Genomic DNA, 288,358 nt, shown 5'->3' with positions numbered 1-288,358 from the left:
CATGCTCCCCGGCGATCTTGAAGGAGTTTTTACTTTCGGTTATCTAGCTTTATGAAGACCAATACACTCATACAGCTAGATAACCAAAGATAACAACTCGCTTCCCTCAAATTCCTCTGTCTTCCTCTGGCCTGAATCCAGATCACGATCTTTCTGGCAGTACCGAAGAGTAGTCCTCCAGGACACTTGCAGGCGCTTAAGATTCCTCCTTGTATGTAAATACGACCTGGTTTCTGTTTGTGTGTGCCGCTAAAACATCCAAATGAGATCTGTTGCTTTGAAAGTTTATTCCGAACTTTTTTCCCCCTTTCAGCAAGTAATCTCCGGCAGCGTTAGCCAACAATTCATCTATTAATATCAGAAAATAAAACCAGCTATTAAGGTGCAGCAAGCAGTTATGAGTGAGCAGCAGTATCCGTCCCTTCAGAAGCCTCTATTTGCATTGTAAATTGCTTCATTCTCACGCAAGACTCCTTAGCCTCCCTCTATGGAGATGTATGAAGCCAACGGCAATTTCCAGTGCAGGTTAAGGAGGAAGGAAAAAAAAATCCCATTCTATAGAAGTGACAGCTGATTCAAGGATCTGCTCCTGATCCTTTTTGGTTAGGCACCATGAGCTTTTTACCAAGCAGTGGCAGCTTGATTGCAATATCTTGTGTGTGTGTGTTTTAGGGGGAAGATCCTCGATTTCACAGGGCTTCTAGGCTGGGAAAGAGAAGATGCCTTCTTGCTGGCGTGCTGCTGCCCCCGGTCTGAAAGAAGGAGAAAAGGGCCATCATTGGAAGGGCTTTCACTGCCAAAATGTGGACTAGCCCGGCAAGGTCAAAGGTTCGAGACCGCGGGAGACCAAGGTAATGATGATGTCATGAGAAATCTCAAGTACATGGTTATTGATATGCATCAGTGATCAGCCAACTGCCCCAGGCCTGCTGCCTGAGCAGCGGCAGAGGCAGCAGCAGCAGCGGCAGCACTGCAATAAGCCTTATTTTCTCAATCAACATCTCTTCCGCTACCGCTACCGACTGCTCCTGGAAAAGCAACCCGCGGCCTTTTACCTCCTTGGTGCTAGTGTAGATCGCTCTAATATCCAAAGACTGGAAGAAATCTCTCTCTAAGGACAGATAAAAGCATTTCAGATCTGGGGAACGTCTTTGCCTGAATTTCTCTTCTGGCAGATTGCATGGGCAGACAGATGGAAGGCACTTTGCTATTGCTTAAAGCAGGGCCTTGCTTTCTGGGGCTGGGAATCAGCTCTGTATTGCGCAGTGAGTCGATGTGTGATTACATTGCTCTGATGGTGTGTTTTTAATGGCTTCACAGCTCAGGCATGTTTGGTATCTATGTACCATGGTGATAGGGTAGCGTATTTTGTTCTGTAAGTTCAAAATGAATGCTGTAAGCAAGCCGACTTCATCCTGGTTTTTTAAAAAATAACTCTCTCTGTAGGGTGTGTGGCTTAGAATTAAGCACAGGTAAACATGGCAGCAATAGTTTCTAATGTTGTACACAACTCCACTGTAATAAATATTGAGCCTTTGTCTATAGTTTCAAACATCAATTTTCATACAGAAGGTCAAAATGCACTAAGCTTCCTTACAAAATTATGAAAAAAGTATTGTTACCTCATAAAAAAAGACATAAACACTTGAATGGTAAGAGCAGAACTTGACCCTTATCTTCCCCTTCCCCACCCTCACCCTTCTTCTGTCTAGAGGGGAATATTGTTTTATGGATTAATTAGCAACATTCCTTTTCTTAGCACTTTTCAAAGTGTAAATATGATCACTTAAAAGAGCTCTCTTCTTCATAATGAGTTATCTCTGTTTAATATGTCTATAATATGTACAGTTCTAACAGTCAGATGCCCCTCAACAGAATATCCAAGGCACAGTCCATGGGCAAACTTTATGGACTATTTGTCAAAATTATGAATTACATTTGGTGTTATTACTATTCTTTAAAATATATGCTACAAGCCAATGTCATAAATCTTCATATTCATTTCACACATCACTAGTTTATCATAATACTCTCATTTTATAGGATAACTATTTTCTCCAATGACTAAAACACTTTCAGAATTAAAATAAACTCTTTCATTGAGTCAATAATTTATTCATTTAAGACACAAATGTGAATGTGCTTACCAAATTATGTACAGAGTACACATATACAAATCCTATAGAAAAGACTGATAAGAAAAGGAAATCAGAATTGCTATGAAAAGCCCCAAATAAGAGTACAAATAGCAATATTATACCAATTAAAGATATGGTTCAGTAACATGAATACCAACTTTTCCCTAAATCTTTTATTAATTTACTTTTTGGTGGGAATTCTTATCCTGATTATTGGGAGGGGGAAGCCTACATTATGGAAATTGCTCATCTATTTTTCTTATCAAATTTTGACCCAGGAAGTACAATCAGAAATAGCTGCATTGGGATATATGTGTATATATGGCAAACTACAAACTAACTCATAGAAACAGACTCCTATAGAATTATTGTTTTTTCTTGCACTAAGAGGTGATAACATAAGGTACTGGGTAAGAACTGAACACATCACTGAGGCACATGCCATTTTTGACATTATGTAAAACCCAATGAGCTTTGCTGCCCTGAAAGACTGAGATTATTTCAGTCTTGCTTTCCAAGCCCTAGAAGCAGAATCATTAGTGAATTGGCATCTACTCCATAGAGCAAGCATATGATCAGATCAATTCAATTCCTTAAGTCAAAACCCCAGGACATGCCAGATATTTTTAGAATATCTTTTGCTCTATATATGTCTGGGTGGGGGCTGGTGAAAATAAAGAGATGTGATGCATGAAGGCATGTGTTTCTGCATGTGTATCACCTCCATATTTGTGTGAATTTGCAAATTAATGCTGCTATGTTTCCACATTTAATAATTAAATGCATTTTTAGAATCAAAGTAACTATCATGAAAGTCAAGACACTGAACATTTGAAATGTTTCTACAATTAGAAGATACATAAGATACTGTCTTAAAATAGCATCTTCTAAGGCAATACCACATAGTCATATCAACTGACTCCAGGATTGGACTCCATGACTGTTACATGTACTGTAGGTTCATTATGAGAGCCTTGAAAAGTGAAAATAGCCAATATAATGGTTATGGGCAGTCAATTAAATATTTTACCTCTCCATCATCTTTCAAAATATGGAGAAGGAAAAGATATAAACAGGATTTAACACTGAGCACCTTATTATTTAATATTGCCAATGTTCATATCATGGTTTATCATACACATTTCAAGGACAAGCTGAAATATATATGTGAGACAAATTGAAACAATTGTGCTCTAAAGATTCCTAGCAATGTCTATGATACATTGTTAGGAGAAACTATTAATACCTATGGGTTCTTATTCCAGATATTTTCTGCTTTTCAAAAAGCTACTTAGCTGAGCTACAGAATACCATTTTTTGAAATCTGCATATTAAAGAATATACTAAATTCAAATGGCTTGCCTGCTTATTCTCTAATAAATTCCCATTAATGGCCAGTAGACTAGGACGTGATTGTCATGCTTGTTTTTTAATCTTTTTACAGGTCTCTAGATGGCTGAAACATGAATTGAAACGCCCTGGTTTTCTTGGGAATAAACAGTGTCTGCTTAAGTTAAAAGTGAAAAGTTATGATTTTCCACATATTTCTATCAGAATTATGCTATTCCATAAATGCAAATACATCAGGTTTGCCACTAATATTTAGAACACCTCTACAAATCCTATTCAGAGTACCGCAGAGTATATAAAGAATTGGCCTATCACCAAAATTCTTTTTAATATTGAGTTTGTATGATTCTCACTCATGTAAACCACAGTCCACTAATACAGTCAAGACTACCATTTTCTAAGTGAAACCTATTTAATTTACAGTGAATTGTATAGTTCAGGCAAGGTACTTGACTGGCTTGCTTTCTAATAACAAGTGTCCTATTATTTATCCTGTGTCCCCAATTTCTTTTTTATAGTTAGTTATAGGTTATGTTTACATTATCTTTGATATATAATATACAAAAGCTACCTATGAGAAAAAACTGCATATATGAAAACTTAGATTTTTCTGGAATTGTATCTATTGCATGAACTGCAAGATAGGAAATACACTGCAGACCTGCCATCCAGTAAATAATATTCTATTTTGATTCTGTACATCACTTTAATTTTGTAAAATGTAGATTTTAAAATTACCTTTGGTTGGTGGGGTTGTCTATTCATTTTTTGCTTCTCTGTAGTCATCTGAAAAACAGTCAAGAAAACATGATCATAGTTTTAATATAAATATGTATATTTATGCATGTCTACACTTGGTTTCATTTAAAGTATTGCAATTGCAATGATTCCTTAAAATTCTAAGATATTCCAGAAAACCCCAGTGCAATGTATCCTGGGCTTTGGTACCTACAGAGTTAAATATGCTAATTTGCATTTAAATGGAGACACGCATGATAATAGGAATGCAAAATATGCAGAATCTTGGAGGGATTTGGAAATTAATTTTTTTTCTTCTTTTATTTTTAGCTTGGAAGGAAGAAGGACTCAAGAAATATTAGGGATTTGAACATTGTAACCTGTCATACAAAAGAAGAGGGAGAGTTCTTCCCTGAAAGAATTTTAAGACTAGAACAAAGTCATATTTTCTAAATGTTTAAAGGACTGAATTTCCAGGCCTTTCAAACAATGGGAATCCCTGGGTAAATATCTAATCCATTAGAAAGATGCAAATAGTTTACTGTAAGGCCACAGCACAGTGAGATGTGCATTCATATCTATGGCTCCTGATTGGCTATTTCCTCCAGTAAATCAATGAATAATGTAAAACCTGATTGCTCTAAAGTGGTGGATTTTTTTATTCCCTTCCCCCACCCCTCATGATTCAATATATTCAAGAAGTCTACACTCCTGGAAATAGGTTGCTTTTCTTTTATGATTTTTTAAAATGCTTATTGTTATTTTGAAGTGGCAGGGTGGGGCTATTGGTTTCGCAAAATGAAAGTACTGCACTGGTTCAATTATGCTGGTTATGGGAGCTTGTATCCTGAGACAGCGCCCTAATTACTGGTACCGAGGTGGAGAAAGAGGGTGGTGGGCAGAGGTGGGCACCAAGACAGGGAGGAAACCGGATCCAACCCCACTGTTCTGGGCCCAAGGCAGTCCCTGCTCCAAGAGAGCTCCCCCCCGGCCGTGGCCGTGACTTGACAGGGCCTCCGGTCTAACTTCTGATCAATTCCATTGCTGCCCTGACCCCTAAAGACAGTCCTCCATTCAAGCACCGCAGGTACCTTGCAAGAGAAAAACGCCACAGACTCTAATGTAAATGCATTGCCTGGGTTCCCACTGCCCCGGGTTTCCTCAGACAATTCCAGGCCGCGGAAGGACGGTCTTGCGTCCCTCAGCAGAGTCTGGGCTTCAAGCAAACCGCAGATACTGGCCTCCGCTAGGCTGCCAGAAGCTCGAAGTCCCAATAACTGACCGGAATGCTTGCATCTTGATAAATGTGAACTTGGGATAACCCTGCAAAGCGTCCTCTTGCCTCGCAGAAACCAAAACGCAAAAAGAAGAAGGAAGTGGAAATCCACCAGGTCTAGTTAGCTACTGTATATAAGTTTCCACCAAAATCCTATCATACCCTCTCTTCATTGCCAGGTAATTGCAACTTTGAGGGGGTTAAAAAGATTATTCAAAATACGAATCCTGAATCCAGGAACTCAAAATACAACCATATTTGGCTCTAGGTTTAAGTGGGAAAATTTCCACCACCACCAAGACAAAATTACATACAAAATTTCCCTTCCCAGCATGAAATTTTCCTGGCTTCTCTTTGCAATAGAAAGTCAGGCCGCTGGATAATTAACAGTCCTAGCTTATACAATTCATGAGATCAACAGGTTTAGAATCCAAGACATACAATCATTAGCTGAAGCAAACCCGGCACTGGCCCTTGGAGCGACCTGCAGCGAGTCGCTGCGGGCAAGTGCTCGCAGCGAGGTGAGGAGCGCGGGAGCCGGGCTGCAGCGGGCAGGGAGGGCCCGCGCCGCCGGCCGCGTTGCCGCCTGCGGCCCGCCACTGTACTCACTTGTGCTCTGCTCCTGAGCGAGGCAGTGTTGCCCCCAAATCCAAAAGCGCGGGCCAGAAGACAAGATCCAGTCACAGGGCGGCCGCAGTGACACAACCAGGCTCCTTTCGGCGTCTCAAAAAAAAACAAAAAAAACAAAAATAAAAATAAAAATAAAGAAAAAAAATCAGGCCATCCCTCTCCTTAGCACATTTAAAACTGCCGCTCAATTCCAAACGGTGATTCTTGCTTGATTGGGTCTAAAATAGTTTGAAGGGTCCTTCCCTTCTGGGGAAGGAGAGAAGGGCGCAAAAAGACGAAGGAAGAAAAAAAGCCAACTTTTCCCCCCCACGCCAGGCACTTGCTCCTTGAGCCTCGGAGTGGAGAGTGAAGTGGTGTGTGCGAGGCTCGGCAAGTTTTTGGGGGGGCTGTCCAAGGTCTAGTCCAGCCCCCTCTGCCGAGGAGGACGTGCTCTGAAACTCAACCAATTTCCCCACTGCTTTTGTTACTGATGAACTGAAGCCCTATTGTTCATCCATTGCCACGGTCTTTTTCAGTCCCCACACTACGTTCTGCGTTGCCAGAGATAATGAATTTGCACCCAAACCTCTCATAGTCCCCTCCTGACAGACGGAACAAATTAGAAATGTCTCGTCTGAAGGAGGGCAATGGCTACATTTTCCTATTGTAGGATGCACAGCACACATTTCTTTGGAAACTTCTTTTGCCTTTTCTACCTTTTATTTTCTTCTCCCTCTTTTTCTTTTTTCCTCCAGTTTCTATCCCCTTGATTTCTCTCTCTCAAGAATAGCCATGTCTTATATTTCCAATGCACCATTTTATGTAACTTGTGGATCTTTTCTACCTTCCTTCTTTCCTCTCTTTTTAAGACTCCTTTTGCTATTTTATTTACAAACTTGGGGAATGACCTTTTGACTTGCAGACTTTTTTTTTTTCCTTAAAGAAAGGTCTTTTAGTTCAAGTCCCCCTTCCTCACTCCTCCCCTTCTTTCTGTTGTGCTCGTTAAATGTGCTTGGCTAATTACAATAAATACATTATAAGGATTTTTATTCTTTAGATTCCAGAGCTATTCAGAAGGTACCAGGGACTCGCCATAGGGATTATCTATTTGAGTGGGAAGAAAAAGCGCGCGCGCGCGCGTGTGTGTGTGTGTGTGTGTGCGTTTCAGGGAAAGAGGCAAAGAGATGTGGAGGTTTTGAGTGGGAGTGGGCAGTGAGAGAAGGGTGGGGGCTTGGTGGGGAAGGTGGGCTTCCTGAAACACGATTGGGAGGGCTGTCAGGGATGTAGGCACAAGAGGGAGGGTGTAAGACTCCCTTTTGCTGAGGGCTGCTTGTACCCCTGGGCCTGTTTGCGCGACCTGGCCAGCCGCAGCCTGGGCACCGGGGTCTGTGCGCGCGGGCGCTTGTCTCGAGCCTGCGCGCGTGCGACCGGAGGCGGGAGGGGGGGTTGTAAAAATTCTGACGAGTGGCCCGTATGTAAATGATGCCTGCGGGGAGCTGGGAGGCGGTAATAAGAGCCGGGAGCTTGCAGCCCCGCTGGCGGCCCCCAGCTTTCCCGCCAAGTGCAGCCGGAGGACAGACAGCCAGGCGTGTCCTTGGCAGGAGGGCCCCCGCCCGCCGCGCGCGCCCGCCCCCGTGCACCCGCACACATTCCCCTCGCAGGCGTGGGGCCCAGTGGCCACGAGCATGTCAGGAAAACAAAGCTAGGGCTGCGAGGTGGAACGAAGAAACCGCAGCCTTGGCGGCCAAGGGCAGCATTGAGAAGCTAAGACCGCGGCTTCCGGAGCCCCTTCCTTGCCATCCGTTGGCTCTGCCCTCCGCCACCAGCTCTGCACGGCCCCGGCCCAGAAGAGGCCGAGGATCATTTCTTAGCTGCCTGGCAGAGGGTGGTCAGCAGAGGCGGAAGCAGATCCGCACAGGGAGTTGCCAGCAGCCCCTCGCCCAGTGCGTGGACACGTACAAGCTGGCCCGCGAGGCTCGGTGTGAGGCGCGGGAGGTGGGGGGACGTCTGAAGGCCTCCCTGCGGGGTAAGGAAGAAACGCTACCTCCTCACCGAGGTTGCAGAGCTCCAAGTGGAAGACACACCAGGCTAAATCCAGCCAGGCAGCGCCGGAGGCGGCGGCGGCGGCAGCGCAAGGGTTCGCACCTCAGAACCCCTCCCTAGACGCTGTAATCGGTAGGGCCTGGCTGTTTAAGAGAGAACCTCCTTCGACCACCGCACCACCACCACCGCCACCAGCACCTCTTTCAAGTGGGTGAAACTCGAACTCCTGCCCAGGAGCTCTGTCTGGCCTACATGTCCCTGCAGATAAGTCCCAGGGGTGGTCGTGGAGAGACACAGATCTCTCATCTGGCTCACAGCGCCTGCCTCGGTGCTCACCAGCCCAAGCACCTCCCAACGCACACACACACACACATACAGACACGAGACACTCCCATCACATTAAAAAGCATGCTAATGGCATGGCTGTTAATGAAACCAACGTGTTAATGAAGCCAACGTGCATAATGATTGCACAGGTAAACAGGTACCCAAACGAGAAGCCCCCACCAATCGACTGGGCGATTTACCTCTCCCTACTGGAAACACGTGTAGCTTATCGTGTTTTAGAAGTGATTTTCTGTTGTCTGAGGTCTCCCCCTCCTCTTCTTGTGGAGAGAAGTAAAAAAAAAAAAAATCATGTTCCATTGTCAGTCTTCTTTCTGATAAGCTACCCGAGCATTGGTCTAAAACATTTGGGAACTCGCTTTGGTTTATCTGTTGTCTTTGGTTTGTTGTTTTTTGGGTGTGTTGGTTTTCTGAGGGAAGCAAAACAACGTGTATTTGATGGGGCTGGAGGTTCAGGACAAGAGCCTGCGAGTGCGCCGGAAGGCTGGCGAGGCTGGGACCCGGGCAGTGGAGAAAGGAGGTAGAGGCTTGTCCTCCCCTGGGGTTGGCAGGGACCCCCTCAGCCCCTTCAGGTCTGGGCTCGGCCACCGCCGCTGCCCCTGCCCGCACTAGCGGGCTCCATCGGCTGCCGCTCCGTGTTTTCCCCCATCCCGGCTTCACGTTCAAGGTTTAGCTGCGAGGTCACGTCCATTGACGTCAGCTCCCCGTCTCCCACTACGTCCGGCTACATTTACATACATCAAGGAAATTAGGGCATTAAAAAAATATGCAAATCCTGCGCGAAGAGGAGCCGGTGAATTCCTGGCGCGATCGCCTTTTATTGAAGCTTTTAATTAAAGGGGCCAGTTGGCGAGCCCATGAAACAACCGCCAAAACCCCCAAAAGAGAAAAATAAACGCTGTAGTCTTCGGGAACGGTTGTTTCGGTTCCTGTTCTGTGGGCGGCTGAGGACCGCCGGCTGCCCGGCTCCGAGAAGAACAGGTTAGAGGAGGCAGCTCCAGCCCATGCATAATCAGGGCTCCGCGGCGCCTCCATTCTTTCTCCTCCTCCTCCACCTCTCCTCCTCCACCTCTCCTCCTCCACCTCCTCCTCCTGCTCCCGCTCCTGTTGGTTCCAGCGTGTATTATTTTTAATACTGATGCATATGTAAAGGTATATTTGCATTTTTTAATTCGCGAAAAGTTCAGATTGTATCGTTTTATTGATTATACCCCTCCCTTTTTTTGCTATCTTATTATGCCTATCTGTTTCTCTTGTCCCTTTCTGTCTGTATTTTTTAGCGAGTGTCTGCTACTGTCTCTTGCTAGATAATATGCACAGTTGTCTCCCTGCTTCTGTTCATTTAAGGCTCCAAATATGCACATCTGTCATGTATGCAATGCCAGCTGTAGAACCTCCTGGTTTGGTCATAAAAGAAAAGTCACATTTTTTCCCCTTTCCTGACATACACCCTAGATGAGCTGTAATGCCCATTGCTGAAGGCTCAAAGTTTGATTGTCTAATTAACTTCGTATTAACAAAAAGACAGCTTGGGCCGTGCATCTGAAATAATGTATGTATAAAGGAAAGTGACTCCAAAGATTTCTACTGAATTTTTGTGCTGGTTAACTGAAAGGTGCGGCATTCACTGTCCTATTGCTTTCTAGCATTTTTTATTGCCAAAAAAAATCTATTTTAAAATGTGTAGACACAGCAATGGACAGCCTTCTGCAAGGAAGACATTTTCAACCATGTTGTATGTTGTACCTTAACTGCTGCATTCAAAATTCACTGAGTTTCATTTTTATCTTAGTATGGCTGGGGTCGGGGGGAGGCACATTACCTTGATTGAAAAGTGTCCTTAATCCCTGACTTTGAAGTGAAAATAAATAAACAAAACAGTTGGCTATATTAAGCTATTTGATTTGCCCTAAAATATACAGGCCTTGAGTTAGATGTCGAGCAATGGTAATCTTATTTATATAGTAAGATTTCCTTTCTGGCAATATATCTATATTCAGCACAATGGCTTTTGAACAATATATATGTATGAAGTCCACTTTACAAATTCCCTCCAAGTCATTATTTTTAAAAAGATGAATCTATAATTGCATAGCCACAAAGAACAACAAATAGGCACACATGCAGCTTATCCAATTAAACAAGCCCAAGTACATGCACAGGTAATTAGTTTTCTTATGAACGACTTACCTGCACAGATACCCAGGACAAGACTTAGCCCTCCCCAATAGCTTTCTTATATAAATATTCGCATATATTTCCCCCATTTAAAATCTACAGCTATATACCACCTTTCATACTGGACTATCCAGCATCCATTTTTAGCACCTTTAATTCTTATGGCATTTTCAGCCTTGCCTCTGACTGTAGTTTTCCCAAGCCTACACCAAAGTGCTCATATGATATGTCACCCAATAAAAAGCGGTCAGATGGCTGCACGTAAAACGTTAAAAAATGGAAACACTCATCCTTTAGGTTTGCCCTTACCTTGCCATATATAGCAAGATTACCTTTTCTAAAGTACATTTTCATACATTTTATGAATAGTTGTAGAATTCCACAACTGCCTGAAGAATTGCCAGTGTCTGTGGGGGGGCACCTGCCTGAGTGAAACAATTCGGCAGGTTAAATGTCTTTTTGAGTTTGGCTGCAATTCAATCGTGCCTGTCCGTTTGTTCCTGCCTGGATTCTGGCACACACCTGCCTGCCTTTATGCAGGGATCAGGGCAAACACACCGGCCACGTCGCAGGGCTTAGAGTGGTGGTGCATATATTTAGATGGTACTAGCAAGAATGTGTGCATGTACGGATGTCTGTGCGTACATGTGTGTACAGACGCATGTGTGCGTGTGTGTGCGCGCTCTGTGACAAGGGACATAGAGAGGTACACCTAATATCTGATCTCCCTGTAATCTCTTTTTCTGTTTCTAATCTCCCTTATTGGTGCAAGGTAGTAACCTGAAGCATCTGAACCGTCACCGTCACTGCCGTGTGCGCGTGTGGCTTACCCCGGGGGCCGGTGGCTCTGTGGAGCGCTGGTTCAGGGGATGTTGTGCTGGAGGGTGGATAGAGCCGCTGCCGCCGCCGCCGCGGGTCCCGGTGCTCTGTCCCAGCCCGGCAGCTGAGCGCGCGGTGCTGGAGCCCCCTCCCACCCCGCCCTCACCCCCATCCTCCCCTCCCCGCCCCTTGGCACCTCCCCCCCCCACTCCGCATTACCACATGGAGGCTGAATCCCTGCGAATCACAGCAGCAGCGGGCGGCATTTGAATAAGCCCCGCACAGACCCCAACTCCTCCGCAAGCAACGTGCCCTGCACCAAAGGCCACCACTCAGGCTGGTAACCTGGCAGCGGCAGACACCTCACCCAAGTGCCCTGGGCGCTCGTGAGAGTGGGTCCTGGGCCTCCCACTTGCTACTTTTATATTAACTTGGCTGATAGGATCAGACAATAAATGAGGAGGGGAGAGAGATACAAACACAGAAACACAGAGAGGGGAGCGGCAGAGTGCGGGGCAGGGGTGTGTGTGTGGGGGGGAGAGAGAGAGAGAGAGAGAGAGAGAGAGAGAGAGAGAGAGAGAGAGAGAGAGAGAGAGAGAGAGAGAGGAAGAGAGAGGAAGAGGAGACTGGAGAGGAAAGAGGGGAGGTGAGGGTAGGAGGGGGGAGGAAAGAAAGACAGGCTGAGGAACCGGGAAGAAAGCGGGAGAAAGGAGACCAAAGGGTTGAGTGAAAGAGAGTAAAATGGGGAGGAAGTGGAGAAACGATAGGAGGAGGAGAGATACCCAAACATATGAATTTAGACCTTCCAAGCTAAAAATATCACCTCACTGAACTTCACAACCTCCAATTAGACACGTGTTTCTCCCCCCACCCACGTCACCGAATGATTAATTTGCCGTCTCAATCAGAAATAATTACTTAGAATTGTATTGCAGATATAGGATTTAACGGAAAGGAGCCAATTTCGTGAAACATAGCAAAAGGCATGACATTTAAAGATGATGTTGGCCACCTCACGTTACAAATTTAAGGCTTGCTTTGAGGACCTTGGCATTTGCCCAGCATTGCCCTGCGAGATAGCAAGACCCAGGCCCAGAGTCCAAGGAAAGTGTTCCGAAGTATTTTGGACTTTAAGTAAGAATTTTTCTTTCTTCCTCTTTGATAACTGATTGTTACATTCTTTACATTTTTCTTCACGATTTGATTATGTTAGACCAAAATACAGATGAAGTGTGGGTCTTATTAAGACTTACAGCCAAATGTCCCCACATTTTAACTGAAGATATGGTTTCAAACGTTAGTTTAAATATATTGTCCATTGCATTTTGCATACTAACTCTTTCAATAACACAAGGTTCTGAATTTAACGTTTTGAACTCGATCTCCCTATTTTCAAATCGCAGTAGTGATTTCCTTCTACAAAACATTCAAAATCAAAATAAAATCTCCAGTCACCTATGGGATGTACCCATTGTAAATGTCCTTGGTATTCAAAAGCCAAACCTCCTCCTTTTGAGACACAAACAAAAAGAACGCTTCTGATTAATAATCTCTTAGGCAGCACTCTGAGGCCGAAGACAGGGAGCCGCAGGATGCCCGAGAAGGGCGTGGAGTTCTCAGCACCTAGAATTCAATCCAGATTCCCAAGACATGCTAACTGCTAGGTTTCCGAAGAGGAATAATACTTGGCAAGCAATGCTCTGGGGGAGACAACCACATCCACATACTGACTCCTTCCTGGGCTGGGGGCGGGGGGCGGGCACCGCTGCCCGACACTTCTGCGTGCAGAGCACGGTACAGGATGGTGGTAGCTCCTGCTCAAGGCCAGGCCCAGGATTTTTTCTTTTCTTTTTTTTTCCCCTCTCCCTCTCTTCCTCCCTCCTGTGCTCCCTCCGCCCCTCGCCCCTCTTTGGGTAAGAAATTGAAATCAATCCACGCTCTCTGTGGCTAGCTCCCACGAAGCTGGGGTTTCAACCTCCCATTTATATTTAAAAACATTGTGCAGTCCGGGTGAAGTATCCTGACCCTGGGTTTTCCTAGGACGCGCCCAGTGCCGGGTCGCTGGCCACAGCACGTGAAGAGAAGAGAAAGAACAGATTTGATGGTTTCGAGCTGCTTCCGTCGGGGCCCCGTGTTTTGCCCCAATAGACGCCTCTCTTCATTCTCTCCTCGAGGGCGGCCCTTTAGGCGGCCAGTATCGCTTCGGCCCTGGCCAGATCTGCCAGGGGACGACCTCGGGAGGCACTGGCCCTCTCTCGAGAGCTCTAGCGGGCCTGGGAACCAGTCCGGCGCCGGAGCCTTTGGGGGCCAGCGAGGGGCTCCCGGCTCCCGCCAGCAGGGGAACAGCGACACCTACTGGCTGTGCGGTCACGGCGTCGGGGCCGTCGGGGCGGCCCTGGGCTGGGGAGTGCGCCGGTGCTTGGACTTGGGAGGCCGCAGGGATCTGCGCCCAGGGATGGCCCGCCCCTCTGGGCCTTGTCTGTCCCGGGAAAGGCAAAGCTTCTGCTTCTAGAGATCCCCTACGGGGACTGGAGGGTGAGACTGCACACCAGCGTGGGCACACGCTCCCTCCAGCCCAAGGTTCTTCCTTCTGGGGAACCAAAGGGACCTACCCGGAGACGCAGTTGGCCGCCTCCTCCCGGTTCGATGAGAAACCCAGTAGGAAACTGAAGCCCTGGCCTCTTTGGGTTCATGACCCAGGCCTTTTCTCCACCACTCCCATTTCAGTGCTGACTAAAGATGGTATCTTTACAAATTAGGTGATGAGGAGAGTTTATTAAGGAGGGGAAATGTGCGACTCAAGGGCTCAGGCACAAGGACCCGCCGAGCCCTCCAGCTCGCCAGCATCAGGCACCTTGAGCGTGCCCTCAACGCCACCAGGTACTAAGATTTGATAGCTTTTCTTTCAGAATTATGATCTCAATTACACCGGAAGTAGAGGCAAATATGGGGGGTGGTGGTGACATTTTCGAAATCTAAGGGCAGATAGATAGATAGATAGATAGATAGATAGATCCCGCTAAATGCAATAGTAAATGCGTAGGTTGGGAAAGGTGGGAGAAGGTGCTAAAGGATGGTGAGGCCCGAGGAAAACCCAGCAAGGATGAGGGTGGAAAGAACCAATCCTTGTATTACAATTTTACTTTCTCTATCAATCTTTTCTGTTCACGCAAATAACCATTTCATATGAAAAGGAGATGTAGGTGGTCACAGCATTGGGGGAGGAAGAAGGGAAGTCAGCCTCCCCTGGTCTTTAGGATGCCTCCGTTTCCAGTGTTAGCTTCTGAGGCTCACCTGGGCCCAAGAAACATGATTGAATGTGATTCGGGTGTTAACTTGCTTGAATATTAAAATTTATTTTTTTCTCCTAAAAAATGGGAGTATTTGAACTTATTTGAATTCTTGAGATTTTTCCACTTAAAACATTACTCTTTGAAAAATCTCAGGATTAAAAAGCACAAACTTGTCACTGAAAGTTCCAGTTCACCTTAGAAATTGTTTTCTGTAGCTTTATACATAATGGTGGGAACAAGAGTTTAAAGTGGGAAAAAGAGGGGGGTCTGGTAAGGGCTCAATTTTTGTCAGCATTCTCTACAATTGCAAAAGTTTTGCTAATTTTGTTTTGTTTAAGTAAAAGCAGAATCTCTTAGTGCCCCTAATGTCAAGAGTTTTAAATCAAGTGTCTCTGTGTTTCTTTTTAATTAAACAAATTTCTAAAATGCTCAAGAAGCCTGTTCCTCAACTCATTTTTTCAAGTATTTTTTTTTCCTATGTGTGTGTGCAAGTGTGTTCTGGTAATATATGAATTCACATCCCAGAGCAGGCTGTTAGCAGTCTGTATGATGTACACATAAACCTGTATTACTAATAGTTAATAAAATAGAGCTACATCCTAATGGCATATCTCTCAATTTATTCTATACCCTACTGTATATCAAAGTCAACTTTCTCCTTGTAAGATGGAAGTCTTAACAGGAAAATAATTACAGAAAAATTGAATTACACTGAGCACACAGCAAACACCCATCAACCAAACCTAGTTCAGAGGTGTCTGGGTATTGAAAGCACATCAAAAAAATGCAGGACTGAATTTTTCTCCTTTCTTTGGAAGCACTGAGTTTCTAGAATGTAGTTTTACTTGTGGCTTAAAAATCTTAGCTAGAATGGGTTCTCATTGTTGCTCGATATTCTTTGATTTTATTGATTCTAGAATTATTAATTAGCATTGAAGAAAACAGAAAAAGTAGAATATAAGTTTCAAAATGATGGGATTTCTCTGTATTCCTAACCACCTCCAAAGCATAAGCATATTAAACCCTAATTGCAGAAATGTTTCTTGATTTAGAACAGAAAAATAAGCCACTGAAATTGATTCTTATTCCACGAGAAATATCATGGTTATTGTGATGAAGTAAGGGTGGAGACAAGGCTTCTTGTTCTATTTAGGTCCTCCTTAATATATTTCTCTTTTAATGCCTGTTGTTTAGCAAGAAAATTAAGGAATGAAGGCAGGCTAAATAAACTGTCATTAGATTGTCTGTGTTCCTTTGTCACACCTGCCCTCCCAGTGGGCATGCCTGTGTGTGTGTGTGTGTGTGTGTGTGTGTGTGTGTGTACTTCCTTTTCTCCTGGCTGAGGAGCGTAAAGGAAGGGTTGCAAGGATGGGAATATTAATCAGAAGGCACATCTTTGCATGTGAAAATGAGCTGGATACATTTGAAACCTTGCTAAATCCCACCTAGATGTTTATCTGGGCAGGGTGTACTTGTGTGTGGTAGCTGGCAGGCTGATTGCATACATTGCTTGGGGAGAGGGGAGAGGCTGCGGCGTCTGGAGTCTGGAGTAGCCTCGCTTTCAGCTTTGGTGAAGTCTGCAGGGGCTCAGTGAGGTTTGGCTTCCAGTAGAGCTCCAAGGGCACCTGTGTGCATTAGGTTGGAGATGTACATGTATGTGTGTGTGTGAGTAGGCACTTCATCAAAAATTCATTTAAAAAAACAGTAGTCCTAACATTTTGCTCTGTCATCAATTGGGGTCAGCCACCAAGGTCACTAACATGTCCTAGGTACTCATGGACCGCCGCAATATTATTGCTTTTGATGGTAAGAATATGGCTTCTTGCATGTCTTTGGTTCTTTATGGTGCTACCTAATAGTGGGGCCAGGCTCTAGCCTCGCCCTCCTCCCTTCTTGGTCCCCGCAAAGAAAATCATTCTACCACTTGAGCCATCTGCAGCAGGTGTAATGGATGGCAGGGGGCCGACCTAACCACACTTCAGTCTCTTCTAGGTCGTCACCACTCTGCACCAAACAAATGAGTCCTGTTTCACCACTAGGGTGCTGAGGTGGATGGTGGATGCTGGCCCCCGCCCCTGGCATCGCTCAGCGCTTAGAAACCTGAGCCATCTGACAACACACAAAACACACAGGCACAGAAAAAAACGCTGAGCCAACTGCGCTCTCCCTCTGCCCACTTCCTCTGTTCTCGGTACACATGGAGGACACACACAAAACCTTTACACATTTAAAAGCCCTCGCAACTCTGAATTCTTGGTTACTTATGACGACCTTCCCCACTGTTCACAGTCCCTGGTGTGTGTGTGTGTGTGTGTGTGTGTGTGCGCGCCCGCGCGCGCGAATGTGCGTGTGTGTTTAAAACGCTTATTGGTAGGTCATCAGCAGCTGATCAGATATAGTAATCCAATAATCTTTTTGAATACATATACATTTTCGTTAGAGGTAATTTTTTTAAAGGAAAACTGTCAATTACCTGCGCAAGTCTCGGATTCCCAGTGTAGGTTCTAGGGAACTGCAGAGCTGTGCAGCCCCCGCCTTGCCTAACTTTCCTTTTCCAAGGTTTGAGCCGTGCGCAAATTGTCACTTCATGATAGAGCAGGAGCTCATTTGCACGCGTGTGTGTTATAGAGGGGAGCTGTGGGAACAAGCAGCATAGGGAGGGAAATTGGGTAGCTGGAAGCCTCCCCTCCCCGTAGTCGCTTGGAATCCTTGCAGGACGCACAGGGTGCCCCACGGCGAGAGCACAGAGCTCAACCTCCTGGACGCAAAGCATCCTCTTGGTCCGGGATCTCCGTCTGGAGCCTGCCTACCGCGCTCCACCCCCTTGTTCATCATTATTTTAGTAGCCCCAGGTAATGGTTCGCATCTCTCGGGCATTGGGTCGGGGTGGAGGCTGGACTCTGCCAGGAACCGATCTCCACTGCCCCCAGAGTACTTACCTCGAACGAGGACCTTTCAAATGGTGGCCCAGAAGCGTCAAGTTTTCTCTCCCAGCCGTTGTGCCCGATTTCAGCCCTTGTGCCAGATTTCCCTCCCGTCTGCCGCTTCTCTCAGCAGGCTCTCTCCTCTCCCTCCCTCCCTCTCTCTCTCTCTCTCTCTCTCTCTCTCTCTCCCCCCCCCCCGCCTCTCTCTCTCTGTGTCACACATGAGGATTACTTGTGACTTTTAGAGGCAAAAGCTTGCTTATTCAGAGGAGAGAGGGAGGGGAGAGGAAGAGGGATGGGAGGCGGGAGGGAGGAGAGAAAGGGGGAGGGAGAAGTAGAAGGGGGGATGGAGGATGAAGAGGAGGTGGAGAATCTGAGGTGGTGAAGGCGTAGGTAAAGGAGGAGGAGGAGGAGGGTTGGGTGGAGTAGGGTGAAGTAACCAAAGATGGGCTGGGTTGGGTCGAGGAGGGATAAATTGCTCCGCACCCAGCTGCTGTGCGACGCCCCCAGAGTCCCGGGGGAGCCTGTGCGTCAGATCGTGGCTGGCCAAGGCGGGGCAGTACAAAAGCGCCGCGGGACCCTCATCAAGAGCTTCTACCTCGGCAGACCGAGAGCCCGAGGCCGCTGCGCGCTGGAGCTCGGCTCTCCTCCGGCACAGAGGTGGCTGTCTAGGGGTTCCAAGCTCTACGGGACTTTGATTTCCTTCCTGAGCGCCTGGCCATCCTCGCCTGTGTCTCAGACAAGAGCTGGAAGCCCGCACATTCCCCGCGCGTCCTCATCCTGGCCGCTGGCGCCCACCTTAGCCACAGCCCTGGTGCGGCGCCGCTTACTGGGGTGTCCTCGTACCACCCAGGGTCAGCCAGAGCCCCGCGCCTCTGTTCACTTTTGGGGCACTCCTTCAACTTGGGTTGGTTTGTCTGTTTGTTTTATACAGAGGGGTGTGTGTGTGTGTGTGTGTGTGTGTGTGTGTGTGTGTGTGTGTGTGTGTGTGGCGAGCACCCTCCAGGCTAGAAAAAAGGTGAAATACGGAAAAAGTAGCTTCAGTATCCTGCAGCTCGGAGCCCAGGACAAAGTCCAAGCATATCCAATATTTGAGATACAGTTCGTAGAAGGACCAAGGTGAGAGTTCACCGAATCACTTCAACTGAGTTTCTAAACAGTGAGGATTGTTTGTTATTATTAAATACGAAAATAAGCTAAAAAACGAAAAGTAGTTGCAGAAGAAGGAATGGGGCATTATAGCAATGGCCAGGAACCAAAAGTGGTTGAAATAGTTTTCTGGGACAAGAACATCCACTATGGATAAAGGTGGAATTCTCAGACTGGTACAAAACGGATTCATTACAGTGACAGGATTTAAAAAATAGGAGCAGGCTTTTTGACACAGACAACCCATTAGTTCTCTGTTAAATGTATTAAACCAGGCACATGGAATGATTACATGGGAGCCCTTAATATGCAAAAACGGGGATACTACAGAGGGTAGGCACAAGTGTTTATAGAATCCTCTGTGTACAGGCACACACTTATAAAGAAAAAAAGTTTGAATACCAACACTCTAAGCTCATATATATTTTGAAGCAACTATCCTTAAATATGGCACTTTTTCTTTGCCTTTTTTTTTTTTTTTGCTGACCTGTAGATGAGACACTGTACTTGTACAATAGGCTACCTAAGGAGCAACAATTCTGCTTACACAGAAGGTGAGAGGGCACATCATAAAATGCCAGAAGGGGTGGAGAAACCTTGTGGGGCCAGGAGAAGAAGGCTTTTATTAACAACTATATCTCCCCAGTTTAATTTAAATAATAGCAATGATGTCATGATAACTGTCCCCCTCCTCCCACACTAGATGATTTGGTCAAGAATGTACTTGTATATCTAGTTAAGGGATTATTGTTGCTATAGAATTTTAGACCTATTCTGTGGCATATAAAAAGTCTCCGGACATTAAATTAGAACATTTGGTATGTTTTAGAACCTGCCAAATCTTGTTTCAGAATAAGAATGATAAAATATTGCTCCTTTGTACCCACCACAATTTCAAAGATAAGTGGAACAAACGAGGTTGTTCTTTAAAACTTATGTTAGTTTAGGGCAAATAAAATATTTAATTTCAGCAAAACGAGCCCCTGGGCAATCTATCAAATGAGAATCCCATTTTACTAATCTTAAGTGGAGTTTTAAAAATGCTTTTGGAGACCGATGAGAGAAGACAAATTACAAAGCATGCAGAACCCCAGCCCAGCCCTCACTGTGAGTCGCTGTGCCAGGAGCGCAGGCTCTGCACCCAGCAGCATCCCAGTGCTCCAGCATCTGCGCGGTTTGGGGCTGGGTTTTTGAGGATGAGAGGATCCCATGGATCAGCCACACATTTCGAAATGGGTATTTTAATAAGGGCAATGTTCAGGCTATAGTACAATGGCATGATGGAGATAGAACTTATTTTTTCATTATTTAAAAATTGCTCAATAATTAATTTCTTTGCTTATTTAATATCATTTTAGAGACTTTGTCTCTTTCTTTGAAATTATTAGCCAGTGTTTGCTCCAAGGAGGCGTTAGGACTGGGTTCTCTGGAGGACGGGGAGGTGGCTCAGTAAGGTACAGCTCTGAGGCACAGTGTAATTAATGTAGAAGAAAGGTAGAGGAGGACTAAAGAAACTTTGGGTTACATTTAAATAAAGCTTGGTAGTTTGCAAAACTTATCTTCTTTACATTTTAAACAGCCAAGTTTATAAGTTAAATTCCTTGTTTTTAAATTATCTAAAATCTCAGAAATATTGTCTTCCTTGCTAGCAAAATGCCTCCAAAGGCTTTAATTAGACACAAGTTGCCAGTTATGCCCCAAAGATGCATGGCCTGCCCCTTTCTCAGGGACCCTTTATGGGAACCCAAGAACCCCACCCCTCCAAGCCTAAACTGGCTCAGTGGTGACCACACTGTAGAGTTTGCTTTAGGTTTATTAGTCTTTTAAGTACCATGTGATTAGACAGGACTGGAAAACAACTTGATTCAGGGCAAAATCATTTTGTCCTTTTGGCATAAAAATGTCGGTATATTTCCAAGTTCCAGCCAGGAACATACGGCTGCATGTCAGGGTTGGTACATACCCAGATCACTACAGGATCTTCAGTGGTAGATAAGACCCAACAAATGGGCTTCATGAAGAAACTCATAGGGTAGGGCTAAGGGGTAGTGCCTCCTTACTCTTCCTGTTGAGAGCTCCAGTGATAACAATTATTGGCTTCTGCAGCACCAAGGAAAGCAAGAATTCACTACTCAACAGTTCTGACCATGATATGCTTAATGGAGCTAGTTCAATTTTTGCTTTAAAAATTCCCTTGCAGATATCACTCTTCTCCCTGCTCATCATTTACAAGATTTTAAAAAATCTAATTTATAGGCCATTATTATTCGGGTTGTGCTACAGTTCACACAGAGGGGCAGGAGCACTTTGGGGTCATGTAATTATCAGAGTACAGGGTCTTTCACCTTTACCTGGCATCCTTACCTCTGTAAATAAAAGCGACTCCAGAGAGACACATGTTTTTATCTTTGTAGTTGCAACTCAGGTCTTTGTAAGTGTTAGCTTTCAGTTGAATTCATCAGTCTGAAATAAGGAGTTGGGACACCTGCCCAAATCTGCTGTAAAGAACCACTTGGACAGCCCCTGGTCACTGTCTTCACAGTTATTGTCATAACTCTTCAAGACTTTGCTTTTAACCTTCATATAATCTTTAATGAAATAAATTAGTCCTATTGGAACTAAGCACAGAGGTTCAGATTTAATCTTTGAATTGTTCATGTAAACATTATTCCTTATTTTATCATTTTAAACTAAGCCCACTCTTCAAAATTAAGCATTTGGCTCATTAAGGCTCAAACCCTTCCTCTGGTTTCTAAATGTACAAACCAGCCATTGACATCCAATTCCATGAAGGTGCCCACAAGTAAACTGAAGGTTTGGATAGGGAAATGCCAACATTCCTAAATTTTCTTTCGTTTCTACCTAAGAAAGTGGAAGCTGATGGTATATGCAATCCCCTTCTACAGCTTACCAAAATTGGTAACATGATTTTAATTCTAATTGGGCCAGACTTCCTTGCTTCCACGTCTTAGAAATGGTCCCGAAAGGGCTCCCTTTGGTTGATTTTTAGAGGCCTGCGCTGCTGATGCGGCTCTCAGGTAAAGCTATGGGGATGAAGGTGGGGCTCCCAGTCACCTATGGAGGTAGTTTACCTAGAATCTACTGATTTTGCGTCCTAACTCACACTCGTCTACACTCACAGGGGAATTGGTAGGCTAATAAAAAGCAAATAGTCATGGGGTTGAACCTAACAGTTTCTACCAGAGGGACTTCAGTTAGAAAATAGAAGGGGGCAGGCAACCCCTCACTTTTTTTGCGCCTGGACTTCAGGCCACACGTGCTGCTTCTGGGAACCTTAGGTAGGCGCTCCAAGGCGGGAAAGCTGGAGCCTCACCCTAGGACCCAGTCCTGCCTAAGGCCCCTTTCTAGGACCCCTTTGACCTGGGCTGCCATGCCGCTTGGTCTTTATGGGAAAAAGAAAAAAACACCTGCTGCTGCGGATCAAGTACACCTGACACCAGATGTAGTCAAGGAAAAAAAGAGAGGGGGGAGGGGAGAAAAGGAAAAAAAAAAAAACTCACCCTCCTTAATTCCGTTTGGTAAGAGCCCCGGCTGCCAAGTCCATTACATAATGCCAGCTCAAGCTGACACCTGTGCGGTGCTGGAGCTGGATCGGGTTCTGGCGGCGGCTCAGGCCTGGAACATTGGCTCGGCAGCACCCTGACCAAATGCCAAGGGGAAGAGAAACGAGTTTCGGGCTGGAGGGCGGCGCCTCGGTCTAGGGGGAATGGGGGAATGGTGGGGACTGGATCTTGGAGAGGAGGCACCAGGGTGGCTCCCCAGTACTTTGGGAATGCGAAAAATCAAAGCCGCGATTTCGAGGTTCCAAAGTCCTCTCAGGGAACATCCGACAGAGCTGGCTGCTCCAGGCTGGGGTGGGCTCCCTGGGGCGCCCCCTCAGCCTCATTACGGTCTGGCTAGGCACCAGCAGCCCTGCATTGGGGCCTCCCGGAGCCCTCACTCCCCTCCAGCGCCTGCCACCTGGGTGCTATTGACGGCGACTTTGGAGGTACCCATGGCGTGGCCTGATAGGATGCCCCTTTCCCTGAAGACAGTACCTTCATTAATCGGCCATCATTAAACCAACCCAAGAGAAGCCCCACAGTGTGGACACATCAAATATCTTTTGCCTTAACTGAGCAGTTTAGACTAACGGTGGTTCACGCGTAGAATCCCGCTCTCCCAAACACACAAATGTCCAGATAGTTGGAAGTCTGTACCAGTGACTCTGTGAAAAAGGTCAACACACAAACTGCTCGGCTACGCACAGCCCCACCCCCTCCTGCTTCCCAGATAAGTAGAAAGATCTCAAACCCTGCAAACTCCTCTGTCAGAACCAGCCTTAATGTTTCCAAGATTTTTCTCCCAAAGAATTAGGAGCTCCTCAGGTGACTGACTGGTCCACCTACCGGGATACCATGTCAGAGGAACTTGTCATGGCGGTTTACAAATACCATGAACTTGGAGAGTGCTACTGGTTAAACCCTGGCTTCTTTTCATACAGTTCTTAGGGATTTAGTTAACGCCCTGAGACATGACTCAGTCTCCCCAGTCTATTGTGGAAAATGGATTTGAGCTTTGGCTTTTTTTTAAAAAAGCTACATCTCAAGTTTCATATGGATCTTTTAAAAACAAAACAAAACGAATACCACGCGCACTCGGCAAGAGGCAGGGACCTTCCCTTAACATTTGCAGGTACTTCCTTACTCACGGGTTAAAATCACCAGAATAGATTTCCTGGCGTCCTTCTCAACCATCCCCTCCCCCTTCCCCAGACCGTATCAAAAGGTATGAGAAACGCTGCTGTAGTTTCCATTTTTTTTCCTCTACCAATTTCAATGACATCCCATCTGGGATCTCTCTCTCTCTCTCTCTTTCTCTCTCTCTCTCTTCCCCTCTACCTCTACCTCTCTCTCTGTACTCCGTAGTCTAAATAAATATTCTTTTACTTTCGTGTGCGCCTAGGACGGTGTGGACCTGGCCCCTCTCCCGGTGGCTAGCAAGTTGGAGAAATCCTCCCTAGGACCAGTTTGCTGGAGGGGCCAGAATGAGCCCTGCCCAGCCTCGGAAAGATGGAGCGCAGCGCCGGGCGCCACCAATCTGCACTCTCAGAACGTTATCTTCACAGCAATTTAGCAAGCCCCACAAACAAAAGTTAAAGCGTGATGCCACTATACCTTGCCCCGGTTACTCAGGCGTCTCCCATTTTGGACATGCTGGAAGTGTTGGGTTTGGGGAGATTTGCTTTGCCTGGGTTTGAGTTGCCTATATAAGCCCTGCTGGAGTACTGTACTGAGGAACGCGCTTTGATGGACTCGGGTGTTAATTAACGCGCGGCTAATTTGAGCTCAAGGAGCTGTAGGCGGCCGGTAGGGCCGCCAGCCGCGAGGGGCCAGTGACCTCTAGTGGACACGAGGGGATATGCCGCTTGGGCTAGTTTGCACGCAGGGGCTCCAGAGCCGAGGAAACTGCGCCAATGTCTGTCACAGCTCCCCTGAATCCAGCGACGCGGAGTGACACGAGTCCCCAATTTAAGAGGGAAAGGCCCTCAACAAGTGATGTCGAACAAGGGCCTTAGTTCTTCTGATAGATCTGAAATCTAAACCCAAGGCGGTTAAAAACACGAACATACTCGTCGTTAAGGGAGGGAGAGCCTATAGAAAGGGTTTGAGGCGTGGGATCCAGGAACTTCGGTTTCTGAACTTAGAGGAAAACAGGGACTTCAGAACTCGGGGTCGGGGGGCTGCGTTCGGCCAGTCAGGGGAAGGAGTTGCAACGTGCTTCGGTGAACAAAGTCCATCGTTACTCCTATGACTTATTTTTGTTTTAAAGAATAAAAATAAGTAAAGAAGATGCTTGGTTGGGTCAACAAGAGGAAAGCAACAGAAGACGTGATGTGTGGAACAGCCCAGATGCCTGAGTTCACACCCCTCAGGCAAAGAAGCAGACAGCACCACAAACGTACTAATAACAATAACACAAAGGAGCCTTTATAAATAATAAAAAATAACAAAAAGGTCCAGGAGTCCAAAATAACCTGGTTTCGCCCTCCCCCTCCACTTATTTCCTTGGTTAGCTAAACTCGTGTAGAGGTTGTTTGGGAAATGATCTTCCCAGCACAGCGTAAGTTAAAAGCAAAAGCGAAGCAAGGGCAATTCAGACAGAGTCCCACTTTTTTTGAACAAATAGAATTCTGCATTTTACCCCTCCCCCTTTCCCGCATAGAAACAACGCAGAAGCTGGCCAGGCCCAATAAAAACCAATGACCCGCTGCCTGTGAGTCCAGGATTCCGCCGTCTGGCAGTGGCCAAGCTAACCCGTTGAGCCTCCCCGGTGCCAGGCTGTGCCCTTCCTCCCGGGTCCTGTCCTTCGGGCGTTTGAGGATTTCTTAGTCTCCTTTCCTCACGGGCACTCTTTCCCCGAGGGCCGAGTCCGAATTACGAATTACGAGCCGCTCGGAGCCCGAATGTGGACGTGATCCTGTCCCCGAGGGTAGCTTCAAGCCGGCCGCGGGCCATACTCCCTCTGTGCCAGGCCGTTCGTCGGGTATCCCAATCTGTCTGTAAGGGCTGGGAGGAGGATACGAGGAACCTGAGGCATTCTCTCTCCCCAACTTGTGAGGAGAACCCGCTCGGAGGTGGTTTCCCACCGCAGTCGGGGTGCGCAGGCAGACGCCGCAGGAAGGGCGTCCGGGGTTCCCTGTGAGCGGACTGCAGCGTCTGGGAGGCACCGTGGGGTCAGAGGGACAGCGGGGAATAAAGTTTGGACCGCGAAGGCAGAAAGAGCAGAACTGGGTACTGGGCGGGAGAGTAGAACATGGTTATTTCTCCAAAATTTCCCCTCGGCCCTTTGAGCCTTGGGAAGTGTCCTGAAAGTAAATCGCAGAGGCTGAGAAGCTGCGGAAGGAGCGAGGCCTAGCCCCTCCGGGCGCTGGCCGGGTTTCCTAGTGCAGCATGGGAATGGGGAATTGAGCTGCGGCGACAGAGAAGCTCTGATCCCCTCCTTCCTCGGCCAGACATTGAGGGTGCTCCATGATTGCGGTCCCTGTAAATGGGAATGTCCAGAGTCCGAAGTCAACCGTTAGGGTACAGCAGTGGCTACCCTGGAAGTAAGGCTGTTAGAGTGCAGTACGGGGTGGGGGTGGGGGTTGGGGGGTGGGGGTGGAGGTTCCTGTACTCCAGCAGGACCAGGAGCACTCGATGAAGATGAATCCATGGGGACTGAAGATTTTAAAGGACTGTGTTTCAGTGCAGACCAAAGAACAAGAATTGAGAGCTGCTTAAGAGAAAAGGGAACATTTTAAATCCCAAATATAAAATAAATGTTGCAACAAAAGTACAATAATAAAATATAAATTCTAATAGTTAAATGCGAATCGTAATAGCTTAAGAAATGATCTCTTCAGTAAAATAAACCGGACACCAAACAATTTGCAACTTTTAAACTCGCAGACGCGACCCACGCAGCAACAGTGGAGGGTGGGTAGGCGTTTGTCTCCGCCTCGCCCCCGAGTGCCGCAGGAGATTCCTGTAACCCCGAGGTAGAAAATTCCATCAAATTCTGAATCAAATAAAGAAAAAACAAGACAAAACAAAACTTGTACGCCCTAAGCCAGCATTGACTCGCGTTCCTGCAACCTTGCTTAACCCCCTTGCCCCCAGGAAGTGGCTCGAATCACTCTTTGCACCACTTGGGGCGCACGGAGCGGGGCTGCCGCCTGGCGGGGCGACGGCACACCTGGGGCCAGAGGTGGGGAGCTATGCCTGGTTTCGAGCAGTCTTCAAACCGGAGTCCTGCCTGGCTTGGGCCCTTGTGAACTCCGGCCCTTGCCTGTAGCCAGGTAGTAGCCCATTTTGCCCTGCCATCAGAGGCAAAGTGAGCGCTCTTCTCCCTGTAAGTTGCGACTTACCAAGGGCATACTTGAGCCCACCAGGCCCCCAGGGACCCCGTTTCAGGCCAGAGCACGCCAGTTTGACCTTTGTTAATGCGCTCACAGCAAGCAGCCTTCCTCAGCAACCTCTAAGTGGGCGCCAATGAACAAGTCCCCTGATTGTTATGGAGAGTCAAAACGGCGAGCTTCGGGCGCTCGCCGAGATCTGGCACCCCAGGCTACTAACCCAGGCTCTGAATGTCTTTACCACGGAACAAACGCCAGGGCTTATTCCCTGGTTAACAATATCCGTAACCCCGGCATCACTATTAAAGGGGTCGCCACTTCTCAAATGGTTCAAGTTCAGGATCTTTTCACAATAAGATTTAGAAAAGACGGGACTTGAATAGTTAGTGCCTAGAATCTCTGAGAACTTGGCCAGAGTGTAGCCACCATCTCCCTCCTTACCCCGCCTCACCACAGGCTCTGGTGGGGATGAGAACCCTCAAGGCAAGGCCATCCCTCCTCCCCAGCTCCCGGAGGTCCTCCCGCTACCGCTGAGAATCTCAGAGACAAACTCACTCAGTTTATTTGGAAAATTTGAAAAACAAAACAAAGCAAAAAAGCTGGAGTGCGGGGGCTGGAGAAGTTGTCACAGGCTCAGAGTGTCCAAGGCCTGGCCGAGCTCCGGGGCTGAGAGGCAGGAGTGGGTGTGGAGGAACCGACCCTGGGACCCCAACCCACAGGCTCGCGGGAGCTGTGCGCAAGACGCTCGTCTTTCCCCCGGATCCAGGCGATTACACTTCCTTCTTGGCTCCAGTTGCAGAGAGATTTAGAAAATACCTTTGAACAATTTAAGCTATTCTACTTATATCTTTAAAAGACCCCGAAAAATATCGAACTACTTTTCCTCGTATTTTTCTTAATTTTCTTTTTCTCAAATTGCAAACTTTTAGTGCCTGGGTGGAAGGTGAGGAGGACTGGCGGAGAGACTGGGGCGTGGGACCCGAGGTGTGAAAGTGAATTTGAACTTCTTACTACCTTTTTTACTTTCAATGGCTCATACTATCTTAAATGACAACAACGACGATGCTAATGTGAGAGGCAATAGTTAATTTTGCAGGTCCGTGGTGCATTTTGGGGAAATCTTGGGAGTCAAACCGCATGAACTTAGATTCTCGTCCTGAAACTTTTGAATGAGGGAGGATACGAAGTGCTTCGCTCAGACTTCGAGACTGGCATCTCCGGAATCCCTGCGAGCCTCCTCTGAAACTTCGGGAGAACATTTCATTCCATTATTGCGCTGCCACCCGCATTGACCCTCCACTTTGTCCTGTTCCATGTCCTCTTCGGGCTTTTCTCTGCCCACCTCTGCAGCTGCTCTAGCAGAAGTACATCCGGAGTGAAACTCCACTGTGTCGTTCAAAGGCACTTTTCAGGATGCCCGGGGCCGACTGAACTTTGAGCTGAAACTTCGCAGCTTGGGCGGGGCGCTGAGGAGTGAATCTTTCAGAGGACTGGGACCTCTGGGTCCAGAGAAGGGTGAGGCGGATCTCCAGCAAAGGCGAGGCCCAGAAGAGCTGCCACCACTGTGAGGATGGACGGATGATAATGTCTTCCTGGCCTCAGTTTCCCCATCTGCTTTAGATGAACTTGAAGGAATCTTACTCTTTTCACAGTGATCTCCCCACCCCATATCTCTTGCGTTTTCCCCCTGGAAAACATCGTAAAACTTTTTTCCCCCAGGGTTAATTTAAAAGAACCACAAATGAGGCATAAGACAGAATTTTCCTGCCCATACATTTCTGTTGCTGGAAAAACTATTTTTACTTAATTTTTATTTCTGCTGATTAAAAACAAAATCTGGAAAGTATTTGGCTTTTAGTCGAGGTCAGCAGGTTCAGTACTCTCCAGTACCCTCCAACCTGTGACTCTCAGTTGCCCATTAAAATGAAATGCTGTGGAGAAGAAGCAGGAGTAGAATCTGTGGGTAGTGAAGATGAAGTTCACTTCCAGTGCAGAAAGCTTGAAAAAGGCTTGCATTCCACCCTAGTCCAGGCTCTTCCCAGGGGCAGAGTCAAACCTTGTGTGATGTTAATCCAGGCATCATCCTCTATTTCTTCTTGCTCATTCCCTCAGATCTCTGTAAGAAACTCAAAGAAACATTTTGCCACTCTCCTTGGTGGTTTATTTTAAAATTTTGAGGTTAGAATTATGGAAGATATAATGAAATGATATAAAAGGGAAATCAAGTACCAAGAATAAAGATTATAAAGGAATTAGTCTCTCAAAGATTATTGGTAATAATGCCAACACACAGGAAAAATCAAGCAATAATTTAATAAAATTTCATGCTTTAAAATTTATTTTTAATTTTATTATTTCTGATATAATCTTTGTATTCACACATTTTTGTATTAATGCTTTGTATTTTATGTATCCCATTTAAGACAAATGAGTTAAAATTATAAAGAGATTCATCCTCTATACATTATGATATATGATAATAAAGTAAATTTTAAAAATTTAAAATAAATGTGTTAAAATATGCATGCAAAATATTCATCTGGGGAGAGTATGTACTTATTTGAATAAATCACTTTCTACAAATATTTGGATTCTTTTTCTTCTCCTCTTCTTTTTTTCCTCCTTTATTTTTTCTCATTCTTTCCCTCTCTTCCTTCCATGTTTTTTGTATTTGGAACTAATTTCTGAGACAGACAAGAAAATGGGCCTCAACAGTTTATTTTTTTACAATGGTATTTTTGAAAAACATAGAAATACCTTTTGATAAGCTGATTTGAATGTCATTTCAGAGTGTGGCAGGTATTTAGGGCAATATGAGCAATCCCAAGAAAGCTCTTCTATGGTAGCTATTTTTTAAGATGTTGCTTCAGAGTTACAATAGATTTACTATTGGGTTAACATCAAATTAAAATAGGTACCATAAAATTAAAAATTGACATTTTTAAAAAAGATTTTATTTATTTGTTAGAGAGAGGGGAAAGGAGGGAGAAACAGAGAGAGAAACATCAATGTGTGGTTGCCACTCATGCACCCCCTATTGGGGACCTGGCCTGCAACCCAGGTGTGTGCCCTGATTGGGAATTTAACCAATGACCTTTGGTTTGCAGGCTGGTGCTCAGTGTTCTGAACCACACCGGCCAGGGCAAAAATTGGCATCTTAAAGGTACCATTGTGATGTGCACTGCAACTTCTTTATTTAAGGAAAACACAATCTTGTGAGGCACAATCAGCAATGGATAAAATCAGGATAAAAACACACACAAGGAAAATGCAGTCTATCATGGCCTTAGGAACAAAAATGTTAGTTTGCTTTGTAGTCTCATACATTCTATTGCAACAAGAAAAGGCATCCTTTCCTGTAAAACTATTATAGAACCACTATGTAGGATGGCTGATATTTGGAGCATATGACTTATGACTTATCAGGTGTTGATCCTTTCCGGCTTTGCTCCCTCATCAACTAAACTTAACTCTCCTTTCTTCTAGTTTTCCTGCTCTTTGCCCTCCAAGCCAATGATTAGATCATGTGATAAGTAAATCCAGATAATGTAGTCATGATTAGAAATGTGTTAATGCTTAAATCCGAGGCCACAGTCCCTTCCAGCTTCCCAGTTCAGGTGTCCATTCTAACGAATGTGTTTGTAGAGAATATGCTTGCTTTTGCTGTTGAACTTCAAGTGATAGACACATAGTCATACCACACAGGCTTCACTTTTATAAGACTGTCCTGTCTTCCTGCTTCAACTCATCAGTGCAATATGGAGAAAGCCCATTAGGGAAAGACCTGGAGCATACCTATCAGGAACACAAGTCTGGTGAGTGAAAAAAGTGGCAAAGACAGAATTAGTATCTAGACAGTTTGGAAGACCAGTTTCTAACTCTTAGACATTAATTTTAAAACTATTGGGTTTATTATTAGAAAGACTGTTCTCCTGCTATGTTAAATCTACATTCACTTTTCTGTCCTCAGACCTGTTACAATTACTGTTCCCTATGCCTGGAATATTTCCCACAGAAGTTAATATGACTGTACCCCTTCCCTTTGCATTCTCAAGAAGCATTCCCAGGCCAAACCTATGACCTCATCAGTCTTTTCCTGCCACATTCATATGTTTTTTTAATTTTTATTTATTTATTTTTAGAGAGAGGGGAAGGGAGGGAGAAAGAGAGGGAGAGAAACATCAATGTGTTGTTGCCTCTCATACTCCCCCAACTGGGGACCTGGCCCTCAACCCAGGCATATACCCTAATTGGGAATTGAACCAGAGACCTTTTGTTTAACAGACTGGCAACCAATCCACTGAGCCACACTAGCCAGGGCAATATATTTTAGAAATAGAATCTATAGCCCTGACAGGTGTGGTTCAGTTGGTTGGGCATTGTCCTACAAAGAGAAAGGTTGCCATTTCTTTTACCGGTCATTAATTCAGCAAATATCCATAGAATAGCTCCTCAATGGGTAGTACAGTGCATAAAAAAACAATTGATGTGGTTCCTTTCCTGACAGGTTGGAGCAGTGCAGTGATGGACACAAACATTCAGTCTATAGCTGACCTATTCTTTTTTTCTTTAGATAATAAGTTTTTGCCTCTGAGGGTGGTATCATGACACCTCCCATTTGGGAAGATTGGTGATTGCAACTTTTTTGTTTCATTGATGCCATTTTTTGTTTCATTGTTAACCTTAAAATAGTATCTATAACAGCACTACTGATGCATTTTATTTTTCAGAATATGAGTTTGCAGAGAAACAGAATGAAACATCTTCTGAGTACCATGGTCAATATTCAGTTTCTCCCTCTGATTTGCCAAGTAGATTATTCCTTTGCATGCTTTCTTTCAGAGTGTTACACAATTTACACTAAGCCTTTTAAGTTTTTGGAAACTTGGGATTATACGCCATTTGTTTTATTCAAACTTTGAAGGCAAGCAAGATAAACAAACTAGCGTGTATGAGGGTTGTGGAGAGAGAGAAAAAAAGCTAGAGAGGTTGGGGCCCCAGTCAGTACGACTAGTCAGTGGCAGTGAAGGACTTGCTTGTGGGGAATAGGTCATTCTGGGAGGTATTATTCAGTTCCAGCCCTCTGCCCTTGGCCTGGCCAGGAAACTAGCTAGTAACAACAGAATGCGTCCTCAGTCCTCAGCTTAGAGACTTGAATTATTCATTAGTCTAACATAAATTACCATTCAGAGGCAGGTGACACACATGTTTTCTTGAACAATTATTTTCACTAATCATGATTTTCTACAGTAATTTGTAAGCTTTTATTATTAGTCCTTGATTTCTATGTAAATCCTTTTTATAAAACTGCCACAAGATGGGAGGGTTTTTTTTTTTTATTGGCTCTCTTTACCTCTTGCTATGTTTCTTGGCATTTTTGCTCTCCTCATCTGGCACTTGATGGTTGGGTTTTCAGATTAGGATGACTGTTGACATGCCCAGATAAAACATTCTTTCATTGAGCATATTGCATTTGTAGGGGAGGCCACCTTCTTTCACCTTCTGCCATATTGTACCCATATTTTTTTAAGATCAATTGTCCAAACATTGACTCTCACATTTCCCCCTTTTTGATTTTCATTGTGCACCATATTTGACACTTTAACTACTTTTACTATTTGTCCAAGCCTTGTCACAAAGACTGAAGCTGACACAGGCTTGCCTAAACAGTCGCCTTGAGTAAGTACATTTGCCATATGGATTTCCCGTTTCAGATCCTGCAGAACATCTTACATATTTTTCTTTTCTCTTTTATTATAGTTATATGGGTTCTGGTACTTAACTCTTTGAAAAGAGCTAACATTCTTTGTAACATTGTATATCTCCTAGATTCAATTTTTACATAAACTTCAGAAAAACTTCTTGAAGCTAGCTAGTCCCTGGCAGCATGAGTTCCCATCTTGCTCAGGAGGGAATGTCAGACCTTTTTGTATAATTCCACTGGCTTGTAAAGCTTTGCCCTATCAAATATAGTACCTACATTTCTTACCTTTAGCATGAACCTCATTACACCAGTGAGGGGAGAGGCGGGCACCCTAGAAAGGGCCAGCATGGCAACTCAGCATTTATGGTTTGTAGGCTCAGACCATCTCAACCAAGTTCTGGCATCCTGGTTTGCCAATGGGGTAACTTTGTGGCAAGTTACTTAACTGCTCTGTGCCTCAATTTTTCACACCCTCAAAAAATGTTTAATATTGTGCCTATCTCATAAGGTTGTTGTGAGGGTTCAATGAGTTAATACATAGAAAGCACTTAGTGCCTGGCATAGAGGAAGTGTGTGGATAGTGTCAGCTGTTATGGTTATAGTAATTATTATTATTAATGTGGTATGAATTTGTTTCTTGGAACAACAGAGGGTAGAGATTGGGTAGAGATGGACACAGAGGTATACAGAGGTTCCTATCCCCGGAAGTCAAGTAGGAATGGCCTGAAACACAGGCATGCCCTGTGGAGAGCAGGCCTAGGTACGAATCTCCAAGAGAAAGTGCTGGGCATCCCCAGCATCATGACATCATGGCTGCCAAGTGCTTTGTGCTTGGCCCTTCACAAGTGTTTAGGACAAGTGTTCTAGCTAAGCTTTCCCACAAAGCTTTCATTGCCCATTAAAAGCTTGAAGGAGAGGGAGGTTTAGTGAAGGGTTTAGTGATTTTTACCTAAAGGTATGTTGTGGCCTTAGTAGAACTATGCTTTTAATTATTCCTTTTGAGAACTAATGCTATGATCACACATTATGTATGGACATCACCAATTGGTTTCTAACACTTAAAAAAAATACTGTCTCAGTTTTGAGTTTTACATCGAAGCTGCTTACACCAGGCTCTTTCCTGCAACATTTTTAATACATTAGTCCTGTGTTCCAGCTCATTGTTGAGTCTCGTCTTCTGGTCAGAAGGTGTAACTGCAGTGTTAGTCCATGGTCCTGGTGGTGTTTTCACATAAAATACCGTTTTCTTAAACAAGCAAGAGAAGCAGCTGCAAGAATAGTGATACATGCATGAGCACACACACAGACTTCAGAAATACAGGTGGAAGAAAACACCGGTTATCATTCCACATTGTCATGGAGCTTCCAGAAACACAGTCTGGGGACTTGATGTCATGTCAACATAGAAGAGTGTCATCGTACCCTGCCTGATCCTCCTCCTTTTGTCATTTCTGGAGAAGAAATGGAGCTCCTGTGGTTCCCTGGATCTCAGTGGGAGGAACGACATTGGATGTGACAGAGGGATTTGCATTGTAAACTGGGTTAAAATAACTTCTATGTAAAATAAACACAATGGAAAATCATGTCACTCTAGACATGTAGCAGAAATGCAGTGTTTCACAGCTCCCTAAATCATTTTCATTACAGCTTTAAATTCAATTATACAATGCTGAACTGAAAAAAAAACTGGATACAAAATCTGAACATAAGAAATAACAATGCGGTCCTTAATACACAGCAGGTAATGCTTTTGCTTAATTTGATGCCTCTGTTTCTGGGAAAAATGTTACTCATTTAATCAAAGTAAAAGAAAACTTGTAATCATTGTGCACACTAAAAAACCTTGTTTTTTTATAGTCATCATGTTTCCTTTCTTGCTTAACTTGGTAGCATGTATTTTATCTTTACCTAGAGATATGCTTTGATGATATTGCTTATGATATAACCCATGTGTTACCACTACTCCCATCCGACAAACCACTTGGTTCGGCTGGCAGACGATGGGAATGCATCAGCCAAGACGTTTGGTTGGATTCCAGTCCAGCAGGGCCTGGTGGGCTTGGCTCCTTGCCATAGCAACAGATATTTCTAACTCTTCATGACATCTTAGTTTCAAAATGCCTTGAGGATAGGGGCTATACTTTAGGAAAATCATTTTAAAACACCTAAAGTACTGATGTTCTCCACTCAGGATTTAATAACTATTTGTTTAGTGAGGGGAAAAACTAAGAGAGCATCACAGGTGTTCTCTGTCATGTCGTCCTTCAGTCACTAATGACTAGAAGACCACCCACCCCACTCTTGCTCAGTCATATTCTTCAGTAAAGAAAAAAATACATGGCCGAAGACTGAATAAAGTTACATACTCAGTTATTTGAGAAGTTTCTAAAAAATGCATCAAACTTTCCACTATGTTGGTGCTATTTCCTGAGTATATGTATTTTATAATGGGAGAACAAGAAGTTCATCTTCCTACTTTTCAAAATCCTTGAAGTTCAGCATTAGAGCATACTGATCTGCAGGAAAACAATGCAAATAAATACATGACCACATGTAATTGCTTCTTATTTAACCTTCACATTTATGTATAGTAACAGTGTACAAAATTATGTTATCTAGATGGTGCCTGGCCTTTCAGTGTAAGATTATTGAAAATTCTAGCTCACTTTTGCTAAAAATTCTTTTAGCTAACTTAAAGAACTCTGGATTTTTTTTTCCTGCTTGTAGATACGAGGTCTTGCTGCTATAGCAGAGTTCCATTGTTAAATTAGTTAGAATTCTCTCAGACAATTCTCCAGGGGTCTGCATAAGGTAAGCAGCAGCAATACTGGAGACTGGATTTGCCAGTGGCATACAACCCCTGACATCTAAATGGTTCAGATTATAAGTCAAGGATTGGTAAGGAGGGACATGTTCCTATGTAATTAATCATTATTATGACTGAAGGGACTACCCTTCACAAAACTGCGCAACCCTAAATACCTGTGTATAATTACAGTAAATTTTATGTGGAAATCCTGCAAAGTTAAGTAGAAATGGAACATTATTAGCTTCTCAAATAATGGAGATGAGAATAATACAAACATAAGATTACAGGACTACAAATAAAATGGAAAAATTAGTATTTCTCATTAAACATTCAACTTTATTTCTATGCATATAAAATTCAACAGTATGGTATTAGAAATCATTTATTTTGAGTATAAGTGAAACATTATGTTAGTTTATTTTTCTTTTTAAAAGATTTTATTTATTTATTTTTATAGAGAGGGGAAGGGAGGAAGAAGAGAGAGAGAAACATCACTGTGCCTCTTGCATTCCCCCTGTTGGGGACCTGGCCCACAAGCCAGGCAGATGCCCTGACTGGGAACTGAACCAGTGACCTTTTGGTTCAAAGGTCAGCACTCAATCCTCTGAGCCACACCATCCACAGTGGTTTACTTTTCTTTGTTTGAGCTTAGTTCTCATGTTTCAAGGAGACTGTTAAAACCAGAAATATTAACCCTGGCTGGCGTAGCTCAGTGGATTGAGCGCGGGCTGGGAACCAAAGTGTCCCAGGTTCGATTCCCAGCCAGGGTACATTCCTGGGTTGCAGGCCATAACCCCCAGCAACCACACATTGATGTTTCTCTCTCTCTCTCTCTCTCTCTCTCCCCCCATCTCCCTCTCTCCCTCCCTTCCCTCTCTAAAAATAAATAAATAAAATCTTAAAAAAAAACCCAAAAAAAACCCCCCAGAAATATTATCACTTTTAAAATGATGAATACAATAATATTTAAAATAAAATATTTTAAATATAAAGTATTTAAAATGATAATATGATAATACATTTTTAAATGAAAATAAAAGGATATTTTAATATAAATATTTATATTTACAATATATTTATATTATATTTTATTTAAATTCATTTAAAATATTTAAATATATTTAAACTGAACTTAAAATACAATTATATATTTTAAGTTTAATATAATATAATAATATATTATATTTTATTATAATATGTTACATTTTATTTTTTAGTATAAAATACTCAAGTACACAGAAAAGTGCAAACAAAATAGAAGAAGTCCTTATGACCACCATCCACATTTAAAAGATTTAATTTTTTTGCTTAACCTCTCCTTTTTAAGAAAAAAAATTAGCTGTCCCTCCATTTTCTAACCCATTTTTCTCTCCTTTCTTCCCAAAATTAACTGCTACTTAGGCTAGTGTGTATTTCTCATGTGCATTTTGAAAATCTTTTTCTACACATGAAGATAATCAGAAATATGCTTTTTCTCTAAAAGTTATTTTTAAGATTTTTCCATGTTGATACATGCAAACTAATTGTCCATTGGTAGAGGAAATGAAACATTTTTGTTTAATGTTACAAGTGATAGTAATAGGAGTTAAAATGAATAAACTAGACCTGAGTGTATCAACATATTAAGCTATTTTTAACCAAATTAAAGAACTCAGAAGTTGTGGAATATTTCATATTACTCATATCACTCACTATTACTCATATATTACTCATATTACTCATCTCTAAATCAATAAATTTTTTAAAATTTTTTATTTATTTATTTTTGGAGAGAGGGAAAGGAAGGGAGAAAGAGAGGAAGAGAAACATTGATGTGGAAGAGAAATATTTGATTAATTGCCTCTCATACACCCCTGACTGGGGTCCTGGCCCACACCCCAGGTGTGTGCCCTGACGGAATTGAACCAGTGACCCTTTGGTTCATAAGCTGGCATTCAATCCACTGAGCTACATCAGCCAGTGCTAAACCAATAAATATTTGTTGAGAGTTTATTCTCAGTACCAGTCTAACACAGTGTGCCTTTGTGAACAAAACAGATGAAGCCCCTTTTGGGCTGGGCTTGCACCTGGGATATGTACTAGTTAGAGCTGCTTGTGGTTTCTGTTAGGGAAAAAAAGAGTCATGCCCAGTAATGGTCAGGGTGAAATTCTAAATTTCAAAATTAGGTATATTTAACCTTTTACCTTTTTCTGATCATCACCCAAGAGTCATTCATAAGGAGATGAAAGCTTCTGGTGGGCAGCTACACTCAGTGACCAGACTGCCTTACTAACATGTACGGAGGGGAAAAGGTGGTGGAGTCAGAAATCTTTCCGAGTTAATTTTTGAAAAGTGTTCACAAGATCAGTGCCTATGAATGCTTCATTTCATGGAATATCCATTAAATACCTTAACCTGTGGTCCATTGTTGAGTGACCATGGAGAAAAAAGGCATATATTTCAGACTGTAGATTAAGTCTAGAAAGCTGAAAGCATATAACATAGTTGGATTTCAAGAGCTGCAATAGTGTTACCAAAATCAGATAGTTAGCCTGGAACAGTAATATCATAACCTCAAAATGTTTCAATAGAAGTAAAGCATCAAATGTAGTCAAGAGTAGGTCAGAGTTATGATGTAGTCACTTTCCCAGGAACGGGCAAGGGCAGTGCCTGGTGAAGTGTAGAGATTTCCTTCTGTGAAAAACAAACAGGCCAACTTTTGGCCGTGGTCGGAAGTCTGGCATGCAGTGGCGGCATCTGCACCAGAAACATAGCATTCCTTAATTTGTCTTAGTCCATGCTGCTCTGAGAGATGCGGTGATGGAGCCATGGCTAATGGCGGCTTAAGCAGCAGCTTAATTCCAGTTATTTTCATTAGAAAATAGATCCTTACAAAGACATCTATCGACCCGAGTGACCCAGATTATCAGATTGACAGCTGCAATTTGTTTTTAGTTCACTGCCCCAAAGAGGGCTGTCTCCACTCTGTCGGTGTATAGTCTCCCAAGTTCTAGACCAAATGTCTAGGACATTGTCTACAGACCAAGTGTCAGTAAAAATACAATATGCCTGTCCTTAGAAGTATTGTCTAAGGCCAGAACAATGGTTTTCAGCTCAGCTCGTTGCAGTGATAGGCCCTTACTTGTGTTAAATAACAAACAAACAAACACACACTCATGGCCAAAAGTTTTTCTGTAATACAGGGTTCATTGGGCCATTGCTAGCAAGAAAGAAAGTCCAGTCTGGGGCATGAAGTCCAAACCACCAGCAGCCTAGCTAGGTGGAAAAGGCAACATGTTGCCGTCCTGGAAATACTGAGAGTTTTTATATATCAAGTATAGAGGAGAAGGATAGAACCTGTTCTGAAAGAATTTACATTTGCTGTAGACAAAGGCGGTGGGAGAAGCTGAAGTGGGGCCAGCTCTGGGATGGGCACTGAGTCAACAAGGAAGATATTCTGCTCCTGTGGCTTGGCTGTGGGCAGCAGATTGGTCAGTGCATGTGTAAACAGGATGTGGAAGCTCCTGGGGACGGCTGGCTGGCACCTGGCCATTCTATCTTTTGGATAATCACGGACGTATCTACCTGGAAGTTAATCCAAAGTTCCAACAGACATACAGGAGTGTAGAGAGAGTCTTTTTCAGCTGGGCCGCAGCCATGAAAAAGCTGTTCTGTTTTTCACTGACTGACCTCTGTAATTTAATTTAGGACATCTCAGAATTTTGTCCTTGTCACCTATGTACCTTCAGCATCTGAAAAGGGCCTGCGTTCAGGGGTCACTTTCTTTCTGCTCCTATGTATGCCACTGTATTTCATCCTGCAACCTTCAGCCATTTAGCATTCAGTGCTTCGACTCTGATGCTGGCCACATCTGGCTATGGCACAGGCCAAGTTCATAAGCATGGCCCACTCCGCATAGTCTGGTAAAGCTTTGTGTTCATTTTACTTTTGAGGGATTGCCTGCTCTTGGGTCAACCAAAGAAACTTTTGATGTTTTTAGTTAACCCAAAGGTCTATATCTATTAGCAAAGTCCCTTTTTACAAATTTATTTATTTATTTATTTTTCAAAATGTTTAATTAATTTATTTCTAGAGAAGGAAAAGGAGGGAGAAAGAGAGAAACATCAGTGTGTGGTTGCCTCTCATGTGTCCCCTACTGGGGACCTGGCCTGCAACCCAGGCATGTGCCTTGAATGGGAATTGAACCGGCGACCCTTTGCTCTACAGGCCCATGCTCAATCCACTGACTGACACCATCCAGGTCCAAAATCCCTTTTTTTCAACATAATTTATTTCAGCTTTGGATACTACTTGACTCTGTAACCAGAACCATGCTGTCTTTCATCGGGGGTCCTGCCGCTTCCCCAAGACCCATTGTCATGGTCACATTTTTTTCCTACCTGCCTGGAGGAGAGGGACGTAGCATTTGCAGCTAGTTTCTTATTATTTATTATTTATTTTTATTTATTGATTTTAAAGAGCAAAGGAAGGGAGAGAGAGAAAAACAGTGATTTGTTCTACTTATTTATGCATTCATTGGTTGCTTCTTGTATGTGCCCTGACCAGGAATCAAACCCCCACATTGGCATATCCAGATGATACTCTAACCAACTTAGCTATCCAGCCAGGGCCTCATTTGTAGGTAGTTTTAATCCTGCTTCTCATTGCTTAGCCTTATGAGCCTCATTAATAAGTACTACAGTGGGTAACCGTTATTCTTTCTCCTAGCTACCACTTGGGCAACAACATTAGTTACTGAATTCCAGGGAGACTCTTCATATCATTGAAGACAAATTGTGGGGTCTTTGTCCTTCCTGTTTTAAAAAGTCATGTTCCTTGCCAAAAAGTACAGGCTAATAAGGCTAGTAAGTCAGCCTGTGACTGTCTCATGCATACTGGAAGAAGATATGGTCAGAGACAAAGGGCTGCACTACTTGTGCACAGCAGGTGCTCGAGCATGGACACACTGGCCTGGGTGACCTTTGTCCACACTCCTGTGGGAGTGCTGTGCTGGGAGTGAGGATGCAGCACCCAGATGGAGCTTGTGGGTCTGGGCAGGAGCTGAGGAACACGAGCTTGAGGAGTTGAAAGCAGTAAAGAAGCAAACTTTTTGTCTCAAAGGAAGATATTACCCCATTGCTCAGAGATACTTGCTGCAAATGCAGCCCTGAGAAATGGCTGGGTAGAGAGTAGTTGGGTCTTACATTCCTGGCAATCCCAACAAGATGTATATTAATGTGAGAGGTTCATGGAGGACTCTCTCCTGACAGTAATTCTTCACAATAATTTTATTTTCCAGTATTTCTGCAAACATTCTAATTTTAAAAATGCATCATTAGCTCACATTTAGGAATGATTTAATATTTAGTTCATTACTCCTAGGGGTTGGTTCCAGGTAAGGAAAGCATTCATTTACCATACACAGTTACTTCCTGGAAACTCTTTGGTCATTGTTGGCGGTATGTTTATTCTTCACTAAGATGATGTGAATATATGTTATATAGTGCACTAAACTAGTTAAGTAAGTATTGAATGCCTGATTGATATACACATATAGGTACACAGACATACTATATATACACATACAACTATCTAAAAACTATATATGTATCTATACATACATAGACTCATACTTTTATGTCATGGTACACATAAATTAATTATTACAATTCTGTAGGACACAAAAATATGTTATATATTTTGCAAATCTGACAAAAATAGGTATAATTTTGATTGATTTACAAAAAATAATAATAGCAATTACCTATCCTTTTTGCAGCAAAGTGACTTTTTAAAAAATAGGGTGCCTATATTTGTATCTAAGTATTTCTGGTAGCAAGAATTTACCAACCCATGCAAACTTTTTATCCAATATGACTGACAAGATGCAACTGTATTATATGACCTATATATTTATGGTTCAAGACAGGGCTTTCACGCCTGGCTCTATTATTGTGTTGGCTTTTGCCATTCTTTTAATTTAACAGTTTAAGGGAAAATAGGTTAGTGGCCCTAACTAAATAGTTATTGCATGTTTTAAAAATGCTCACAGCATACCAGTGCACCTTGGCACACTGGTTGAAAATTGCTGACTTAAGATATTACTTATTGAATAATTAAAGTAGCACAGGACCAAGGCTAGAGAGTATTTTAATCTATATGATAGTTTATAATAAAATGAATATTGGTGGTTTGCATTTCTGTGGGACCCTTGTTTGCTCACCTTTTATTTGCAAATGTGCACCCTTGCATTCTGCTTTTCAGTGTGAAGAAACACTGGGAGGTAATACAAGAATCACTCTTTGATGTTATCCAGGAAAAACAGAGCAGAAGCCACGATCTTGTAATTAAGGTGAAAATGTTTTCTCTCATAGAGCGTATATTCTGGACAAAATCCAGTCCTTTTTTCTACCTTCATTGTATCAATCTGATTCATGTTCATCACATACACATATGTGTATGTATGTATATATAATATATATTTTTATATGTGTATGTATAAATGCTGAATGTTAGTTATATAAATGTATTTGGTTAAGTGCATAAAAGTAAATAGTACCTAATACTTTATGCAAAATATGTTTTAAAGTTTCGGGATTTTTTTTTTCTTAATAATCAAGAGGAGAATGCAATGTTTTCTCACTGGTAGCTTCAGAGTACTTAAGCAGATAGGTCTGCACTTAATTTCACTAAGTGCACCTCCAAATTCACTGGGGTTTTATTTTCATTTGTGTTGTCCTATATTTAACCTTCAGGGGGTGGGTAGATGGATGATCACTTTTATAGCAAAGTGGTATAATTATATGGGTTGTATATTAGTATCACTTTTAGTTCTATACATATTGCAATTTCAGATAGTTTCCCCAGGGGAAAAACAAATGAAGTCTCTTTGGGAAAGTATAGAAACAGAAGATCAACAGCCTAGCTTTCTTATCCTCTTTGCTTTCTGAGTTTAACACCATATTGAGCAAGACTAGTAAGAATATGGTATAAGACCCTTGACAGCAAAATAGTCAAGTCATTTAATATTCTGGAATACACAGTGCCTTCATCCTTGAAGTAGTCAATTTAGTTGATGCACATTATTACATTGCATCATCAGTTTCAATGTAATGATGCTAATTTACCTATACCACTTGAGCATTTGTGATTATTTGGTCAGGATTGAATGGAAGTTTACCCCCCCTCCTTTGTTTATGAATATTGTATTTGTCAATGAATATTGTGGGGGAATGTGTTCCAGAAATTTGAAAGAATGAATAATTTTGAGCCATTTATCTCAATTTGAGTCAAGGTTCAATGGCAGTATGAGGGTGATCTGCACTGGAGCAGGTCCTGCTAGAGCTCAACAGGATGTGCACTGGAGCGATAATTCCTGCTGTTCTTATGTAATGTTGCTATATAAGATGTATATTCATGTCTCATATATGGTATTTATTACACATTCTATAATTTCTTACACAGTGTTATGAATTTAAGATTTCTTTTCACATAATTATTTTCTAATTGAAGCATATTTTACAGAGTGAAGTGCGCAGATGTTAAAGGTACAATGAGATGAATTTTGACAAAGAATCCCATTTAAGACATAGAGTGATTTCTATCACTCCAGAAAGTCCCTTTGTGCCGCTTCCAGTCAATCCCCACTCCATGGTCAACTAGTGTCTTGATTTCTGTTACCATAGATGAGTTCTGTCCATTCTTGGGTTGCAAGATCTGCATGGAGCTATACAGTGTGGAATTTCACACTGCATAAATGAAGTTATATGGTATGCTCACTTCAGTGCTCAGGTTCTTCCCCTCATTATAGTCCTTGCATATATTTCAATGAGTGACATTTAAATAATTATTATCACAATTAAAATCAGCATTGATTACATTCTGGTTTATCTAATAACAAGTCATATGTAATTTCCTAAATGCAGAAGTTCGATGCATATTGAACTCACATTTCTTGATTCTGTATTTCAGAGTACCTTCTTATTCTCAAATTTTACAAAATGCATTGTTAAAGGCAGAAAGAAAGCTGGAATTCTTAAAGTGAGCTCTCAAGAGCTGTAGTATATATTCTCATCTCCTTGTTGGCATCTTTAAAGAGGATTCTGGAGAAGGTGAACTATTTAGAAGAAGTAAGCAATGAACCACACCAGCCAGGGCCTCAGCTCTTCCTTAATAGAACTCAAAAGAAAAAATACTAAGTGAGAACTAAGCAGGAGAGGTAGTGAAAAGTAGTATTCTTTGTCTACTTTAAGTTCTACTTAGAGTAGAACTCTAAAGTAGGTAATAAGTTTTTTTATTTGCACAACATATTTTAATGGTAGAATGTTGTACATGCAAAGAACACAAATCAGGATAGTAAATGGAGAGGACAGGAAGGTAGAAAATCATTTTAAAAAGTTACATTATTTTGAACCTTCTACATCTTACCTGGAAATTTAGCTAATGAATTAGAAACTACCAAAATATGGCATACTGTACATGCTATTTCAGCAGACTCTTATGGGCACGGAAGTTGGTAAGGCGGTGTGTTTTCTGTGTTTTCATATTATAGCTGGGTTGGTCACATGTGGGAGAAGCTTGCAATGACAATGAGGGGTAGCTGTAAATTCAACAAAAATCCATCCAAAAGACGCTAGATTTTATTATCTTAAATTAGACAGTTCAGTAAAACAAATAGATTCCTGATTAGGTAGAGTAAATGAAGTGTTAAGTAAATTCTCAATTCACGTTAAAAAAGGCAGGTAAGTGGCTGGATAAAATAGCAAGGAAAACTATGCATTCTTAGAAAAGAACACTTGTGACTGAACTGTGAGAAACTGCTTACTTTGGTCAGGGTCTCCCCACCCCCCACCTGGGTAGTGGAGTCAATAGAGAAGCAAACCCCTAACGTGAAGGTTTCATTTGTTACCGTCATTTAGCTGAAGGTGACTGCTGAAGGCTTCTGCATCCAGAGAATCCTGAACCAACATCCACTCTGAAGTTTGCTCTACACACTGGCATTTTCCAAAGGCCTTGTTAGTCAGAAGACAGCTTTCCATAAATCCACTTTGTGTGGCACTTACTTTTGTTTGAAAGGCTTTTTTTTCTAAACTAAAACCTTTCTCTTCTTGAATAAAGCAGCATATTCATATAGTTCAAAAATCAAAACAACATTAAGAAGTATATGCTGTCAAGGCTTGCCTCTGTTCTAATCACCTCTTACCTCAAACTCTGCATCACTTTGGTGATGACTTTGTCGGTCTCTTTGCCTATCCTTCCAGTGTTTCTTTATGCAAACATAAGGGCATTTGTTGTTTTTACATCCTGCCCTTTTATTTGAAAGATAGCATACTGTATACACTGTTTCACTGCTGCTTTTTAAAATCTAACAATATGTCCAGAAAAATTTCCATAGAACTACATAGAGGGATTTTTGTTTTGCTTTGGTTCTTAAACTGCTGTGTAGTATTCCACTGTGTTGGTGTCCCATAACTTATTTAAACATCCCTTTTTCAATTAGCACCGTCTGATATTTTAATCATAAACACTACACATACAAACAAGTTTGCCTCCCCCAGCAGGGCTCTTATTTGTAAAGAGAAACAAGCGTATCATATGGAAAATTTATAAAATAAATACTTGAAGAGGTGATTTTATTCCTACAATTACTGCTTCTAGAAAAGTCTGTATTGATACACAGGGTCTGGCACAAATAATGCCTCTTTTTTATTACCAAATCACAAGCATGTAATTCTGTAACATAACAATACCACACTCAAGCACACCATATGACATTTTAGGTGGCATGTTCATATTGCTGTCCATCTCGGGTGAGACATTCATGTACTCTGCCAACCACACTCAGGCAGGCGTCACTTCTGCCGGACCCTGTGTTTGGCATCACCAGTGGGATGCTGTGGGATGGACATGGCAAAGCAATGCTTTCTCCATAAGCAGAATATGTGATTTGGGCATTAGCAAAGCAGGGGCATACCAAATTGTCCTTTGAGAAAGAATGTGATATTGCTAAGAAATTATAAAAAACAACCACCAGAACTTTGCTGATTTTACAGAGTAGGGTCAAGTTTATATTTAGTAACTTGTAGAGGAGTAAAGTTCTGATCTTTCCAGTGATCAGCAAGTATAAGGGTCTTAACTGGGCCTCAGAGCAACTCTGTGAGTTAGTGCTAAGTGAGAAAATAGATGCTTGGAATAAATAACTTGACAAATGCTACTTAGCTTATGAGAGACAAAGCCGTTCTGTGTCAACCAAGAGACTAGATGAGCTCTGGAAGAACTGCATCTGGTGTTACTGAGCAGGTTAAATGAGGTATTGTAGGTGAAGGCCACTGCAGAGGGATACTCCTTGAGTTAGCGTCTTACCCTCACTCACACACCAGCTTCAGCTCCTGTTTCCTTAGGTTGCCCGTGCCATTGGAAGCTTCCAGGCATTGGGGCTCTTCATGGAGGGCAAGGGAACCTGCATTTCTGGCATTTCTGGCACTGGAGTGTTTGGGTGAACCTTTCTTAACCACTTCCTATTCAGTGTGGCACTGTACCTCAAGGAGTTCATGTTTCTACTTTTCAGCCTGACCCTGGTACTAGTTACCAGATTCAAAGGTAATTATCGTCCTATTTTACCTAGAGCAAAGGCTGGCTGCTAAGAATGGGTACTTTAGGGCTGGAGGTTCTTCCTCAAGCCCCAGCTGATCAAGGCTGGCTGTGGGATGGAGCTGATGATCAGCAAGGCTGCCCCTAAAACCAGGGACCATTTTAGAGCCAGAAACTATAAACATTTCTTCTCAGGTTTCTGTAACTTTAACTCTCAGGCAAAAGTGCCCCAGGAAAGAGGCTGTGCCTGGGAGAGGAGAGGTTAAAGGAATAGCTTCATTTTTGGTGATGGACACATTTGTTCTCAGAAAGTAAGAGGAGTGGGAATTCAAGGGAGACATGCAGTGGGGAAGTGAACTTAGCTTTCCTCTTTCATCACTGGGTCTTGCTTAGAAGTCTGTCTATAAGGATAACACATAGGAAAGCTGTAAAGGGCTTCTCAGTTTAAAAATGAAAACTCAGATGTTCTGTTCTGGGTGGTTTTCCTTTATCAAATTCAGTAACTCTTTTAAATCCAGACTCTCAGACATCATTGAAATAAAAGAACCACATCCAAGTAGCGCCTGGGGGCACAAAGTGCAATTCTTTAGCCTTGGATAATGTTCACGTCTGCCTTCTGCCCCCTAGTCTCCGCCAGCCCATAAGCACGCTCAGGTTCCATCTGGTCTTTTCAGAACCTCTCCCTTCATCCTTGATCATGCTGACTCCTCACACCAGCTCTCCCCTTTTAATCACAAACATCATAAAACATTAGTTCACACTTATTGCCTGAACTTTCACAACACCTGCTGGACAACCTCTTGCCCACCCATTTCATTGAAATGATTCTCACATACCACCTAAGGCCAAAGCACTTGACACTACTTTGACACTATTGATGGCTTTGCTTTCCTTTGAAACCTCTTTTGCCTTAACAGCACTCTGGCTTTCTGTCTACCTGCTCCTTCTTGATCCCTCCACAGGTCCTGTCTCTGTTGTGAGTCACCCCTGTTCAACACCCCTTTCGAGACCTGTGTGTGAGCCCTCCCGTCACCTGTCACCTTACCCTCGACGGGTTCCTCACAGACAGAGCTTTTCCTACTACTTCCCAGTTAGTAACATCCAAAACTTTATCCTCAAGGTTGGAATCCCAGTTCAAGTCTATATCTACAACACCTCATAGTCTACTTAACTATGCCACACTGACATGCGGCAAACGGAATGATCTTTTTCACGGAGCAGTCACCTCTCCATTTCCAATTTGAACATTACTAGGATCCTACACATTTAAGCTTAAAATTGTAAATGTTAACAATTCCTTATCTGTCATCACTCCTTCCATTAGCCTAATAACTTGCTGAATTTTGACAATTCCACCTCTTTTAAATCTTTCATCGAATTGCTTAAGCACTAGACTTCTTAACTTGAAATTATATAATCAGACCCAAAATGACTCTTCTAGTCTTGCAAATTTGTCTCTTGCTTTCCCATCTCTGTGCCTCTGCACCTATTATTTCCTTTTGAAAGAATCCCCTCAGTACCAGAGTCATCATTTGTGGGGCTTCATGCTTAAGGAAACTGTTCTTTTTCAAAAAGCACGAAAAAGGTTAAAGGTACTAAAATGAAAGCTTTTCGCCTACTGTGATCTCCTCTGCTCACACACATGTTCTACTGTCCTACCAGATTGTATTTACAAAAACGAGATCACAGACAAAATTAAGAATACCAAGAGATGGCAGCAGAGCACAAAACTAAGAATGGGGCTGTTCTTAGTGACTACACAGGTCGCATGCCCACAAATCAGCCCTGTGCTCATCCGCCTGGGATTTCCTCCGGCCTACCCACCTCCGAAGACGAGCCACAGGCTGCCTGTGCCTGGCGGGCGATGGAGCGTCCCTGCTCCAGGCCTCCGCCCTGCTTGGCCCCAGAGACGGCTGCAGTGGTTTCCTCCTCGCACTTGGCGGAAGTTCTGAGAACATTTTCTTTTTTTTTATAGATAAATTATTTTACTTAACCCATGATATCTGTAGACTCTCCTGTAAAAAAATCCAGCCTAAATTAAATATTATCTCAAGTTGGCATGCAGCTCAGTTCTTCATTTGATAAAACTAGGCCCAAAAAGATGGTAAGTTTATATCTTCCAAATTTTAAGCTATGGATTTCTTCTGCAGTAACAGCATTTGCATGTATCAAGTCTACCAGACCCTAGTGTGAAAGTAGGCAGAATTTTTCTTAATAAAATCTTATCACTTGAAGAATATTATGATATTTTTTTAATGAAAAAGAAACCAAGCCTTCTGAAGACCTGGTTTTAAGCAAAAGATGAGTTGTCTTTTTTCTAGAATATATCTAAGGTTTTATGGGGAAAAATGGTGGAAAAGCAAAAGATAATCTCAACTGGATATCATTTTTAGAGATATTAATATTTCCATTTTTGAATTCAATCTGTTTTATCTGAGTAGCAACAGAGCATGAGCTTTCCCATAAAATTAAGAATCCCACAATTAGCTGTTCGTTAAATGCTGCAGGCTGCGGACCTGACACAGCTGCCGCTCCACAATCACATGAGGATGTTTCCTGTTTGCTGTTAGTGTATTAGTTTGTGTTTCTGAAAAGCAAGGGCTATCTCTTCATTCATCCTAGAATCTGTGACTACACGTAAAAATTGCTTAATAAATGTTTGTTGAACATAAATAAAGAGACCAAAGAAGAGAAAAACACTGCAATTTCAAAGCCACATGCAACATTTTCCCCAGCTGCTAATGCAAAGTTCTTCCTTTGGCTGGCCAGGGCCTTCTTATTGTCCTTTTCATTTGCTACATTAGTTTTTACATTGATCTTTCCAAGGACATTCCAATTATAAATAAATTTTGGTAATGGATATATCTTATAGTTTCTGAAAAGGTAGGCATTTATTAATGTTCTCAACTATTTAGATATAAGCCTATTTTCAACCTTTCTTTGGTTAAAGAAACTATTTTGATAAAGAATGCAGAAATAAGTCTGGAAGTGCTTTTTACCCATTTTGATTTCAAAAATAATTTAACTTACTGAATGGTAGTGCCTTTCACAATGACTTCTGGAAAATTCTGTGCATTTAAGCAAGTTATCAAAGACTTTCATGGAAACGCTTTGGTGAAGAAGTTGAACTTGATAGATAAGAACTTTGAACTTCTCACATTGGCTAAATACATAGATTACCCCAAGAACTATGATCCAATTCATATCCACCCTCACCCACAAACATGAACATCCCTCTTTTTGAGCATTTTGAGTTGCAAATTGAGAAAGCTCACTTGCACTTGTGGGAGAAGCTACCTTTAAAAAACAGGATAAAACAGGACAAACTTAAGCAGGAAAACATTAATTAAAAAAAATGCACCACAGACACTGCATCACTAAGAAAGCCAGTAACTTTACTGAATTGTCTGCAAAATACAAATTATACCTTATTTCCATCGGAGAAACTTTGGAAAATTCCCCACTTTTATTCACTACAGACAGCTGAATTAAGTCCCTTGAGATACAGAGATGTGGTTTAACTTAGTTATAACATCTTGTCATCTAGTGGCGACAAAGTCCAGCTTATGCCGCTGTGAGCCTCTATTTGAATATTTGTTGCAAATGCTTGTATGCCCTCATTTACAAGCTATTTTAATTACTGTCATTTAATGGAAACAAGTCCCCAGAAAAAGAAGGAAAATGATACAGCAAACCATCTGAAGCAATCCAAGTCCTATGCCTACAGTGACCCAGGTCTACTTTGCTCTGAGAGAACACTGGTACTGCATTCAAACCACAACAAAATCTGTCACTTAGCTGACCTCTCTGAATTAAAATGAGGTATGAATCAATTTGAGGTATGAATAGGGAAGGCAAATGCAATACCCGATTATGAAAATAACCAAAATGGACAAATTTAATGTAGAAGATATGTGGCTTGGATTGCTCCACATCTTTGGTTAAAACATATTTAAGAAAAGCCTTTAATTACATCTGTAGTCTGAAGCATTCTAACAGACACCAGTATTCCATCAATCTTCAAAAGATCTGTAGTGGCAAGAAATTCACGCCATAAAAGCGATGACATCACAGCAGATGGCACAGACGGGAACAGATGAAGTATGCCATGCTTAAGCAGCAGCCTTTATTGAGGGTTCGAGTGGCTGCTTCTTCTTAAAAGAATTTTTTTTAAAGAAAGAAATACAAGCATTACTCTCTGGAAAAACAAACAAAAGAATAAAGGGAGCAAAAAATGCTATCTCTAAGTTAAAAGACAAGTGTGTAAGAAAAACAAATACATAAAATTGTGAGAGGGCAGATATTCTTTTAAAAAGTGTATTTGAATTTTTTAAAAATTCTCACTTTAGGTAATCTTAAAGTGATCTGAGGATGATAGGCATTTTCATATTCATCACTACAAAATGCTAAATTCCACCTTTGGGAAAAAATAAGCCATTTTACTAAAAAACACAATTTTAAAAAAGGTTGAAATGAACAGCCTTCCACGCACCAATGCATACAATATACAGTTGTGCAGCTTGCGTGTATTGCATCAGTGTTACCAGTATTTAAGCTTAATATTACCAAAAAACCTTTTAAAATAGGATTAGGTATAACAACACTTGTAGCTGTGTAAAATGCCACTTACGGTTCTTTGACTTGCAATGAAGAATGTTGCCTAAAATGTTACTCTAGGATGGGCTATGTAAAATACTACTCCCTCAGGGCTCTGCCCTAAACTCCTAATACAAAGGATTTACTGTGATAAAAACCCAAACCACACTAGCTTTGCAAATACAATAAATGGTAAATTACAGATAAGGTATAAGGGTAAAGATAGACAGTAATTGTTTACAGAAAGTGACTCATCACAATCAAAATTGTGCTTCTTCTCATTAAATCATTTTTAAAAATTCTCAGATTATCCCTTCGCTATCTTGCCACCACTTTATGTGAATTCAGTAGTGGGAACAAGAGATGACTGGCATCCATTTTCAAGTGACTCTGTTCTTTCCATGTTCTTATAAAACTATTGTCAGAATTGCTATAAATAGCCAAGGCTTCTGCTGGTACTTCAGCATTAGAAATTCACTTTTTTCTTTGTTGCTGAGGCAAATTGCAGGTAAAAAATTAATATGGCTATTTTTTCATATTTTCACATAATGACCCTTTCCCACCCACTGATAATTTCCTACTGATATTGATAAAGTGTTTTGCAATGACAAAGAACATTTGTGATAAGTTTGCATATTTTATACACATCAAGTTATAAGGATGCATTATAAGGATGGGATCAAGTTGATGGTGAGAAAAATGATTTTCTTAGTTTTCTTCCCCTATGTGTGAATGTGTGTGTGCATATTTTCAGGGATGATTTTCTATTTTTCCTTTGCATAAATGTTTTTCTTTCATGTTTCATGGATACCTTGAGTAGTGGGTTATATGAAATGATTAATAGATTTTTTGTTTGTTTTTAGTATATAAAACGTTAGTACAAGGCAGGTTAGTATCCTATCTGGATACCACCAAAGGTGCATTGTGGTCTAATTGTAGATTTCAGATTAAGTTAAGAAAAATATAGCCTAGTTTAGTAAGGTCTCTTGGCTTTTGCCACCCAGCGGCAGCCTTTTTCAATGAGAAACACATAGCAACTGTGCAAGTAAAAGAAAAAAATAAAAGGGTAAGAAACGTCCTGCGCGTGATCTAGCAGTGTCGATCTTACTGCCTGCATCTTCTTTGCTGTGTACGTCAATGCATATGATTGGAGATGAATCGACAGATCTTCACATTCCAAGAGAAGGAAAATCATTCCTGGACGGAAATCTCTTTTAAACAACAAATATGAACTTTTTTATGGCACTCACTTTTTAAAGGGTCTGAAAATTAATCCCTTATGGACGAATATTAGACAAGTGTCATCATTATTTCTTGAAAAATTTTAAAAAGGGACATAGAGAGGTTCTTTAATGGGATTTCTTGAAATGGCTATTAAATCTCTTTATTGAAGAAAAAATAGATGACATACATGCTTTATGCAGAAGTGACATTTGGGGGTCCTGACACACTGGGGTTGTTCAACAGTCCTACATCGCTGACAAGGTCGAGGGTCAGTTAAAATAATTAAAAATGGATGATGAAGCAACTATCCCTTTACCTGCTTCCTTCTTGTCTAGCACCCAATCTTTCACATTTTTCTTCTGTGGGAATTTACAACTTATACACCAAGAAAACTTCATATCACTTGTTTCTAGGGCCATATTTGCAGGACATGGGTCCCAATACAGCTTCTCTATCATGGGCATATTTCTAAAAAAGCATATGAAATTGTGGGTTGAAAATCAATCTGATAATTTAGGATACAGACAAGTTATAGTATACACTTACTGAATTCCAAGTTGCATGGTGAATGGTGAGATCAGATAGGGGCCCGGCGTTTGGTAAAAATTCAAAAATAAAAAGGACAAAATAAACTAATTAGTGTATACAATGGATGTCAGTTGACCCAATAAATTGCTAGTATATTAAAAACAATTTAGGGTGTTGCAATGTGATATGTTCTAATCCCACAGGTTATCCTTTTGACAGCTGACCTTGAACTTATAAAATGTATGCAGAGTAAAAGAAAACAGAAAGAAAATAGTTACTCAAATGTGCAACTGCACAAATATCCCCCCTCCCACTATTAAGATAACAAAACTTCTGCTATTACCATAATATTATATATATTAGAAAGCTATACACAAGCATGTTAATTTCACAGATTTTTTAAAAGATTCTTAATATTTTATATAATTAGAAATACACATTTCAAAAACAAAACTTCTACAAAGAGAAAACAGTTATCTTGGTTAGCAAAGCATGGAGTTCTTCATGGCTTAGGGTAGTGCTTTCTATACAAAAAGTCCTTTTTGGTTTTTACAGGACTGTTTAAAATATTAGCGAAGCTATCAAGGGGAAAAAACACATTTTGGCTTAAGTAAACTACAAAAAGCCACAAATGCTTTGCAAACTCTGTCTTACCTTTTATATGAAAATAAGCAAAATGTAATGTACATATTTTTATACTTTTATTTAATAAGAGATGCAGACCCATATTTCTTTATTTATTTAATTAAATACGTTAGCCCTCAAACTCCACATATTTTTTTTTAAATAGGTATGGTCCTCTTTTAATGGTCATTGATCCTTTTTACTGAGTGCCATACGCCAATGATATGTGTGCAGGTTTGTGAGCGTTCTCAGGATGTTAGGTGACTTTAACCAATGGCCACCCTTTGCCGGGTCTGTCCAAAACATCTATACATTTTTCTATATGTTGCATAACAGCTGCTCTCTCTTTCAGTAAAGATCTGCCGCTTTTGGCAAATGTTTCCTTTTGTCTATTTACATGTAAATAACGTTGAACCTGCAACATGACACTATCTATTGTAACATACATTTTGCAAAGGAGCACAACAGTGAAAAGAAGTTAGCCTTAAAATCTATTTTGTACAAGTGTTCTGTTGTACAACTCAAGTCCTAAGCTTATCTCAGCATTTCTGTTTATCTTTATACTGTATCACTGAGGCAATTTAAAAGTACTTTTACAAAACAGAGTACCTGACTTTTTTTTCCACACACAGCACATATAATGCATATCGACCCCCCTTCCCCATTAAGGTATAGCACGCACACACACTGCAAGAAAAAAAAAACTATTAAGTAATAATCTGATCATGTTGCCCATCCTTCAGAGAGTCGCATGCGCTTGACGGAGGGACTTTCCCTTTCGTCCGGCGAAGGTCTGGTGAGTCCAATGGGGGAGTGGAATTCGTTCCGGTGATCCTCTCGGTCGCTCCCGTCATAGGAACTGCTACAGCTGCTCAAGCTGTCAACAGGAGATCTCCCCGCCTCGTGGCGCGTGTGTTGTGGGTATCTCGAAGGGGTGGTGGTACGGTCTCTAGGAGGAGAAACAGGTTCTGACTTGATGTTGAGGCTTTGAGTAGAAGGCAGGGAGAGATTTGAACTCTGAGATAAATGAGTGCTAGTGCAAGCTCTGTAGGAGGAAAGGAAACCCAGTTACAGATGGAGGAGGCCTGGAGCCCCCAGGAACTCACAATTACATAAAACATCAGCTTAAAGACTCGCATAGACACCAGAGTATGCCCAGAGGGAGGACAAGGTGCTTAGAAGCACAGAGAGGCATTGCCTTCTCAGAGCAATTTAGGATACCTCTGTTGATTTGCTGGGCAGCAATCGCACAGTATTTAACTGGCCCAGGCTCAGGAATCACACCTCTGGTCTGATAGGCTTCCTAAATGTACAGGTACCAGCTTGAAAAGGTTTAACCAGACATGCTGGAAAAAGCATTTTTTGTGTCTGTGGAATTTCTCCCTAGACTAGTTCCAAAACTGAATTTAAGATTTAAGATCCAGTGTTAAGCTTTTGAATCAGACTTTCTTGATTTACTAATGCCAGTGTTTGAGAATTATTATAAAGACCTTATTATGGGCATAAATGTTTCTCTCAATTTAATAAGCACTTACACACTAAGTTGCATCATCTTCTAAGAAAGTAAAAAAAAGAGTTCGAATTTCAAGTGAATAGAATCCATAAAGGCTACCTATAACCATACTTAGTGAAAGCTTGAAGAAGGGAAAGAAGGGGAAGGGGGAAGAAGTTGAAAATTATCTGCAGAAATTTTAAGTATTGGCTTCAAAACACTTAGACATCCTGCCTCACTGAAACGTCATCCTTTCTCAGCTACACAGGATGAAAATGCTGTTTATTTTCCATGGTTAACCTCAACTTTCCTAATGCTAGTCTCACTCTGCTAGGGTACTTAGGGCGCCACTCCACTTATGCATAATGGGCATTTATTGGTGATTTGCCCAAGAAAAGTTTGTTGTAAAGAAAGATCTAGTGTAATTTTATTGTCTTTATAACCCTTTGCCCTTATTCGTTCCAGGAGAGCATAACTTGCTCTTATTCCAAAATGTGGGAGAATTCAGATACTTGCAATTCTGGAGGCAAAAGCTTTAAACCCTGAGGATAGATTAGCAATCTCAATGACTTCCATCAGGATAAATGATAGTAGCATCGCTGATATAAATTTTAAGAGCATTGCACTGCTCTTATATTCTGATGGTGCTGACATCCACAGCTAGAGTCAGCATTACCTGCCCTTATTGTCCAGAGAATACAGAAATCTCTTTTAGTGAGGAAGAGTCACAGCAAAGAATAATCTGTAGACACGCCCATTTTAAACAAAGGAAAGCAAGCCTACCTACCCCTGTATGTGATTGTGTTACCTTCCAATGGAGAGGAATGGATGGCATTAAAATGTCATTATGAGCCATGAGAAAAATGGACATATATTTCAAAGCAAAAGTGGAGTTACTTGGGGCTGGCTTTTTGAAAGATGCAGTTCAAGCCCAAGTTGTATAAAGATACAAAATTAGTCAGAAATGAGTTTATCTTTGAGTGATGTTTTATACAAAAGCACCACCTACTGGCAAAGAATTACTTTCCTTCTCATTAGTAGATGAGATAATGTTGAAAATGACATAAAGGGTAATTATTTGTTTCCCTAGTGAACCTTTCTTTCTCTGGTTTTTATGATCTTATAATCAAAGCAGTTTTAGCATTTATATCAAGATACCTTAGTGAGTGTATGTAATTTTCAATCACCTGTTTATTTTATGGACTACATACTAATTTTCTAAGAGTTTTAACTAAGTAAAGTTTAAGTCAATGAGATATTAAAATGGGGAGGGGACCTGTATTTCAAAAGGTTCCATAGTGGTAGGCTATTTTATCTTGTGTCCACATTACTTAATAATTCATTTTGATGTCAGAGGAAATCAACTTTTGATTTCTGGAAGAAAGAATTTTCCTGGCTCTGGATAAGAAAGACCATTTCACTAACATTTAATGAAATGCCTCTACTATGAGTCACACACTGTTTGATAATGAATGTCAATTAGGAGTCTGAAAATAAAGTGGCATATCAATAAATAGTTTCATCTGCCCTTTGACATTTAGATTGTGTTCATAAGCTGGGGGATGGGAAACAGGAAGAAATATTTGGTGATTTGGACCAGTAAAAGCAGTTAATCTGGATAAAGCAAGCAAAAAGTAATATAATCATAAAGCTATTTCTTTTTTTAAGATTTTTTATTTATTTATTTTTACAGAGGGGAAAGGAAGGAGAAAGAGAGGGAGAAAACATCAATGTGTGGTTGCCTCTTGAACACTCCCTACTGGGGACCTGGCACACAACCTAGGCATGTACCTTGACTAGGAATCGAACCAGTGACCCTTTGGTTCACAGGCTGGCACTCAAACCACTGAGCCACACCAGCCAGGGCAAAAGCTATTTCTTTAATACAGTATTTGGAAGCTGCATTATCTCCCAATGTCAACTGGCTTGTACAGGTTTTGCTGTATTTCTTCCCCATAAAAGACAAAACACTTAATGTTACCCCTTCCTATGAAAAGATAGGCGAATTCCTAAGTTTATCTTTTGGTGGCATTTCATTTTACACTGAAAACATATATGAAGCATTTTGAGTAGTTCTGGGGACTCTAAATGCATAGTGATGACATATAAGTAGTATCTGAGATTCAGCTTCATTATACTGTGGGAGAGGATTCAAAATAGAATGAAATTTAATTGTCTAGCCTCTGTTATCAAGGAAGTAGTTTCTTAAAAAAAAAGAAGCAGTAACAATCACTTAGCTGTATACATGCTGGGTTCAAATATAAGCAGATTAGGTTACTTGTTTCTTGAAAACAAAATTTGTATAGACACGGATAATTGTGAAATGCTTCCTATGAGTAGGTGATAAAGAGGTGGGTGGGGAGGACAGAAGCCAGACATGCAAGGTGCCCCTATCAAGTCCTCTGTAAGTTTTCACCAACTACAGATGCCTTCCAACCAGGGGACACCTACCCTTCTCCATAATTGTTCAAAAATGAAATGTGACTGGAGAGTTTTATTCAAATTTCGTAATGCCTCCACCTGGAAATTAGGCTATCAGACTATATCTAACTTAACCTTTTAAAAGTCTTCTATACTCAAAGTTACCTCCTTTTAGTATGTACTGAACACCCACATCAACAAAGATAATGTATAGAAGTGCTTCCAGAAAACAGGCTGCCCTTGTTGTAGGTGATGGGAGAAAGACACCTACAAATTTGAGGGTCTCTTTCTCAAATCTAAGTATTCAAATGACTTTCACTAACCTTTGATGGCAAGGTCCTTCTGCCAGTTGTCTCTGCTTCCTACATCAAATCAGGTTTTTTTTTTTCTTTAAAGATTTTATTTACTTTTAGAGAGATGGGAAGGGAAGGAAAGAGGGAGAGAAACCTCAATGTGTGAGAGAAACATCACTGATTGGTTGCCTCTTGCACACCCCCAACTGGGGACCTGGCCCACAGCCCAGGCATGTGCCCTGACTGGAAATCGAACCAGAGGCCTTTCAGTTCACAGGCTGGTGCTCAACCCACTGAGCCACACCAGTGAAGGCTCAAATCAGTTTATGACATTTGACTAATTTGCTTACATAAGATCAGATACCAGATAGTGTTAAAAGTATAACTTTGAAGAGTTAAAATATTTCCATAAACAAAATACAAACAGATCTTTTGTACTTTATAATTTTGAGAAAAATTGTGGTGACCATCTTGGGCTGCTGGGAGTACCTACTTCCAAGAGACTGAAATGTGTTTCACTCTGTTGTGAACACTGCGTTCACTGTGGTGAGCCCACCACACACATGTATGAGACCACTTTAGCCAGGGAAAAAAATCAATTGTTACAATTAATTTATACTGTATGAAACTAAATCAGCTCAGAAAATCCATTTTTATATAAATATTACAATTTGGGATTACAGAAACATTTAACATTCAATTGTGTGAGCATGGGCTAGTCCATTTGAAGGACCCTCCTCTTGAAAAGCTACCCTGGGTGTGCGTGCGTGTGTGTGTGTGTGTGTGTGTGTGTGTGTGTGAGAGAGAGAGAGAGAGAGAGAGAGAGAGAGAGAGAGAGAGAGAGAGAGAGAGAGAAGCCTGGGGTTGGGGGTGAGGAGGAAGGACCGAAGAGAAGGAATAGTAAATAGGTAGGTGGGCCAAAATTAGAAGGACTGGACGTGTACCCCATCCTATCCGAGGGATAAGGGAAGTGATTAAGTGCAGTAAAAAACTTCTAGACCAAATTCAGACTCAAATTATGCACCATGAGAACTGGTGTTGAAACAAATCAGAACTAAACAAAATGCTTCATGATTGTCTGTTGCAATGCAGTTCCTCTCTAGTTGGAACCCTCCCCTTTCTCATTTACCGAAACCTCTATTAAGAGCAGCAGAGATTTAAATGTCCTAAAAACACTGTGATGCTGATCAATATTTAATATTTTTCTAAAGTTAACAGTTTTTCAAGAAAGCAGAGCAACAATGTCATGCGAATTTATTTTATTGTTTACACAAAAGCTGAGCTTTCTGACAATAGGCATCAGTGAGCAGGGTGCGCGTAAGCAAACGGTGGATGGGTGAGGACCCCATTGCCAGAACACTTCGCTCTGTGGCAGGAGTCTACTGAAAGCTGCTGGGCCTCGGAGGGGTGGGAAGGATGCAGCTGTGACAACAGCCAGTGATTTTTATTCTGCTCAGTTGTGTTACGCTCATTACCACCTTAGAAACAGAGACGGGGAGCTAGTTAACTACTCTAACCAGATGGCTCAGCGGAAGAGTAAAAGTGAGGTAGGCATACAGAATGTTTCCAAAATATAAAAACTTGTTTTCTTTAAATATTTTATATCCTCCTACTATTCTCTTTTGAAGGTTAATTGCAGTTTTAGAATTATTAATGAAACAAAGTATGGTCTTTGATTTGTGTTTTAAACTTTAAAATAAAAACTATTCATTTTATAAGGGGTGTGAATGTGACTTCAAAGCCTTTAAAAGGTTTGAACATTTCTATAGTTTAATGACAGGAGTCATTTCTGTGATAAAGGCATTATCTCAAAACTACCACGAGGGGGCAGAAATACACATCTTCTGACCAGAAAAACAAAAAAATTATTTTTATACCCAAATTTAGATAATTAGTATATGGATACACATATACATATATGTGTATGTTAATGAATACAATATCTATAAATATATACTTTGGGTTAATTAAAAATACATGAAATCTGTATATCAATGAAACAATTGATCCTATGAGTATTACTGTAATATTAGCATGAACTATGTGGTTTATGCTAAGTGAGGATTTTCCAGTATCTCAAAAAAAATTCAAGAACTTATAACAAAAAACGTTGTCTTATGTCCCACATGGGCTATACAAAAACTTAACTAAAGAAAAATATGTTATTGATAGAAGTGGAAATGAATATAGTCTAAAACAATAGGGAAATAATTTACGTCCTTAGCACAGAGCTCCCTCTCCTCTTAAAGAATATGTAATATTTAAGCTGCTTGAAAACTATCGATCTGATAATGACTTTCAGATTTTGATAAGGTAGAATTTTATATCCTGTAATGGGACATGAGAGCACAAGAGAGATTGCCATTTGTCATTTAAAAATGCGTTCTAAAAGCGTATGCTAACAGAAATGACATTGCTTACCCCAGCTGACTGAGGGCGGATGGCGGCATGTTATGTAGGTGCTGCTGTTGCCAGCCAGTGACTGAGCCCAGGTGCAGGGCGCTGGCGGTGTTGAACCCGGAAAGAGACGACAGGTCGGCGCTGCTCAGAGAGTACTCTGGATCACACACAAAATGGTAAGGGAAAACACTTAATCTGGAAATTGTCAAATGATGGACAGGATAAAGCTTTTCAATTTTAAAAACATTCTATTTATATTATTTAATAATTGTTACAATTTTTTTAACTTTTGGGGTGGGGGAAGAGACAGAAACACATCAGGGACAGTTTTAATTTAAAAGAGATATACTATGTACCAAAAAATAAGCATTTCATGAAAGCTTCAAAGGAACACAACATGCAATTCTAGTTCATTAGAACTCCAATGTGGTATTACAGTTTATACATATTTGATGATTTAGAAATGTTTTTTTAAACAATCCCAAGGAAATGAGCTATCTAGTACATCAAAGAAATAAGTGCTCATTTTCCTTGAAATTGTTCTTCTCTATTGAAGCCAGCTTGGGTTAGTAAAACTTTCAGTCCCTTGAAAATGTAATATTCACTCTGCCTGACAGGTAATCATATAGTGCTCTGAACACCACAGGTACTAAATAAAGCCTAACAGACTAAAAGGTAGTATCTTTTTCATCTTGCTTTTTAATAAAAAAGTATTTAATGTACTATTTGAATGTGGTAAAACTACTTACCGGTACCATATGTTGTTGAAATGGCTGATGGATATCCTCCCATCCCTTGTCCTGGTAAAGTAGGAGTTGCTACAGAAACCACTGGGGTAGCCAATGACTGAGCAGACTGGGAGTTATTTATTCTTTGATTCTTTTAAAGTAAATAAAAAGACATTATTGGTGAAATTTTTAAAAAGTTAAAAATATTAGATTTCAGTATTGATTTTGCACATAAAGATATAATTTGGTACAAATCTCATGAAGTTAATCATTTAACATGTGTCTCTATGAACTCTGCCAACCCTATCATTTACAATCTTTCAAGAGACCAGTTGTTACCATAGTAACCCATTACATCAGTATCTCCTAGGCAACTGAACTAGTAACAAGTACCATTGCTTTATTATGGGTAAAAACAGACTATGTTGAAAACTGATGAAATATGTATACTGTACTTCTATTGTTTCAGTTTTTATTCAAATGTAAATTTAAAAAAAATTAAAATCAACCACGGTGGTTTTATCCTCAGTTCTACATACAGCAGAGCAGACTGGTAGAGTTTCATGCCATATTCTGACCAGAAGGTGGTGCTCTGTCCACTTTTTTCAGATTCTTCTAAACTTCCCTCAAACTAGATGGCAAAGCAGTTAACAAGTATATTTAACTCCTTACAGCAAGGAAATTTAAGATTCACATAAATTTAAAGATCATGAGAAAAATTTTTTAGAAAAAGAAGTATCTTCGCGGTTTTAAATAACTAAGAAATTTTTTTTGGTGCTAGAATTTTGCTATAAATTAAGCCCTAAAATAAATTGAAAACATGCCCTTCATTTGCAGAGGCTGACACAGAAAAATAATCTGAACTTGAAATTAATGATATTCAAATATAATCAATGTTGACACACTATGATAATTTCCAAAATCCTCCCATTTTGCTAGAGCTTCCACTCCACCTGAGAGTCCGTTCCCGCGCCATTTAGGGAAGCACTCTCACCACTTACCAAAAGCAGGTCGACATCCTCAGACTGAAAGCATGGGGAAGGAGTTTATAAATTAGTGTCTGTAACTATTTATAATTGGGCAAAATCTTTTCAACCTGAGGAAAAGCATCTTCTGATAGACACAACAGTTTAAACGCTTTAAAACCCAGACTCTAAAGATAACCTCTTACAAAGACATTCTTTGTTTCCCTTAATGAGCTGTTTGTCTCGAATGTGAAGACAATCTATCCAGGTTTCAGCATAGGTCAGTGTCTCAACATTCATTATTTCACCGTCACATTTTGGGGAAAAAAAGATTGTCCTTTAAAACCCCACTTGCTCCAGGAGGGGAAACTGCACCTGGCTGCCAGTGAGAGCCCTGGCAGACCACTCACAGAGTCCCTGGGAAAGCAGCAGTTTTACAGGACTTGGAGTAAATGTGCGGATGGAGACAGCCTGCCATGCGTGGCCCACACTGCTTGGCTATGGCCCTGTGGGAGGTTTTATTTATTAGACCCAGTCTTTTCCTAAGGGAACATTGCATATTATGTGATTTTTTTTTGGTTTATATTCAAAATTAATCTGCACTGTGCCATAATAAACTAATCAGCTTGCAGGACTGTTTTACCCTGAAGCTTGCCGCAGAGCACAGAAAGAAAAAAAATGTTTGCAGAATGATCTAAATTTGTCTACTGAATCTTGATTTTTAAATATTCTCATTCGTAAGCAAAGCTCATTTGGAGAACATTGATGTCAGTCTCTTTGTTGCTGAATTTAATCCCACAATATTATCTTCACCTTAGACCTGCAGACACAGGAAAAAGAAAAATGGGAGGCTGGGGATATTCTTATATTTCTGTTTCTCATTTACTTATTTATTCTTACAAGTGCCACAACTTTCTTTTGATTTTATAAAATATAACCTTTGTTTTCAAAATGCCTAGGATTTTGAAACAATTTGCTTCTGAGAGGTAACTATCTGCATGAAGCACGCAGAGGGAAAGAGGGAAGATGGAGTGACGCCATGCACAGGTGTGTGATGTATTAGACACTACTGCTACAATATACCCAAGACTGTAGTGTATTAAATTTTATTCCTGCAATATACCTAAGGAAAGAATAGTTGGTTAACAGGAGAAAGTTCATTTATAAATTATAGAAAAGGTTTTTTCATTGCCAGCACTTTGAGGACACAAATAGTTCAATATTTAAAAAATATGTTATGAAATAAAATACCTCATCCTGTGAGTTCGATTCTACTATTGGTCAAACCACATGTCCCATAAGCAGAACAATAGGTCGTTTTTTTCTAATTATAAATTAGATTCCTTAAAAGGAAATTTTTTTCATCCCAGAACACAGTCCTATAGTGGAGTTCACTGGGATGTTGGTTCTTTTTTTTAATATGGAAAAAGGAATGAGAACCAGTTACCAGAAATAATAGCCAAATACAAATAGGACTCCAGCAATACCATTGATGTGTTAATTTAACAGAAGCACTTAAATAATTCATAGAGTTAGACAAATACAAAACATCAAAAACATATACAAAACATTATCAACATTTATTTAAAATGTAGTTATTCATTACCACTGATGGCATCGTATTCTTGCTGCCTGGTGGAATAAGAACTCGGAGATCTGGTTTACGGTTATTCATCCCTAAATTCATGGGGGGAGGAGATTTTGCTTGCATATTCTTGTTCAAGTTACCAGGTGAGACCAGCAGACCTGGTGAGTTTCGGGGATTGCCATATCCATTCCCTGTTAACACAAAACAATGAAAGCACTCAAGGACAAATCTAGACTCAAATATGTTTCTAGAGCACAGACTACATGAGATTAGGAATAAATTGTAACAGCCTAAGACATATAATAACATACAATGAAAATCCACAGGATGACTGACTTAACCTCCATCTGAAGAATAACCCAATCAGTTATTTAATATTTCTCTGAAGAAGATTAAAACCTTTTCATGAGAAGAGAGCTAATATCTATCAACTTATTCAGAAATCAACATACACCCTTTTTGTCTATGAAAAAAATTGTGGAAGAAAGTCAGACAGTCATTCAAGGTCTAAGAAAAGCCCACAATTGGGCCTGCACTTTAATTGACTGGCTCGGTGGAGGCCTGGCTGGCATGACTCACTCTTTCAGTTCAATAGTTTGGGTTTTATTTTGTGTGTCTGTGTGTCCTGAAATGAAGAAAGGGCACAGCAGCAAGGCTGTAATTTCTAGGACATGTAGGAGGAATATCCTCTTACACAGCTGGCTGTTCTGTTCCCTTTTTCTTTGAGCAATTTCTCCCTATGGCTTTCTTCTGTCTCTTTTGCCCTCCTAGCCAAGTTCAGTGTACAAACCTGAAGGCTGGCTCTCCTGCTCACACAGAACTTCAAAAAGCAGGACTCCTTCTCAGGAGCTAAAAGGAGGGGATGATGCCTCCACTAAAATGGTGACTCACCAAGGCAGGGGAGCAGCCATCGAACACAAACACCGAAAGGATTTTCTTAGGTCTCTGATGTTTAGCTCCCTACTAACAGAAAATGGGTATCTGAAGGACTCCACTTCTCATCATTCAAAATATCCTTCCCCGTGACAGGAAGAGCTGGAGTTGGTACAACTTCAGCATAGGCAGAAAGTCATCTGCTGGCTTCCTCCACTGCCTCTGGCCAGAGAATAAGATAATCCAACTACCTGATTCCACAATCCTTTCTGGAAACTAGATGTTTGTTTTCTGCAGCTCTCTGAAGGAGACAGTCACACCTCCTTGTTATTGTCACCATTATCATTATCGTAATACACAAATATCTATTACCCCAGGACGAATGATACTGTGTGCTACTCAGTGGAGAAGCAAAGACTAGGCCCAAGTCTTCAAAGGCCCTGCAATTGCTCTGTGTTAATCTGGTACTGACACGTTTAAAACATACAAACTCAGACAAGGTCACCTAAGGTGAGGTGCCCCCAGAGTAATCCCGATTAAGTGTTACTGAGTTTTCCAGGATGAGAGTAATCAATAAAGATTCACACAAGAGGCAGGAACTGATGTGGGTCTTGTAAAAAGAGAAGTGATAGTAAAATACGCTGGGCTTGTGATTAGGTGCTGGGGAAGGGCTGAGGTGGGAATTTCCAGAGCAGTCAGGGACACACCTGGTTAGAAGGGAACCATGAAAAGAGAGGAATATGCTGGGGACTCTGAAGGTACGTAAAGGCTGGGCCGTGGAGACCTTGAATTCCGAGCTAACAGGTCTTGGGTTTAAATAGTGGAAATGCAGATCCATGAAGGTTGCAGAGCAAAGGGAACACAAGCCTGCAGGTGGACAGAAAGATGTATGGGCATTGGGCATTACTTAATGCCCATAATTAGGAAGGCCTGGCAGTGCAGACCAGTCTGGGAACTACTGTGATGGTCTGAGCTACAGGTGACGAAGAACTGGGAAGGCAAAGCACAAGTACATTTCAGGAAGTATTTATGGGAACATCTTTTGAATTAGAATACACACAAGGCACACTGCATGGAGCGAAGTTGTTCTTCAAATCCATTCATTTACCTGTCTCATTTTATGCATGAATAAACAAGCTGAATATATAACAAATAACTACAAGATTAAATCTGTCAATTAGATTATCATAAAAGGCTCACATTACTGGAGAAAACACCCCAAAATACAACAAACATAATACACCCCCAAACATGCCTTGAGTTCACAGTAGTTATTTAAAAGCTGTTGGTTGAATTTGAATATAAATTACTCTTCTATAATAAACTTGAAGAAATTAACTAAATTTTCTAAAGCTAGCTAAGTATGTCAAAAGCCAAAATTTTCTTCTATAGTTAATCTGGACAGCTTTCTGTGGCAAAAGTTATATGAAACAAATACATGTACCTTTTATGAACAGGAGAAGTACAAAGAATGTGTTCACAGAGAAACCCTTGATAAAATGGAATGCTGAGAGGAGTTTTATATTTAATGTGACTTGCTGAATCACTGCCGGGAATCTGTTGGGACTTCAGTAGTTTTAACTAATAGATTCCATTGGATACAAAGACAAAGAGCAAGCCCCGGCACAATCTGCACTGTGCTTTTCTGTCAGCTGAAGTCCACACTGACACACAGAATGCATATGCCACTTATCTATTAAGTCTGCGTGAGATCTGGTTTAAATAAACAATCAAATGGAAAATTAGCTGGGTAATTTCAAAAGAAGGGGGGGAAGTCAGTTACGCAGTGCAGTGAAGCTTGAACAGATCAGAAGAAACTAAAACCCCAGCTTGGTAGACGCCGATACTGGTTTGCATGGAGGAGTTATTTTGCTAAAAGGAAGTAAAACCGCTCCGTGAAATGTGTTGTCTTATGATAGGACAAGCACTCGGCCAGTGTGCGAAAATGGAAATGCTTCACGGAGGCTCTGAGAAAAGGTTGTGCTTTTTTTAAAAAAGAAAAAACAAAAAACATTTTCTACAGTAAACTCTGAGAAATCCCAAAGCCTATATTTTAAACAATAATTTGGGGCAGCAGTAGGGACAAAAACCCCAACTAAATACACATTTTAGTTTTTAATCCAATAAATGCCTCGTAATTAAGAACATTGATTTGAAAAGGATTCTGTTTTCCTCCTGGGATATTTCTTGTTATTTGGAAATTATGTCATTTTAGAAGATTACTCTTATTTTAAGGTGTTTACATATTGAATGTAAAATATTTTGAACCATGATGGCAGTTCTTAAATTTATATTTTTAGAGCATAAAGTTATTTTTAAGAACAAATAAATTCTGCCTTTTACTGGCAAATTCCTGCTCTTTTTAGCATATTGTGCCAGCTAGCATTTTGGAGCCGTATAATAACCATTTCTGTTTCCAGCCACCAAGTTGTTATTCTTCTGGCATAATATAGATTCAGGAATGCAAGACTGTGGATCCTAAACCAGTGATATAGAAACCTATCATTTCAAAATCAATGATGAATACATGCGTGTGGTTTGCTGCTAAGAAGAGCCTGCATTTAAACCAGCTCGGAAACCGCAGCCTCCTCCTCACTCAGAACACTGCGGCCCAGGTTGACGCTGTTGCCTTACCATAGGGTGAGTTTACCAAAGAGAACAGGCTCGTTCCAAGCCAGGGGTCAGGGAGGTGGAAAACACCACCTCTCAATAACCTTCTCATATACAGATTCCACCTTTCTTCACACTATGTTTTAAAAGGACCCTCTGCCTGAACAATTATCAATTTAGATGTGACCGTATGCAGATGTCACATTCCCGAACCACTTAAAAGCACAAAAATTATAAAGCATGAGTGAATGGATTTCCTGATTATAGATTATAAGAAAATGAAGAACGGACCAACTTGAGAGTAGGATTGTTTTATAGTTCATTTGATTAAAAATATTGTTTCATATAACAAAACAATTTAAGCATTCGCAATATAATTTATATGAAGGATATGAGAATCTACCTTTGCTGGTTACAAGTTTCTAAACACTCACATTAAACCTAGTGTAAATACACAGAACTTGAAATGTAGTGTTGGGAGAAAAAATTTTTTTTCTCTCCAGTTCACTTGAAAACACTTGCTGCTTTTTTTTCCTTTTTTTTATTGACTCCTATTTTAAGAAGTTGTAAATTCAAAGAACATATTCCTGGCTTAAGTTGTAGCGAGGAGGACATTTTGCCTTGTCTCACAGAGCTCAATTGAGCGTGTAGCTCTCTTTGAGCCCAAAGCTCTAAAATTTTCTCTTATTTGGATATTTAGACATTATGAATCTTTTCACTAGCTTTTTTCCCTTTTCTAGGACTTTTAATTACGAATACAAGCATATAAAATTAATAAGCACAAAACAGAAACTAGTCCTTATGGATCAAGGCTAATTTTTTTCATGGGCAAAATCTTTTTTTTCAGTCTCTCAAATTGTCATTTTGACTATTTCCTCTCCTCTTCCAATTCCAATCAGATACCAAATCTTGTTAATTAAAAAAAATGACTCTCTCCATCTCCAGTGCCACCATCTTGGTTGAGGCTTTCTTCACCGTTTGACCAGGTCTTCCAGTAATCCCCATGCGGGCCCCGGTCTGTAGTTAGGATGGGATTCAGGAAGGTTGTGAGCTCCTTAAGCCATATGTAAGGTATGCGCATATGTGTGATGACATCAAATCTAATGTACAGTCTCGACCCATGCTGGGGAGTCTTTTTACAGTTCTGCTCCCATCATGTTCTTCTTCAGATCATACTTAACACTATTGGGTCAGTGTTCTGTGTGGCTGTCAGGGCTGTGCAGTGTTCACCCACTCTGTCTGTCTGTCTGTCTGTCTGTCTGTCTGTCTATCTATCTATCTATCTATCTATCTATCTATCTATCTATCTATCCATCCATCCAACCACCCACCCATCCGTCCTAATTTCCAATGGCCACAGCCAAACACACAGTCTTCTGAAAATGTCTCAGTCTTTGTTCTAGCAGTTTCACAACCTGTGTCTATCTTCCTGTTTGATGCAAACTCATTTTTTTAGGGATCAGCTAATGTCCCAACTGTTTCATGATGCCTTTCAGACAATTTCAGTCTACCTTGAACTCACTGTCCTCTAAAATCCTGCTGCAGAGGCAGTGATACCATCTACAGCATTAGTTCTTTAAGTGTTTCAAATTCTCACAAAATGGATATACAAAATATGCTGAACAATTAAAATTATTCAGGAATGGCACAAAAAGTTGTTACTGAAGGAATGTGAGATGACCACTGAAAATGTACAGAGTAACACACTAATTCCAAACATCAAAGGACTCTCCTTTTCATGCTACTTGAAAAAAATTTTTTCTTTAGGTGTTACATACTGATCACCAAGTAACCAATCAGGCAAGCTGCTTATCAACCATATAATATCAAAGTCAGGAAATCATGCAAGTACCCACCTACTAAATTTGTTTATAGAAAGTTAATTAAAGCTTCTTTTCTACCTGTTAAAACTGTTAATCATTTCACAGCACATTCCTTTAGCTAACTGAAGCAGTAGAATAAAAAAGGTAGAAATTCTCTCTAATGAAAAAACTCTGAGACAATGGATTATTTCTTCTACAATGACAAGTATTTATTGCCATAGGTTGTTTCTATGTCGAGATGAACCTCAACAATAATTTATTCATACAGAATATTCTCACAAAAGGTGGGCTGCATGGTACTCCAAGAAAAAGAATGGTGGAAGAGTGGCAAGTAAGAGTGAATAGGATTTTATTACACAGTTCAGGGAGAGACTTCTGGAGAGAGGAAATGCATGACAGGGATCTCAGAGTCAAGACTATATTTGAGAAGAACTAGCATTTCTATGAAGATGAAATATCCAGTGTTTTAGAGAATGGCGTTTTCAAAAGTTGGAAAAGTAGGCTTGGTTAACATGAACTTCTCAGATAATGTTAACTTTATACCGAAGACTGTATCCTACATTTTATACTATAGAAAATGAGCAGCCAAATTTAGCTGATGAGTGGTGACACTGTTGACCCTGTCTGTGAGGAAACTAACAATGCTGACAGTGGAAAGAACAGATTCAAGGGGGTTGGGGTGCTGCTGGGAAAGCTGGTTAGCACACACTTGTCTTGGAACATGTGAAGAATGAGATCTGATAGGGGCAGCAGAGACGGGAAGAATTACAAGGCAGAGGGGAGTCAAGAACAATTTAAAAGAAAAAATTAAAGTAGATAAATCCAAGTTCTAGTCATGAGGTCTCCATCAGAGTTCCTTCAGCCATACTAAGCCTTAGTTTTCTCAATGCTAAGTCATGCTTTCATTCAGGAGAGAGAAGTAATCCCATGTGTTCACCCAATACGACCATCGCCAACATGACCATGTGATATTAATTACAGAAACACTTTATATGGTGCTATTGTTAGCAATAATAGTAACAACATAAAGCACACACATTAAGTAGCAGGAACAGTACTGGGCACCTAAGTAACTGCTCTGTAAGTGTTTGCTACTATACGTAAATATAAAACACTTTAAATCCTCATAGCCACAATCTTAGGAGGTACTAATAGTATCCCTGGATTACATAATGAGAAAAATGAAGAACAGAGAGGTCCAAGAACTCAACCAATGTCAAACAGCGATGAACTGGTAGAGCCATGATTTGAACCCAGCAGTGTGTCCAGAGTCCATGCTTTGAAGCGCAATGCTGTCCTGCTCCTTGAGAAATGAGTCACACTCTGAGATTTTGAAACCCTTTGTATCAAATGTCATTCTAAGATGACAGGAATACAAAGAAACAGAGGAAACAGATGAAGTGTAAGACCAGGGACATGAGACTCAAAGGTCCCCCTGAGTCAGAGATGATGTGGAAGCTTGAGAAACACCTTACATGGTCAGCTTGGCCATCATAAATAGCTATTCTTGTTCAGAAGGTGCTGAACTTATATAGGGGTGGGCAAAAGTAGGTTTACAGTTGAGTGGTTCATATAGAAAAGGACATGAAGGTATGATTATTATGATAGCTTTATTATCTCAAAAGAATGTCACAATGCAACTATAAACCCAATTTTCCCACCCTGTATAAAGAGGTGCAGAATGGTGATGTTCTAAATCATGTTTCTGGTCTCCCTCTGGATAAATATTACAAATAGTAAATATTGGGTTTAGCTACACTTAACTTTTGATGTTATTCAAGTAGATAATTAAATATGCTCTTAAAAGTAAGATTTGTGATATTTTAGTCAATAATCATCTTTCCCATAATACAGGGTAAGGATGTTTACCTACCTACTGTCTATTTAAGAGACCAGCTTCCATCAGAACCACTTAACATGATACTGAAATACCTAGTATTTTATAGTATCTGCTATTGGTTGTTATCTGGAAAGCAATTTCTAATTATATATAGGTGTATAAAATTCACTTTGTTTAGTAATTTGTTAATGGCATCTTAATTTTGGGAATTCAAAGCAAATTGCCACAGAAAAACTGAACATATTAAGCTGAACATATAGCTGAACCTCCAATGTATTGGTCGTCTGCTTTTACTTAAGCAAAATGTTTTACTAACCTAGGTTTTCTTTTCCTTTCATTAGAAAAATTTTGAGGGCATTTACACAGTACACTCACTGTCTTGTTAAATTAGAGACATCACATACACAGTAATGCTCACTGCCACCAATTAATTTACATTTGACTTTTTAAAGGTTTTAAGGTAAATTAGTTTCTAATATCAGGACATTGTTTTGTGTCTCAAATAAACATACATATTTTCACAGAAAATTCTTTTAAATTGTATTCAGTAGAACTTATTTATACAACCCACTCCTCTACTGGACATGACACACAACAGTTTTAGTGGAAAAATATTATGAACTTCTAGACTTAAGTCTTACATGTATTTTGCCTGAAACCCTGTAAAAATTGCTAGGAACCGTAAGTTACTCAGCTGTGGTGAATCACAGTTTATTTATTTATTTATTTTTTGTTTTTGAGCTTTTAGAAAAAAAGAAGATCTTTTTCATGGGATAGCTCTAAGGAAAGAGGCAACCACAAAACATTTGGAGGTCAGAAATCTGGGAATGATAAAAATTTCAATATGCCTACTACAGAATGGGGGCAACTCAGATTTCTGATTCTCATCCTGGTTAAGACCCCTGATTATAGATTCTTAAACATAAAATCACTCCACTCTATCTGGGGGTTTCTTAGGGAAATAATATAATAACGCATAATGTCAGACTGTGAAGAAACTCCTGTGAAACCTCAATGCCTTTGTGGCGTATTCTTAGAAAAATACCCAAAGAATACACCAAAGCCAAGACTATTTTTGGCTGTACCAGTTAGAGGGCAACAGACATTCTAAAGGAAACTTGTCTCTTCTGCTTGACCAAGTCACCCTGATGCTGAACTGGATCTTCATGGATTTCACACCTACCCTACTTGTCCTTGATGTGTTTTGCTTAGTATCTTTTGTGAAATTAAGTCTATCTGCCAATTTGATACTGAAATTTAACCATTCAGCACATATAATAAGCTTTGGATTGTGAGGCAGAAGTAAAGAATTTTTACCCATTACTAAGTTGTTTCTCCAAAGATCATGAGTTCATGTCATAAAGTAGGTTTGTGTTGGCAAGCCACTTGCTCGTTTGTCCTAACAGTTGTGTGGGTTAGGCATGATCATCCCATCTTGTGACAGATGAAGAAACTGAGGTTCAGGAGCTTCTGTGACTTGTCAATAAGTGGGAGAACTGTCATCTGAATCCAAAACACAAACTGCTTGCACTACATTATTACAAAAGCCAGATGTTTCAATTTAGAGTGCATCCTTATATTCTTCCCTCTCTCTCTGAATAAAGGCTCCATTTACAAATAAGGAAGAACTAGACAATTTAATATTTTCTAGTGCAAGAAGGCACTCAAAATATCATTCTGCTTTGAGTACTGATTTACTGCAGGGATAGTTTTTAATTGCACCATAAAAATGATACTGAACCTTGCTATCTTCAAAAAATTCCACTTAACGATGAATGATAGATTGATGACTCACTTAATTGTTCACTTCTTGTGATTTTGGGGCTGTCTCTTTGCTAAAAATGAGGGGGTGTCTTCATTATTGACACAATCGCTCATTCTTTCAGTCATTTTTATAAACAAAAATATTGAGACAGTATAAATTAGAGAGAACGTGACAGAAGAGAATGAATAATTACTTGTGGTTTTAACATTTACACTGCTGCAAACTCATCAGGAGATCATAATGTTCAGGAGAAATGTGATGCATGCACTGCACTGTGCTCCTGCTCTGCCTCAGATTTATTAATATATCCTCTTTACTCCCCGCCTTGAGGGTAGGGGCCTTGGCAGACATCTCTGGGGAGACTACTAGTGCAGTGCACATTTAGTAAATATTACTGGAACTGCATTAAACTAAGCTTTATTTTTTACTTAGGAAATATAAATAAAAATAATTTTAATACTAACAATAGCTAACATTTATTAACAAGCACTTACTTGTGGGGCAGAAACTGCTAGGTGCCTTGCATTGGTTATCTCATTTAATTTTCACAACAATCCTGCAAAATGGAAATTCACAGACATTCCAAGGGCAATAATGTCATCCCTAAAATAACTTATGTATCATATATTTTCCTTGGTGATTTTATTATTTGGAATATTGGCTTCTGGAATATTTTCCCAAATAACTATTTGAGCAAAAATTTTCCTCCATGATTTCACAGTTTTGAGTTGCTTCATCATAAATTAAAGATTCCTTTTTCATGATTGTTAGGTAAGTTAATGTTATACTTGAATATGCAAATTGACCATAGACTTGGATTTACTATTATTACTATAATAACCTATATTAATAGAGCAAGGTTCTCTGCCCACGCACTATAAATACAACATAATCAGTTCTTTACCATAACTGTAGGTTGTAAGAGGAGTCTAAGGTCAAAAAATTGCGAAAAAAGTTTGAAGTGTTTAGTAAAATAGCAAGTTAATATTAAGTTCAGTTAAAACAATTGAAATGGAGCAATAATACACTCAGTGACACATCTGTAGTTTAAAAATTGAAATTGTTTATACAAGGTTTTGGTACAATAATTTTGAATATATTTGATTGATCTTTCAAATATGAGACTGTATCATGACTATAATGCTTTGAATTGAAATTCAAATGAAATATACTATGTAAGTCTAACTGTAAAATTTAAGTGACTGGCAAAGTTTTATTCAAAAACAGCAAATTATACTCTTGGCTGACAGCCTTGAAGTCCTGAAAAGTCCCTGGTAGGTAAAACATCGACTTCTAAAAAAGGGGTTTTTTAACCACATCTCTCCTTTCAACATCTGCTGTCTGTTGATGAACAATTTTGTATCACTGATGATTTTGAAAAGAACTTTTCTTTCCATATTACCTTCAAATAAAATCTTATGATGTCAAAAATCAGGAAGAGAGAAATGAACAGTGAACAAAACATAAGACTGCTTAAGAGACAAAGAAAATTTGAGTAAAACTAATAATTTAGGAGAAAATATTACCTGCCTGAGTTAATATTAAAAATGATCAAAGTTTTATTATTAGTCATATTTCTAGGTTAAATCAATGAGGTATGAGTGAAGAGACCAATTTCACATTGCTTAACTGAATGTAGCAGAAAAATAGGGGATAGAAAAAATACAATTTGTGAGGTCAGAGATCATGTTTTACAAAGGGCTCTAAAATCTGTTAAAACACTCTAGGAAGTTATCATTTGAAATTTTCTTTTTTCCCATCAGAAAAACTCTTTAAGAATTAAGTCAAACTTAAAGGGGTTGAAAGCAGATTTTACATTATCCTCACTTAGCCTATAACATGTTTCATTTGTCTTCTCTTTAAGCTGCCTCTCTCACTTCAACATTGGCCCCTGGAGAACAGTGCACTGCTCTATCTGTAATTTTTCAGGTCTTGTATATGGAAAGTGGACGATGATTTTCTTGGCAGTGGCTGTGAATCGCATGCTGTAGATCATCCATTCAGAGGACTGGGGATTTTTTTTTACTTTAATAAATCTAGATAACCTTGGTTTGGGTTAAAAATATCTTTGTTACTTAATTTCATAGCTACTAGTAAAGCAATGCAGTTGGATCTTTATTTGTGTTTTGGGTGAACTCCCAAAATAAAACTCCAAATGAACTCAGAATTTTCATTCAGAACAAATCAAACTAACAATATATTTAAAGCAAGACTCCAACAATTAATTTATATTTTGTCACATGTTACTTAGTGATATCTTAAAAGGTAATATAAAATTATATTTCTATAGTCACAAAAGCAGTTTACTTGAGAGCAACTAAATGGTATTCCTCTCCCTTTCTGCAGAATTGCAATATGAATTCATGTTTCGTTAGGCAACAAAAATGCAAACTTGTTAAAGCAAATCCTTTTACACTGAATTTTTAACCACTCCACTGATATTTTAAACCACTGAGTAAGAATTTCAGAGAAGTCTTTTTGACTGATAAGAAAATCAGCCGAAAAATTTCTGATAAGTATTCTCAAAAACAAAAACTTGCAAAACAATGGTACTGGTCAAGAATAATAAACATTGCATGACCTTTTCCTCTCCTCACTTAGTTCTATTTTATAACCTAATAAAATTCTCTTTTTCAATGCTAAATGAATTTCAAAAGAAGTCATGTAATTAAAGATTTATAATTATGTGATTGTAACACATTCTGCGCAAATAGACACTATGGATTTTCGTGTCTTACCCCCAATGGGAGTGCTCAGTTCAAACGTTCTAAGTCTAAGGTCGTGCTAGATCAAGTTTTTCAGTCTGGAAGCCAGGTCTCCTTCCTCATTCCCTGCTCAGTCATTTATCTACAGCAGCACTGTGACATCAAGTCTCCATGTATGTAGCTGATATAAATTAAGCAATCTAGAAGTGACAATGCTTGACAACCAAGTGCATAAAATAGTAAACAATCAACAATCAAAATAAGGAACAGCTGTTAGTTTCTTTTTATATAAAATTATATCTAATTTAAAATAAATGCCAATTAAAATTATTAGCCAATATACATAAATCTACTCTGCCTTATTGTCGAAAAGCTAGTGTAGACTGAAATTCTCTTAAAAATTTAAAGTGATTCTTAAAGGTTTTTTTTTCTCTCTCTCTCACAAATCAGTAAATCTTTGAGCATACTGGTCTGTCTGACGCAGTAAAAAACAACCATGTTATCAAAGTGAAAACAAAGGGTACTAATAGGACAGTGAATAATTCAACACAAGGCACTGCTGAACTAATGGTTATTTCTATTAAATCTAATGATGATGAAAACTCAATTGAACTTGATCTTACAATCATCAATAACCACTTAGATTAGCATGTTAAAAGCTTTAGTATGCAGAGATATGACAAAATGTACTTTTAAAAGCAGTGACTTTTCATTTTGGTTGTTGAGAGGAAAGGATTAAGTAGTGGATGAATAACTGTCAACTGAAACCTAGAAATGTCACTATTACTAATGTATTATAATGACTTTCTGTATATTTCTCTTATACCAAGAGCACAAACCCCATCCTGTTACTTCTTTATTACCACTTGCCTTCATCTTTGAAATTACTTCAAGTGGTAAGACGTTCGTTGTTTTAAGAGGTGATTTGTGATGGTCTGAGATATCAAACCACATTTCGTACACTGCTATATATCAGCTCTTTGGGTTTTCCATTAAGTAAGTTAGAGAAGTTAGTAAAACTTTATTGGCCAACAGTGCTCAGCCATTTAATCAAGTAATTAATTCATTATTCATTGTATACGGTATTAGAAGAATACATTACTTCTTGAATTATAGATAAAGGGCATATCTTTTTTACTTAAAATTACATAATTTCTTTGAAATACTCTTTCCATTTTTTACATAAACACTATTAAAAATTTATGACTATAAAATTAAATTTTCCTTTACTCAGCTAACAAACATTTACTGAGTATCTGCCATTTACTGAGTATCTTTCATGTTTCAAGCTGGGAATCCAAACTGAGTAAGATGCAATTTGCCCCTAGAGGGCTGAGGGGCAGGAGAGAGTTCTGTGCCCAGACACTGCAATTATAGTGCAATGAGATAAGTAGTGTAGGTACAAGCTGCCACTGGAGAAGAGAAGTGCATAATTCCTTCTGGGAAAGACAGGAAAGGGTTTCCTCAATGGCTGAAGTGAATTCTGAGGGAAGACAAAAAAGGGCTCAGTAGCATGGAGCAGGAGTGCTAGGAATGCACATGTAAAGCCAAGTAGCCTCAGCATTGTTTGGAAAGTAGAAGCACAATGTAGCAGTTAAGAGCCAGGACTCACAGGCAGGCAGCCTGGGCTGCAGCTTAGCCAAGTCCTTAACCTCTCTGCACCTCAGTCCCACCATTTATAGAGGAGCGTTATATGAATATGTATTTTTACATACTTTTAATTTTACTTTTTAAAATACTTTTAATTTTAAAATTAAAAGACTGCTATGAGAAAAATGAGTTACTTTTTTTAAAGCACCTAGTAAGAACTATTTAAATGTTTGCCATTATCAGAGTTGGAGCATAGGCTTCTTGATGGCAGTGGCAGAAGGTAAGAAGGTTTAAGACTAGAGAGCAGGTTGGGAAAGAGAAAAGAGGCTCATGGTTAATTGTGAAAGAGCTGGGAAGCCACTGCTGGATTTTAGGCCATTGAATGATGAGCTACAATTAATTGGCTTAAGGATTTGATTTGAGAAAGACTAATCAGTCATGGACAGAGTGGAGTGAGATGCAATGTGAAGCAGGGAGATGAATTAGGGGTCCTGGGGTGTTGATGTGAACCTGGCCTAGGGGAGTGGGATAAGAATGGAGTGAAAGGGGTAGATTTAGGAAATACCTTGGTGACAGAGTTGGTAAGACTTGGTGACTCTCCAGGTGATGGCATGAGGGAGAGGAATGGTTCAGGGGCTAGTTGGGAAAGATGCTATACTTTCTGATTGAGCTGAGCTGAAAAAGAGAATGTTTATTCCTTTGGTCTTTTGGTATTCACAGGGGCACAACAAATGTTAAATTTACTTTCTTCCCTCACAAGACTACCATTTTCAGAAGTTGAGATGATTTGATTTTGAAAAAAATTACAAAGACTGAGCATTATTTCACTTAATTGCAGGGTCTTGCCGCTTGGCCTCAGAGTTTCTCACTTTATCTGAGACCTTGTATTTCAATGACAACATTGAAAATTTGGAAGGAATCCTTTGGCTCTTTTGCTTCAGTTTTCTTTTCTGAAAATGCAGAGACATTCTGGTTGGCCTTGGTTTCCCCCCAGTGTTATGTGATTCTCTGACATCAGCACAGATATATTCAGCTCCGACACATGATACTGTCCAGCAGGAGAAAGAAGGGAAGACGGCTGAGCTCATGAACAGGACATGCCTGCGAAGCTCAAGACTAATTGGCATCTGCAACAGGTGTTCTGTGCAACCAGAGCTAGAAAGGGCTTCTTCCTCTATTTTTAAAACGTGGGGAAGTAATTCTTTCACAACGATACAGAAATTGTGAAAATTATATACTCATGACTAAAGATACGGTCAGTAAAATATAATATTTATTAGCATGAGGGTGGAGCAACTGTTTTCCTTTCGGTTTCCTTTAACTGTTTTTGAAGTAGAAGATTCTCATGTGTATGGCAGACGTCCTGAAGTAGAAGGATGAATTTGCTAAGCTCATATGATTTTTTAGTTCAATGACGCTATAACCTATATGTGGCTAACTTTTTTGCTTACACGAATGAGTATGTTCTCTGTTCCTAGAGGGCCATTAAACTTAGCAGGCTGTCAGGGAATTGACAATGACAGAATAATTGAGCAACCAAGCACTTCTCATTTTTAATATAGGATTCTAAAGCATTCTAGCTGTTACCCAGTACTAAGAGGCCACTTCCATCAAAGCTGAGAAACTCATTTCCCCACTCCACGTGGTTTTTTACTACTTCTAATAACTTTCATGACCATTACTGGCTTTCCCATAAGAGCAAGCAAACAGATGCAGCAAGGTACTGGATAAGGTATCATAACATCTATACCGTTTTTCTTATATTATCTTTTTCTTGGCACTTGTGAAAACCCAGTTCTTAGTCCCCACCATTCTTTCTAACCATGGTGTTTGCCAGAGACTTGAATCCAAAAAAGAGTGGTCCGGTTTGCATCTGGTTCTGTAATGTTGAGACAACAAGCCCCAAAGTGTTTTTTGAGGGGAAAAATGAATATTTCATCTCAATATTCAGCAAAATAGCATATTGTTTACTGATTAATTTGACTCTCACTAATTTAAAAAAAGAGACAAAATAGGAAGCAGTGACACCGATTCTGTTTATCAATTCAGTGTATATTCTAATACTCTTTCTTTATTACTCACTGAATTAGGGAAGAGTCAACACCAGAAGCGAGAAACATTATCCCTAAATGGATGGATTTGTAAAAATGTTTTTATATGCCAATTTTCTTTATCTTTTTTCTTATAATTAGTAGGCTATTATATTTGACTCTAGCAAAATATTTTAATTAGGCTATCCAGGGACAGTTCAATAAACTTGATTTTTTTTTGACATTTCAAACATAACCTTGTGTCATTCATGCCTGCCTCCTATTATTTTAAAAGTGTAGCATGTTCCAGCTTGCAGGAATTACCATGGTTACTTGTTATGCCAATAGTGAACTGCAGTTAGCATTAAGAAATATTGTGTGCTGCTCTGCTTCTGCATTGAGAGTGCCATCAATATCTCATATCAATAATATGAATTAATATGGAACTCTGGAGAAATGTGACAGTGAGACAGTCAGTCAAGGTGGAAGACATTCATAAAAGCTTAAATATATGTAAGTGTTTTTGGGCCCACACTATGTTTAGATTCTATAAGAGCTTATTTTAACTGAATATGGTTTTAGTTTATTAAAATTATTGTTGAACGGTTATAATCCCACCCCTCTTTTTCTTTTTGTATTCTCTTTTAGAAATGTACAGGAGTTTGGTGTTTTTTTGGGCAGAAGTAAGTCATATTTAATGTGGAATGATTAACCGAGACCCAACGGCAAGGCTGGCTAAAGGCACTCATGTGTCTTGGGGTAATTTTTCCATGCCTCTCACAGATCTCTCAACTTTACTTGGTTCAAAAGATGTATTTCTGGCAAATCTCCCAGTAAAGGACCCCTGAACCCTGATATACGCAGCAGTACAGTTGTCTCCACTCACCTGCACTGGTGCCTGCACCGGATGTGAGGTCTCCACCCATCAGACCACCTACAGGTTAAAGAGGAAAATCAAAAGGAGGAAGGCTAAAGGTCCACAGAACAACACATTTCACCCTTAGCAACCCGGCATTTTGTCTTCTCTCAAGAGTCCTACATTTTTAAACTATTACCTAAGTCAGATGGCTGACATTTGTTTTATTGTGACATGCTGTGCTCAATCACTGACATTTTGCAGAATCTTTATTCTAAGAAAAATTACTTTAAAGAAAACTCAGTCTTGAAATGGTCTCTGAATTTTATCTTATTTTCAAGTCTAGTTTTTCCTAAGGGGATGTTTAATTGAAAGTAAAAATAAAAAGAATAAGGTTTACTATATATTCAGATAACCATACATTTGATGTTTAATTCTTTATAAATATATTTTATACATTTACTTTTGTGCAGTGTTAATTGTCCAGAATTTTAGTCATTTCATAAATCTACCTACAGTGAACAACCTCATTTATTACCTGACTTTTACTTATTGGTACAATAAAATAGGTCTCACTGCCCACAAATTTAGAAACTTAAGCTTATTCATTGCTAACTTAAGAAACTAAGTTGAAAATTTTCAAGATTTATATGTGAGTATTGGAGTATTTCAATACAATATTAAATATAATAATTACTGTTACTTGTTAAGGAATAAGATTTAGCCAAAAAAAAGAGGCCAGAATAACAGCTGATTATTTCCTAATTGCTTCTGATACTTTGTAATTATTAGTAGGTTCAGATTTAGAATTAGAAGAAAATGTTTATTATTTGTGATTGAATAATATTTTGAAAATAAAACATAAAATTGTTTAAAATAAATGAGCCTAAGTTCATCTGATAGGAAATTCAACTGCATTTGAGTATGATCTGAAAGCAGTACATGATTATTAAAAATTCCTATGAAAAATTTTAATCATATTTCTAAGTAGAGAGAATGGCCTAATGAAGTCCTTTATTCACCTTTTTCAGACTCAAGATTTAACCACATTTTTTTATCTGTCTGATTTTGATTTTATTTTTAATATAAAGTTTTTGTACTAAATAGAAATATATGTTTAGTTTTAATCATAAGGCAGATATTTAAGTATTCTAAAAAATTCTTTTGTGAATAAATCAGTTTTAATACAGTTATGTGTGCCTAAGATATTAACATTTTCCTATGAAATGCTTTTAAGAAAACAAAATGTAAATATATAATGGTTTGCTGTAAATGATTTATAAATGCAATGATTTATATGGTCCTTTTCTTTTGTAAATATGAAGGACATATACACATACACTTAGTTTCTACTGTGAGTCTGGGAAATCAAGAGGAGATTCTTCCCTTCAAGTCTCTTTAAACCCAGTGAGGAAATAGATGCACACTCAATACAGTATCTAATGTGTTTTCCTTATCTGCGAACTAAGAATGGTTCAAGTTGCCCTGGACGATAATTTCTCCTCTATGGGATGCTGTGGACTGCACTATGGTAAGGAGCTCCTAGACGTGTAGAGACAAATCTGTGGCAGGTGTATATGTCCTTATGATGTGCTCTTAACTTATTTCTGTCTTAGTTTTGTTTTTATTTCACAATTCTTATAAATTATGCTATCCTTTCACATTTCCTTGTTGCCTTAAATCCTTTGTGGTATAAGTTACTGTATAAATAAATAAAAATTGGCCATGGGATATATTGTAAGAGAATACAGGGGAAGGTTTCATAGAAGAAGTTATCTCTGGGGGTGGGATTGAGGGTGGGAGGTGGGGGTGGGTAGGGCAGGGGAAAGTGGTGGGAAATGAGACAACTGCACTTGAACATCAATACAAAGATTAAAAAAAAGTAGAAGACATGTCTGGCGAGCAGGAAAAGTGGATTTTAGGCAGGACAATAGCAGAAGCAAAAACACAGAGACAGGGTAATTGACATTCTCTTTGAGAAAATTATGTGGTTAAAATAGAGCCATAAGAGGAGATTGGTGACAGATAGGCTGAACAGATAAATTACAGATTGTATGAAATTTTGAAAGATATGCTAATGGAGTTAGGGGTTATCATGTTGAAGATCCAGTAGTGAAGTAACAAATGAAAATCTGGAAAACTCAACATCTTGTAGATAAAATGGCCTTTTGACAAGAGGGGCTTCTTCCAATAATTTGTTCCCATTGCGTTCTTAGGGAGACGTACCTGTGTTACCTGCACTCGGAGGTCGATGTGTTACACCAGGAGACATACTATTCCTCTGCAGAGAAGGGTGGGCCAGTGGCAAAAGGTTGGGGTTTCCCAGTGAGCTGACGGGGTTGCTGTATACCAAACTGTTATGGCTGGACACCGGGATGGAGACTGGCATCTCAAAGTTGGGAGGTGGAACAGCCTATAGAGCAGAGAAAAATTATGGGTTAACAAAAAAGAGATTGGAAACAAGCTCTCAGGTACAGACAGCCTTTATTTTCAAGGAAAATTTCAAATTCCACACTTCTTGGTGTCTAGAAGACCATTAAGAAGAGCTCTCAAATGCTCACATCATAAATTGATTTCTTTAATGTGCTTAGAACACCTTCTATGCAACTATTAGAAAACGTTTCACTTTTGTCTAAAACAAAGCCCCATTTCATTAGACTCCATTGTCTTTGAATTCCATTCTATTAAGTAATAATTGTTCATCTGTGATATCTGAATCTGGTGCCAGAAATGACTGCAAAATCAAAGGTACATGACTGGGATGACTTCACAGAGAAAAAGGAGGATTAAAATGCAAACCAGAGCTTTCGGTTTAATTGCTTATTGAAGCATATTTATGCAAAAGTTTAATGATATAAAATCATCCCAGGATTGTGAATAGCACATATACTTTAATTATTGTTTTTTCAAAGTCTGTCTTTTGAAAGTAACTCTGAAGATAATAGACATTTTAAGATACCAGATCCAACAGAGCATATGTCATTTAATAATTCATATTTTAAAATGATAGTTCAGATATATGCTGCACTTCACATTTTTGATATAGTAACACTGACAAATGGTAAGGCCTGCATCTCAAATGAGAGAGTTGGCACTTATTTATTGAGCTGAAGCTGTGTGGCTATCTAATTAGAGTAATCAGGTCCCAATTATTGATTTTTTGATATTATTTTGGCAATATAAGCAAAGTCATGCTTATTTTTCTGCTTGTATTAACTAGATAATCATAGTTGAAACTCCCCCTTTTTTCCATTTTTAATATTATAAAGGAAAATACTGTGCGAATATATTGCCAGAGGGCTCATGGTGTCAGACCACACAGCATTCTTAATGTAAAATGGATGTGTGTATGTGTGGATCTAATACGTACATTGGGGATGAGTGTAAATAGAACATTCTCCCTCAGGTGTTCTCAAAAAAGCCATGGGCAAATTTAAGTGCATACATGCATGTGATTCACAGATTTTTGTTCTTTTTATTAAACTATTTTTCCCTATAATCCTAACATCAGTTTTCTTTTACTGGTTGATTGGCTGGCCTGCGATGCTTATCACGCTCTGCAGTAGTTCCGAGTCCACCCCAGTGATGATTACAATACTCTTCTCTATGTGTGCTATCCTGCTTCTACTTCTTATTCTTTATTTTTCCTACTTCTTTTCCTTCTCATGGTCTAGATGTGTTCACATTGACAAGAGTAAATGTTTCAGAACTCTTTTCTTTTACATCTTGGATTCTTCATTGTTTTAGAGGAAAATAAAATAAATGTCCAAGTGCTATATTAACACAGTCATTCTTTATTAGGCTTTATCTAAACAGGGTACAAAAATAATTTTATACAGACACCATGATATAATGAAATACAAATGATAAAATAGCAAAGAATGAATATATCCGCAAATTTCCAGAGACCTTTTAAACATCAAAAAATATTAGTATATGTTGTAAAATAAATGTCTGTAGAGTAAATAAAATATTGTATGCCTTCATTAAAATATTGTATGCCTACATAAGAATCACTGTAGTATACCTGAGAAAAACACAGTCAAGTAACTGTGCTACAGCTTCTCCATTTGCCCCTCTGGAGTCACTGTGCACCTCCCCTTTGCCTGCTCTAGGCCCAGAAGCTAGCCCTCCAGACTGCATACATCCAGATCACCTTGCCCTCTGGTTTCAGCTTGGCCAGTGGAGGTACCAGCAGAAGTACAGAGTGTGGGAGGAGAGAGGTCAGGTGTTTCCCTACGATCGCATCCCTTTGCGGGGCCACAGGTTGGTAGAGGTTGCCATCTCCTGATTACTTTTCTTTGCTCCTTTCCCTTCTATTATAAAATTAACTATGATGTTGGCCAAATAATGTCTCATTTCATCAAGGTGCTAAAGTTTTTTTGCTCTAAGGTAATGTAGAACCTAGTCTACTTCTTATTTTGTGAATTGAATATTTTTCTTCAAAGGAGAATTTTTAGGGAGACACTGCACTAATACAAAAGTATAAGCTTAAAATTTACTGTATATTATTTATTGAGCAGGCACTGTACTGTATAATTTATATACATGATAAGATACAATCCATTCAACATTCTTTCACTGTAGATATAATTCTTCTCTTTTAAAATTGGTGAGATTAAGTAAGTGGCCCAGTGTCATCCGACTAGTAAGTGACTGAGCTTGTTGCTTTTCCTACTAAATCACCTTGCAACACAGTATGAGTTTTTGGGTAGAAAGAGAATTTGCCATCAGAAATTATACTGTGAAGTGAGTAAGAGTAGGATGCTAGTAGCTTATTATTTGTGACACACAAAAATAATGAACTGAATGGTGCTATGGATGTGGGTGTTGGAATGCAGTCTGTGCTCACTAATGGCCCCTCCGTGACTGAGGTCTTGGGGAAAAATAAATCTTCAAGACTCTCCACTTCTATAGTTACTCAGATTTAACACTGTAAAGCTATCATTTGTTTACAATTTTTAAAATTTGCATTTATTCACTATTACTACTCATAAGTGTTTAACTATTACTGGATACCTAAAGATCAGCTATAAAACGACTTGATATTCTACAGCATGTTGATTGTATCTCAGTTGAGCACAAAGCTTATTATTTCCTTCCTTCTCCTGGGTGATTACATGTACATCCAAAATAAAGAGGATTATTAATAATTATTTAATAAATTCTGAACCATCCTAATAACCAAGTTATTGAATGTCTCTCTCTCTTTTTGCCTGACTCAACCACAATTCCCAAGAATTATTCAGCTTCTGGCATTCTGGACCATAAACACTTTGACACTGATGATTATAAAAACTCTCTGTGACAGACTGCACAGCAGTCAGGTATAATTCTGATATCAGAGTATTCTTAAAATTCACAAGTCATAAAATGCGCTAACAGCCTTTGCATTTTCTCTCTACCTTTTGCTTTGTTTCCTTATCTTCATCAGGAATTGCCTAGACAATTTTGAAATCAAATTATAAGCATAAAAATGACCATATTGAGAAGATATCTCAGAGAATCCGAAAGAACATCAGTCTTAATATCAGAAATCTCAGATGAGTCTGGCCTGTGTAATAAATTGCCGTTTAACCAGGTAAATCATTTAACCTCCCTGGACCTGATCTCAGACATGAAGTGGTGGCATCCATAAAGAGACCAACCAGATCTAAATGTTTTAGGTAAAACAAAGGCTGTAATAATGTATAAATATTTATAAGATGTTGGTGTTATTCTTTTCCTTCTTGACTTTTCAAAACTAGAGAACTTAAAAGCATCAAAAATAAAAAAAAATGTTTAAAAAGTGAAACCCAAAAAGTAGTTAAAGACTCCAAACTTAAAAAGATGTCCGAGTGAGACTCCAAATTTCAGAACATTCACAGCAGGAAGGAAGAGGGAACTTGGGGTGATTAAGTGAAAGGCTATAGGTAGGACTGGCTATATCATTTGCACATCCCAGGGAAAAAGGAAAATGTGGGGACCCTTGTTAAAAAAATTAAGGATCTCAAGATGGTGGAGGCACAGCATTTAACTGAGCGTGGCCCTGTAAGAGCAGTGGCCTGTGTGACTGCACAGGGCAGACGCCAATGACGTTGGCCCGGCTGTAAGAGATATGGGCACAGAGGCTAAAAGCCTTTCAGTTTCTGTCCTGAATAAACTGATCATGGTTACTGAAGCGAGTCACTGTGGTCAGAAAGGTATCTGAACTCTTATCCAAAAGCCACTATTTTCCCAAACTTACCACAAGGAAAGGCCCAATAAAAAGTCAAGTAAAATATTTTTAATAAAATATTTTTAGCTAATAAGCTCTCTTTTATTCAATGTGAATGATTGAACTGAATCCTTTTTGGGGGGCCACTAATGACACCCTTACTTTTTGATCAACCATTACCGGTCTGCAGAAAAGTAGCAGAGAAAAAAGAAATCACACAGTTCTAATGACTAGTGACTACCAATTGCTGGCATCCGAATTTCCTCAAGGCTGCCTGACAACTCTAGTACATACTTCTCATTCCCTCTTTATCCCCAGTACCTCAGTCTTCTTTCAAACATCTGCTCCCTAGCCTCAATATCTATAGAAACTACATTCAATATAAAAAATATAGGTGGTCACCCACTTAGCTTCACTCTATTCACCAACCACCCCTTAAGTGTACTTGGGTCCATCTGCAACTCCATCTTGTTCCAATCCCATCCTGCTCCCTTCCATGAGTTTTGCCATTTTATCTCCATTGTATCTGTGTGTTCAATATTTTCCTTCCTTCAATCATTCTTCCTCTGCATATAAATAATCTCAAGTGCTTTTGCCTTTAACCCCTTCTTGGTCCTAGTTAAGAGTACGATTTCTGTCTTCATAGTCCCTTATTTGAAGAAAATAGAAACTATTTCCACTTCCTCCCCATTTGCTCTCAACCAATCTTGCATCCACCCCTCCTTCCTTCAGCCCATTTCCTAATTCCTGGTTCCTCAAATGAAGCTGTTTCCTCTTGCTGTGCAGCCCAGCATGAAATTTGGCAAACGCTGCATGAGGAAACACTGGTCAACAGGATTCCAAGTCATCCATGAATTATTTCATGTCATTGAGGAATATGGGCATAAATTACGTTGTACCAACAGGTGACTGCAATATTAAATTTTCTGTTTTAAAAGAAAAACTCTTCAAACTGGGTCTTTGAAATAGAAAAACAGTCTTGTAATGTTTTTAAAGAGGCGGAGACACTCTCTACACACAAAGGGCAGAGTGTCCTTGCCCTGCTGTAAATGTTTTAGCAGCTGTGGAAACTTTCAACAAAATTTACTTCCAGCAACTGAAAGTGATGTGCGAAAACTGGGCTTTTCATCCTGGAGACTGAAGCACTTACGAAAGAAATGAAGGCTTGGAGGCGCAGCTAGGAGCTGTGTGGCTCCTTCTCGCAGCCCTGCCTAGTAAACTCTGATGTGGTTTTTCATCCCCCACCGCACACCACTGCACCTCTTAAGAAATCATGTATCCTGATTTTGAACTCTTTACATGACAGGATGAAATACTGTGAGGGAATCTGGGCATGTGTCATGCCTCTTTCCCCCTAAAGCATGGGAAAAATGATCCGATGTACAAATATGGGCTTTCTCCCAGAACCCCTGGAGTTAAAGCTACACATGTATTTAGCATCACTTCCTTGGAGGTGATCAGCAGTATTATATATATGGCCCCCTTCCCAAGTGTGCCAGGGATTTCTCCTGTCTGAGACATCTCATATGCTTTACCTCAAAAATCTTCCATTCACAAACCTTTGAGCCCAGCAGTTCCAAACCAGTATTGAATGGCAAGAGAAACTCAGGCCATAAGAATAAAAAACTGGCCCAAAGGAGCTGTTTCTTTCTTTCTTCTGGGCAAGATAAAATCCCAATGGATATTTTATCATTTAAGAATTCTGGGTATAACAAGCATGCATTGCAGCATCTGATAGGAAATATTTCATTTGATAAAGTGCCCTCTGTGGTTGTTCTGTGTGTAGTACTTGGTTTGTGAAACCTTTAAGAATTCACAGTGCTTAGCCTTCCTTCAAGATACAGGGCAATAATGACTCTGACTCAACGAAAGCTCCACTGCTGATATTTTATGTAATGGAAAAACACCTATATTTATGAAGATAGACAGTTTAAGAGCCACACATTTTCTGAATGTTTTAATGTATTTAATTCAACACAGGTGATTGTGCACCTACTACATGTAAGGCACTGATTTATCTTGTGGGTGCACTTACAGATTTGGCCTAGGGCTTTTGTACCCAAATACGCTGAGCCCACAATCACAGAGGTGCATTTTCACTGCAGTCTTTCTCAGTGCTCAGGTGGAGGATGTTGGGTTAAGTTATTACAAAAAATGTACTTTTATGAGAAAGGAATTCATTACCAACTGAGGAGCCTGTGTACAAGGAGGGTGCAGACACTAGCACCAGGTATTCAGAAAGCATGTGAGCCTTGAGCTGCATCAACGTATGTCACACAATTAACATCGCTTGACTGACAGCAGAATGTAATTAAAGGTATGTCCTTTCCCCCTCTTTATATGGGCAAACAAAATAATACATGCAGAGTTATTTCTCTCAAATATCTGGCAAGGCATGTGGTTGACTGTTAGAAATTCTTTGACTTGGTTAAGACAAAATTTAGCCAATTGTTAAAGCATGGAAATTGTTGGTGTAGGCAAAGCGAGTATCTTGATCAAGCTTTAAAATCACCCCAGCACACAAACATGTTGAAATCTTACCATTAGGTTTTCATGCAGTCTGTTTCCCTGCAGCGAGCATTAGCTTTAACCCTTCAGTGCTGCTGCTGAATTTCATGTATAGGGAGAGGGCTGAAGCTTTATTCAGAAAGAAGCTTTTATTTGGGTGATGATCATCGGTTTACATGAGAGGACTACAGTTCCACTTGTGTATCTGGTCTCAGTGATATACATGAATGTATATATATATATATATGTGTGTGTGTGTGTGTGTGTGTGTGTGTATTTTATAATAAGTCCTCAAACTTGTTGAGAAGGAGATTCTAGTGTTTTCCTAGTGCACAGTGATTTGTGTGCACTGTGTGTTTAAGAGATTGTGTAACGTCAGGGTGTGCCACATAAATCTTTCTTTCTCTTCCTCCTGTGAATTTTCTACCTCCGAATGAACTCAATGGCAACTTGTTTGGATTACATAATTCAAGCATCCCTAAGGGTTTGCTTTCTAAATGAACTGCTGTGGGATGAGATGGCTATTTTATTGGTTTGACTTTCCAGTGCTTCTTAGGCCAAGCCATCACTGAAAGGGTTAAGGTGTGTTACTGCAGCAGTTATCAGCAGACCAGCCATCTACCTTCGGTACTTACAGGAATTTTATGACTCTTGATCATATTATCAAATTCTTCATTAATTTTTTTGTATTTTTCTTCAGTGCGTGGGGTGAGTGCATAAGAGGAGTCAGGATCAGGGCTTTCACAGCCTTTGTTTTCTTTCTTGTTCAAGGCCTGCCAGGTTCAGAGAAATATCAAGAGTAAAAAAAAATGAAGGGCGTTTTGAGTACTTACACACAATCTTTGCCTGCTGATCATTAGATCAATATCTTCGTTAATTTTCCTGTACTTGTCCTCAGACTCAGGGCTGTGACCTACTGAATCGTCTGCATCAGGATCTGGGCTGTCACAGCCATTAAGGCCCTTCTTTCTCAACGTCTGAAATACATAATTTGGAAAGTTCAATCCCACACAAAGGCTGTAAGAGACATTCAGGGCTGTTAACAGAAGTTTAAGTGGTCCAGTGTTCCAGGTTGTTATCACATATCCTGTATCACATTAGGGTAAAGAAACCACAGAAAGAAACTGAGTCACTTCAGTAACACACTCACTATTGGTTAAAGAAATGAAGGGAATACCCCTTTTGCAATTATATTCCATAAGTGGACAAAGACAGCATGAAGGCTGAAGTTTCATGATATGGAATTCATACATACTCCAAACATCTAGTACAGGGGTGTCAAACTCATTTTCACCAGGGGCCACGTCAGCCTGGCAGTTGCCTTCAAAGGGCAGAATGTAATTTTAGGACTGTGTAAATGTAACTACTCTTTAACTGTTAAGGAGTTGAAATTACATTCCACCCTTTGAAGGCAACTGTCAGGCTGACATGGCCCCTGGTGAAAATGAGTTTGACACCCCTGATCTAGTGAGAGACAATCACAGAAGAACACAAGGAAGGTGGGAAATTACAACACTCTCTTTTCCCACAGAAGAATTAGAAGTCAGGACATTACACAATGATTTCAGAATCTGTGATCATGACAAAAGCAGAAATGCTGGAGACAGATCCTTAGTTTAACGTAATGGTTGGCACTGACAGTGTCCTGCTATCCCTTCGGGTGTGTACTTGACAGGAAAGGCAGCAAGATAACCAAGCTAATATTCTCATAAAGCACCTGTTAGGAATGTTCAGACACCATAATCATAAGGGAAATCACCTTTGTTTTGTCTGGTTAGAGTTCTATATGTGTGAAAATGTGTACTGAAATTGATAATGCCGAGAAGTTTTCTGCCTAAACATAGACTGAAAGAAAAGTCAAAACAGCTGAATTTAGGGCTTCATTAACAAGAGCTGAAAATCGGCAACCAAGTCAGTAACTACCAAACTAGCAAAAGTTTCTCCGGGTTCCAGCTGAGCCGGATCATCCTGAGACTGTCTCCTGACACATGAAAGTGGAAAGTCAGTGCCTTATCTTAAACCTCCTGTCTCCTGAATGGGGGTGTGGTCTAGTCTCAGCTGTCACAGAAGGATAAATACGAATGTAACACTGTAACAAAAAATATGAGTCAGGAGTCCTGAGATTTCTTTTTTTTTTTAACTGATGGTTGTCAACTTAATTGTACATGATCTGATTTACAGAGATAATGTTATGTTTTTAGAGATCATAAAACTTCTGATTAATCACACAGATTGCCATGTTAATTATTAATAGACAAGCAACATTTCTGAATTTTCCTGGTGCTACCTAAATTATTACAAAGAGCCATGTACCTAAGTGTCTCTCATTAATGGAAAGTTCAGCAAAGCTCATCTTTATTAAAGACAGAATTCACATACAAATAAAGCAAAACTGTGACATCAAGCTAAGGAATTCAAAGCTGAGATAACACTCCATCTTTAATTCATGCAATTGGGGAAAATAAATAAAACAACATGAGTTTAAAAGGGGTGTCAGTCTTAAAAATTTAAACTCCCTGGCTCTTATCAATGTGTAACAAATGTAACATTATTTAAAATTAGATTCTGAGACACCAAAGATTTTCACTTAATATCAGACTAAGGGAACTACCATTTCTAATGCATTTCTGATACACTGTGGCTCTGTAAATATTTATTAATGTTATAGTGGTAAAATATAACAAATAAACATATGGTTACAGCTTATTATGTGGTAAAATGTTGGAATATTAAAATGAATATTTTGACACAAGATGATAAAATATACATTTACAATCTTGGGGAATTTATAATTGGTGGGGCCACCTGTCCCCATGTCGTGAATCCACAGTCGTCATTTTCCCCCAGAATAAGTACTCTGAGAGGGCTCCACAATACTTAGAATAATAATTTTCTTTGCTAACGTAATTCCTTTCAGTTTAAACCCTTTGCTAGCACTATTGCAACCACAAACAGCATAGTTCTGGGTGAAAACTACTTGCTGTATTATCATGTGTCTTTGCTTTGATCTCCAGATATCCCTGAGCTTTCAACAGTAATTCCTGAGGGTCTTGCATTGTACTCCACATATTTTTCATAGAAATTCACTTATGCAGAGAAAAACATAAAAAAATATCTGCGATTTTTCAAACTGTACCTATATTCCTATGAGGCATGTTAACAATATTCTTATATAAACCTTTCATTTAAAGTCTTATCCAGACAGATTTTTCAGTGTGCACCCGGATCTCTTACCCAGTAAATCTGATCATAAAAATCACGGTTGTTTTGCTGCGCAGATTTCTGACAGCAGAATGCAGGGGTTAGGAGCAGCCTAGCGACTGCCGTGGCGGTCCATCTGGCACGTGCATGTGTGCTGCACGCTCCTCGAAGCTCTGGGGGTAGATACCGTGCTTGGCTTATGAAAATTCAAGCACCAATTACATGTCATTGAAAGATCTCCACAAACATTAACTCTTATGTCTCACAAGTCTTCCTTCCGTAAGGATTTCGGGGAAACCTTGTGCCAGGTCTCAGCCTGGCGCGGCCACTCATGATGGCCCAGGCCTCCTGCCCCTTGCCCTGGTCAGGCTTTCCCACACCTGTGAAGTGAGGGCTACAGAACAGAGCTCCTTCATTCATACGCATCCACAGCGGGAGACTAAACACTGAAATAAACAGGTAGAAATTTCTACAAATTAGGCTGTGGAAAAATTTAAGAATGAAACTAAGGCTAAAATATCGATACTTCTCAGATGTCAAAGTTTAGACTGAGTGGGAATGCTTATAGGTCAATGAAACACATCAGTTTGCCAGTTAAAAAAACAATTTGATCAACAGCTCACTTGGTACCTGAAGAATTACGTAAACTATTAGGCAAACAAAGCAGGTGGTTCCAAGTCACGAAGAAAAAGGTAGTGATGAGATGAGGGGGAAAAGTGGCTCATTTTCTTGCAATAAATTCTTCTTGTATCAGAACACATTATCTTATAATGAGTATCATCAGTACTTAAGTAATGAAATACCTCTACCACTTAAATTATAGCCTTATTTCAAGTTAAATCATGTTATTTTAAAAAGGAGCATTTTAAAACTATACAAACACAAACTCCAAAAGCATATTAACACAGAGTTCCAAAATTCCCATAATCACATAACTAGAACACTAAAAAACTGGTTCAAAAATACCATCCTCAGCTGAGAGCTTGTAGAACACATTTCTGCCAAGAACAAATGATTACGGTGGAATCATAAAGCTCTGAAAATGAAAGTGATGGCACGAAACCGAACACCACAGTGTGCAGGTAGAACTGCAAGGGCCAGCTTATTTTTATTATACTGAAAATCCACAGCTATTTCATGATGACAAAAGAATTCCTGTTAGATTCACCCAAGTCTGTCTTTATCACAGTAATAAACAGTTGGTATAAACTCACGGATTACTAAATGAATAAATAAGCATTATTCCTTCATGCCCCTTTCTAGTAAAATCAAAATCTCTGCCGCTGGCCCCTGAAGGCTTCTTTGATCTTTTACAAATGCTATTGGTCAGATAATGTAGGCACTTATGTCATTATTCTTTTACAGGGGTAGAAGTCCTGGATTTATATGTGTCTCTCAGCTGCCTATGTTTTGAAAAGATTTATTCTGTATGTCAAGATAAGGCAAGAGATCTACCCAAACCACCAGCTTCTCTTGCTATGTATCCAAAGAAACTCTTTTCTCAGGGAACTCTGTGAATCCTGAGTGAGTCTGCACACCGACCGAAGTCAGCTTTCTGCGAGGGACTGACACTGTTGGGGTAGATCAATTGACTGCAACGCTTCTGGGATGTTTTCACAAGGCAGCGATTGTCATGCAGAGAGCTAACAGCCATTTCTTCAAGAAGTAATTAGATTGACAGAAGGTGACACACTCCTAACAATAAAAGGGAAAAGGATTCCAGGCAGGTAATCCAAAAACCACGTGGATCCCCCTCTCCCACACATGCGGACATATGGACCCCGAGTCATTACACTTGTTCATTGGAAAAACTCGAAATCCATATAAACTGATGATAGGTGACAGGTGCTTCAAAAATTCTAATGAAATAGATGAAGGGAACAGATTCTGTATCTTTACTGAAAGGAATATAAATGAAAAAGAATGCCACATGGTGGGCTCATTTCTCATCTTAGGCATTATGCTTCCAACTAGAAAACGCCTTCTGTATACAATGGTTAAAACTGGGTGCCCCTTATTAATTATTTCCTGTTAGTAAAAAAAGATGTAACTAGATTATTGGTCTTTTTCAATTAAATGAAGCTATATAATTTGCACTATTGCTATTTAGGTAAAATTCATCTTCTTCCAAAGAGCTACCATAAGATTTAAAGCTTCCAACCATTCGATTTCTTTCCATGTCTGCAGTTTTAGTCCTCAAGAATGTATATTTCATCACCTGCATTTTTCTGTACTTACCCACTATACAACAGAAATTTTAAATCCTTCTGTGAAAATCCCCCAAATACTCATTAATTAAAAAAAAAGATTTTATTTATTTCTTTTTAGACAGAGGGGAAGGGAGGGAGAAAGGAATGGAGAGAAACAACAATGTGTGGTTGCCTCTCATATGCCCCCTACTGGGGATCCAGCCTGGGACCCAGGCATGTGCCTTGACTACGAATCAAACCAATGACCCTCTGGATTGTAGGCCCATGCTCAGTCCACTGAGCCACACCAGCCAGGGCTCATTAATTTTTCTTAAAATCCAAATAATCACCCTTTCTTGTACAGCTAGCATTATCCTCACTTCAGAGGACTGATGTGTCAAGAACACGTACAGGAATTATTTCCATTAGTTGCATGGATGTCTTGTTCACACAAAAGCTGAGAAAAAAAAGACATCAACTTATAAAAGGTAGCTTCCTTTTCTCTGACACTAAATCATTTTTGTGCTTGTCTTTCACAACATCATGAAGATAAGCAATCTGCTCTTATATTGAAGAATCTTTACAGTAGTAAATCCACACAAGGCTAGGAGAAGCAGTTGAAATGGACACTGCCTACATGCGAAGTTTCTGAGAGTATCTCATAAACATCCTCCCTTAGCTGCTAAAACTCATGACGTGGCTGCTTCCGGCCCCGTCAGTATCTGGGGAATGGCTGCCCTAAGCACGCATTTCATTTAAAACATATTCAGCAAACAATTATTGAAAACCCACTGTACTCCAGATGCTGTTTTGTGCATTTGTTTTTTAAAGAAGCAGGCAATATGAATTCAAACTAAAAAGTTCTGAACTGATGTATCATATTGCATGTATTTTGGGGATTTCTAGCACAGATCACTTAGGCTGGGGGAAAGTCAGGTGCCAAGGAATTTCTGCATAGGTTTTATTCATTGATTGTTTGTTTGTTTGTTCGTGTTTAGCCAGAGAGAGAGAGAGAGAGAGAGAGAGAGAGAGAGAGAGAGAGAGAGAGAGAGAGAGAGAGAGGGGAAGGAGGGAGGAGGGAGTGCCTGTGGTAGGGGGAGAGACAGGGATAGAGAGATGTCTGTTTTTCCACTTATTTATGTATTCATTAGTTGATTCTTATATGTGCTCTGACTGGGAATCAAACCCACAATCTTGGTGTAGGGGGACAATACTCTAACCAACTGAGCTACCTGGCCAGGCCTCTCCATAGATTTTAATAGTCAAAACTGTTTGCATTGTCTGCACCATATCTCCTTATTCCTTAGTTGTTCTTTGTTCTTAATATAGAAGTGAAAAGATGTGAAAATACTGTAAATTTAGCACAGTTAGTAGGTAGACTTTAGTTAGACAAGCAAATTATATCTAGTACAGAGTATAAAAATTAAATTTAACAAATATTATTCATTCATGGTGAAAGTTTTATAAAAAATTATAAACCTTAACAACATCATATTTATATAAGCTATAAATGCTCATTCTAATTAGATATTAACTTCCACTGAGGTGAGGCTGGGAAGAGCTAGACATTTTCATTTTTGTTTTTATTCTTTTCTTCAAAATATAATCTTAATATTGGACTTGAAATTTTAGAATGGAAATAAAAGACACTAATTAAAGATTTGAAGACTTTTCATGTGCAGAACATAACAAAACATCTACCCACTTCCTCCTAATAGCCACAAATTCTTTCATATAAACTTCAGAAGGCGACAGAGAGTTCCTAAAGTTATTGGAACTTTAACTCTGGACAAGACCACCAAAGATCATCTGGCCAGTCGGTCCTCATGCCCAGAAGTGGGGAAATAATGGTGTATAAACAACTGGACTCTTGCAGCACACTTCATGTCTTTGCTCAAGCTAGCGCGTGGAATGAGCCCACCAGTATTGGTTCCCTGGATGCGGACAGTCCTCCAAGGCAGAACTAACACATTGCCTCTTTTCTAGAGACTTGCCTTATCACCAGGGCCAAATTAATTTCTCCCTCATTCATGCACAGATTTATTGTATACATTTTTCCATTAGAACCTTAACACATATTATTACTTACGCATTTGTCTACTCTGCTATTGCAGTATTAATGACAGACTGAATGGATGGAGGAGCAAAACAGGACAGAACGCTCTGATGCTGGACGGGGGAAAGGGCAGTATCAGTGCAGTATTTTTGCAACTGTAATTTCTTTTTTCACTATTCTATGTTATTATTTCACATTAAGTTAAAATTTAGTTATTTTCCTCTTTATAACTAACTGTTATAAATGATTTTTGAAATGTACAGTTTTGAAGTTACAAAGCAATGTAGGATAGGTATAATTTATACAGTGTATGAAACTGATTATAATGCGGGATATTTATGTCACTGAATACTTAAAAATTTGGGTATTGGTCTTAATATGGAAGGTCATAAAAACTAAGCATTCATTAAATCATTATGGGACAAAAGCTATAAGCATGTAATCTCTGTGATTAAATGTGTACCAGGAGAGAGAGCACAGAATTTAGCATAGAAGGAGAAAAAAGGGGAGAGGTATTCTATGCAGAATATATAAGGAAAAACAGAAACCATGTAGGCAAGAGCATGGGGAAATGTTTGTGAATGTGAGTCAGATAATATAAATTTGAACTGAACATGTTTTGAAATTTTTGGGAAAAGTTCATCATTTTCCTCATCCTTGGACACTGGTCTCTTACTCTACTATTCTCCTGGACTTTGACATTGGTCTTATTCTGGGTCAGCCTTAGTCTGGAGAATTCATGAAAAATCAGGGTGATTCTAGGACCAATCAGGTGACTCAGGCTTCCTCAGGGTAGGTCAGTGGTTTGGTGTTTTTATTATAGAGTTTTCCACCACATCTCTCCTGGACCTGGAGAAGGCATGCGTCATGAAGCTGGCCTAGAACAAAACTGGGGTGAAGAAGTTTTGCACCCTTAGCCATGAAATACTCCTTGACATTCTGAATCCAGGAGACATCTGAAGTTAAATACTAAGCAACAGAAGTTTTAATATATAGTGACTGAACTGCATGCTAACATGTGCAATTAGTCCCAATAATCTCTATAAAGTAAGTCCAGAAAATAAAGGCTGGAATGCAAAATAAAAAGCTGGAATACAAAGAATCAAATTGTAGGTGGGTGTGAAGAATGAACAATGTTAGTAATTTCTTAAATAAGGAAAGTAAAGACTGTTTATCCTCTGACCCCATGTTCCAATCATCTTTCCTGCATTGGGCCAGGTCTTACTAAAATGCAAATCTAGTTGTATCACTATTCTTCTTATGAAGCCTGGTGCGCCCAACAGCCACACCCACTAGTTTTCACAGCCCTCCACCTGCCTCTCCAGCCTTACCACCTCTCTTCTCCCCAAGCACTCTTGGGTTTTGCCAGGAGGGAACGTCTCACCATTTCCCAAGCCAGGCAGGTCCTTTAAGAACACCATTTTGATATGTGACATTCATTTCTGTCTGGAATCTCTATGTTTTCCCCCTTCTCTGCTACAGAAACTTAAGTCATCTTAGGATATCTATTACCTAATACTATCACTTGCTCCATGAAGCTTATTTAAAAAATAAAGCAAAACTCTCAACACTTAGACACTCCCTTATCTGTATATTTACAATCCTTGACTTTTGGTGTTTTAAAAAATAACATGTTGTACTGCATATTGTAATTTATCTTTTAACATGCCTGCTGTACCACTAGATAGTGAATTCTGTGAGGGAATGGGTATCTCTGCTCCCTAACAGAGGATCTGGTTAATATACATGGGCTCAGTGTAAGTTCTCAGTAACTGCTCACTGAATAAATGAATAAGCAAACAAACTTTATAGTGAAATTTTTTGACAGTGACAGGCTAACTGAAATGAATGGGTGGTCTTCTAAGGTGACAGAACTATTTATTTGTTTTAATAAGATTATTAAGTCAAAACGCAAGGAGCACAAGTTCTGGTAGGTTAAAGCAATTTCTGTTTTTAATCACCTCACAATTGTGGCACAGAATATACTTATAAAAGCGGAGGGAACAGGGGAGGTGACAGACTATGGTAAATGGGGTGCAAATGGTTAGTTTCTCTGTGTTTGGAATTGTTCAGAGTCCTGGGCAGGATGGAGCAGTCCTTTCCAGCTCCTTTTGTGGTTACTGGTGCTCTGAGTTACCATCAGGAGGACATAAACATATTGAAAACCAAAAGTAATCTAAGATGGGTTTCCCAACCTCTGGGCTGTGTACTGGTACTGGTCTGGGCCTGTTAGGAACTATGTCGCACAGCAGGAGGTGAGCTTGAATGCAATACAGTTGAATCATCCCCAAACCACTCCCTGCCGACACCCCACCGGGTCTGCGGAAAAGTTGTCTTCCACAAAACCAGTCCCTGGTGCCAAAAAGGTTGGGGACTGCTGTTCTAAGACATGCTTTTGTGCATTCTATTCTCTTTCCAGGTCTCCACTCAGAAACAAGGGTATTACCTTTAATGTAATTTGAAGAATCTCTATTAGTAGGGATCTTAGTTTGTTACTAGCTTATCTGACAAGCAGAGTGTACACCGAACATTTGATAAGGCATCACATAATAAAGAAGATTTGAGGTTGGCAACTGACTGACTAATGTCATAACAATTTTGATCATACCTGATAATGGTACCCAAATCTTCATTTGTAAGACAGTCAGGGACTGGAGAAAAGTAAAGAGGTCCAGTGGACTCAGCTCCAGCGCACTCTCTCCTGTGCTGGCCCCTGGCCTGATGGAAAAACCCCTTTCTGTGCCATCCATTCCCGTTCATTCTCAATGTTGTAGGTATCACGTCTTGCGTCACAGGACCAACATGCACCAGTAACAGTTTTCTGCCTGGGGTAGCACAGAATATACTTCACCAACTTCCATTTTATTCCTTAATTTAGGAGTTGGCAGAGATATTTTCAAGGACAAATTATGGACTGTGAAATACAGATTTTACTTATGGCATCCTCAACCATCTTTCCCCATAACCCCTGACATTCAAATCTTTTTTCTATTAGATTTATCTCTCTTCCCAATCAACCAGCCTGCTCTCCAAAGAGTGATTTGACAGGAAAGGTGCATAAGGGACTCTGACACTTCACCTCACCTTAGTGTACCCTGTGAGTGCACCTTGCAAACTAGCCTAGATGCTACTTCGGAAGGTTTTGCATGAGCCTGATATGCCATCTGAGACACTGGTATTGACAACTGCATTAGCACATGCTGGTCCAGAGCCATAGTGCTCTGGCAGGTTAAAAGGAGGTATCAGGATGGTAGAGCACTGCTGGGACTTGCTGGGACTGTGTGAAAGCAATATGTGAGTTACAGCTACTGTGGGTACTGGGGGAGACGAGGGTTTCATTATGGTAGAAGAAATCTCCACTAGAGCAGAAACTGTCTTTTCACCTCTGTATCCAATGCAACTTGGATGTGCCAATACATAGATGACACTCAATAAATATCATTGTTGTTAATAAAATAATGGAATCTGCTACATGGACAGAGGTTCTTATTTAAGATGGAATCACAATGGGAGCTGAGGACACACAAGGAGCAGTTGTTAGATTTGTACTCAGAGTTTATGCCGCTTTCACCCCCACCAACTGCTCTCCCTAACCCCACCACCCGGATCCTCACACAGGAATTTAAATTAGAAAAGGAAAGAATCCTGCGGACTAGAGAGTTAATGGGATTAATGTGTCTCTTTTGTGCCTCCCCAGAACTTTGCAATTAACATTTATTTCATAATGTTGCTTTCTGTAATCTTGTTTTTATCATATTTCTAGATGATGAGATTCCTATAGAGAGTAAATATCTCTTGAGAGCTTTCTATCCTTAGCAACTAGCGTAGGATCTGACAGTAGAATGTTGCAACACATTGATTCAGTCTTCTGGATGGGTGTCCTGCAGGAGAATACCTCTAAGGAGAGCCCGATAACATGTAATAAGGATATTCGGGATGATGAGGCAAAAGTTAGTGGGGATCCAAGCTTCCCCTTCCTTTAATGCTGAACCTTTTCTCTCTCCTTTCAGCATTGGTAATGTTTACTAGGTCTGTCACAGGCTGGCAGCCTTGGTGCCTGACCTTACTCTAATTCTCTCTCTCTCTCCCCTTATCTCTTTTGATGTAAAATCCTGAGACTTTGGTCAGTGAACAAATCTCTACCCACACTCACATCAGGCATTAAGAAAGTCCCTTAAGTCATGTCTCCAAAATGCATAGCAGTACACTTACAGTGTCCCATCTTTCTTTTCTGCAAGTAACTTTACATCGTTTTATACCTTTAATCTCTCCCACCACATGGAAACTGCTTGCGCGGAAGAACAGGGTCTAATCTATTTATCCCCTACGGCTGTTATGTCATTACCACAAACCTAGTATGTGGATTGGTAAATACGTGGTGGATTTCACATTCAATTGCCTTAGGTAGGTGTCCGATGGAAGAAAGTCTTGTTAGAATTGCACTTAAAAGTGAAGGAGCTTCAGGTAAATAAAAGGTGCTTGAAAATAAAAGTGCTTCAAAATCCTCAGGCAAGTGTCTCAATCTCAGCCCTCCATTTATGTTTTTGCTGTATTTATAAAGCACGCTGACATCATTCTTCACCGTCTTTATTTAAACTACCTGCCCTACACTCCTGTCACAGCTGTGCAGTCTGCAGGGCCACCGTGTGCCGCCTCAGCCTCCACTCAGGACTGAACCCCCAGGGGGGCAAGGGCTGTGTGTTTTCGCTGGGTATCCCTAGGACCAAGAAGAGCTCTTGGCCCTTAGAATCTCATAAATTAATGTGAATTCAGTGTTCATTAATCAAAGGGCCTCTATTTGCTTTCCTAACAATATAATTATTTCCAGCTGGTACCAGAAAAATAACCAAACAGAGTATCTATAGGGCAGACATCAAAAGTGCCAGTGGAATTTCGGAGTTAGGACCCTGCACTCAACTTTCCACAGGGACCTGCCCTCTCATTTCCTGGCTCATTTGTTATTGGGGGTTGCTGTCCCCTGGACTCACACTGTAGTTCCTGCTATTTTATAGTATTGATGTGACAGGTCCTTTCTCATTAGTGCAGGCGATTACAAATTGTGTAATGATTAGAAACAAATAGGCCCAAGCCATCCAGAAAGCAGATTCTAAAAATAACCTAAAATATATTCCTCTATGGCAACTGGAATCTTTCCTTCTAGATTAAGTATTTATAAATAAAATATAGTTCATATGAAATGTTTTGGAAAGTCTAGTATTATCAATATTCATTGCTATATTGTCTATCATCTTATTTTATGTCCAAGTATAACTTTTTTTAAAATTTATGCTTCCAAATTAAATGAATTAATGATTAAAATCAAACTCATTTCAATTTATTTTCCTTGTGCTATGAATGTTATCTATGCATGAATTTGTGGTCCCAGAATCTTGGGCCAACTTGTAGTTCACAAAAATCACACTTCCCATGACTTCCTGTATTGTACAAACAAGTAACATTCTCAGGTTTTGCATCCAGTCACCCTGGATTTCATACAAATGCTACAAAAGTTAGAGAGAGCATTAAGACATGAAAATTAAGAAAGTATGGAGAATAAATGTTTAAGAAAAGGAACGACAAGAATGAAAGTGAGAGGATAATAGGTAGACAGACAGATGACAGAGAGAGACAGTGCGAGGGAAGCTGGGGGAGGGAGGAAATGAGAATGAGTGGGAGAGAGAAGCTGATGGTGTTGTGAAAGAGAGAGGGAAAAATAATTATGTGAACACTACATGCTGTCCCTTGGTATGTCAGCTGACTTCTCATCGTGTCATGGCTCACCACTTTATGATCTAACATAAAGCTTTATCACAGACAGCCTGCAACTTCGCTCATCCTGATCCTCACCCCAGGCAGTGACTCAGCACCTGTTGACTGAGTGAGGCCGGGCCGAGTGGTGGCTGCCAGCCCTGCAGACTGCTCTGTCCTCTGGCCCCAGACGGCCTTCTCCGGGAGTTCCTGTGGCCCTGGGCTCTGGCTGCTGTGGCATTATCTGCCTGCTTTTGTGGTCCTGATAGTTTTAATAATTTCTGGCATTATTACTGGAAATGTACTGCAACTTAACTTTTCAGTTTGGTATTTCAATTTCCATGATCTGTGAATTCTCAGTGATTATGTTGGTGTAGTGGCGAATTTAGATTTTTTCATTTGCACAATAATTTCTTCCATATTATTCATTAGGTAATTATAAAAACAACATTTCCTCTTCTGTGGTATGAAGAGGAAATTAAACCAGTCTCTCCACACTATCAAAATATTAATTTTCCCCTTAATTGAATCTGTGCCTCAGCAAGAACAGCTACCATTTATTGAGCATTTACTAAGTGCTAGGGACTGAGCCTGCAGCTTTGCATGGATCTTTTTTGGTAAGTCCTCACAATCACTCTTCCACTATGATTGCCATTCTACAGATAAAGAAAAAGAGTTGCAAGGTGGTGCAGGCACCTGCTGAAATCCACCACGTGTGTTAGTGGTAGAACCAAGTTAATGGACTCATATAGGAGCTCCAGATTCTCCTCTGAGCTATCTGACTACTCTGCCTGTGCAAGTTCGTCCAGGTATACAGATTGCCTAGATTATATCTATGCTTTCTCCTTGAATACTTACAGCTAAAATTGGTGAAATGTTTGAAAAATCTTTTTCCCCCACAGAGGGATATATTTGTAATAGAATTCATGTTCTTATGAACACTCTTAACGACAACGCTTTTCCTGTTGTTTTATTGTAATATCAAATGAGCAGAAGGGAAGACCCCCTTCAACAATATTTAAGTTGTGGCTACTTAGTTCAAATGAAGCACAGGTTGTCAAAAACCTAAGGCAAAGCAAGCTCATTTTTTTTGACTCCTACATCTTTAAGACTAGGAAAGACATCCTTCACAATAGCATTTGGGCTGTATCTATTTGGGCAAAATGAAGTGTAGGTTTGTTGAAATTATTAAAATAGTACTAGCATAGGACAAGTCTCTGTCCTAAGAAAAAAAGTTTGCTTTATATATTTCAGCACCTAACTGCTCAGCTCTTCACTTCAACTTGCATGAGTAGGATAAGGATGCCAAGACTGGCAACTACACGATGACATTTTGTTGGTGATGAGGGGGTAGGTTGGGGAACAGAGAAGAATGTATGCTCTTATGGAGACATTACTATTTCTGGGCAAATCTATGGGATCATGGAGAAATCTTATCTATTCTTTAAAAATTCTTTCTTTAAAACACTGGTGCACAAGCTCTTCCCTTTCTTTCATTTTTAGAATAATACCGATAACACCTTGTTACTTTATAGCCTGGGTAGCAGTAAAAGTGCCCTATTTTAAAAAAAAGTTATGAGGAAGATATAGCAAAATGTGATCTTCTTAAGTGAAAATTTCCCAAAGTTCCAAGGAAAAGTGGAAAACTGCAGGAGAGCTTTGAGAACCACACACTTTGGGTTTTCGCATCAAAATCCCCACTGTTAGTAAAAGGCTGAGGAAGGCCTGGCACAGATCTGACTCAGCAGAGAAATGCCACCCACAGTCACCGGCTCGGCTTCCGCAGCGGCGGAGTGGCCCTGTTTTCTCTGGAGGTTTCCCCAGCTGGGCCAGTACACCAGTCTCTCAGATGGGAAATGGGATTATTGGAAAATTGGAATTAAACAAAGTTGTATAACATTTAAGAGAAGTTTACAATTATGATCCTTGGCTTTTTACACAGGTCTAAAGTCAATTTTCTGTTGAATAAATAACATTGACCACATATTAACCACCTAATAGTTTTCACATGTCTCAAACAGCCATCACCATCATTCTGAGTAGAATCCCACTCTTTTTAAAGAACACGGTTAAGCCATGAGGGGAATCAGGACCATCAAGAGAGGAAGCAAAACATGGTTCCAAGTCTGTTTCCATGAGGTAGTGAGCACTACTGACTGATGCTCAGAGGAATCCAGTCTATATGGAGATAAAAGGTGGAGTTAAAGCAGGTGGCTGGGAGAAGTTAGAAACCTCCCTGGTCCCCCACTTTACTGAATTACTTTATTGCTGAATCCAAACGGGTGTGTACAAATCAATGAAAGTTTTGTTGATCTGACACAGGAACTTGTGCACAGTGAGGTGAAAGTTAAATATTTGAATTGATCTGCTGGAAACCGCCCATACCACATTAACTGTGTGTGTATGCGTGCCGTGCATATGTGTGTGTGTATGCATGTGCACACAGGCACCACATGAAGTTAAGAATTTTGAAAGGATCTTTGTAATTGTTTCTGGGTAGATGCAGAACTATTGTTTTAGTCTTTTTTCCTCCAGAAGGAAATATTTTAATTTCATAATTTAGATGCCCAGAAAAGTTAGGTTGTTCCGTTGTAGTATGTCTGCAAACTGAATAATGGTTTCTAATGGGAAACAGATTTCTTCCCCAATCATAACAAAACATTTGCTATCATATAATTTATTACAACTTTCTCTAATATAAATAAAATCTTATTTTAGGAACTCAATTGTTGAAAGCACTAAAGTGTATCCCCATTTATTCTAATGTTGATCAGCAAGTGCTTTGATCTCAGTAGCCAGATATCAGGTGCAGAGTTCAGAACCATAAATTTGTTGCACCTCCTGTCTGTAAAAGCAGGGTTCTGGTGGCTGTCCTTTCTCAAATCACAGTTCATCTTTACGAACTCTTCAGAGAGCAAAGGAGGTGTGGTTCCGCTCAGAGTGTCAAACAAATATCAGTGGTTCAGAAAAGATATACCCTTTCCCCAGTAGCAATATACATTGCAGGTACGTGACTGGAATATTTAAAACACCTGTTTGCTTGGAACTAAGCCAAATGTGTAATACTTTAGAGTGTGCTAGAGTGTGCTTGGCTCACTTCCAAGAGCATATGTCCTTAAAACCATCAAAATATGGAGAAAACCATGGAGAATCAATGGAAGATAGATGTATTTTATTGTTAACAATATCATCACACTAAACACTGTTGGCTGGCTAGTATTTTCATGAAATCAATAATAATAATAATAATAATAATAATAATAATAATAATAATAATAATAATTACTTGTGTCAGAAAAGACATTGGCAGTGTAGGGACACTCTTTTTTTAAAGATCTTTATTTTTAGAGAGGGGAAAGGAGGGAGAAAAAGGGAGAGAGGCAGCAATGTGTGGTTGCCTCTCATGCAACCTCCACTAGGGACCTGGCCTGCAACCCAGGCATGTGACCTGACTGGGAATCAAACCATGGGAATCAAACCAGCGACCTGGTGGTTCACAGGCTGGCGCTCAATCCACTGAGCCACACCAGCCAGGACAGGACATTCTTGTCTTATTAGCTTTACTAATTACTTTCATTGCCTCTAAATCTCAACCAATCCCCTTCTACCCCCTTTTCCCTCAGCCCCCTTCAAATTGTCTGTGTCCTTCCCTGCACACACAGTACCTCTAAGGGAACACCACGGAATAAATTATATTCTAACTTAACGTACCAGAGTTTACTAACAGAACTTGGGCAAACCCTGACTATTTACCAGGCTTCCACTTAATAGTTAATTTGTGACTCCTTTCTTTATGTTTTTCTTAGTTTTAACATATGTATAGTGAAGATCTTATCTCTGAAGAGTTTCATAACTTTATTATACAAGAAATAGTTATATATGTATTGTATATTACAATTTACAAAATGCGACAGTGTTTGGATGTCATCACAAAATACACTGAAGATTTCAATGTCTAAAGTGTGTGTGTGTGTGTGTGTGTGTATGAAAGAGTAAAAAGTTAAAGTTTTGGCCAAAATTTACACATGCAGGAAAGAGTAGCAGGAAAGAATATAACATGTTTATGAGTACCATGTGCCCAAAATGGTTAATGGCTATATGCATACCTAAATTAATCCTTACAAAAAGACCCAAAGTGAGATTTATTATCTCTAGCAGACTGCTGAGAAAGCTGAAATTTGGTAGTTTAGAGGCTTGCCAAAGAACACAGAATTTAGGAAAGTAGTAGAAACCATGTTTGTCTAAAACTTGTGAAGCTCCTACTACATCTAAACTCTAAAACTCCCACATTACATTGTCTTACAATAAAAAGGCTGGACTTTCAGATTGTGGATGTGGAAGTGTACTGGTAGAGTTTTTATATCAGGCAGTGCTGTGTCCAAAATTCTGACTTGTGTATGTGGTCGCTGAAAGTGCACATGCTTCATTAGAAACTTTTAAATTTACAGATTTTAATTTCTTCTTCAACCTGATCTAGAAAAGCTTCTATAGGTTAAATACTCCTTTACTGTGCTCCTTTAACATGTCATGTATGACAAGTAGTCCTCGGTTAGAGAAATGCATGTGTCTATTATCAGTGCAAACTGAAATTATATGCATATTTCAAAAGCAATTTGTTTTACATTATAATCATACATGTTTATAAGGTGACATAAATGGCTTAAGTATGTAAGTATAATGAAATGTTTCAGGCTTTTTTTAGCACACACACATACATATCACTTATAAAAATTAAAATCTTTTGGTACTTCCCTTTTTACAAATAAATTGCTATGTCTAGAGAGAGTTGAATCTTCTTCAAGAATTGGTGGTCACTGTGCTTTCTACTGCTTGAGACCATACAGTATCTTTCTCATGGGTCCTGTATCGCATCTAATCCCACACCAAACATTGAGAGCACTTGATTTACCTGTATCCTCTTCCCCATTCACATTGCCATCTTTCTTACAGCTCCATCTGTATTTGAACATGCCATTCAAATCAAGCTACTACTTTTCATATCCTTACTCATTTCTTCTTGTGGATCTTTGCATAATTGGCCTTTTGAAAGGTTTGCCCATATCCTCTTCAATCTTTATCCATTTTTTAAACCTGACTTATTTGAGCTGAAAAGGGACTGACTACCTATCATGGCTACCTTTCCTGATTTTTAAATATTCTAATTCCAGCAGTTATTACTTGATTACAAGGTGTCATCATCATCACCATAAATGACTGTGTGACAGACTCTGTTCCAAGCATTTTACAAATGTTTGGTGGTTTAATTCTCATAACACCCATGTACTAGGTACTATTGGTAACCCCCACTTATAAATGAAAATGGCTCAGAGAACCTAAGTAACTTGCTTGGGGACATACAACTTGGTGAGGAGTGGAAATGGGCTAAGAATTCAGGCAGTCTAGCTGCAGACCGGATGTTCCCAAACACTAGACTATGCTGCCTCCTCCAAATATCTCAGAGTGCCTGTTAGGTTGTTTTGTCCAGTTGATTCACTTGTGTGTTTGCTTCCTTAACTAGACTGCAAGTTTTGTGAGGTCACAGTCCATGTCTAATGCGCTGATAACACTCCCTGAATCACGATAAAGTTCTGTAAATCCCAGGATTCTAATTGCTTGAATAAAAATGTCTACAGATGACAGTGGAAGTAAATTTCTAAAGTATACATAGTGAAAGGGCACTTTAAAATTTGACGGTAAAAATGTAATTAAAATCTAGCACACTTTTATTAATTTATAAAATAAATCTAATGTCACTGGTTATCTTTAATGAAATGACCATATTAACTTCTTTGCTATCACACAGGGTGAGGCCAAAGTAGGTTTACAGTTGTGAGTATATGACACACTTTATTCTTATATTATTATTTATTAATTATTATATTCTTTTCCATACAAACTACTAATAAGCCTACTTTTGCCCCATCCTGTATTTAATACTTCTTAACTGTCATTATAAGCTTTTGATGCATAAAATAAACATCCCTTCTCTGGTTTAAAGCAAACTGCTTGTGTTATTTTGGCTTCAATTACAGATAAATAATACTGTAGACATTTAAAATCCCTAATGATTATGAGGCAGTCAAATCAATACCAGCTACATAATACATAAAGGATGGATACAAATTTTATAGCAAAGAAATTATTAATTTATACCTGTTTACTGTAACAAAAATTTGTTGTCAGCTTTTTCTGAAGTTTAACAAGGCTTGAGCCAAAATCAATATTTTATATATGCAAATATCATTGTTTAAGGTCAAAATGCTACTAAAACAATGATATTTGATGTTTATAAATTGCATTCTCTATGTGGTAGTCTACCACAGTGATTGGAGCTCTCTCATCACTATATATCTAGCAAAATTAAAATATTTTTAGCAATTAAAAATAGAAAGTATTTATTTCCCATATTGTAAAAGTTTTGCTGAAGAGTTAGAAATGAATATATCCAAGGTAATTATTTTTCAAATGAAATTTATCCTGCCTAGCACCAATGGCTCCACAATGAAAATTCTGTTCAAAAAGTGTGAGTGTAAAAGGCTTTGTCCCTGGAATGTCGCCCTGAGCGGCTCACTATCTAGGCTGAAAACGGCCATGCAGGGTTGTATGTCCTGTTTTTCCATGCCTGCAGTAAAGATACAATATGGGAATTCAGCTTGGTAATTACTAATACACCACACAGGCACAATTACACCCTGTATGCTGTATGAAGGAATCACTTGTGGTCTGCATCCATTACAAAGAGCAGTAGGGGGCCACCATGCAAGACGACAAAATGCTTTACAAGGCGGAAGGAGACCAGAAGAGTCGAAGTACACAGATACAAGGACCTTGATTCTTCTAGCAATGATTTAAGTCTCTTTCCATCAATTATCATCCTTTGTCTCAGAGCCTTATCACCAGCAGCATTACAGGAACTGAACATAACAATGCTCCGACCGTGTAACCCCATGAACTGTGCTGACACTTCCACGCCCTGTTGCTGTGTTTGACCTGGTTATTCAGATTACTTAAGCAAAACAAAATGGAAGAACAAAGCATTACCATCGTACAAGTGGCCAATGTGTTTTTTAACGGCTTACTCAGAATTCAATTTCTTTAAACTCAAAGCCATCCTACCCTCAATATATTATTTTTTAAAAAATTAGAAGTGAAAATCTGTTTGTATGAAAGTTATAATTGTAAGGAAGAGACTAAATATTGGAATATCAAGGGAATTTATACTTAACAAGATAATTTTATATCTAAGGAAGCTAAATAAACTAAGGTAAGTCAGCTGCTCTCTTAGCTGCAATGAGTCACAAAAAAATTTTTTTCTGCGAAACTCTTTAAAGTTTTGAGTTTAATTGCAAGCAGTAAGCAATTTTTATTATAAGTTTCCTCTTAATTATTACATGATGCACATTGTTTTATAAAACTTTCATTTAAGATGCTTTTTAAAAATATATCGTACAATTATGAATTTTTAAGACCTTAGGAAAATTAGTTAGTTATGGCAGTTTGTCAGCTTCTGTGAAACAAAACCTTGTCTTTCAGAAAATGTTTACAACCTATGAGAAAAAAAATGTATCCTGGGGCAAAAATGTTTATTGGCACCTAGAAGTCTGAAGAGAGAGTCAGGCCTGTGGTTTTTTGAGGGCACTTTATCATCGCTGCATTCTCAAAGGTTTCTCTGAATGAATAGAACTGGATTACTCAGCCTTCTATTCCACGCCTATTCCTCTCCATTTTCCTTGGCACGACTGAGAGTCAGGCTATTTTTAGTTAGGCAGTTTTCTATTTTTAGACAACTACCAGTTAGAAGACATTTGTTAGGAAAAAATTTAAACACACACACACACACACACACACACACACACACACACAAAGGGAGGAGAGAAAGAAGCTCCCCTTCGAATATTGTAAAGCAGCCTTCAACCTGTAACTCCAGGCATTTCAGCTGCTTTCAATCTTGGAAAAATAAAGAAAAATTCAGAGTTCAGGGTTTTAAAAATAAACCTACCCTCTGGCAAACAGACCAAAATGCAACAAGCTGTTACTATGTGAAACAGTGACTACAAAAACAAAGAACATTCTCCAATGATTAAACTGCGAGAAAAGTTGTAGAACGATTAGCTTATAAGAATGTTACACAGGCATGTAACAATTTTCCAGCCTCTCAGCCAGAAGTATCATGTTTTAGAATTTAGAGGAAGGGGGTAAAAACCTCATCTGTAAAGTTAAACCAAGAATGTGAGATGTAACTTTAAGGTTTCTGTTCTTAGCAAGAGAGGACCTTTTATCAAACTTAAAGGAAATTATACTCACTGCATTTTCTAACATTCGTATTCTATACATTTCTCCAAAAATTATAATCACATGTTTACAGAAAGAACCATATAATAAAAAATTCAATGCCAATGGGAAATTAAAATAAAGGCTGCTGCATATATATTACACATAAATGTGTAGATACATACACAAATATATGTGCATTTATATGTCTATATATCATTACCTTTATTAGTCTCACTTTTACTTTAAATGGAACAAGTGTCTTGCAGATTGGCTTATCAACTAATTCTACTTATCATTCAAAGTTATGCTTTCATCTATAATCCACCATGAGATGTTTCCGGGTGCTCACAGCTCTCATTACTTTCTTTCGCCTCAGTTACTCCTCCGTCTGTGTTACTGTGGTTCAGATCGTTAGGTCGATGGTCACAGACGCATCACCAGTAACTAGCACAATGTTGGGCACATCAACTTCTGCTGAGTGAAGGGACACATCCTGTGTCTGTTTTCTCTGCACTGGCCCACGGGCCCTGGAGGGAGGGCAGTGGACGAGTTACTGTTTCTGGCATTCCCAGAGCACTCAGCACAACATGCCCGGCACACAGAGGACATGCCCACAGATGCTTATGGAAAAGAAAATCCATTGGCCTTTAAATCATTTTAATTTATATGAAAAAGAAGTTACATTTTCTTAATTTATATAAAATGCAAGTTGTTTATATAAGAATGCCTTATTTATTTATTAAATAAGGCATTTATTAATACACAATGTTACATCATTATTGCCAAATGAAGGAATTGCTGCTTCTCTCTTTTTTGGTGAAACAACTTTGATCGCCTGAACTACTTCTTTTTTTTTTTTTACTATGACCTTAAGAGCTTCTTTTATTTTTTGAAACAATTTAGAATAGGTACAGGTATCAACGAGAATTAACAAACACATGCTTTCCTTTTTCAGTCCTGTTTCATAAGCTATCTGTAGGCAAGGTGGACTCCAATCAGGAGACTAACTAGGTTCAGATGTTTATATATGACCAAGGGGAGACTGTTTAACTTTATCTTCTTCCCTTAATGTTGAAAGTAAGAGCACCTTGTACAACTTAACAGTTTAGATGGCTTCTGACACCTTTTCTAGCCTGGAGTCATTATGACAGCCCCGTGAGAAAGACAGGGTCAGGGGCTATCTAACTCGGAGGAGGAACCTGAAGCCCACAAAGGTTAAATAACTTGCCCCAGGTTACAGAACTCTGTGTGATGTTGCTATAACTAGAACTTAATTTCTTTCCAAATTTGTGAGGCTTTTAAGGTTCTATTTTCTCCATGTAAAACGTACAAGGTGAACCCTCATCATTATCCTTCAGCAACATTCTTGAGGAAGATCATCCTGCGGCTTTCCTTCCCCCCCATGAAATTACTTCAGAACCCCACATTTCAGGAGAACCCAGTTTTGAAGCCTAGATAAAGGTAAAATTCCTCGCAGGCCTAATTAGGGTAAGTCACAAAACACTGTGCATGCATGCTCTTTTCCTTCCTGTTGGAAAAGTTTAGAATCGACCCAGTTGTTTCTGCTTTTGTGTGACTCTTTCCTGTCCCTGCCTCCATTTTCTCTTCTTCCTCAGGGCAATTCCACCTTCAGTGCTCTCTCCACCCTGTCATCTCGCTCCATAAATCACATTTATTTTAGCAAATATTCTGTTCCTGGGAACACACACTGACTGAGTGACTCGGCTCTCCCGATAGTGCTGTTATGGCTGGCACAGGCCCTGCCACACGGTGGGCATGCACTGCACAGCTGCTGCAGGAACGAAAGACGACACGGTATGCTTCCTCTCTGGCCTCTGTGCCCTTTGAGGGTGCACCTATCCTCCCTCACACTAGTTACCTCAGTGAACAAGAGCACTGGATTCGCCATTTGCACCCCTATGCAAAATGATTCCCAATAAGGTTTCTGGGGTCAAGTACATTTCTATACATATCCTGACCAGCAAGCCCTTGAAATGTGGCTAGTGAGGCCAAGGACCTGAACTTTTCATTTTATTTAATTTCAATTAAAATCGCCACATGTAGCTAGCTGGTGGCATACCTTATTGATTAGCACAGATCTGTATTATTTCATCTGAAATTTGGTTATATTATCGAGAATGCACATGACAGAGAAGATTGGGTTTGTAATTTTCAGGCCATAGTCATTAAACATAGCATTTGTTTACAATGTGCACAGTAACCTTGAAAGGAGTTTGGTTTCTGGAACTAAAAAGGAACAGAGACTGGAGTTGGCTTTAGATTAATAGCTCATTCTGACCTTGATTTTTCCCTTAGAAATGGTTTTCTCTAGGTCATAGCAATGGTATTTGTTTATGATTAAGGAATAATGTGCATGTCATTTTGAAAAATCAAGTATCTAATTCAGAAATTCTGAAATAAGATTACTATTAACTCATATATCAGTTTTTTGGTAATAATGTTTTCTTAGATGTCAGATAAAAGCCCAAATATCCATTGCACAGCTCACTGCTTACAATATTTTTTATTCTAAAACAGCAGCTCTAAATAGTTACTGAGTTTATTTACTAAAACATAAAGATAAGAGATTTAATTGATATGAAGAGGCTTTCAGATTCTAATTAACCTCCTGGCTAGTCATTAACTCTGTGACCTTTAGAAATAATTGACAAGGATTTTTTTTCCCTCTTATTCAGAACTTCTATCAGGTGGCTAAATTTCAGGGTAACAAATACACTAAATGCCATTGAGATATGACTGAACAGTATATCAAATAGCCATCAGTAAAACAAGATATGTTCCCAATGATATAATCTATGCACCCAATTTGTTGTATACATATGCAGCATTTGCCTAATTACAGTCCTTTTAGTGATGGAGTCCGAAGTTTTTTTCCCAGAATGTCCAGTGAAATATTCAGATCATAAGGATAAGGAGGAAAGCACAGTTACTCTCTGCACCCCTGGTACCCATTCCTAGCCAATCACATAATACCTGGCCTCTGAGTGTAGTCTCAGGGTCTTCTCAACAGGTGCTCTGACATACAGCCACTACCAACTGATGGGCATTCACCATACAGGACAAGGAGATGCGGTGCTCATGACAAAGTGACCCACCTTGCAGAGCAATGACAGGCTTTTCTATAAATAGTGTAGTTCCAAAACTTAACTCGTTTTCAAGACGTATTTCATCAAATATAATTTTTTTAAAAAACCTGCCTTATGGTACCATTCTAACCCTCAGCAAAGCAACAAAAAAGAAATGTTCAAACATGTACTTTTGAACTCCACACTAGAGAAAACACATGTTTGGAAAGGTAGTCTAGATTCTCGCTACTCAAGTCTGGTTCGCAGCTTTGGCATCACCTGGGAGCTTGTCAGATATACATAGCCTCGTGCTCTGCTCCAGATCCACTGAATCAGAAACAGCCTGGCAGCCAGAGCCCCCAGGGATTCAGACCGAGCCACAGGCGTCTCATTTGAGACCCACTGACCACTCCTGTCAGAAGCTGACCAAAGTGCCAACAAGTTGCTTCTCACTTCCCCAGGAATCAATCAATCAATGTGCATTGGTTCAAAAGTCTTTTATTTCTGCCAGTACTACAAGCAATATTTCTATGTAGTGTCTTGTGCATATCTTTTTTCTTTGTTTATCTCTGGTTCACTTGCAATATTCTTACTTTTATTAATATTAGAACATATCTGACTTCAACTAAGAAAACATGGTAAATCTTAGTAATAATCAGTGAATTGTTTTATATATATTTATATATACACATGCGTATACATATGTATACACATATACATATATATGTGTGTTATATAAAATATTTATTGAGTTCCTTGGTGGTGTGGTTCAGTGGACTGAGTGGACTGAGTGTTGGCCTGTAAACCAAAGGGTTGCTGGTTTGATTCCCAGTCAGGGCACATGCCTGGCTTTTGGGTCAGATCCCCAGTTGGGTACATGCAAGAGGCAACCACACATTAATGCTTTTCTCCCTCTCTTTCTCTCATCCTTCCTTTCTCTCTAAAAATAAATAAATAAAATCTTTAAAAATGTTTATATTAAAAAAATTTATTGAATGTCTACAATGTTCCATACATTGAGCTGGCAGTTGGAGTTAACAGAGATAAATAAATTTAAACATCATCATGTTTTCCAGGGAAGGAAAACGGATTTATAATAATAATGCTTAAATCATGCAGTGAGGTAACTGAAATAATTAATATCCTTTGGTTAAAAGACTTATCATCTTTCATTCTGAGTCTAGGCAGGACTTTGGAATATTCCTAAAATTTTACTTTGGAATATTTCACATAATATATTCAGTAACTGTTGAGGAAGTAATAGTGTTCTACTCTTTGACATCTTATTTAACAATTTTGGAAGCCAAGCAATGGCTAGGATGCACCTTTGGTTTCCTGCATGCGGTGCAACACCAAGTTCCACATGCTGTGGTACCTGGAAATATGGAAAAGTTGATGATTATGGTCCAGGCTAAACACTTTTCCCCTGCAGTTTCAGATATTGGGGGAAAAAAACATGAGGACTTTGGTTTGCTCCAGTTAAGAGAATTTGTGTAAAATAATATGATAATAAAATGGTGATGATTTATAATTATAAGGAAGTTACATTATTAACAAAAAAGGCTTTATATGAAAACACACTGTCTTTCTGCTCCTACTATTATTAAATAATTCTCTGTTGACTCTGTGTTGATACTAATGCCTATAAGCCATCAGAATTGTTCAATAACAGAGATGAGATAAAATTCAGTTTTACTGCCTTGTGTATATAACAAGTAATCTAACATGCACTTTATTTGTTCAGCAATGATTTTTTTAATAAATGAGATGTGAAGCAGCTTTTCATGCTTACAAAATACATGCAAATTAAGCAAGGGCATTATTTTTTAAAAGAAACTTAATATATAAAAATCTGATATATAAAGAATGCATTATGGTAGTTATGAGAAATATGAATATGAATAAAATTTCAGAGCCATTTCTCCTTTTAGACTTTGGGGAACAGATATAAATATGATTTATAGTTATTTGTAAAAACCCTTTAAAGATATATAAACAAAAATGAGCATTATCATTTAGAAGAAATATGCAAAACCTTTTTTTTACAAAATCACTATTTCCCCCCTTTTTGGGAAGCCTCAACATTGAAGGTTTAAATCTTTATGAAGTATACTAATACTTTTTTCATTTTTTAACAGTAGCTATTAAAAAACAATTATATACTTTCTTTAACAGAAGACAGGGCAGAGTTACTGAGCTGCTCAACATAAGAATTATTTTAATTATATTTTATATTAACCTAAGAAAGGTTTTAAATAGTTCTCAAGAATATTATTTTTGTAAGTTCCTTTATGAAGAAAAACTGTTTTTTTGAAAAAATTAATTTACTAACTATGAAGTTAAGTACTGGCCCACATAACTGCAAGTGAATTTAAAATAGTAACATGAAAGACCTACCATCTTTCCGTTACCAAGCTTCATTTAAAAAAAAAACAACAACACCCACACACTACCTAGGTCACAGGGTTAGTGCTCCCTGTTAGCCTGGATGACTTGTATGAGTTTTCTGACCAGGTAGTAAATTTACTGATTGACTCTGTGGTTATCGGTTTGGGGTAAAACATGCCTTTTGTTTTACGGTAAAGTATTTAGTTCTATATAGGTATCTCTAAAAGTGAATATTTATGCTCTGGATTCTACATAGTTCTTCACCTCCTAAATGCACTCTTCAAATTGTAAATTGAAGAATTAACCTTGGTGTTAATTTAAGAACACAATTACTTTACATGCCTCCCTTTTCACATGTCAGTCTAGACCAGTGCTGTCCCATAGAACGTTCTGTGATGACCAATGCATTCTACATGTCCCCTCTCCCATTCGGTAGTCACCAACCATGTGTGGCTATTGAGCACTTGAAATGTGGCTGGTGCAACTGAGAAACTGAATTAGATATTTTATCTAATTTTAATTCATTTAATTCTGCTATGAAATAGGTAGTGGATAACTGCTTCAACAGTGCTTTGATGGGGAAAACACAACGGAAAAGGATCTAACACGTTAGTGTGCAGTTCCAGGATGGCTATTTAAAAGTATACACGGTTTGAACGGAAGGAAAAGAAAAGCCAAGGAAGGCCTAGTAAGGAAAGTTGAAGACAAAACAAATGGGGTTTAGAGAAGCAGAGGGCAATAAGCTTGTTTAGGTGGCTTGGGTACAGGATGGGAGTGGTGGAAGGAGTGAACTGGGGAGAAACACAAGAGGTGAGGCTGGAGAGGAAGAGAAATACAGGACCAGCTTCTGCATGGCCTTGTGAGCAATCTTACGGACCAAGAGTCCTTGAGGGGCCATGTTTATGTTTATGTCTCCAGGCATTCCCAGGCACGTGCTAGGAATTCAGCCAATCTTTGTTCAGTAAATGAATGCATGAAAGAATGAAAATTCAACAAATGATCAAACAAATGTGAACGTGTTTTCTCTTTAAAAAGTATCTGTGTGTAACATCTATCCACAAAGCACTCATAACAATAATTTTACATATCTTTATTTTTATAAGTATAAAATTGAAACCTATTTAACTGGTTTAGATATAATGAATGCTCAAGTTAAATAGACAGGTTTTCATATTTTACATTTATTCCCAAAACTTTGTAATATAGAATTTGTAAAGAGGTCTAATTCTACTCTTTGCTGTATTTGCTTTTCAACAAAAATTGCACTAATCAACTTTTTTATATTTATCTTTAATTCTCAATTTTGCACTAATCAATTTCATCAAACTATGTAGTTAGTTTATTGATAACCTCCAGTGGACGTGTGAAACAATGAAGTTTATAAACTAACCTAAGGCCTTTCCAGTCCCAATTCATTCCTTAAATTTTCCTGTGCAAGAAAACACTGTGCTGGAACAGCTGTTCTCAGAAGTCTTTAAATTCAAATAGGATTCAGGTGACAGAAAATGAAATTTCATATAAATATCATACCTTACTCTCCCCTCCACAACCCACAGTCTTCTTGATTATCCTTGAATGAAAGAAAAAAAGCCAGTAATCCTCTACTGAGATAGTTGTGAATCAGATGTTTCTTCTACAAGAGTTACATCTGCCTTTTTGATTTCCTGGGAAGTTATAGAGGGCCTCTTAACTCACTCCCCTTCCATACTTAGTCACTTGACTACTGGCTGAGACTGGATGAGCAGATCAGTAGAATCACTGAGTCACAGAAGGGTGAGAGAGTGCAAAGTGCCACTCCGATATGGGTTTTGTGGTTAGAAAACATTTGTTGGATATGGAATAACCTGTCCTGGAATTCTGTGACTCCAAGGATCACCTGGACTGATCTGGTGATGACTGACCTGTTTGAATTAAAGTTTGGATACATTGTTTAGCTTATGCCTTCCTTTTAGTAGCTTGTACTACATAAATGAGGTTATTGCTACCTTGTCCTCTCCTTGTTCCTAAGTTGATTTTTATATGCTTTACATCCTTAACAAGGATGCCTGTCTTTTGCTGGCACTTGCTAAATCGTTGCTAGGTGGAGGAATGGCCTGGAAGCACGTCCTGCAGGACCTGCATTCTTCAGGTCATTCTGAAGTGCTCAGCAACACATCTTCTTCCAGCAACAGAGCCCAGCGTCCACTGTGAGGGTAGAAAGGCAGGTAAGAAAACCAGGAGTGGAACTAGACAGGAGACATGAGGGGGGCAGTTCCTTAATGCCACCAGAATCCCTTCTGAATTTAAACGTTCTCATAAACTAGTATTTTGGGTAGATATACAGTATATTTGTCACAGATTTAAATAAAATAGACTTTCTTCAAAGGAACTGCTTTTAATACAATAACTGTTGTGTGTTTTGTAAACCAATGGATTAAAATTTTAACACATTTATGAATCTGGCATATTTATATATTGTATCTAAACAGATATTCAAGCTGCATTACAATATGATGAAAAAAAAAACCTCTCTCAGCCTGTCTGTTAAGCCTCTATAAGTCTTTGTGCCATTGTAATGGCAGTGCTAATTATCAAGCTAAGACATGATAATTACGCACAGCTTTTTTTTGTTATAAGAAGGAATCTTTCTCAACACCCACTCACTGTACAATTTCCTATGACCCTGTTACACTACTCAATTTCCTATGACCCTGTTACACCCTTCTCTGGTATGGTCCAGAAATTTATATTTCAGTCTAAGTGCCTGGAATCATATTATTTCTGTTTCCCTGCCAATCCTTTTTTGTTGTGAGTAAACTGTTTTCAGAGGGTTAAAGGAGAGGGGTAATGGTCCAGATGGGGTATCGACAACAAATGACCCTTCCTGACACGTATTATGCTCCTCATGAAACTTACTCAGTTAAATGTATTCCATTAAATTAAAATAAATAGTATTCAAAATTATACTCAGGAGTAGCAAACTGCCTTAACTCTTAACTTCATGTTAGCTCCATTCTAAAACCATATTCAAGCCCCTGTTGTATCACAGGTTCTTTAGCATCCCACACAATTTATGTCTTAGTGTTGCCCGGGTTAGTGTGTAGAACTCATGGACACCAATGACAGTGTGGTAACTGGGGGGTTGTGTGGAGGTGGAAGATGGATGGGGGATAAATGGTGATGGAAAAAATTAAATTGAAAAATGAATGATTGAAAATGTGTCATAAGTGCAGATTCCCACTCAGATCCCCTCTTCACCAAGAATCTCAAGCACACTGGTTTCAATGAACTTCACGATGAGAAAGGATCTAAGTGGAGGTGATGTAAATTTTACTGAACTTAGCACATCCCACCTCACTCTTTCTCCATCATCTCTGTTATTGCTATGGTGTGGAAAAGGCAAGTGGGGAAGGATGTGTGATTCACATAGTTGAGCAGAACAGACTCACACGTTATTTTCAGCCAAAGAATCATGCCTTGGAATCTTTATATTTTAGCCTAGCAATCCCCTAATGACTTTTTGAGAGCTTCATAGCTTTCATATACTAACTGCAAGGTAACAGAGCTGTTTTTTAATCTCTTTTAAAAGTATTGCTTTTTAAAGAACTGTGTTGTGAAGGACTTTCAAATTTGATGACTTTGCTTTTTAGGTGAGAAGTAGCTAACTTGTTACACTGTGCAAAACAAAGGTTCAAATGCAGGCCATCTCATTTCCAAACCAGTGCTCCCCTTGTGGCCTGGGAGGATGTCTGGTCCAGATGCTCATCTGTCCAAGAATATGAAAGTCTTTGCAGTATGGAAAGTGTTAAGTTGCCTTTAAGTCACATAGGATATTGTTGAGCAAACCCCTCAGCAGATGAATTTTCTAGATTTTAAACTCCTTTAAAAAACAAATTTTAAGAGTCAACAAATTTTTGACTAGTTTAATATGGCTCTACTTCATTTCATGTCATGTTAAGGACTGGAACAGTTCAAGTCTAATGCCAAATTCCAAATCAAATTATTTTGTTACCCTGAAATGTCAGTTGTAATAATTTTGGTAATGAGATGAAGTTTCAAGTATAGAGTTGTTTTGTATTTGGAACTTATGCTAAACAAGTATGGGCTCACACAGACACACACACAAAGACACAAAAGTACTTATGAGATTTGACAACTTACTAGTGCTGTTCATATTCCTGTTTCTTTACACATTTTCACATTTATATGTGCACATGAATAAAATACTATCTGAAACACACAGTAGGTAAGTTTTATAAATAATCTAAAATTTCTAGATTGAGGAAAGTACACAAAATCATCAAAAGTCAACAAAAAACAAAAATGATATGCAATAACGCAAATCTGAAAGTATTTTAAACATGTATCACATTAGGTCTAGTTATCATTCACTTTTGTTTCTCCTAAATCATTTGCTTGGTCTTATTAGGCAAAACAAAACAAAACAAAACAAAACTTGTTTAAATTGGTTATTGGAATACTTTTACAAAATTTCCAAATAAAAGCAAAGCAATGAGAACTAGTCATAGGCAATTATAACAAACAAAGTGAAGATGGATGTGAGAGACAGGTTAGTTTGGTCGGGATTAGTACTGGATATTTTTCATAATATGGAGCCAGTCTGGGCAATGGCAAGAATGACTTGGACTCAGGCAAACTGACTCCGACCACGTACTTTAGAAACATCTACCAATTTTTTCTGAATTCTGGGAAAGCAGTCACAACCTAGGAAACCATGAGTAGACAGGTAAGAAAAATCGACAGGTAAGGACAGTCCTCACTACACCTCTTCTTTTCTGATTCAGGCTGCGTTGCATATGAAGGGTGCTATAAGGCAATAATGTTAAAATAGGACACACGTGAGAACACTTAAAATCGTCGTACGATATTACTCGTGTTAACAAATCTAAAACAGTTTTGAGTTTTAATGTGCTTATTTTATAGTTGGCATAATAAGACAGTGTTTCAAATCTGACCTTGGTAAAACACTGAGCTAACACAGAGAAATACATTTTAGTCAGATTTCGGATGGTATGTGTATCAACAGTTTTCGTTGTCATATTTGGAGGAAAAATATGTCTAGGAGAATAATTATCTTTATCTCTCCCAGCAAGAAGGCATTAGGAAGAATAAATTAGAAAGAAGAGCTAGAGAGTAAAAACTGAAGTGCAAGTTTGGGTGAGCTAATTTTTAAATATTTTTTTCATTGACTATGCTGGGACACGAGTCTATACTGGAAAGAAATGATGAAAAGTCATCCAAAATGTGGTAAAGCTGCCCCTTGGCCACAGTTCCCAATCTGGTGTACTGACATAGCAGTGGACAATGGGGACACATGAAGGATAAGGCCAATAATTTGATACCAGGGTTTGATTTTTAGCAAGGGCCAGATTTACATTGTCCTTATCATCAGGTCATTCTAACTTGAATTTTGAAAGGGAAAGAAAGGGTGGAGTATTAGTTGGGGGTGATAACTCTGGGTGCACCTGTGGGAATATGAACATCTTAGGAAGGAAGAAGGTTGTCCTTGGGCATGTGTGTGGGGGGAAGGGGGCCCAAACAACTTGTGGTTCTGCCAAAGTTTGTGGGCTCGCCAACCATACACACGCTCTCACCTCCACGATGTCGGAGTTTGTCCGGCTTTCGTGTGGCTCGTTGTACTCCGTGTACTTGAGGAGCACCTTGTCCATGTCGGTGCTGGCGTACTGGAACAGCTTGTTGGTGCTGTTGAAGATGATCAGTGCGATCTCGCAGTCGCACAGCACGCTCAGCTCATACGCCTTCTTCATCAACCCAAATTTCCTCTTCGTAAATGTCACCTGGAAAAAAAGAGCAGCAGGCAAGTTTTTTAAAGAAAAAATAAATCATGGTTTTTTTTATAACAGTACTTTTTATTATTTTATTTTATTTTTTTTTGTAAAACAAAGTGTGCCATTGTCAGGGCCCTTGGGCACTAACATGTTTGGAAAGGAAGCAAATAAATCTAAAACTAATTTCTGCTCAGGATTTGAAAATGTGTGATTTCTAGCTTGTTGCTGAATGTGAAACTGTAAATGCCAGAGTTAATGTAGGAAATTTTAATGAAGGTGACCAGAGTACTGTTCATGTTTCTTTGAACAATGTAAGATTTCTTAAAAATATGAATTTCAGCATGGCTAGCATCTTTCCTTTATAATTAAGTTTGGAACTATTTTTTAACCACTTGAAAACTGGATGTGGCATTATGAACATAGCATTTTATATTTGCATTCAAAAATTCTTAAAATTGTTTAGTCTCATACCATTTAGTTGAAAACACTTGAAGGGATATGACTGACTATGTTTTCAGAGAGTGTTGTATTCTGTTTTCTGAAATTCAACAGGGAATTGAGAAGTACTTTAGCCATAATACCGTTAGGGTTTTGGTTTCATTCTTCTGTGTATCTTTCTTCCTCTCCCAGGCCAGAAACTGCACTGTTATCTTTGCTTTTTCCTTCTCTTAATCTAATCTATTACCAAGTCCCATAATTCTTTCCCTCAAAATGTTTCTCAGGTTCACACTTTCTTGTCTATTTCCCAGGCGGCTCCATCATTCACATCCTTATCAGCTTCCTGTCCTAGATGATCTCTCTGTCTGGAATCATTCCGTCCTCAATTCATCCCAATCTTCAAAACCTTCTCCTTGCACTGTCTTTCTCCCGATGAGCTGGCTGCAACAGCTCCTTTTCTCTGGCTTCGGATACTTTCTACCTGCCAGTCCTACCAAATGCAAATATAGATTTCACAATTCCCAATTTTAGTCCTCTCTTGATTAAATTCCAGTCTGCCTACCAAAACCTATGAACATTCTTAATTATAAGCCCTTACGTGATCCATGTTTCCCAGCAGGTCTTCTGTAGAATATCATTTCCATAAAACACTCCTTAATAGAAAAAGTTCAATGGCCCAATACATTTGGGATATGAGGCATATTGGTATATGAAAGGCTGATAAAGTTTTTAAATGTTATTTAACCTGCTTCCCAAACCTAGATGTGACAGAACATTTATTTCTTTGCTTATTTATTAATTTGCAGACCCACTTACTACCATTCTTCAGAACTAAATTTTTGAGGTCTAGACTCTGGAAAATGCTGACTAACTTGATTTAGTTATTATTTTCAAATGGGGCTAGTATTTGCATTTTTTTCTCACCATCATATTTAACCCATGTGGCAGTGGTCCGCTTGGTTTTATCTACTATTTGTAATTCTCCTATCTAGATTCCCAGTCCTACTTTTCCTCCTCATCTCCAGACACCCAATGGATGTCCTTCAGTCCTAAGTATATCTGAACGTCCTAAGGATCTCAAACCCCACCAAGCTTAAGCTCTTTATGTTCATCCTTGAATCTGCTCTCCCTACTGCATTCCCCATCTCAACGTAAACTCACTCCCCCAAACTAGAGCCCTCAGCGTGAACTCTGAATCCTTCCTCGTCCCATACACCTAAATAAATGTGTTGACAGGGACCGTGGACTGGCAAGCAGACACCTGGTGTCCGGTCTCCTCATTCCTCCACACTTTTGTTCTACCCATCATTCTTTATTTTTCCTTAATAGCCCTTGTTGAATTTTATAACTTGTATATTTTTGCGTGATCATTTGTTTAATGTCTGTCTCTTCCACTACAGTGCGTGGCCCATGAGAGCATGCCTGTTTTTGTTTTCCTCACTGCTGTAACCCAGGAGAGCAGACAGGGATGGGAACACAGTCAAGGTTTCTGGTACAAAAATGCAAAGTAGGAAAAACTATTATGTGAGGTTTTTAGAGATTTCAAGTTGATGTAGGCGATAAAAAATTATTTCATAGCTTTTCCCATAATTTTTTAGCAACTCATAAATAGAACTTTAAAAAGGTAATCTATACTTAATAATGATTATATTGTTTTATCATATTTGTATTGAAGGCAACATTGGAGAAAAGAAAAACATGAGTCCCTGGGTTTGAAGGCTGAATCTGCTTCTTTACTAGTTATGAGAAATTCACTTAACTTTTTGAGTTTGATTTTTCATCTGTAAAATGAAAAGAACACTTACTCTTAGAGTTGCTGTGAGAATTACATAAAGTAACATATGTACAGTATCAAGCACTGTGCTTAAAGTGGAAGCTCAATAAATCTTAGTTCCCATTCTTTTCTGAGAAAACTTACAGGAAAAGAAGAACTTACAAAATCTATCTGTCTTGGTGTCTTGAAGAGTCTTCTGATTAAGGGCATTTGGGGAGCTTACTATTCCTGATGGAAGGGTAAAGCTGAACTAGGAAATCCTCTCTGAGCATTCTTTGGAAAACATAGCATTTAGGTATTTACCAGTCCATATAACTAGTCAATATCTACTTGAATATGTTACTTACATTTCAACTTCGACAATTTTCCTTTGTAGTAACTGTTAATGTTGCACCTTCTATCGATATTTTATGTTTTTTGATGGTTTTACTAAAATGCTTCTAATAAAATATAGCTAGTGTTTCAGTTTCATATTTGATTATCATATTATTTTAGAAAATGTTTTATTATGGCTCATTCAGATGAGCCATAATCAGTATTAAGGAGGAGCTAAATAAAGACTGTCATTTTGGAATGGGTAAAAAAGCACAATCATTAATCATTTAGATTTATACCAAATGTCTTTCAATATTTCTTTTAGCTGCAATTTAGCTATGCAAATATACCTGCACATTGGTATTTTGTTTAGTGAAATAGGCTACAGAGTAGGTTCAATAGAAAAGGCACTGACCCAAAATGCTTTCATATATCTAAAACCACTTTTAATCAGACTTTGGTGACCACAAACTGTAGGTGGAATGTCTCAATACAGTATGGTTTCTGTTGTACCAAAACCTCAGAATTTAGCACGTTACAACACTCACCATCAAAGTACATTTTAGCACAGAAATATCATTAAAGCCACTATTTGTGTTTACTTTTAGGTACTCCTCAACTTTTGTGTAACCAAATAGGCTGCTGGATAATGCACATTTATTTAATATTGCCCGTTAAAAAAGTTAGTGCATGTAGCTTCTTTTCATTAAAACTGCAAACTAAAATGACAACTATAATAAAGTATTTAATATCTTTGAAATCTACACATAATTGCTCTAAATTTAATTCTGTACTATGTTCCTATTCATCATGGAATACTCAAAATGTATTTTATAATGCTTTTTCTCATTGTTCATAGTTAGATAAAATTGTTTTTAAGCAAAATGCTTTATAGAGAGGCCTGAGATATTACTCTTCCTTTAAAACATGCCACTCAATGGCAGATTGCAATTCAGAGCTTTTATACTTAAATATAATAATGTATTATAATTGTTATATTTTTCATAACGTAACAATAGTTTGTAATGGGAACAGGTCCATTTCTATTTCAGTAACATATTTTGAACCTTAGGTGAGATGGAAAGCTGTTTTTACAGCAGTAGGCAAAGAGATGCTCTTCCCCAGTGTTTGCTTCAGTCAAGGTGCACGGAGAGGAGAATGAAGTATCAGTTAAGGTAGCATTAGAACTTGAAATTTAGCTTTCAGAATTAAAGAGACTTGATATGTAAAAATGCATGTAAAGCAAAGTGACTCTGTATAAATACTGACCATTTTATGTTTTTTCCTAACCTCTTGGAACAGACCCAAATGTACTGATGATGTGGTGTTAAGACGTCTCAGCATTAAGTTGGAAGGTGACCTCAAGCGCAGACCCCAGCATAAGGCCAGGCATCACACGGCCAATACCGACAATCACTCTAGAACTTCCTAGGTATGACTCAGGAATTGAAATTAGAATTTGAAATTGAGAAAATGCACATTCATTAAATACAACTCCATATAATTCAGTCATAAAAAAATTAGGAAAATCTATTTATATGAACAGAAAACAATTCAAGCAACTCTTACTGGGCACTTTCAACATGCCAAACCTCACACTAAGCAATGTTTACTGATCCTTCCTGTCTGTCAGACATTCGTGCTAGGTGCTATGGGGCTTCTACTTTGTATCTATATCCCTAATTCATGTTTCTTTCTCAGGGCTACAGAAAGAATGAGTTATTTAATTCTTTAATGTTTAAAGGGAATTTATTTAAAACAAAATTCGTTATTTGGTTAATAGTGTTATATTTTCAGTCATGTGTAAATGACCTGAAATTGTACTTTTACCTAGAGTTGGGTGATTTCAGCTTTTGTTTTCTGACCAACTTTGTCTCTAGAATGAGCAAGAAAGATAACCGTAGATGTTAACCCAATCAAGATGAATACGAAATGAAACCTGCCATACTGTTTTTTTCTCATCCTGTACTTGGTGAAGCCTAATGGTGGTGAGCGTTCCTCCCCCTTTTCATCTGGCTGCTGGCCAGCTCCAATCACACTGCAGGGCTTAGTTTAAACGCCAACTTCTCGTATGCAGCTTTCACTGGCACATCGATACAAAGCTCATTCCTACTCATTGTTGTCCACTAGAATTTTTACAAACCTTTATTTTGAGACTGACTTTAATATTACAGGGTTGGTTGTTTTTAAGTCTGTTTTTCCTGCTGGCTTTTGAGTTCCCAGAAAACCCCACCTCTGGCCTCACACAGATTGTGACCAATTGGACACTCGATGAACATAGCTGAAGGAGTGGATTATGAAATGGAAGTATGCTCTGTTTTAAAGTCTAAATGTCTCAATATAATTTTCTGCTGAAAGTAGATTTTCTTTATTTTCTTTACTTTTTATTATTTTATTTTATTGTTTAAGTACAGCTATCTGCATTTTCCCCCAACCACTTCCCCCACCCTGAAAGTAGATTTTTTTGAGATATATATATATATATATATATATATATATATATATATATATATATAAAGTTTAACATATTAGAAACAGGAATCTTGAGAGAAAGGAATGGGATACCACCTTAGAATCTATAACTGACAAACCAGACAATGTCTGGAGGAAAATATACATGTACATATGCTCTAGATTTCAAGAAAAAATATTTTAAAATGTTCAGAGGAAAGCCTTTATTCCTTGCTCAGTGACTCATCATGAAGGATGGAAAACTGTGAAGATAAAATTTTAATTTTACAATCACAGGATGCAGAGATAAAGGGGGAAGGATCTAAGAGTTCAGGATGACTTCATTTGTTAAGCAAAAATTTATTGAACTTTCTAATGAGTTCAGATTTTCAAAGAATACTTGGCAAAGTATTTGATTGAATTCTCCTCACAATATTATAGATTTGAAACTGGCTGGTAGTAATTTCGATAATTTAAATATGAATTCATTGGTCAGTGTTGAGTTTAAGGGAATGTTTCCAGAAAGGGCCATGGCGTTTAGTGACTTTCTTGCCTCAAGCAACCTTTTCAGTATTGGTTAAGAAGGTGTAGATGGCATGCTTATCAGATCCACATATAACATAAATCTGGGTGATAACTCAATAGATGGTAGAGGCTCTCTCCATAGCTCCTCTACAGACTAGAAACAAGACATAACAGATAATTTTAGTCTTCATTTGCATTTTTAAAAAGGCAATTACATAGGCTCAGTTGGAGGAAAATGAACGTGGTAGCTGCTTTTGGGAAAAGGATCTAAAGTTATAGTGTTCCAATATGGGAATTAATTATCCTAATGATTTTATTTTTGTTAGTCAGCACTAATTTTCAGTACTCTATTCAATTCTGAGAATTCAACTTTAAAAAGACACTGACAAAATTAGAGAGGTTATTGGATGGCAAAGGGGTTGATGTGGAATTGGAGAACAAATTTGCCCGAGAAATCATTAAGGTTATCTGGAATGTTTAACCCAGAAAATAAGAGTGAAAAGTGAAATGCCAAATCTGAAGACCTGTGGCCATGTGAAGAGGCAGATGAGTTATTCTGTTTTGTTCTGTGGAGCAGAGTTAGAAAGTATAGTTGAAAATCACAAAGAGGTCCAAATAGGAGAAAACCAAGTGATGAGAACTGTTCGTGAGTGGACCAAGTCTCAGGAAGTATGAAGCAGTTCATTCCTGAACGTGTTCAAGTAAAGCTGAATATCAAAGACAGTGCAGAAGGTATTCCTGAACTAGGCAGGAAGCTAGAGGATTTTTAAAACATTTGTCCAGATTTCATGTCTTTACATTCTTTGCCTAGGTAACATAGACTGTTGGGTCAAGGGGAAGATTAGAGTGATGGTGATACAGTTCAAAACAAGAATCTATTTCTGCAATTCACTCTATAAAATGTCTTATTTTTTGGTTACCCAACCTCATCAATATATTATCATAATCATCTCTAATTTCCATATTCCAAGAAATAAATGAGGTCACTTTCTTTTTGTAGTTAGAAGAGATAGAAAAGACTGTAAAAATTTGAGTAGAGAATGTTAAATTATGTTTAGTGCTGAAAATGCAGAGAAAAAATGGTCTAGATTGATAAAATAGGAAAATCACATTACTAAGCTATTTTTAAAGAAGCAGTATATATGCATCATTACTGGGGCAGTTGAGTATAGAGGCAAAAACATGGGAATTGAAAATGAAGTCTGAACACTGACATTTATGAGCTATGTGTCCTTGGGTAAATTGCTTAATTTACCTGAACCCCTGTTTCCTCACCTGTAAAATGGAGGTAAAAATAGGCTCAGTAGAGCCTATAACAATAGAGCCAACTCTAACAATAGAGTTGTTATGAGACTTAAATGAAGGGACATAATATAAGTGTCAGTGACTTGTTGACAGTGAAACACTGTAAGAGGTAGGTCGTACTTTTTTCTCTGATGCGTCAGGCTCAGTCAGTTCCTGTTACATACTGCTGCTCCTCTAGGACCTGCCAACTTGGGTTACCATTGTTATGTGGAGATCAGAGTTTCTCTCTCAAGTAGACCTTGAGCTTCCCTTGAAAGCCCAGAACATCTCCTGTCTGATCTCATAATCCAAAATCCCAGAAAAATACTTGGCTAAATATTTGCTGAATGAATGAATGGAAAGATGGATAAAGAATCGTGCATGTTTTGCAGTCCAAAAGGAATGGCAAAAATAAATTTCTATGCATGCTCAAGCTATGTTAATAGGAAATCTGTCTGTGAGAGGGGAAAATTTCATACATTTTTCTTTTTTTGTTATTTTCACTTAGAGTAAAAATGTACATTTGGTAAAACTGAATAGAAAAGTTGGACTGGGTCAAATTTTGTGTGTAGGTTTGTTGGTGAAATTAGAGCATATCATATTATAGTTATTTTTAGGTAAGAATGTTGATTGTATTTGGTGAATGTTTTCTAAGAAGTTCAAAGACTTTATAATAAATTATCTCACTACATTCGATAGTAACTCTTTGAAGTTATTACATGACAGTTTTTCATCCCCATTTCTCAGATGATGCGGTAAAGAAAGACATGAATTGCCTTATCCAACGTCACAAAACTAGTCCCGGGATGAAATGGAAACAGAACCTTCTTCGCACTTCCCTTAGCTGGTGTTCCTGACCTCATTTAGATGACTGCATCTCCAGGGCTTAAATCAGCACCACATGCACCCAGTCAGCCGTTCACTGAACAGTGTACAGGTCCATTAAGAACAGTCAGTTTTTCTGAACAGCAGAAGCAGAGTACTGCATTACACATTCACTAATGTAAGGGAACTTTTCTAGGTTAAAGTAAAAAAAGAATACTGATAATACTGAAATTTAGAAGAAATTGGTTTCTAGGTTTGACAGTAAAGCTCCTTTTGTGTGGATCCCACAGCCAGCTCTGCCCTCAGACCCCCAGCCAGTCCCACTGAAGCTCATGAGAACCGCATGCATGCACTAGTGGGCACATACTAGTTCTATGTTTGTGGATGTTTATTTAAATTTCACAAAATGAGAAACATTTAAGTTGGTAGCAAACACAGTTCTGTTTACAGCCACAATACAAAAGGTGGGTCTCCGATTTACACACAAGCAATGTAAATAACAAGTTCTAAAAGCAGAGGACTCCTGTATTATTTCCTGTGGGGTAGGGAAATTAGTTTGACTACTGTGGAATGGAAAGGACATATAATAATGAGTCTCCACACCATGCGCATGCCTCCTCCGTTTCCCCTCCTAATCCGGACTCGGTTCAAAACGTCATCTCAGGAGAACTTCTCTGCCATATTAACTGTGGAAGACCTTGCAACTTACAGGAAAGTGTTCTGAATAAATGACAGCAAAAGGCCTTTGGAAACATCAGCTATCCACATCTATGGGAACTGAGACCTAACTTTAAAGGACTTGAAGAGCATTAATTACTAAGGAGAGCAACAATAATTTTATTCTTCTTTCTATTCATCAGAATACTTTCAGCCTGATCTTTAAAAAAATAATTTATTTTTACTGTCACCTGAGGATACTTTTTCATTGGAGTGAGAAGAAGTGGGGAGGAGAAAGAGAGAGAAACATCAGTCGGTTCTCATATGCACCTTGACATGTGCCCGGACTGGGAATCAAACCCATGACCCTTTGATCTCTGGGATGACACTCCAACCAACTGAGCCACACCGGCCAGGGCCTTTTGGCCTGATCTTAACTCAGCTGCTCAATGAGTCTGCTCAGTGAGTGGAGAACTTTTTACTCATTTCTTTAACTCATAAAGTAGTATTAGTGTCTTCACTTTAGAATCTGTTTGAGATGGTGTCAGAAAGAGACTTGACTTTTGGTGGTGAGGGCACAAGCAGTATGCAAATGATGTGTTATAGAACTGTACATGTGACAACTGTATGGTTTCATTAACCAGTGTCACCCCAACAAATTCAATAAAAGTATTCTGTTACCACTCACTTGCTGGCACAGAAGATGGTACCCTGTGGATGAACGCAGGCATCGCTGGCCCTGAGCTGAAGGATGATTCATAACAACTGGGTCAAGGGTGAAGAAGTTTTATGAATGTCTTAAAACAATTGTTTACCTTAAAAATTCCAATTTATGTAAAAGAAAGCCATGATAAAAATCTGACTGTAGATAATCTAAAAGCTATTTTAATTAAAAGAAGTAAATTTGAAGGAACAAAGGGAAAAAAAGAATCTGTTTGGGACTATTAAAATACTCAGCCTATTCTATTTTCAACAGTTTGAGGTATTTTTTTTTTTGTCTAAATAGAGTAATGACTAATTTAACCTTCATCCTATGAAAGTATTTTAGATCCACACCTCCTCACTCCCAGTCTTGATAATCTGATAATCTGTTTCCTCCCAGTTGAGGAAACAGAGTGACTAATGAGTGACAAGATGGACAGGTCAGAGACACAATGCACTCTCTAATCCAGAGCCACTAGGTCTTCCTATGTGTTTAAAGGGTTAGGGATGGAGTCAGGAGTCTGCAAGGACAATCTCTAATTGAAAAAGGGAAATGCCCTCTTAAATGCTCTTTTTCTTCTTCTGGCTTGCTCCTGACAGTAAGTAATGGTACAACTGTTCTAAAGTATTCCTCTTCAATTTTATTTTGTTTAATTCAGTCTGTCATTAGAAAGGCTTTCGAGCTTCAGGCTTGATGATTACTCTCGGTGGGAGGAAGTAATGCCACTGCAGACTTGTGTTCTAGACAAGCGCTCCTTTATACAATGACGGGGCCTGCCTCCATAAAAGAAAGGCTCTTTAAAGAGCAGTGAGGGACTCTTTTAAGCAGACTGCTACCATGTGCTTGTAACCCTCCAGCATAACTTGCAAGGATGAGACAGCAGTGTATTGGGGCTGCAAAGGGGACTATTGTCCTCATTAGCCTCCAGCAAACTGAGCTGGGTTTCACTGCAATGCAGGGATTTCCAAAGGAATTTTGAGCAGTAGTTCCTAAAATTCTGAATGCGATAAAAGGATTAAAATAAAGGGCTGAGAGTATGGAATTTGGAATCCTACCAACTCCTCCTCCTAAGTCAACACCCCAAACCTCAAAAAAATAATTTAAATCCTAAGCTTTGCATAGTATTTTGAAAAAAATTATAAAAAATAGGTTAGATTATAATTAAATAATTGAACTTTTGTGTTTATTAACAAGCTCATAGAGCCTTGGTTTTAAAATGTATGGTAGCTGATTTCTGATATATTTGTCTACATGAGGCAAAGGAAAAAGGATAATCTACAATTATTAAATTTATCAGGATTTAAAAGATTTTATTGTGCTCCATTTTTAAGCCTAAAAATGTTTTGGGTTTTAAAAAAAGAAGACTATTGCACAATATATTTTTAATTTCTTATATGTGCTGTTTCTTATATGTGCAAATTTCTTATTTGCTTGATAAAGGGCTGATTTACATTCTAACTCCAATCTGGAGATGCAGTCATAAAATAAATGCTTCTATTTCTTTATACCTCATATACATAAAATATATCATTTGAATCTGAGAAGAATAAAATAAACCAGATTCATATTTGGGGGCAAAAACATGTTTACTAGTTTAACAAAGCCGAAATGTACCTAAGGTAAAGGTCAAAGACTACTTCATTCCCTGCTGAGTAAATGCTCAGGAAGCACATTTGTCTACATTTCCTGTCATAACAGGAAGAGTGTAACTTCTTCCTTTCCACAATGGCTTCAGGTTTACCTTCTAACTCCAATATTTTCTCCCTCAGGGCCTTCCAAATCAATCCTTGCAAGACAGAAGGCAGGAGGCCATCTCCCCTGTAGTTTCCAAACAGTTACATTTGTTGAAATGTTATTTAAATGTTAGTGATTTCTTAAGCTAAACTGTTCCAAATTAAAATTAAAAGTCAAATTTTCAAACATTTAGAATGGTTCTCATTCCTATGAGTGATCTAAAGTATTTCAAAGAAATGTAAATAAATATACATCCAAAAAATAATTATGTAAGTTTTTTAAACTAAAGTCATTATTTTGAGGTGAGGTGTTCTAAATTGTCTTCAATGAGAGTGTGTTGAGATGTAAATTTTCAAAATGCTTTCACCATATTAATTTTTGAAGGAGATCATTTTGAACAAATTACAATGTTAAAGTTAGTCTAGACTGCAAAGGACATGGCTTTTGAAATAATCAGCAACATGTTCTTTATTCTACAGTTTAGAAGAAACCTTTTGGTTTATGTGGTCTATTTATGATGTTAATATTTTTAGTGCTGGTTTCTCAGTAATATAATGTCACACAGCATTTGTGCATTTGCAAAGCACAAAGTGACTTGTAGCAAACAAGGTGTGTGCATGCATTCACAGAAGTGGAAAGTGTCGTTCATTGTCACCTTTGTACACAAAATGATTTTGACACAATAAACCCAAACATCAGAATTTTTATGAACTACAATTTAAAAATGGAAATTATATGAGATACACAAATTAGACTGAAACAGCAAAAAGTCTTGAAGCCCTCAAGTTTATGGGGAGCTTATTTCTTAAACCCAGTAATAGAATTCTAGAGAAACAGTTTCATTTCCCTTGTAAACATTTTGACCTCCCTTGGATGTTCTACAAAGGACAGCTGAGTGAATGTGACTGCGGTTGAGATAATGCCTTTCTGACAGTGCAGGGATAGATCCAGCTCACATAAATATAACATGTCCCACATTCATCGGCCATATAAGAAGTACGTGGTGCACTTGACTATGATTCAACCATATAGGGGGAAGATCACTTGTGAACTGTTTGCAGATTGCTGGGAATATGATACAAATGACTGGCCTGATGTCATAGCTGTTAGACATCTGAGCACCTGGCTACTGCTTTCCTTGATTTGAAAATTCTCAAAAGTACACACTTTCTCATTTTTTCTTTTAGGTTTTCTTTTTCAGTCTCTTCAATCACCAGTAATTCCAACACAAACTTTTCCCCTTGGTGATTTTTAAGATTAATGAAAGAATGGTTTAGCTTACACACATGGGGAATTTTTGAGTAGGTATCCACAGGATGCATCAATATACCCTGCTATTCACTTCTGAGATGTATTGTACTACTATGTCCTAATAAATTATATGATACATGCTAATTTCATTTATATAAAATGAGCTTAATAAAAATTTTAATAGAAGTGTAAGGGAGGCAGTCAGCTGTTAAGAAATGATACAGAGGGGGAAAAGGCATAAAAACTTCAATATAAGGTATTTGCAGGTTTATTTTGGATTCAGAGGTAAAAAATAAACACTTTTGCAGTGATTGAAATTTTCTTCACTTGACCTGAGCCAAAGTTCCAGATATTCATTGCTTAACATGGAGAACTCTTCTCTGTTACTTAAAGTATAATTTTCTCTCAAACAACACACACTTGCTTGATATGAATACCAGCAACTGACAAGTCTGGAAGTTCTGTTTGAGGAGATGACAAAGGAAAACAGTGTGATGATTACTCTGTTTTTTTTTTTTTAAACTCATCGTTCACAGTTCATTACAAAGTTATTTTCTTGAAGCGATTAATTTGCATTTCTAAATTATCCAGCTCCTCATATTTAGAGTGAATCCATCTCAATTTCAACAAATTTTATATTAGTTTAGTAGGTTGTAACTCTCAGGTTTAGAACTGTAATTATCCCTTTTATTTACTGATATTCTGGATTATCACCTTGAAGGAATGAATGTTACAGCAAAACATCCACTGAAATTAAGAACCCAATATAGTGGAAAAGAGGAGAAAGGAGTAAAATTTGTTTCTTTATAAAAGAAAGTCACTTAAGGAAATCAATACATCTCCAGAGAAAAAGTTACACAATTTAACAGCTATGAACTCTGAATTCTTTCCAGTCATAAGGGGATTCTGCTGTTCTATTAACAGGAGAATGTTGCTAATTGTCTTTAATTTGTGCTCCAGTTATTACACTGATAATTATATAAAATTTTGTTTGCTGGAAAAAACTATTAGTGTGCCAGATCTGATGGAAGAAAAGAACTTAAAACATTTAAAAATCTTTTCTCCTTAACATGACTACATTAGGCTCTGTGTTATTTGTCACATATTTTCTCTTTTGGTTATTCAAATATTTAATTGTCATTTAATAACAAGTCATACAAATAAACTTAGGCTTACCTCCTCTATCTTTTCAAAATGTGAAAACTGGAAATATACAATAAATACAAATATTTACATACAGATATACAAGTCAACATGCTATAGGTTAAGCATGCCTAACTTTGACATGTCTTCTTGATACAACAGATATAATAGATTTCTAGGTATATTGTTTGTAAAAAGTGATACAAGGACAAAACTCAATAAATATGGCTGTTTCAGAGTATAGTAAAAATAGTACTAGATGAAGAAGGGTAAGAAGATTATTGCCTAACTGATGAAGGTACCTACTGGGTAAAAATTAAAAAATGCATACTGAGAGCTTGAAATTGTAGGGTTAGAATAAGCTGGAAGTCGGAAGTGGTAAGAATGGCGATCTGTAGTTCAAAATAATTTGGTTAGTAACGTATTTGACAGTAAGTTCCATAGTACATAGAGCTTAGGACACTGCTTCTCCCCATCTCTGTCACCTGCCCTGCTCTGCAAATGTTCTGAGTGATTTTTCATACTGTCCACCAGCCATCCTCTTCCATCAGCAAGCTCTTGCTCTGAAATGACTTGCTCACCCCTTCAGCTTCCGAAGGCTCCTTTGTGCTCCTTCCTTACTCTGTTCCACTTTCCTCCTATCTCCCCAATACCCTTTTAAGGTGAAGCCCTTGTGAAATGAAGGTTCAGGTATCATTCTTTAATGTGCTACACAGAGCAGGAAATCTTTTGATGCAAATCACATTAACTCTAACATAATAGCTCATGGTTTAAAGAGCATGGGTCTTAACAGAAATAGCTTAATAAGGAAATTCATTGAGCACTTATTATATGTTAGGTTCTTTACTTTTCTCCTCTAATTATCTCAGTGACCTAATGAGGTATTATTTTTTTAATCCTCACTCTACTACTGAACAGGGAACTGATGAGGCTCAGAGAGGTTTTAAGTCTCTTGTGGGAGGGTCGGTCATACAGCTAGTAGGTGACAGTACTGGGACCAGAATTAGGTTTGTCTCTAAAACCATGCTCATTACTATCATATTATACTGGATGCAGTATGATGTAACTGGGCAAGGCTATGACCTAAACATTATATTATACTGGATGAAACGAGATTTAATTAAGAAAATCATGTTTGTTTTGTGTTTTAATCTAAAAGATCTGGGCTCAAATCTTTGACAACCAACAAAGCTTTGCATGGTCTGGGCCATGCCTAATCCAATCTTTTCTCTCATCTTTCCTAAGTTAGACGCACTAAGGTCAGGTTCCATGGACTTTCCTTCAGCTTCCTAGCAGGCCCTCTCATTTCTAAAGGAGCTTTGCAAATACTTTTACCTCTGGAATGTTGCCACCTGCCTGACTCTGACTGTCTTAATGTTCCCATCTTTAGCATTGCCTTCCAGATGCATTTTTCTGACCTCAATCTGAACAAAACACCTCCTATTATTCCTTCACAGCACTTTGATAATTTCATTGATAGCGCCTATGAACAAAACTTTCATTACATATTTGCCTGTTTCATGGCTGAATTCATCCACTAGGCCAGAGGTCCCCATACTATGGCCCACAAGCACATTCATCCCCCTGCATCTTGCCCATGGCTGCTTTCACAACTCATTGAGACAGTTACTACATGGTTTACAGTACCAAAAATATTTTCTTTTGGGCCCTTTACAGAAAAAGTTTGCTGATTTCTATAGCAGCTGATAAGATGGGTGAGATTCTTCTTGTTTACCATTGACTAATTAATGTTAGGCACACTGCAATCCAATAATGTTTGTTGATTTAATAAATAAATGAATTATTCAGTTGTAAAAGGGATTGATAATTAAATGGAATAATATGTATGTAGTTCTTGGAACCTGTAGCTTCTTTTACTAAGTTATCTGAAAGTTTTTGTGAGACAAAAAGAGAATCTAGGATTTTAATTATTTTTACATACTGGCCTAAGAAATCCATCTTGTTTAGGTTAGCATTTGAGAAATAAGTAGTTTTCATAAGCTTAGGAACTCTGGAAAATTTAAGAAGCTGTTATTATTTTTCCTCCCCTAAACTATTACAGGTATACAACTGGAGTTTCTGAATTTTAGCTGTTCCCTATTTCCACTATGAAAGATAAAATAAGGGCAAAATTCAATTTAAACAGTTAGCCACTCTGTTTTACAACAGTTTCATTTCTTAATGATATACAATTTATCACATCAGCTCTGCAATATTTCATTTCACACTTTATGACAGAATTTCTTATTCTGTAAAAACACACCCTGTTCTCTATGTTGCCGAATAAACACCTGCAGTGGCAGAGCAGACTTTTACTGCTTTTAAGAAAAGATGACTGTGAACCATTGTGTGAGGTTCCATTAAGGAGTCTACCATGGGGGAGGCTTTCACAAGGGCAAAACAGTTACCTTTTACTTTTCAACATGTGAACACACAGTTTAAAGGCAGCTCAGTTTAGGGGTGCTTCCACACTTCATAGGACACACTATGACAGATTTGCTGGTGTGAATTTTAGAAGTGACTTATCTCTTTTACGCTCTCTCCAAATGGTTCTTATGACCATTCTTTGCACATGACAAACATTTATAAGTAAGATGGCTGTTGAAAGTTGTCAATGGCCATCTAAAACAACCACTGAAATATATGTTAAAACATGGCAATTTTCACACTTACTAATTCTGTTTAAGTATTGAATTCAAAGACCTGCTGTACCTAATGACTAAAAGAAAGAAAAAAGAAAAAAAGGCTAAGAGCCTAAATTCTATAGAATAAAATCAAGAAAATTGTCTTTAGGATTAATAAAAAGATAAATGAAGCTGAATTTAAATAAATTTTGTTCTTCCAACATTGGTGAGAATCATAGCAATTGTAGACACAACTATATTTAAATTAAGAAAAGATGTTCAATTATTAGCACAAAAGTAGAATGTTAAAATTCTTGTATTCCTGTGTGAGTTTTATGCTCTTTTATAAAGTGTAATGAAAGTTCATGATTTCCACCTGTAAAAAATGTCTTCCTTTGCAAGCAAAACGAAGACATAATGAATTTTATGAACTTAAAAATTACTTGGTATTATTAATGAAATATAGGTGCTAATTCACATAATTTTTCATTGTACCCAAAACAGATTCTAGTCCAAATAACTGAGCCTAAATAGTCAATGGTATATGATGTTCAATATTTTAGTTTTAATTTCAATCTATAAACTGATTAAAAATGTTGTGGTTTTATATTGAAAAAGTTATTGCTTTTTGACTTGATTCATAGCAATAAATAATATGCAGGAAAGCACTAAAGGAATACATTATAAATCTTAGCATTATTCATCCTTTAGCTCACTTTTCAGCCAAAAATAGTTCAAGTCATATGTACCTTGAATGTAACAATTTAAGGAATTATAAACATAAAAATCAAAAAGTTTCTTTAACTTTTAATAGAATCTGGCTTTGACAGCATAAATAATAACTTCTATTCATTATAATTTACATATTTTACAACATAACACTTTAAACCAGGAATCAGTTCTAGTCTCACAAGTCCAAGAAGATAGAAAGGGACAAAGACATAGAGTGTCTTTATTTGGGGGAAATTACAGCCTTAGGGGGCATCTCCAAAGCTGTCCTCTTAGCTTCCCCTAGTGTAAAGGGAGGACAGGCAAAAGATGCTTTTCTTCCACAGTCAAGGAATGCCTGCTTTATGGTTTACACTATCCACCTGCAATGGCTGGGACCTGGCAGTACTGTAATTTCTCCCAGGACCCATTACTTGATATTCAACATCAGAATACAAGCAAACTACCCACCCCTCTCTTTACGTTGCCTGGCTACATCCACATTCCCCAGGTGTGAAGAATTCACAGATATTCATGATATTTAAGTATTTGTTGAATAGAACATTTGGCTGTATAATGTCTTTAGAATATAGGGTCTGATGTCTGCTTGAGTGTGGTTTGTAGGGTAATACTATGGGTGTAATAATTCACAGTTTTAATTTGATCATGTCACCTAAAATGTCATATGGTGTGCTTGAGTGTGATAGTGTTATGTTACAGAATTATAAGCTTATGACTTTGTAATACAATATTTTGTAATAAACAGGGGGCATTATTTGTGCCAGACCCTGAATTGTATCACACAGATATTATCACTGGAGTCCTAGGAAAAATTACAACATCATCTGCCTCTATGTTTGTAAAAGTCAAGGTTTAAAGAAAATAGTATGAATTAACCAATACTTCTTGCCTACATGTTTTAAGTTACTAGTATTTTATGTGGGTGTTTTCTCAGTTGTTGTCGGAATATGTTAAATATTTTGGGTGCATTTCAAAATTTGTGAATAGAATAAAAGCTATTTTTATTCAGAATATTTAGCCTATAATGTAAACCTTTAAAATGGATAACCACAAAAGGCCTTGTGCCCATGAATATTAGAATATCTTTAGTGATGCGTGCAATGTAGCAATGTTATGCTTATTAACTCTTAATTATTAAGCTATTTATATTACACAAGTATAACTCCTACTTAGAATTCAGGTTGAAGTAAAAACTAACTAACCATGAATGTGTAAACTGTATTTCTACATGAGAGGGTTATTTTTTTCCTTTTACATATAAGAGACTATTAGCATTTAAACTGGCCACGTTTAATTAAAAATATTTTCCAGGACCCTTACCCCATTTTGGGGAAAATGTTAACAAATAGAACATGTAAATAATGAAATAAAAAAGTTTATCCCACTCACCTGTCTGTTACGTTCATCCATAATCCTCGTAATCTGAATCTTTTTTCTCCCCATAGTCCCCGTTTTTCTTCTCTCTCTCGTCCCTGAAATTATGTATTTTTTCCTTCCTTTTCTTTCTCTTTCCTGTTTCCTCCAAACAAATCTCCTTCTTCAGCACTTGCACCACTCAGTTCCCAAATTCCTGCATTCGTTCCTGCTGAACAAAAAGGAGACATTCAATACCCCTTTAGCAGCAAGTCAGTATCATAAGAACTATCATATTCTAATTTTTAAAAAATAAAACTACATGGCAGTAAGCCAATCAAGTGAATGAAAATAAGTGCTTGTTAAAAGTACACAGTATATCACACACAGGAGCACATCAAGTAGGACTGGTTTGTTTTTATAATTAAAATAATTTCATAAGTACTTTAACAAGTAATTTAAATGATGAAAACTATGTTTTAAAACCTGGCAGTTAAAATGTATCTTTTGCAGAGTTTCTTAATATTTTTAAATAAAATTAGGTGACTATTTGCACCTTTCTGTTATGAAAAATTACCTAAATCAGAGAGTTAATGAACCTTTATGTACCTGTGTATGCTAAGTAGGGCAGCTAATTCATTTCTGAAGGGAAAACAATCTCCTGTTTTGACAGCAGAGGTGATAACGTTGTCCCTCGTTATGCAAATAGGATGGACTATTATCAAAGTGTTATTTGATATTTGTAAATGTCAACTAATTTAAATCTAAGTCTTTTAATCTTATTTTTAAAAAGTCACCGCTATGAGAATACTGTAAAAAGAACATGTGATATTTAATCTTACATAACAAGCAGCTATCAGCAGTGAGATCTCTTTTCCTTTTGAAAGCCCTTAAGCTATATTTTCAATACAAGAATCCAAAAATATAATCATTCATAAAAAGAAAAAAGAAAGGTGCAAAAATTAGAGTATTATTCCATTTATAACTACACTTTTTTATAATAAGCCATCAGTCCTCTAAATTTAAATATTTTGAAAAGATATATCTCTTTGGGGAGTAAGATACAAAATTATAAAAGCTTGTTATTGTATACTAGATATCTTTAGGCCATGAATTAATAGTAAAGAAATGATCACCAATAAAGTGAGATAAACCCAGAAAATCTACAGTATTAAAAGTACATATTTTACTTTGTTTTAAAGTACATCTGAGTGTAATGAAAGTGAAATGCCGTGCAGTGTGGAAGTTAACAAGAAAGCACTCCACAATGGCTTCTTCATTTGCAAGCAACAGCCTCAATTATTCTAACCCATCGCATGTCAAAGAATGCAACTACTTTACACATCGCTCAGAATGTCCCTGTTTATTTTAGCTGGTGTCTCACAACCAACCTGACAAATTCCCACTTTTGTTTTGTAATGCTAAGCCAATGCCCCAGCTACTTAATAGATCAGTTGGCTCCAATTCAAAGTTATTGGAACAGGAAAGCTGTTCTATACTTGGTCTGATCACCAGCTCTCTTTTGATTTGTTTAATTTAATTTCTAAATTCTCTACCTCTTTGAGTAATTTTTTTACAATTTTAAGTTTTCCATGATTATCTAATTGCACAAGCTATTATGACATAATTAGTTCTAGTGGATTAGGCACTGCTTAAATGCTAAGACCATCTATTCTCTTTTGCCCAAAACCTTTCTATTAAACTGCAGCTCACTCTTGCCTCTGAGAATATATGTACTGAGTAACATCATGACCACACAGTGATCATCAAAAACTATTTATTACCCCAGCAGTAAGTAATTCTAAATGTTGGAAGTAGTTCAGAAGTGTTAGAGTTCTATAAATAACACACATTTGACAAATACACATGAAAAAAATTAGCTATCCTACTGAATTAGCTAAACACACTGAATCACATTAAAATATGAAAAGTCCACAAAGCACAATTGCATCACATATTCACTGCTGGCACTGTATTTATCTATGTTTAGAAATGGTCTCAAACATCACTCAACTGGGCAACTTTCCTGTGTTTCCTATAGTCTTACCTTAGAAGCAAGCAGCACGTTAGAATGGTATTTCCCATGCATGTGCAAGACCCCACAGAGACAAACAGGCTTCCTCTGTCACAGGAAAGCCAACAGAAAAGCCAACCCATGAATCCACAGCAAATGCAAATGGGACAATTTCCTTTCTTTCATTTAGCTGAGGCCGGTGGCACTATCGGCTTACAAGACTATGCCTGCCTAAGCGGTTATTCACGCTAAGGTGGAAGGTCAGGGTGAACAGATTAGCGTGTGGTGACAAGGCGGGCAAGACAAGAACGTCTCCTGATCCTGATTTCAAAATACAAATAACCAGGCAAGTAGAGAAACATCGCTGGAGAAAAGCCTCCTCAGAAAGACAAGGAAGAGTTCCTGATGAACCAAACTCAGAAGAGTTCCTCCATACCACAACCCCACATTTCACAACTGTGAAATGAGGGGTGTTTTAAAAAAGGCAGAGCAAGGATTTTTTTTTAATACTCAAAACATTGTGGGAAATATTTTGCTGGAAAAAAACTTACTGTGTAGATGTCAAATATATATATAATAGTTGATAAAATGCCACTAAATATAATTTCCTTTTTGAAATAGGCAAGGTAATGTATATGGAAACAAGTGTAAATTTTAATACAATTAAAATATTTCCTTGTTTCTGTAAAAACGAACATTTCTTCAAGGGTTGCCTTTTGAACATTCCTACAATGCAAAGTTTTATATTATTAAGTATATATGCAGAATAATATGTAGTGATGATGTGACTCTTTTCCTGAAGTAAAATGTGTCATAGAACATATGGCCTAGAACATTTGATTATGATTCACCACATTTGAAGGCTGTCAGTAAAAATTCAAAGAGTTAGGAAGGTCAATAACAGTTATGTAGTTGTTTTCTTGGCATAACTATTTCTCAAACCTGATTTTTATGCAGAAATTATATTGTAAGGTTGGTTTCAAGCATTAATTTGTAAGAAGCCTAGAGAGGCTGGAAAAGAGATTACGTAACTTCAAGTAATCTGTAAAATTGTTTTGTATGTATATGAAGAAATGATTACAATAACTAACCTACATGTAGTAGAATTTCAAGTTATGCTGAAAACTTTCATTATGTACAATCAACCATAAGCTTAAAATAATTCCAGCAGGCTTGCCGCTACTTCTTTCCACATGAAAGAAGCATTCTTGGAAAATGACAGAGTTCCGTAGAAACAATCAGTAATTTAAAAAAAAAAGAAAGAAAAAGAAATGCTCTACCATAGTTACACTCTCTAGAGTTTCAGTCGTCTGCATTGTTTTTCTTTATGCCAACCTAAGTATAAGAAAAATAAAATCAGGCTGCTTACTAAAAAGGGGAACTTCATTATGGCAGGCTTCTGTTCACTTTGAGTTTGGCACAAGCAGACAGATGAAGACAAAGTGGCGTGAGACCCAAGTAGAGAAGAATTTCTTGTGAACAGATGCTAAAGATCCTTCTCCCACTGGCTCTCATTTATAAATAAGTTCCCTGGAGTGATACACACCTCCTCTCTCTCTGCCCCCTCTTCCCTCCCTCTCTCTTTCTTGCTCCCATCCTCCCTCCCTCCTGCCCTCCCTCCATCTCTCCTTCCCTCCTACAAATCCCTCCCAGTAACACAGAAGAGTCTTGACAGAATGGCAGGAAACACGCACAGACTGGTCAGGGAAGGATATGATGTCAGCAACCACGAACAATAAAAGGTGTAAAGGTGCTTCCTTCCCTAAACTGTTCCAGAAGTGTAAAATGGGAACCAAAACTCTTCACTTCCTTCTCTGAGCAGAACTGTCTGAGTGCACTGGGCTGCACACCCCACACAGAGAGGCCTTTGAGAGGTTCAGATAAGGGACACTGAGTGAAATCCAGACGTGGGGACAACATTTTTAATTTCTATTTTTAAAACACCTGAGAAAAATCCATGTTAGCTCTAGGTTAGTATTTTTGGCTGACTGGTTTAAGAAATAGAAAATTAGAAAACTAACAAGTTCACTTTGGTGCAGAAGCTGTATCTCAATTACCATTAATCTATCATGAGTCAGAAAAATCGAAACAGTTAATTTGGCCACATAAACTTAATTTACCCTTCGAGGAAAATGAACAATTTTATACAGGCAAAGAGCCAAATGGATATATTATATTTTTGGTCAAAATAGACACACAACAATTGTCCAAAAAATCAATGTTGGTAAAATTAAGTGATTACCTCTTTGTCCCCATAGTTAATAAAAGGACATATACTGGGTGGGTAGAAGAGGTTCCTATGGTATTGAAGCCTACAAAATTCTTTTTAAAAAAACATACTAAGAACCGAAGTAACTAACATAAACTTTCAGTATATAGTGAAACTATTTTAATCGCATCACTATTAGGTTCTTTCTAACATGGAAATAGCAGTCTACCATAAGGTTTCTGTAGGAAGAAAACCACATATCAAGTGATCTGAGTCATCTTCAGATTTCAATCATCTTCCCACAACACTTTGATTTAGAAATTAAACATAACCTTCAGTTATGTGTTTTGATCTTAGAGTGAAACTGCCATGCCACATTAAAAGATGTGGGAAGAAATTAATTCTCTCCTGCTAAACTTATCAGTGCAAAGCATGTATTTTGCTATAATAAGCACAATGCAGTCGCTTAAATAAACACAGCTTATGAAAAATGATAGAACATTAGAATATGTGATGTCAATTTTCAAAGAAAGAACTCTGGTTTTATTTTACACATATTGGCAAATAACTTTTTCATTGACTCACATAATGCTTTGTGAAAACTCAAGGCTGGAAACCAAACACACTATATCACAAAAGAAATTATGGTGTTAAGTAAATACAAGCTGGATACTTAATAAGGGACAAAAATGATCATAAGCCCAGTTGCTGCAAGCCTGGTATTACTGATTCAAACAATTAAATGAATCATTATTACTTTAAGTGCAAAACATTGCTCATTATGGTGCATCTAGATACATTTAACTTTCTACTTTATGTTAGATGTGAGACATCTAATTATATTTTGGTTAAAAGGAACAAGTAGAACTTTTACTTTTTTTTCTTAGAGGTATTCTGAACTTCAAAAGATATAATAACTCTTCTTCTACTTGTTAGTTGACTACATGATGTCTTATGAGTTGGGAAATATTTACTTGGTCCCGAAAGTTACTCCTTATCTCTTTAAGCTTAACATGCACTATACCGAATATCACATTACCTGGGCTAAGAACGCAACCTGAGTTCATTTTAAAGACGCACAGCCAAGACTCATCATCCTAAGGGGGATAAAAGAGCAGCCATTCTTTCTTGCTGGATAAATACCATCATTCCATCAAGTTACTTTCTTTGTCATTGGAATCAGGGTAGATAGAACTTGATGAATTCTGAGTCATTCTCGAGTTTCAGTAACATAATATCAGACATACAAGTAACAAATAATGTTGACAGTCTTTCCTGCCACCTGCCACACTCCTTTCTACCACAGGGCCTTTGCACGTGCAATTCCCTCTGCCCAGGATACTCCTCCTTCCCCTCTGTGCCTCCACAACTCCTTCCCTTCCTTTCTGTTTCACCTCCTCCGGAAGCACTGCCCGCCCTCGCAATCACATCAAATTCCCATGAAAGGATTCACAGCACCATTGCTCCTCCTCTGGAGCTCTCCTCGCATTTGGAACTGCATGTTTGCCTGTCTTCCTCAAAATCTGTAGGCCAGATATGCATGCAGTAGGATGGTCCTATTAGCAGCATACTATTAGTTAATTAATGAATTAAAGATTTTTATTTCAAATGAATATTTTCTGCAGTCAGTATTTTTAATGACTGCTACTTAAGAACATTTTCATATTTTTTCATACAAAAGCACACTGATAACTGATAACCTGATAATTAATCCTTTGTATATTTATATAGCATCTCATATATGAAATAAGAAGTGGAAGTGGAATGGATTTTGAAGTCAGGAAGCTCAGGGTTTGAGAACTCTGGCTCGGTACTTAGAAGCTGAGTGACTACATGGTGAAGATTTACTTTCTTGGAACCCTGTTTCCTTGCCCTACAAAAAGTTGGGAACGCACCTCTTCATTTGCAGCATGGTTATGGTCATTAACTCTGGTACTATAGATGAAGTGCTGGGTACATGGTGGTACTGGGAACCTAGCCTACTAGTTGTAAGACTGCTTCCGTGTGAGATGTAAATTCGGTCTCATCACACAGTGACTATCAAGTGAACCAGAGTCCGTGCATACAGCATGAAGACTTCTCTCTGCAGAGCTAACGATGAAAAGCTTCTAACAGGTAATGCTTCATTTATCCTTTAACAATGATCACTCTATGAAGAAAAAATTTAGAAGGTTACAAAAATTAAGAAGTTTCTCTTAAGTATCAGTCATGGAAGAGCTTCAGGCTGCAAAAGTAGAAATAACTAGGGAAATATATCAATTTTCCCAATGACCACAGCTGCTGAAAACTCTACATTAATGCTTCTAGTCCTACTTTAATATCTTTCCCCAAGGACAAAAGGAGATGAAATGTATGTCAGAAATATAATAAGGCTAAAAACGAACTCGTTTTGAAAACCCCTGCAATTAATATAATAAGTGGGCCTAACCTTCCATTAACACCGGCATAAATGATTTTATTTACACAGTTCTAGAATCCAGGAGGCAAATATCTTGAAACAACGGTATTGCATTGTAAACAATTTAATAAACAGGAAGGAGGCATAGCTTCCCAGTATGTCATGACGTTCCATGGTATATTTTGTCTTTGGTATTTTTTTCACACTGCAGCTTAAACAGCATTCTCCAATCCTCATTCCAAAATAAACTCCAAATGGTCTAAATATGTCAAGGGCCTTGTGCTATTTAACCACACTGCAGTTTTTAGTCTTCCCACATCATATTAAGTAATTAATTCAGGGTTTTATCATGTCTTTGATTTCCTAATTTCTCATGATAGGGCAGTTACGACGTTTTCTTTCAAGGGCCACTTAGTGATGTGCCGGGGCTTACCATACAGGTAAATTCTACACTGTCCTCATCACTAAGCAAGAGCTAGTATTTAGCATCTTAGAATATATCCTGTTCCCCAGCTGGAGCCCCTCAATAAGCACATGCAGCTGGATTTTTTGTTGCAGTTATTGAACAAAACAAGTTAAGCACTGTACAACACCAATATCAGTGAAACGGAATTGTCAGCCTTCAAAGCAAGCTAGGCTTTAAGTGGGCGATGTTGCTATTATACATTTTCCTCTTATTACGACAAAAACCTGAATTCCCAGTCATCTCTTGATCCTGTCAGAAAATAATCTTATGTTCATTATTTTCTTAATCTTTATTTAATATATCATATTTCATTATCAAAATGGAAATACTCTAAACTTTTTTCTCACAAGTCTGTATGTACTGGACACCACTTTCAGCCTCACTAATATATTTGTGCATGTGTGTGCACAGAGAGAACATTTTCCTGCAAAACTGCAGCAAATGGAAAAAAACATTTTAGTTTTTTACGCTGTATCGATGAAACAGTTAGAGTCCATTTTAAGATACCTGAGTAGTCCTGAGTATTATTACCAGTAAATAATCACATTATTAAGTTTGTGATATGGCTAAAAGGACATTCTCAGTAAAGGCTTTGTTTTAATTCTGCATTCAAATATTATGTTAAGTGATTAAAATTATGTACTTAAAATAATTTGTCTTTTATTTACTTTTCCAATTCACTTAACACTTCAAGATGATCTGGACATGGGAAGAAGTACTGCAGTCCTGCCAACATCTTTGTGATACACGATGGAGAGAATGCTCAGTGAATCATCTGCTATTCACATTGAATGTCATTTATGTTAGTCTCCAGTGAGACTTTAGAAATTTAGAAAGTTTACATAAAGATCTTCCGTGCTAATATAGACAATATACAAAATACCATAGTAATATCTCTCAAAAGGAAGATATTTGATATTGCTATTCTACGTGGCTTAACACGAAACCCAGTGATTCATCAATTTTTCTATTTCTCTTCGTCTCTTTTATAGCATCCTAATCAACCTAATTAAGGCTTTGTTCATCTGAAACCTCTGATGGCAATTTGTTTAACTCTATCCCACTGTGGTCTTCTTATAAGGAGAATTAAATCTGATCTTCTGACAGCAATCATGAAATGATCCCAACTGGCCCCAATTAAGCCACATGGCTCATGGGTTTCCATACACAGAAGTGCCAAGTTCTCGGTTTCATTTACACATCATTCTTTACCTTGGTTTATTTTCTTAAAGCCAATTAAGTATGTGTCTTATCAAGTGGAACTAAATTTCCTTGTGTACACGAACTCAAGACACAGTGCGTCGAGTGACTCTGCAGTCCCACTGAAGTATCATGCAGGCCTCCTGAAGCCATTCTCCCTAGCTGTAATGCTATTAACAACAACAAAAAAAAACAGAAAAAAAAACCACACAACTTCCTATTTATTTACTCATGCTGAAATTGACCCACATGTATCTTCTCAAAATAATATACAAGTTTAAGCAGGTCTGGCTAACATAAATCAATAAAGACTTTAATTTGATATATTTACCATGATCTGTTATATAGTATCAGCATTTAGTTGAAGTTTAGTATTCCGTTTTTTTAAACATTTGACATGATTTATTTCTGACCCCCTAAAAGAGCAGTACCAAAGTAAGACTTTTGAAGTTAACCTTTCTTACCTTGAATTTCTGCTCTAATTTTTTCACATATGCTCAATTGTAAGTCCTGTAATGACGTTCCCAGGCCTTCCTCTGAGCACAGGTAGCCTCAGGATTTAGAGCTCATTGATTGTGTGCCACTCCAGGGAAATGGCTGATTAAAAACAGCCTCACGAGGAGGAGTGGCTCTCCTGTTCACATCCGGCTCATCTTATTTTAAACTCTAATACCTGTATGGAAATATGACCCCCAGCTTTAACTGTGGAGTCTTGCCGTTTACAGAGTCCTTTACCTTAGACGCCAAGGCAGAAGCACAGCTACATCAATCCCGATATGACTTCTGTTTGACACAGTTTCTGCAGGCCTTCGTCAATGACCCTGACTACTTTCCTGTGAATTGCAACAAATACACTGTATTTTCTCATATCTATTCTAATTTTAACTATCACTGATCATCTGTTGGTATCTAATGCTGGCTATCTGTCATAGTTCTTAGAGCAGATGGATTAGAACATATCTGTTCATTCTAACCATACATTAAAAACTGACATTAGGATAGAGAACTTGAATAGATGCTATGCATCTTATGGGACATTAACCTCGATGGAACATGTAATTCTTCTTATCACTTGACCAACAGATGTAATCGTAAAGAAAAAATGCAACGGAATCTTTAACATGCTGATGTTCGGCAACACGTAGAAGAAACAGTACCTGCATTGTCTTCACGGGAGAGAAATACATACTCAATCATCTCAATAAGTAACTGTTCTCAACAGAGGGAAATTAAAAATACTTATTATAAAAGGCTGATGATTTAGAAAATATATACCAACCTCACAACTGACTGACTTTTAAGAAATGTAGAATAAATGCACAGAAATTTTAGTAAGGTAAAACAGATGCTGGGGTGTTGTATTATGAAATATTTCTCACTGTATTATAGTAATCTCCAATAAGATTTGATGTTAATTTTAGAGCATGCTTCTGCTAAAAAGGGCAAACCCTGCAACAGATTTAGTACAAAGAAGCTGAAAATATCCTGTGGAAAAAAAATCTGTAGTGAAATCAGCCAGCCCAAATCCTGCCATTACTCAGCACTGCAGTGACGTGCGGATGTTTGTAGTGGTTTGAGGAACCAGCAGGGGTGGAAACTCTACACACTCGACTCCAACATGATTGCAATTGAACCTCATCAAAGTAAGAGCTCATAATTTGTCACAGAAAACAGCCAATTAACATATGTTAGAAAAAGGCTTCATAAAGATAATATATGATTAAAGACCCAGTGCAGCTGTTGGAAATCAAAACTAGGCATTTGAAAAAGAAATCTTAGTCTGAGCTTCCGTATGGTTAAACTGATAATGGCTACTATGATTTTTTTTAAGTAGAAAAATATAATTACAGTGCTTCTTATAAGTTTGGGGTTATGGCAAAGGAGAACTGGGTACTTGTGGCACTATTTACTATGCCTTACTTAGTTCTATAAATAGTTGAAGCCCTTGCCAAAACTCTGTAGTTACTTTGTTATAGTGCTATTTTAAAACACAGACCTTCATTGTGAGCTAAATGGCCTTCAGGATGCACTTTGTAGTTATAGCATTCCTCTCAAAACTATATCCTCCCTTTATCTGTGCATAATTCCAGAACAAGAGGACTCTACATGCCTGCCCCGGTCACTGTAAAACACGCTAGGGCTGTGTACCACAGGGCTTTAATGCTTCAGAACTTTTGTCAGGGTTGGTGGTCAGGAAGGGTGAGAGTTAAATGTCAGAAATGAGACTAAGGTGCATGTGTGCTGTGCAGGTCCTGCAGGCTGCCTGCCACAGCTTTGAAACTGATGAACTACAGGTAACCGTGTGTACTTGGTCTATTTGCATCGCAGGTTTTAAACTAAACTTCAGCTTGGACCACATAGGCAAACAAATCCTGGCTAAATTGACTTCACTGAACACCATGAGCCAAAATCATGATTTTGAATATTACAGCTTAACAATGAAAAAGTTTAGTCATTAGTCACAGAGACATAAAAGTGTCAAATGTGATAGTAAGTGCCAGGGACACCACTGTGAACAAAACAAAGGTCTTCACGAAACACATTTTAAAGAGGCAATAAACAAGCACATTAATATGAGGACTTCAGAGGAGTGCCATAAAGGAAACACCACAGTAGAACAGGTTCGGGGGTAACTGAACGGGCAAGGGCAGAGATGGACAGTGCTGGCAGGGAAGGTTATTTGAGAAGACGACATGCAAGCCAAGATCTGAACCACAGATGGAACCAGGCAGCACTGGGAGGGTGAATACTCCAGCACTCAGTCACTGGTGGTACAAGTTTAGCTAATTCATAATTTCCTAAACCTCGGTTTCCTCTTCTATAGAATGGGAATAGCAACACATATATTCTACGATGAGGTTGTGAAGCTCAAATAAAAAAAAACCCGAGCCACATTCATTTGTGAAAATTCACCGTGTAAACCTGTTTTCTTTACCTTCGTATTATATAATTTTATAAAAATTACAAATGCTTTAAAGCTCAGAGGGTATAATATAATGAGGATATAATAATGTAAAGGTTTATAAATTGATATTAATTGAATCCAAAGGTGTGTCTGCCCTGAAAATGTGGATTATTTTATTAAAACAATTCCCACTAGTTGAAAGAAGTTCATTTTGCAATGCTGAATGTAAATACAACCATAGATAATCTGACAAATACAATACAAATTTTCTGCAAATGTGAAATATAGAATAATATTTTTAAATGTGCTTTGTACTTTTTAGCTCTTACAAATAAATAATTTTCTAATATTACTAATGTAATTGAGTCACTGGGTTAGGTTGATGAATTTTCTCTATCGCAGGAACCAGCTCCCGAGCAATCAACACAGTTTGATTAAGATCTCTGCAATGTTTGAAAACCCCAGTGTCTCTCACTGTATGGGAAATAGTCACACATCTTTGGACATACCCATCTAATGAGAGTAGGCTATCTAGCCTCAAGCCAAAGAGATTAATTTCCAACTTAGAATGAATAGACAATTGAATCATCAAATATTTTTTAAATTAAACTATTTTTAAGAGAATACAAAATTTAAGAATTATGAATATTTATATAGAAAATTAGAGTACAGGACAATACACACTTTAATTTGACAAGTTGTAAAATGGAAATGTCCAGTGAAAAACCACAGTATTTTAAGTAAGGGAAGGGGGTCAAAGTTTCCTATGCAAAATAACATTAGTTAAGAAATAATGGGTATGCATTTTCAATTTTCCCTCGCCTGCCGTTTTTTGGGGGGGAGTGGTATAAATTTGACCCTTTATTTCATCATTTTCTTTTTATTTACTATCTGGTGAACATAATTTGTCAGGTTTAAAATAGAGTAAGCTGTATAATTTACAAAACCTATATTAACACTAATCTACTTTCATTTGCAATTGATGAAAGGCCCTGAAAAAGAATCATAAATTAGAAAAGTTTTTTTTTTAATCAAACCTGTCCTCTCTCCATTCTGAAATGAATCATGGGACAGATATCTATTCTAATAAAATATCCGCATAGTGTTTGGTTTTACTCTCAATGCTAACCAATATTTCACACTGCATACTCACCCCTCCCTAGCTTACAAAATGACCTTCGGAGGCTCTTCCTTTCTCTTCCAAAACCTAGTCATAACTGCATACAAAGCAGGCATGGAAATACAAGTTTCTTCTATTTGTATTATTTCCAACTCCATTTTTTTTCATTTCATCACCTCTCTTTATCTGTTTTTCCACATGTTTAGAACTGAAGGGATATGGAAAGTGAAACTGTCACAGAGCTAGGACTGGAGGTGTTTTCAGATGAACAGAATGTTTCCTCCATTGGATCCAGGCAGGGCGGCACAAGGCTGAAGGCTGGAGGAAGGCTCCTTATCTGAGTCTGTCTACACATTCTGTCCCAGGCTATTTTCAAGGATAGCCCAAGGCATCCTTGGTAGACAATATAATACTACATAAAGAGTAATACAGCACCTTCCCTGTAAAGAAGACCATGCTACTATGGAACAGAAATTACTGAACCAGACAGTTTTTAATCCTGATTTTCTAAAACCTAGTATTCAAAAGAAAGCACCCGTCCGTGGAAGTAGCTCATGATTCTCTTGAGAAATACCAAAGTGGATTCCACAGATCACTAGTTCTTAAGGATGCTAACAAACTACTTCCCTCCCTTCTCAACCCCCGCCCCCCACCCCCCACCCCAGCAAAGAACAGAGAATCAAAACAATTAGGAAAACTTTGGGTTTCTTTGCTGCAGAACTTTTCATAATCTTCCATATGCTGGATGCCAGAATCTGGATTATATTCAAATTTATCTGGGATATCCTTTAAAAAAAAACAGTAGCTTTAAAAAAGGAAAAAGCTTCTTCCCTCTGACTGCTGACTGCTGAATACACAGCACTGTCAAAATGCCCCTAATCACTTCAGTTCAGTGCCTGGCTCAAGCAAAATATAATAGTACTGTTGAATAATTGATCAAGTAACAAAAAAGTATTCTTTTAGCTTTACAAGAAAACACAAACATGATATCAGGTGCAGAAAATTGCTGCTGTTTTGAAGTAAAAATAGTAATAAAATATTTAGCATTTTTGTACAATTTGTTTCCAAAGCCCAAGGCACCAAGCAGTGGTAGAGTGCAGGGGAAAGAAAGCTGTGTTTGGAATCAGGCTCTTGTTTGGATTCTGCCACCCACAGGCTGCATGTCTCTGAGCCAGTCAACTCCTCTGAGTCTCATTTTCCTCAGACATAATGGGAGTGGGGTTCAACTTCTAAAGGGCCCTTTCAAGTTGCTAAGTGATATAAATTCAATAAAGGTGTAAGGCAAAATGAGGTTAAAATGCTTCTCCAAAGGATATAGTCCTAGAAAAACAATAAGCTGACAAAGATGTTAAAAAGGCTAGAAAAATATAATTTTTCCCATATTTTTTTGCATTGAAGAATTGGTTTATTTCATCTTCAAACAATTCAAGCAATTAAGACCAAGGTTACATTATGAACTTTGGACCACTAATCATATTTAGAATTTTAATGAATAATGGCTACAAATTATAAAATACTGTGGCACTAAAAGCTTTACATATATTAACTCTAATCTTCTTAAAAGCCTATGAGGAAGGCACTATCATCATCTCCATTTTTCAGAAAAGAATGAGGACAGAGAGGTTAAGTTATTTGTCCAGGGTCACACAGCTCATATTAGAGCTATACTTTAAATCTCTATTATAAGTCCAGTCCCAGACTCGAACTTGAACAATATACTCTGCTACTTCTCCATCCTGCAAGGTAATATTGAAGAGAGGACTTCAAAGTTAAAATTGTATTCAGAGAATGTGATGTTCAGAGGGACTTAGTGGAGTCTAAGAAGGACTTTTAAAGTTTGTCTTCTTTAATTCATCTCACATTCCTATTCTTGATGGCAAAAAGGAGTTTACTTCATTGTGCTAGTAAAGGAATACAGCAAAACTTGAGTTAGATATCACGCATTAGAATATCAGCATTTATTGGCTGATTGGCACCAGCAGCGTGTCCTCCAGATTTCTACAAATGAACATGGTTGCTCGTAAGAAAAACCAGGTGAGTGTTTATGAGTCAGCACATACTCATTATGACTTCTGGGAAAAACCATCAAAACAGGTGTCTTCCTGAGGATGGGTCAGAGAGTCAATTTCATTTTTGGTAAAGTTGAGTTTTACACAGATAATTACAGATATCCTGTCTCCAGGCTTGAGGCAGTTATCTGGCTCTCCTTCAAAGCACCTCAGTCGGTTTCTAACCCAGACCTCAGCAACAGCAACCATGGTATTGCCCCGGTCATTATCTCCTCCACCCCTTTCTGTTCCTCCTCTTGTTCCTCCTCCTCTTTGGGTTCTCACTCTTCCTTCTCCTTCATCTCCTCAAATTATGGTCTACTACAATATTTTTCTATATGCAGTGGAATTTCCACTTCAGAATTTTATACATTTACTTACTTCTTTAGAATTCTCTGTGTTTGAGACCTCTGGGTATAACTGTGCAATTTGAGCTCTTCAAATATATTGTTTTAGAAATAATTTTATGGCTATCAGCTTTATAAGACACACACCTAATAAAATATACTAATTATATAAAAATAGTTGACATAATTGGCAATATAATTATTGAAGAAAAATCACGTACTTTGGTGTATGATAGACATCCACACCAGTTTTTTTCACAAAGTATGGTACAGCCTCACTCTAACAGAACCTAGAGTGTGAGGAAGTAATAGTTTGTATATTTTAAGCATATATCAGACTTTTCTCCTATGTTCATAGGCAGAACACAGTGGTACAGATATAGGCACATATACTCTCATTTATGTATTTATATATGTTATTACACCAGCTGATGAGTACACAGTGGGTCAGAGCCAGTCAAAAATTCCGTGATCAACAATGAACATGACACCCAAGCCTGAACACAGTCTGGGAGGCCGGGCCGTTGGCTGTGCAAAGTGAAAGCTCAAAATGGCTGCTCCTATAGCCCACGCACTCTAAAAGAGTTTTTGGCGAACAGGAAGTCTCTAAAATTTCTAATTCAGTAAAAAATGATTTGTTGACAAATACTGCCTTTCACAGCAAAGAAACCTTTGGAATCACTTTTATATCAGTGATTAAATAGTCAATCATGTCAGTGACTCAATAGTCAGTGTCACTCATGCTTGGCGATGGATCCAGTGATTAAAGTGTTCTGAGAAGTGTAGGGGGTGACATTTCTTTTAGATGCCAGAGAAATGGACATTGCCATTAACTAATACCTAGTTAACACACCTAGTCATTATTGAGCCACATTCCTGAGATTCTAAAATTCAAAATTATCTTAAAATGTCTATCTGTTATATTCTATGAACTGGAAAACAATGACTCTAGCATAGTCACTGTTAAGATCTTTTGAAAATAAGTTGTTAAGATGAATATTTAATAAATGTCTCCCTAAACTGATTATGGAGAATTTCAGAATGAACTTGGAAATTTCACTTGCCTCAACCTGGATCTTTATGAGATCCACTTAAAAATTTATCTAAATTTTGCAACAAGAGAAAAAAGTAAAACTTTTTTGGAAATATGTATCTGTATTTCCATTCACCAAGGTAAGGGCAGAAGTGCCTGATAGTAATACTGGCAGGGCCATGCAAGGTCATGTCATTTTTCCCTCCTTCAGATAATACCATGCTCAAATTATTTCACAAAGATTCCACCTCTACTATTTTTAAGGCCTCCCGGAAAAGGAGCAACATAACCTTCCTCAGTAACCTCACTCAGGAAATTCTTACTTATAGCTAATCCCTCACAGAATACTTTATGTCCAGTGTTCTTGCTCTTTGTACAGAGAACATTTGGTGATCATGGCCTCACTTCATATACTTGAAGATTGTGTACTGAATCATACCTACTCTTGTTATTCTTTACTTGCTTTACTTTCTATTTTCCGCATCTTTGAAGCTCTTCATTTCAAGTCATATCTGCTGTGGAGTCCCCAAAAATACATAATATTCAAAAGAGGCTCTTTTGCCTGTTCTTATCAAATATATACTTTTAATTATCCACCCATTGCATAAAAATTTTAAATGTTTATCTTCTCATTTGTTTTCAATTTTGCATTTTTTCCCTTGTCAGATTTGTTTCTAGCCAACTCTTCTATGCTTTGTATTTAAAGCTTTCATTTCTCCTCAGCTTCATGATTTCTGACCCCTTCTCCAGTTTACCAAGGTCAAGGTCATGCTAAGTTCTGATCCTGTCTTTCAAGGGCCAGACTTTGCACACGCTCTTTACACAAGACTGAGTGGCATTTTAAAATTTAATGAATAAATTATTCATTTCACTATCCCTTTAGCAACCATTCAAATCTGTGTGGTTTAGAGAATATTTTCCCAATTTATGGATGAGGATATCTTACAAAACAAAACCTGAAGCCTTGAAAAGTTGAGATTATCCCTTCTTCCTCACACTCTAATTAAAGGTTTAAGTATTCTCATAAGACCAGTTTTTATGATGCTGTGTTGGTTCACACTCACACCCAGGGTGTTTCAGGATGTATAACCAATGTATTAACATATAACAAATCATTGTGATTTTTCTTGTGTGTATTTAGGGATGCACATAAGAGAGTTACTAACTGCAGTTCCCTGCATCATCCTTCATTTTCCTTTAAAAATGTCACCGATAGTCACTTTCCAGTCTTCATTCAAAAATTCTTGTGATAGCGGTAACATTAAATGAACATGTCCCAGAAATATTATTTCTATTATTTCAATTGGATCTTATACCTGGATACCATAAATTTGTGCTATCATGATTACACTTCATATTATATTTCTGTTCAGAAAAAAAACCCAGTCACAGAAAACTATGGAACTTGCCCAACTTCACATTGCAAATAAGTAGCAAAACAGTTTTTTTTTAATATTTTTAAAATTTATTTTTAAGAGGGAAGGGAGGGAGAAAAAGAGAGAGAGAGAAACATCAATGTACGGTTGCTGGGGGTCATGGCCTGCAATCCAGGCATGTGCCCTGACTGGGAATCGAACCTAAAACTGGGTTTTGAGATAAGGGAACTTGCCTCCATATTTCAAACTCTCACCCCTCTGCTGTACAGCCACATGTGTTAGGAGGCCTTACAATAGTCTAAGGAAATATTTTCATCTTCATCGTCTAGTTTTAAAATTTATGTCAAAGTGCTAAATCAACTGACAGTGAGATGTATCAAATTTAATACATCCATGATCTGAGCTTTTATGTAAAAATAAATCTAGAAGTTTGATTTTTTACTAGAAAGGGTGTTTCATGTTGTTTGTTTGACTTCTCCACTTCATCCTCAAAAAATTGGCTTAAAATGGCGCTATTTATAGTTTCAATATTGTACACCAAAATACTAAGTAACTTTCTTCTCTGATTTAATTTTATCTCAATGTGCTTCTACTTACAGGTATTTCAAGAACAACTCTTTCCCAATGGTTAAGATTTTAAATCATGTTATAGACTCCATCAACCATTTACCTGTAATTTACAGCTAGGGATAAGATGCCTCTAATTTTTCCATTTGCTATATGGCTTAGTATTGTAAACATAATAAGGAATTCTTATTATATAGATTGGCTTGACATTGAATTAAAAATAGATGTTGCCAAGGGTTAAATTTACAGGTGAGTTGATGAGAAATGCAGTATGCTCTAATTTACTGAACATGTCTTACCTAATAAATTTCTATGTCCTTCTTCTCAAATGATTCTTAAGGGTTCTATACATAAAAATAATTCACCTTATGCACTTATAATGACCCATTAATTGAAAGCAGCTAATACTCTGTTTATACATTCATACATGTGATTTGCAAAAATGTTTTTTTTTAAACTAGATTTTTTTAAAGATTTTATTTATTTATTTTTAGAGAGGGAAGGGAGGGAGATAGAGAGAGAGAGAAACATCAATGTGCGGTTGCTGGGGGTCATGGTCTGCAACCCAGGCATGTGCCCTGACTGGGAATTGAACCTGCGACACTCAAAAATGTTAATGACCAGTGAACAGTTAATTTGCTTGAATTCCAGAAATTAACTAATTTGGACTGCTTGTAAAAGTTTAAACTAAAATGCACATTACAAATGATGAACACAGACCGGAACTGTCATAGCCCCAGTGTCAATGGCTCCTATAAATGCTGTTGTTAACAGCTGGTTCGAATTGCAAAAATCCCCAGAACTGTTCAGGAAGAGATAGTTTTTTAAAATGGATCCATATTATGGGAAAAATGCTCTTCTTCTATAGTCGTTGTTCATTTCCTGTATTGCAATATGATGCAAAAGCAACTCTAAGAAATTACGACCTGCATAGGGTGTTTTTTACTAAGGCAAAACTCCATTACATGAAATGTCTTTCTTAAAGGCATTTCAGTACATATATTACTAAATATGAGATTGCAATGGCAGTAGAATGTTTTTAAAAGATTATAACTTTACTATTTATCATGATCTTTTCTATTTGTTTACCTGAATTTTCTAGGCACCTCAGTTCCCTTTTCGTGTGACAAACTCAGCTGATATAGGAAATGAGCAATGATGCATTTGAATCTTTTACTGCAAAATCTAAGAAGGTGTGATAAAAATCATGTTTTCTCTTACATAACCTAAATAAATCCTAAATGGTAATAATAATTATGGAACTGAAGGTTTATAAAACATAAAACAATTTTCTTCAACATTGTATTTTCAGCCTACATCTTCTCTCTATATGCTTTCTGCTTTTTAGAACTTCTGAGCAGTAGAATGAAATTTGACCACAGATTTATGCCTGCAATAAAAATAAAATCGACTTCAACCCTTTATGAAAGTGTTACCAAATATATAGCAGTCTCCTGTGATGACAGAAAAATGATAGCAACAATGCGTTGGAGTGAACTGTCATTTGAGAGAGCAAAGGTAAAAAAGAAAATCATTAAGGGAAGATTTTAGAATATTTTTGTTAGGAAAAAAGAAAATTAAGTGGTAAAGTTCCAAAGAGAACTTAACATGGTAGAAATATCATTCAAATAGTTTATCCCTGCAAGGAGATTACCTGTAACGCTGCCAAGGTCACTGCCAAGTTGTATTAATGGCCATGTTCAGTATATGTCAGTCACATGAGTAAGAGCTGCCTTCTTCTTCTTTTTCTACTGCATAATGACCTACCTCTTAATGCACACTGACAAATTGAGGTGAGTGAATATGTTTTTCCAAAATATAGATGGAAGAGTTCCATTCCACCACTCTTCTATTTTAATTGTACCAAACATGTGGAATGTTAAGTCTGGCAGGAAAGAGGTTTTAAATATTCTTTTCTGAAAATTGAAGCATTTTTGAAATTGGCACTTTGAATCTTAAAGGAAATTAGTTGTGGCTGCATTGTGAATTTTCTTTCAAGTGCACATTTGCTTGTATTGCTGCAAAAGCACAGAATATTTTTTAAATGTTGGAATACTATTTTTTAATCTAGAAAATGTCATTGGAACACAGAGTTAGTAACAGAATGATTTAGCAATCAATAGTTAAGCTCTATTGCAGATCTGTAATTTTCATGTATCAATATTATTCATCATTTACAGAAGAAATGTGAGAGTTTAGGCATATTGGCTTCTGAATATACATCTACTGACTAGAGTATAGCAGACATATTTATGTACTTAGAGTAAAAACAGATTAACACATCTCCTTTACAGGGTTTATATTTAAATAGAATAAATCACACCTTTAAAGAATAAATGATATTCTAGTATAAGACTCATTCATAAAAGACAACTCTATTAAAATGTACCACTATAGTTCTAGAATACCAATTTAGTCTTGGTTTTGAGATTAGCAATATATTCAAAGTATCGGGGGAATTAGCAATTTCAATTCTCAACTTGATATTAGAACTTGGCATTGAATTCTTTGTTTCCCTTATATACATTATTTCATCAAAACATTACTGAAATGATTGGGAAAGAAAGAAGACATGAAGAAGCACTCCACTGCTTATATATCAGCTGACCTGAACAATATTTTAAAACTATATATAGAAAAAGATAGAAAGAGCTGAGTACAGTGACAATTCTCCATGCTAACTTCCTCTATTACCACTTTTCCTTTTTTTACTTAGTAACTCATCCAGAAAACAATGGCATTAAAAAAAAGAGAGAATAGCTCCAGGACCTCTAGGTAGAATTTGGACAGGCTGATTAGATGTATAATTAGGAGCTTAGATCAGACACCAATCTATACCTTTCACATAAAACCAGTATTTCTATTTTATTTCATTTATAGTTACACATTTTTTTGGTAATGACTTGGGTCACAAATGCATTACAAAGGAGTTTCTCAAACTGGAAGTGGAATACAAAAAACTATTATCTAAATTACAAAATCAGATTCAAATATATTTATAAAGTACCTGAGTAAAAGTTGGCAATGCACTGAGTGCAAATAAATTCCATTCTGCAAATTTCTATCAATTATAACTAGTAATTGGTGAGTAACTGAAGTTCATATGTAATACATTAGCTGAGATTTATAATCTTGTTATTCAAACTTTTCCAAAGGTGATATAGAATAATTTGCTATTTTAAGAAATTCCCCAAAGACAAGTAGCAGAAAGAGATAATGGAGAGACTCTGTGTGATTTAAAAACCTAATAACAACCTGTATTTGGAAGTCGAAAGCTATAGTGGCTAAAAACAGTTTAGGAGAAAATAACAAACCTACTTCCAGAATGTGATTGGATGGGTACGATTTTCTAGTTATGTTCTGTCTCTTACTTGGTAGAACACTGGGAAACCTTCTGTGGATGAAAACCACTTCGTTAAGATAAAAATTCATGTTTTACTCATTTATATTTTTCCACATAGCAATAATAATAGGAAATATGCTAAGTGCTTTACATATATTATTTATTTTTGTTGTAATTATTTTAGTTATAAGGTAGATAAACTGAGATATATTTTGAAAACTGAAGCAGCGTAACTTCTCACTCCATGCTATCATCTAGTGGTTTGCAACTTGGGTAAGCACATAAAAAAACGTCATAAATTCATCCCTACCTCCACTAGCAAATGAGGTGCACTAATGTGAAAAAAATAAAATTCAGATTTTAGTAAAAAACTGACATACTTTAGGAATAAAAATTCTGTTTCTAGATGTCATTGTTCTGTGTGAAAGAGATGGTTAAGAGACTCCCTATATTAGTGAACTGGTGACTTAGAGTTCTAGGTGGCCATGTGGGAACATGTTGTTTTCTCAGATAGATACAAAAATTCTTCCATGTTGTAAAACATTTCTTAAAAGAATATGTTAGAGTCAAGCACTTTAAAGTGCAGTGGACCCTTGAACAAAGTGGGGGTCAGGGGCACCGACCACTCCCCAACTTCTCACATAGACAAAATGCACACGTAACTTTTGACTTCTCAAAAACTTCTTTCCTAAGAGCTTACTGCTTATCAGAAGCCTTTACTAATTACATAAACAGTTGATTAACACATATCTTATATATTACATGTATTATATATTATATTCATACAATAAGACAAGCCAGAGAAAATAAAATGTTATTAAAATCATAGGGAAGAGAAAATATATTTACAGTCATTTATTTAAAAAATCCATGTATAAATGGACCTGTGCAATTCAAACGTGTGTCGTTCAAGTGTCAACTGTATTTTTAATTTAGTTGTTTCTAAATTAGTTAATTTGAAAAACAATGTATTTGTAAATAGGCATGCTCCAACTGTCTAAATCTTAAGATTCACATATCAAAGGCCAACTACACATATTTTAGCTATTCTATTGAATTCTATGGAAAATCACTACAGTTTACTGTACAAGGATTGTGAAACCTGTTAGCTTTTAAAAAAGGACACAGAGACATGATAAAATACACTGAAAATGGATGTGCTATATGGCTAATGCAAATTTTTTTCTAAGGCTTGATTTAAAAATCTGAGCAAAAAGGAGAAAGGACTCAGGGACATGGACAACAGTGTGGTGATTGCCAGGGGAAGAGGGTACAAGGGGACTAAATGGTATGCCCCCAAAATACAATAAAGATTAAATTTAAAAAATCTGCAATAAAATTTTGAACAGATTTATCTATTGACTTGTGTCTAAATGTTTTAACTTTTTATCAGTGGGATTAATGATTGACTACTATTAAGTTTCAGTTTTCTCTGACGTTTCAGGAAGATAAATCTGCAAATTACTTTAGGAAATTATCTATTGTTAATCAACATTCTAGAACTCAGAAACCTCCAGAAATTATTAAATGTATTTCCTAGTTCTATTTTATTTTCTGAATTTTGATAGGAACTTATTTGAGCCAAACTGACAACATAGCCTGAGGGCAAGCTCTCAAATGCTTCCTCCCTAGTTCTATTTTAAATTTGTCAATATGAATTGAATCTATTAAAATCCCACAACAGTAATTTTTTAAAAACTTAGAAAAATAAAATCGAATAGTAAGGTTGCCATGAATAACTTTAGGATTTGTAGGATAATGTAGGAAATTATAACATCTGTTTCCTTAAGCCTTTCCCCAAAAAGCTGGAAAAAATATTTCAAATCAAACTTTCTTGCTTGTGAAAGTTAAAAAAGGTAATGATTACTGATCTTTGTTTTGTGTCATGTGCTGTTTTCTTTACATATATTAACTCATTTAATCCTCACAACAACATTGCTGTTGCATTATTATGTCCATTTTACACAGGAGGAAATGAGGCAAAGAGGGCTTCTCTTCCCAGAGGTGAGTGGTGGCTCTGGGGCTGGAATCTACACAGTGTGACTCTAGCCTCTGCCCTTTACATTGTGCTGAAAAGAATCCAATATTTTAATGAAAAGTGATGGCTGCTTTGGTTTAAGAACACAACTTATAAATGGTAACTGACAAAGTAGATGAGAGAACGGAAGAATTTAGAGTCGGAGCAGATCTTAGGAGCCCACTGCTCTTCGGGGCCACCAGAATGCCCTTCAGTTTGCCATGGAAGAGAGTAAAGCTTCCAGGCCTCACGTACTTGCTCTGACTTTGGTGACCCCTGTGACATACACACACACACATTCATATGTGTGTGTCGGTATGTATGTGTGCATATATATAACATATAATACTAAAACTATAGTATACAATGAATTTTTAATAAAGAATATATTTTTTTAATGAACTTGGCTTTGTTTCATTATTAGAATAATGCTAAGACTTGGCTTTGTCTTCTAGTAAACATTCACACATTTTGATATCAACCAAACCAACCTGTCTTAACAATATTGGATATAGATTTAGCGAATTCACTCAGCTTTGGCTCATTTTTCTACTAAGTTCTGGCTTCTACATGCTACCAATGTTAATAATTTCACATTCTGGTTGACCAGCCAGCTACCTTAGGGTGTAAAAATTCAATATTTACTAAAGTACACTTCTCTCCCTTATGTTTTAAATTAACATAATCATTTATACACTCATAATCATGTGAATAGACTATAATACTTATCCTAGGTACTTGAAATTATAAAATCTTTTCAGCATCTCAAAAAACTAATGGATTCTAACTACAACATACTATTATTATTATTGATATTATTGTTTGAAGCTTTAAAATGCGACCAATACAATCAAACTCAATCTATAAATGCTTTACATATCTACATTATAGATGCTCCTTGACTTACCATGGGGTTACATTCTGATAAATCCATCATAAGTTGAAAGCGTCACAAGTTCAGAATACATTTAATATGTGCTCAGAACCTAACCTATTGAACATCAGAGCTTAGCCTACCTTGAAAATCTCAGAACACTTACAGTAGCCTAGTGTTAGACAAAAATCATCTAATTCAATGAATGCACTGTAGAGTATCTGTTGTTTACCTTTATGATCACATGGCTGGCTGGGAGCTGCGGACTGCTGTCCCTGCCCAGCATCATGAGCGAGTGTCATACTGTCTGTCGCTAGCTTATGAATGATTAAAGTTCAAAATTCTAAGCATAGCTCCTACTGAATGTGTATCACTTCTACACCATTGTAAAGTCAAGAAATTGTTAAAATGAACCATGGTAAGTTGGGGATCATCTGTTAAATAAGCTATCTAACTGTATTTGTATTTTAGGTTGCAACATTTCCATAAGGATAAATGAAAATTTAAATGGCCCAAAGTGATTACATGTGGAAGTAATTTTTGGAGAATTCTCTGTAACCCTTAGTACCATAAGGGCAAATAAAAAGTGATTAGTATCTTTTTAGATATGATAAAACAATTTTAGAACTGGATATTAAAGTGTTTCCAGTATTCCTTACCAATAGTCAAATTTATGTTTAGAAATAACATTCTTTTACTATGTGAGATTTAATTTTAAATCTCTTACATAATTTAAAAATTTAAGTTTTAAGCTATTTATATTAATAAGTATAAGGAAAAACATACTTAAACATACCAGTGGTAGAGATGAAAGTTGAGATGAAGAAAATACATGAAACATAATGAAAGAAGGTAGTCAGAATCATATTCTAAAGTCAATTCCTGTAAAAGAACATTCAAGGCAATGTTCAATTTATTTAAACACTGATTTCAGGTTGTATTAACCATCATTTGAAATGAGCATACTACATAACAAGCAAAATTTTTTAACAAGAATTTTTATCATAAGTATTATATTTTCCAAGTGATAACTAAAATGGTCTATCTAAAGTGATAACACATGCTACTCTTAAGAACATAGTGTTAAAATGAATTTCTAGCTGAGGTGGCTACCTAATGGATAATGAGGTCTTCTAGGCTGGATTTGTACAACCTTGAACAGGAGTCATTTATCAAGGCTGTGTACACTTGGTAGCCAAGTATCTTCCATTAGAATGACTGTCCCATTAGCTACATAATGCCTAGACATTGAATAAATTGAAAACTGTAATAAGTCACTATACTTAAATGTATACACACAATTAGAAATTGCCTGAATAAATGAAATCCATGTAAAATAAAATAACTATAATATTTAGATAACAATATTACAACAGACATATCATGAAGATTGCTGGTGAAGAGGAAAACCTAGAATTTGACTATCATTTTATTTTTATTATCCCCGCCACATATTAATGCTAACTAGAAGTGGAACAGATAAAAGACTAACTTTTGCTAGTTGTCTACATAGTGGATTTACAAAAGATAAACCCTTTCCAATGTATTTGGTTCTTCATATATTTACAGGAATAAGAGATCATTCTAGTCAGATGCTTATCAGAAAACAAATGAAAACACCCAACTTATATGAGTCGACTGCATAAAACTTGAACTCCAACCAAGGCCAGTAAGATACTGTCTTTTAGTGACTCATAAATGTGTCTTTCAAAATTGTTTTTATCACTTACCACATTATCTTATGAGTTTCACGACATAAACAAGAACCACAAAATTGATAATTTACATGAGGGGCAAAATTTGAGAAAGAAATTTAATTTTATGCAAATGCAGAACCATTATTCATCTATTCCCCACATATGAAATTAAGGTCATGGATAGTAGTTTTTTGTAGCTATTTAAGAACCATGCTTTCAAATCATGCCCAAAGTTTTAACCTATGTACACAACTTTTAAGCCTCAGTCTCTTCTGCTGTGATATGTATGCTAGTATACAACAAAGAGCCTTAAGTGACGTGAATTCATGGAGTAGTGAGCAATAGCATTTGATAACAAGAACTGAACACATATGCAAAGGAAGGATTTTTGGTCTTGATTAACATTGTTCAGCCAATCAGGTACGATAGCAGATCTCCTTTGAAAAGTGATTTGTTAATTGAGACATTATAAATCCAACAGACAGTATGTCCTGAATACAAAGATGAACAAAACTTAATCTCTGCCATCCACAGAACTCAATTTTTTACCAAATTAGAAAAGACACTTTAAATATTAACTTTAGTCTAAGAGAAATTAATAAATTTCAAATAGGTACACATAAAGTCTTCTGAAAGTCAGATATGGGAAAAGAGAAATCCAAGGGTAAATTAAAGGCCCCATGGTTGAAGTACTTAAGTGTTTCCTAGGTCTTTCTCATTTGAATTAGGCACAGTTGTTACCCTTCATTCACTTACTGCAGTTAAGTCAACAAACATTTATGGAACATCCATTAAGTGTAAAACATTCATTTAAATGAAAAAGAAAACAAATATATTAGAATATGGTACGGTTCCCAAACTCAAAGAGTTACAATTTAAAGTGAGTTAAGAGTAACTAACTTGTGTATAGTATTTCCATTCTACAATGCTATTGTGCATGTATCATTTCTTTAAATCCTAGAGAACCTTGGTTACTGAAGACACAAAACTTGACATTCTTTCTATAGTGCAAAGAACAAAGGACTGCAACGAATCATGATTGTCTTCAGCAGAGTCTGCAGGGTTTTACATTTGTGTTTCTGAGAACACATTCTAATTTTAGTGTGTATGTGAATATATTGACCCATTCTAAAATAGTTGTGCTACTCTCCAATGTGGCTCTGTGTGCAGAGAGGGAGATGAGTAAGCAGGGTTGAAAGCACCCTGAAAAGGAGTCAGCCCCAATGCTCTCCTTACTGAGGAAACCTGAAGAACAGACATGAATTTATAAAGCAGCTTTGGAGTTCTTTCTCAGATGTATATTTTATTTTGTAAAGTCCATTATTAAATTTTTGGACTTGAAAGTCTTGATCAATGCTAGTAGGGTACTTTGAGAAGCATTAAAAATATACCCCATGTTCATCATTATTTTCTAAATAATCTGAAAATATTTTTATCCCCAAAACAAGTTACTTCATTTTTTAGAAAAGCACCATCAAAGTTTTAAGGGCAGCGCTACATATAATAATAAGATGATATGTTTCTTTTTAATAATTTTGGGTATTTTTCTGAACTATTTATAGTTCCCTTTTTCTAATACAGAAGAATAAAATAACTAGTTGAGTTTTTAAGTAATTTAAAAGGCAGTAAGTAAAATAATGCACTTCATGTTGCATGAACTTTCATTTTTTTCCTTCACATTTCTTGAAAAGTAGTCAAATGTATGAGCCAAGTATGGTCCAAGACTAGATTGTATACGGAAAAATCTCAAAGGAGGATTTTTGAAAAAACAAAGTTTAAAACAGCACCACCAATGCCCTGGCTAGGTAGCTCTGTTGGTTAGAGCATCGTCCTTATATACGGAGGTTGAGGGTTTGATCCCTGGTCAGGGCACATACAAGAAGGAACCAATGAATGCATAAATACGTGAAACAACAAATCTCTCTCTCTCTCTCATGCCCTCCTCTCTTTCTCTCTTTCTCTCCCCTTCTTCCTCTTTTTCTCTAAAATCAATAAATAAAAATTTAAAAAAACACCACCAACAACTCTTTGAGTTAAATTCATGAAGTATTGTTTTTAAACTCATAAAACCATTCAAGAAAGTCCTCTCTTTCTATTAACTCAATCTCAATGTATTTAGGCAATTCCTGGTAATGAAATCCATCTTGTGAATGTCTACTTTAAGTAAACTCGATGCATGTATCTCTATTTTTGTATATTAGCAAATCACCTCATGTCCAGGGATTAGAAAAGATTCTAATTCAAGCCCACCAATTTTTTTCTCAGTTCAAGTCAATTCATGTATATTATCCACCTATAATGTGTTCTAGGCACTTTCCCAGTCATATCAGGAAACCCTAAAATGAAGACAACTCCACAGAGATTGTAATTTAGGAGGAAGGAAGTAGCAGAATTCATTTGCTCATTTATTTAACAAGTGTCTATTAACCATGTGCCTGGCAGAGTCTAGATTTTGGACTCATGGACAACAAAAGTCAAAGTTGGTCTGGGACATCCTGGAGGAGGGTAGCCCAGTAAGAGCTTATTAGAGGACATGGAAAGAAGTATCATGTAGCCAATAAGGTTACAGAGTCCGGAGCTGAAATGCCTGAATCTTAATGCTACTTTAGTTGAATCCTTCTCAGGCACTCTCAACATGCACACATCCTTGTCAATTCCATCTGTCCTCTTCATTTTTTTTCAAAGATTGTATTTATTTATTTTCAGAGAAAGGGGAGGGAGAGAGAAAGATAAGGAGGGAAACATTGACTGGTTACCTCTTGCATGCCCCCAACTGGGGACCTGGTCTGCAACCCAGGAATGTACCCTGACTGGGAATTGAACCAGCAACCTTTTGTTTGGCAGGCTGATGTTCAATCCACAGAGCCACGCCAGCCACGGCTCTGTCTTCTTTAGTTTTTATTCAGTCATCCCTTGGGGAAAACACTTTCTCATGTATTCTACATGTTAGCTAACAATAACTAATAAATATTTAGAGTGATACTATATATATACATGGAGAAACAGAAAAAGCTATTTTAAAAAGAAATTATAAACTAAGAATATTTGCAGTCTTTAAGCAATAACCCTCAAACTTCACTAAACATCTAATATTATGCTGATAGTTCTCCCAGAAAGGTGATGGTGAAAAAGTTTCCCTTTGAAAGAACACTGCATATGATTCTGAGGTATGGACATGGTAGACTATACTTTGAAACTTAGAAATTGTTTTCATTATTTCCATAAAACTTCCATCTGCCATGTAAAAGAATGCTTTGGCCAAGCATTACTGGTTAAGGAAACTTTGAACAATCTAATTCAATTATTTGTATCACAACACCCCTATGGCTTCCTACTATTTTAAAATTTTTTATTGTAACTGTACAATGGGCTGTTGTGAACACAATGTGAGAAACTAACCATTTAAAAATGATTTCCATGTAAAGTAAATCATGAGTTTTTCAATTTTAAAACAGATTTTGGGGGTGCAAATTATTTGTGTTAGGGATGTGGCTGTGCTACTGGGTGCGTGGTGGGATGCTACAGTCTACTCAAAAGGCAAGACATGGAGCAACAAGACATGACACGTTCAGGCTCTTCCTTTAAGATCCAGCTCCAGCACATTTGAATCATTGCTCCTCTGTGAAGTATTTCCAGAACCCTCATGCAGTACCGACTAGGTTGCTTACTTCCTGTGTACCAATGAATGTATTATAGAACCAGCATGCAAGAAAAATAAAAAAGAATGCCATTTAGCATGCAAATGTTCCAACAGTAATTATTGAAGAATAAAGTATTCTGTAATTAAAAAAAACATTATTTTTTCAAACTCTCAGAATAGTCCACTTCTATTCATAGCAGATAGAATGTTAAATATCCACTGCTAGCTCATCCTAAGATGCCAGTAAGTTGGACATTAGGTGATACAATTAATTGTACACATTGGGAAATTGGTCTGGAAGAGAAAAAGTTCTTTGTGCTGATATGACATAGCAGTGATGCTAATAATGGCCATCAGCTGCAAGTATATGTGTTCATTTAGGACCAAGTCCAAAAATTTGAGATTTTTTTTTTGCTTTAGTAGGACTGAATTCCATACTGTTCAACCAGTTATCCTTCAGGGTTTTTTTTTGTTTGTTTGAGAACAGAGCTGGTACACGTGGAACACGTGGAGTACTATAACAGACACTAATACTTTCCTTACACAACTTGATAAAGTCCTCTAGTGAATTCCACAATAGAGTGTTTAAAACCCATAGTCCTTATCATTTTGTTAAATACTTTCTGTTAGTAGGAAAGAGTGTAAGTTCCATTATGTAATGGAAACAAGTTACATTTTTATGGTCAGTTCAACTTTCAAATAATGAATAGAAACACCAATGCAACACTATGCTCTGCAGGTAGGAAAAAGGCAGTAGTTTCTTTTACATAATGGAAATACATTGCATTTTACTAGTAGATTCAACTTTCCAATACTGATAAGTGCTCATGAAATGAATGAAGTGCCTTCCAACTTTCTTCCACATCCCTCAAGGCTAACAAAAGAACAATCCTGATACTTTGAACGTGAACAGGTGAATAAATGAATTAAACTATTACCTTGTAGGTTTATTTCTTTATTTTTTTAATGGTAAGTTTAGTTATTTGGCAATGTCTTCCTAATCACCAGGATGGGATGCCTGCTCACCACCCTTCTGGATTTGTCTATTCCATTTCCTTTGACATCTTCCCCTTCTAGAATCATAAAACAAAATGAACTGTGTTGTGTTTTGCTGAGGTTTTTTTTTTTATAAACTATTTTTTTTTTCATCTTAAAAATGGCTGTATTGCAGGGAATACCTTTGAGACACAAACTTAGACCACATCCGTGTGCCGAAGGCAGCGGGACTGGGCGATCAGACAGTCAGCAGAGCCGGCCTGCTCAGCAGAGCCTTGCCGTCAGGATCTGGAAGCAATGGCCCCACCACGTGTGTGACATTAAGATGATCCACAGCAATCCTGCAAGACTACAGTTTAAGCAGAGCTTCCAATTTGCTGTGGTTGGCATGACCTAATTTTGGCTTGAAAAGGTACATTTTTTTTTCCCCTCTGGGTTTTACTGACTACACATTGGAGAAAAAAAAATTATGTTCTTAAAGAGATTCTTACTCTTCCCTTTCTTAAGGAACTTTAACAACTGTTGGCTGCTGGCTAATACATAAACTAAAGTCTTTTTCTAGCTTCGCCTACATCTTGACCCCTCATGCCAAATATTTCAGGCAGTCTATTTATAAAGTTCATCACTTCCCCTGTTACTTCATCTTTAGAAATGCCAATAATTTAGAAACTGGAATAATACAGCTGGCCTCATAAACCAGGAAAAGAAAGATTCTATGGAAGAGATAATTTTCCTGTTGTAACTTAATTTCTTTTCTTCTCAATTTTATAGTTAAAAGGGAAGTGATGCTAATGTTCCTTACTTATTTCACTTTAGTGTCCGAATATGATTCAAAGTTCTAAAGATTTTGAATGCTAACAAAAAGTTTTTAACTCTGACTGCACATTTGAATCATTTGAAATACTTTTTCAAAGTGATGATATGTAAACCCATCCCAGATCAATGAAATCAGAATCACTGGAGTTGGTTCCCCAGCAGTGTTGGTTTTGTTTTTTTTAAAGATTGTATGTATTTATTTTTAGAGAGAGGGGAAGGGAGAAAAGGAGAAAAACATCAATGTGAGAGAGAAATATTGATTTTCAACAACAATTGTTGCCTCTTGAATGAGCCCCAACCAGGACTGAACCCGCAACCCAGGCATGTGACCTGACCAGGAATCAAACCAGTCACCTTGTGTTTTGCTGGAGGACACCCAACCAACTGAGCCACATGGATCGGGGCCATTGCTATTTTCTAAAAGCCCTTCAAGAATTCAAATGTGAAGCCAGATCTTAAAATCCACTGTAATAAACTGATTTAGAAATATACAGCTTTGTACACTAATACAGGTATGTTATAGCATTATCTTATGTGGATGTAGTACGATCTTGAATTTTCCTAGTCTATCCATTTGTGAACTGGCTGCCATTAAAGAGCTTCTCAGCTATTGCATGATGTGAGAGAAAAACTCATCTGGATAATGTCGCTGACTCAATAAATTTGTAAGTTGCAATCATAGAAAGCTCTGCCTTTCAAAGATAAAATGGCCCTTTCCTGCAAAACCAGCACTGGGGGCTTCCAAGGGCCTTAAAATTACTTGAATCTTTGGAGGGTTTCCAGTTGCATTAAAAAATAAATCTCACCTTATGATATTTACTGACTTGTAAATCTCTAATAATCCACTAATTGAATTCAATGCTGTATACTTAATTTACTGAAGGTGATAATTTTCTAATTGCATGTGTGAGGTTAATCTATTTGAGATCAAACTCAGTACATTTTATGACTTCCAAAAAAGGAAATCCATTAGATCAAATTTCTCAGTCTTTCATAACTAATTTAATTCTCTACTCCAGTCACTGGGAAACAATATAATCAAGCAGTGCAGCCCAGTTCCCTTCGTCCTTCCCAGTGTGAGACTGGGCTTTAAATAAGGAAGAATCTGATTTGTGGAGGTAAGGTGTTCTACAGACTTGGAATTTTATTCCATTATGTAACTACAATGATCATCTAACCATCCCCCACCCCCCACCCCCACCACACACACAAAACTGAATGTGGCTCATTTTATAGTGAGGCTTCCTATGAAATAATGCAGTCTATTTATTTTAACTTGTAGAACACGTATATTTATTTTCTAGTCATGTCTGGCCTTTTCTGTCCTCTGATATGTACACAGAAGCTTGTGTATGTGTGTTGTATGTTTGGCAACATAGGAGGAACAAGTTCAATTTCTAGGATTCGATGTGTCTTATAAAGCTGTGATTTGTTATGTCTTACAGACTTATTCCCTTCTATTACCATACCTCATTTTAAAAATATGCAAGAGCCCTGGCTGGTGTGGCTCAGTGGATTGAATGTCGGCCTGTTAACTGAATGGCTGAGGGTTCAATTCCCAGCCAGGGCACATGCTTGGGTTATGGCCCAGATCCCCAGTTGGAGGCGCATGAGAGGCAACCGATCAATGTATCTCTTGCACTTCAGTGCTTCACTCCCTCTCTTTTCCCTTCCCTTCCTCCGCTCTAAAAGTAAATAAATAAAATCTTAAAAAAAGTAGAAATACACAAGAGTTTTCCCAAAGGGTCTGACATCCCTAAAGTATATTTATCTATGTTTGCTTTTTTAGAACACAAAAAGGAGAAATACCACTTGAATTTTTTAAAATTACTTTTTCTAAGAGACAAAAAAAAAGTGAGTCTCCATTGTACAAAATATTCTTGTGGTGTTATCTCCCTGTTGGTTCCATTCTCCCTCATTCCTAACTTTCCCACATCCTCGTTAAAACAGTGAATTGCAGGGGAGGGCCTGGATCAGGCCATCCTTCCTTTCAGCTGTGTCTAGGAAACAGGGTATGAGTGGGAGTGAAGAGAGGCAAGTCCTTGAGGTCACCTCCAGATCCGTAATAGTGAGGTTTTCTGTCATATCAGAGAATGGAAAGGGGATTAACTAGACTTTTCCTATTTTTGGTACCATCCCCATCGCTTCATCAGCTGCCCCTAATTTCAACAAAACATATATAGTCCTGGGCAAGGCCTGAATGGGGGGGGGCAAGGTTGAGAATATGGGAGTTCATATAAAAAACTCATAAAAATCTGTTATGTTGTCAGAGGGGAGAGGAATAAAAAAAATTCCCTTTTCCAGAACACTGCCAGGATTTGACTCATCATTTAAGACTCACCTTAGGTGTCCCTCCTTCTACTAAAGACTGACCTGACCAGTCATCTCCCCAAAAAGTTGAACATTCCATCAATTCAGTATCCGCTTTACCTACAACAGACCTGCAGTATAGCTTTTATCACAGTACATTCATAATTGCATCTGGCACATTCATCCCCCTCATCAGACTGAAGCCCTGGGAGGCAGAGACTCTATCTTTCACTTCTGTATCCCTAACAGCTAGCAAGCCACCTCCTGTTACATACTCAGTGAATAAACTGACTAATAAATTTGTAGTGGATGTCTAAAGGGAAAGTTTTGGAGAATAGCAGTAGATATTGTACGGGCACTTGCCCAAGATAGTTTTCAAGTTATATGCTTATTTGTTCCTTAACATGGAATTGTATGACCAAAGTTCCAGATTGACATTTATCTTCTAAATAGTGGGTTTCACCCAGGCTTTACCTTAAAATCACCAGGCAGCTTTGAGAAACAGCAATGCCTGGATGGCAGTCCAATTTAATTCATATCTTGAGGTGGGACCTGGACATCAATACAGATTTATTTATTTTGACAGAGAGGGGAACAGAGGGAGAAAGTGAGGGAGAGGAACATCAGTGTGCAAGATAACATCCATCGGCTGCCTCTTGCACTCCTCCAACCAGGGACCTAGCCTGCAACCCAGGTATGTGCTCTGATTGGGAATTGAACTGGAGACCTTTTGGTTTGCAGGCACTCCATCCACTGAGCCACACCAGCCAAGGTTTGATATCAATATTATTTCAAAGCTTGCCATATAGCCAGGATTGAGAACCACTGCTTGAAACTAATTATAAGAAGAGCATGTCACTTAACATATACCCAAGATCAGTTACAATTTGCATTTTTTGAATGGATTACATTTGGGAAAACTGTTAGTTGATTTTAGTCCTTGGATAATCAAAAATTTTGAAAAGACTTTCAAAATGCAGTATTAGCTACATCACAGCCTTCTAGAAATATTACTAATAATTTTATGTAATTATCCTTTATAGAATTAGCCCACAGCTATGACTTCCTCCTCAGTCTTTGGGTAATCCAGGCCTTTATAGTGAATACTTGTTTCCTGTATATTTAGAACTCAAATGGATACTAAATATAGATCTGGTGTTTTGTGGAGTCTTAAGAGTGTGCTTTACAGCTGGAAGGTTCCAAAGAGGGAATTCAAATAATATAGTCAAAATCACATTAGGAAGTAGACATAACTAGCTTCAGTGGTTTTGTTAGAGAGAAACGAACACTGAGCATTACCAGTGGCACTTAATGTTGCACAAAGTAAACAGAACTCCCCTTGCCAGTGAGCACCACAATGTGACATGGAGGCTATTTATCATTGAAACCAATTAATTTCAAATTATACATCTCATTCCTAAATCATGAAGTCACATTTCTAATAAAAAGCACTTTTAAATACAGAGAATACAGGTTATTTTGGTGTTTGCACGGTAATCTCAATAAGCATTTGCTTCTCTTCAGCAGTATAAAATAAAGTAGAACCAAATGTAGTGACTAAAATTCACTGTGGAAATTTGGCAAGGAACCCATGATTTTAAAGATATGGTAGCTATTAATTTTGAAGTCCAAAGCATATACATTTGGTAATTCATAAGTATCTGAGTCTTGTTTGATCTCTGACCAGCCTCTGTTCTTACTGCTAGTCAAGGACACAGTAATGCTTTTATGAAAACAAACAAACAAACAATAAACAAACAAGAAAACTGTGATATAAACAAGAAAGTTCATATTATTTCTCACAGTAAAAATTCTGAAAGTTATCCTTTTCCTTCTCTTTTTTAAAATCCTCACTAGAGAAGCGCCTATCGGTCACCTCCTACACGCACCCCAACTGGGACTCAAACCCACCCTGTTGGTGTGTGTGCGGGATGATGCTCCAGCCGGGCCACCCAGCCAGGGTTCCTTTTCCGTTTTTTAAAGTCCTTTTACTTAACACAGGAATATTCAGTTAAAAAATGAAAAGCCATGCATCTGCTGAATAAACTTGATACAACATTTCCTAGTTTTCAGATATAATGCAAGTTGCTCTAACTTGTATTTATTCCATATCTATCTCTGGTTTTAAGTTGTTGTTGTTTTGTGTTTCAACTACAAAGAGAAAGTTAAAAGTCATGCTTGGATTCAAATTTTCCAGAATATCTATCTGTACTAACTCCTGAAATCCATTTAATATTCATTTATATACAAGAAAACAGGACCCATATATGAGGTCTGTCCAGAAGTTATCCAGCCATGTAATATGAAAAATAGAGGCATTTACTAAAGAAGATACAAGATACAAAAAACACTGTACATAGGACAATGACACCTCAGTTCCCTTCAAGATAGGCACCTTGAGACACAGTTCTCCCAGTCACCATCAGGTGCCCCTCACATTTTCCTGAATCTCATCAACAGTCTGAAATCTCTTCCCTTTCAAAGGTGATTTTAGTTTTGGGAAAAGGCATTTGCAGGGTGCCAAATCTGGGCTATAGGGTGACTGAATCACCTGGATGATTTGATGTTTTTGCCAAAAAACTCTGTAAAAGACATGATGTGTGAGTGGGTGATTGTTGTGGTGAAGCTGCCAATCACCAGTTGCCCATAGCTGTGGCCTTCTGAATCACCCAAATAGTTTCTGAAGAGGAATGGTAAAGCTTAATGCAAAAGTTGATGCATATTCATTGTTCTCATCACTCAGTTATTTTGAATGAGATGGCCACACAGTACACATGCTCACTCAATGGCACCTACCACCACCACTGAGCAGTACAGTGAAGCTGTCGTTGCTCACACATGTGTATTCTAGCCCACTCTCCTTGGCTGCCAGGTTAAATCGATGCCACAGAAACCATTCTCGATATATTTACAATGGCTCAACTTTTTCTGGACAGACTAAATATATATATTTTCCCCCTACAGGTTAACAATGTTGAACCGCACCATAGACCAAGAATTAGTTCACTTCTCTCTTAAAAACCATACAAACATATCACACAAACTTAGTTTTAAACATGTCATTCTGGGGTTACTGACTACTTTTCCCCAAGGTGCCATGTGAATTTAAGTTTCTATAGTTAAATCATTTTCTTTTTCTTGTCTAATTGTTGAGATAATGTGTGTGAGATTTTGGCTTAGTTGATAAAACTGTAGACTCTAGAGACTGATTATGTTTCAGGCTCTAGCTCTGCCATTAGTGAAGTGAATAACTCAGGCAAAATGCTTAAACATTTTTGCTTTAAATTTTCATCTGTAAAATGGGAATAGTAACAATGCCTCTTTCACTAGTTTTAAGGAATAAATGAGTTAATGTATGTAAAGCCTCAAGCCCTTAGAACAGTGCCCAAACATATAGTGAGCCCTCAAAAAGTGTTAGCCGTGATTGTTACTGTGTAAAAGTAGTTGTAATTAATAACACTTTCTAATTAACAATATACATTTTCACGCATAACAAAAATTATTAGAATTATTAGAGATGTCTTGAGTAGTGAAGCTGGATAAAATAAAAGTGGAATGTCTAATTCATAGTTGAAAATATCAATTACATTTATAGATCAGTCTTACTTCCAGCCACCAAGCCAGTAAGAGTTGAAAACCAACTGGTCAACATGTGTTCATGCAGACAGAAAAGGGAGAAGACTGTCTATGTTCCCCAAGGAAAGCCGTCCTGGTTGCTGCAGTCCACCCTATCATTACTCGTGCAGTAAGACTCTTTGATGGGCTTCACAGTCTATGAATAATACTATTTTGGGGACAGATTCACAAAAATAGTCTGTCTTTGTTTTAAAAAGACTGGTGACTAAGCAAATGCAAAGAAAGCAATACCTCCCAACCACAAAGGAGGGTGGGACCCACATTGAAAGTTGAGGCAACTGGAAAAATTGAAAAAAAGTATTTTTGAGATAAACTGGCCCCGTTGTTCATATCCTAGAGAACCAGGAAAATTTCAAGTTTCAAAAATACTCTTCCTTTTAATTTTTAAAAATAAAATTAGAAGAAAATCTGATTATTTTATTCTAAGATATTACAAATAAAAGAGCCTACCATTTTAGAAGATCTGGTATTTAAAAATATTTCACAAAGTAAACTGTATTTACAAATATTCCTTAAGTTCTGTGAATCTCACTAAGAGGAGAAGCTCCCCCAACTCCCCATCCAATGAAATTTAGGATTGTAGTAACACTTTGAATAATAAATATAGTAGAGGATTTTCAAGATTACATTCAGGGTAAGTACAATTAAATTTGCCCATGGAATTTTGTTTCAAAATGGTGTTGCACGTGTATATTCAAATTTTAGCAAAAAAAAAAAAAGGATTCTGGTTGTTCTCTAGTACCTATGACTGTTCCGGTTGTTCTCCAGTACCTGTGACTGTTCCTTTAATACTGGCAGTAGTAGTTATTAAGGTTCAATCTACTGTTGTATGTACGAGGGCAAATCTCCCCCTCTCCACTGCTGACCGCTTTGAGTGGAAGAGTAGGAAGCTCTCATATCCCATGGGATTCCACCAAAAATTTTTTCAGTTCACCACCTGTGATTCTTGGTGTAGACTTTTTATCCCAAGAGCAAATATTTAGGATTACCAAAACTAAACAATTTCATGTACCTACAGACTAGTTAAAAAGTAAAGTTATCTGACACATGAAGTCATGGATAAATAAACTATTGCCAGGAGAAAGTGAATTGCAGAAATGCCGTTTATCACTCACCTTAAACATATGTACTCTGTTTATGTCATGAAAAATATTTCAAAATCAACTTATGACAGCTGTATACATTTCTACATTTAAAATACAATGGAAGCCCTGGCTGGCGTAGCTCAGTGACTTGAGCACAGGCTGCGAACCAAAGCATTGCAGGTTCAATTCTCAGTCAGGGTACATGCCTGGGCTGCAGGCCACGGCCCCCAGCAACCGCACATTAATGTCTCTCTCTCTCTCTTTCTCCCTCCCTTCCTTCTCTAAAAATAAATAAATAAAATCTTAAAAATAAATAAATAAATAAATAAATAAATAAAATACAATGGAAAAGAATTTACCTTTCTTTAGGAATTAAAAAACTTACTACAACAATCATTTGATACGACTTTAGACAAAATTTAGCAGTTAACCTGTATGATGTGACAACAAAGCTAATAAAGTCCAAGTAAATTATTTTCTTGCTAAAAGTGAAAAGTTGTTTCCAAAAGACCTGTTAATGTATATGAGTACTGCTGATTTATCTATGTGACAATATATGTTCTGACAGAAATTATGCCTTAAAATGTATTTCATAAATTTTCTTTATGAAGAAATACAATAACTAGTTATCCTATATATAATTAATGTTTACTTTGTATGTGATTATTCATTAATATAGTTGCTGAATCTTCATTTTTAGCTCATGTGAATTATAACTGTGATAAAATTGCTTAATTTTCCTGAAATTTGAGTTGCTTTCATGTCAAAAAATACTTCAAAAATCTAAAATCAGCACATATGTACATTTAAAAATCTTGAGTTTTGGGAGATATTTAAATACCATGATCTGTATACAAAATATAAATGTGTCCCTTATCTACCTGCATGTGCATATATATGCAGTATGTACTTACTATACATACTTAAAACTTAAAATTCTTTGCTAACTTATTAAGCTCATTATTTCAGGAATGAATGCAGGTTTCCATTGCTTATTTTTTTCATTTATACAAAGCCAGAGAAATTGTTTACTATGAAGAAGACAACAAAAATGATTTTTTATTTAGAATATTTGGTAGGAATAGAAAGACACCTTAATAAATGAAAATCAAGTTCAGAAATATTTAGCTATTATGATTTTAAAATGTGAACATCTACGGAGAAAAATATCACATTATTTATCGTGTCTCTATAGGATGAGATCGTTTAACAGCTTTTGGTTTAATTTAATGATGTCAAACCCTTAAAAAAATCCATATTATCTATGAAATCAAACAACTGGTATATATGACCATACCCTAAACAGTATATCACAATATTTTAAAAGAAAGCTTTAAGTAGGGAAATATGTTTGTTTTTAGTAAGAGGTATATATTTACTGATTATAAAGGAAATTTTGTAATGGGAAATTTGATTTTTCATAAAAAATATTTGGTTGATTTTAAATACTTCTACAAAAATCTACTCAAGTTTAATACAATACATATTTCTCATCATTAGAAATGTTTGTGAACTTTAAAAATTTTATTTATAATAGAAAGTAAATTTTTGGTCAAAAATATGTTTAAAAGAAAGCTTTTGGTCTACTAATGTTGTGAAAGTTTCTTAGAAACCTCTTAAAGGCCGAGTACAATAAAATGAGGGCGATGCATATATTCTCAGTTACTCTTTAAAAAAACCTGTAAAAGTGACTATAGTGGCATGTTCTGACACATTCTTTTCATAAACCGAACCCTGTTAGTGACAGCAGAACAGATTGTGTGCATCTGCTGGGAATGAGCCAGATGACAGTGGAAAAACGCACATGGATACCTTGGCACAGCAAATAAAAAAATGGAGAAAAAAGGACCTGGAAGAGAAAGTGCTCAACTTTAATTGAAACATTCTTTCCAACATGATGAACTTCATCCAACCACCTCTTGTAGCCTGTCAATTTTACATATAAGAATGTGTTTTAAAAAGGTCCTTTGTAAATTAGAGCTGTTTTGTCTTCTCTTAGAACTAAATATTGACTTAGGCTCTGGAATATTTCTTCAAATTATGGCAAATGTAATAAGATTTAAGGTAGAAAAAGAGGCCAAACCACTTGACCACAGTCTGGTGCAAGAAGGCTAAACTTCCAAAACCTTTTCAGGTTCAAGTCAAATTTAAGTATCTGGGTTAAGTTTTGAATTGTGTGGGTGTTTTACTGCCACATACTAGAGACGCCACAATTCAAATATTCTGCAAATGTGACTATTGTAAATGCTGCTTGCATTCAATAGTGCTACAATATTTCACTTTATGATGATCAACCACAGTATTGTTTAAATAGTTGGCTCAACAGCACTAGAGAGGTCCATACATAAAAACAAATGTGCTTCTATAAATCATATTAAGAAGTTCTCTTGGATGCTCTGATTACAATGAAAATCTATTCTATACAGTCTACAACGCAAATTTTAAACTGGAGACCAAGTTGTTTAATAGATTACTAGTCTGACTGAAGCAGCTGCAGTAAAAAAGAAAAAAGTCTGGTGATTAACTGCCATTTTCCAGTAATCATAACCCTGGAAAGGGCTCCCAAGCAGAGGGAGGGGTTGCAGATGGGAATAATTCTCTAAACCCATGTGCCTTAGAGGGCTCCATCATCTTCATGCAGACTTATTATTAATATTATTATTATTATTTTTAAATTAAAGCTTTTAGAGGCATCTTTGATTGCAGTGTTGGGAGCCGTCCATGCTGTTTTACCGTAGAGAAGTCCACTCTGCAAGTGTTTCTTGTGCTGAGCACTGTTTTGCCAGGCATTAAAATGGGGCTAGAAAAGAAAGCTGAATGCAAGGTGCACACTAGAGGGGCATTATTCAAGAGCATAGAATAATTTCAGGAGGCTGCAACTCCACAGGCTTTCTAAACTCGGCAGGCCTCATTACCATTACCCATCTTTGAAAATACGAATTTCTTTGAGAAATTAGGTGGTTATAAAAACAAAAAGTGGTAAATAGACTCTGAGACCAGAAATCATCCTATTTTCATCCACATGTTACCTAAATTTGTTTGTGTTATCAAAAGGTGTATTCCTCAGGTAAAACTTCTTGCATTTTCTGGACTATGTTATATTTCTTCTCACATGAAGAAAAAATACTCAAATTAAAATACGTTTACTTGTTCATCATCTCAAGGTTGATAAACTATAATTAAAACGAACAATCCCTCAAATCTGGAAAATGAAAAAAAATTACAAAAAAATGCCATTTACTTACTTTTTGGCTATTCAAATAAAAATGCATTTTATCTGTAATTAGTAATCATTTCAACAAATATTTATAGAAAATATATTATTTGCAAGGGTGACTGTAAAGAAATAGAAAGATGAGTAAGATGACACTCAGTCTTCATTAATATTATTCATTCTTACTGCAAACAATGAAAATTATGTAGTAAGAAATATAAAAATATTAATATATCCTTCAAAAGTGAATAATACTAATGTTAAAGAAAAAAAACTTTAGAATTCCTGGTGTGGCTGTTTTCACTATTAAAACCATCTAATAATTCTATTCACATCAAATGCTTCTTTCAATCTGAACTTTTATTAAAACTAAGCAATAATTTATCTGAAATTCAAAAGTTCTAAGAAGTGACCTTTAAAACTTACAGGTATAATAATCTTGTTTTCTGGTTCCATATGGTTCTAAATATGACATTTATTTAATAACATCTGATTGTGTGAAAGGGTTTCATGTTCTTGAAGAAGTCTATTGTACTTATTGATAATTAACACTTGCCTCACGTAGCATCAAAATTAGAGACTTGCCCTGATAGTGACTCGATTTTAACAGAATAAAAATATTATTGAAAAAGACCTAAAAATAATTATTCCACCAAGCATTTCTAAGTGACCATCCCTGGCAGGAAGATAAAATAAAATATAGTGTAGTGTTATGATGATAATTTACTAATTACTAATCACTGCATTATGATTTTATATGTAACATCCTGTTTAATCCTTACAATTCTAAGAGGTGGGTAATTATATCCCCATTTTACAGATGCTGAAACTGAGGCTTTCTGGTGGTTAAATGACCTGCCTAGAGCCACTAACCAGTGAATGGGAGGCAGGATTTTGAACCCAGTTTGGTTTTTGTTCTAAACCATTACCCTGTATCACTTTGGGCCACTTCGTCTAATAGGACACATAGGTATTATTTAAAAAATGATATTAATAATGGTGATGAGGTTCACAAACTCTTTGTTTGCAAATCAGAAAAACTGATTTTCTCTTTCTGTTGCAGTCATCCTCATCCTCTCACGCTTTTTGTCTGTTACTCTCTGCTCTCTCCTTCCTAGTCACCCCTCCCTATGCACAAGCACCCAAAGTGCACACGCACCCAAAGTGCACACACACACACTGCACCTTGGACTTTTTGCCCAACATGATGTTTTCACAGAATATCGTGCAAGCCATAACTTGGTTCAACTAGTCCAATAACTACCCCCTCCTGAGAATTCATAATGCTCTGTGTTTTTGTCATAAATGTACTATCCACTGACTCTAAAGCTGTCAGCAGTTCCTTACAAGGGCACCATCCTATAGTCTGCCATTTCAAGATCAGTGTCTGGGGTTCTTTCATGACATGGCATTGGGCTGTGATGAACCACATCAATCTCTCAAGTGTAAGGAGATAAATCAACACCTAAAACAATTATATGATCTCAAATGTGTAGTCGAAACAAGTTAAAAGTGCACCTGCTTTCTCACAATACCTAATATTTTGAAGCAATAAAAGAACTCAGGAAAGACCCCCAAAACAATAAAAATTGAGAAATAAGGGTAAGGTTAAGAATTCCTTGATTTTTGAAGTTATAAAATGAGAGAAGGGAAAAATCACATAGCCGTTCACTCTAACTGAAGTCAAGAAAGATCAAACAGTCCTAGAAGGGACATTGCCCATTCACTTCAACCAAAAGGTCATAGGGAAACAAGCAATGGGACTGAGTATTTCACGCAGACCTGTGTAAATCTATTAATGTTACTGTGGGAACTTCTTTTTTGGTTTATGTAAGGGGAGAAAAACTCAACTGTGAAAAAAAAGAGAAAGATGTAGTCAAAATTATTTCCTTAACCTATAACCTATACAGACTCTTAAGTGGTCTTTGGATAAACACCAGAAATGAACAAATGGATACACTTTCTTTTTTTTAATAACCAGGTTTGCTAGTATTAATTTAGTTAAGAAAAAGAATCCTGATGGAATTAGGTCTGGATTTATACCATTTTAACATATTAAAGAAGGGTGAAAAGATCTACTTTCTGGACCATAATACCTTTCCTTAAAGACCACCCAACAACTTAACAAGTTTCCTCAAATGTGAATGGAAATCAGGCACCTTGAAAAAGAACAGTATTTGGTAATTTATTGGTTAACATTTAAATTTTTTAAAAAAATCTTGCCCAGATAATTACTACGAAACCTCCAAGAGATTCACGTTTTAATCAGGTATAGTTTTTATAATACTTAAAAGGCAAGAAAACTCATTTTCTATTGAAAAATTTTTATCCTGTACACATTAAACAATTGGATCTTTACAATGTGTCTAACAATATTTGTCAATTCATAATGATTCCAATTATCTTATAGTTCAAGAGAATTCTAAGATAAAGAAGTCTCGTATCATATCCTAAATAAAAGCAGTTTAATGGTTGAATATGATTTTTAAATAGAATGCCTAATTTTGTAAAAAATAAATGTCAAAAATTACTGACTCCTGTGTATATTGATATATGCAAAAAATGTTTAACATTCTCTCCTCCCCCCCTGTGCTAATGAGCCTTGAAACTGTGCCTGGTGTAAGGTGCCTCCTTGCTCATCACACCTTGCTCATCCTATCAAGAGTAGGCCGTTGTGATCAGACTCTTAGGAGTGCCTTTACATTTTAAGATCTACGTTGTATTAATTTCCTGACCCTATTAGGAAACACTTGCATCCACAGAAAAATAGTTGCTTGATATTTAAACATAATTAAAATTATATTTCTTATCTATTTTAAAGAGAAAATTAAATTACATTTAACTGTTGGTCTGACTTGGTAAATTTTATATAGGCAGTTAACAATTGGTTTAGTGGGTTAATGACTAAACTAATATTTAAACACTATTTGTATAATGCTAAATTGATAATTTAGTATAAAAATAAAATTGAAACAAATGCTTATTATGTAGTAGCACTTTCTACTTAGGGCTCCCACTTAATACATTTTTATCAGAGAAGGCTAGTTTTAGAAGGGTGTGCTGGCAATAATCTGATTCCACTTCACACAAATGAGAATTCTGCTATGATTGAAAGGAACCATGGCAGCTAGAAATTATTTTTAATAGGATTTTAAAATCACATTGGTAATGACTGAAAATGTAACTGGTAATTAAAGACTGGTTTTAACAATTTTTTATTTTACAAGAAGAAGTGTGAGCTTTCAGACTACAGTTTCAAATGCAAAGAATATTAATGCAGATATTTGGAAGTTGATTTATTTTGCATGGTAATAGGCACACTCCTTACAGTGTACCTTTCAAATGAAGAGCATAAGCCAAATGCGAAAACTGAAGCCCACATTTTTTTATTTGTATTTTGACCTAGCAATCATTAAAAGTGTGTGTATCAATAATAATTACTGTAGTGCCTCATATTGTGGTGGAACATTGCTATTTCCCAAGATAAGTACCAAAAAACACACACAACATTAATTTGCATCACAAAATGACCTAACATAGCTGGAATATAATGCACAGGCTTCATTGAAAAGAAACCATTATATTTTTCTCTGCAAAGCAACAACAAAAAAATACAGACATCTGATTGGGCCTGCATTGGCTGGGAGGAGGAGGGTGGGGAAGAGGTCTCTTTCTATCTCACACCTATTGTTTCATGAATTCTAAACTGCTATAGGAAAGGAAAAGGTACCATAGTGAATCCACTTTGCAGTTAATGTCTTAGTGATTTAAGAGGCTGAATTTTCAAGCTAAAGAAGGGAAACATTATGCTTTTTCTTTACCAAAGTAACTGCCCAGGAAGAAGGCCCTCTGCTCCTTAGCCTACGCAAGGGGAAAAAGGACATTACTTGGGGCTGAAATCACTCCGAGGCAGAAGAGGGGAAGTTTATGATGTGGCACTGTGCATGTATCTGGTCTGCAGCCAGCAAGTTTTCAGTTTGTAGCTCTGCTGCCAGTACCTGTGCTGAATATTCAAAAATAAAACTCTACCAGAGCTCTACCTTAGAAACTGGATGTTACAAAGAATTAAAAGAGTATTTCACTTTCTTTATCCTGAGGGTAATTGCTGTTTTTAAAAAGAAAGAGCTGAAACTATAGTAACTTCAGGGTTTCTCTCTTTTTAAACTGCTCAAACTACCTTCCCACAAAGCCATTTAAGTTAAATGGGACATTTACAGACTCACCTCCATGAAGGATATAACTTAAAACATCTGCTTAGACACGTATGTTCTGTTCAAATATAAAGAATGTGGCAAAAACCTAAGAAATATAGGGGCATTATATTCTTAAAATGTGTGTTCTTCTGTGTGTGTGTTCATTCATTAAAGAGATTTTGACTGCAATTAGGTAGTCGGTCCTATAAAGGCTTCCTTGTGTGACCATGATTTCTAAAAATAAAATGCTCCAGTGAATATTTCTGCTAAATAATCACATCTTCAAAATTACTTTAAAGAAATCCCAATTCCCTCATGTTACATTAAGCAATAATACCAGCTTTCCATAATAAGCCTTGGTTGTACACCTCATGCATGGTCAACAATTAATTAGAAGGTTAAAAAAAGTTATGTTTACTGTATTAAGTACTAGACTAATTTCCTTGTCTGCTCTTACATATTTACATTAGTGAATCTATTTCTGATTTTGAAAAATACATAAGCATATCTAAGTCAAAGCTGCCTCTATTCAGATTTAGGGAAAAGATGCATTCTGTTCCTTATCATTTTAACTTGCTGGAAGAACACAGACATGAAAAAAAGAGAGAGGTAGTTCTTAGCTGTTTTAAAAAAAACACTTTGCATTCTATCAAAGGACCATATCCGTCATTTTTAAAAGCCAACATGCTAGAGATCTGTAGTACCTGAAAACAATATATATGAATTCTTCGTGTGCATCTTATCTATGACAACAAGACACAAGAAGAAAACCAGACCCCGCTCAGGATGCTATTTACAAAAAGCAGGTTCTCACTAGGGATTGCTTCAGAGATCAGTTTCTCCAGTCTCTAGAAACAAGTTTCAGGTACTTTATTTAAATAATTACTAGAAGATCTGCATTGTCATTCTTCATGAATAGCAACCACTTGCAGGATGAGCAACATTGTTCCATTCATTTCAAATTTACAGCATTAAGAATTAATAAAGTCTCTATAACGTCTGCATTATTAAAGAGTAATGATTCCTGCAGAAATCTGCCTGTAACAGGTTTACTGTTTTTATTGCTTATAATTATCACCGATTTCCTTTATATTGTCCTCAACAGATTCTCTTTATGTGTACTTTGAATTTTGTTTACACTAGCCACTATATTTTTAAAATAAATACAGTGATTTAACTTGACCAATACAAAGACTATATAAAACAAATGCATTATGGAGATGACAAATGAATGTTCCTCATTTTACCACCTGAAACCAAAACACAGATTTATAGAGCAGGTATCACATAACATCCATCTTAATAAGAATATGGCTTTTTTTCCTGCAGTTAACATTAAAATCATACAAAGAAATGTGATAATACTATTTTGAATAATCTTTTTTAAATAATCTTATTTTTTACAATGGTACTCTCTTTTATAGAATTTTCTTTATTAGCACACGTAAAAATAACTAACATAAAAGAACATTGATGCTATCTACTCATTCTTAAAAGAGAGAAGGAATGGGTACCTCTAGCTCCTTTATCTCTAAGTTTATGCCTCAATAAAATACATCTGTAAAATAGTTACTATTGAATACTGTTTTGAGCAAAATTAATTCTAGTGCACTTTATAGAAGTTAAATATTAAAATTACAAAATTTTCAGACATTTTCCAGTATTCAATGTGAGAAGGGTTATCAATAATTGCTTTCAGAAAAAAATCTTGACAGTTTCCTTTGCTCAGTAACTACAGCAGACCATTACAAATTATTTTTTTTCTCATGCTGTTATTCACTTACAGACTGCATATTTGCTTCAATTCTCCAAGGGAAGAAATGTGCCTCTTGTGGGAAAGGTCCACCCCTTTCTACATGTTTGCTTCCTTGAACGAAAGGAATACACCCCCTTACATTCTTTGAAATGTGTCCAACATGCACAGAATTGTGTTAGCACTGTATGATTGACCAAATTAGAGAATCTTAAATGAGAGTTAAATATTGGTAAAACGTGCTCTGTTTGAACCAAGAGAACTAAAGTGACACATATGCATACAGGTAATAACAATGAATCACATTCACTCTGGCTAGTATCTAAGTCAGGACTCTCAGAACACTTGTCTTAATGGAAGAAATTTGTGAACATTTTGTGCACATGTGTGTTGTATGACAATTCAGGAAGAGGCCCATAAATGTTACAGGTTTCTGAGTGCATCCTTTGAATTTAAGACCCATAAGGGGAATGCCACTTTCCTTTCATAAATATTTTAAAGAAAAAATATTGAGAAATTAAAATATCTGTCTGCATAAGTAGAGTCAGAAAGCGGTTTGACATCACAGAAGTGCAAGAATATCGAAAGTCTACACTCATTATCCTAATGATAGAAAACTCACACCAAAGTTGGTATCCACTAACTTCAACCTCATTAAGACAATCTGCAGGTCATGAGAAGTTATGTTCTAATAAGTCTTCCTTCAATTATGTAGCATTATATACTCTCAAGGTAAGTATTATTATTTTCTAATAAAGTGGAAGTGTGTGCATTTTTCTTTACTTTTTTTCTAAAAACTATTTTTCTTTATCGAACTTTTACAAAGAAATTTGCAAATGTCAAGACATAGAGTAGGCAAATTTTTAATTCTCTTTTAAGACATTTTAGTGTTTAAATGGTTAGTTCCTTCACAATTTGTTCATCAGATAGTTCCGACTGAATACAACCATATAATTTCCAGGCCTAGAAAATGGAAGCTATGTTATTCTGCCTATGCTTTTCACTTGGAATAAGAGTGAACATAAATAGTGAATATAGAAACTGGAACTGAAGATAATAAACTTATTAAAACTTAGTAAGATATTGTTATGTTCAAAGAAAACCTACAAGTGCGTGCCACAAATCCACTCATATGAAACATCTCATTCACTAGAATTTCCTATCTTATTATAATGCACAGAAAATTAAACACATAAATATTAATTTTATGTATCACAGAAGATGTAGGCAATGAAAATGCAATGTTTACATTTATGGATGACTCATTAGTGTTTTATTGTGTGAAACACTAGGAGGCATCAGTTGGGTAAAAAAGGACTTCAATTTTTAAAGAAGCAAGAAATTACTGTAGGGTTGGATGTGTAAGAAGCTGGTGTTTTGAAAATGTTATTAGGCAAACCAAACTTTATTCTCTGAAATAAACTCTGAAAACATCATATTTTGTTGTACAGAATGATCTTTATATAATGTTCACGAAACATGCATAATTTGATCAATGAATACCTATAAAGGTTTATTTCAAATGTATGGATTTATAACTATGTAATTACACATCTTTATGAAGAACATACTTGGTAACAGAATAACATAATGGCTATTGACTACTATGCATTTTCTGCTCAGTTACTCAATACCATGAGTGTATGTTTTATTTCTGGCAAATTCTGTTTTGTGCTTTCTACAATGCCTCTGAAAATGTCTACTGTAATTAAGCCTTATAATAACTGCTTCCCATAAGCAGCCAGAACTTGATGTCTGTTCATAAAGAAGTAATGGAACTTAATATTTAAGCAATGAAGACATGTATAAAAAAGACATTTTTCTCTTACTTTAATATTTAAAGCTTGTCATTTGAAAACTGAGTTTTCCACTGTTTGAATGGCTCTTGATAATGACGAAGCAACAGGGTCGTGGTAAGTTAGCTAGCAATCATTTGAAATTGGAGTGCCTTGCCATTTCCCAACAATCAGCTTTCATCTTTGACCTATCAAAATAACACGTGAACTGGGTAATCCGCCTTTTGTAAGGTGCACAGACCCTGTTGTCGCTCCTGGTTTTGTGAATCGCCTCTGTAATCTGGCTTGATTTCCTAAAGATGACAGATCTCGGTGAACAGTCAGGCTTTGCTGAGTGCAAGGCAATCCACGCGCCCATGAGATTAATGTACAGTGCTGGGGACGGGGATCTTAATCACCCATCCTTCCACGTGCAGCACACAGGCTGAACATCAGTGAGTCGATCTTTGCATTGTGTCCAACCGCTCTATTCATAAAACGAATATGTGCACTTTTATAAATTTTAGTATTAATTTGCTGTGTTTTCTCAGAGGATGTGCTTTTGAAAAATAAGTAGAACTTTATTGATAATCTCTCTAAAGTCCACACTGTGACCCTTAATTGCATATAAAATTCTTCCATGCTGTTTTGAATCATGTCCCTGAAGCCAGGGTTCTCTATTTAGTATTCTATTTTGTGTTAGGGTTCTCTATTTAGTATTCAGGGTTCTCTATTTTGTTGTTTTAGGTAGCACAAGTGTTGCTGCACAGATATTTCCCCATTTTTTGTCACTTTCTGAGATTTCAAAGACTCAAGATATACCGCACGTAGAATTGGGAAATAAAACCACAAAATATACTACAATAAACAGAAGAAAGTTTTGAAATATAATGTTAACATAGGCAAAGAAGTTATTTAGCTTGTTTTTATTTAAAAGAAATTTAAACGTAATGAGTCACTTATGAAAAAAGATTTGGCTGTAATATAATGTTATTGATTTGGTAAACTGAGGGATAAGGAAGAAATTCATAGAAACCTGAAAAATATAAAACATGATGCTTTTTCAGGATTCAATTTTGAATCATTAGGTGGCCTTTTTTCTCTATGGGAATGAACCATTCCCCTCAAATTCTGAAAATTGAACATGTTTACAAAGAAGAAAAGAGGCAAGATTCAGTAAAGTTCTTATTATTTACATTTCATGTATTTAATGTGAATATGTTTCTATGCTGAACAGTTAATATACATGATTGCATACTTCTAAAGTGTGAATAGCTCAGGAAAGGTGGAAGATTGACTTTTTATCCTAAAGTATCCATTTTTTATTTAACTGAAGAAACAAATTATTATTTAATAAAAGTTACCTCTAATATTTTCTTTCACTATATTCCACATACATACATGGGCATGGGCATATAGATAGTGTAATTAATGAAGTGAAATACCGTCTTCAATAAGAAGTCTGGAAAATATGCCATAGATACTTCAAAGTTGTGTGAATTACACTAGTAAAAAAACAGTAGATTTTTATAAAGTTTAGTAAAATTTAAAGTAAAGATAACTGCTAAATATCATCTCTTTAACCTGACTGGTGGACCATATTTTAAACAAATATTGAGTTTAAAGTTTGTTTTGACAGAAACTTTCAGAATTGAGTTAGAATTATAATATATAGCCAAATCTACTTTCCTACAAATAGAAGATATTTTAGAAATTTTTTCCTCTTGAAATAGGAGATTAGATATGTATATTTCATTTTACCTGTCAATTACTGAACCACTTGCTTTAGAACTACAACTTCTTTTAACTTAATAAATAATTTCATGCATATACTGGGAGACAGTACTATGGTTTATTAACTGTATTATATTTAACCAAACTGATGAAGAAACAGAAATACTATTTGTACCATATTGACACATACTGAATGTTTTTAAAGACTAGCCAAAACTGACATTATTTTAAAAATTAAATAAGAAGTTTTATCTTCAAATTAGAAATTGTTAATCTATTTAAAGCTAAAATTAGTATTCAATTAAGAGGTTAAACGGGGTTCACAGGTGGTCACATTTCCATGTCTTAGCAAGTCTCTAGGGATTGAAGTTATTACACTCTACATAAACATCTTTACTCTGCAACCACGGTTCCATTGCAAGGTGCCAGTGAAGAAGAGACTGGTCATTCTTTTCAGCTGGTATAATGAGGCGGCTGGAGTTTCCTTTATAGCACTTAGAAGATATATGCAGTCACTAGCCATTTCACAAGACAGTTACTATTAGAGTTAGTTTCAGATTCACAATAGTAAAACCCACTTTGTGTCAAAGCAGTTCTCCACTGAGAACCAGTTAAAGAACTGGCAGACAGCCCGATTCTACTTATTATACTGTCAGCATTTACATATAAAGGTATTTCCTACAAAAGACACATTCCTAAATTGTGAAGAAAAATAATTTTTCCCAAAAAATAACTACTGGAACTAGAATAGTCAGAAATGTTTGAAATATAAATTTCCTTTAAGAATTAATAGCCATATTCTGGGAAGGAGATAACATTAATAATAAATATAAATACTTGCTTAGTATTTAATAATACCATAAACATTGTGCCATATCTATATATACCTCCTTTGTGCCAAACTTTATCACTGAGTTTGTTAACTTTCATCCAAAGTCCAAACAGAAGGCAATTTAAGTGACTTAACCTTGTTTGTTTTAAAACAGCTATGTATTTGACTTGACCTAAGCAGCAATGCCTGTGCTGAAATGCCAACACTAATTGTAAAATGTATAGACTACCACGGCCAGGGTGTTACTTTTTGTCCACACCAATTAAGAAGCCCCCCCATCAAGCCAGCACTTTGGTAAGAGAAGGAGATGCACAAAGGTATTCTCTGACAGACAGCCATGCTTTAGCTCAAACTAATCCCAAGAATTAGCAGCTCGGAAGCATAACCCAAAGCAAATCAGTCTTGAGGGAACTCAGAGGAGCATCTCTCCACGGTGAACTAAAGGCTGAATCTTAAGACACGTACTTCAAGGTCAAAGACCATTCCGTGAAAAATTAAAATCTGCCAGGCTCCACACACTCCACCATATCAAACATGCTAATGATGTGAACTAACTTCATGAAACTTTAAACACATTGATGTGACAAGAACAAGTCAGGAGTGATTTCAATAACTGATGGCAAACGGATAAGACTATCTAAAAAGTTACTTTTCGCAAAAGGCAAGGAAATCATGGAATCTAACGAAAAGAATGCACAACAGCCCTCAACTTCAGCCTCCAAAAAGGCACAGGGATAGACCCAGTGCTGTGTAATATACTGATGCAGATTTCAGAGACAATACCTCAGGCTATTTCTATTTTCCTCGAGAAATGTCAGAGGTACTTACATGAAGGAAGACCAGATCAGATTAGTCCTTGGGATATTTTCCTTTCTTAAGAGAGAGAGAGAGAAAAAAAAAAACAACAACCAATAATCTTTACTTCGTCCAGCCTTGAAGTGCTTCTCCACCTGATTCAAACATGCAGCCACGGCGACCCACACAGAATCTTCAAAGTCAATCCAATAGCAGCCCGAAGATGTCTGGGTGTACGCGTGTGCTCAAGTGTCTGTGACTGCGAGCAGAGCAAGCAGAGAGCTGGAGATGATGTGTGTGTATGCGCGCGGCCTCGGAGAGAGCGCGCGCGGGGGGGGGGGGTAGGCGCGCGCGGGGACGCGCATTCGCGCGCGAGCTGAGGCCACTTGGAGGAGGAGGAGGAAGGAGAGGAGGAGGAGGGGAAAGTGGCTCTTAGCGGCCAGCCGATTAAAAGTAACCAGACTCGTCCAGAAAACTGCGTCCAGGAAGGAAGTGACAGAAGACGAATGGGAAAAGGAGAGCCGCTCACAGCCTTTGAAACGTCGCGTAAAAAAGGCGGGGGTAGGGGGGAGTGGTGGAAGGATATTGGGAAGGGAGGCGGGGGTGGCAGGGAAAACCGAGCACACAGGCTTGGGGTTCTAAGCAGCACGAACCATGAAGTGCCTCTGGTCTTCTTTTTCTCCTTTATTTTATTTTGTCCTTGCTTTTGCCTTTGCCTCACTCTGCCTTTCCCTTCTGTCTTTCTGTCTCCCTCACAATCCCAAACCGTTGACTCTCTCCTCGTGAGCTGGAGAAATCATCAGTTTCACTCTTGCAAAAGGGGGGCGGGACTAGACCTCGGAGCATTTTAATAAAACAAACGTACAGCAATTCGCTCCTCACCCCTCCAGTCTCAACTAGATTGATAAATTACTCCACTACACTACTTTAATTATGTATATGGTATGCAGAATAAATCACTGAACATCAGTACCTCAATCAAGCACTTTTAAATGATAATTGCATCTTGGTGAATCAATCTTTCCATTCCTGACATTTTGCTAATTTTAGTTTTACGGTGGGGTAACGGCACATGCCATACGCAAACCTAATGACAATTCTTTATTGCACGAAATGAAGACAACACCGCGAGCAGCGGATCCCTGCTCACTGCCTGGGGGCGCCTAGGACTCTCGGAAAACCAAGTCACCAGCGGCTGCTGCGCGCTCGCTCCCCGGGGACGCTGTGAACCAGCCAGCAGGAAAGTCCTTCTAAAATCGGGATCTTTCCTCTGACCAATAGGAGCGCCACCCTAATAGTCGCTCCTGTGACTTTTCCCCGGTTTGGAGACGCGTTAACCACATCATTCTTCCACCGTCCGAGCGCTCCTGTGTTACTTACGCATTGAAGCCACTGTCCAGGATGCTTGCAGCACTCGATTCCAGCGCGCTTTTCCTGCGTGCCCAGAATACGCGGTTTTCGGCCCTGAGAGGTTGGAGGGCTAGAAAGTTAGCCTAAATGCTTCTCAAGTGTTACTAATGTACAAAATAATAAAATAATTACATTTGAAATCTCGACCTCATCGAAGGGCCATGAACTTTCTAATCAGTTTGGAAATATTTACCACAGCGGCAGCCTCCTCAGATATTTTCCCCTTCCCTCCTCCCACTCTATCTCTTCCACACCTCATTGGATTTTATCCAGGGCATTCACAAGTAAACCAAATCAACTTCCCAAATGCATTAAGCTTCCCTATCCGATCGCTGATGACTTCACTTATCCTGAAGAGTTTCAGCTGCACAGGAAGCAGAAATAGAGACTGATAAGGAAGATACTACTTACGTTCAAGTTTAAAAAATAAGTTAATATTAAAGATTTAGGAAAGGTTACTAGGGATTGGGTACCTCCCTTCCCTAGCCAAATTACACCACGCCCAATAAAACCAAAGATAAAATACAGCAATCCTAACACAACGGTGAAGACAAGATTGCATGCCTGTATTACTGCAGGTTATGTAAAATGTTTCGAAGTAAAACATTTTAAAAGATAGCAGGGAAAATACACTGAGAAAATAAAAACATGGAATATTCAAGAGTAGACAATAGGAGTATACTGAAATATCTAGCTAATTAAAGTTATTTCCTCACTTTAAAAATTCCTTTCAGCACTGTGTATTTAACCCAATGACTAGTTGCATTTCCTCTTAAGTCCTGTACTGTGCCTCTAGACTATTTTAATGTGGGAGGAGAGTGTGATTCAGAAAGCCTCCTCCTTCATTGTTGAGGCTATTTGATGTGAGTAGCTTTTCTCAGAACAGTAGGTTCAACATTTAAGCCTGTGCCCCAAGGCTTTACTTGAAAGGAGAAGGTTGATTTTACAGGCAAGTACAACTATATCTGAATACTCTTCAGGCTTCTGGCTCATCACTATCAGCATAGCTAAGATGAAACTCTTGCTTTTACTATAGGAAAGCATGGCAAACTGTCACAAAGCAAGAACCATTTGAGATAGTATCATTTATTTGAAATTGGTATCCACAATATATGCTTGCTTGTTGGTTTTTCATCTAGTGAGTTTGCCAGTACTATGAATTCATTTTAATAATATGGCAAAGGTAATCTGTTTTAGGTTTTCATTTAAGGTACACCTACAAATTCTAAAATATACAAAAGTTTTAAGGTGTATTGACATTTTGAATACTAAGATGCATCTATATATGATGGTAAAAATGAATTTTTTTCCAGATTCACAAACGTCCTAACAAAACAAACCATTTGCAGAAACATCTAAGTTTATTGCAATAATGCCTGAAATTATTGTAGTAAACCCTTAACAGTCTATTTCACATGAGCAAATAGACATAGGCAATTCATGACTTTCAACCATACTATTTATGATGGATCATAGGGAGTTTTATCACAGTATACTTCAGTTTTATATTGTTTTCTTTCAAAAAGAAACTATCTTAACTTTTATCATTTTTAAGGATAATTTCACAATAAACATTTTAATAAGCCTATAATTATCAGTGATAGTACAAGCATTCAAAAATATATATAACTTCACACTGTGGATAATTTGAAAATAATTTGGATCTGGAATATATTTCAACTGGCCTTCTAAAATACAAGATATTCCTCTCAGAAGACTTAGTTCTTAATTATGTGTGACCCTAAGTTGATATTAGCATTAGTTTCTTTCCCATGAGCTTTTATGGTTGAAGCGGTACAACCATTTCTGTACAATAAAGTTATACAGAAATATACAATAGAATCATCTGGGATTTAAAATTATTCATTGGTAATCTACAAAGTGGTTAATCCAAAATGTGCTTTATATTCTTCTTTAAATATTTCAGGGCTTAAAAATTCATCCTTATCCTTGCCACCTAATGGTACTCGGCTAGGATAAGAATAATTTCTGGTGTATGAAGAAGATGGTACTAGGTATTAGGAAGCCTGGATTCTCTGGTTCAAGATTGGTACCTTGAATGTGTTTTGTTTTGTTTTGTTTTGTTTTCCTCTCATCTCAGTTTGCTTATGCATTAAATGACTTTTCCAGTCTATTACAGTTCTATGATTGCAAAGTAGAAAATTCTTATACCCTTTAAAGCCAATCAGAAACTTGAGGCCTATACTGTTAAGTAAAAGGTGACACTCCCTTTAAGAGAAAATGATGTCTGGGATTGATGCACTACTGAAACCGGCTTTCTCCCCCCAGCCACCAACTATTTCCTTCATTAAATAATTATTATGTTTTCTTATACATGTAAATAAATATTAACTTGATTTTCCCACAAAATAATTATTAACATATTAAAAGTGCCACAGAAGTTCCAGACAGCATGATCCTCAGGATTTATAGTCTAGGGAAAGCTAATGTCTAATTTCTCTTCAGGGTTGCACACCAATTTACTCCATCCTCCTCTCTTCACTACTTCCCTGCATTGAATCAGCAGTCTACTAAAACCTCATGCACTGGGTCTGCCTGCTTTTAAGCTTGGCCCACACTGGGTGTAGCTCTTGAAGTGAGCTTTAAAAAAATTATTTTAAAGTAAGCTGGATTGTTGCCACAGAAACCTACTTTAAGATGAAGAAAAGCCTTTAGATTAATCTACCTCTCGAGACTGTTCAACTATATGGTATACTGTATAGTATTCAATTGTACAGCATACTTGCAACACAGACCCAGTAGTTCCACGTAGGAGTGCAGGAAAACATGAAAAATAGTAAGATACAAATTCCAATAGCATTAAAAGTGTTACTTTTTTAATAGTGAAAGAAGACATGAACAATTTCCCTGAAATGGATTAATTGTAAAAGGGACTTGAAAGGATAGGCCCTGAAAGGCAACATGAGCTTTACACAAAATGCTTATCATACAAAGCATATAATGGTTTTATAACTCTTTATCACTTTTATACATGTCTATATCACAAATACCTAGTGACAAAGATTTTGCAGGTTTGCCTTTAGGAGTTATTGTGTGGGAGGTGATATAACAAATGTGAAGCACTCACCACATGCACAAACAGTCATTTGCCTTCCATTCTTCACTTCATCTCTTCATAGAAGTTACTTCACAGTTTGCAACTCTTTGGCACCTGGAAATATGTAAGTACAACAAGGTATACAGTTTAAACAATGTTAAAAGAATGTTGATGTTGAAGTACATTTGAATAAATTTATTTTTGAAAATTCTAATCCGAGGAACATTAATGTTAATTCTAGTATTAAACCAAATGAATGTGTATTAAATATAAAGGAAGTAAAGTTATCATTAAATTGTGGTTATATGTATAACCTTTAAGATAAATAGTGCCAACTATCTAAATTTCAAAAATTCTTCAGGTATAGCTTTATCGCATGCACAGTATATACCATATGGACTGCTTATGTTTGAGAATCTGCAACATACAAAGGATTTGTTATTCCAAGCCAAGGTGTAATCATATCTTTTATAGCTAGAGATGCTACATTTTTTGTACCTTTAATTTTGTATCTAATAAAGAACAACAAGGAAGATAGTCAAATCCATGAATCCCAAGTTAACCAAATTTGTCAAATTGGGATACTAAAGTTGCAAATGAAGTTGCTGAATGGGCTTAGTGTTTATACCTTGCCTAAAGGCCAGTTTCCAACACTTTGGGATTAATGAGGTAGATTCAGTGCCCTTTATGAATTCTATTACCAAAAGTACCTTATCTTTCCAAGCACTGTTTAAGTGCACGAGCACAAACACCCCTGTGTCCTCATCTGTTTGGAACTAGCTGTCTATGACTTTGTGAACAAATAATGAACTTCTTCCTTGCCTTCCGAATGGGTCCTGTCCTCCTGACCTTCAGACATATCAGACCGTGATGTCAATATCTATCCTCTCATTTGTTATTAGCAAGAAGACTTTTCAACTTAAGTCATTAAGATTTATGAAATCTCTGTGTTTGGTTTGACACCCTAAGATTTATTTTTATTTTTAAGTTGCTTCGGAGTCAAGGACCAGTGAAGAACTTTGGCCACTTTTATTTCAGGACTGTTAGCTGAGTTTATTCTTTTAGGCTCAGGCCCACAAGTCTCAACTTGGTGACTGGGAGTTGGTCCCAGGTGTCCTGGTGAATTCCCTTTTCCCTGAATCTGCTTGGTTTCACAGTCTATTAAGTTGGGATCTTTATACACATCTCCCAGGGCCTTTTCACATTACAGAAATGCAATCTTCATGAAACAATATCTGAGAGATATGTTAAGGTTTTTAGAAATGCCACCACAAATTATGATACATTTCTTCCTTTTCTGGGATCAATGTGCCCAAATAAGGTTTGGTCAGTAATTTGCTTGTGAATGTGTGGCTGATTAAAAAGTATCCATATACAAGGCTAAATTTAATGGACTTTACTTTTACCTACAAAATTGTTAAATGTTCATCTCAACATTGATTCCATCCCATTTCTTGAAATATCACAGGAACCTTCAATTCAAAGAATGGATTTTCACACTTCCTCTTCTATTTCTTCTAGATACCTCTCTCTGTGTGTGCCCTTTATTTTTTAAAAGGTCTTTACCGGGATCGGGTGGGGGTTAAAAAAAACAAAAACCAAAACTCCTCTTGCGTTTTGGTGCCCACTTCTTTGTCTGTAAAGCAGAGGGCTGGGATTCAGTCCCAATGGCCCCTTAAATACCCAGAAGGGGGACGCCTCTGGTTTCAGCAGCTCACTCCCCAAAGTTATTGATTGCAGGCAGCAACAATCCCTCCATGTGATTTTTGTGGAAAGTGAATCCGCGCTTTCTGGGCGTTCAGCGGAGGCACAACAGCCACAACGCCACCCAATTATTATGGGTCCTCCCCTGAATGCCGCGCTCAGTACCTTTATATTCCGTTCTGCCCGGCTCTGCTTTCCACCCCCCTTCCTCCTACTTTTCTCTTGGAAGAAGGAGTTCATGGGCGGAGGCTCCTTCCCTTCAGGGAGTGCTTCCAGAGTTCGGAGGCAGCTAGTAGGGGGTGAGTGGGCCACGTGTGTGCGCAACGGGCGAGGAGCAGGCGGGTTTGGAGCCCTTCTGGGGGCCTGCTGGGCCTGGGCACACAGAGGGGGGTTGCCTCTTGGCGGCGTGGGTAGCAGGTTGTGTCTAGAGGGGCGATTTCACAGCTTGTGGTGAAGCCGCGGGCGGTTGGGTGAAGAGGCCGCGTGGTGGGTTCTGGGGAATGGAGGAGGGCGCAACAGTGATGTTTTGGCTTTAGAAACGGGCGGTGTCGGTGTCAGGGGAGTTGTCTGCTGGTCTGGTTTGGTGATCTTGGGCATATTTTCTTTAGTGAAAGACGACTTTGAAGAGCTGGAGACGAGCGCAGAGCCACGCACATAATGAACACCCACACACCGTGTACAAAGCGCTGGCACGCGGGCCGCTAACAGCGGCACAAGCTTCTCGAAGTGCTCCTAGCATTTTGCGAGCCTGGGACAGGAAGACTGGCACCCGCAGGTCCAGCTGCCACCCTGTCCCACACCAGCCAGCCTCGTTTTTCACCAGACAAGCCAATAGGAAAGGGCGGGGTCCCGGAGCTGGATTCTATAGCCCAAGCTCTTAGGGTCTTCAGGATTATTTAAAAAAACTAACTGCCAACAGCTGGCTCTGGCAGTTAAGCTGCCTCGGTGGGTTTGTGCGCGTTTTGGCTAGGGAAAGGCCACAAACTCAACAAGAAAAGAGCTGCTAGGGAGAACCCCACCCCCTCAACTTCCCTTCGCCTTCCATCCTCCTTTATTTTTTAGCACGTGAGAACAGTGCGGCGGATCTTTTGCAAAAATGCCATCACAGCCTGTGCTGTTCTTTGACCTGTGTGTGCAACAGTACTAAGGGTACCAATCGTAGTGGAAAGATCAGAGCTCTAAACGCATTCTAGAGTACTCTGCTGAATAAATCAAAGGTGTCAAATGTTTACAACTGCCATGTTCTTAAAGCTATAAGCTGCTACCAATTGTACACAGTAGTCATATGTAGCTTTTAAAGTTTAAATTAATTAAAATTAAGCAAAATTTAAAATTGAGTTTCTCAGTTACACTAGTCACATTTCAAGCACTCAGTAGCCATGGGCGGCTAGTGGCTACCTTATTTGACTGCAGTGTTGACAGTTTTTCTATCTTTGCATAAAGTTCCATTGGAGTGTGCTGCTATAGAGCTTTAAATGAATAACCTGCTTTATGACACCAGCCAGACACATCGGTACTTGTGTTTCTTGGCACCAGTGTGAAAAGTTTTAAAGTCAGAATTTCAGTATTTTCTTGCTGAAAGAGATACTAGGGAACACTGCACAAGCACCTGATTTTTTACAAGGAAGGTGAGTGTGGCCCAGAGCAGTTAAGAGCTATGCCCCTAAATAAGGCTGTAAATTTGGAAATATGAAAAAGTCACCTGACAGTGTCTAGTATGTTTTGTGCTACACTAGGGCACCTTGCCAGTGGTTCTCTAGGCAAATGAACTCTACAGTTGACCTGGCCTAAGATTTTAGATAGAAATACTCATTTACAAGAGATAATACTTCTTACCATTCATTCTTCTAAGAAGAAATTCCATTTGGAAAACCATTGTCTGTCAAGCTAAAAGTGTCTATTATGGGTGGTGTCATAGATTGCCTTTTTAACGAGACCAGTTGGGATAACATCATGCTTACTTACACTTAAAAAATTCTGAGGAAATGGAATTACTCTTTTAAAGTAAGAGCCAGAAGGCACTGATAAGATCAGGGAACAAAGGTAATGCATAAGGTGAGAATTATTAGCAAAGCATAATCTTCAAATTCTATGAAGATATTATTAGATACATTGATTATATCAATGACTGATATTACTAGGATGAAATTTGACCAGAAGTGTTAATAACATGAACAAAGCTTAATTATATATTATACTATCTGAGACATATAAGGCAATAAAATGCATCATAAAGATTTAGAGACAAAACATTAACTTTCTAACTTCAATGTTTTGCTTGTTTGAGTGATTGATTTTTGTAATGATTATCCCCTATATTTCTTGTTATTCGGGGGTGAAATTTTTGTTATTAATTCTGGTCATTTAAGGCAATGAGGTTTTATGTTAACCTTTGGTGGAGGACCTTTAAGTATTGGAATAGGAGAACTCATGAACAATAAATAATTTTAAAATAGCAGCAGTAAAATGGATTTTAAAGCTTGATTTCCCCTAAGCTGAAGCATATTTGAATTATTGTCTTTATTTCTCTTATTAATTTATAATTGCATGTGGTTCAAAGCAGAAAGGCTTCTTCCCATTCCCCCTGAAATCTAATAACCTAAGAGAAAATCTTTTAATTCTTCAAGTGCTTTCAGATATGCTACACTAAGGCCTCAATCTCTCCATGGCTGACTACTGAAAAGGTTGGTTTGTGCAGGAAGCAGTATGTGGCCCAAAACTCTATGATTGTGCATAAGTTATTGATCCTTCCTTTGCCTCAGTTTCCTCAACTATATAAAATTTGGAACATAAAGTACTGCCCTCAAGCCTTTGTTATGAGGAATTAAACCAGTTACTGAGTGTAGGCACAGGGCTGGGAAATTGGTTAAATGCAGTAAAACTTAGCCATTTTTATCCTCCTGCAAAGAAATTCTACTTCTATATCATTAAGTCCTATATTCACTCATACTGGACCTGTCACAACAGAAAAGTTGAAGAAGTGAGTTGTTAGAGGGTTGGGAATTGATTCAGGATGAGAACTGTTCCTGAGTGTCACCTTTAAGAGATAGGGATCTCTTCAATCCTAAAATTCCCTGATTTAATGGGTAGAGACTGTCTCATTTCCCTTTCACAGGCATGGTACCTCCTGAATACTTTCAAGCTAGTTCTCGTTCTCTCTCTCTCCCTCTCTCTCTCTCTCTCTCTCTCTCTCTCTTTCTTATTTATTCTTGAGGGATGCCCCCTTGTACTCGTTAGCTGCTGGTCATTGCAAAGGCCTTGGAAACTCCAGGCTCATCCTCTTTTCACCCTGGTTGACCTTTGGAATGCTGTTGTGAGCCAAGAAGACATTGATATCTTCAGTCTCCTGCTAACTTGAATTCTTTAGGGCAGAGCCTGCTCAGATTATCTCCTGATGTCATTCCAAATGTCTGATGGCCATCTATGGCAACAGTGCTGGGCAGTGGCTGTTAGGAAGGGGCAGTCCATGGAATGATTGCCTAACAGAGCATTCTGTGCAAGAGGAACCTAGAAGTAGTTTTCTATTGGACACATAATCAACATCACAGCTAGGCCTAGGGACTGTTTGCTGCTTTTTGAAAAATAAAAGTCATAGACATTTTTCATTTTTGGTTTTAGTAAAGTCTCACTTGGAACATGTATGATTCCTATATCTGGTAATCATGCTAACTATCCCCATTAAGAATACCAAATTAAGACAAAAAGAGTCTAGGAAGGAGATAATAAAGCCACCACACTGCAAAATGTACCTTGTTTTCTCTCTATCTGTAGGTTATTTTTCAAATGATGGTATTTAACTTAGCTGAGAACTTAATAATTTTTAAATATTTTATTTGTAATGTAAAATGTTAAAACAGTAGAATATAACATTTTAATTTTTCAAGAAGGCAACATCATGCATAGATTTATATGATCCCAACACATAATTATACCCACATTCTAATTTACTATGAATAGAGAGAATTAATTTTTATTATTTGAAATGAAGGCTCTAAATTATTTTGGAATATGGAGAAAATTAAAAGTAGCATGTAATAAGACTCTTAGATTTAAGTCAGTGATTAAACTATTTTTTTAGCCAGTGTATATAGTTCACTGAGTCAAAAATCCAAAGCAAAATAGTCTAATACCCTGTAGATGATTTTTAAAACTAAATTTGCAGTTACATATTTCTATATTAATAATATTCATATCTGTAATGCAGTGATACTTATAGTATATGTGAAAACCTAATACTATCATATTAAAATGTGGGTTGAAAGAAATAGGTTCAAAGTACTTAACATTTAATGGCCACTCACTTGTCAGTGTTGTATTAACTGCTTTAATTAATTTAATTGCATTTTATTAACTGCCTTATAAACTTTATTTCTTCTTATTGAAACAACAACCTTTCAGACAGGCACTACTATTCTCCTCATTTTTCTGGTTTTAAAAGCTAAACCTCAGACAGGTGGTACTACCTGCCCTGGATTACATTGCTCGTAAGTGTGAGATGAAGGAAACGGCAGCAGGTGTGTGTCCAGCAGATGCCCTCAGCTGTGATGCTGCACTGCTTCCTGGTACTCACAGCCTGGGCTCACTTACAGGGATGATGTAAGCTGGACATGATATAATCGATATTTCAGAAATACCTGTTTAAACATGTTATCTTCTTCAAGGTAGAAACTTTAGGAAGTTATTTGCTTGATATTTGTGTAAGCCACATCTCTTTTGAATTTGCCATGCAGTCTTAAGACTAGTCTTATGGTTGGCAAATCTTCATGATTAAAGATGAATTTGTTGGTGAAACTAAATCCAGATCAAATGTAGTGAGCAAGTGCTTGATAACAGCTACAACATCCATACAAAACAGCAGATTATTGGATATCTGGTTTATACATTGACTAATTGCAGATATAAAAAGGGCATTTCAAGGGCATCTCTGATAAGAATGTGTAGCCTCTAAGGAGACAGTTTGCTGAGTAACACTTTTAAAAGGTCTGATAGTTTTCTAAAACATCCGTTTCACTAATTAAAAGTTGTACATCATGCATGAATATTGTGGGAAATACCTTTTCAAAGAATGTGCAACAGGCACAGCAGGGTAAATCAGAGACCCTGGTTTAGAATCCAGACTCAGACACTTAATAACAATTTGACCTTAATTTCCTAAATGTCCTCACTGTAGAATGAGTTAAGTGGCAATAGCTACCCAGGATGGTCATTTTAGTGAGAGGAGGACAAGAAGTTGTACTTGCATAGCCACTTAGTGCCAGGCATGTAGAAAACACTCAGTAAATGTTAGCTATTGTTGTACTATTGCATGTTTAAGGACTATCCCGTATTTCTGAAAAATATCTCAATGTCTCAGTTACCTAACAACAGTTTAGATGGTTTCCTTTCCATCAGTTTACATGATTCAAAGTGGTTTTTGTTTTGTAAAAGAGCATTTTATATTTGACATAAACACAAAATGTATTTGTTATATATATATATATATATATATATATATATATATATATATATATATATATAATGCCAAGAAGTCTTACATTTTAGGATTGCCAATTTACATTATCCTTGTCAGTGTAATATCCTTGCCCATATAATATTATTTTTAAAGAAACTTTTTTGTATTCATATTTGATTCTTGTCAGACTTATGAAAAAAATTTTATAATCATTTGCCCAGAATAAAGCTAAAAGATTTTATTTTTTAGTTATATCAGACATCTTCTAAATTGCTTATTGATTATATAATCTCACACTTAAATTTAAGGAACCTTAGCATAATATAGAATTAGTGGCTTCCTATTAAATCTGAGTTTTTAATTCCTTCTAAATTGGTATTATCTGTGTGGTACAGGCAAAACTGTAAGGTTACTGAAGCTTGTTTATATGTCATCAGCTTCCCTGTTCTCACCTTCAGCTTGTCCTCTTTTTTCTCTGGCACACTGCACTCACCCAGCAGCAATCTTTAAAGTCAATAACAAGTCTTCATTGAGTGTCTCTACCTCCTCACCGCTTTTCATGGATGTGACCTACAAGGTCCTTTCATTCCCCATCAGCTTCTTCGTAGTTCAGAATTCTCCTGGACTATGTCCTATCAGAGGAGCCAGTCACTCCAACAGCTTGCTTCGTGACGCATTGTAACATATAACTTCTTTAAATGAACTTCTCTTCAAAAGTTTTCTGAAAAAGTTCAAATCCAAAGGAGTGTCCATGGCTACACAAATTCGACAAATCCCCTGCTGTGTTGGTCAGGAGAGGCCTTGGGAAGGAGTCTTTTGGCATGTCCCTGGTCCCTTACCAACTGCAGTCACTCCATTGGCCAACACATAGGTAAGCCCTGGGTACAAGTCCATGGGAAGCCTGCCTCTTACTTGAAAAAGAAATTTTACTGTTTTTGAAGAGTCTGGGATTGGAAGATGAGCTCTCTATCAGCAAAATATCATGATGCTCCTTGAAAATATGTCTCCTTATATTTTGTAAAATATCATACACTTTAATACCTGTGTTGTAGTTTCTTTTTATTTCCTCTTTGCATAAGAGGCACATGTGTTGCTGCATGTTCCTTGTGCCACAGCTACTACGTGTTGTCACTTGGTCTCATCCTGTGTGCATCCCACTCTGTTCTCCCCACCCCCAAAGCCACCCCAGGTATAATTAGTGATTACTTCTCCAGAAACATCTTGAAGGGGATATAAACACCCTATGAGGACAATATGTGTTGCTTCCCGGATGAAGGAAAGAGTTTGGAAAAGCTGGGTAGAAGTTCAAGGTTGGAGGGCAAAATGCTTTCTTCCCTTTATCTCCTCTGTTAAATTGCTGATAAAGCATCTCCCTGTGTGCAAAGATGGGCACATAAACATGTCCCAAGTTTGTATAGCATTAAACCTGTAACTACAGAGTATCCACGTCAAATGGAATGCACTTCATATTAGAATTATCTCTCTGAAGAGAATCGGAAATGGAGAAACATGGTTCTAAGTAACAGATTTTGAATATTACTTAAGGAGGAGTAAGAAATATTCTACAAGTTTCTTGTTCCTGCTCACCCTCTTTCGTAATGGTTAAATACCTAATTAATAGATTTACTCCCATATTTTCCATTTTCTTGATTTTTCTTCTTTTATTCCCTTCCTTCCCTCATCTTTTCTGCTCTATCGTTAGTTGTAAATTTCTTATATTCAGTTATACACTCAGTATACTAAGTTACACACACTTACACACAAACAACTGCTTATCAACAATTAATCAGAATCTTTTTCACTGCTTTGGAAGTTACATTTTCTGTTTCAGACCATACAATATTGTTAATAATATTTTTCCATTTATCAGAATCACTTCAAAATAAAACACTGCTAACAAAGGAGCTTATTTCTAAACAATTGATATATCCTATAGACGATAGAGTTTTTGAGTTTCTGTGATTATTTTTGTTATTAATCATTATAATTACTCTTTGATTGCAATGATGATAAACACACAGCAAATAAGACGTGTGTGTTGTTTATCTATTATTTGAAAAGGATTTATGTTTATCCATCTACACATTCTTACCTCAAATTTATATAGCTATAAGATTCTATTTAGTGCAGCCAATGGCCACAAAATAACTCCCACACAGGAGAATAAAGCCTGTGGTTTCCCTTACATTATTGCTAGTCTGTAACCTCTTGAACTGTCTAGGTCAGTGATGATCGAATATTCTAAAACTTGCATGTGTATGTATACTGACTTTCATAACTACTGTCTATACTGTTTTTTCAATGACATTCCTAAAGAGTCAGTTTAAACCACTTTTCATATTGCAAGCTATATTATTTAGTGCCTGAAACTCAAGTAGTACTTGGGAGTAATTTTTGGCTTATAACTAGTATTGGGTGAACCTTATTATTTCTCCATCCACATAAAAATAATTTCAACAAATGAACTATTTAAGTGCTAGTTTTCTTGTTATTTTAGGGGAGAATTGACCCTCTTAAATGTAAAAAGACTCTTGGAAGGATAGCACAGCCTAGTGTAGAGGAAAGTTTATCAGAATTCCTAAAGTTTATCCAGATTCCTGGGCCCCACCTCAGGACCACTGACCGATAGTCTCAGGAACCTGCAGTGTAACTAGTTTCCAGGGTGTTTCTAGATACATTTTGCTTGCAAGCCATTGTCTTAGGGTAAGAGTAAGCATAAGACTTGCAAAGGCCTTCACATTTAGTAAACTTGACTTTGTGAACACTTTTAAACATATGAAGAATGAGAGTTCAAAATGATATAACTCTTACCATTGTCTGAATTAGTTCATATTGTAAATGAGCAAAGAGACATACCACATATATGCTCCCCCATAATCAGAAAACTGATTAACCAATATGAAGACATGATTCTCTTAAATTTCTGAACAATTCTTCATCTTTACTTATCTGAGGGATAGCTCTGTTCTTGGGTGGACTATGTTCCTTGGATACTGGTATCTCAGGAAAACCTGTAAAGTGGGCTTCAGATCCATGTACCTCTATAGTTGATGACCCACAGACCTGTTCATGCTTCAGTGATTGCCAGCTACTTGTGAGCCTAGATTCTTTCCAACCAGGACTAGCACTGCTCATGATCTTCTGAGAAATGTAACTTTCCACTAAAGGGACATTCAGTCAATGCAAATGTTTGTTATGGCCTCAGTAATCACCTCAGTCTGCCAATCAATTATAAAGTGTCTTCACAACATGGCCATTCTAGGCAACATCGTGAGCCATATTCCAAGCCTTTTTAGAAATTATTTTTATCATATTTTTTCCATTACCATTTATCCCTGCCCCTGCAATTGCCACACTGTTGTCCATGTCCATGAATCCTTTTTTTCTTTTTGCTTAAACCCACCACCCCCTAACCTCTTCCTTAGCTGTCATCTTGCTCTCTATACATGAGTCTGTCTCTATTTTGCTTGTTAGTTCAGCTTGTTCATTACATTCCATATGCAAGTGAAGTCATATGGTATTTGTCTTTGTCTGACTGGTTTATTTCCCCCTTTTTAAATGGCTGAGTAGTATTCCATTGTGTAAATGTTCCATAGTAGTTTTATACACTAAACCCGAAACACTAATTCAAAAGAATACAAGTACCTCTATATTCATTACAGCATTATTTACAATCCCCAGCCTTTTAACCTCCCTCCATACTCAGCTGTTGTCATTAACCTCTCTTAGATCCAGATATTTTTAACATTTCAGATTAGGGGTTCTCTGATGCTCCTGTTCCTTATCACAACGTTATTTTTCCTTTACACAAGCACATTCTACACTGGCTTACTACAGCAGCGAATGTGGTAAATTTTTTGTTGTTGTTAAAAAATTTTCTCCTGTATTATAAAACTAAAAACACTAAATGGCCATTAAATCCTTTGCATTAACTTAGCCCTACAGAGCTTTGTGTGTTAACATAATTTCAAAGGTGAGACCTTCCATGTTTTGTTACCAGGGTACCCAAGTGGGAAAAATATGGCCAGCTGGTTGGTAGTGTATTACAGAGTGATTTTGTTTTGCCCACTGATTTCACAGGCTAAATACTGTTGTTAGTGTTAATTATTTGGAATGCCGACATGGTGGGCTACTTATAGCAAGAGAGAAGGGGCCAGGCATGTCATTGTAGAGAAAACCACCTATATGTTCTAGTGTTCTTACACCTCTTGTTGGATAACTAAAACTTCCTTTCCAAAATTTATACGTAGCCCAGCAGAGTCTCATCCATTCAATAGCCTCTCAGCAGTTACATGATTTGTTTTCAATTACAAAATTACTCCAATTCACTGCTTTGTAGCAGTGAAACAGACCACGACTCAGAGTGGGCTATTTCTGCTTTGGGGCTCTTTGGACATCACTCTTCGACTACAACGAGAAAACATTTATGTTCTTTCAAAGGCCAAAAAGGGACAGCTTATTCACTTTCACTAACATCCCTTTGAGATGCTGGGAGATAGTGGAATTTTTTTGAAAATCTTGTCATTTTGCATATTTTGTTATGACACCTCTGTCTCTCACAATTGTTAGAAATGGATAGTATTTACCCATTATTTTGCTTGCGATTGATTTGCATACTGTTATTGCATATTGTTAAATAGTTTGCTGATGAAAAACTAATGCTGATTTGTACTAAATGTAGTGGAATAAGCAAATACATTTGTAAATTTAAATATATAATTTAGTGGCTAAATTGTATTATACAACTGTTAGAGATTATTTTAGACCAATCTTTTGCAGGGAAACCCTGTCTACAATTTTCTTCCATATCCTATTTTAATGTTTTAAGCTGCCCTCCCATTTTAAAAATTAATTTATATGTCTGGGTTTTAAAGCAAGTACTACTGCAAAGTCCAGGGTTAAGATAAATTCTTTTAAATTCAGAACAAAGAGGTCCAGAAAAGACTTAAGTATTTAGTTAGAATATATTTTCATGACCTTGACTGAATCAGTATGTTGCATATCATTATCAACAAATTCACTTATAGCATTATAAAATATTTATTAATATAATTATCAGTTATTTGAATAAATATAAGATACTTATATTAATACAGGATTACTGAGTCATAGAATTTCTGAACTGTTAGGAAACACTGATGAGGCCTTTGTGGTCCAGAGAGGTTTGGTAGTCACATACACAATCTAGTTAGTTGTTGAGCCAGTTATGTGAATTGTTTAATATATTCTATACTTGAGTCCTATACATATGCTTATGCTTTGGTATATTTGGTATTTTTAATTATCCCCTAATATTTAAAAACTTTCAATCACCACTTTTGATTCCTGAATTCTTCTTCTAGACATATGTATGGGCACTGAGTTTTTAAAAATTTCTGCTGTTTTACATACACCACCAATATTTTCAGCTTGAAAATCAATCTAAATGGTAAAGAGAATAGAAAAATAATATAGTATAAATATTTTAACATGTTTATGCTTTTTAACATACATTTTAAAATGCTCTGATAAAATTGTGCATTTCTGTAAGAAAGTATTAAGTTTGATGACTGAAAACAGTTCTCCAAAAAATGTAACTCACTTTAATTTTCCATGTTCTCTTTTTTTACTAATAGTTTTGTGGTCCATATCTTTAAAGCCTAATAGAAAGAAAAATCACTGGATATGACATTGGGAGACAGACCCAAGTCTGCATCTACATCCTCACACTGGTGACTTTGTGCTTCTGTTTCATTTTCTTTAAAAGGAGCAGTTCAAACTTCAAAGATGCCTTCCCACAAGTCAAAGGTTTCATGAGCAGCAAAGAAGATTTGACTGAAAGAAATGTGTGGGCATCATCACTTGGCTGCCCAGGATTTTTTATGCACATAAACGTGTTACATACATCTGAATTGCTTGTAAGGAAATTACATCTTTTAAAGATGAGATATGGACACCAAGAGAAGTGGGATAAGTAAGAAAAGGAAGGGGGAAGTAAGTTAATGACAAAGGAGGAATGGTAAGTGGTTGAAATGAGTCCTCTTTTACTTCTTTGTATCTACAGTCTAGTTATTCCTATTTGAAAACTTACTGGCACCAGGTACTATGAACAGGGATGAGTAATATGTAATTTTAATCTTTACTGGGTTACATTTGGCTCAAGGACAGTTGACAGTTGTCAGTCAGGTGTCTGGTCAATGAGGAGATACATATAAAGCTGCCAAAATATTTTTGTTTCTTTAAATACTTACAAGTAAATCATTTTAGCTGGAAACTTCATTGTCTTGAAATTAAATAGATTGATACTCAGAATATAATTTATTGAAGTTAGTCACCAAAGAATCAAGATTGTTTTTATGAATATACAAAGTAAGCAAAATGTTTTTCAAATGTTTTTATAAATCAGAGGAATAATTATTTTTCTCTATTATAAATAAGCTGGCCTTAAGATATGAAACTGTATTGCAAATAATGCTTAAAATGCATATATTTTCAAATTAGCCTTTTAGGGCACATATGAGTTATTGCAACTTTAAGCCACAGTTTCTCCCCAGGACTTATTAAAATAAATAATTTCTATATTTTGAGGGAGTTGGCATTGGTATTTTTGTGACATGAAAGCTGAAGTTTTATCAGAAAAAGACAAACATTTAATTGCATGTCAAACTATGAATTAAAACTTCTTTCAATAATTAAAAGAAAAAGCCCTGGAATTTTAAGTCAAGCCCACAATTCAAGATGTGGTTAAAATAATAAATTTTAGTTATTTAGAAAATTTTTGCCTAAACCTAACATTGTTACTAGTAGGTTCAGTCACACTTTAATAATACACAAATGCCATAGAAATCATTTGGAAGAAGTTTTTTATTGCTTCTATTTGATGTGAATTACAAATAGTATAATCATTGTAACAAATAGTAATGTACATAAAAATGTAATCCTGAAGTTGCTTAAGAGTGCATGTTCAGTTGAGTTGTATTTAGTTATCTCTAAAAGCAAGTGCTCTGATTCTCTAGGGATATAGTATTTAGCTGACCAGATAAATAAAAATAAATCATCAAGTGGGTGGAATACACATTCACTCTTTAAAGGACTAATGAAGTTCTCTAAAAAGTTTAGCAGCTATGGTTAGTCAAGTGTCAGAGTCAGTATAATGAAGAAAAATTGTACACAAAATAGTACTTTGAAACCACAACATATTCCTGTTTAAAAATAAAATATGCTTTAATTTTCTGAACCATATTCTACCTATAATAATTTATAATGAACATTAGAGTTGGGTTTTAATTTTTAATATATGGGTCCATTAAATGTAGACAAGTTTATGTTTCTAAAATATTAGATTTTTTTGATTAGTTGGATCATTTCTGGTAATTTTTAAACCACAAATATTTCATAATTTTAATTAGCAATTGTTATTCTAAAAAAGTATGATACTTATAAACTTGTGCTATATCTGTGTCATTATTGATTTGTAATTTGTTTTAGATATAGTGATCATTTAAAAAAATCAGATCTTATAATTTTCCCAGTATACAACTACGTTAAATATGTGGATTGAAAATTATCTATGGGATCATCAGAATAAAATAATTGTCTCATAGTGTTAGTAATTTATATTGGTGGGCCTTTCTCTTCTTAGGCACCAGTTCTACCCCCAACAGCTCAGAAAATTGATTTTATGCATAATAATTTATAGCATTCTTGATCGATGTATGCTGTGTGTCTTTTACATTCATTAGCTCATATTGCTTATGAATATGGAGTTTGGTTATTAAAATGGTTTCATATGTTTACTATGTATAGTTCCTAGCTTTGAGCTCCTTACTTGCTTAAATAAATGTTTTCAATTTGCTATAATACAACAATTTGTACAGAAATGTTTGAAGCATGGTTAAAAGAATGAGTTATTGAAATAAAATAACTTCTAAAAAATATGTCTTAACATGTGTTCTCATTTTTCCATGTTTTGCATTAATTAAAATCCTATTCTGAAAATAAAAAATATTTTTGCCTAAACTTTTGAATTCACAAAATAAAAATACCAACTATATAAATGTACTAATTTTGGAAATCAGTGATGTAAAAATATGTTTTAGAACTGTCTTGGTTATTTATTTCAAAGAATTTTCTCTAAAGAAACTTTTTCTAAAGTAATGAGAAATGTTGCCACTTTTAATTATAAAATATTCTGTGCAATACATTTTTTAAACAGTGTGTTAAAAATAAAATTAATTTAATATTCTCCCTACTCATATTCCTGTCACATGCACACATAAAAAAAATACCAATGCATGAAATGCTTAAAAGGAGCATGTACCATTTCACATTTTTACTTGGAGATTTACTTTAAAAATAACATTTTATTCACAATAGATGATGGCAGAGTTAGGAAAAAAAGAGATGAAATAATATTTTTGTATTTACTTAAATTGTCTAACATCATATGTATGATTAATTCATCTTTCACATATTGAAGATAGTAATGAAAGAGACCAACATTAAAAATATAAAGTATTTCCTTTAAAGGAACTTTTTAAAAAAAGTTAAAAAAGCTGTCAAGTAGTAACTGCTCCACTTTCTATACTAGGCAAACCCACTGCTGAGTTAGTTGGCTCTGATTCCAGTGGTCTCATCAGCTATCTGAATGTAGGTACTTCCACAATGCCTCTTGTAGGACAACAAAATCAACTTTTAGAAACTAAAAAATATATTTTGGCAATTGAAACTCACCAGTGCCTTTCTGCTTCTCCAGGAAGTTGTACCCGTCAGCACCTGCTGAGGGCTTTGTTGTCCAAACTCTGACAGGTAAAAAAATTCCTGTAGAATAAAGCCAGACCAGCTGGCTTTGAAGAGAAACCCCCCAGTTTGGGCTGCGTTTGCCTCCTCTCCTTTTCTATGAAGACCCAGGCTTTCCCCCCTTGATCGTCAAGCCGTAAGATGCGTGATCCCTGTGCACAAGTGTCTGGCAGGCCAAGGTGCACCTGTTCCTGTCACTCTGGAGTAAATTTAGCTGTAAAGGTATCACTGACAACCAGACCTTTGTCAGTGCTGGCAAAAGAACACAGAACTGCTCCCCTCCCCTCCCCCTTTCCAAGCCCCCAGGCTGCTAGTTCAAATGGAAAATATCAAATCAGAAGTCTATCCAAAAATCATGCCTAAAAAATTGAGATTGCTTTCATATGGTAAAAAACTAAGTTTCCTTATTTCATACAGATTTCAAAATTACATTTCCAAGAATAATCTTGGAACAAGACAAGTTTTTGTTCAATTAATTGTGGTTGGAAACTTGTTAATGGAAACATACCACACACTTCCTTCATTTCAGGTTATTAAATTGTGTTAAGCATTAAAGTTAGTTGCCATTTGTTCCTTTCTATCCAAAGAAATATTAGAAAGCTAAAACTTATCACATAAGAGGATTAATCATACTACCAAAATTAGAAAGCATGTAGTTCTGAGAGACTGAATGTCAAAATCGTATGCTTGTAGCGCTTAAACTATTGGGAACCTAGGGACCCACCACAACATTTAAAATGGCAGCTAATGTCTGCGGGTGTTTAGGAGATGGTGAGAGCTGGCATTCTCTCTTAGCCTTTCATTAAGGTAAGGACATTTATCATTTATGTGATTTTTTTTAAAAGATGAATTTCTTTACTGATAGTTGGAGAGCAATTCCTTTTGAAGGAAAGTAGAGAGGCAAACAGTGTTCACTGATACGTCTGACATAAATACAGATATTAATAATAATAGTCCAGGTATTAAAGCTGCCCAAGGAGTAAAGTGCTTAGTTAGCCAAAGGATTCTGAGCTTCTCTTTAATAACTACGAGTTCTTAAGCGGTATTCAAAAGAGTTGTAAAAAGTACCTGTTCTACCATGTTACTGTTGTTTACAAGGGTTGGGTGTGATGAGAAAAAGTAATCTGGGTCAAAATAAAAAAAATGCTTTGTAAAATAAACAAAGTTTCTATTTACTTACTATATATAAACAGCCACTCACCAAACCTTATTTCTCTGCAGGGCACCACTTTCAGATAAAAACATAGACCTGAATGGCATCATCCAGTATCCAAGGAAACCATGTAAGTACCACTCTCACTGTGTACTTCTCTTATTCAGAGTTTAAAAGCTGGCTGAGTACTGAATAAGTGAGTGTTTTTATTTAATAATTATACAGGAGGTAATTTTTAGGAGCCAGCTAAAAAGAAACAGATTCTTGATTGCTACATGCATCACAACAAAACCCTTATGTTTTCATCATATTTCATAAAATTATGCATTTGGTCCCAAAGTCTCCATCAATGCTCATTCTTAGGTACAAAACAGCTACTCAAAGTCTTAATGAATTGAGTTTCAAATTTTTCTAAGGCCCATTAGTGTTTGAGAAAGTGTTTCAGAGGCCTTGTGCCAGGAGTAAGTAGTTACCTAATTATAATAGAACTCTTTAAATTTTAAAAGTTAAGAAAAAATTACTTGGAAAATATTTTATTGGTAATCATTTATAGCAATTTATTGGATTTTAGACTTGCTTAGACAGTGTGCAAGTGAACAAAGAGATGAGGTCATGAATTTAAATAATGCAAAGAATCTTGAGAGCAAGTGTAATTTCCAAGATGCAAAATCTGTTTCAGAAAAGTTTGGGAATGGGGATGTTCCTTTCTTTTCTTTTCTTTTCTTTTCTTTTCTTTTGTCTACCCCCAAATTAATGTACATTTTTGTAGCTAATATCAAGGCTGTAATTAATTTTTTGAAGTATGGAATCTGCTGTGGAAATTTTGTTTCCAAACATTATGCTGTTCTGCAAAATGATTCATTTCTAAAATACTTGGAATATTTTAAGTATTTATTTACCTGAGTTTATTATTTTAATAGTTGTATTATATACTTTCAAAAAAGATTTTGTTTATATGTTTTTAGAGAGAGCAGAAGGAGGGAAGAAAGTGGGAGAGAAACATGAATGTGTGAGGAATACATCCATCGGTTGCCTGTCACATGTCCCCAATTGAGGACTTGGCCTGTAACCCAGGCATGTACCCTAAGTGGGGACCAAATTGAAGACCCTTCAGTTCACAGGCCAGCACTCAGTTCACAGGGCTACACTAGCCAGGGTGCATTATATACTTTTAAAATCAAATCTTTCAATGCTAAATGATTAATAAGGATTAATCATTATTGTTTATTTTTATTAAAATACTAAACATTCTCTCTATACTCATGTAATTATGGATCTCTCTCTCTCTTTTTACTATCTGGATCAGCTATATGGTTTATCTAGTATTTTAAATACAGGCATTTTACTTTTTGTCAAGGTTTTCAGGAGTTGTATTTCAGTGCAACTGGTTTAACCCTGTGGTTTGGGAGTTTTTCATAGCATTTTCATTTACTTTGGTTACTCTTGTATTTCTGGTTACTCTGCAACATGATTCCTTTCTAAGCATAAAGCATAGAGAGAATCTCACTCACAGTTTCTCTGCTGAATCAGACAGACCCTCATATTCAATTTCTAACTGCAGGAACATTCAACTTCCTCCCATAAGGATGTCAAGTGGCATTGTTTATGCATTTCTGTGTTTCTGTCTTTTCATGTATGTTACAAAAATGCTTCTTTCTGAATTGAGAGACGATAAGTTGTGTTAGACTAAGGAATTTGCTGGAACTTTGGAAGTGTGTAAGAACCTCCTCACCTGGTAAGGGAACCTGGCTAGGAAGTGAGTTTTTTAATGCTAGTTACAAATTTCACAAGAGTGTAGTTTGAGGCCTGAACTACTCTCCTCTAAAGTAGGAATTCCTTGCCACAAAATAAGGGTTTGGCCTTTGCTGGATAAACTTGGAAGCAGAGCAAGGTTAGAATAGGTCTTTATAAAGAAAGAAAATGCAAATTGAAGAGGAGGACTGACTAATGTTATAATTCCCTATCTTGAGGAAATGGAATCTTTTGAAATTCCATTGTCTTTGTAGGGAGAGAAAAAAAAGAAAATCTGCACTGCAATGGCTGTGGCACATTTTTAACTATTTACATTAGAATACAGATTTTTTAAAGAAAAATTATTTAAGTTTGATATGATTGATTCAACCTCCTATATCAAAAGAAAAATGACGATAAAAATAAATTAATATATGCCATCCATTTATCAGTAGTGGACTCTTTAACAAAGACCATTGTTATTCAATAGAATTTTCTGTGATGATGGACACATTCTATATGCTCACTGTCCAGAATGGTAACCAGTACCCACATGTGGTTATTGACCACTTGAAATGTGGGTACTGCAATGGAGAAACAAAATTTTGAACTTTATTTAAATTTAATTAATTTAAATTTACATAGGCCACATGTGACTTGTGTCTACTCTAATAGTGTTCTGTTTTCATCAGAATTCAAAATACCCTCTTGCAAAAAATTTTTAATCTGTTGGTATTCTGTCATACATTATCACATTTGATATTTACTTTAATATTTGAGTTATCAGCACAATGGAATTGCTTTAAAACTTTTTCCCAGAAATGAATGTTTTAATACTGTTAATGGGAATGCATTATAACATTGTTTTATAGGCCCGGGGTAGTAAATGACCATCATAAACAAGACTGTGTCTAAAAAGAAAACATTCTAAAGAAAGTTCTAACTATGGTGATAAATATTTTGAAAAGTTCAATCACAGTTTTGCAATACATCCTTGCAAATAATTCCCAAAATGTAACAAGCCTACAAAAATACTCACTAGCCTTGATTCCCCAAAGCCAACTCTGCTTTCAAAACACATATCAAGTTTTAAATCTGTTCTCATGACCTTTTCAAGCATTTAGTGAAAATGAACATTAGGATGCATGATGATTATTTTAATAATATTACTAGTACATTAATATTATAGACAGAATAATTACTTAAAATATGCTGAGAATTTAAAATTTACTTTTTAGTTATTGGTTATTTGTAGTATACTGAACTAGAGACAATGAAGAAATTTTTTAAAAATATGAGATACAACAATCATCTTCATAGGACTTCACTGGATTTGGGCATATCCTTTTGGATGGGCAGCCTTCATATGGCAAGAGGAGAGAGGAGAGTTCTTTTGGCAGAACATTGGACAAGCTATTCAGAGTGTCCCTGTTATTGCAAAACAATCAGATCCTAGATAAAACATACTTTCTCATGAATTATTTGACTTGAAAAAAATTCTGGACATCTCCAAAAATTCCTCTCCCTCAAATGAAAAGGAAAATACCAAACAGCATGAGTGGAGTTGAGAGCAAAAGGCAAACAGGAAATGCGTGAATGACAAGATTGATTTGGATGAGTCGTATTGCAAGGCTGCTGTAGGCAGGACAGCGGCGACATTCTCTATTAGACTTTCCATAAACCTAGCCATATTAAATGAACAGGAGGAAATAACAACCACCCTTATACACCCAGTTTTTTGTTCTTCTTTTATGTCTTTTGGTGTCTTCAATTAGGTAGTCAACAACTTGTATAATGCCAGATCTATTTTCAGAAAAGAATGTCTATCCTAAAAAGCCAGTGACTTGTCTGGGGAAAATGTGGTCTTCATGAAGGGAATCCTACAAATCACAGTCTTCGGTCTCCTTGTAAAATATCACCTTTGAGACAGCTATGTCTGAGAGATCGTTTTCATTCAGAAACATGTACTGTGACCTCTAAGTCCTTGACCACTGTTTCAATTTAATAGGTATTTATTTATATATTTTAAAATGTATCTACATTTTATTATGTGAATTCTAAACATATTAAAAATAGAGAGAATAATGTAATGAACTTACATATAACTATACCTGCCTTCAATAACTATCATCTCATGGGCAATTTTGTTTCATCATTTCCACTTCACACTTCACTCCAGATTATTTTGGAGTCAATCCCAGACCTGATGTTATTTCACCCTTTAACATTGCACAGATCTTTCTAAAAGATTAAGAGTTGCTTTTTAACTGAAAATACGAACCCCATCTAAAAAATGAATTGTATCTAAAATGTCAATATTTCCTTAGTATTATCAAATATGTAAAATCAGTATTCAGATTTTTCCAATTGTCACATACATTTTTATAATTACTTTTTACTCTTTGAAAATACAAACAAGATCCATTCATTGCAATTGGTTGATATTTCTCTGATCCTTTAATCTATAGGTTTTCCCCTCTGTTAATTTTTCTTGTTAAGGAATCTGGATTATTTGTGCTGTCAAGATTTCCGTGGTTTATATTGGTTGATGCATTCCTGTGGGTTTGTTTAATAACTTCCCTTGTCCAATGTCTTTCCTATTGATTAATAATTAGGACTAGGAACTTGACCAAATTTATCTGGAGGAGGCTGGGCAGGACTACTGGTGCCCTCACTTTTTGTGATAGTAGATTTTGATCAACACATCCAATTATTTCTTAAGGTTAAGGAATACCCATTCTCACACAGTTTCTTCACACATTTTCCCAATGAGTACTCTGCTAAATTCCTGAATGAGACTCTGTGAATCTCAGCCCTTTCTCTGTGCCAGGTGCTCTCTCCCGGGAGCTGTAGCTACCTTCTTCTCCCGTTCTGTCAGCTCTGTTCTCTCCTGCCTCTTGAGTTACCTTACATGTGTCACTGCCAGAAAACTTTCAAAATGGTAAGCAAGGGAATAATGAGATTCACCTCCTTAGCTTTTCATCTCTCAGGGACTACTGTTGTTCATGGCCCATGTCTTAAAAATAATTGTTTCCTGCATTTTGTCAGAGTTTTGTTGTTATTGTGGTTTTAGGAAGGAGGGTATATCCAGCCTCTTTTAGTCTATCTTGGCTTGAATTGGGAGTCTCACCAATTTTTTCTTAAAAGATAGTTCATTCATAGCCTATTAATCTAAACAACATCTTGAAATGCAGCTCAGTATTTCAAACAAACTGGAAAAATGTTGCAATCGAAGCATGCACGTGTGTATCTGTGTGTGTCCCCTTCGAGCACTGCTATCGTCTTAAAACTGCCAGAGCATTTCAGGGCCTCTTGGCTGACACTATCCATCCTATTTTATTTTCTGCCATTTAGAGGCAATTTCATGGTTCATTCATTCTTTCCTTCAACAACTATTTTTGAGTACCTACTGTGTGCTTTATAAAGTGTTGGAGGTAGAGTGATGAATGACACTATTATCCCTTTAAAAATCTTATAATTTATCTTCATGCTGAAACTTGTCCATGAATGTGCATAAGTGCTTTGTTTGTAGTAACCCCAAACTTGAAATACCCAAACGTCTGTCGATGGATGAATATCTCCATAGTGTGGTGATACCCAGACTGTGATATATCCATAGTGTGGAATACTATTCAGAAATAAACTATTGATATGGGCAATGACATGGATAAACCTCAAGAAAATTATGCTGAGTGAAAACGTTTGTCATAATAGGGTATCTTATTGCTTATATCCACTTATACAACATTCATAACATAACATAATTGCAAAAATGGGTGACAGTTTAGGGGTTGGCTGGGTGAGAGGGGAGGGTAGGTGGCAGGGTTGTCATGAAATGGTAGTACTAGGGAGTCTTGTGATGATGGTACACTTAAGTGACTTGATTGCGGTCCTGGTTTTGCAAAACTGCCCACATGATGAAGTTGCATACAGATACACACACACAAACATGAGTAAGTACATGTATAATTGTTGAAATATGAGTAAACTCTATGGGTGATACTAATGTCAATGACCTGGTTTGATATTGTAGATATGCAAGATATGAACACTGGGGAAAGGGTACACAGTACAATACATTTCTTTGAACCTTCTTGTGAACTTCTAATTATTTCAAAATAAAGTGTTTTTTCTTAAAAATCTTGCAATTTCATGGAGAAAATAAAGAATTAAATAGCCAGTAATAATACACTATACTAATACCAAGTTAAAGAGGAGCACTGTAGAGTATGTGTATGAAGGAATACCTCATTCCCATTCCCAAGTCCCTACCATCCTTTGTCTCCTAGAACTTCCCAGTCAGGTCCTGCTTTTGTTTGAGAGGCATGTAGTTGCAGTAATGGGCTTGGGGAATGCTTGTGATCGACTCTCATCCCCTTCCACCACACACAGTGATGTGCCCTACCCAGTAAGTCCTCAGCAAAATACCTTAACCATACAAGGCAAACATTTTATAAGAATGAGCACGTATAAAATAACAGGAGTCTCGTGTTCTCACAACACTTCCAAATGTAAGTTCAAAGATCCATTCTAAATATAAAAATCAATGAGTTTTGTGTTACACATGACTTTGGCTCTTCTCAGACCCTATTCTGCCATCAGCACCCGTCAGCCAGGGCTTCACTCTGATCTGTTTAGAAATAGCCTTTGTATGTGAAGACGAGCTCATAGCTTCAGTGAGTTTTGGATATACATTATCACTTGTTACTGTAACTCATTCTAATTCAGTGACAGATTGTCACATATTTTGAGTTTTCATAAGTTTTCAAAGATTTTCCCACTGGGAACGAAGAAGAAAATGTATTATTTCTGAATGTTGGGGGACATACTTTGTTTTGTTGGTATTTAGTAGGAAGCACTGGAAAAGCCACTCAATATAAATGTATGATCTTGTCACATTGTGATCTTGTCACATATATTAGAATTTTTATTAGACTGTGTCTCAATTTCACAAACCCATGAATAGGTGGGCTTATAACACATATGCTAGAAATGTTTAGATATTTTATCTTGTTTTTTCAGAATCTTACCCTCCTCTCAGTGTCAGGAAACCTCCCAGGAGCTGTCACCAGAGGAAGGAGGTATCTGAGTCCATACTTGTGTGTGCTACTGGGGTGTTTACCGGGCAGAAAATGTTCTCAGAGTTTTAGATCTGATCTGAATCTCCTTGAAATAGAACCTCAGTGTGTGTGTACAGGCAGCTTTGGTTTGTATCATTTACCTTTATTACCATAGTAGCCTATTTGAAACTACCTACATCTACTTTGTAAAATTCACACCTAATTTTATTTCTACAGCTCATTCTTTAAAAACAATGATGAAATGGTGGGGTCTTGAACTGTTTTTTTTAAAGTTTTGTTAAGATAGAAAGTATGTATTTTAGATTTAATAGTTCATTTATTATTGATCCCGAGACTTTTCTTCATTTTTTTTCTTGTGGCCAATTGTATACTACTTTTCACTTTTAACATTCCATTAATTTAGATTTTCTGAAATAAAAACACCGTTTTTGTGCTAAATCACTTCAAACTATTGTAAGAAAATATACCAGAATGTCAGTAGTATAGCTGACTTTCATTTCTTCCTCATCTTTCAGTAATTTGTGGTGGCTGTGTGATCCTGAGTTTTCTATGGCCCCAATCTTTTCTGTATCCTCCCCTATCTCTGTATAGCTGAGAAAATTATTACTTATATTCTTATTTATATATTTAAAATGGACTGTTTAGGTTATACAACATATTATACATTATTTTCATACATGTTTTCTTTTGTACTGTCAATACTAGAAAATTACTGGACAATACTAGTCTAAAGACCTCTGAGGAAGAACACTTTTTTGAAGTATTTCATGCTAGAAAGGGAGGATAACATTCAGCAATTTACACTGATATTTTACTATGATTATTTGATATAAAAAACTTTATATAATGAGACACTCAATACAGTCCTCCTAATAATGTACAGCTAGGAAAACAAGAACATCTCTCCCAATGAGGTGAATCTCTTGCCCCACTCTGATCCAAGTAAATGGCATCAGTATGGATGCCTCCTTTTTCTTCTGACTGATGGAACAATTGAGCAAAAAATTCACACTGCAGAATTACAGGCCTTTTGGGGAGGGCCTTGGTTTTGCGTTGGAGTTTTGCCCCACTCCCTTTGTATTATTTGCCTTGATGTTGCCCCTTATTTTAATGATTTTATTGTAAGTTACAAAAAAGCTTTTTTGGAACTGAGGAAAACTACATAGCAAGTAAAAAAGTGAGTGAGCCTCTTATGGTACGATCAGCAACACATCATCTCTAGAATGTGGCAAGCCTCACATCTGTGGCCCTTCTCCCTGTTACACATGTGAGGTTCAACACGTGTAGCAATACCAGGCCAGTACTCACATTTGGGATTGTAAATACAGAGCTGCCTCCATCCATGACTGTTACCCAAATGTCAAGGAGACAGGTCAGAACGGCATTCAAAGGGCACAGAGAGTGCTGAACACATGCAAGCAGCTATAGGTACTATAGTATCAAATTAGGCCATGGACAGAATGACCTGGAATACCTAAAAATCAGATGGTTGTTATCACATCTGATCATATCTGTGACACACCACATCGTGGAGATAACATCTAAAGATCAGAGGAGACCTCACAGAGGCCTAGTCCCATAAGGAGAGAAAAGGGATAATTTCTTAAGGATAGAGCCACACAGGCCCCCGGGATGAAAGCCCACAGGTGTGGCCTCCTAGGTCTAGTGGACTACACAGATTCAAGTTGAGAATGAGCAGTAACGTGGGATCCCCGCAGTGGTAGCTGGGCCACCAGATGTGCCTAGTGAGGAAGAGTAAGACTCTGTACATGCTTCCTAATTTTGTGGGGTTTGTTCCAGAGATTGATGGGCCTGCTGCAGGGTTGGGGGCAGGATCAGTACATTCATCTCAGCTTTGCTCCCTCAAACAAAGGTCAGGAAGGGAGATGGTAGTAGTGCCTGCTTACCAACTGTAGTGATTATATTGAGGTCAGTGCAACTTTTTCTCCAAAATTAATGTTTCAAGGATATTTTGGCTACCTGGGGGGGGGGGAACCTCTAGTAGCTTCCCAAATCTATGAAAAAGCTTCTTGTTAATCCCTATTGCTCTCTCCAAAATATCTTGTAATCCTATTTAATAGTACTAAAAATTCAACCCAACACAAGTACAATCTTAAGATTATTGGTATATTTGTATTTACTAGTGTAGTACAGGGTATGCAGTTGGTGCTTAATGAATTCTTGCTGACTGGACACAGGACTTATAATTGACCTTCCTAAGCTTGGTCCAAAACCATGTCCATCAAATTGTTAAATTACATCCTTGAAAAGAAAAATCACTGTTTTCTATTTGGAAGGAGAAATACAAACATACACATTCACCAATCTTTCTTGCTGGTTTCTAACTGATTCTATGGAAAAAAAGAAGATTAATAAAGAGAGTGCTACTACTTTTGGTTAAATACCAATAGTGTATAATAAATGGTTTTTGTCAGAAGAAAATATGACTATTGTTGTATATCCTAAATATAGTAATGAAATAATCCAGTTTGTGGTTATTTGAAGCATTCATTCTTTCATTCAGTAAAAGCCTCCTGAACACCTGTTATGATTAAGACATCGTGTGGGGCACAGGGAATAAAAAGGTATAATTCTGACCTTCAAGTTGCTCACATTTTATTGGGAAAATCAGATGGTGCCAAAGGCCTCTTTAAAACATTGGTAAGTGTAGAGCTAGAAGCTAGCTACTAATGGCAAAAATATTCAATAAGTCCAATTTTCACTCTGTTTTTTCTTCAATGGTATTGGCTAGTAAGTATTTTTGGGATAAATGTGTAGAGAGTGATTTGTTTTTAAAGAAGTTGCATTATTTGGCATTTATTACATTTTATTTATTTCCTTGATTGATTAATTGCAGTTAAATTACCTTAGCATGCTAGAGCAGATTTTACAGATTTTGACATATGATTAAACAGCATAAAGCATAACTAATGTGGTTTTAGTGGCATGCTATGTATTAAAGCATAAAATTTAAACACACACTTCATCAGGAATTTTGCAGTTACAGTAAATTAGAAGGATTCAGATACTGGAACTCCTTCCATCTCCCCTTGTTAGGGAGGGGCAGGGATTTTATGATTCAGATTATTATGGAAGAGTGTCCTGACATAACTGATTGACTTCAGTGATAATGCCTTGAAAGTTCAAACTCAAGGTGTGCACTTATTTCAGTCAGCTTATTCTGCATGTTTAAATAAGAAATACTATTTCTGGATATTCTGAATAACACGAACATTTATTCCTAATAGTGAGCATTTGGACTAATGATGGATTACTAATGAGCATGTAAATGTACCACCTGATTACATTAATATATGATCTTCCATGACAAGGGCTGAAATGAACAGTTCTAATATGTATTTCTTTCCCCCAAATGGCACTGTGGTATATACTGAGCAGGACTGAGACAAGGGTGTTTTCTTAAGAGCCATTGATTCAGTCAGGTATCAAAAATCATGTTATAATAAATACCGTTCTAAGGATTTTGAGTAACCTTTCAATAACTGTTACTTTGGAAAATCTGCCAAATGTGTTAAATGATAAATTTTGAAGTGGTAGTAATTGCAGGTATGGCTTTATAGGTAATATAGCTAATTGATATGACCCTCTCAAACACACACAACATGCCAGCTGCTATGAAGCTGGGCGAGAATAGTGGTGTCTGCGGCATTTTTGATGCATTGAGGATGACATGAGTAAAATGGAAACTCAGAGTGCTCACCAGGGTCATACTTTCATGGACACCTGATGCCCATGGTCAAGTAAATTTTTAATGACACATAGTCACTACACACCTTTCAGCCTTCTGGAGAGGTAAGTGTACATTGATCTGTCCTAATTAGCCTTGCAGCACACTTCAGACATCCCTGCATGAGCACTAATATTTAATAAAATGGGAACTGGTTTTTGTTTTTACAAGCTCAGCACTTGTTCTTTTGAAAGCTGTATTGCTGTTACTTCTTTTAAAACTGAAGCTGCATGTTCATTCTTGTCTTTGTTTGATGAGGTAGTATTAATGCAACTGCATAAAAAACTAAGCAAAATTAAGGAATGGATCTGATTATGAAGGTTCATTGCTTTCATAAGAAACCCATAGAGCACACATCAATTCCTTCCCTAATGTATAGGGTGCTGACTGCATAAAATTACTTGGAAAGACATTAAGGATATGCAGAAAATTGTATCAAGGTGTGCAATAGGATGCTTTTATATTTGGCATTTAAAGTGGCTCTGGAATATCTGATTTGGGAGATAAAAGGTAGCCAAAACAGTTTGTAATTGCTCTAGATCAAAACATTTATGTGGGAACATCTACTTGTTTTTAAGAGTTTCATTTTCATCTGAGTTTGGAGTCTATAACAAAGAATCCTGAGTTCACTCAGTGTTGGAGTAAATCAAACATTGTTTATAATTAGCTGATAGGATTTGGGGGTAAGGGAATTTCTAATATAGATGCTTCTTATAATTGTGAGGTTATTAAGTTCCAAGCAGGATAAAGACCAGATGGAGTTAAATCTCATCCCAGGGATAAAGTCTACAGCCAGAACTTCTTAGAGGCATGGATATCTCCTAGTGGACATGGGTCACTGGTTACTGGATGTATTTGCTCCTAAGAAAATGGAACAGGAGTGCATTCCTGTCAAGTTGTAGGGCTGGCTGTTGATGACAATGTCTGGAGTTGCCCTTATGTTACTAGGAAATCAGGCATCTCTTCTTGTTGTTTCATGGCCATGGAGTCGGCTATCAGGCTCCACAAATGCCTCCTTTACCTGCTTCCTGGTATCTGAAGTTAGAGGTGAAATTAGAGATGAAAATCTTCGTATTTTATAAATACCTCTAGAAATAGTAGCATTTTGTTTAAATCAGATTCATAGAATTCAGTGTGAGTGAGTTGACTGGCTCTTTCTGGAGAACAGGTTTTGAAGGGGAGGTGGGGAGACAAATATGAGGACACTGGGTGACTGGGGAGTAGCAGAACTGCCTTTGGGCACAAAGGGGAGAGTTGGGTGAGACGAAGGGCACTGAGTGAGCAGAGGTCCAGATTTACTTTCTTTACAATATAGAGACACTTCTAAAAATGCTAGCACTTCTAAATATGTTTTAAAACACCTTTAAAAACTCTTGTTTCAAAACTGAATTTGTTTTCAATTTTATTCAGGTATAAACTTCATCATTTTATTGTTATCATATTTTCTTCGAATGACCCAGTTTATTTACTCCAGAGGCATTTATTGAACAACTACTATGGGCTAAATAATGTGTCAGATGCTAAGGAAAAAACAAACAAACATGATTCTCACCTATGATGTTTAATCAGCCACCATGCTTTTGCTATCGGTAGCATAGAACCTAAATGGCTTTAGTAATGAAGAAATTTCTTGGCTCATACCACTGAAAGTCCAGGGTAGGGTGGAATTCAGGGATATTTTAATCTAGTAGTCTTATTTTAGTTTTCCTTCCATTGTTTTCCTTTCTAGATAAGCTTCACCGTTGGCTAGCAGCAACATGACTACCAAGTGAAAGGGGCTTTTTCAGAGGTGTTCTAGAAGAGCTAGAAAAGCTTTCCCAGAAGCACCAAAGAAACTTCTTCTTAGATTTTATTAGCCTAAGAGAGCCAAGATTATGCAGGCAATTACAGGAGTTGTGGTTGCAGATATGTGTGGGTTCAGTGAGATTATTGAGGGTAGCGTCCACGGTAGACTAATGGAGATGGGGCATTCAGAGAAGGCTACATGGAAGAGATGCTGCCCAAACTAAATCTAAGAGGTTGAGAAGGGAAGAGGAGGTGAGAAAAGGCATGTAGGGAGTGAGGAAAGTGGGTGTGCAGACACAGAGGTGAGAGGGTCCATTGGACCAAAGCAGCTATTCTTACATATCCTTCAGATCTTAGCTTCACCTCATCTTCCCTAGGAGGTTTAATAGAGCCTTGTGTGGTTTCAGTTTCCTGTACTTATCCCGTCTTAACACTCACCAAACTTCACTGTTACTCATTTCGCTGCCTACCCTTCTCCATGAGACTCTGTGATGGCTGCATCCATGCTGACTGCTCTCTCTATTCCTGGTGCCTAGCATGGTGTCTGGCACATGAAACACACTTAATAAGTATTAATTAGATGTATGACTGAAGGATTTATTATTATTTTGTTAAATGACAGCATTTGACCTGTTTATTTCTATGTTGGTAACTTTCCTGGCCCAGATTAGAGTTCTTAGAAATAGTCATAAAATGTGGGCAGTGTAACTGAGTCTTGAGGATTCTGAGTAGTTTTTTGACTTTCATATGACTATTTTGAATAGAATTTTCTTGAGAATAGTTATGTGTTTTTATATATTATATAATTCCAAAGCAGGGGAAGACTTATTTATTTATTGATTTTTTTTATTGTGGTTCAATTACAGTTGTCCCCATTTTCCCCCATTGCTCTCCCCTGCCTTGCCCACCTCCCCTCTCCCACATATAATTCTCCCCACTGTTGTCCTTGTCTGTAGATCCTTTATACATGTTCCTTGACTTGACACTTCCCATTATTTCCCCAATTATTTCCCTGCCCTCTCTCCTCTGGTCACTGTCAGATTGTTTCCATGTCTCTTGTTCTATTTTGCTCACTTGTTTGTTTTGTTGATTAGGTTTCACTTATAGGTGAGATCATATGGTATTTGTCTTTCACCGCCTGGTTTATTTCATTTAGTGAAATGCTTCCTGTTTCTATCCATGCTGTCATGATGGGTAGGAGCCCTTTCTTTCTTTCTGCTGCATAATATTCTATTGTGTAAATGTACCATAGTTTTTTGACCCATTCATTAACTGGTGGGCACTTAGGCTGTTTCTAGTGTTTGGTGATTGTAAATAACCCTGCTATGAACATTGGGGTGCATAGGTTCTTTTAAATTGGTGTTTCAGGATTATCAGGGTATAATCCTAGCAGTGGAATTGCTGGGTCAAAAGGCAGTTCCATTTTTAGTTTTTTGAGGGAATTCTGTACTGCTTTCCACAGTGACTGCAGCAGTCTGCATTCCCACCAACAGTGAACCAGGGTTCCCGTTTCTCCACATCCTCACCAGCACTTGTTTGTTGATTTGTTTATGATGGCCATTCTGACAGGTGTGAGGTGGTATCTCATTGTGGTTTTAATTTGCATCTCTCTGATGTCTAGTCATGCTGAGCATCCTTTCATATGTCTCTGGGTCCTCTATATGTCCTCCTTGGAGAAATGTCTGTTTAGATCCTTTGCCCATATTTTAATTGGATTGTTTTTCTTCCTGGCAAGGAGTTGTATGAGCTCTTTGTATATTTTGGATATGATACCCTGCTATGAGGTATCATTGGCAAATATATTTTCCCATATAGTTGATTCCCTTTTCATTTTGCTGATGTTTTCTTTAGCTGTACAGAAGCTTTTTAATTTGACATAGTCCCATTTGTTTATTCTTTCCTTTTTATCCCTTGCTCTAGGGGGCATATCAATGAAAATATTGCTGCATGGGATGGATATCAGAGATTTTCCTCCCTATGTTCTCCTCTAGGACTTCAATGGTGTCGTGACTTATATTTAAGTCTTTTATCCATCTTGAATTTATTTTTGTGTATGGGGTAAGTTGCTGGTCTAGTTTCATTTTTTTTTGCATATGCCTGTCCAGATATCCCAACACATTTGTTGCAGACGCTATTTTTATTCCATTTTATGCTCCTCCCTGCTTTTTTCAAATATTGATTGAACATAGAGACATCAGTTTATTTCTGGGCTCTCTATTCTGTTCCATTGATCTATGTGTCTGTTCTTATGCCAGAACCAGACTGTTTTGATTATAGTGGCCTTGCAATATAATTTGATATCAGGTGTTGCGATCCTTCCTACTTTGGTCTTCTTTCACAAAATTGCTGAGGTAATCTGGGTCATTTATGGCTCTATAAGAAATTTTGAAATACTTGTTCTATATCTGTGAAATATGTCATTGGTATTTCAATAGGGGTTGCATTGAATCTCTAAATTCCAAAGCAGGAAAAAACTTTAAAAGTCATCAAGACTCTTATTTGTTGGATGAATGAGTCTTTTTTCACATCTTCAAAAGATTAGCTCCATATGTAGAAAACTCCATCTTAGGTGACTTTCTGATGTTTTTTTTTCTTTTTTTTATGATTTTTGAAATTTCTAATTAAATCATTAAAACATTATTCTATTGACATTAGTCAGAAATTGCCCTTCTTTTTTCTCTGATATGTGCAATGAGTTGGGAAAAGATTTTGTTAGATTCCACTACAATGCACTTTGACTTAAAGTTTTAAGCCTAATATGTTGAAATGAATTAATGAAAAGCTGATTTTGAATAGAGTTATATATAGTATCTACTGCTCATCATCATTAGTATTATAATTTGCAAATATAAAACATACTAAATATTGAAAGTATGAAATGTTTAACTTGAAAAAAGGATATAAGAATGGAAGAAAATACAACAATGTCTCATGGTGAAATTAGTCCCAAATTCAATGTGTGGTGTTAAGGACATTTTGTGGGGTAGCAGTTGTCTGGGGGGTCTCTAAATGTCTTTAAGTCAAATTAGATGTTTTCCCAGAGTATGTCATGACTATGTGTTATGTAGTACTTGTAAACATTTTAAACTTTTTTTTACCCTTACAAGTTTGAAACCTCTTAATTTAATTTGTTCTTTATAATGCCATCCAGACAGAATAATTTTATGAAGGCCTCATTTTTAAGTTTATTTAGATTGCTCCAAGTTATAAAAAACTCTTTTAACAATGGTTTCATTAATTATAAATATTTTGCACCATATTTTTTACCCTACCTATAGTATATATGGGACAAATCCAATTGAAAGATGTTTTTGAACAGTTCATGGAGCACCACAGAAATATACCTTAAGATTTCCACTTCCTGAAAGAAATTATGGGACAATGTAGACATGAGAGTAATAATGAGAACTGCAAAAATACTATAACTTTATTGCTTTTCTCCTCACCCAAGGATCTGTTTATTGATTTTAGAGAAAGAGGAGAGGAGAGAGAGAAAGAGAGGAAGAGAGAAAGAAAGAAACATCACTGTGAGAGAGAAACATCAATTGGTTGCCTACTGTATGTGCCCAAACCAGGGATTGAACCTGCAACTCAAGTATGTGTCCTGAACAGGAACAGAATCTACAACCTTGTAGTGCACAGGACAGTGCTCAAACCAACTGAGCCACCTGGCCAGGGCTATCACTTCATTTTAAATTTAGAATTGGGTATCATTATCAAAGACCATACTCTCCTTTGTATGAAGAAATGTCATTTTCCTATAATTAGTTCTTAATGCCTCTTATCTGTAGTTTCACTTTCTGTAGTTTTAGTTACCCCAAATCAACCATGGTCTGAAATTATAAGGATTACATGGACAATTTCAGAAACAAATAACTCATAAGTTATAAATTGCTCACCATTCTGGGTAGTGTGATGAAATGTCTTGCTAACCTGTGAATCATCCCTTTGTCTAGCATCTCCACACTATATACACTCACCACCCATTACTTAGCAGACATCTTGATTGTCAGATTGACTGTCCAATTATCACAGTGTTTGTGTTCAAGTAACCTGTAGAGTTGGCTAATGTTATGTCACAATAGCTATGTTGTTCACCTCACTACATCTCATCACATAGGCATTGTATCAGCTCACATCATCATCAGAAGAAGGGTGAGTACAGTACATAAGACATTTTGAGAGGCCAAAATTACATAATATTTATTACAGTATATCGTTATATTGTTCTACAGCAGGTCCCCAGAGAATAATTTTATTTTGTTCAAGGCCATTTCTTTATAATGTTGATGAAGAAAAACAGTAAATTAATTCCCGGCCAGGGCCATTGTCTGTGTGGAGTCTGCATAGCCCCCTTACCCCCCACGCCTGTGTGGGTTTTCTCTGGGCGCTCTGGTTTCCTCCCACATACTAAGGACATGCATGTGAGGTGAATGGGTGTGTCTCAGTTGTCCCAATCTGAGTGACTTGGGGTTCAATGAGTGTGCCTGGAGAGGGCTATGGAGGGCTGTACCCTGCCTTGCTCCCTGAATTGTTGGCACAGGCTCTGGCTCTCTGTGATGCTAAGCAAATAAGTGGGTTGGATAATCATTATCTTACTTGTTTTTATTCATTTTTCTTAAATATATGTGTAGCTCATATTCATTTAATTATTTAATATTAGAAGTGTTTGGGGTCTTTATTTAGAAGTTTGGTGATGTTTTTGTAGCCAGAAATGTGCTTTGGGAATTTAACTCATCACTTAGCTTGTGATAAAATTGGTTTCATTATAGGTTTCACTTCAAGTTGCAGTTTCCAAGAACCTACCAAAACATTAAGTGAGGACTTTCTGTATTTTATTATTATTGTTGTTAATTTCTCAGTGTGCATGATTTATAAAGTAAACTTTGTCATAGGTATGTATGTATGTATGTATAGGAAAAACATAGTATATATAGGAGTTGGCACTACTGTGGTTTCAGTTATCCCCTGGGGATTTGGGGGTTCCCCCTTGGATAAGGGATTACTACTTTATTGCTATTAACAATCAATTTTTAAAGTTGTAATTTATGTATTTATATGTAAGAAATAGAAAGGTCTTTATAATTACTGAACATTGGAAACAATTTTATATTTCCCATGTAATTACCTTACATGATAGGTAGAAGGCTAAGGAGATGACCAACATGAACCACAATAAAGTGTGGTTGGATGGGACAGCCCCTGTTCTGTGGGCTCTGTTTTGAGCCTGGGAAGAAGAAGGAAATAACCTTTCTTGAGAAGCTCTCTGGAAGTTCTGCTGTTTGGAGTAGAATCACAGGACTGGAAAAATTCTTCAGGAAGTATGTGGTTCACGCTTCTCCTTCTACAGAGCATGGGACTTGGTCTTAGTGAGGTTGAGTCCCAGAGCTGTGCATGATTAATGAGCCCGTGGGACAGATGGGCTAATACTCATGTCTCCTGCTTCTCAGTCTTACGGTTGTGCCTTGAATTATGGCATGCTGCTCTCTTGGACTCCTTGATCTTGAAGAAACTGAATGTTAGACACAAAATCCTTCTGTGTGGATTCATTAAAAATATGTTACCCTGGTTTTGTAGTTTTACAGAATGGAGAATTGTTGACTTCAGAAAATTAAGGAGTTAAGCTTACTAAATACTAAATTAAATATACTCGTAATTTTAAAAAGAAAACTTATTTAGAGAACTTTTCCTAAGTTCAACAGAAGCCAAGACTCCTCTCAGAAAGAAAGCAGGCTGAGGCGGTTCAGGCGGGCGGTACATTGTGTTTTTCTTCCTGAGCGCTGGGAGATTGGCATCACTCTGCAGTAGTGTCACAGCCCGCAGTCATTTAAAGCCTCTTCTTGTGAGGCCAGGATTCCACGCCCAAGTGCATTTAGTAGGTCAGTACAGTAATTTTAAATGTCTTTCTTTCAATCTTTTGCCATCTTCAATTATACCTTTCCACCCTACTATTTGTGTAATTTTCTTCTGTCTGAAGTCTCTTTACTGTTGTTCTCTATTGCACAGCATGACAAATTACCCATCAAGCCATATCTTTTCAGCCCAGAAATGCGCAATAACACGGAGTCACGGCATTATCGCATGTTGTGCACTTTATTTCCCACAGTTCATTCAAGTGTGTCATTTTATTTTCCTGGCTTCCTTTTGTCATCATGGAGATTAACCATTTTATCCTTCCTAAACTTTAGAAACAATTAGAATTTCATTATAGTGGAAGCTGAGAGGGAATGTTTGCTCAGTACTGTATGGAGTGTACTTTTCATATTATTAGTGGCAAAATTAAAGCCATGAATCCTGAGTCCTTTATGAAGGAGAGACTTTAGAGCTTATTATACAGCTGAGTAACCCTGGCTCTGGACAAGAGAATGATTTCAGCCCGTGGCCACCAAACACATTAACTGTAAGCAACCATTTAGTCTGACATTGAGTACCTGATTCTTGCCTTCTCCTGGGAATTATGAAACTCTCTGAGGCCCATGTGTTCTGTATACAAAATCTTTTTTTCCGTGTTAGCTTTGGCTAAATACCAATAGTGTACAGTGTACAATGGGATACAATAGACATTGCAAGTATGTGTTAGAAAATCAATTGGTATTGATGTTCTAATCAGCAGGGCTGCAGCTGGTATGTAGACACATCAGTGGAAATGGTGATTAAGATCACATTCAAAAGCATTAAAAAAACACTCACAACATTTAGATAACTGTTCAGATAGATTGCTGTTTTACTGTGGTAGTAGATGAGCTGGGCAGCCAGTGATACTTCTAGATTCTGCCAGATTAATGTGTAAGATGTTGTATAACTTAATATATTTATAGGTTACGTTTATAACTTAAAAATAGATATACTTACAGGATATAACATAGTAGTCATTAGAATACAAACAAACACAAAAGTCAGCACTGACTGGGTAGCTCACTTGGTTAGAGTGTTGACCCAATGCGCTGAGATTGAAGGTTCGATCCCTGGTCAGGGCACATACAAGAATCAACCAATGAATGCATAAATAAGTGCAACAACAAAGAGATGTCCCTCTGTCTCCCTAAAAATACAAAAAAAAGTTCAAAGTTCTTTTTCCACAGCTAACTTATAGTCTGCCAGAAGCTAAATACAAGCTGCTTTAGAGAAAGCGCAGAGAAAGGAAAGAGGTGTGGTTACAGCTCAGCTCTAGTCTGAAAAACACATTAAGTGAAGAGACAGAGAGAGCAAGGGAAGATAGAAAAAGAAAGAGGGAGGGAGAGAAACAGAAAAGGAGGGAGGAGATGCAGTGAGACAGTCTGGAGGAGGACGGGTGGTAAGAATCACGGTATGGCCCTCACCAGTTAAGCTAGTTGGTTGGGCACCAACTCATGGGGCAAAAGGTCACAGGTTTGATTCCCAGTCAGGGCACATGCCTGGGTTGCAGGTTTGGTCCCTGGTCCCCGGTTGGAGTGCCTATGAGAGGCAAGTGATAGATGTTTCTCTCTCACATTGCTATTGCGCTGTCTCTCTCTCTTTCTTTCTCCTTCCCTTCCTCTCTTTACGTTACTTTAAAGTAAATAATAAAGAAAATCTTTGATAAAAAGACTCATGATATGGCATAGGAGGTATTCAGAATTCAAAGAAACGTAACAATAAAAATATGAGACAGAGTTTTCTATCTAGGTATTTCCTTCTTGTGAGAAAGTAATTAGCTAAAACTATTAGCAAAAAAATCCTTTTAGGGAAACTTAAGGATAAAAGAGATTTGATGGTTGCTTTCATAAAACTTTTTCATTTTCTAATCTAGAACCATGTTTTTCTGTGAACACCTTTAGGTTTTTCTAAAAATATAGCCACTGAAAGTTTAACCATGTACATAATTTTCTATTTTAAGTATTTTTATAAATAGAGAATAAGCTGAATATTTAAAATAAATATAGGTACAGAGGTCTTGTCTTTTTATCTCTACATTTTCTTTAAAATTAAAAAAATAAATATATTGGAGTAATATTAACAAAATTATGTAGGTTTCAAGTGTACAATTCTATGATAATCGTCTGTACATTGCACTATGTGTCTACATTATCTTTGACACTAGCTAGCTCTAGTCAAGATGTATGAAAGTCCAACTAGAATACAGAAGAGTTCCAAAACTATGCAATGTGAATGTTTTTTAGAAATAGTGACTATCACAGAAAAGGCAAGCTATTAATATTATCTGAAGCTTGGGATTTCATGAAGGCAAATTGCTATTGAGATGAGGAAAAAAAACTGGCACTTTAGCATTGGACAGCAGTTTTTTAAACCATAAAACACATTGAGACTTCCCATATATGATTTTAAGTAGCAGCCAGTAACTTGGAAAAAAAAGGAAAGCGAGGGAATTCTGGGAAATGAAAAAGGAAATAGCAAAAACTCGGGAGAACTTCCTAGTTTTCAAACTACTTCTAAATGTATTTTCCATGTGTTGACACAAACTATGTGCAGATAAAATAGGATAGGAATTATTAAATACCTTTTAATAGTTGGAGAAAATGAGATTCAACAGCAAAGGTCCTTACATGAAGTCACATAAGCAGACAGACAAAGTACTAGAACTGAAGTCTGTAGAATTTTGTTGTCCAGTTTGGCATCCACAAGCCACATGGGGTTACTGAGCACTTGAAAAGTGCCTAGTTCTATTTGAGATATGCTGTCTTGGTTCATTTATTATTTAATTTGGTTTAATAAAAACATGAGAACCTATTATTTATAAAGGTGATTCTAGGCATTACATTCAGTATAGTTTGAGGAGACAGGAAAAGGATCATAACAAAAGGAGAGAATACTGTTCTGAAGTTCTCTAACCAGATCCACATGAAGGAAATGTACAAAATATTCTTTCATTAGACTTTGTCAAATCTGTTCTAAAGGAAATATAACTTCCTTTTATATTATTGATATGAAAAACCTGAGGTTTTCTTGGCTGGGTGAGCATGCTGATCTAACATACCCAGGGGCATTTTGGTAGGTGCACAGGGGAGAGGATGTGTGGTCTCTCATACAGCAAGTCTGAGTGGACTTCACCCACGCAGAGGAGGACCTTGGCTTAGGACGAATGAGTGAAGCACATTAAGGACTAACTGCATGAAAAATGCAGCTCAGAGTAGGAATAAAGGAATTGTTGAAAAACTAATGAACCATAAGATGGCTGTAATCGACTCTTAATAGGTACATTGTTGAATAACACTGGTGTGCCGCTAGGTCAGTTGTAACTTGTAACATCCAATTTCATGAACTATATAGCAATGAGCACTTAGTTCTTTCCGAAACGACGGAACCTGCTGTTGTCACTTGGAGCTCACCCTAGTAACTGCTTCAAGAGATGCCAGTCTCAGAAAATGTTAATACCTTTACAGTAACAGTTTTCAAAATCTGAGTGCAACAAAGGAAAAGCAAGCAACTATTACAATTTTTTAGGGTTTGAGGGGAAGGAGAAATTATGCTTGTGTGATATTTTAAATGAAATTCCTCTTTAAAAATTCTAGATCTATTTGATACCTGTCATTTAAAAATTAATAACTATTTTCCTTTTACAAAGTCTGTGTAAAGAAACCGAATCCACTTCTGAACAGTTCTGCTGCCTTCCCAGATACATGGAAATTCACTACTGTTGCTGACAAACAAAATGCCACAAGATTTGTCATACAAATCACATTATAAGAGGTTCCAAAAACTTGACAACGTTGACAGTTGTTTTCAGCAAATGGCTGCTTTACTCTGTACTGTCAATGTTGATGTCCTTGTGCACATGTAAAAGAGCAATGTGATTAAGGCAAGCTTGTCCACGCTCTATCTGCGCCAAGTTTTCCGTCTCCGCGTGGCACTGAAAGATTGCTCAGCTGTTGCAGATAAGGCAGGAATAGCTAGCAGATTTCTGCCATTTAAAAAAAAATTCTCTGGGCATGCATTTCTGTAGGAATTTACCAACATCTGCTGCTGACCTAAAGTTTTCTATAGAAATGGCATATCTAATTTATATAAATAATTCACAATGGTATTGGTGAAGCCTAATTTCCTTGGGAAACAATGCATCTTCACAAGAAGAGATGGGTTGAAGTTTAATAACATTTATATTCACTAAATTGTCATTTGAGCTTGAGGCCTCATACTTTTTTGGCCCATCTTACATTTATTTTCTGCATGTTCTCTAAATTATATTTCAGCAGAGAAACTTTTTATAAAGAAGAATAAAGAGCTAAGAGATTTTGGTGATTCCACAGAAGGCCTACACTTCACACTTATCTTTTTTTATAGGCTCTCTGAAAATGTTTGATTTTTGGAAGCTAATTTATTCTGGGAGAATTTTATAGTTGAATTTTAGTGTGATTTAAAATTGTCATATGTGCTATCTTCAAAAGAACATATAGGATTTAGGTAGTTACCATTTTCAAGGTAACTTTTGATAACCTCTATTTCTTTTGATTTTGGACATCATTTCTTTAGCACTTTATTTACCACTGCTCATTTTCAAAATTTGTTTTCTATGTTTATATTATTTTAATTCAGTTTCCTTTGAAATATAAGTGCTCTTCAGGTAAAAAATACAAAAGTTAGTCCTGGCAATTCAAATGTGTCTTGTCATGCATTTGTTATTTGATTCATCTATTCTTATTCTTGGTCACCTTCTAGTACAGCTGCATGCTTTAACCGTCTGACTTGTCTTTGAAAATCTTAAGCCACATTCTTTGGAACAGTTGCTTCATGTTGGTTGAAATTCTCTGTGGCACTTTTTTCCATTCACAGGAGCCAACAGCCACCATAGCAGACACATAGTTTCCAAGAACTTAGGCATGGTTCATGGTTCCTGAATCTCAACAATTTCTTGTAGCAATTGTAATACCATGTACAGAGTCTGAATCCCTTGCACTGAAAATTATAATAAGAGAGTATACATTTAGACTATGAAGTTAAATAAGCATACATCATTTATAAATATTTTCATTTTTGTAGCTAGCGGAGGGACAGAATTTGAATACCCTCTAATAAAGTAAAATTAATCCAGTGGCCACAAGTAAGTAATTAGCTAAAGATATTAGTGAAAAAATCTTTTAGGAAAAATAAAAAATGAAAAGAGACTTGAACTAGAAAAAGTAGCAACTTTCATAAAGCAACTCTACATTTTCTAATCTAGATTCACATTTTCCTGTGAGCACCTTATGTTTTACTAAAAATATGGCAGCTGAAAATTCACATTTTAAGTCCCAAATTACTGCCTTTATATCATCTTCTTTTGAAGCATCTAAATAGTGTGTTGAAGTAACAAATGCATAATTATAAAAGTTAACAAAAAGTTGCTAATGGAAATAAAATGAATATTAATATAATTGTGATAATTTTTAATGCCTATCTTATTTCCATTGTCAAAGATTTTAGGAAGCAGAAATCCTTGTGAAATATTTGCCACAGCTGACATCTTTGTTTCCATATAGCCAAGGGAGAAGAAAGGAGAAAATTCTCATAGGTTGTTTAGATCCTCTGATTAAGCAACTGATTAAAAAAGCATGAGTGGTTTATAAAAAAAGAGCTGAAATAAATACAAAGAAGCAAGATGTGTGTCAACAGAGAAGCACATGCAGCAGGAAAACATTGACATGCTCTTGTTCTCATGTTGAATTTTATTTTCACAAAATTTTATTTTATAAACTTTCATTAGAATCATATTGATGATGACTTTTTATACTTGAATAATAATAGTTTACAAACTGTAAATAAGGTTTCATTCATGATATTTATGAAGTTCTGGACTCCGCCTCTTCTTTACTTTTTATTTTGTCTTTAATTCTACAAGTGTATAATCTGTCTGGACCTCAGTTCTTTCACTGCCAATATCTTCCCAAAGCTTTGGCCCAATTCATTTATGGATGTCATTATTTGTGTATACACAAATTCTAAAAGAAATTCTTTTCTCTAAATACACACATATAATTATGTTCTTCAATACTCATTTTGAGTTCACCTTTTGGCACAATAGCTGATATGAGAGAAGTGAAGATAAATTGTTGTTCATAGACATTTGTGAGATACCAGAAATACGAGGTCTGTCCAGAAAAAGTGCAGCCGTTGTTAGTATAATGAGGATGATTTGTGTAACATCGATGCAACCTGATGGCTAAGGAGGGTGGACTGGAATGCACATGCATGAACAATGACAATTTCACTGTACTAGTCAGTGAGGGTGGTAGATGCTTTTGGGTGAGCACGTGTACCACGTGGCAGTCACATTCAAAATGACTGAGCAAGTAGAGCAACAAATCTGCATCAGATTTTGTGTTAAACTTGAACATTCCTCCATGAAAACTATTTGGATGATTTAGAAAGCCACAGCTATGGACAACTGGTGATTGGTAACATCATCATGACAACATGCCTGCTCATGCATCATGTCTCATGTAAAGTGTTTTAGCAAAACATAAAATCACCCAGGTGACTCAGTTCTGCTACAGCCCAGATTTGGTGCCCTGTGACTTCTGGCTATTCCCCAAACTAAAATCACCTTTGAATGGGAAGAGATTTCAGACTGTTGATGAGATTCAGGAAAATATAATAGGGCAGCAGATGGCAACTGGGAGAACTGTGTGAGGTCCCAAGGTACCCACTTTTAAGGGGAATGAAGCATCATTGCCTTATGTACAGTGTTTCTTGTATCTTATATCTTTTTTTATAAGTATCTCTATTTTTCATATTATGTGGCTGAATACTTTCTGGACAGACCTTATATATCATGTAAGTGGCTCAAACATTTGCATTTCCCATTACCCTATCACTCTTCAAAGCCACAAAATACCAGTCTGCAAGGTGAGTGGATTTTACTGGTGGTGGATGAAGGAGGATATTGGTGGTTTCTCATTTGCTTTTGAACTGTCTCAGAAATGATGTAATCAGTCATTCTATAAATACATGAAAGTTTTATTTTGTTTTTCTGGTATGCAAGCTAAAATCCATCTACTGAATATTTCTAGTGTTGGGAAATATTGTACTAGTGGGTTGGATTCTATGTTATTCAGATATGTTGCAAAATATGAGCCAGGGTTTAGGAATGAAATGTTTAAAAAACGGGCCTCCTGAAGACGGGAGAGTTTTTTTCTCTAGAGCCCAAATCCTCCATAAGAGGCCCAGGGTCATTCTGCTCTGGCTGTATATCTGGGGTGCAGGAGCATGCAAAGACTTCTAAGAGGGGTGAGAGTAGATGGTAACTAAGTACATAACTAAATTTTGAAATTGTATGTTTTGTTTTTTGATAAGATTAGTGAATTTGACTGAGGACTTACAAGGGCCTCCTGTCACGTCCAGAACAAAATCTGGATTCCCTAGTGTGGCACAGAAAGACTTCATGCACCGTCTGCTTTTCAGACTCTTTTGTATTACTTCTTCATTGCTGCACCAAGCTGTGAATCACCAAATGTTAACCATTGTCTGGCCATAGCTGGAATGTCTTCTGTAGTTTTATCTGAACATATCACTCTTTCAAGATTGGGTCCAAATGATAGCTCCTTGGTGAAACATTTCCTGATTATCCAGAAAAGTCATCTTACGTCCTTCTGCATTTCCCTTATTTTGAGCAGTTATCCATACTGTATCACACTGTAGAGTATTTGAAGATATATTTATCTCCCAACCTAGATTGTAAGCCTTTTGAGCATAAGGATTATATCATATCCATTTTTGTATTCCTTGGATATTGCATAGTGCATGGCTTATGATAGGTGCTGTATAAATTTTTGTTGAAAGAGATGTAACTTTGTCCAACATCTGTGCCTCAGCTTTTGATCATTAATGAGAGCTCACCTGTCATAAAAATCTCGTGCCAGACATGTTGGGAACTCTGTCTATAAAGGATACACTCTCTGTGCATATCATTGACATTCAAGAGTACTTGCTGGTTCTTTTACCTTAAATAAGGCTTATGTCCATGTACAGTTCTTTCTGTGGAGCCAGCATTGTTTTGAGGATCACACTTGGTACAGATGACGAATCTGAATACACTGCACCTCATAAAGGTGCAGCGAAACCACCTGCCCATCATTTTCATTTAAAAGTATTCATTGCAGTTCAAAACTAAAGTTGGTAGGGAAAATTAATTATAAACCCTGAAATGCTAATACCTCACATAACAACTGGTCAATATTTCAAACATTCAGACCATAGCTAGGAATTTAGAAGTAATTAAATGGGCATAGAAATGCAAAGGAAAAAGTCCACAATGTCCATATTAATAGAAGAACACTTCATTCTTCTGCTCAGACAGAGCCTACTCATTCTTTATAGTTTTAACAAACTTTTGTTTGTTTCCATCTTTTAGGAGATTAGAAGGGGCGTATCACTCATATTTGGGATATAAGTTTTCTAGATGCAGGCAAATGAAACAAGAAGTGCTGGCTGATAATTGGATTCTGGAATGTCAGAGAAAGCAATATAAAAATAAGTGGCAGATAGGCTTAATTGTGGGATATTTCAGCATAGTTCTAGCTAATTTAGCCTTACATCTGCATTAAGGGCTAATTTTATTAGTTATTTCTTGCCTCCTTCCCTCTTATACCTACCCATTTCTCCCCTTCTCACAATTTTGCTCTGCCTTTGTTGTATTAAAAACACACTATCCAAGTTCCCAAAAAGCTTAATGTGGTCTTTCAGAGATCAGTACACATGACAGTTCAGGCACAGGGTCAAGATATAAACTGAACATTTGGTACTTCATGACCCCCTCTTCCCCCATCATAAAAAAATGTCAGCTTCTGAATCCTGGCAGCTCCCCCTATTTCCCCATGGAGCTCCCAGATGTGCCCAGTCTTCACCTGATTTCTCACTGTACCTGCTCTTAGATGCCTCCAATACCTATGCTGCTAAACCAGTGGGGCTGCCTGGTCTCAGGGCGTGGCCATTCCTATCTGAGACTTTTTGCTGCCAAGTGTGGACAACCTGACTATGGAAGTTTGAGATGATAACTTTTTAGCACCTCTGGATTTTGTAGCTGACTCACTGGAAATCTGCAGTGAAATATGCAGAGTGACAGTGGCTTTAGATGTTCAGGGGAGTAGTAAAGATGGTCACAAGAGACCATGGAATTTTCATAGCAGTATTGTCCTTTAGACCATGGACTACAATGGAGACAATCTCCCCTCCACAGAATGACTCTCCTCTAAAAAGTGCTGTGTTGAGAGTTTCTCTGCCCGTCTCACTGGTTGCCATAGACCTCCACAGAGTTCTTCAGTGTGGAGTGGGTGGTTCTGTACCGCTGTGCCACCCACATGAAGAGTATGCCTGGGGCTTTAATTTGTGTCTCATTGCTCTGCTGACTATGAATTTTGAGCTACTAGTGTTACCTCCTTCCACTTAGTGATAATTTACTATTCTATTACACGCTTGTGTTTTAGATCAAGTTCTTATGGTACAATTTAGGAGCTTTTATGTGCCTTCCTGCTTGCTTAGATAAAATTACAACACATGGCTTAATTAGTACGATGTGTATGTTCACAAAGGAAGACACGTTTCTCAATGATTTCTTCTCCCATTCCCAGCAAATTGCATCATGAAAACATTTTGGAGAAGTAATGGAACCATCCTCTGAGTGGCATTTATTATCATTTAGCAGTCTATGATTGATAATTGAGTTACTAACAAAACTGTACCACCTGTCCTGGTTGCAAATGTCATCTCCGTAACTCAATCACTTCTACCATCAGGACTGTCACAGGTGTGTGTGACTTGATGTCCACCCCTGAGGACTGATATGAAACTCTTTGGCAACTAAACATTATTCTCATTATTATTTGTCAGCTGTTTGAAATTTTCCTATTCATTCCTTGGGGTCTTGAGAGCTTGTGGTCTTTAATGGAGTGGAAATACCTGTTGTGGGGATAACATGCTGAAACTGCTTCCATTAATACCTTAGTTGGAGCCATCGGTAGGTTCATTGAAGGTAGACCCAAGGAAGGGGGATATAGAGGTGTCATCTGGACGAGACAACAAAAGGTGAAGAAAGAAGTTCTGAAAGTGAGAGCTGGAACCTCTGGATTTGTCTATTATTTATTTTATGTAAGTTATAAAAATCATTAAATCCTAGTTACATAACTAATTTACTGAATCATGCTGGAGCTATCTCTAATTTTTCTTCAAGCCTCTATTTTCAGGGTACTTTTGTGGTTTCTCCAATTTTTATTTTATTCCCTGAAAGTAGGTAATTTTATCAGTAATGACCTCTAAATTTCTTTTCAATCTTAACTTCCTATGATTTGCAATTTGTATTTGTTTCCTTAGGAGACTTCTCAGGATGTTTGGTTCTGGTTCTCATTTACACAGTAGTGCTGAGGCAGTGGTGGATCTCGATGAAGTCACCAGTTTGGGCACAGTCTTGATGGAGAGAGCTGATCTCACCAAGATAATCATTCAGTATTTTTTTTTCTTTTTGGCATGAGTTGAAGATTTCTTAATTATATCTGGCTCAGCATATGGCATTGTATATAGGTTTTCTTGCCTTTCCCTCTGTTGTATTTCTAAATTGTTGCAGATAACGGGAAGCACTGATACCTTTCAGAGGGACTTACAATACACTCAGTAATGTTTCCTATTATATTTCTTAAAAGCCATGTCAGATAATACAATGCCTAGAGCTAGAACATGGAGATTCTTAATTTTAATGAATGTTGTGAATATTGATAGATTTTTTTCATGTTAGAGTAACTCAAAATTTTTGTAATGCCTATGCAGCTCCTAATAATTTAGAACAGTGAAAATTCAATATTTAACACAAAGAATTTGGGGAGGATATTTTAAAATTCTGGAAAAAATGAATTGACTTTATAAAAGTTATTAATGTCATTGACATGAAGTGAATTATGTCATAAATAGTAGGTATTTTGTTATGTTTTATATTAATTTAAATGACAAGGATATAGGATAAGAAATAAATTTCTGAGATTTGAGGTTAGTGAATGAATATATTATGTATAAATTTGCTGGTAGGATGGGTGGATTTTAGCAATAAAATCTTCATAATGATTTTCCAACAAATGAGCATTTACTGAACAACTGTAAAATTGGTATAGTCAGCATGACTTCTTAAATATTAAAGGAAAACTGTCAAATATGTAAGAAATTGTGGATATTTATTTTTTATAATAAGTATGCTTTCAGTGAGTGCACAGAATCAACTTTGCTATTTTGCAAAATTAACAGTTATGTATGAAAGTAAGTCACAAGAAATCCCATTGAGGCAAATATTGCAACTGTTAACTGAAATTAAAAATGTTTTAGAACAAACTTATTTCTGTGGGTCCACTCTCTTAACTCTGTTGTGAAAATCAATAAGAAAGTATAATTTCATATAAAAGCATTAGCCTTAAACAGCACTGCTTCAGACTGTGTCTGCATCAGGAAAGCCACGTGTTCTCCAGCTATAGGCCCATAGTGCCCGTTCCCTAGAAGGAAGGCAGGGGAGCAAGTTTTCAAAGAAGCGAGCTTTTGCCTGCAGTGGCTTGGATGACTCATTCTGTCTCAGGGGATAATTTCACTGCAACCATTGAGATTTTTATTTTCTTTCTGGGAGAAGGAATGGATGGGTTTATTTTAAGTACGGGGCAAAGGGATCGTTAGTGGGAGTTCTGCTCAGAGCTACCCAAGATGTGAGCTGGACAGGAATCGTTCATATTCTTAAGATAAGTTACTTCAAAATATGAGTATAATTATCTTTGAAATGTTACTTTTGAGTGTTTTGTTTTTATAAACTACCCCCCCTTTTTTTTCTTGGAGGGTGAAGGAAGCACTTAAAATAATGATGGGGGTTAGTGGTGTTTGTAGGCCAGTATTGTCTGGCAGTCTTTCTTTTCATCTTCAAACAGATGACCATTTGTAAAGTAACCCTCCTATACCATGAGTATTTGAATCCGACTTTCAGGTTTGGAATGCTCCTGACTTGTCACGTGCTCCTGCCTTCCCGTCAAGAGATTCAGCTCAGGCTAATGAATGCAGAGAGACAGGTCTGTACTGTGCCAGGGTTGTATGCAAACTGCTCAGGATCATTTGGGGCCCTATTGGCAGCTCTCAAAGCATTCCTGGGTTTACAGCCCCCAGAATATCTTGGGAAGAGCTTGTTTCCCTAGCTCTGACCTATTACTGAGAGTCAAACCTCTATGGAAAAATAAGTGCCTCATTTTCTCAGGGGCTTCTCTGCAGAACCCATGGCAAGCTCTCCTTTCCAATGATCATAATGCTGCTTGGGTTTGTTTTCCAGATAAATGCATCCATACATATGTAGCTGGTTGGGGCACTGCTTTATTGCCCATTGTGGAATGCATACCAATAAATACCACCACGATTTGTAACAAGCAATCCTATATAGTTTTCCAGGTTACTCAGATATTCAAACCTGCTAACCAATCATCAGGGTAAGAAATTTTCCTTTAAGCTGTTAGCATAATAGAGCCTGTGACTTTTCAACTCAGGGAACGATACTCATTTCTCTATCTGTCCCATTCAGAACAACTTCTCCTTTACTGCATTTAGAATAGTGTAACTGAGAGGCAATAAGGGAAGGCAATATCATGGAGTGGTTCACATTACGCTGAATTTTATTGTAGTCTGACATTGTGAGTGAACCTTTGGAATCCTTGAAAGCAGCATAATGGCAAAACCTGCTTCTAATGGACTGAAGAAAAATATTCGGACATAGCGATAAGTGGGGCGACTTTTAGAAATCATGACTTGAAAACATTTTCTGAGCAAGTGTGATTTCTGTTGTTCCAATTCACAGAATGATATTAAAACAGTCAGCCACTGGCCAGAACTACTGATTTTTCCCCCAGTGGGCAGGGCCTCCTTCTTAAAGATATAATATAATCTTCAATGTCTCCAAACTTCAGTTAACCGCCCCCCACCCCGTCTTCCATTCTTCTTTACTTCTTCTCCCAAATTATTATATCAAAAGTATTCAAATTTAGGCGCTGTGAGAGTTTCACTTTAATCTGTTTATTTTCTAATAGGACACATCATTGATGTTTATAATAATATACTTTATGTTTTTTCATAAAAAGCAACAAATCATTTTATTTCCATTATTCTCTACTCTGAAGTATGTGGCATTGTATATTCTTCAGGTTTGCATTATTTTTGAAAATTAGTGTAGGTATATTTTTCAACTACTTTGGGAATGTCAGCAAACACAATAAAGGGCCCACCCACATGGGGCCTTTTCACTAGAATCCCTGGTTCAGATTAGAAGGGACACTTAATTAACAAGACTGACAAGTTAGACTGAGACACAGATTTTTACAGGATGTTAAGAAAAGAAGCTCCCTTTTATTAATCCAATCCCGAACTATTTTTTCCTTTTCCCTCCTTCGCTACCACGGCCATGTCCCTGTTCTTCACTTTTCCCCAAGTAACCTTTTCTGTTGTTGTGCCTGGCACATAGTAGGTGCAGAGTAAATATTTGTGTGTGTGTGAATGAATGAAGGACGTTCAGGACACAAAAGCTTCTTGGTTCACTTAAGTCAGCTGGCTCTTAGCAGTATTCAGTGTATAAACGTGTTGTTGACAATTCTCTTTGCTCTTTGTGTGCATAAGCTAAGAATAAACAGCACTGAAGGGAAGGGAGTGCTTCATTCATCGGAGGATTACACCATCATAAACTCAGCAAAGCGTACCACACAGAGCTAGTGATCACAGAAGACAGGCAACCCGGGCCCCATCATTAAATATAGAAGCCTGTCTTCACTGTTTTTATCCAAACAGACACTCTGTATTTTGGAAATTTCCACCACACTTCCTTTTGAGTTGCTTCTTTTCTCAAGATACCAAGACTGAAACTTTAGAAAAGTAGACTCGGTGAGGAAAGCTGGCAAAATGATGGCAATATACATTTCTTTGTCCTCCTCATCCCACACCACCCTCCCACCCCTGTGCAAGGGACCATTGTGTTAATGTTTCTTGGCTGAATTTTATGTCCTTGAAAAATTTCTATACGCTGATGGAAAGACTAGAAACTCTGACATTCCAAGATTTCCGGTTCAATACTAAATGATTCCTTTTTCTCCAGACCAAATAAAAGTGATAATGTCTTGAGTCTATTCTTTAATTAAACATCAACCATATAAAGAAACTGAGGTAGAATTGGTAAAGCTATTTGTGGCTTACCAGAAATGTTTCACACCTAAAGGCTCAATATTTTTTCTTTCAGTAGTGAATCATTTTGTATGTGTGTGTGTGAGTGTTAAGTACCATCTTTGTTTTAGGTTATTTAAAGTATGAAATATTAAATCCTTCATATAACTTTCAAAATATTATTAGTATTTTTATTGTTTTTAAATACTTAATACTTAATACAATGTTTTTATTAAATTGAAATATTTTAAAACACTGACATATTTTAAAAATATTTTATTAAGTTTTTTAACTACCACTAAAAATTTACTAAAATAAGAAAATAAGTGAGAATGCTGGTGAAAGCCACAGTAAAGATGAAAATTGCTCCTCTGCTGAGGTGACAATGTGAAAACCATATCATGTGGATTCAGGCTTCAAACAATATTCCTCTCCCTGAGTACATCCAATGTCCCTTTGCCTTGTTTTAAAGATGCTTGTATTTCTCATTGTCCTATAATGCCTTATACTAACTTAAGGTAGCTTGAATATGTTTCTCTTTCTTGTTACCTGACAAAGCCAAATATACTCATGTTATGATGGTAAAATGGAATTGTACATTCTGTAGAATTATTTGTAAACTAATTGTAAGCTCTAAGCTGGCATTCAAAAAGGAGGTGGGATTGGAGATGCTTAGGATATAAATTAGTGTCAAAATTTTAATGCTTATTAAGGAAAAATTCATTTGGTGCCCAACTCTCATTATAGTTGTGTATGTATTCCCTGACTTTGTGATGTAGCCTACAGGTGGTCAGGACTAGTATATTATAATAACTCCTTACTTACCTGAATTCTGATATTTTGGCAACTTACCCTTTCTTGGCAGAACATGCAGTTGCAGAACATCTAGAAAATTTATATAGTAAGTCTTTATCCAGAGTCATACTGATTTCTATTTAGCATAAATTGTTAAAATATTTAGATCTCTTTTTCTATCTTGGAACAGACTGGAAAGGAGAAGGTGAAATAATATTAGACGCAGGTAGGGCAGTAGAAACATCTTTACTGGGAACCCGGAACTGAAACAGGGAGTAGTCAACTTCAAAGGCAAACAGGACACAAAGATTAATATAATAATGGAGATTCACAATGATGACATAAAACAAAATTTTAAATTTTCATTCCAAAAATTCTTTTATGGAGGTAAGGATATTTAGGAAACAATTTATAAAATATTTAATAAAATAGCTAAAACTAAAGTGTTTAGTTTATATAATCAATAAATATATATTTGGAAAATACATTTCTAGGACCATCTCATTAATGTGATGACTATTGTTTTAACAACTGAAGGCAGTCCTCATCCATTCTTACAAAAGTTGTCATTTTTTGTTCTTCTTGTAGCCCCTCTAGTCTTAATTCTCAGAAGTCTTGACGTAAATCAGAAACATTCTTTGGTAGATCAGAATACCTTTAAACACTCATCAAAAGCACAAGTTGATATCTGGGATATCTAGAAGAATGTACAATAAAATGTACAGTTTTCTTCTCTTCCTTTAATGCTGATATAGTCACTAATTTACTGATGATGTAAACAATGCAGGTAAATATAGGCACTTAAAATTCTATTAAAGTCAATGCTACTACAAAAAAATGGCAACTGAAAGGCAATCTTGGGGATCCTGTGGATGTGATCCCCTAAATCCCAGTGTTTTGATATTATATTAAAAAAAGAATTCAATATATAACTAATGTTTTATAATAAATATTTCATTTTATTCCTTTCATGTAACAACTGCTCTGTGTAGTGGAAGTCCTTATGTGTTTAATGCTTAAAGGTTAAAGAGGGAACTCGAGTTGGTCTAGGAGACCTTCAGCTGCCCATCATGCTATTGTTTGCCCATGAAGACATGTTTACTTTCTGCTGTCCTCACTCTGACACACCAGTCATTTGCATCTGGGAAATCTACCTTCAACACCAAGTTATTCCTGAGAACAAAATAATGCTGCAGGCACGCAGAGCCAGTAGACAGCCAGGAGGACAGGGATGAGCATGGTGCCCACACAGCTCCCTCCATTTCCCTTTTCCCAACACTGACCGTGGATTGTCAGTTGCCAACTAGTTATAAAGAGGCTTGATTTAAACCATTTTTTTTTCTACTCTTTGGAACTTTGGTAATTTGTTTTCTATGAAGGTCATCATCACAACAAAACAACTGCATTATGGCAAAAATTTGGCTAATCCACGAAGGATATTATGAAAAGAGTCTACCTATGACCCTGAAAAATACCAGACCACTGCATATTCAATTCCACAATTTTGTAACCTTAATGAGTTCTGCAGGGTGCCAAGTCGCCAATCCGACCAGCTGCATGGAAGCTTGCCACCAAGATGCCCACCTCCACCAAACCATTGCTGTTACTCTGTGTTATCCAGCTTGGGTTTGGAGACTGAAGGCTAAAAAGCATGTTGAATTTTTATGGTAAAAAAGTGCATCAGGAGGGCAACTACATACTAGGTTACCCTCCCAGGTTGACCCCTGTCCTTAGGTTTTTATTGCCTGAACTGGCACCAAAGAAACTCCTCGAAAATAACACATTCCTTGTCCATTCAGTGGTTAATGATGCTTAAAAAAATCACAGTTTGTGACTGTGACCTAAATTATACCAGAAGCTGTAAAACCATGGTTTCTTTAAATTCAAATATGACCCACATGCTTTAAAACCACTACACTGACCCTATAGTGCTGTTGCTGAGTGTGCGTGTCCTCACGTAAGTGCACACACACACTCACACACACAAAACACTTGGCAATAAATGACTCGATAAAAGAAATGCTATTTTTCAGACTTCCATGTTAAAGAGAAGGCTCATGAAAGAGATGTAAGTGAGCTTTAAGCCAAACATTTGTTTGGCTTTGCTGCAGCAGGCTGCAGGAATGTAAACTTTTTTTTTTTCAATGACTTCAGCTCCTAATTTGAAAGCTTGGATTTTTAGGAGTGAGCAAAGACTATATTTGGCCAAAAAATTCTGCTGGCTTTACTTAGCCACTCTGCACATTCAAAACAATACTTCTTTATCAAAAAAACAATAGTCTGTTTTATTCACAGCACATGTAGAAGTTGGAACATCGACTAAATTCCACTTTCTTCTCTCGCAGTGTGTCTGCAACCGACTAATGAGCTGCAACAGAGCCTGGCCTTCATTTTCAGCACATTAAGTTCATCCCTCCTAGGAATTGTGGTCGGGTTGTGGCACCGCCCCTAGGTATGGGTGGGATTTGTTTCTTCTACCAGTGGTAGGTTAGCCACATGGGTACGTGCTGTCGCACCACACAACAAAATTTTCTCTATAATAACCAGTCTAAGTAGCCTTTTACCCCACAAAAGTAGATCCCATTTAATTTACTTTGTGTTTATAGCACTCCCTCTCAAACCGCATCATTGGCACAGACTGATATTTATACAACTTTTTATTTTAAACTATTTATTTAGAGTGGAGACTTCAGTAGCGCTCCTTGTCAGATTCATTGAGCGTGCTTCAGTTCAGGGTGCTGAAGATGTAAATTGGGAAGAGCAACGTGTGTCCGTGGGGCTTGTTTCCTCAGCGCGTGGACGCCCACACAGCTCTCCCGGGGAGGTTACACACGTGTTGGTAAAATTTATGATACAAATTGCTGACAGGAAATTTTATGTTGTTAGGTGATTAAAAAATAATTGCTTTTGCTTATTGTGTCTCCACAGTTCTTTGACAATATAGTTGATCGAGTCAGTTATGTAACGGGCATCTAAGAAATTTTAATTTAGAAGTAGCAGTGTCATTATGGATCTCTTTTTATACACAATGCAATATTCTATTACTCAATTATTCTAATGGAAGTCTCTGGTCAGCTGAGCACTTACCACAGAAGAAAAGGAAAATAAATTTCTTGATTTTGTATCTGACCTATTTTGGAGATTTACCCAAGTTATATTTTTCTTAAAGTTTTTTTTTTTACTTTTTTAACTTTTAAAATGAGGGAAGGAATACAAATTTCAAATGGACACTTAACCACATAAAATGGAGGGGCATCTGGTCAATTTTTCTGCTTACGGTGCGTATTTCACACTGTTAACGATGTTGAATCTTCATTTCCTACGAGGTTCTGCATGTTGGTTTTAAATCCTATACTATTTCATGATCTAACAATACAAGTAAAGTCTTGCTTGCATATTTGATCCTCTTTTACTTTCTTCTTTTGGTGAATACCTATTCATTTTCAAAACCTGGCTTATGCATTGTCTCTTTAGTGGAAAATGTCTCATCTCAAAGAAGAACACTGCTCTGTTAGAGTAAGGTAAGCTTTTGAGAGTAAACAATGCTTCTGTCTTCCCAGTATTCCCTACAACCCTTACTCTTTCTCTGCATCCAGCAGAATAGGCTACACAGAGAAGGGACAACAAAAATAAAACAAGTGACAGTAAAGGAATTAACTTTTGTAACTCAAAATTAAGGTCTCAATTGAGAAAACAGATTTGAAAGAACAAGGGGCCAGTTTTGGTTGTGCTTCCCTCAGTCCAGGGGAGGTAAAGACTTCACGGGTCCTGGGAAGAGAGGAGACTTGAGAAGGGACTAAAGGAACTTAGACGCCAAGAGTGGGGATCCCTGAGAAGGGGTGCAGACAGAGCCTGGAATTGTAAAGAATTGGAGGAGGGCCCAGGTGAGGAGGGTGTCCCAAGGTCAGCACAGAACAGACGAGGGCTTTCCTACAGTATAGTGAGGAGGATGCAGTGAGGACTGGATTCCCCTTCCAAATCTGCTCTCCAGACTCCCTGGCCCTTTTTAAACCCCTGGAAGTTAGAGGCAACCCAGCAAAGAGGGGGCTAGAGGAGGCTTAATTTCTGCCACTGTGTGAATGGGGGCTTCAAATCAAACAATAAAATGTTGTGGGAAAAAATGAAAAAGTTTTTGCACATCTGAGTTTGGCAGCTCCAGGTTTGTATGTATCAAAAGAAAGGGCTATACCTTCCTCATTGTCATTCGTCTGTGTCAGAGCATGTGTGACACATAGTAGGCACACAGTAAACAGTTGGTAACAGAATGAATCAATATTGTAGAGCTGGGGTTATATGCCAACAACTCCATATCTTTGATCTGGTTTCTCTGTTGGGTCAGGAAAAAGAGTTTTGCCTTTCTTGCCTTATTTTTGCTTGCTGCATGCCAGCTTGGCCTGTTTACTCCTGTGGTTTCCCAAATTCCAAAACAATGCGGCATTGCCTGAAATTACACTTTAGTGCTTTCTGGAGCATTTCTGCTGCCCACCCTACTTGCAGTGACTCCACTTCAGTTCCTTGAACGCCAGCTGCTGCGAGGGTTCGCTGTCACTAAGCCTCTACGTGCATCCATCCCAGAGGAGTTAAGTGGGACCACATCAATGCCGGGGAACTGGCTGTCTTCCAGAACTGCACTGTGGGTCATTCTGTCTCGTGCTTTGGTAAGGTCTATTTTCTCCACGGCCTTTCAGTGGGGAGAGGGGCCTGGGATAGGGCAGAGCTTGGAAAATAGAAACAGAATGCCCAGCGTGGGCGTAAAATGTCCCCTTTTCCTCTTGAGCCAAGGAGATTCATTCAGGGGACGTTCCACTTACACATTCCCTTCTAGTCTAATTTTTACTCAACTTTTTTTCCCCTGGCACCTGTAAACCAGATGGGATATCCACTGACACACTGAGCTGTGTAGGATGAGGGGGCTCTCTGTTTCCTCCTTCAGCCCTTGTAAAGGCATCTGCTGTTTCCCTCGTGCCCTGTTTAGACGTCAGTGTCTATGTTTTCTAAATCACATTTGTGTGATCAAGCACTTTCAAACTTTAAGACATTAAGCACCAATGTCACTTTGATGCCTTTTACACCTAAGTCTGAAATATGTAAGAAAGTGTAAATTGCCCCACCCACTCCTACCACTTTCCTATATCAGTTCGTTTATTTTTGGTTACAAGTAGCAAAACACCCAATTCAAGCTGGCTTCAACAGGAATGTAAGGGCCTCTTAACTGAAAGGTGGTGTAGTGTAGGTGGTTCCTTTTTGTCAAGAAAATTTGATTATTTCTGTCTTCCCACTCTGCCTTTCAGAACCTTCCTCATGGTCACAAGATGACTGCCAGCAGTGGACACCAGGGCCACCTGTTTTCCTGTGTGTCCTATGGAACCATGGAAGCCACTATGGAACCTCCTTTCCCAGAAATCCTCAGCCAACATATCCTTGAATTGAATCTACACAGTTCTGACATACACATCATATGCATGCAACATGTCACTGTCCTCCTCCTTCTTCACTTATCACCTCCACCGTCTCTTTGGTTAAAGTAGATTAAAGGGAATGAGGATAATGTAACTTATCAAAGTGTGCCTGGATGAGACTGCAGTGAAGAATGTACTCTCAGTGACACAGGCTCCAGCTGCTTGTAATTAATCAGTCTCAATTAATTAATCAATTGATGCTGATTGAAGCTGCATAAAGAGTTTAGTGAAGCTGTGTCCAAGCTCCAGCTTTGCTGTTTACTAATGAGATGGGTAGTCCCAGTCAATTTGTCTCACCTCTCAGAAACCCCATCTTCTTGTGAGAATCGAGCGAAATGCTTGTAAAAGAATGTTGATCATGTCTACATTTTCCAAATGCCAAGCTTTACTATTATTGTCCCTGCTGTAAGTAGAAGAGGGAGACTGGTCTTCATTATAAGAGATCTACATTGAAAGGTTTTACAGTGTATCACAGTCTTCATTTATTACAAAAATAAAAGTTTATGGATAGTTTGAAACTGTGCTGGATACTAAAACTCTGGTATATATAAATAAATATGAACATTAATTTTATATAGAGAGAAAATTAATGTAAGAGAATATAAGAAGTTGAGTGGCATCTTCCAGGGCATACCTAGAAAATTCCTTTTTTGTTCTTGAGTAACCACCTCATATTTGTTTGACTTTCTCCCTTTATTTTCTTTTCCTTATTTGAGTGAAAAAAAGAAAATTCAGTTAGCTAAGGATCTAAGTGAACTAGATTCCAATTCATTGAGTTTTTGGTATATATGTGTTATGTTAAGAAACCTGTATGCTTAGTATTTTTTGATTTATAGATAATGTTACAATATATTATTAATACACCAACTGTTATAAAATTAGAATTTTTCAGTACTTCTTTAGAAAACCTTCTTACTCTGTAGCTAATTTCAAATTTTTGAAACATAAATATAAGCTTAATTGTTTTGAAATTTGGAGCTTATGACCACCAAAACAAAACTTCCCTTTCCACATGAACTGGCATAAAGCTCAGAGTTAAATTTAGACCTTAGCTGAGAAATAGTCTATTTCAGGTTCTTCTAATTTTTATCTTTGCTCCTTTTGGTTCATCTTTGTCCAACTTTATTTTTAATTGATATGTGTTATATATTTTAACTTTATAAGTGTTTTCATATTCTTTATGGAATTTACAAAAGAGAAAAAGAAAGATATGGAGGGAAAGAGAAGGGAAAGGAGAGAAGAAAAGTAGAGATGGCCGTGGAGAAAGGAATGACCAGCTCAGAGCTGAGCGGTAGTTTGGAAATGAGAGGGAATCTGATGAGATACCAGTAGTTCATTAGAAGGTAAAAGTGCCAAAGAGTAGAAAGAAATGAGACCCAAACAGAAGGTCATGACAGAGGAGATAAGGTATAAACCTAAGAATTGTTTCAGGTGAAGAATAGAGAGTGCTTGCCAACTCAGGAATGATGATTTTGAAATGATGGTGATGAAAAGTGAAATATCAGTGATGCTGAAAGTTTGAACCAGGCTGATCCCAGAAAAATTATGAACATGGGGTGAGGGAGGGAGTAGAGATAATGGTAGCAGACACTGTGCTAGCCAGTTTACAGAAAGCCTTTAACTTCGCATAAAGCATCTCATTTTATTCCTCAAATAACTGCGCCAGATATCAGTATTCCCTTTTTACATGTGAGTAAACTAAGAAAGAACAAGCTTTTTTGTCTTATTTTATTTTTTAAACTGATAATTCTGACTAATATATACACAAAAAAAGTCCAAAAAGAAATCCAGAAGGCTATTCGGTCAGTTTGATTAACATAGTCATTCAGCATGGACAATTGAGGTCAAAAAAGGCCACCCCACTTTGCTCACCAAATACAATATCATGCTATGATCTTGTACGTGTGTAAGAATGTGTGTTTGTGTGTTTGGAGAAAATTATTTTTACTACAGAAATTTCCTTCTTTTTGTTGGCTATATAATGTTGACTTTACTCACATGGCAACTTGGATGTGCCTGGAAAAGGTAGCCCCATTATGCTGTCTATAACTACTGTGGTTCTCATAAGTTTAAAGTTCTATGTGGTTTAAAATTTGATCCACAATAATTAAAACCATCCCTTTTCAGTAATGCTGCTCCTTTAGGAAAACATGATTTGTCTCCCTGACTTCTGAATATTCTGTCCACTCCTCCGTGCCCACCCCCTCAGTTGGTGTCTGGGTGTGTGGTGGAGGGATAAGGCTTTTTACAGCTGGCATCTTTGAGTGTGGAGTCCTCATGACCCTCTCATTTTCAGAGCGATGTCCCTTGTCTGTTGCCTTCATGGCACTCACAGCTGATGCAAGCACCTTTTATCTTGGCTTGGTTGACTTGCCCTCACCATGTGGCAGCACCTTGCCTGCTAGCTCTCAACTCAGTTGTCAGTTCCGCGTGGGACAAGGATGGGTGCTGTGGAAACACCTGGTTTCTATCCAGGCTACATTTCAGTGAAGTGGAGTTTATGAAAGCCACTTGTCAAAGCTAATAGGTGACTCTCAGGAGGTTAGTGCAGGCAGCCCTGGAGTATGGAGGAAGTTGCATTTTAGTCAGATATAGAATTTGAGGTTGTTTTCCTCTGGGGCTTCCCACACCATCCCACTCCAAAGAGTGAAAGTCAGAAAGGGAAACTGGGAAGCATTCTTAGGTTGCTTTCCACACAGAAACAGAAGGGGTGGGCTTTGTTCCCTGTCCTTGTTACCCAAAGTTCTTCTACCAGAAAACAGCCAGCCACATGGCCTGGAAAGTTACTCAGTGGGAGATATCTTCTCTTCATTGGGAGAGTTCTAGAAAGAGTCCTCCCGATTTAGTCCTTAAAATGATAAATAGGAACTAAAAGAATTTAGGAAATCCATTTACTCTCCACAAAGTCTTGCTTTCAAGCTAAGTTCTTACTCTTTCTTGATGTAGGACAGTAAGTTTTCTGATTCTGTCTTAAAGGTGGCAGACTGCAAAGAAATAGGATTTAGAGAATGTTGTGAAATACTTTGGTTTAATATTTGCAAAATACCATCCATAGTACCATTATACAGACACAGTCAAAAGTCCCGAAATCTGTGTAACTAAATGTTCAGTTTATACTATCTAGGATCCGGTAAATTTAACGGGAGAATCACTTTCTAATCCATTTTGTCTAGCAAGTAAGAAAGGTGGAGAGCTGATTTTATTGTGAGTTAAAAGTGGATGTAAACTAGTAGTGTATTTGGAATACAGCCTATAAAAAAGAAATAATTATAGCCACTATGGCAAAAAAAGTGGGCCGACACTTCTTTTATCAATAAATAACAAATTAACAAAAAGGTGACTTTTACAGTGTTGTTTCTGAACTGTTTCTAAACTGGCAATTTTAGAGATTGGTTTCTAAGTGTTTTGTCAGGAGAAAAAGCTTTAGTAAATTTTATTTAATGAATGCTGCAGTTTAGAGTTCTGTTTTATGTGATAGCAAAATAAACTGACTTCTTTTATATATTTTTCCCCATTAGATTTCACTGTTTGTAGCAGGGCTTGTCAAATAGAGATGAAAATTAAATTATAGTAACATAACAAGTGTACCTAGAAAATTGTGTGAATTCTTTGAGGAAAGCTGTACATTTGCTTTACTAAAAGGAATATTTCTTTTGTGGTGCAAACTGATAATTAAAAGTATTGAATTAGATATTTGTAAAAGAATAGTGGGAATTACCCACTATCACATGCATTCTATCTCTTGGTATTCTGTTCTAATTATGAGCCAACATTTTCCCCAAATTCCAAATTCATCCTAAAAAGAAACATATAATGACCACATTTCCTAAAATAATCTCTGAAATTATGGACACATTTATTCGTGTTAATATGAGTTTTGCATTTGAATTTAGATGATGGCGCTGTGGATTGCTTTTCTGAATAATTTCATATAAGGACAGTTTGTAGGAACAGATAAAACTAAAGGCAATTATAACACGAACCCTTTTTTTCCCTCCTGTATGCATGCAATGGCTGAAGCCCAGAACCTTTTTCTTTATCGGACTTGTCAGATCTTAATGTTTAAAAATTTTATTCCCATACACATATAAAATTATACATGATGGATGGAAGAATTATGACAGTATTCTTTATTTCCTCCTCTTCAATAATCATATGTTCATCTGTCACTCACAGAAAAGTGCAGATCTGTCACTGCTTTAGTGTGGTTTCTCAAGAGTTGCCTGCTTCTCTTCTTCTTACAAACTTAGAATATAGGTGTAATGAAATGTTCTCACCCACCTAACAACATTATAGGCTTTTTTGCTCTTGCTTTTGGTGACCTAAAAATAAAATGTTAAAGATAATTTTTAAACATTTCTTCCTCTGTGTGTGGCAATTTAGGTATCACCTCTGGAAATGAAATTTGGGCTTGACGAATTCAATACATATTTTAGTAGTGGGTGGAAGAAGAAGTTTATTTACACGTGATGCCTTCAATTACTTTACTTTGAAGACTTTAATTTGTCATAATTTCTGAAAATTTCTATTTTATACTTTGCAAAAAGGATCTTGTTGACTGCTCACTATATTAATTATTGCTTTTAAGAGAAGATGAGGTCCTGACTGAGTTGGCTAGTGACCATGCCTGGGCACTGACAGCATTCTTTCACTCTCCTCGCCCTCAAGGAGATAACATACAATTTAGGATATAAACCTACAGCTATGCATCATTGTCAAAAACTTTTTCTTAATCATAAGAAAAATGACACATTTTCAAATAGTTATGCTTTCACTTCATAAATTTTTATCTTAAAAGCAACATTGAAAATATGAAAATGATGATCTCCTTTTCTTAAAACTTATTATCCTTTTGGTGGCTTAAGAGGGAATTGGTTAACATGATTTTTAATTTGTCTCAAGGCCTGTGGAAAGAAGCTGGCTTTCTAGAATGTACATGGTTGAGCATCATACAGAAATAAATATCTCCCCCTTTGGAATTTAAATTGTATCTAGTAGTACTATTTTTATACCTCTTACTAGGAAACGAAATACCTCTAAATTTAGTGCTTTGGAATTTTATTTCTACTAAATTTTTTTTCAGATATTTGAGCACCATAGTAACAGCTTTGCAAGCTGATTCTTCATTACAGTTCTCCGATAAGAGCTTCACTCAAGACAGTTCCTTTGGGATGACTGAGACTAAAAAATCAATTCTGATAACATTAGGACAAATTTGAAGATGAAGAATAAAAAATAATCAGAAAAAGCATGCATGCTGTGGATAAACAGCTTCCCTTAATTTAAAAAATTTGTTTTTTGCTCAAAAACTAAAATACATTTTATCCCATTTTTAAAATTTCTTTATTATTTTATACCTAGGTGAGATTTTTTCCTCCCTTGGAAAAAAATCTCTTTCATCAGAGATATGAAAAATGTAGCTGGATATTTGTGGCAGAGCTAAAGGTCTTTTTTATGCTTCACAACAACATTTTTAAAAACCTATAGGTAAGTAATGGGTGTGAAAAGATGAATGCAATGAATCTATTTTTTTAAAGTTAGTAATTAATTCATTATTTTCAAGAAAATCATTGCATTTTAAAAAACATGTAGTACACTAGACTGAGCTCTGATCATTTTAGAAAGAAATCTGTCAAAATAAATCAGGTTGATAACTGATTAGCAGAACGTGTAGTCTGTCATTTTTAAACACATGCCCAATTTCTTCCCATAAATCTTACCTTTAAAATCTTCAAGGGGAAAATTTATTTTGGGCACATTGGCCATGAATATCAGTTGACATTTATACAGTGCACAGAATTTATACTGTGGGTTAGGATGTCGGCCATAATTCTAGGCTGATAGTTTGTAAAGGGAAGATTCCATTTTGTACTGTTTATAAAATGTTACTCTGCAGTTCCATGCTCCAAGACTAACAAAGTCTATCCAAGTATATTCAAGTGCTGCAGTTTAACTTATTACATTCATTAAACTTGGCTTAGATTGTCCTAATTATATGTTATCAACAATTAAGGAATGGATCATATGCTACAGACTGGCTAAAACATTCTGCATTCTTGGCTGGATGCCAGCTGAGGTGCCAAGTTCCATTCTACCTTGTCATCAGCTGCACCTCTGCTTTTGCAGTACAAGCAGCAGCTGTGCTAGACAAAATAATCTAAATTCTCACATGTACTTTTCCTTTAGGAAACAGCTCACACTGAATTGCATTTCTGGTGTGAATAGTGCTACACCTGAGTGAGTTTGTGCTGAAAGCGTATTTTATGCAAATATAATTTTTAACAGATATAATCTTTTGTGACTTTCAAATGCCTGTCCTATCAAAATAATGGTTTTACTTTTCATCCTGAAATTATTACCAAATGGATTCTGTGGGCAGCAAAGTACTCTGCCTGTTCAGCAATGATTTTCCTATACCTCAAATTACATAATTTTATAGGTGCTCTGTTTCAAAGGAAAACAGTCTTTATTGATCCAGGCAGTCAGAATCAATCATGGATCTCTGATCTCAGAGCTCCTAGCAAAAATTCTTATATTCAGAACAGCCGTGTGCCAGATTCTCAACACTTTACAAATCCTTGTGGGATGTTGGGTGTTTTCAAATAGTTTGATTGTTCAATCTAGTGTGGCTTCTGAAACAGAGATTCAGCCAGGTTTTTCCTTCGGGAGATGCTGGTCCAGCCAATTTTATGAAGAGCTTTTGGGTCAGATTGTCATCTGTGCCCTTGGCCACATAAAAATGGATGTCAGAAGTTGTTTACCTTTCCATGTGTGTGGTGGGGAGAAGATCCTGGAGCGGTAGGAGTGTATTGCAACAGGAGCAAAAGGTAATGGTGCCAGGGTGTCGTGCTTGGCAAATAAATCCCAACAGCCTAAGGTCCTTTGCTCCTTCAGTGGAGCCTGTAAAAGACGGTCATGGAAAACTAGGTCCTATAAGAAGAAATGACTTTAAAGTTAACCACACAGTTTACGTGTGGGTTGATGTGTATTTTCAGGTTACCAATTTACTTGGTTATTAAAAGCTTTTCTGTGTCTTACATGAATCAAGGCAGAGGGGTCATGCTAAGTCCTTAATTAGAAAGAGAAGGTATCAAAGAAATTCAAAAGACCCAGGTAAGGTCTCTAATTTGCACAGAGCTTGTCCTCTGCCACTCTGTAAGGCATCTGCTGAGATCATTTCTTACTGGGAAATTTAACTTTTCAAATTTTACTTCATACTAGGAAATCCCTTACAATTCACAAAAATATGTGAAGAAATTCTTTGCCAAAACCAGCTTCCTGAAATAATAATTTCCTTTTATTTTATAAAAGATTTTCATTTTGTTTCCCTTTAGCAGATGATCTATCTAGGGATTCACAGTCGTGCTCTGAGGGGAGAATCTATTCTGTTTGATCTCGATTATATATTGCCTTCTCTGCTCAACAGCCAACCAGTCAGATAGTCCCATTTTCTGTATGTATCTCCTCCCTCTCTCCTCTCTCTCTCTCTCTCTCTCTCTCTCTCTCTCTCTCTCTCTCTCTCTCTCTCTCTCTCTCCCTCTCTCCCCTCTTTGCTCTCGGTTTAATTGTACTATGCAACAGGCTATAATATAAGAAATGCAAGTTTAAATAGCATTTATTGTTTCTGTCCTTTGTGAACAAAGTCTGGGTGAGACAGCACACTGGAGATGGGCTCCCCTGTGATGGTTATCATCGCTCTCCTGGCACCCAGGGCAGTGTTTTCAGTAGGTTCTTGGTGACTATTTGCTGACTGCAGCTTTTGTTTGGCTGACTTTCTTCTAACACAGCTTATTATCCAGGTTCATTATTCACTAGGTGATTTTTGACTCTTTGAAGAGAGCCCCTCCAAAGACTTTTAGCCCTTTTTTGGGTGGTTAAAATTCCCTTTCCCCTTCAGACTTTCTTTCTGGTCTTTGGTTAGAGATAACTTTATTTTCCCCTCTTGTACTTCTTTATTATCTATTGCTTACATCTTTTCTCTTTTGAAACAGACTCTTTTTGTTTTTCTTTGTCAGATTTGTTTTTCCTTTGCTCTCTTTCATGTTGCCATTTAGGCTGAGGCTAAATTGCTGGGACAGCTGCTCTCTGTGACCTGCTCTAGACTTTGCTGACCACATCACCAACTGGCAGGGTGTGGTGCCTTAAGGTCTTGCAGGAGATTTGCTTCCAAATGGAAATAATGGAGTGACATTTTTGAGTTATATTTTGCAACTGACATGAGAGAATCCTAGTAATCTTAAGCATTTTAAAGCACATTCACTGTATTATGAAAGTGATTATCAAAATTCTAAATCTTAAAGTCAATTTCATATTGAAACTACATGTGAATATCTGATTTAGATAACAGTCATTGATTTATAATAGCATCAGAAAGAGACCCTGGGGAAACAATCTCTTCTTCAAGAAAGCTATTCTTGGTAGAAGATGGAGTTATCTCTAACTACTCAAAAGAATTTTTTAATTTTTTTTCTGTCTTTAGTCTTATCACTTGTATAACTACAGAATTATTTTAACTAGACATATCCTTTCACTAGTTTACTCCTTCTCAAACACATATACAAATATATACACATGCTCACAATGTAGTGGGAAAATAAATTTATTGGTTTATTTTATTATTATGTGGAAATCTATTTTTTCCTATCAAAGGAGTAAAGGTTAATTTGATTTTCCTTCAAAATACTTAGGACTAGAACCAAAGTACATTTGGTTAGTTTTGAGGTAGGTTCCTTCCTTCCTTCCTTCCTTCCTTCCTTCCTTCCTTCCTTCCTTCCTTCCTTCCTTTCTTCCTTCCTTCTTAGAGCCCAGTAGGAAATTTTGCCACTCCCATGCTTTTCCTTTTTATCACAACCTTCTTTTCAGCTGCTGTGCAGTAAAAATGTGTAAAGTAATGCCTGGTACCTCCATAGGAGAAGCCCAACTGCTTAGGGGAATGCATTCTGTAGCCAGTAGGACAAGTCACTGAAATCCTCTTCCCTTTTAGAGGGGAATATCCTGAGCTATTCTGAAATTGCAAAAGGACTAACAAAGTTCATTCCATTTGTCATTGAAATGTGACAGTGATATAGAACAAAACCTTTCTGCAGTGGGGGCTGTCTGCACTGAATTCTTTTTGCAACAAGGAAATTAGGTCAGAAGAAATTTAGGTCAACACCTTACAGAAATGCCCCCATGCCTAAAAGGAGCCAGGAGAACTTAAAATGTTGCAAACAGAAAGGTTACTGTTTTTATACTTAATTTGAAAAATGGTACCTTCCAAAGCTTAGTGTGATATAAAACTCAGTTATGATTCAGCAAAGAAAATTACCTCTTGCATCACTTGCCCTGCTCCTGATAAATCAAAGGGTGATCCCATAGCACTTCCAACCAAGCCCAACTTAGCTGACCCAGTTTAATCACGCAATTCAAGAAATGTTTATCAAGACTTCATGATGTGCAATGAACTTATTAGATAATTTAAAGGTTATAAAGATTAATAAGCAGCCTCCTCCCACCAGCTCCATTTCTGCCATTAAGATGCTTGTAAGCTAAGGAGGAGGAAAAGGTTAGAGGGGTAGGTAAAAGTGCAATGCAATCTATAATTCTTTGATTCACTTAGCATACAGTAAATGAGCTTCTACCATGTGCCACAAACTATGAAAATAGACGGACAACAGTTAAAGCAAAGTGATTACAAGATGAAGAAGAAAAACAGGTTGAGTTAGTTTGGCGTGAGCAGGAAGGAATAATTTCTTGGAAAAAGGTCAGTTTAACTAAACTTTAAATGGGTATTATTTCAACAGGTGGTGCTCTGTAAGAGGTGTCTGAGTGGAAGCATTAGGAAGGGTGGTGAGGTGGTAAGGGTGGGGATGCCTAGAGGAAGGGAAATGGTTAAGGGGAGAGAACAGTGCGTGCAAAACAAAGGGGCAGAAAAGAATGTGTTCTATTTGGTAAGCAACTAATGATCCATTATGCACTATGTTGAGCGCAGAGGACAGAAGTTGAAGTAGTTAGAAAAGGTGAATTTGAATCCTATTTAGACATACCTTGAATGCCAGACTGAGAAGAGGCACACCCATGGTGAACCATTCCAAAACCCTAGATTATGGTGGCTTGGATGGCATCTCTGACCAATTAGATGGCTGGATAAAGTTTGACAATATAAAGCCATAATTCTTGGTCTGTTGTTCCAGACTCTCCAGATCTAAGTTTACTTGATCAACATCTACACTATAAATGTAGAATACAGATTTTCTAAAAGAAATAAGTGGAACTTTACTAAATTCACTTTTTAAAGTATTAACTGAAGTCTAATTTGGTGTTTGGCCAGTTTAAACAAAAAATGAATGAGAAATATAAAAAAATGAGCATTTTTTAAACAATTTTCATTGGCTATGTGACCACCTTCTCACTACATACATCAGTTAGCAAAGTCTGCTTTCAGCAGTGGAAATTTCATTATCACATCTAATTCTGGTTTGGTAGCACATTAAACTTTCAAACAGTTAATGACTCTGGTTTTCTTTCTGTTCAGCTTTACCTTTCATAAAAGCACCGCCAAGAGGAAAGAAATGACAGTAAGACTGAATTATGAACTTTAAAAAGTTGAGAACAAGTAACTACTTGTACTGTGAAAGCTGCTCTCTCTGCTCTTGATTAACTGTCTGCAATAGGTCGGTGGTGAGCACTGGGTGCCATGGCGATGACTGCTGGAGCAGACAGGCAGGTGGGGATGCAAGGAGAGGAGCTTCTGTTAGGTTTCCATTTGACACAGAGATTAGCTAAACCCTGCTTGTTTCCTAGATGACTTCCAAAATCCTCTTTAGATTACAATTTTAACAACAACAACAACAACAAAAACTAATGACATTTGTAGTGAATGATATATTAGTTTCTTAATTGCTCACTTTGAAGTTCTTTGGAAATTGGTGAATAGGCACTTTCTGGTTAAAGCTTCAGCATGTGTGTGTGTGGTAGAGAGAGGTATGCACAAGTATTCATGTAAATATGTGTATGTATATATATTCTCCATATGTGACATATCTGTATGCACAGATGCATTGGTAACACACACACACGTGCATGGTTTTGATGGTGATGGAAATATCAGGAAAGACAAAAGGAACTAACATAAATAGATCTCTTACTGTATTTTCTCCATTTTGGTAGGCAATGAATTTGAGACTCAGAGCAGTTAAATAAATTACAAGTTATGTAACATACCCAATGCAGAGAAGCTAGAAAGAAGTGGGATTCCAGTCTGGGCTGGACAACTCTAAAGCCCAGAACACACACTCACTCTCTTTCTCTTTGTCCCCTTCACTCCCTGCCTTCTCATTGTTCCCCTTCTTGTCTTTTATTGAAGAGTCAAAATGGTTTGCAAAGGGCTTACCGTAAAGTAAGTAAAAATGACTTAAATTCATTAAAAATATTATATAGCCAAGGTGAAGACCAAGATAAGAAAGAAAACACAATGAGGCTAGGTGTGTATTTAATGACAAATATGACATTTGCTTAGCAGCCAAGCTAAAGAAAGAAACAGAAATAATCATTTAATTCACAAACCAGTTATTCAGAAGTACCCAAACCAACAAAGTAACAGTTTTATTCTGCTTGGTTTTAATGATATCCTTTGGTTATGGATTTGGTACAAGCCTCTGATGATCTGGTTTAATTTATTGCTTTATCATTACAATTTTTATTTAGGTTTATTCATGACCCCCACAAAGATACCTTGGAACAAAGAAATAAAATATTGGGAAATGGGTCTGCCCTTTAAATTGGATGTTCACCCTCTCAGGAGAGACAAGCTGTTGCCTCTAAGAAATAATTGGCAAGTAAGGGGGCCAATGTAACAGACTTTGTTGAGAATCCTCATGCTGACCGCCATCCTGCCAGAGGCACGTGTGATTGTGCCTTTGCACATGCCTGTCTCCTAACACCCTTTCTATGTCTTTCTCCTACTTCGCCTGCCATCCTCTGTTTATTATTATTTTCTCTGTTGTTCATGAACAAGCCTCTCCACAAACATGAAATTATTTTACGATTTTGTACAGTTTTCATCCAGACCTCTACACATCCTGGGAATGAAGTGTATGCATTGGAAACATGTGTAATCACAAATGAAAGCTATTTTGTATCTTGGTTAGATGGAATAACTCATGGAGATGAGTGTTTTCAAGAAGAGCATGCAGACCAAAGACTTGCTATAGAGATTAGAAAAGAAAGGTATAAGCCTCCCAGCTCCAGAAATTGTCAGGCTTGCTTTTAGTATATAAAGAAAGAAGTGGACTTCAGGTTAATTTTTTTGTTAAATTTTTTTGTAATAGTGTTCTAAGAGACTATATATGACTATTTTCTCTCTTGCCTGAAACACACATACTCTATAGGGAATAATAATTGTAAAAAATTGCTTTCTCTCTTTATTAAATCCAATTTAATAAAAGCTTGCTATTTAGAAAAAAATACTAAAATGAGTTTTACTAGCTTGATTTGTTTTTACAGAAATACTGGCAATCCAATAGAATTGAAAGAGAGATCAAAATATTCTTACATCCATTTTGAATCTAACATCTTCAGTAAATCAGAGAAATCAGAGAAATCACTAAGCAAACTAGGTCACAGATAACAAGGTGGCAATTAAAATGACTATATCAATTATTTGGTTGTTATTTCCTAATATTTCACACTGTAGGATATTTTATATAGGACCCTCGTTTAATACTCTATTTTAAAGAGAAACTATTTTTTAACATAAAAAACTATTTATAGAATCATTTAAAATATGATGAATGAAAAACAGCATTCATTAAAGAAGAGGTGGGGGATAATTACCAGAGAACTCTCATTTAGAAATCTCTTCAACTAAAATCACCAAATTATAGTTGATTTGGTTAAAAACAAATTTAATAAGATGTTACCTAAAGAATATCATTTGTAACATTCTAGCTTCCATTGCCTCTGTTCTAGGAAATATACTTTCTCTAAGAGTTGAGTTTCCTGCGGCATTTTGCATCACCGGCTTTTCCATTGTTGTATCTCCCTTTTCTAAGCCTAGATTAACCTATTAATTTAAAAAGCCATATCTTTCACAATGTGCTAGGAAACGAAGCCTGAGCAACCAGAGACTTGCAGTGCAACAAACGATTTTATCGAGTGTGTTCTGTTCACTTTAACCCCCCAAAGGCAAAACTGTGTTCTTTTCATTGTACTATCATACATTAAAATGGGTTGTTTAGCACTCTTCAGTATTATCAAACCTCTTTGGGGCCTTTTGGAGCCACATCCCTGAGCTTATGGACATGTATTTGGCTGTAGGATTGAAGTCCATAGGAGAAAGGGTTTCAAAATACATTAAAGAGCTGAATAAAATTCTAATGATTCAGCATTTGTCTTCATTGTGTCCGGGTTCATGGGCATACATTTTCTAAAAGGAAAAAAAAATAGGGAAAGTTATTTTCTGCAAGATCTCATGCTGCATGCTGGAGCATACAGAAGTGGCTCTTTCCCATGGGGGCTCACTTTCTTTTGGGAAAGAGAGAACATACCCAATTCACCATGATCTGAAGTACTTGTAGTGATGGGCAGCATGCACAATGTTCATCCACAAACAGGAGTAGCTCCTCACCTGGCCAAGGCCTGGGCATGTTGGGCAAAGCCAGGGACAGTTTTCTGGATGACGCTATGCCTGGGTCTTAAAGGCTGACTTGCAGTTAAACAGGTTAAGGGAGGGAGGAGTTGTAAGTGGGGGAAGGAAGGGCATCCCTGTGGTTAGAGGGGCAGGTAAGACAAAAGTCAAAGAGGGAGTGCTCTGAGCAAGTAGTAGAGTTACTTTCTTCTTCCACTACTTAAAGTTTTTTTTTGTTGTTGTTGTTTGAGAAAGAATCCAATGAATTGTGAAATATCACTTTAGCCCTTTTTGTCCCTTTTTTGTCTTTCACATTGAAAAATAAGAGGATGGCCTAGAGGTTCATTATGATTTCTTTAGATTGTAGTATATGTATTATATGAATATAAATCTTATCATTTGCAACAACACAAATGGACCTTGAAGGTACTATGCTAAGTGAAATAAGTCAGAAAAAGGCAAATACTGTGTGACCTCACTTGTGTGTGGAATCTAAAAAACAAATAAGCAAACAAAAACACCCCCCACCAAACTCATAAAAAGACCACACTTATGATTAATGGTGAGTGGGAATTGGAGGAAGGTGGTCAAAAAATCTTATCTTCCAATTATAAAATAAATAAGATCAGGGATATAATTTACCATGTGATGGCTGTGGGTAATGTTGCTGCATGATAGACAGGAAAGTTATTCATACAGTAGGGCCTAAGAGTTCTTCTCATCACGAGAGAAAATTCTTCTTTTTTTGCATCTATATGAGATTACGGATATTAATGAAACGTATTGTGGTCATCATTTTACAATATATGTGAATCAAACTATCATGCTGTACAACTTAAACTTCTATAGTGATGCAGGTTAATTATTTCTCAATAAAACTGGAAAAAAGTTTAAACATAAAAATAGATTTCTTCAGGGCTCTGATATTATGTGATTTATGTATTTAATTAAAATGAGGGAGCTAAACCCGTACAGTGTTTGCCATTAACAAATGCATAATCTCTTCAGGAAAACAATAAAACTATGTTTCTTTTTAGACACAATTTATAAATCTGCATATTGGACTAGTACAGGTCTTTTCCTTCATGGAATCTGATTAACATCAGTTTCACCTCATAGAGATTTGTTTTCACAGGAATTTCCCAGGAGAGCATTTTCCCATTTATCAAGCAAAAGCGGTGGTCTTACTGTCGCATTCAGAATTTGAGATTCTTAAAAAGTGGCAGAGTTAAACAAGGAGTGATAAATTTCTATTGGGAAAATTTTACATATGTAGAGTGTCTTTATTATGCTACTTTTAAGCTGTGGGAGAGATTTAAAATTTTTACCTTATGTTTTTGTAAAAGGTATAGGATTGTAATGAACAGAAAGCAACGGAGAAGAAAACCCAAGATTCCAAGGCTACTGTGTCACTATGTTGTCACCCATGGCTCAGGATCCTTCTAGCTTTCTGCTGCACTGTTGTGACAGAGGAAGTTCTGAACAAAACATGACCATTTTAGGCAGAAAGAACAGGGAGGGCAAAAGGACAAATGCATGTACCAGCTGAATCAGCCACACCCAATAGCTTCTGCTTATGTTTTATTGGCAAAACTTAGTCATAGGGCCACCCACCTGCAAGGGAGGTTGGTAAATATAGCTTTTAGGTGATCATATTGCAACCCCCAACTAAACTGGGCTCTGTTAGTGAGGAACAAAGAGTAAATGAATATTGTTTAGGTTACTAGTTACTAGCTACAAGTCTCAAAATTTAAAAAAACCCATAAATCTGGCTCAGAGTTTCATAATAAAAAAGTCTATGTGGGCAAAAGAATAGAGTGTCTAAGAGGAAAGTTAAGCTTATTGACTAATTGTACTCTGCTGTGGCAATCTCTCTCATATTTGTTGACTGAAATCACTTGAACTTCCATGAGGTAAACAAAACCTGGATGAGCAGTTAGGAGAAAGGGGTTCTAATTTCAACTCTCAGGAAATTCATCTGAGTTCCAGACTAAATTAGAAATTTTCAAACTTTCCTTAAAGCTGTGAGGTACTTGGTTCAAACAGGTGTTACCTGTACATTGTTAAGAGTAGCACATGCAGGTTGAAGGACCTGTGTTGTGGTAGGTGAGGAACCCCACTTGGTTCTCTCCCGAAGTGTAGATGAGAAAAGATAAGTCTCTGAGCCTCTTCCTGGAGTTACCATTCATGTGTCGTTTGTGAGCAGGGACCAAACTCTAGTTGCCTCAAGAAGCCATGTAGTCCCAAAGGAATAAATCTAGGCATTGTTGTAGCTACACATAAAATGTAATTTTTAAAACATTATTTTTTTTGTTTTTAACAAATGAATTCTATTTTTCTGTCTTTCAACTATTTATTTGCATCAGTCTCTGTTTTGTAAAACTTCTTATTACATTCTTTTCAAAATGTGGAAATGGTATGAAGCTCCTGGGAAATTCTCAGAAGTATGCAATTTAGATTTTTGCATTTTTCCTTAATGTGTTTGGCCTCCTACATCGATTTTTAGTTTTATTTTTTAACTTGTCTGTTCAATACTTAATTCACATTTACAACATCACACATAGCCCATGGCAGGGGTAGTAATGTTTTTGCTTCAAAGGTCACCATAACAGGAGGTCAGTGAAAAATCAAACAGGACTTTAAAACCATGAGAACAGAAAGATGCCCACAAGACTGAGCATGTGGGCTGAGTGCTGGATGGGTGGCCAACGCAACCCAGACAAGCCGGTAATAGTCCAACCACATAACAGACCAGGGAACTCCGAAGTTGCTAACTAAGAAGCCAGTTTTATGTTATTTCATTTTTTTAAAGAATTCTATTTCCAGTCACTACTATCAAGGGGTAGAAAATGTGCTGATTGCTTGTGTTACTTCTTATTGGTCTTTTATATAAGGTGATTTTTATGAAGATATAAAATGCATTTACATTTTGGAATTTTATGAATGGAAAACAATATTAACTTAGCATTTTCCCAGTATGTCAATTGAAATCATAAATGTTCCTTAATTTTTACATAATACATATTTAGAAATTACAATAAAACTTTCAGTGAATTAGTGGTTAGTATAGTTTTATTAGTTTAAGTCTTAATAGTCTGAGCAGAATCTTAGACTTATAAAATCTTATTACTTTAAATTTGCCTGTTAAATACAAGTTTAATGAAGTATTATTCCCTTTTGGGGAGTGGGGTAGGAGAGTCATAAGTTTGGAGTTAATCATATTTAAAACATTATGAAGTTTTCAAAATTAATTTGTAAACTAGAATTTATAAAGTGTCTGACTTGCTAATATTTTTTCATTTATTCAGATAAGAAAATGTTGCATAGTGATAGTTTGGCTTTTCATCATTAAATAAAACCCCTAACATGCTTATGTTGTAGGTAAGGTCCATTATTTAGAATATTTGTCACTTATATTAATTAATTTATTTCCACCATATACCTTTAAGATGGATTTAGAGACAATGTTTCCTTCACATGCAAACAGTTAAGAGTGTGAGATAACCAAAACATTACTTTGTGATTTTGTTTTTTTAATTATAATTGAATATCTCTAGTTTAGATCTTTTTTCTTATTTCCAGACACATATATAGTAACTCCTTGACATATGTGGTGAAATTATTATCAGAGAAGCATGAGTAATCCAAAAATGTATTTATCAAAAATAATTTTCCCATAAGAAATCATGGCAAAGGACTTTATGACATAAGTTTCAAAGCTGTGTAGCTGCTTGTTGACTTTCTATCGGTGGCCAGACGGAACAAAAACACCAGGGACCACAGTCCCTCACCTCTGGGTGCCCACAGAAGAGATTAGCTCCCACCTCTTCCTGACCTCTTCCTGCCCTTACCTTGTTGTGCCTTGTGGAAAGCTGGCCAATAAACATAGATAGCCCTAGGGAAAGATTTATATGACTTTTTAAAAAATTTTCCACCAGAATTCCCAGGAAGCAAGATAACTAGGACACAGATTAGCTATGATTCAAGGCTAAATCAAAAGTGACTGAAATTCCAAAACCAAATTTTGCATTGTGGGTAATTCAATCATAGTATGAACCCCATTAGCCAGGCATATTACCACAAAACAGGAGTCTGGAGTTAGCAGCAGGCTTACAGGTGATCAGCTGGTTTACAACATGCAGTGAGAGCATCAGGTCAGACAGAAAACGGGGATGGCAGGAAGGGTAAAACTATGTCACTATAGAAGCCGAGCAGTGCACTCTAGTCAGTGTCTAGTAGTTATTTCAGCTCCTCCCAAACTGACCTGAACATCTTTCCTCCCAAACAGGCTAATTTCTCAGGATTCCCTATCTCACCTGAATTACTACAGTAACCCTCCAACTGGTTCTCCTGTCTCCTTTGCACTCTATTAAGAATGATTTTTCTAGTGACCTTCAGGGTAAAATCTAAACATGGCATGACACACTATTGGCCATCAGGACATGGCTACTACTCCAGCTTCACTTCTTTACACCCTCACACACATCCCTGGCTCTAGCTACCTATAAAGCCTGAAGTCTCTAAAAGTACCAGTAGGCTCATGCTTGCATGCTCTAGCATCTGTGGTTCCTGATGCTTGCTTGAAACTCCCTTTTCCACTATTTGGCCTCTTACTCATCCTTCAAAAATTTACTTAAGCAAGGCCTCTTCTGAAATGCCTCCTGGCAGCCCTCTCTGGAACCCCATACTGCTTCTCCAGCATCTTTTAACATAACTCCTACCTATCTCAAGTGTTTGTCATTGTCTGTGAATTCACTGTGGAGTTCTCTGAAGGTAGCAGGTGTTCTTTGTATGTTAGTATTCATAATATATAGTTTAGTGCTTGACCCTCAGTAGAAACTCAATGAATATATATAGTTTTTAAATGCCCTGACTGGGAATTGAACCAGTGACCCCTTGTTCCCAGCTCATGCTTAATCCACTGACCTACACTAGCCAGGGCATCAATGAATATTTGTTAATGAATGAATGGTCAGAAATTATATGGTTAGGTTTCAGTCTCTCAGTTAGCTTGAAATAGGTTGTTCAGTAATTTGTCTCTTGGGATATGTAGAGCTAAGACCTATATCAGGTGAACTAGATTTCTTGTTGTGTATGTTAACTGTTAAAATCAAGAAGAGTGTATATAAACCATCTTAAACTGATCTCTGGGATAAGCAGATCCTAAGAATGATCAAGCACTAATGATAGTGGTAGTGGTGGAGGTGGGGAAACACTCATCGTGATGGGTATGAAAAATTAAGATATGATCATGGGGCTGTGGGAAAATTAATTTAAATGTTTCCCATTCCGTTATATTGAGGAATGATAAAATTACAGGAAAGACTTTTTGTTTTTTTAAAAAATGTCCAAGTGAGAAAAGAAAGATGCCAAATGATTGGTGCAGGGGGTGCGTGTGGTTAACAATTCCTTCTGACATTTATATGTTTATAGAAATTGTGCAGATTTCCAATAAGTGAAAAGCAGTTATTGTTTATCTGATCTTTTTATTATGCGTTTTTAAAATAACATCAGAATGCCTTTAGGGAAAGGTATGGGCATGGATGCATATGAAAAACCAAGCAGAATCTAAAGTATGAGCAAAGTTCAGATGAACATCACACTAGGTTGCAGGGATTTCTGTTTCAGTTCTTGGTAGTATTAGCTAACTGCTTCTTTCAACCCCTAAGTCCTCAGGGGCCTCTGAACTTCTTAAGATTCCTCAGTTTCCATCTCATAAATCCTGAGCCTAATTCTCAGAGGTAAGCCAGCCAACTCTCCTCCGATCTGCCTCATCTGTGTTTTCCTCAGAGCCAATTCAAAGAGCTTTTTAGCAATTTTCCGTTTGACTCCCCTAAATGGCTCCTAGTCATGGTCAAAAAATATCATCATGCAATGAACTAAATTCAGCATGCAGTTATTTCATTTGTTCATTGACTATAATTTCCAGTCATACCAGGCACTTAATGGTCTAGAGGTAAAAAATGAAGTTCTTGAGTAGATATTTTCCAACCAATAACATATGCGACATTATAGAAGTATGGCTAAGAAATGGAATTGATATGAATGAGGATGTAATCAGTTCAGAAAAGAGGGATGGGCATGAAAGATCTCAGAAAGAGGTGAGTATCTTATCAGGGTTTCAAAGGGTAAACCGAAGTATTATAGTTAGATGAGATAGGGAAGGAATTCCATGGAAAAGGAACAACAGTGCAAAATAAAGGTCAGAAGCATGAAGCAATGCAGTATAGTTTGAGGCACTGAAGTGTAAGGTTAACAAAAAGGAAGTATTTAAAAGGGAGAGTAGAGAAGTAGCTAAGGCACATATCGTAAGCACTATCCTTGATTAAGGTACTTGAACTAATCATTGATGTTTACCTGAAGCTAGTAGAGCATTCAATGCAAGTGTGTGCCATGGTCATATTAGATTTATTTAGATCCAGTGCAGTGGTCATGAGAGATGTGAGTCTGGAAGCAGGGAGCACAGTTAGGTGGCATTGTAGTATCTGCAAAGGCCTTCACTAGCCCAGTGGCTGGCATTTTTTGTTTATGTGTTTGTCTTCCTTCTTGACCTTGAACTTCTTAGTAACAAGGATGTGGCCTTATTCATGTTTCCCCAGTGTCTAAAAGCATACCAGACATGCAGTACATTAGGATAGCAAAAACATTATTTCTAAAAGCCTTTATTCTGTTCGACTATGAAAGTATCTTACTGTATGACCCTTTAAAATTATTTATGAAGATAAGATTTTTTAGCCCTGGCTGGTGTAGCTCAGTGGATTGAGTGTGGGCTGCGAACCAAAGGGTCACAGGTTTGATTCCCAGTCAGGCCACATACCTGGGTTGCAGGCCATGGCTCCCAGCAACTGCACATTGATTCTCTCTCTCTCTTTCTCCCTCCCTTCCCTCTTTAAAAATAAATAAATAAAATCTTTAAAAAAAGATAAAATTTTTTGGTTAAAAGTGCTGCAGTGATTTAACTGTTTTAATCATGAAATTAAGAGGCTATTTTGGGTCTGTAAAAATAAGATTTGTCATATATATATACATGTATACATATATACATATATATGTATATATGGTGACATAAACAATTTACTCTAATGTAGGCATTCAAAATAACAATGATCCAGTATTTCTCACTGAACCAAGCATACACTTGAGGTTTTTCCCTCATGTAGTGGCAATAAATGTATACAAATTGATACAAATGTCATTCCATTCCTGTTGTATAAAATAGCATGCACAACCAGTTTGTTTGAACAACTAGAACATGTTAAATGATTCCTATAGTTTTTTCCCTCACTTTTTTTAAATAATAGAAGTACTCTTAGTCACATAGAGTCATACTAACAATCCCATTTCAGTAATTAAAATAAACTCCCCAATCCATATAAAGTTAAAAACTTCTCTCACCCTCACTTTGGTCCTGCTTCTGTTTGGGAAATGCCCTGCCATCCCCCTAATGGCCAGCTTTGGGGTTTCACCATTCCTTACTGGGGTGGCAGGGAGGAGCGGCAAGGCAGGTAATTCTGTGATCTGTGCTGGCTCGTGTGTACACAGCTGATCCATGGGATACTTCTCACCAGAACCATCCAATCACCCATCTTCTGCTTGAATGCTTCCAGGGGTGTCCAACCTTTTGGCGTCTCTGGGTCACACTGGAAGAAGAAGAGTTGTCTTGGCCACACATTAAATGCACAAACACTAATGAAAACTGATGAGTGAAAAAAAGGTTTTAAGTGAATTTATGATTTTGTGTCGGGCCACATCCATAGCCATCCTGGGCTGCAAGTAGCCTGCGGGACACCGCTGCACTGCTTCACTTCTCGACTTGGCCGTCAAAGAGGACTCCACAGCTTCTCTATGATAAAGTTGCCTTATGCCCAGAAAAAAACACTTTCAAAAGAGACCTTTAGCCAGTTCCCATCTTAAGGACCCACATTGCGTCCACAGAAACATGGAGCCTGATCCTTTTGTCAGGAGCGCAGCTGGTTCTGAGTATAGCTGTACCTCTTTTCTCTGCCACCAAGCAGGCAACTCCAGCTATATAGTGTTATGCCTATAGGTCTCAACGGTGGACTTAACACTATTCCACTGTCCTCCCATCTTTAAGGAATAAACATCAACCACTCTGAGAAGTGTTCTCAAAGCTCACTTATGGGTGAGGAGGATGAAAAATTGTGACAGCCTCCAACAACTTTCTCCAGAGAAATTCTTTTGTCTCTTTCAGTTTCCCTGATTTCAACTCTTTGAGACCCTTGAATTAAATGTCACCAAGTGATTGTAGTCTAGCTCCTTCTGAGTCTGCTGTAGGAGGTTTAGTGCCTCACTTTGGAATGTGGGAGAACATACCACCTATTGTTTTGATCTTACTTGGGGGGGTCTCCTCCAAAACTTTGACAGAAAGGATTCTTGTTTACACAGGCAAGTATGTAAATCATGACCATTATCCAGAACAAAACTAATTTATGTATGGGGAGTTAAATGCTTAATATTGGCACACAATAAGCAAACAATATTGAGCATCATTTTGAAAATGTAAAATCACACAGAAATCAATCAATTTAACAAAAATGGCTTACTATCTCTTAAATACTGGTATTATCCTAGGTGCTTGATGTGAGAAAATTAAACATATTGTTCCTTTCCTCATGAAACTAACCATCCAGTGAGAGGATCATAGCTGAAATATGTTTGGAAGTAATCACAATACAATTTAGCATCACAAGAGAAAGATCTACAAAGACCTATGGGAGCACAGAAGACAGAGTCTCTGAATTTAACAAAGGAAGGGACATAGGAACTGGATCTTGAATGAAGATAGAACTTCCCTAGGGAGAAAGGAAGAAAGGGCACCTGAGAGGCATGATGGTTGTGTAAAGATAAGAGAGGAAGATTGGGAAGCTGTGGTGAGAGACGGCTGAAGAGGTGCAGCTGGTACACACGCCAGCGGGATTGTGAGGTGGGAATTTGGGGGTTAGAAAAACTACTTTATGCCAAAGAGTTTCAACTTCTTCTTGCATATAATGGGAGGTTAAAATTATTTTTTGCTTTTTAAGAATTTATTTAAAAATGTTACACATATTATATATCAATATATATAAAGGTGATCAGATACATAGTGTTTTTATAGTGTTTTTCCTTTTCCTTTATAAATTGGGTCCTTCTTCCCTTTCTTCCCTCTCCCTCCCATCTTTCCCATTCCCTATTGACATCTTCCCCCCCCTCATCTGATGTTAAACTAATTTTGTATCCTTTATTTGTTTTCTCTTTGGTTATGGAATCATATTCAAGTGTACAGTGTATGAATATAATGTATATATATATATATTCAGTGTATTAGATATATATGTATATCCATACACAGATTTTTGGCCATTGTTTGCTTTAGAAAAGAATACTTTGCATATTTTTCTGCATCTTGTTTTTCTTACTCAACTATTCTTAGAGGAAATTTCTCCAATTCCATAGAGCTAGCTCGTTGCAGGTTTTAAAATACAGACTGATATGATTGGAATTTTATATCAGAGATAGGATGCTGGAGTGGAAAATTGGCTACAAAGGAGGCAGAAACTGGAAGTGGAGGGTAGATTGAAAGATTAATTAGGTAACAAGTGATAGGGCATGAGCCAACACAGTCACAATTTGGGCAAGAATAGGTCTTTTGCACATACAAACCTCAAATAAAAATATCATATAACACATTTCAATAAAATGCCAATAGGTACCTTTATCTAATTCTAAAATTTTGACATTATATCTGACTGTGCTGCTTAGAGAAGCAGAGGTTCAAAATATTTACCACCAGCTTAGCTGGAGTTTTTGGAGTTTTGTTATTCTTCCATATACATCTGTATTTCTCTACTTCTTCTTTTATTCTGCATATTTCTCTACAAAATATCCCTGATCCCAAACTCACTGTGAAACTCAAATGGCTAAATCCATTTGGAATATTCACGACCACATTATCTTTGAACAACAACAACATTTTCCATTTTCCAGTCACACTATAATCTTTCCTTAGGTTGCTCTTTATTGGATGTGTTTTACTACTTTTTACCTATATTGTAATTAATGCAGTTATGTAACACATTACTAATGCCAACTGTGACTAGGACTTCCAGTACTTTGTAGAATAAGAGAGCTAAAAGTGAACATCCCTGTCTTGTTCCCAATCTTAAGGGGAACATGTAGTTTTTGCCTGTTGAGTACAATGCTGGCAGTAGGTTTCTCATATATGGCCTTTATTGTGTTTAGTTTTGTTCTTCTCTTCCCACTTTGCTGAGAGTTTTTATTATCAGTGGGTGATGTGTCTTATCAGGTGCTTTTTCTGCATCTATTGATGTGATTATGTGGTTTTTATCCTTCATTTTTTTAATATGGTGTATCACATATATTGATTTGTGAATGTTGTACCAACCTTGAATCCCCAGAATAAATCTCATATGATCATGGTGTATGATCTTTTTTACGTGTTTCTGTAGTTAGTTTGCTAATATTTTGTTGAGGATTTTAATATCTATGTTCATCAGAGATATTGGCCTATACTTTTCATTTTTTGTAGTGTCCTTATCTGGTTTTGGAGTAAGGATGATGCTGACTTTGTAAAATGAGATTGAGAGTCTTCCCTCCTTTTGAATTTTTTCAAATGGTTCAAGAAGTAGAGGTGTTAGTTCTTATCAGAATGTCTGGTAAAATTCACCTGTGAAGCCATCTGGTCCAAGGCTTCTGTTTGTTGGGAAATTTTTTGATTACTGCTTCAATTTTACTAGGCGCAACCTGTCCATTCAGATTCTCTGATTCTTCCTGATTTAATTTTGGAAGATTGTTTCTAGGAATTTAACATTTCATCCAGATTGTCCAATTTGTTGGCATATAGTTGTTCATAATATTTTCTTATAATCCTTTGTATTTCTTTGGTGTCAGCTGTTATATCTTCTCTTTCATTTCTGATTTTATTAATTTGAGTCTTCTTTCTTTTCTTCTTGATGAGTCCAGTTAAGCGTTTGTCAATCTTGTTTATCTTTTCAAAGGACAAGCTCTTGGATTTTTTGATCTTTTATATTGTTTTTTAGACTGTGTTTCATTTATTTCTGTTCTGATTTTTATTATTTCCTTCCTTCTACTTACATTGGGTTTTCTTTGTTGTTCTTTTTCAAGTTCCTTTAAGTGTAAAGTTAGATTGTTTATATGAGCTTTTTCTTGTTTCTCAACATAAGTCTGTAATGCTATGAATTTCCATCTTAGGATAGCTTTCTGTATGTCCCACAGATTTTGGATTGTTGAGTCCCCATTTTCATTTGTTTCAAGATATCTTTTGATATCTTCCTTGATTTCATTGTTGACCTATCTATTGTATAATAGATAGGTCAACATTGTATTGCATACATACAATGTATGCAATACATTGATATTGTATTGCATGTTATTTAGCTTCCATGTTCCTGTGTATTTTTAATTTTTCTTCTCGTGATTGATTTCTACTTTCATAGCATTGTAGTCAGAGATGATGCTTGATATGATTTCAATCTTCTTAAATTTATGGAGTCTTGTTTTGTGTCCTAACATGTGGCCTAGCCTAGAAAACATTCCATGTACACTTGAAAAGGATATATAGTCTGCTGCTTTGGGGTATATTGCTCTGAAGATATCAATTAAATCTATTTGATCTAGTGTGTTATTTAAGGCCACTATCTCCTTGTTGATTTTTCTGTCTGGAAGATTTATCCATTCCTGTCAATGGGCTGCTAAAATTCCTTACTATGACTATATTGCTGTTGATCTCTCCCTTAATGTCCACCAAGATTTTCTTTACATAGGTGCTTCTATGTTGGGTGCATAAATGTTTACAAGGATTATATCTTGTTGTTGGATCAATTTCTTTATCATTATGTAGTGACCTTCTTTGTTTCTTATTATGGCCTTTAATTTGAAGTCTATTTTGTCTGATATTAGTATTGCTATCCTAGCTTTTTTCCCTTTTCATTAAGTATTTTTTTCCTACCTCTTCACTTTCAGTCTGTGTGAATCTTTTGTCCTAAAGTGGATCTTTTGCAGATAGCATATATGAAGTCTGTCTGGGAAAAGTCCAGCCATTGTTAATAAAACTAGAATGGTCTGTGTGATATCAATGTAATCTGGCAACCAAGGAGAGTGGACTGGAATGTGGATGCACGAACAATGACAACTTCACTGTACTAGTCAGTGAGGGCAGTAGATGCTGTTGAGTGAGCATATGTGCTGTGTGGCCATCACATTCAAAATGACTGAGAAAATAGAGCAATGAATCTGCATCAGATTTTGCATTAAGGTTGAACATTGCTCCATGGAACCTATTTGGATGATCCAGAAGGCTGTAGCTACAGGCAACCGCTGACTGGCAGCTTCATAACAACAATGTACCCACAAATGCATTATATCTCTCCCAGAGTTTTTTAACAAAACATCAGATCATCCAGGTGACTCATGCCTGCTACTGCCCAAATTCAGCACCCAGAGATTTCTGGGGTTTCTCAAAACTAAAATCACTTTTGAAAGGCAAGAGGTTTCAAACTATAGATGAGATTCAGGAAAATATGATGGGGCAGCTGATGGCAATTGGGAGAACTGTAATGAGGTCCCAAGGTGCCTACTTTGAAGGGGACTGAACCATCATTGTCCAATGTAGAGTGTTTCTTGTATATTTCATCTTCTTCAATAAATATCTGTATTTTTCATATTACAGAGCTAGGTATCTTCTGAACAGACTTCATATATGGGTCATGTGTTTTTATTCATTAAGCACATATGTCTTTTGAGTAGGAGTATTTAATCCATTTACATTAAAAATTATTGATAGCTACTCATTTATTGACTTTTTATTCTTTATACCTGTGTTTCCTTGTCTCTACTTCTTTTACTTAAAGTATACCCTTGAACATTTTTTGCAATACTACTTTAGTGGCAATGAACTTCCTCAGTTTATTTGTTTATTTATTCATTTGCCTGGAAACTCTTTATTTCACCTTCAAGTTTAAATGAGAGCCTTGATGGATAGAGTAGTCTTGTTGTATGTCCTTGCTTTTTATTACTTTAAGTATTTCATGCCCCTCCCTTCTGGCCTGAAATGTGTCTGTCCATTGAGAAATCAGCTGGGAGCTCTATTGTGAGTAACTGTCTCTCTCTTGTTGCTTTTAAAATTCTCTTTTTTAAGAGTCTTTAACCTTTGTTATTTTAATTATGATGTTTCTTGGTGAGGGTTTCTTTGGGTTCATCTTGATTGGGACTCTCTGTGCTTCTGTGGCTTTTTCCTGTACTTGTAACGGCTTTTTCTTTCACCAGGTTAGGGGGGTTTTCAGGAATTATTTCTTTAAACATGTTCTTGCTTCTTTGCTCACTCTCTTCTCCTTCTGGTTCCCCTATGATGCAGATGTTGTTTTGCTTGATATTGCCCCAGAGATCCCTTGGACTTTCCTCATTTTTTAAAAATTCTCTTTTGTTTTGATCCTCTGCTTGGGTACTTACTCTTATTTTGTTCTCTAAATCGCTGATTCAATCCTCTGCTTTATCTAAAATTCCATTGATTCCTTCTAGTGTATTCTTCATTTCAGATATTGCATTATTTGTTTCTGACTGGTTTTCCTTTATTATTTTATGTCCTTTTAATGATTACTCTCTCCTTGTTTAAGTTCTCACTGAGATCATTCATTCTTCCCTGAAGCTCCTTGGGCATCCTTATAATCATTGTTTTAAACACTGCATGTGGTATATTGGTTGGTTCCATTTCATTTAATTCTTTTTCTGGGAATTTCTCTTGTTCTTTCATTTGTGGCATATTCTTGTGTTTTCCCATTTTGTTTCTGTTATGACTCCCAAACTTGTTATGATAGCTTTAGGATGTAGATGTCTTGTCTGACTCAGCTGCACAGTCTTCCAGATCACATACTTAGGGGCAATGCATTCAGGCACTCAATGAGGGGAACTTGTCCCCTACTCTAGAGCTATACCACTCATTCTCTGTCAGAGTTTCCAACTCTAGCTTCTCTAGGAGGTGTGTGCCACAGGTTCAGGTTGAGTGCAGCCACCCATCCCCTCTTTAGGAGCAAGCTCAGCAGGGAAGAATCAATGGGACTCAGGAGCACAGTTCAGAAGAGTTTCTCATTGGAAGTAGTGCTGCACAAGCTTGCAAGAGGGGACCAAGCAATATGGTCCCAGGTAACAGCCTCCAAGGAGACACTCTCTAAATGTCCCAGCTCTGAATAGCACTCTCTTTCCCACCACAAACATGAGCACAAGAGGGTGTGGCCCTGTGACTTGGGAGGGTGTATCAAAACAGTCTTTCATTGGGGGTGGTATCAGTAGGCCTTTGGGGTGGGTGGGTACTTCTTCCTCTTCCCAGGGAGAAGCCTCCATTGTGCAATGAAGGTCCCAGCGTTAAGCAACTCTCAGATCCCCCTGTGAAACTGAGCTCAGCAGTGCAGGGTCCTCAGCTTCCAGAAAGGCAGGTAAAATGAGTGTTCTGTTGAAGGAACAGCATGGGCTGAGCTTGCAGGGGAGATAGGAATGCCCCCACCACACCGTGATATAGTCACACTACCCAGCTCCTGCCCATCTGATTCCTGGACCAAAGCTTCCCTGGAAAACGTGCTCCAAAAGTACCTGCTCTGCATGGTACTCTGATCCCCCTGTGGGACTGAAGTGTGCAGAGCAAGACCACAGGGAACAGAAGGGCAGACCAAGTGATATGACAGGTAGAGGGTTATCTGCTGTTCACTTGAGGTAAAAAGAATGATCTCCTTTCCAAAGCTACAGAGTTCAATCAGTTCAGCTAGGCTTCAAGTGATTATTCAGGATAAATGCTCTATAATTTAGCTGTAAATCCAGTTTGCTGCCAGGAGCAGATGAGTGTATCTCCTACCTACTCTGCAGCTATCTTGGAATCACTACATAGAGATTTAAAATCCCAGTAGAAGCCTTCATCTGAATTGATGAAATAAGTTTGCAATGCTATAAAATTGAAATTTATTAGAGGATAAATCCATAAAGGTGGTATATCATCACTTATCCTCTTAACAGTTAAGATTCTTAATATGCTATACCATAAGTATAATTAAGTCAAACTGTTACAGTTAGGATTTATTAAAGCAATACTATTGTAGAACTCAACTTGGAGAAGAGAACCTATATGTAAGGCAGAAAACCATTTGGTTATGAAATAGCAAAATTAATATCAATTTTAATAGCAATTTAGTTATTAAAAGCATAAGAAGAGATTAATTTATTTTCTTTTCTCAAGCAATATTTTTGAATTTATATAAGTTCTTGATCAGCCACACATCCCAAATTTGAATAAATGTATTGTTGAAAAGGAGAATTAAAATAAGAATAAAAAAATACTGGCCTTAAGCAATAACTAAACATGAAGTCTTAGCTTTCCTTCTTAGAACACAACTGACTGAAACATGTACTGGAAACAAATAACCATTTGAAAAATAGTCTACATTCAATGTGGAGTGCCTTGGATATAAAGAAATTGAAAATTGGGTATGATTTGAAATAGCATTTTAGCTTCCATTTAAATAATACTTGATTGTTTAAATGAAGCTTTTGTTTTAAGAGAAAGAAAATTCCACTCCCATGAAATAAAGAGTCTGGGGAGAATATAGAAAATTCAGGATGGTCTATACAAAATAATGGATCATTATAGCATGAATTGGGAAATGGGACCCATTTTTCATGGAATCTGCACAATAGTCGATGATTTCCACAATAGAGTATTTTTCCCATAACAAAACTAAATCTTTGTAGGGAACCCAGTGATCTTTTATTGATTTTGAATTTTAGAGGAGCATCATAAATGACAAAGGGAGGAATGGAGGAAGGAAGAAAGGAAGGAAGAAGGGAAGGAAGGAAGGAAAAAAGAAAGGAAAGAAAGAAGGAAGGAAGGAAGGAAAGAAGGAAGGAAGGAAGGAATGAATCCTGGTATTTTTGACACTAGAATGACCTGGATTCAAACCCTATTCCTACCACTAATATTTTTTGAATAAGTCACATATACTCTTCAAGTTTTGTTTCCTTCACATAAAAAGTAAAGAAAGCAACAGACATAGAGTTCCGATGAAAATGAACTGAAGGACTTTACAAATTGAATAACTTATGCCTGCCACACTTAGTAGCTCATTTCCTTCTAAATTTCCCAGTTTTAGAAGTTAAAAATATTTTCTGTAACCCAAGCATGTGCCCTGACTGGGAATCAAACCAGCGATGCTTTGGTTCACCAGCCTGGGCTCAATCCACTAAGCAATACCAGCCAGGGCCTAAAAATGTTTTCTTACATCTATAGAGTTAAAATGAAATATTTTTCATTGAACAAATTATTTTGTGTGAATTCTGTTGCTATGTATATAACTGGCCCAAAATACTAGTGTTTAACCAAATCATTAATAAAATTTTCTGTGCAATACACTTTGTTCTATACAGTTTAAACTGGGCAGCACTTCTCCAGTGTGTTTTCCAGAATGTTCGCCTTAAGAAATCTCACTTGTAGTCTGTGGACTACATTTTGTGATACATTCAGGTAATTGATCTGATTTGCTCCACCAACTCTGTAGGCAAGTAGTCATACTTCTTTCTATTTAAAAATATATTTTGAAGACTTGATTTACTATTACCAGCAGGACTCCCTTGTGTTTGATCAACATCTCCATTGCCGCCCCCCCACCCCCAATTCTCTGGACTTGTCTAGGAACTCTGGTATTTACTGAGTCCAAAAGGAGGTTCTTCTGCAGAGAGTGAAATGTAAGCCTAATTTTTTGCTGCTGAAGGTTTGTTTTGCCCAGTCCAACAGAATCTGGTCTATATGCTTCTCTTTGCTGGCCCTGGGAAAATGATTTCTTCTTACCCTATATTTTCATACATAATTAATAAATATTTTCATAATTCAGCTGATTTAATAGATATTTACTGTCAACCATGTACTAGGAACTGTCCCAAGACTGGGATATAGCAATACAAAAAACAGATAATGTTTCTGCTTTCTTGGAGCTTATGCTCTGAATAGATAATATACATTTGTTAGTGATGCTTTTTTTTGAAGGAAGAATAAAGGGATATAGAGTGATAGAAGTAGGATATTATTTTATATTGAGTTTCCAATAAAGCCTTCTCAGAGTTCCATAGCTGAGCATAGACTTGCGAAAATGATAGAGTAAACCATGTAGACATTTTGAGGGAACCTTTTCTAGACAGAGGAAAATGCAATTGCAATAAGGTGGAAAGGTACTTGGAACATCTGAGGCATATCCAGCAGTCTAGTATTACTGAATCAGAATTAGTAGAAAAATGATAGGGGATGAAATCAGAGAATTTGCATGGTTGGTCTGAGGAGATGATTTAGCTCTTGTCTGCCATGGAAAGGTTTTGGGTGCCATTCTGTGGGATATGGGAAGCCAATGGATGGTTATCAACACATGATTTAATTTATTTTTTCTAAGAATATCTTTTTCTTTGCATATTTTATTGTTGTTCAAGTACAGTTGTCTCCATTTTGGATTCTGAATGGAGAATAGATTGTAAGAATGACATGCATAGAAACATGGAAATGTATTTAGGAGCTCATTGCAGTAGTATAGGTGACAAATGACAATGGTGTCAACTAGGATGTTAGAAGTGTTAAGATGTAGTTAGGAATATATGTCCAAGGTAGAGTTTATGGAATTTATTGATAGATTAAATGTGCAGTGTGAAAGAGAAGAGCCTATTATGACTCTAAATTTTGTTGCATAAATAACTGAAATCATGATGATGACATTTATTGAACTGAAGAAGATTGGAGGAAATTTTAGGTTTTGGGTAAGGGAGACGAAGGAGTTTACATTTGGGAACATTAAATTTGAAATGCATTCCAAACTACTAAAGTGAACATATTAAATAGGCATTAGATTATGACTGGAGTTAAGGAGAGAGATTAGTGATCGTGATTAAAATTTGAGTTATTAACAAGCACATAGATGGTACTCAAAGTTGTGGTATTTGGGAGGGATTACGTGTATGCTGAGTGTCAATGAAGAATGGAAGCAAAGACCCTTGAGGATAGTCGTAGGCCATTCTAATGATCCAAGGTACTGGTTGGAAGGAAGAGAATGAAAGGCGAATGGTATCCCAAGAGTCAAGTAAAGAAAGTATTTCAAAGCCGTATTGACCATTGACTTTGACAACATGGAAATCATTGACAACATTAACAAAAAAAATGGTAGTTTTAGGTGTATCTATAAAGAAATAACGTACAGGGAAGGAATGGACTCAGGAAGTAGACAATTTTTTCAAAAAGATCCATATTAAAGGAGCAGACAAATGAGGATATAGCTGGAGGAAGCTATGGGGTCAAGGCATTTTTTTTCAAGTTGACTGATATTAATGCACAGTTATATGTGGAAGGTAAGGATAGCAGAAATTGGTGATATGGGAGAAAGAAGGGATAATTGTACCTTAAACAGATGAGAAACCCACCTAAATAGAAGAGAATGGGTGATACAATGCAAAAATGTTTGGGTTGATGTTAGAGAGGAATCATGCATCCATTTTGAGTATGGGTGAAAGTCAGAGTATAGGAGTACAGAAAATTAGGGGGGTATATTTGAGGGATGTATTCATTCACTCATATACTCATTTATTTATCAAATATTTTTAAGTGCCTATGTTTTAGGCACTTTTTCCAGCTCTTGAGGATATAATAGTGACCATAATAGTTACAAATCCCTGCATTTTTTTCTCTAGTGAAGATGAAAAAAATAAAGGAAATAAATACATAAATTATATAGTATGCTGTATTACACAAATGACATGAATAAATTGTAACTAAAAATACTCTGTGTAAATAAATTAATTTGTAGACATTGTTACAATTAGTTTTCCAATCTAATTTTTTGAGATGATCATGTTAGGTACATAGAGAAAAAAATTTATGGTAAGCATGTTGGAACCAAGGCAGTGACCAGTCAACATTCAATCCATGGAATACCCATACTTACAAAGGACCTCCTATGTCCTGTACTTCCTGGCACCACAGGTCACTTGTGGAGTCTCGAAGAGAAGTTGGAGTCTTATATTTTTGAGTTCAGAAATGAAATAAAGGAAGAATCTGTGTAAAGTAGGAACAGTTTAGAACTGGGTATATACTTTCAAAATAGCTGTTTGATGTTTTGTTTTTTCTTCCTTTTTTAATATGCCTGAATCAAATAAAATTTGTTTGGGTTAAAAATGAAAAGAACTCATGTGCACATTGGTGAGATCGGAATACTCAGCAAAAAGTAGGCAAATAAAGAATTCTGCATGTTGGAAAAGAGATATCTTTAAGTCAGGAGCCAGAAATCTTAGAATTTGTACCCAACTCTGTTCTTATCTATGTAGATAATTTTGCACAAATCTCTGAAATTCAATTGAGCCTTAATTCCCCTATTTATAGAAAGTTGGTAAAAGGACCTGCCTTGTCTAGCTCAAAAGGCTGTTACCTTCTTTTAATCACAACGATCAGTATGTTATGCACACTTGAAAATATCTGAGGAAATTGAGTCTAGGTGAAACAACTTGTCTATGATTTAACAGCACATACATTGGACTAATGTTGAACTCAGGCTTCTCTGATTCAAAAATCTAAGCTATTAACATGTTCTGTAGTATATAACAAGAATGGACTGCAGCTGAAATCAAGAGGACATAAAAATGATTGGTAAATAGCTTTCATTCTCATGTCTGCTTCAGCGTTCACTGATAGTTGGTTTCAGAAGAGGGGCCAAGAAAAAAATCTCTTGAAACAATCTAACCAGGTGTCAAATATTTCTTTTTCCTCTGGAAACTGCTTTGCTTTGAGTTGTTTCATTCACCTTCTTTGCAGGCCACATATAACAGGGGACTAACATCCGGAGCTTGATTACCGATTTCTGTAAGCCAAATGGAAAAGCTGAGTAATAAGTATTTTTTCTCTTTTCTTATTATGCAAACATCTATGAGTTATTCAGGGTGAACATTAGGACATAGCAGTGCACTTAAAGTTTGCAAATATGCACTTAAAAATTAGCTTGCTGCCAAAGTCACTTGTATTTGTAACACATCTAATGTTCTTCTGCTTGGCTGTAATGTTACAGATTAACTTGAAAGACAGAAGTTGTATTTTTATGCAAATATGCCATAAAATGTCTTTGCTAAATAAGCAGTTCCTTCTGTAGCAAGGTTTATTTGCAGTGATATAATTTATAAGCATCCCCAGTGACAACCTTTTGAGCCATATTAGTTAAATGATAGAACATCTGCAGTGTTAAAATCTACAGCAATATAGTATAATAGGAAAAATGCCTAAGCAGCAGGGAGCCTTTAATAGAGAACTGCATAGGCCACTTAAATAGTGTAATCTGGCTTTCAAGTGGAGCATTCTAAAGAATCTCTATGAACCTTGCTTTGGGGCTTCAGAGAATCGGAATGATATTGAGGACAAAGCTCTCTTCTGGATCTACCTGTCACTGAAACGTTCATGCTGCTTTTCTACAAAGCCAGGTGGGATCACTTTTCTAGGAAACATCAATTACTTCTGCTTTTGCTCAGAAATGGCACAGTTATTTTTAGATATATTTTCCACTGGTCTACAAAGTATTACAATTGCCATAACATATTGGGTAGTATCATAATGGTGTAAGGATTCCTGAGCAAAATATGCCTCCCCATGATATTGCCTACTTATTTTTGAAAAACAGTAGGATTATACATTTTATAACTCCCTATACAACTAGCAATGTGCCGATATGGATGGCAAATGAATGAGTTAGAATTTCACTGATTTCCAACATACTTAAATTCACAGATATTTTTTCTCTGAGGGTCAGTTCGTGAAACTGATGCTTTGAAATAATCTTAGCTGAAATAATTTGAAATAAAATGAATCAGGTTCTACTAGGGGCTAATCAAATCCTGGATAGTAAATGAGCTACCTTTGGAAGTTGTGTTAACACAGCAGTAGCTTAATAAATTATACTCTGCTGATTTGACTTCCCCTGGTACTTAATTTACAACTGGAGATGACCCTGGTGTATGGAGAACCTACCTTATCATGAACTAGTTACTTGTTCTGATGTAGTGCACATATCCAGCCAAGATGTTTGAAATATATTTTTGTACAAAATATAAAAAATGGAGTCTTGGGATGGTAAACTTCTTAACTAAAGAATTAATACCTGAAGTCATTACATTTTTTTTCTTTCTTGGAATATTTTTTAATTTATCTTCCATGATAATATCTATGATATATAGAAAATGAGTTGGTGTGTCATTATAGTCCCTCAAGGAAAAATTTCCCCAATTTCTTTCTCAACTGTCTTCAACCTACTGGGCACAGTTTCAAACAAGATACTCTAAAAGGAAAGTAAAACACTTGAGTATTTTATTTAAATGAAAATTATATTATAAACCAGAGTCTTTTAAAGTTTATCTATTCATTCGTCCATACATTCAGTCACCCACCAATCTATTAATCACTTTTTTGTTTTATTCAATCAATAAACTTAACTCTCACTTTGATATTTTTGTAGACTCTTAGATTTTGAAAAACATATGTCAAAAGAGATATAGACCATGAAATCTACTAAATCTCTTCTTTGGCAGAGGTATTCGCTATAATAACTTGCCTCAGTCAGCTAGCCTTGGTCATCTTTCTCCGCTGCACGTTTAGCTGAGGTGTTCTGTTCTGCAGATTGTTTTTGGAACCTCAGAAGGTGCTGTACTCTACAGTCGAATGGAAGCCAAGCGCACTATACATAACCTTTGGATAAACAGAAGATTTTGGTTTCCAAGCCTGCCAGTGTTTCAGCTACTGAGTACACACATAGCTCTTTTTGGAAAACTGTATTATTTATGTGCAGAATTCAACACCAGCAAAGGTAGAGTTCTCATGTCAAACTGAAACTCACACATTTTGGCAGGGAGATGGTGACATTTAAGTCACTTTTTATTAGTATTTTTTAGTGAGGTCTTCCAACCTTTCTCCCTAACTTACTCTGACCACCTTGGTGTATCCATTTTTCATAGGAAAAGCCATTGTAATAAATACAAAATTAATTCTAAATTTTCAAATTAGGTTGTGAAATGCATTCGATTAAGTGTATGGATGCAATTTACTAAATGAATTCACTTATGTAATTCAATTCACTGAATAGGGGATTTTCAAGTCTTTTTAGTTTCATTCCAGGGCATCAAGATACATCAGTCAAAGGTCTGAATCCAAGATTCTAAAGATGGTGCCAGGAGAAAGCAAATGTTGATATCAATTGCGCTTTAATTTCAGGAGACAGTTTTCCTTTCAGCTGATGTGAGGCGGCTCATGTTCACTAATGGGTCTGGCTTAGACCCTCTAAGAGATGCTTATTATCATTGTCTGAAGTTAGACTAATGATTTGAGGCACTTGATTTCAGAGCGCCATCAAGTTCTCGTGCTGCAAAAAAACATTTGATTATTTGATGTGGTCACCGCAAAGAACAAATAAAGTGAAAAAAAGATTTTATCTCATTTACTCATACAATGTGTGAACTTTAACTTGAAATATATTTTATTCTTCATACTATCATACTGAATTGTATTCTTTCAGTATAAAAAAGCTTTACAAAACTTTTTAAATTCAGGTGAGGTGAATTTAAGGGGGAATATTCCTTAATTTTCTTTTTGGTTGAATAGATGCTGAGCAAGAATCATGAAGGTGTTTTTGATATTTTACATGTTTTAATTGAAGACAATTATACAGAGATGTAGATGTCACAAGCCAGCCGGTGCAGCATGGAACAGTGACATTCTGTGTTCGGCATGGGCTTCATGTGTTAGTTTGTGGCTAGACTCCAGGCTATCCACTGAAGATGTTTAAAAGTTCACTGCTTTTGGAGGCCAAATAATTTTCCAGAGGATTAATACCTCAAACATTTTAAATTGGTGACTTGGACTCTTTAGAGATGCAGATCTTATTTCTTTTAGCTGTTGATTTTCAAAGGCATGTTCTTTCTGGCTCTGGATAATTCTTCAATAAAAAGGAAGACTTACATGTACAGAAGGCTTATGGAAGACTTATGTATAATCTTTAAAAAGTTGGGCCATTTAGAAACATGATCATTTGCATTTTTTCTTTTTCGAAAGCTTAACCCCTAAATTGTAGTTCTTTAGAGAGAAGGGATTTATGATTTTTTATCCTTTTTCCTTGAAAACTGAAACATACTCTTGTTTTTCACATATAGCTTCTAAGGTAATGAAGAACACACCAGTACGTTAAAGCAAATGTGTGTCAAATCCCCAGGGAAAGCAGATGTCATGCGTGCAGTATTTCCTTTAGACATCTGAAATCCAGCATCATCGTTCTTTCAATCTGTTTTCTAAGCAAATGAAACAATGGGGAGTAAACATAAATCCTTCTATATTAGAATTTAAGAAATGTGTCAGCTGGAAAAGTTCATAGTTTGCATTGGATAAATCAAGATATAAAGAGCTTAAAACTAGAAATCCCAGAGTTGAAAATGTATATATTCCCACTGGTTATTCCCAAACTCTACATTTTCCCATTGATTTCAGGAACCTCTGATGAAGTAGAAGCCTGAAATTCTCTATAAGTAGAGTTCCTTATCTTATGAATATTTTAAGCAATATGCTTGAATGTTGAAGATCATAACCTTAATGTGGTTTTCCCAATCTAGAGAAAATGTATTAGTTGTTATCATAAATTGAGATCTGGCAGTCACTAATAAATTTGGACCTCTGAAAACTGCAAACTTAAGAAAATTATTCATACTACCGTGACAAAAGTGTGTTAGTGTGTGTGCACACATGTGTGTTAGTGCTTCTGTGTGTGTGTAGAATTTAACATTTGTTGGATAAAAATATAAATGACCTCATAAAGGTAGATTAATATCTTCTCTGGTCTCAGTATAGTCTTTAATTTGTAGAGTCACTTCTGCCCAGTTTTGAGCTGGGAAGAACTAAGACTGAAAGAAAAAATATGAGCTACATCTCTGCCAGCTGGGGAATTTGGCACTAGTCTTATGTCTGAGTCAGTCCCTGCTTGGACTGGCGTGGGCCTGAGCAATTCACTGCC

The 288,358-nt window shown here is 37.3% G+C and overlaps 1 protein-coding gene and 2 long non-coding RNA genes across 19 annotated transcripts; 2 read left to right on the top strand and 1 right to left on the bottom strand.

The window, feature by feature from the left end:
- Positions 1 to 49,220: 49,220 nt before the first annotated feature.
- On the bottom strand, positions 49,221 to 210,950 carry MEF2C (myocyte enhancer factor 2C). 17 transcript variants are annotated; one of them, XM_045847774.1, is made up of 13 exons: positions 210,764 to 210,950; positions 194,926 to 195,009; positions 191,808 to 191,891; positions 138,071 to 138,266; positions 120,034 to 120,237; positions 88,331 to 88,474; positions 81,020 to 81,206; positions 78,824 to 78,871; positions 62,720 to 62,892; positions 61,150 to 61,173; positions 60,170 to 60,299; positions 59,442 to 59,577; positions 49,221 to 53,859 (listed from the first exon to the last, which is right to left on the bottom strand). In XM_045847774.1, exons 4-13 carry the CDS (start codon positions 138,122 to 138,124, stop codon positions 53,538 to 53,540), a joined length of 1,422 nt encoding a protein of 473 aa, XP_045703730.1. In that variant the 5' UTR covers positions 138,125 to 138,266; positions 191,808 to 191,891; positions 194,926 to 195,009; positions 210,764 to 210,950; the 3' UTR covers positions 49,221 to 53,537. The 17 variants fall into 17 exon arrangements, with proteins under 17 accessions (XP_045703730.1, XP_045703732.1, XP_045703727.1 ...); XM_045847776.1 differs by having other exon boundaries at positions 138,071 to 138,263; XM_045847771.1 differs by lacking the exon at positions 191,808 to 191,891.
- A 551-nt stretch (positions 210,951 to 211,501) lies between these two features.
- Positions 211,502 to 226,299, top strand: LOC123824855. Its single transcript, XR_006786774.1, has 4 exons — positions 211,502 to 211,636; positions 212,051 to 212,112; positions 218,736 to 218,794; positions 226,248 to 226,299. It is a non-coding gene; the product is annotated as an uncharacterized LOC123824855 (long non-coding RNA).
- Positions 226,300 to 248,693: 22,394 nt separating this feature from the next.
- On the top strand, positions 248,694 to 250,965 carry LOC123824856. Its single transcript, XR_006786775.1, has 3 exons — positions 248,694 to 248,740; positions 249,717 to 249,877; positions 250,511 to 250,965. It is a non-coding gene; the product is annotated as an uncharacterized LOC123824856 (long non-coding RNA).
- The last annotated feature ends 37,393 nt before the right edge of the window (positions 250,966 to 288,358 follow it).

Source organism: Phyllostomus hastatus, unplaced genomic scaffold, assembly GCF_019186645.2.
Source record: "Phyllostomus hastatus isolate PE091 unplaced genomic scaffold, TTU_PhHast_1.1 phas_contig_58, whole genome shotgun sequence".
NCBI classification, from domain to species: Eukaryota; Metazoa; Chordata; class Mammalia; order Chiroptera; family Phyllostomidae; genus Phyllostomus; species Phyllostomus hastatus.
Note: the sequence above shows the minus strand (reverse complement) of the source record. Positions and strands in the feature narration are given on the sequence as shown.

Bases quoted from the DNA above. Each gene is read 5' to 3' on its own strand.
- MEF2C (XM_045847788.1), bottom strand. From the start codon at position 138,124: ATGGGGAGAAAAAAGATTCAGATTACGAGGATTATGGATGAACGTAAC. The intron at 120,238-138,070 runs GTGAGTGGGATA...CTTTTTTTCCAG, and splicing joins TGGATGAACGTAACAGACAG to GTGACATTTACGAAGAGGAA. The intron at 88,475-120,033 runs GTGAGAGCGTGT...TATGTATTTCAG, and splicing joins CAAACTCCGACATCGTGGAG to ACGTTGAGAAAGAAGGGCCT.